The following is a 213,760-nucleotide window of genomic DNA, read 5'->3' as shown; positions in this document are numbered from 1 at the left end:
ACAGTTTGTTTTTGTACATTTGTTATAATAACTAGTCAATTAAACCTTTTTGGTATTTAATTTTCATGTTTGTTGTTCATTTGCTTTGTTTTAAAAAGATCTTATGTAAAGAATAGATCGAACAAAAAATTACTCGATTTTATCCTCTGATTCCATCATGATTTTGTATGAAATAATATTTTTCTATCACACTGAAAAGCAATGAAAGCAAGAGTAGTGAAATTGCCTTCACTGCTTATTCTAAACCTACCTTTTGGCAATAATTTCGGCAACCACTGTAGCCATCGCCAGAAGCGTTTGCAGCTTGCACTGCAGATTTGAAGCATGGTGAAGTGCCCTATCTACCAAACGCCTCTGCTGAGCAGGCCATGGAAGGCGAAAACCCCCCAGTGCACAATGGGCATTTGCCGGGATGAAATTCAAAAAATCAACTTTGTAATAGCGCAATTCCAAATAATAGGTTTTAATACTAAGGGTTAAACTAAGAAAAATTCCAAATATGAGCTCTTTATCTGTTCTGGTTCTCTAGAAAACACCTCTCAAAGTCGAGATTTGTTAAAAAAAACGCAGAAAAATCTTCACTTTTTTGGAAAACTTTAAACCTTTGTAACTTTTTCAAATATGAACCGATTTTGATAAATTTAGACATTTTATAAAGGATATTTAGTCAGCTTTTTAACACATGAAAAATTTTGAGCTAAGTTAATTTTATGCAAAAATATACGATAATAACTGAAAAAATTTCCCGAAAATTTTCATCATTTTAAGTTTTGACTTGATGCCATTATGGAAGTGGCGTAGAGTGGCGTTGTCTTATATATGTCACATCATAGTGTAATATATATGCTATCAATCTGTGAAGAAATATTCTGCGAAAGTTTGCGAACGCGAATTTTATTGAAGTTTTTTCACATCAACTTTTTCTAAAAATAGACACATGCGTAACTAGGCGGCTCCATAGGTGCCTAGTGTAGCGTATTTCGTGTATTCTACAAAAATATATTCTACGTGCTTTTGATCAACTTTCATTTCAATTACGAAGCTGTGTATCTTAGTTTCAGCTCATGTACTTATCTTATATGTAAATTTCTATTCTAACCTAACTTTATCATTAAATATAATGAAGCAAATCAGAACCAAATACCTTTTGGTCCTACTGCAGATTATAGAAGGATATAAGGAAAGTAATTCTTAAATTATACGCATAACAGGAAAACGTTATGAATGCAGTAGCATCTATTGGCGTTTTGGGAGAAGAAACTCCCAAAACTCATGACAAACTAAATATAAGGATAGAGGGGAGATGCTACAAAGAATATTTTGCAAGAAAGAAAATGCATCCAGAAGGACATTTTGTATAATGAGCTGTATTTCTCTGATTCGTTAACCAGTTCAATATCAGTAGCTACACGCACTAAAACAAAGACAGGGTTTAACTTTACAAATGAAGTAAATACTTAGTTTGTAGCTATCGTGCAATTTTGATTTTTTCAGATAGTTGTAAAACAAGAAGGATTTTTAGTTTTATTACCCCTTCTGAAGGCAGTACAGCACTTGGAAAGGTATTGGATGAATATTCAAAGACAAACAATATGTGCTGCTTTTCATTACGAATTTGGGAAGTACTTTATTTCAATGCACCTGCTCTATCTAATTATTTAAATGCCTTTATTCATGTCTTTAGAAAAGTGAACTAGACGTCAGGAGCTTGTAATAGCATCCACCTAAGTTGTGTATGTAAATTTTTAATATTTGTACTACCTGTGAGTAAAAGTGACGAGAATTAGCTACAATTGTCCTATACAAAGCAGAAAAAATTATTTTATTCAAAATTATTATGTTTTGCTTATAAATTATTATTATTATTATTTATTTAATCTTCATTATGGAACATTACAGTATATTTTAAAATGGTTTATACTATTAGCAACAAATAATACAAGAAAAAAAACACACAAAATTAATAAAACTAAGCAAATATCCATTAAAACACTATTTTATGTAGCGCCACCTGGTGGTATGGATGCGAACTACAAATAAAATGTTATTTACTATCATAATACTCTACTACAAATGATAAAAACTAACAATTTCTGCGAAAATAATTTTATCCCGCAATTTGTTCTAAACTGCCCATTGTGCAGTGGGACCCAACACCACATAGCAACAGCTATTAAGCAGCTAGCCAGCATTCAAATCTTTCATGTTTTCAAATCTCGCTTACAAACCAGTAGTGCCGGGTAACAATCGCTGTCACTGCCGGCGATGGCTGCAGTTTCTTATGAATATGGAGCTTCGCTCCGTCATGCTAGTGCCATTCTTTGCGCTTACCTTATCCATCTCGTCGTCCTGCCCAGAGCAAAAAGGCAGCAGACAGGGGGACAGGGGGCAGGCGACAACAATAATGTCGTCGTCTACGGTACGCGGGGCTCCTTGCTTTCCTTTCTCACACCCGTTCAGCGTGTTCGTGGGGATAGCTGCTACCATTATCGGCGTCAAAACTGATGACGCCATCAGCGGCAAGGATTTCGTACCGTATCGTACCTTTCTTTTTTTTGCTGCCACAGTTTCTGTTGGGAGTGTTAAAAAATGCCATAAAATTAATTACTGAATTTCGCCATTAGAAGCATCCTGTCCTGTGACAGAAAAGAAAGAAGAAAAAAAAAAGGTTCGTGAATGATGTAGTGGAAAATTATGCATCCCCCAAAACCAACAGAGAAAGAGAGAGAGAGAGCAGGAAAGCAATAATTCGAGCATCATCATTATTCCATTTGCGCTTGGGTGCTTTCAGCAGGAATGACGCTTGCTTGCACCATTTTCCCTACAACCAGCATGCCCACCGCCAATGATGCCCGCGAGTGATAAAGCGGAGTAGAAATAGAGAAAAAAGGACAAAATTAACTCACACGTACACATAAACGCACACACACGCCCACGTGAGGTTGGTTTGCCCCCTAAGGGCCCAGGACGTATTGTACGCGTCGGGAGCGAGAAAATGGAAGCGAACGGGCAAATTTGTACGGGAAGGAAAGCAACTAGAAGATTGTGTTTCATTTTCCCCGGAGGTGTGGCCGAAGGGGGGATGCTGTGGAAAAGGCATTCCTATATGGTCGGTGAAGCGTGTATCGTTGCCGCTGTGGAGTGTTTAATTACGGGAAAGAAACTAAAAGTTATAATATGTCTCGCACCGCACCGGGGCGTCCTCGTCGTCGTTCTCGTTGTCGTGCGGCTATTAGTGTGGCTGCTCATTTGGCAGTACCAGCATTCTGGCCACACCAGGGCATCCAATTAGGGATGGAAGCGCTGTGATGACTGCGGGCTAAAACACGCTATCCCCATACCTTGTTATCCTGTAGTGGTGGGAGCTTTGTAAAGGAGGTGGTGGTTGATGTTTTTGTGGGCTTCTGTAAATTGAGTAATGAGCGGTGGTGTGGTTTTATAGCGAGAATATTATGCAAGCGAATAATTATGTAGCTCCGTGTGAAAAACCTAAAAATAGTAATTATATCTAAAGCTTTTGTGAAAGTATTTCCAAATTAATTTAAAGGATGTTTTTGTCCTTTTTTTGGGGAAATTGGACAGATTGTCGTGAAATAATTGTTCATTTTTGACTTCTTCAACAGGATTTTTGTTCTCTGTTATTGAAGGTTTTAAATAAGTTATTCACAACAAAATATCTACTTTTCTTTTCACTGTAGCTGCTTTAGTTGATAGTGCATGCATTTTAACCAAACCTAATTTAAAACTGACGGTAAAAAGGTGCATTCTAATTTATTAATTTATTATGCCTGTCAATTTATTAACTGTTTCAATTAAAAAAAAAACTGATCCATCTCATGATTTCTTTTACTCTTGAAAGTTATTCTAATCCCACTTTGCACAAATGATTATCACAACCGTTAAATCAAACGCCTAAAAATAGAACTTGAACGATGTTCGAATATGTCACGCGGATTGCATATGCCACAGCGTTTACGAGGTGAATGCGGATTGCATACTACTGTTCGAATTGTTGCACGCAATCCCTCTATTGGAACAATGGGTGAACCAACGCTTTCAATCTTCGCAGGCAGCCCGAGCTGCTGCATGTTACAGCGGTACGTGGTTTTGGAACACGGTAAATGGTGCGGATTGCATATGCTACAGGCGTTTGGAGAATGAGTAATAATTTTGATCTTTAGCCTAAAGGAAGCGCTGGTCAATTCGGTTTTATGTTTCTTGTTCACTCAAGTCGTGTCTGTTGAAGGGATATGCTTTGAAAATGATAAATGTTCACGATTTACACTGTTATCGTAATGACTTTCCAATGTCATAAGTATTCAACATTGGTTTTTAACGACATGTTAAATTTATGTTTGAAAACATCTCTAAAATTAACTAAAAATTAACTATTGAAAAATTAACTTAGAATTTTTAGATAAAAAATTAGAAATAGCATGACAAAAATATTTGAAGGGTTCTCATCTCTCTTTCTCTGTATATTTCTCTTTCTCTCTCTATCTCTATCTCTCTCTCTCTCTTTATGCCTCCCTCTCTCTCTCTCTCTCTTTCTCTCTCTCTCTCTCTCTCTCTCTATCTATCTATCTCTTCATCTCCTTTTCTCCTTATCTTTTGCTTTATTTGAAAATGTTAGAAAATGAAATGTAACGACAAACAAGCCTTAAGCATATTGATTGTTGTTAAAAGTCGTTTTAATATTTTAGCAAAAGTAAAACAAAAACGAAAAAGCCTCCTCCAACTTTGCTCCTCAGTGTCATGTTTCAAAGGCACACCAAACGATACAAATTGACCGTAAGCTAACAATTGAACAATTAAACCAAAATCGCTAGAACAAGCAAATCCAGCCAGCTGAAACATGAGCCGGGTTCTAACGGGTCTAATTGATTGCCATGGAACGTGTTTTAATTAATTGTCGTTTAAACGATAGCTTTCCGGTCAGCTGTGTGAACCATTCTCCTGTTACAACCCTTTAGTTGGTTGTAGCTACCGAATACCTTGTCAGTTGTCGCTTTTCGAATTTTTGTGTTGATAACTAAAGGTTAGTAAATGATCTACAATCGTAAAGATGAAAAGGGAAAATGAATAGCTACTTTTTTCACACTCAATTCAAGTGAGGATTGCTTCCTGCTGCCAGGGTAAGATACAAAACTTTTGAATTAGACGAAAATTTGTTTGAAAAAAGGTTGAATATTTTAAAATCGCTGTAAAAGGGCCAGGGTGAATAATTGAACGAAATAAATTTGATTTAAAAATGGTCCGACGGTATTTTAACCACCGTCAGGCCGGGCGAAGGTTAGCTTACCGTAGCAGTTAGGAGATTTCAGCAAGAACTTCAGTATAAAATTTTACACAAAACACAATGAAAAACCTCTATAATATGCCGAAAATGAACAGTGGTGGGGAACGAAGCATTAGTGGATGAAACTTTTTAATCTACACTAAACCCATTATAAATGCAACTGATGCGATGGAAAAATGCGCCTACAAGAATGTATGTATGCGTATGCCTCAAGAAGCTTGTTCATGTAATTGTTGCATTACTTTGATCTTTGCACTTGAACCGGCATGATCAAAGGAGGGGACCCTCTGACTAAAGCTCCAATTGCATGTATTCCTCCGACAGCAACCCTTGGCGCATTGGTGCTTGGGGATACTTATGTATTTAACCTGCTGTTAAATGCTAAGAGGCTCCCCCTCAACAAGAGGATGTAAATTATTCCACAGCCACAAGCCACAAATCATACATGTTTTGCAAAACCACCGACGTGTAAAACTTTGTGCTGATCAGTTTAAAAAGCTGATAATACACGGTAGCGCGGTGCTTGATGTTGATGAGATTTTAATTATTCACACACGCTGGAACGAATCCTTTTGATCGTGTGAAAAGTAGTCTGCAGTAGCGAGAAGATCTATAAGCACAAGTTTATTTATGAGGGCCTAAAATCAGTTTTCCCCCTTCCATGATAACCGTGTTGTGTTGGGAGTAAAACATGGACGGGAGATACAAAAAAAAAGTTCGAAAATGGTCAAGGAGCAATCATCATTATGCAGTCAATGTTATTCATGGAATATAAATGCAATGTTTAACAAATGCTTGTAGTTTGAACTCTTTTATATATCAGGGTATGGATGAAAAGGGCGATAAAATACATAATTTTAGGACTAAATACCTTTGAAGTATTGCTTTGTAATTGAGTATTTTGTGGTAAACATCTTTCTTTATGAACGTAGCAAATGCGCAAATATTATGTATTATTTAAATGTGGTGTAATTCAGCATCAGTTATGGTTTATTTTCGGCTAAATAAAACTACAGAACAAAATACAAAGGGAAACGTTGAAACTGAGTTTAAATACATCAGAAGTCTAGAAGTAACAGATACGCTCACAAAACACCCCGGAATCTAACACTAAAACAAATAAACGTTTTAAGCATTTGTGATAAAATGAACCAATTAACTTAACATACATCCTATATAACCTTTTGATATTACTTTAAATGTGATTATCAATCAAACAACTATAGATAGAATAAAACATAAGTATCTCATTTAATAGTATCACATGTCATTAATATGTTATTAAATTGAAGTGAATTTTTAAGTAAAATGGCTTCTAATGTTTTTAATAAAAGATTAGATTACCGGATTACAGCTGCAGTAAAAATGTACTTGAAATATTGGTTATTTATCATTATTATCAGTTATTATCATAGACCAAAAAAGAGGACATTCTATTTAGAAAGCTATTTCTACTATAAAACATATTTAAATGGTGAATGAATGAATTTCCTTGTGATTCCCTACAGACGATTACTTTTTCACTGTGAACAAAGCGGGGAATCACAAGAATATGTATTTAATTCATTTTTTATAACATTTTTAAGATTATCTAAATCGGCGATTGGCAAACTTTTGATGCCAAGGGCCAAATTCAGTAAATGATCATAATCCGCGGGCCAGGAGAATGAAGTTTTTTCTGTGTTTTTTTATAATTATATCATTAAAACAAAGTTTAAACTTGATATTTACAATTTTAAAATCAAATTGCAAAGATTCATCAGTAAAGTATCAGTAATAGAGTGCGCAAAAGTGTGATCAGTCAAAATAAAAAAGCAAGAGTAATATATATTATTGATGACCTCCAAAAAAGTACATTAGCTAATTATCATAATGCTCCACGAAAAAGTACTTCTAAGCCAGACAAATTGATATCAGATTATTCACGAACAGGTTCTATAGTTGTTCTCGTAAAAAGCAACAGTTTGTGTTCAATCATGGAAAGTTTTCGGATAATTTTTCGTGTCTTTCATGGCGTTTGTTAATACTTATTTTTCTTACTCGCACTGATTGTTAGCCAAAGATGAAGAATGCGAAAAATCCTTTTCGTTTCTTATTTATTAATTTTCTTTCACTAGCGAGATGCCTGCAATGTTAATGTTAGATAGTACAAATGTAACCTCGAGTTCGACCATAATGATGATTCCTTTTATCCACATTATGATAATCGAAGTTGGAAGAGTTTGACGGTATGAAATGAGATACTCCTCAAAGATGATCATTAATATATGTACGAATAGGTTCTTCCCATCTTTCATAATTAGAAACAAAAAAAAAACACATTTCGCGGGCCAGATTGAACGTTGTAGCGAGCCGCATTTGGCCCGCGGGCCGGACTTTGCCGACCGCTGATCTAAATAGTTTTTAATATCCAAATAGCTAGAGAATTAAATGTCCTTTCTTTTGGTGTACGATAAGGCGTGTTCTGATCAATATTTGATTATTTATGTTAAAGATATTATTGATATTAATATTTCACGTTCATTTTCACTGAAGGTAGTACCCGTTCTTAAAGGTTATTACAATTAAACTATAATTAATTGTTAATTCATACGAATTATTTATGTTTTTCATATATGAGTATACGTTTAGGAATGTTTATTATATCATGTTGTAAAAAAGACTGCGAAAACTAAATGTTTTTGAGATTAACCCTCGATTTGTTTCATTTTGGTACATCCATTTTTATACATTTTGCTTCAATCGTTTTGAAAGCACTCATACACAAACAACAGACAACCGACTGCAATGCCTGCAAAAGGAACGAAACTGGGCTCGTCCTCTGCAACCGTCACGCAAACTGGGGCAATATTCCGTGCGTCATGAATAGCGCAATAATGCTAACCATAAATAAAGCATTTTTTTCCCGCACTTTGATGGCGGTTGGCCGTATGGTAAACATGCTAATGCATTCATTTCATCTGAAGACCCCTTCAGAGCGTGTACTCTCCCATTGGCCCCGCCATGGCCCCGTTGAATCGAACTTTTAATGAATCGTGACCACCTTTCAATCACCTTCCCGGTGTCCCGATGGGCTTTATTTGTAGCAGAACACGGTGCTGTGAGTGTGTGTGTGTGTGTTTGTTGCGCTGCTGGCAAGGAGTATTCAAATTTAGCGTCCCTACTCCTCGATAGAAGAGTATCCTTGCAACGCTTTTCGCTCCCATTCCGGTCACACATACTGCGGGCGGTTGTTTGGTTGGGGTGTGGTGCCTCCCTTTTTCTCGCTCACCGTCCCTCCTATGCGCAGAAAAATCAAAACCATGGGGTGTGAAGAAAAAATACATCGCTGTTGGCTTTAAAAAAAAAACGTTGTCCTTCAGCAAAAGTCAGCTACATTTGCACATCAATGACAAACTAATTTCGCCGACCCTTCGGCTTGCGGCTGGTTGGGCGAGGTATTCGCCGTATCGCGAAGAAGTGGGAACGATCTTGTTTGCCAGCACTGTGCCGTGTGCTGTGTGCGAGTGAGCTACGTGATTTGATGAACCGCAACCGAATATTCGAAGACCCGGGTGCTCATTAGCGGCACGCAATCGCTATCCTCCTTGGTGTCGTCTTTTGGGTCGATTGGGAGTTTGGTGCTCGCGGGCGCGCACCAAAATCCATAGCACGACGGCCAACAATCTATCTCGCTAACGATGCTGTGGGATGAACTGGATATGTTTCATTTTTGGGGACGAGTTTTAGAAAATTGGGGCTTTTCTTAGCAATGGTTTGTATTTGGGAACAATATCAATGTATGAAATATAGATCTGTTGATAAAAGGGATGAATTAGTTAAAAACAAAACGAGTGACGCAATGACCTTTTTTAATTCTTTATTTTTCTAATTTTAATTTTGATATTTCTGGAAACTGTTTATTTAAAGACAAAACAGAGACAAATTATTTCAACAAAATTAACTTAAACGACTTGAAATTGCTGTTTTCTGGCTTTTAATTTAAAATATACCATTCCTTGACACGATTTGAGGGTTTTAATCCGTCGTTTTAGTGTTATAAGAATGTATACGATAAGTTTGTTTACTTTTATGTTTTACATATTAGAAAAAATATGTTTTCGTTTGTCTATATTTCTCAACATTAAGCTGCTCTACTGTATTTGATGGTTTATTTAAATAAATACCAATCGTAATAATATTCTTTTATCTATTTTAAAAGGAACTATTTGCTTCTTCTTCTTCTATTTGGCGTAACATCCTACGCGGACATGTCGCTTTCGAAACTTAATTCATTACCACGCAGCAGGATAATAGTCACAAAGTCCTTGCTACAGGGGACACCGGTCCATTCTAGACTTGAACCCATGACGGGCATGTCGTTAAGTCGCACTGCTTGACGACTGTACCACGGTATCGCTCCGGCAAATTCGCTATAAATCGGAAGATAAACCAAAGTTCAAAGAATAATGCTGCATTATTCACGATTCAAAATGACTCACAATCATATCAGAAGTGTTAAAACGTTTAATCGATGTGTCTCTCATTGAAGGGAGCAAATTAATTATTGTCGATTTGGAAAATAGGTTCAACAAGCACTTGACAACAAACTAAAATGCAATTTGAAACTGTAACAATACATAAAAGTGTTTCGGTGAAACAAAATCACAATTTACTAATCACCCCTATCTACCAAGCACGAAACAAGAAAGGAAATTGTAAAAAAAAACGAATAAAACCGTCGAACCATTATTCATGATGGCGCTATTGGAAATTACTTCAGCGATGGAAGCACTCGAAAAAAATGATGCTCAACACACCACCCAATATCGTTGAAAAACCTCCACTCCTCCCTTTCCACTGTCAGAAAACCTCGCTGCTGTTTAGCATTTTCAGCTCCCCCATCTGCCTTCCCAATATCACCTCTTCGCCACGGCATTTCATGCTCTTTCGCATTCGGCTTCTAATGATGATTATTAAAAATGCCATTAAGCGGCGTATATACGTACATACATACGCAACCCCTCTCCCCCCCCCCCCTCACACACACACACACAAGGGAAGCATGTGAGGCAGGGCAACAAGCGCATTGCGCGGAACCGAAACGGGAGAAGCCGCGTGAAAAAAAAGCAAAAGGGAAAAATAATAACAAACCGAATCAAAGCAACCCTCGACAATGAGGGCAAAAATCAGCCAATGGCAACGGCAACCGGGGAGGGTTTTTTCTTTTTTTTGCGAATCTTGAGCTACGAACAGCAACAACGGTGTTTGGCGCAATGAGGCAATGGCTGCTATGATGGCTGCTGCCTTTCCGCTTGCTTGGTACGTTCCTGCCGCTCCCTCTCTTGCGTGCTTTCCGCGTCAGTAAAGCTGACTTCTGATGAAAATCCTTTTCCTTACCATCGTTCGCTCCCTTTGAGCGGCCCTTTTTTGTGGACTACTTGGATCGGGAGTTTCCACATGTGGGATGGGATGGTGAGCTTGTGCGCTATGTATGGCTTCTAATCTTTTCTTCGTTGCTTTGTTTGGGGCCCAGGCTGCTCCCTGCAAGAAGCAGGGACACTTTGTCCGAACGTCATGCACCCGGGGGAGCTGGTGATCCAATTTTCCATTAGGGAATCGGTTTTTTTTTGTGCTACCATTCCCTATTTTTCCCGTGTTTTTTCCCGCATTTATTCCCTTCGTTGCTTTTTGTCGGTTCGGTTCACTTCCCGAACCAAGCAGAGTGCGTCCTTCCCTTTGCATTTCAGTTCCGTATACTGAGCGTATTTTAATGCTTCTTCGTTTTTTTGCCCGCTTCTTCTATTGCGCACCGACGAGTTATGATTCGTCCGTCCGTCCGTCCGATTCTGTGGTTTGGGCGGGCCACATGCACACGAGGTTGGATTTTAATGCTGATTTTATGATTCGGTGGCAGGGCAAAAGCAGCGCGAGCCGTACGTTTCGGTTATATTCTTCGCTTCTAACCACACACAGACACACAGAGACGCACAAAGAGGGAGCTGCATACGCCAAAAGGATATCGTCGTGCTCGTTTGGATCGTTACTGCTTTTTTTGGTGCTTTTCTTCTGCTTCATTTTCTGCTCCCCAATCTTCGCACATTTGTTCCACACCCATTGGAGTTGATGGGGAGACTTCTGCTGGCTTCTTTTTCGTCCAATGCCACTCATTTCTCGATTGGTCGTCGTCCGTCGCTTTCGGGCTGCGTATGTACAGGCACACGTTGCGCGGCGCTGATGAATATTGGGACCAACATAGCGCATGCAGCACATAAATGGTGATGATAAGGAGAGAGACATAGAGAGTAAAAAAATAAAAAAAAAAACCCCAACAGGAAGGTGCTCCCTAACAAGTGGGGCGGAGGCGGTTGTATGTATGAAGAAAACGCCCCACAATGCTTCTCCATCGCACAACGGAGTGTCATTATCCATTTCCGTTTCAGTTATGGTAAGGATCCTTCGTCCGATGCTGCTTGCAATTCCACTCCACCACCGAGCAGCGATGCGATTATGATCTACTCATATCCGTTTAATATGGAACGGTTGCTTGCTGCCTTCTTCCCCCTCCCTTCCCCCCCCACACCACAGCTTGTGATAAGCACAGAACGCGGAAGAGCACATCTTTTCCTATCAACGTTCCCTGCTTTATTACGTGTTAGTGTATTCCATTCTTGCAATGCATTCCACACAAAGCAAGCAACGTTGGATTGGAAAGGAAGCAACGCTTCCCGTCCGCGTTTTCAATTTTAAAACGACATTGCCATGAATAAAACCCAACTCCTACACCATCCTTATTTTCTTTTGCTGCACATAATTATTATTCACATAAATCTTTTCCTTCGTGCGGAAACAGGGCGGAAGCAGAACTGCATGCATGCATGCATGCATGAGCAAAGTTGTGCATGCATCTGCGCAAGACGCAATGGCGCCATAAGTGCATACGCCAAGCGAGCCAGCGATGGCATCCATGCAGAATGATTAAGGCGGTGACATGTGAGGCGCTGTGTGCATTGAGGAAGGATGTAAGAGAGAGGAAAAAAAAAACAAAAAGGAAATGCAAACATGGATGGATGTCTGCGATGCTCGCGACGGCTTCGTTTGGTGGAGCTTCCGCGCATACACCGAAAACTACTGATATGGCTGTTTAATGGCAGCAGGCTTTGGTATTTTCTTGCTCTCCCTCTCTCTCTCCTCTCTGTTCAATGGCAGTTTTAATGATTGCACTGCATCGTTGTGGCGTGGCGTGGGACCGACCGACCGACGGGATATAGGATGGTTGTTAATATTTTACGATTGAAAAATCGCACTGCTAGTATAATGAGCACTGGTGCATTATCAATGCAAAGGGTTTATTGGTGCGATTGGAATAGTAATTTGCAGTGAGGCGAATATATTCGTTTTCCGGAGTGTGTGATGGAATGATGATCATTAAAAAAAGCGATACAAGCGATGTATGCAGTTAACAAATGCTTTGGGGTTTCTAGTATCAAAAAATTAATGTATTTTTTCTGGTATTTGTCGGTGATTATGGTAAAAACTGTGAATTTATTACTAGTTTGAAACTGTACCATTTAATATTCAATATCCATATATTTATTTTAAGTAACAAAACGGTATGTCAGGCCGCTCTTTCTGAATATTCTGAATATTTGAATTTCCTTTTTTTCGCTCAACTTTAATTCTATGTAAGAAATATTTCAATAATTAAAAAATAATAAACACTTTTGTTACTAAACAATCATTTTCTTTTATAAATTTCTCTCACACTGTTGACATTTCATTGCTTCTGTGATATTTGTTATTGAAAAGGGCTGTTAAAATAGACCTATAGCATGCAATAATTTGTTTTGGAGCTACTGTGTAAGTACATGCCTTTGCTTGTTTTAAATAACAAAACGAACCGTTATTTTACATATGTTTAGCTTTGATTGTACTAGACACTAAGAATTTCTTGTTTACCCAATAAGCAAGCATTTATAGATCAGATATCACTAGAGAAGGTTCTTCTTAGGTTAGGTTAGGTTCCTTCAGCGCTTAGTTGTGATTTTAGTTACATATTCACCTAATGATTCATATTTAATAAATGTGCTACATTTAACATTTTAAGTAACTGTATTTCAGGTATCAGATATTTCTATTTAAAATCATAGATAAAAATATACAGGCATGAGTGATCCTAGTTTTAGTATTAGGAAGGAAATTATTTGAATTCTATGTCGCCGCCTAAGTCGACAGAAATTGTCACTCAGTTCAACGTTGAAACGTAAATAACAGATTGATCTAAATTATTATTTAATTAATTTATTTAAATTTGATCAATTAAACAGAAATCAAAAGACGCAAGGAGTCAAAACCAGTAAAAAGGAGTGGTAAAAGGTGCAAAAGAATTCAATTTGTCATTCTTTGTTGTGGAATTTGATCAGGGAATTCTTATAAGAGATAAAAAATACCATATCTAGCTTCTTTTTAACTGGATGAGTTCGTATTTTAAAATGAAAATCTTTGAGATTGGCAATGCATTTATATTTTGTAAAATATCTTCCATGTTATAAAATATTTTATCAAATATCCCCAAAGAAATGCTAAGCAGCTTAATGGAACTGCAAAAAAAAGTCCCAAAATAATTACCACGATGATCAAGACTTTGTATTTTTCTATAAATCTCACCAACAAAAGCTCTATACACAAATTTGCTGGCAACATTTGTATGAAAAAATCCCTATTCGCAAGTTAATGCGCAACAAAGGCCCACAAGTAATGCCCACTGCCCGTTAGTGATGGTGATAATGGTTCATTTTCCCTTTTCGCAAATGTAACGCAAAATTAATGCTGATGAATGCTGATTGCTTTCCTTGCATAATGATTGCCGATGGAAGAGGGAGGGGAAATAAATGTATTTTTTCGTTTTCCCTCCCTCTCTCTTTCTCTCTCTCTCTCTCTCTCTCTCTCTCTCTCTCTCTCTCTTTGAAATTTGAATGCTATACACGATGAAGAACAGGAAAGAAACCGACAATTTCAAAGAAACCATATTTGAATTCGAAAAATTGAACTACTCCAATAGAAAGTTCCCAGTGCCAGTGGCCAGGGTAGTGTGGTGAGGAGAAGAAGGAAACGGGAAAGGCACAAGAAAAGAAAGCTAAAAAAGGTTTTCCGAGATAATGACAAATGATAAACCATAGCTGATAACGAGCTGCCCGGGTAACGATAACGAACTAACGAAGATGTCGAACTAACGAAACGATACGGTTCCTCGGTCGAATGCAAAGGAGCTCGTGATCGGGGAGCGAGGGGGGTGTGGGGACAGGTGGAAAGGTGGGGTGGAACCGATGATGATTATGATGATGATCAAATCAGTTTTGTGATGAATAGCATGAATAGGAAAAAGGCGTATTTTCTCGTCAACAACCCGGGGTCCGGTAAGGCAAAGGAAAATCTGGCAACACGGCAAGCTTTTTTCGCTATTAATGTGCAAATCTATGGAAAATTTTGCTCTTCTGTGGAAAGAAGAGAAAAAATGTACCGATAATATACATGCAAACGGTAAATGAGGTTTTGGAAATGCGAGAATGGGACAATTTTGCGATAGGAAGGTGGGAATTTTTCGCCAGAGAATTTCGCCGAAAGTCCGTCCGCTGGATGGAGAGGCGCAGAACGAAGAAGGATAATTTACCCCGCCACTGAATGCTGATTCAAGTGAAAGTGGGGGAAAATAAAAGCAGCTCGGTAAGCCTGAATTGATAAATAAAGGAGCGTATTTCAGAGGCGCTTTCAAAGGAAAAGGGAACTTGAACGAGCTGGCAACGATCGTTGTTTGTGGTCTCACGAACATAACTACCTTTCAAAGGAATGGAGAAATAGACAGAGAAAGAGAGAGAGAGCGGGTGGGAAAAACGTAAAAAAAACTACGATACAAAAACGATTCCTTCAAAAACCGCATTTCTCGATGCGTTACCAAAAATCTGCATCCTTCCCCTTCCCGTCATGGCCTGCTGGTCGTTTTCAAGTGGCAGCCCAAACGGCTGCCTTTGTTACCTCGAGCCGTTGTTTTGTGCTGGCAAAGAAAAACATAAACAAGTGGGCCATGCTTTCACCACGTCACCGGACGGCTGTAATAGGAAAATAAGATATCATCGGGACCCGTCATGTAAACAACACGCGTGTTTCTTCGGGACGAAAATACACTTCCCAAAAGGGCCCAAAAGGTGTCAAAATGGATGTACCTTTTGCTCTGTGTGCTGTTCGAGGAGCTTTCAGAACAGTAGCAACACAGAAGGAAAAAAAAAATCTACAGAAGCTCTTTAGACCTCTCAGCCACAAGCAGCAAGGACCAGAAAAGGAAGCGTAAGGATAGCAAATAGGGGGAAAACAAGCCACAACACACAAAAAACTCTAACAAAACTCAATATCGAGATGTTGTGTTGTTTGGATGGTGTGAAATTTCGAACCTCGTGTGTGAAAAATATCATCCCGCTCTTTTTTTTGTTACACGACGGCTTCGTAATTATGGTGATGCGCGAATGGTTTTGCGATAAAATCGTACCGTGTAAGGTTTTTGTTCGAGAACACATAACACACAACAACTAAAAAACTATCCAAAACGCCAACAACAGGCATCGGCGGCACCAGCACCAATCAGAAACAGGGCATTCGTTCGCAGCAGCAGCTGGATGCCTTTCGGGGTCGCTCCATTGCCCAAGCCGCGCCCGTGTTGTACTATCTACCCCTTGATGGGCTCTTGAAAAGAGACACGGGGGAATGGGACTTAAAATGGGTTCTCCCGGCAACGCAGAGCCTCTTCCCTCGCCCAATTTTCCCCTTAGCGAGCTGTCAGAATTGACATGGAACGCGTCAAAAACTGCAAACAACGCAACGCAACGTGCTTTTAGTAGGGCGGTGGCGTAATATGGGCTGCGGATACTGGGAGGGCAAGCACAGGGGAGATGGAAGTGGTTTGTTTATTAGTGCTTCTGGTGATACACAAAATAGAATAATAGCGAATACAGCGACGGCTGCTGGGCAGGGTTCGGTTCGGTGCCAGATGCCACTTTTCGATACTCACATCCAGCACCACCACCACCATCGTTTGATGGGCATTGCGTGTACCGTAAGCCATCGGGCGCAGTTAGTCTAAATAAAAAGATTACCCATCATGCAATTTTGTGAAGTCGAAAATCGACCGTCGCGAGGAGTTTGTTAGTTGTTTTTTGTTGCTGTTTGCTGTAACAGTAGCATTGATGCAAATAACACCCAGGGCGCGATGGTTCTGTTTGTGCCTACGTTGATTGCTTTGTTGCGATAGTAACAGCTTTTGTATTATTTGGTAGTGATGTGGGGGTAGGTAGAGCCTGCACGTGTGGCTATAATTAAGCGCTATGAACTGGTTAAGGGTGTTAACAATATTAAAGAAATTATAATTAACAATGACATTTTTTAATTTATAGCTAAAACATCGATTTAAACAACTTGTACGTAATATTTTGATGATGATTTTAGTGGTTTAGTTAAAGACTTCATTAAGTAGAAGCTCTAAAATGCGGTAAGCTTGATATAATGTTGGAAAATTTGACTTTTGCTAGTATTGGTCGTAAATTCTGATGAATAGGATATTCTAAATTGAATTCATTTACATTCATCTTTCAAACTAGTGTTTGCTACTTTTCATGACGGCTGCATAATTCACTACGATTCACTCACTTATAGACAGATTTGCATTAAACTATAATGTTTGGTTTTTGATGGTACATGTTGAAAAACTTTAAAGGTTTGGAATATTTTGTGCATTAAACGATAGAGAGATCAGTGGCTCAATATATGAAGTTAATTTCCTATCAAATAAAACTCCCGATATGACCATTTCTGTTATTTGTGGATAATTTCTTGGCATTGGCGATGGAAAATGTGAAGAATAATGACATGTAATTTGAAAATGCAATTATCAAATGTTGGATGACATAGTCAAGTAAAGCTCTAATTGTATATTCACTTACACGCTGCCACATTTCTTGCTGCTTAAACAGGCAATGCCGGATTTCCCGAGTGTTTTTTTTTTTTTAAACTTGTTTGAGGTTCGTCTTCACCGTTTCTCGAATTTGTTTCATAATTTAGAAATTACCTATAATTGCCTGCATACAAAAATGTGTTGAAAAACTGTCGGATGAGTTGACTAATCCTTAGACAAGTTCATAATAACAATGAAGGAGAAAGATGTGTTCAAATTGTTCGTTTAAACTAGTATTGGGTAAATCTGATTTAGATTCATGAATCGGAATGAAACTTTGGAATGGTTCAATGAATCTGAATCTCGATTAGAAAGATTCACGAATCTCGAAAGATTCATGAATTTCTAAAGATTAATGAATCTCAAAAGGGTGAGGAATCTTAACAGATTCTTATATCTCGAAATCTTAAGGAATCTCAAGGGATTCTTAAATCTCTAAACATTCATAGAGTTTGAGCTTTTTATTCTTCTTCTTCTTGGCGTAACAACCTACGTGGTCATGCCAGCCTGTAGAGGCTTTCGAGGCTTCTTGGCAATACCACGCAGCCGGATAGTTTGTTTTGCTACGGGGAGACCATGCGAGGCTTGAACCCACGACAGGCATGTTGTTAGGCGGGATCACGTTAATTCTCTATTTTTATAGATTCATGAATCCCTGGAGATATATGGATTTTAATGGATTTATGAATCTTATAGATTCATAAATCTTTGAAGTTTCGTGAACCTTTCGAGATTCATGAATCTTTTGAGATTCATGGATGTTTAGAGATTCAAGAATCTTTGAAGATTCGTGAAATTTTTGAGAATCGTGAATCCTTCGAGATTCATGGATGCTTAGAGATGCAAGAATCTTTCAAGATTCATGAAGCTTTCAAGATGCAGGTATCTTCATCATCTAGGACATTCGATGGAAAAAAAACCCGACGGCTCATCTGAAGTTTGAAGAAAACCCTTCACCTTTAAATGCTACGTTTCATCGTTCATTCTTTATTCAAGTACCAAATAAGCAGTATGCTGGATCCCGAAAAAAACCTTGAAATTTGTAATAATATTTGGTATATTAAGGGTGATAACAGCAAACTAATGACACTAAACAATTCCACGTATGAAGTATTTTAAAGACTTGCTTCAAGGCTAATGTTTACCATCTTCAAGTAAACTTTGCAATATTTATGATAATATTTTAGTAACGAAAGATATGATTAACATTTAGTGAAGACCATGGATATTGAGGCCGCGCAAAAATTGATCGTTTGTCAGAACGATCAGTCATCATTAAAAAGTTACAGGTGATCATTAACGCCCGTGTGATAGAATGGTAAATCATATACAAAATTTCAGTTGCTGCCTAACTCTTACATGAGCAGCACAATATTATTTTCCTAATTGTATGCTTTGGAGTTCTTTTGCCAGAAATATAAGTCTCATATAATGAGACCCTTCCCTCGTATAACCACCCCATTAACGTACGAGCGAATACGGGTGATCGCTATTCATAAACATCACCAAACAGCAAATGGCAACTGTATCAAACCCCCGAGTTTGAAGTAAAATATCCGGTAGTAGGAAACTACTACTACCATCCACCGAGGCACGATAATTATATATGCATTCAGCCTGTGCCTGTTCAAATGAGGACCTGTGGTGCTGCTGCTACCATTTTTACAAACACTGAAAACCACCACCCCCGTTCAAAAGTGTCCAAAACCGTAAGAGCCGCCACCGTCATTATAATGTGCATTAAACCACGAAAGGGGTTTTACATCCGTTTGCAGTGGCATCAACAGCACAAAACAACGAACCCCCCGCCGTACAAGCCATTTCCGCCATTTACAAAACACTCGCGAACAAAATGGGCATGATGGCAGAATGCTTTCAGGCCACGGCCCGGGTATAATTTCTACTCCAGCAGCAGATTTACCCCCTTCGGTGAGGGGGGAAAACGGGAAGCGAATTGTTGTCGCGATCATTTGTTGGTTGACATTTGTTTGTGCTGTTTTTTACCGTTTTTTCTTGTCGTTGTGTGGGATGTCTTTGTTTTCAGCACTTCCAAGCAACATGAGCCATCTTGTTAAGAAACAGGGAACTGATCCGCGATTTCTCTAAACAACAAAAACCTTTCATTCGAGCTCGCAACATAATGGCCCAGGGCCCACAATGCCGCCGAGTTTTATCTCAAATACACTATTTTGCTAGCATTTACACCTCTGCCGCGGCCGGATCATCATTATGCGAAGAGGGGCTTTTGTTGCGTTGTGAAAACAATACCTCCAAAATGGTTGCGAGAGAAATGTCAAAATATTTGAAAGCAAAACCATTCGTCGTTCGTCACAACACGGGGACGCGGAGCGAAGACGCAGCATGCTGTGACTCGCACTTCATTTACTCATTTCGCGCTCTAAACTGCTAAAAGGGCAGAAGACAAAGCACAAGGCACAGAAAATCAACAATTATAGACCTTTTTTTGTTGGAAGGGATAAAAACACGGAAAAGGAACACGAGGGGGGTTGCATTTAATCATTCCACCGGAGGAGTGTGGTGAAATGGTGGAGCTAGGATGGATGGAAATAATAATCAGTAATGTGAACGAGCACAATCCCTCTTCCCAGCTCACCTATTTGGGCCCCCTCTCAAGCTCACTTCACGATCAGAAGGGAGCGTTCATCCACATTGGTCCTCCCTTTTCTGGAGCCCCCAAACAACCCCCACCCGGTCGTCGACTTATTTGTGCTAACGATCGTGTGTTCATTACCAGGTCCCCCTAGGGCCCGTTTCTTCCCGGCCCGCTAAAGCCCGCTTTCGTGAAAGCACTTTATTCGATTACTAACTGATCGAGATTCATTATATTTTTGCTGTACCACTTCCTTTCGGTGTGATTGTGAAGGGATAGGGAAGTAGCGATGGAAGCAATAGCATTTCCACTTATCCATACATTCACACATCCGCACCGGAACCGCCGGAGAAGACATCCATCCCATCCATTCGTTCGATGTCGATCCGTTCCGGGCCGTGGTGTGGGACAGGTTTCCATGGAGGTTCTGTCACATTATTTCTTTAGCCTTTTTTCACCTTTTCGACGTTCTCTTTTCTTTTTAAAACCAATCAGCAGCAGTAGCAGCAGCAGCGCTCATCATTAGGAAATTTGATCATAGTGAGAAGAACGAATTGGTGGCGCGTTTTGTAAATTGGAAGTAAACCGACCCGAAAACCTCGGCTGTCTTTATAAGAAGCAGCAAAGTCTTCTGTAGAAAGGGAAGGGAAAGCTGGTGGCGACAAATCCCACCCTCATCCTGTCCTTTCTCCTTCCCCGTTGCCACTTCGTGGGCCGGCGTGTGTTTTGGCAAACAAACAAAAAAATGGGCCAAAAAAAGGGAATTCCCTAAACTTTTGATGTTTTTGAAAAAAAAAAAAATCTGTTTGTGTGGACTTTTTATGGTTGATAAAATGTGATTGTCGTTATTGCTTCGAGCGCTGAAGGTTTGGAATTAAGTTGTAATCCTATTATGGGGACATAAACACAACAGAAAACATGAGAACACGGACTCGTTATGCTGTCCGACTGTGTCGCTATGCATGGATGAAATGTCGCCTGCCATCGTCGAATGGATGAGATATCCATTTCCAATTCAATAATGATGCTGATGCGGTGGTTGGTACAATAATTCATCGAATGCCATTTGTTTGCCCCTGAAAATGGGTGAATGTTTCTTAATCGGTTGTGTGTTTTCGTTAACATGCTGCAGGAATTCAAGAATTGGTGGGAATGAGGTGGAATTGAATATGAATGTGTTGTAGATTTTGATAAGCAGATTGTTTTGAAAAGTATAATTGGAGCGACATTAATCGAGTTCTGTTATGGTTCCTTTTCTTATTCTGCATCAGCACTAAACGGCATCAGCAAATTTTATAATGAATATTTTCAATTCAGTGATTTAATCAATGAAAAGTACCACCAACTAGCATAACCTGTACACGAATACATCCTTATAAATTTACAAAAAGTATCAACTTTCTTCATGGGTTCAAGTCCCGAATAGACCGTGCCTCCATACGTGTGACTGACTATCCTGCTATGGTAACAATAAGTCACTGAAAGCCAAGCTCACTTCACTAGTGGGGTACAAGGCAGGCATTGACCGACAGCGGTTGTTGTGCCAAAGAAGAAGAAGAAGAAGAATTATTATTATTATTATTATTATTATTATTATTATTATCATTATTATTATTATTATTATTATTATTATTATTATTATTATTATTATTATTATTAATATTATTATTATTATTATTATTATTATTATTATTATTATTATTATTATTATTATTATTATTATTATTATTATTATTATTATTATTATTATTATTATTATTATTTGTATTAGTATTATTACAAATGTGTTCTTATACTCTAGGGCAGGGGTCTCCAAACTTTTCAGTTCGCGGGCCGCATTGCTTCACAATCAACCTTGTTGAGGGCCATTTTAACGCTACCTTTAGAATGAGTGGAAGTTCAAATCTCGTTTTAATAAGAAAACACTATTGAAATATATCAAATTTCTGCAGCTTTCTTTTATTGAATCTTGATTTTCATCTTTCAAAAGTAAAACAAATCAGTTAGAAAAGAAAGCTATTTAATTTAACGTTGACCCAGTCCTCGCGGGCCGCGTTGAAGGCTCTTAAGGGACGCATGCGGCCTGCGGGCCGTAGTTTGGAGACCCCTGCTCTAGGGAATCAACTTTCTTCAAAATCTGGTCCTTTTATCCTTACAGAAATTAATCGTTTTTTTTTTGCTGTTCTTAATTTAGTGCACATACTGGGGATTTTGAGAGATAATAGAGGATTTGTTCATGCATAAGTACTTGTTTAATATTCCTAACCTGAAACAAATGTTCCTAGAAACTTACCTGGTAGTTAGCAAATGTGTAGTAATCTTGAAACCAATGCCTTGGTAATGACCTAGAGAAGCGATACTATCTGATGGAAGTTTTGGATCACTTTCACTGAATAGATCGGGAGACCTGTATCGGTCATTTGGCTTAGAAGCCCGTCGTTTCCAAAGCCAAATGGTGGCAGTGGATGGCTGTACACTCAGCAATTTTTAGTGATAAAGATACCAAGATAACACTATGGGGCGGCTCCGTGGTACAGTCGTCAACTCGAACGACTCAATAACATGTCCGTCATGGGTACAAGCCCTGAATGGACCGTCCCCCCGTAGCAAGGATTGACTATCCGGCTGCGTGGAAATGAATTAAGTCTCGAAAGCCTGTGTATAGGCCGGCATGTCCGTGTAGGACGTTACGCCAAATAGAAGTAGAAGATAACTCTGTCGAACAGCACCGTGAGCAGGCTAACAAACTTGAAGCAAGTAGTGGAATTTTGGGCAAGTGTGCCACCTTAAGCATTTCATGTTATAACTCTCAAAAACGTGTTTGTAAAAAGCCGATCTAAATGTCATAACCATTCTCCATCTATTTTCTTATTTATAAATGAAAAAAGTGGAAACAAAACTATTTTTGAAGCGTTTTAAAAAGGGTTCAAAAAGACTTTGTTTTTAGGGCTATGGGGCAAGAGTGCCACTCGTATGGGCCACCTGGTTAAAATAAACGTATTTCTTAGATAATTGAAAATTGTTACGTTTGTGGCACTAGTGTATGTATTCCTACATGTCTTGAGTCACCAATGAACCCTTTTTCATCACAACCCCACCAAAAATCACGTAGTCTCAGCTTTACGGTGGTGTAAATATTTTCTCGGTTGATTGTTCCCATGATTTTTGAGTGCTTATTTGGTTTGATTAAAAAAACTATAATATTTTGCTCAATTTTGAAACTCAACATAAATCAGTTCAAAACAATGGGAAAAATCGGTTGATCTATATGAAATTCGGTACATTAAGGCCGGGCTACATTCATCATACTCTCTGGTGTAATTTTGATTTTCACTAGCGCACCTGGCGGCGGCTGACCGAAGCATTTTTCCAAACAATTTGAAGCCGCTTCAGAAAATATGTAATTTTTCCATGTTTTTAACCTAATTTGAACAAGAAAGTTTTGTAAATAGGTAGATGCACATGTCCTATAAGCATTGCATCCATTTTCATGGCAAAAAACGATGGAAAAACAACTTAAATTTGAGATCCGGCACGACCATTCCCTCGACGACCAAAAAAAGCTTCCACCAGCCGCCGCCAGATGCGCTAGTGAAAATCGAAATTACACTTGGGAGTACGATCAATGTAGCCCGGCCTTTATACCTAGTCATTGGAACGCAACCAACTGTACACACAATTGATTATTTTAATAAAGTTTCGATGGAAAAAATGCTTGGGGCACTTTTGCTTCTATGGCACACTTGCCCTAAATTCCGCTACAGCAAGCCTTTTGGGGTTAAAGGTTAGAATAACTTTTGTGTATTTTCGGCATTCTCAAAAGTAGCTAACATGACTCCGAACATTTCGAATAAACGCCTATCAGTAGAGTGAGGGCACTGAGTACTGAGACGTTTTGTTGTAGTCGGTTAGAAAAATAGCATCGAATCCTTCAACATCTTTAGCAATCGTTACAAGCCAAGCACCTGTAAGGCAAGCTAACTTTGTCATTTGATATCCTTATTATCGATGGAAAAGAAGGAAGAGTGAGCTGATTAAGGCTACGCGCGTGATACTGGTAGCAATTGATGGTTCATGGTCGACTTGTGAATGTTGCTTCCTATAAAGAAATTACCTTTTCCTTCCCAATCCTTACCATTTTGCAATTAATAATAATAATATTTATTCAAATTCAGTTACGATTTTGAATAATTTTTTTTTTATAAAATAGAAAAACGGGCTATTTGACTAATGTTGTGTAAGTTTGAGGAACGTGGATATCATCGGCACGCATCCTTCACGTATCTTAGGAGCATACTGCTAAAGGAACAATGTTAATCATTTATTGTGAATCAAAGTCAAACGAGTTGTATTTAAAGTATCTGACAAATAAGTAAACAAGAAACCTAAAAATTTTCAGTATTTTTAAACAAGAAACCTAAGGTAGACTCTCAAATAAAATGTTGTACGAACGCATTGTTGTACGAACCATAAAAATGAATGAAAAAAAACCAACTAGGCAATACATTTTAAGAACATAAAAACTAACAAAACATAATGAAAAACTGCCCCATCTACAACATTCTTAAAACTCCTTCATCAAATATCAGTAAAACCGTACCATACCGAAACAACACGGAAGCAAAAAGTAACGAGCAGCAGAAGATAAACAGTGACAAAATCACGTAACGTTATGTATTGTGTGACCGTTGACAATCATCGCCCCCGGGGAGAGAAAAAGAGAGCTACAGCAATAAAGCGATGGCGCAAAGCACACGAAAATCCTGCCCCGCCATTGGCAACCGTGTTGGCACATGACGGTGGTGAGGGGCGCCGAAACGCTCGGCGAAAGGGAAAAATAGTAATTTTCCACCATTACCGGCGCGGCGAGTTCCCCCTCCGCTGCTTCGTTTTGCTGCGGATGTAAGATAATAATAATTGTGATGATTGTGATGACTCATAAATTGTTCAATCGATCAGGACATGTCGCCGGAGGCAATTTGAAATTGATGTAACGGGTGCGTGCCGCTGCCAAGCGTTCGCTGGGCTGCGTGATTATTAGGGCCAAAGCACGTGACAAGTTGGTCCGGGAGGGTCAACACTAAGAGAAGGACGAACGGGGTTTGGAAGGCAAGGGACGGACAGAGGGACAGAGTGATGATCTACACTGTTGGAAGCGGATTTGTTGCATACTTCACTGACAGTCTCATCAAAATAAGTGTACACACACACACACATACCGAGGCTGTGATGTGAAAAAGCAACCTCCAAGGACCTGCATCTCCCTTTGCTGCTACATGGTACGGTACAGAATTAATAGCCCGGGGGGCCATTTTCCGACATGCTTTTCGGAGTTTTGGTGCCGTTTTTCGGTGAATTGGCGAATCGTGCAATTGAATTAATCTTCCCATTTTACCAGACACACTCCACGACAGTGTGTGAGTGGTTGTGTTGGGTAAGGGTGCCACACGATGGGCATTGCCATCCTCTTTCCATGGTTGTTTTTTTTTTTTTGTTGAAGAGGGCTTTTGTTTATAACCCCGGTGGAAACACCCCGCCCGGTGGATGGGCAGTGAGTAGTTGCCGGATAGTAATTGTGTTAACTTTTTGCTGAAGTCGATATTAAGCTCGAATGAAGCCACTTACAGTGGCGTGTGGATGGGGTGTTAAGGAAGCGTGCGCTGGACAAAGGCTTGCTAATAGCTTATTCGTGACTAAATAGGACGATATGAGGTTCGGCATGTACCAACAGTGCGCATCGAGTGCGCGGTAAAGATCGTGTAATAAAAGGTAGTTTTAGTTGTAGGAAGCTGTTTGCAATACAGTTGGAAGAATATATACCTTTTCTGGAAACTTATCGAATACAAGAATGCTACTAAGGCGATAACTATTTAAATCTTACAAGGAAATATGTGTTTTCATAAAATATTCCACTATCTAAACTGATTCCTTCACACATTTTATTTTAAAGGAACATTGAACCCATTGGTTACATATTGTAAAGGACTGAAAGTATATAGTAGATAATGAAGTTACGTATTAGATGGACTTTAGCTAAATAATCCAATAAAAACTAGGAAATTAATCATAAAATAATTAAAAGAATTTAAATGCTTGTATCTCGGTACTGTTGTATGTTTGAACGGTGGTGAATTTTGTGCGGTAAGCATAAGCGCCCTCTGTTAAACAGTAGCTGAAGCATGGTCGCTATTCACCACACGGCTCCGGTATCCAGTACACAAACCCGACAAAAACAACAGCAACTCAGGATATATATGGGGAGGGTTTTTTCGAATGTTGGTGTAGATTTCAATAGAATCAAATAGAATCAGTCCTCGAACCTCGAAGTCATTAAGACTAAGAAGTTAATAATAGTTGCATAATAGATATTAATTTATGCTGTTTATTTATCTCACAACATTTACCTAATAAGGATATCGAATAGTGATCTAGTTCCATAATGCTTCCATAATACAGTCCATGCTTCCCTTTACACCAGTGGTTCTTGTGGTGCACGGGCCACTTTTGTACATTTGTATTACTATAAAAATCGTGCAATGTTTCCTACAATCAAGAATACATTTTCATCAAACATGTTTAGAATAAGATCATATTATGTATTATGTTATTATGTAATCATATTATGTATGTATTTATTTTTTTTATTGTTCACAAATTAAATCTTAAAGCTAACAGATAATTCTAACTTTATACAGTTCAGTTCAACATCTCAGGCGAGCGGAGTAGGCTTTAATAATATTTTTGATTAAAATTGTTGCACTATGTTTACAAAATGGCATGGATGTGAGCCGCGGCAAATGTATTTTCAAAGCCACAAGGTTCACGATCCTGAAACGGTTGGAGAACACTGCTTCACACGAAACGTAGAAAGTTCCACTTTGACGAGGTTTTGATTCAAAAGTTTGCAAACTCACTAGCGATCATATATTGGGCCGAAAATATTGAACACACTGCCTACGATATTACAATACGGACTCAAAAAGAAAAAAAGGGTAATGATGAAAGGGAAGTAAAGGAAAGAACAATGCTCATAATATTAATAGAAAAAAGAGTGACTGCACTGCATTCGGTCGTACATTAGTTGAAATCTTTAGTTTAATCCTGTTCTGGCTAGGTCTCACCTTTCCTAGAAACGTGTGGACATGTGTGATGCATGGAGTAAAAAAACTTAGATAATTTGATTTAATAGTTTATTATTTTTATTTTTATTTCTAACCATATGAAGAGTACATGTTGAGATATAGTTTAATTGATCATGCTGGTGCGCAGGTTGTAAGAACTACAATACAGACATCAAGAGCGGCACTGGTTGACGCCTTATTTTTGACCAATTTCCACTCATTCCATTCAACAATAGCGTTAACATTTTTTAAGCATAATAAAACCTTGCAAACCTCCTACCAGCTATAGCAAATATAAATTGTTTACCCGCAGTTGTTAAAAAGCAGATGAAGTGCAAATGAAATGAAGCCTAGAAGACTGGAGAGAATGCTATAACGCCCATCCTTATAAAACGCATCCATACGATAACAATCTTATGTCAATGTGTTCATCCTTCCTATTTCGGTGCTTCTCCGGCGAGCGACAAAAATTAGCATGGCTGCTCGAGTGCACAAATAGAGGTAGCTAGCAAGAAAGGGAAAAGGTCACACGCCCTGCACCGCCGCACACGTTTGAACTAACGAAAGTGGCATCCTAAGTGCATGTTGTCAATCGGTACAAGTAGCAGCAGCAGCGGCAGCAGCAGCACTACACATATTCGCTCGCATCCGATTGACAGTCGAACGGCACACACCGCAAGTAGGATCGATCCATTTGCATTTCGGTGCGCCTCGGTGAAAGAAGGGGATGCATGATGGCAGACGGTGGTGGAGGCGAAACCTCATCATCGTCACCATCACGTCACTTGAAGGAAGCGCGTTTTGCGCACAAGTACCAAATTATCTGTCCTACCTTTTGCGCAATGGCCTTTTCGTCGCACACGGCGCTGCCGGGGGGAGTTTGATCCTCCTTTGTAGTTTTGCTTTGATCCTGGCAACCATCACCACCGCCGGTGCGATTGTGATGCAGATTTCTATGTCCACAGCAGGCCACGGTGGTTTATAATTTGGCATTGTTGAGGAAGCATCATCAGCAGCAGCAGTGGCAGCAGGCTGCATAAGCGACGGAAGCAAATGGACGGCAAAGAATGGGTCTTTCAGTAGTGTGTCTTTGGAAAGTTTTAGTTCTAGCTTCAGAACTAACTGTGACCGTTACTATCCAAGCAAACCAAGCAAAGTGTGATCGCACAGGTGACAGCGAGAGAGAGAGAGAGTGAAAGGCAACGATGGAACGAAGAGAACGGAAGGCGTTACCATCCATTCATTAGGATGCGGAGTAATTAACGCGCGTCGCAAAAAGGAAAGCGAGAAAAATCAAACAACATAATTAACTTTTCAGTGCCGTGTGTAATGCGCACTGCACTGCTGTGGTGGGGGGGGGGGAAGATGCAGACTCCATTTGAGGTTGGGAGGTGGGGAAGGCGCAATAAATGAGACGTTAACGTAAAGAATGAAGTGGAAAACAAGGCTGAAGCCTGAGCGCAAGGGAAAGCAGTAAAAAAGCAGTGTTCATAATTCGCAAATCGGCCCATAGCACCGTGGCAGATTGCATTTAAGACGGTTGGCAAACACCCACCACCACCCCCCCAACCCGTGGTGGGGCGCATCGGTGAAAGAGGTGCAGCGTTAAAATGGTTGAAGGCATAATTATGAATTTGGTGCGCCTGTGCGCACGTCATCTCACCATGCCATCTTGCCCGCGGCCACGATAGAACATTGTTGGGCTACGGGACAAAGACTGACTGTAATTTGCGACCACAAAAGGGTGGTGGTGGGAGTAGCATTTCGCACTTGCAATTGAACGGATAAAGAAAAAGTGGAGCCAGAGAGCGAGAGCGAGAGAGAGAGAGAGAGCGCACGAAATTCACACAATTCACTGCACTTCCAGGGACGCTCAAGTGGTTGCTATGGTGGCGAAAAGCGAGCGCGATGAGCCTTCCCAACGCCGCTACGCGTGTTTGAAAGAGGCTTTGCGTATCAAATTACGCAGCAAAATGATGAGAGAGAAAAAAAAATCGCCCCGACGAATGGACAATGGACAGTTCCTGTTGGTGGCGCATCTTGCAAGAAGACAGCCTTTCCTGGAAAGAAGAGCTGGAACAAACACATTCACAACAAAACATAAACAAAACTTACGCCCCAAAACTCAGGTTTTTTTTGTGTGTGTTGTAATTCGATACAGCTGCGTCCTCTCTTGCGTCGGTTTTGCGCGTGTTTTTATATTGCTTTATTTTCTAAAATCAAAGCTTCCCGTTGAAGTAATTGGAAGGCCCCACCCGGTTCACATGATGCCATGAGTGAGAATTTGGTTTTGGGTAGTTTTCTTTTCTTTTTGCCTTCCGCTCGCTACGCGTTGGCCGCGGTGGGCCAACTAAACAGCGCCGGACGTGCGCTGCACGTTGCTGCGTTGATTGTTTTTATTCGAGCTGACATTTGCCGATCAAACTATTGTGGCTCGGAAGCCAATTGCTGCTGTCAATACACAGTGCGCGAGTGGAAGAAAGGAATGAACGAAAGAAATGAAAGAAAGAAAGAAAGGAAGCCTGGAGAATAATGGAGTGCAGAACAATTTGTTTGTTTCGACAATGAGATGAAATTTCTTACCCTCGTACATCCTCGGGGCCACACAACTTTCTCCCCGGGGTGGTGTAGTTTTCTTTCTGGGTCTTTAGATGCTGTTGCTGCTGCTGTTGCTGCTAATGGGTAATTCAAGCCCAGATATTCATGCCTCTTCTAATTAACCTGATACCGCAGAGTGACGCAATAAGCTGGGTAGTTTTAAACTTTGATAGTAATGCTTCATCATTCGGAATGGTAAAGAATTTGTGTAGAAAAAGACTGAAATTTCAGCTTTCTGAATAATTGAAGAATTTTATACAATATGGTAGTGAATATTATGTTTTGAATTGAATTGATTTTGAAATTGAAAAGTTCTTTCCCAAATAGCCAAAACTACTTAAGTAGTTGCTAAAGATCGCTGCTTGAATTCGCCTTTTGCAGTAGATAAACAGCATCAAAGTTCCAATTGGTCCTTCTAAATAGCGCCTTAGCAGGCTGCCGGGGATTATTTTTCTTTGCGATTTTTTTTTTTCAAGCAAGGCGTCATCGATGAAATAAACAACAAGATTTGTTTCGTTTAAGCACATGTGTATATTTTTAAATCGTTTGTATTGATGAATTACATACAATTTCACACAATTTACTTAACAATCACTATCAATTTACTTAATATTCTTTGTTCAATCAACGAATCTAACTTGTGCAGCAGCAATGAAATGAAATAAACGTATGTCGTATGTATGACGGTACCAGTCTTTGACACTTTGACAATAGTTCCATCGTGAACCATACACATCAGGCTAATCAGCTACAAGGTTCCTGAGAGTACCATGTGCTTCTTAAAAAGCTTTATGGTTCCACCAAGTACCGTTTCATCTCTTAATCATCTACAAAGTTCGAAATCGGAACGATTTTTCGTTAAACAGCCTCAAATCAGCTATAGAGCTCGAGCTGGTTATTTGGGTTGGATGGATACTAAAATTCTTCTCAATGTACGAAAAATATTTATAAACTTGCATTGTTTGTATTTTTCGTATATTTGAATGTTGTTATAACTTATTTTAAAGAAATTCCAGAGGTTTGTGAATGTATTTAAAACTGACTCAAAGTTTTAGTCAATAAAACAAGCACATATGTGAATTTTGCATAATGCTCTTGCGCTGTTTTAGCAAATAAATTCTACATAATTTTAAATTGAATTGTGTAAGAATGACATAAGAGTCTCAAAATGACAGATAGGAAGAAAAACTATTAAATGTTCTTGATGTATCATTTAATAATACTGATGCTTAAAATGAAGCTTTTTTTTAAAGATAAATTCACAGAAACGGTATGATGTTCTCAGTTGAAAGATAATCAGACTTAGGCCTGTTGGAAAGTGTTTCTAAACGTATGAAAACCAATTTCTTCTACTAGAATGCATCACACATTACAACAAGATACAACGTAGAAGACTTGTATCGTTTCATTTTTTCCCTTTTTTTATAGAGTAACATGACTAATCGCATAATTGCTGCTTCCCTGATGCTACATATCGAACATCAGGGCTCCCCATTTCTTACCTTTTTAGCTGGGAAATGCTTTCGAACTAATGAGGCATATTGCACATTACTGTCGCTGCACACATATCGATGCATTTGCCAGTGCAGGAATAAACACGAATGATCATGCTTGATGGATGAGTTTCCGGATCGTTGCTAGAAAGAAGACGCACAGCATAACAATCTTCACCTTTGCTGCATGAGTGCAGCTTATCGACGGAATGGTATATTCTCAACGGCCTACATGGTAATATCGAACGCATCCATTAGGCTGTTGCAGCGAGGAGGTTAGTGACTAAGTACGTCGATGGTTGTACGTTTGAGTAGCTCTTTTCATTGGATTGGCGTGCATTACTTGATAGTTTATTCGCTCGTAATGGGTGAAGAAATGAGCTTGGTGTGTTGTTTGATCCGGGGAGAATTTGTATGTCTTGCTCATATTTACAAATGAATGGTTTTGAGTTTATTATAATTAACATGTGGCTTAAGGTAATGGCGTTCATCTAAAGGGCAATGAGATGCTGTTGAAGTAAGCGGAACCATTTTTAAACATGCTCCCATAAATTGTAAGATTTAAGATAAAAGTTAAAATACACACACTATGTAATGCAGAAGCAAAAAGAAAAACACTCCCCAGCCCGGAAGCAGCCAGCCTGTGACATAATCCCCGAATTCGCGCTGCGTTGGCCAAAAATCGATAAGAAAGTAAAGGAACAAACGGCTCAACCCCTCCGCTCATGCACACACAGAAAACAACACTGTGGCTTGAAGACGACCCGCATTGATGGAAGATTCGCTTCGCTAATCCCTTTCCGTTTAATCAGTGTCGAGCTAAGAAGTAACAATGCCGCACCAAAGGGAACGAAAGAAAAAGAAAGAAAAAAAAAGGGAATCTCCGGGAGCCTGTGAGCCATTTTTGTGTTTAATTTTCAACCCCACGGAAACGGCCCTGTCCAGCACCAACGGGAACCAACGGGAACCAACGGGAACCAACGGGAACCAACGGGGGTAACGCAAACCAATTGACGTGTCCCCGCAGTGTGAAAAGCGTTACCGAGGAATTTTTCCCGGGGGCAGAATGGTAGCAACTGCAAGGGACTACGCTCTGGGTAGGCTTTGAGGTTTTTTGGGTGCATAGCAACTAGAGGAGCAACCAGCACAAAAAAACCAGTTCAAACACACACTCACCGGGGGAAGAGAGTGTTGTGTGTGTGTGAGAGAGAGAGAGAGAGGGAAGGCTAAACCCCCACACGCTCTTCTTACTCTTCGAGGTCGGTCCGTGGGCGCCTCTCGAGCTGCCAGCACAGAAGAATCTGTCGATGGCAACAGAAGATTTCGGGATTGAAGCGAAATGGTTTTACCCACGGGGTGTCTTTTTTTTTTGGTTTGGTTTGGTTTGGTTTGGCGTTTTCATTGGTCCAATGACAATTTCCGCCATTTGAGTTTGATTGAGAATGGACCGCAGATGTGCGGGACATAATTGAGATTAATAAAAAAGAAAGAAAAAAAAGAGAAGCCCCGAGAAGCTGTGTGTGTGGCTGCGTCTGGAACTAACTCTTCACCGAGCGGAACGAACGAATGCGTCTTTGTTGCTTTGATGGTTTGAAAATCACATTTCGGTGCGCGCGGAAAAAGCATGCGGTGCCGTGGGATTAGTTTGCTAGAATTGGTGGGAAATTAAAAGTTTTTTTTTTATGTTTGTTGAGGATTAGAAATTTTACAGAAGTCATGCTGGGTGTAAACGCGTGCCTGGTGGAAACGTGGTTGGTGGACAATGTTGCACAAGAAATGTTTTTAATATTATGTACAATTTAAGCGTGGTTGCAATGTAGCAATTGTTGTGAAAATCTGCAAAATTTACAAATCTAAAACAAGAAATATTAAGGCTTTTTGTTGGGAACATAATTGTTACACAATTACGTCAGACAATTCAGGACTCCTAAAATTTATAGCGATTTTAGACTTTTTACAAAAATGGTCAATTGATCATCGTCATAAAACCTAATTGGTGTATTCTTCTGCGTACTTTCTACTCATGTATGCAAAACATGTATGATAAGAAATGCTAGAACATGTTCGCGTTATATTTGTAAAACCAACAATGTGTATTTTGTTGAAAACGAGCATTCAATTTCGGACTCTTTTTGAAGTTAAGAAAATTTATAACAATGTAAACAAAAATTCATTTTAACTTGACAATTTTAATATTTTTTATAACAAAACATCTGACGTTTTAGTTTCAAACACGTACAAAATAAAAAATGTCCCGCATTGAGAAACAAATTCAAAGAATAAACTTCCAAGAAATGTCTGTTTTCTGGAATTTCTACAGATTCCTACTGCATGATGGGCTATTGTGCTAAATCAAACCGAGTTTGTGGTAGTCTACGTTTCTTATTTAATTCGTCTTCCCCTGGTGTACTATGTAGCCACGTGTTGAAATGTATGAAATCAAAATGGATGAAATCAAAAGAAAGAACGTGACATATTGCTAAAAAGACCACAATTCTAACAGTCTAGTGAAAAGCTAATTAGAGCTGTCTAATATACGCTTCTCCGTGAAGTTACATTTTAGAATTTCATCAATAAATTAGAACTCTACCATTCACAACAGCATCTTCCATCTTCCCATCTTCCCAAAAACTCTAACAGTACAAAACCCTTCCATGGCGCTGAACTTTCTTAATTTAAATCGAGCCTTTCGTCACCTCAACACGGTTCTAAATATATTAGTGTTCCAAAAAAAACACACAAAAACGTTCCCGCTATGCCACGATCTATGGTGTCTGGTGTGGCGACTGGTTAGAATTAAAAGCGACCAAAGCGTTCCATTGCTATCCGTAAGAGGGGATGTGGTTGCGCAAAAACAGAACCCCCGTCCTCAAACAACTTCTTAGTAACTATAGACAACGGCACACAGACACACAAACACACACACACACAGCGCGACTGCACAGACAGCTCGACTTTCAGCCCAAAGCATCGACCGTATCGTTATCGTGTCTATCTGCACCGGGATGATGCGCTGGCTACTGTGCTGGCCTGAAGCGGCACGACTACTCGCGCGCACGCTCGTGCGCTCGCTGGCAAGAGTGGCGAGAGCCGACGCCACTGTCAAGATTCAGCCAATCAATAACAAACTAATTACTGTTTTAATTAACATGTTCTCATTGTTAAATCAGTAATAAAATTACAGATTTTACGACTCCATCGTTTAAAATACTACGATCCGCGCGTTGCCACCATCGCACCACCAGCAGCACTCTGTCCCTGTGCAAACCGTTTTTCCTTTTTCCCCTGGCCGTGTGCTAATCCTGACTCGTAACAAGCTGACCGAGCCCGAGCCTGAAAAGCAGGCAAAGCAGCAACAACAGCAAAAAATGCGTAGTATATAAGAAAGTAAGTGGCAGAAAGATTGCACACATCACGCAAACGCCCCAACGGCGCGTTAGCCACGCCCCCTTTCTTACGCGAGTTCAATGGCGGAGTGTGCAATGGACGCAACGCCTATGTACACGCAGCGCAACAGAAGCAAAGCAGAGAGCGGCCGATAAATAACGCAACAAAAGAACAAAAGCGTACCGCAGAGATAGTGAGCGCGAAGGAGAGCGGGCGATACGGTTTGTGCTCTCGCTTTGGAAACCCGACCGCGGCCAAAACACCCGAAGCGCGCGGGAGCCAGTTCCACGCGCCGACGGCATCATCAGCATCATCATCTCATCGCGGGCTCATTTCACTTCACCATTTCATGTTAGGATTCCAGCCGCGCTCGTACTCCGGGACACTCGGGCAGCGCAAAACGCAAAAGGTGTCGTTCGTGCTGGTTGGTGGTGGTGTTGTGTGTTGTGTGCCGGGCCGCGTATTAACGGTTGGCGTGCGCGTCGTCGTGTTGGGTGTTTGGGTGGTTTGTTTGCGATAACGTGTGCTGCGGTGTTGGCGTTTTTTCTTTGTTTTTGTTAGTTGTTCGCAGTCGAATTTAGCACGCCAACCTGTGACGTGTCCGTTGCGATGATGCTACTTGTCGATGGGTGGTGTGGCGTACGGGGGTAATAGCAATAGCGTAATAGCCTATAAAACAAATGATAAAAAGAAGCGTATTTTGCGATAGAGAGTGAGTGAGAGTGAGAGGGCGAATGAGAGTGTCCTTTTCTCAGTGTGTGGACCCAGTAACGATAACATTCACGGTGATTCGTCGTAGTAGGCTGCCACGTTGTGTGTTTACAGTGCTTAACGGGGAGGGCTACGCGTGTGTTTGTGAGTGTTGGTGCGTTTAATTGTGTAACAATTATCCAAGTAAGCGCCATGGTGATGTGGGGGTTTGCACGAGGATGTTGATAGTATAATGCGCTGGCCGTTAGCCACTGAGTCGCGCCTGGGGCGTGTACTGCCCCGTTGGGCTGCCACAGACAAGCATTCGAAACAGCTCCTTGCATAACTTGTGCATCACGCCAGACAAGGGAAGTCTTGCGAGCGAATAGAGCAATTTAGGAAGTCGCCAAAGTCAAAGCCAGCAGATCCGAACACAGTCACAAAGCAATGTGTATGGCAAAGCAGTAGGTCAGAGCGGTCAGCAACAGAGAGCCTGTCCCAGGAGCCCTTACAACGCCTTGTTGGGGCGCGCCTGCAGGCTTAAATTGTTGCCTTTCCATACGTGCCACAGAGCAAACCACACGTCTGGAGGGTCCGCGCGAATGCGAAGCATGAATCTGGAGCCCTTGCCCCGAACCGAAACGATACACGTCACCGCACCGGCCGCAGCGGCGGCAGCAGCAGCAGCAGCCGCGGCCCTCCACCGTCCCGTACAGACCATGCCGCAGCGGTCACCGTTCGCGATCCAGGAGCTGCTCGGGCTGGGCAGCAGCGGCGAGTCGACGCGGCCCAGTGGCGTCGTGTCGGCGGTCACACCGTCCCTCTATCCGACCACCGTCGGGCAGGCCTCGTTTGCGGCGGCGGCCGCCGCCGCCGGCTGTGCCGATCCGCACCAGATGCAGATGGCGGCGGCCTCGCGGATGGCGTACTTTAACGCGCACGCCGCCGTTGCCGCCGCCTTTCTGCCCCACAACATTGCGAGTGCGGCCGCCGGCGGTGGGTCGCTGCAGCTGCACTCGGCACAGTCAGCCAACAGTAAGTAGTGCAGTTAGCTTGCTTTTTTAACAGTGCTTTGGTTTAAAATGTTGTTTAAATTGCGTTGATTGGTTGAATTAATTATGCTTAGATTTTATCCACAAAGTTTAGAAGCTGTTATTTATTATGAGAATTACTTCAATTGGTTTCATTGTTCCATGGTATTACCACCATTGGTTGTTTGCCTGATATCGACTGGTTGTTATGACTAAATACAATAAAATTAAAACTTCACAGATTCAAACACCTACACAAAACTCATTTCTAAAATCATTCACCTATTTTTATCTTTCCTTTCATGGAACTAAAAAAAATTGCAAAAGTCATGTAAAATCATCAATCATCCTGAGCAATTGACAATTTTTGAATCATTTCTGTCACAAACATTGCGGAAATATTGGATCAAGCGTTCAAATTTACTTGCATAATGGATTTTTATTCCTTTGTGTGCTTGAACACTTATTACATCTATGTTCTCTTATTTTGATGTACATAAAGTTGTTGAAATTAAGCAAAACACAATAGTAACGATTAATTGTGTTAATTAACTTAATCGTGAAAAAAAGGCTTTTCGCTAGATAAAGAGAATATAAAATGGCTATTGTTTTAGGGTTTGATTCATGCTTTTGTGACAGTAAGTGTACAGTGTGACAGTAACTAATGCCATAACCAATTGTAGCACTTTTGTATCATTATGCTCATTATTTTAACATTTTCTGAACGTGTGTTGAGACAGATTAATAGCTTCAACTAACCATAACTTAATAGCAATAGCAAATTAAAACGAGTAGAGGCTTTAAGCAGCAATACACATGTCCAGAGCCCTGTTGAAATGTCTAACGGGAGGTTGAATGAGAAATTCTCCTCGGTCCCCTAAGCAGTTGATTAGTTTGTTTAGCCCAGCGGTCGGCAAACTTTACTACCGAAAGAGCCAAATTCTACAATAATGTTCGTAGAGTTTCACGCGAAGAGCCACAATTGTTAAACCAAGAGCAAACATTGTGTTAAAGTTCTATGAAATATATGAAATGTTAAGAGCCACCCTCACGATATCCAAGAGCCGTTGTTCCCTCACTGTGCCAAAAAGTGTGATAGAACTATATTTTCTATCTGTTTGGTACATGATAACATGATAGCAATACAAGATTGATGTGATAACAATTTGATCGAGCCTGATAATAGAGGGTAAGAATTGATGATCTCTTGATGATGATGAAATGATAATACAATCTAGACCGTCGGCCAATTACTTGTGCCTAGACACCGGTCTGATTATTCGAATACATTTACTCTTCTAACGGGCTGTTCTGTACGGAACCCTGAATGCATACGCTGTTGAAGCTAATAATGGGCTTTGATGTATGTATGTGTCCAATTGGTTTACCCGCAGCAGGATAGTCAGTCCTTTGATTGGGGGGCATGGTCCAAGGGTATTCAGCGGTTTGAATCCATAGGGACAGTAAGGACGAGCGGCTTAACGACTGTACTAAGGAAACGGCCTAACATCAAACTTTTAATTTGATGATGAAATAGCGCTAATATATTGTTAATGTTGCACGTATTTATCACGCTAATTCGAATCGATAATGCTCGTTATGTCCCTGAAGGTTTATACAATTATATAGTGTATATTAATTATTATAACACAAACAGTCATTTGCTTAAAATGTTTCAGTAATATGTGACTTTCGCTAGATAAAGAGAATATAAAATGGCTATTATTTTAGGGTTTGATTCATGCTTTTGTGACAGTAAGTGTAACAATTCTATTGAAATTAATTAAACATATGAAAATATGTTCCACTACACCTACTTATAGCTGAGGTCCTAATCAATTAACCTATTGTTTGTGCCTTTTAGTGACAATTCTCGGTCACAATCACTGTCACCATGTCAGTATCAGTATCTTTGAATGGTTTTTCTTGTACACTGTGTTATTTCGTTTTATTGGAGTGCAAAAGATCCTACAAATGAATGATTATTTACAGACCTTTATCTTTGCTGACTTCGGTACACGATGTTTCCTGCTGCCAGCGAACCACAATGCCCTGCGCAGGCGCATGCACTACGGATGGATATCCTGCTGCAGGTCCGTCTACTATTGGAGTGAATTATGATGTAAAAAGTCACTACTTGTCGTTCAATTTAACCCTTGAAGGGCATAAAGTTTTAGTTGGTCAATCTTTAAAAGCTTCCCAAATGAATTACTCTGTGTTTCGTGGGCCATTTTTCCTGTTGTAGCTGTACATTACTATGTCTTTTGTGCAATATTAATTGAATCATTATCGTGCATTGCTCTTCCTTGTGAAAGGAAAACTTTCTCTACCGTTTAAAAATAATAAACAATTTCGCTCGCGTAAATGAATAATGTATAATCTATCTCGTGCGCAAGCACTCAACACAGGCCACAACAGCCCAAAACGCCACCGAGTGTGGCAAATTACTGTGTGTGCCCGGCTCGCGGCTAATTTCGCACGTTTCTCATGAGTGTCCCGTACCGCTGCCGGTTTGCACAATCTCTCTGACGCCACAGTGTCGCGTGACACAGGCGATGCAGGCGTCACAGGACTACACATTCAGCTCGCGCAATGTCGTGCGACTGCAGCAACACATGCATGCATGCACGCCCTTTGCGCCTCGCGCTGCAGGATGGGCCGCTTCTGTTCCGTCGCCCGGCCCGGCAGTTCATTCTGTATGTTTAGCAGGCCGTAAACGGTGCCATTTCATCATTCCTTAACGAGATATGGTGGAGTATACGTATACAACTTGGTAGCTCTGTTTTTTTAGCGGATTTTTTTTTATTGCGGTTTTATATGGGTGTGTGTGTATGTGTGCTTTTGTGTCCTGTGCTACAGGACTGTACAGAAAGGATGGCCGGATGGGCGCTGGCGCTGGTTACTGGTGAATTAATTAACCTAGTGAGACAGGGCTGGGACTGTTTGAATAAATTATGATAAGTCCAGTGTGTGTGTAGGCGCCGGCGAGGCGGTTAATGTGTCAAGTGCTAATAGTGTTTCTGCGGCCGTTTGCCGATCATCCTTTAGTGGAAATATTAGTCACACACACACACACACACATTGTGCGCATACAGTAATTACCTTGTGGCGAAGCGAGGCCTTTTGGGGAAAGATTTATAATATGCTTTGTGTATGTGTGTGTTTTGTTTGTTTTTGGATAACATTTGCTCACATTGATCATTGATGCATAAAAGAAGTACATTTTGAGAAGCAAAAATTGGGACCAGCTTGGTGCTATAGGAATGAAATCAATAACAATAAATAGTCAACTTTATTTTAAAAAAATATCTTAAATTGTTGTTTTTTTGTGTGGTAAATTATACTACATTAAACTGAAAATAATATCACTTAATCGCAAGAAAGTTGTATAAAAAGCCTTAAAATATTCCTCTACTTTTTTCGTATGTTAGCTTAAAGGCTCAAACTACCGACGGCATTTTAATAGAAGGATTTTTCTACCCTTGTTCTTGCTTTGGTTCATTCTTTTCAATTAAATGACTCATATCCTTTGTCAAGCAATGTAATATGTAATCTTTTTGATTATTTTATGATTTTAATTCAAGAAAATGAATTTGAAAGACTAAGCGTTAGTCTAGAAGCTTTACCTAAAGGGCTTTATTTAGTTTAATTTTAGTGCATAACTCAACTCGCCAATATCATCCATGTTTGTGTTTAATTTGTTTAAACTGCCTTTTGTTTTAGAACATAAAACCATTCCCAATAAGAACTTTTGCAAGAACTCTTTTAAGTGTAATATGAGCTGGGGCCAAAGATAGACAGCAAAAACTGTCCCGTTTTACGAGGCAAGCAAATAACACACCGAGACACGTTTACCTATGAGAGGAAGCTGGAAAAAGGTGTGAAAGAAGGAAAGAAAAAATATGTGAATCCTTACAGCACAAGATTCCCCGCGCGAGCTGCTGCTACTGCGCGAGCTGCCTGCCCGCACTGGGGAACAACAGAATTGAAGGAGCAAAAGGGAGAGACGGTGCAAATTTCAGAAGAGAGGGGAAGTGGCAAGCGGTGCAAAGTGGGGGCTACGGGAAAGGAGAGCTGTGCATGATATTCTATGCGCACGAGAATAATAAAGCCAAAAATTTAAGGTGTGAAATAAAACAAACAAATGGAACCGTTTTACGATGACGATTCGCAATGCTACGGGAGAGCAAGAGGGGGGTGGGGGGCTGAGGTGGGAAAGGGCACAACCTTCGCAACCGGATCCACACATACACACATACACACAAACCAAAAATAGGGAAGGTGGTGAAGAGGCCGTGAGAGGAGCAAGCAAACCAGAGGCACCAGGATCGGAATGTTCCCGTACACACACACACACACACACACACACACACCAATACTACACGGCTGCATTTAGGTAAAGGGTTGTGCCTTTAGTCATTGTTATCAGTACATTGGCTTCAGGATGCTTTTTGGATGGTTTTGGCTGGAGGGACAGGGCAGGGGGAATGTGGGGCAAATGTACCGGCAACGGGGACGTTGCAAAAAGTTGAAGCTGATGAATGTCACATGAATATTTCGCTCAAGCAGGAGAAAGACTGAGCGAGCGAGACAAAGAGAAGAGTGTGGCCGGCCGGCTTGCGATGTTGAGTAGCTGTTATTTTGCTCCCGTTTGTTCCACTCTTAGTTTATGAGAAGCATTACCAGTAGTAGCAGCATCGCATCGAAGCAAGCTATGGCTCCAGCAGCAGCTCTCCATTTACGGAGCTCACTTACTATACTGTTGGGACGACAGCGTCAGCGTGGGGAAGACGGGAGCACCTTTCGCCCAAAGCCCGATAGTGTGTATGTTTACTATCCGTGATGTTTACGTGATTATGGGACTGCTGAAAGTGTCTTTAGAGCTTCTGTAGTGCCCCATTGCAGTGCAATAGCCCTCTCATACCCTCGGGCCGATGCTTTTTCCCTTAGACTGGCCCAGGCGCTAGGTAGGAACCATTGGCATGACTGCAAACAACTGACTTCAGCGCGCCGCATCGTTCGTGATGACACCAAAAAGACATCGAGACACATGGTGTGGAGTATGGGGCAGTTTGGAACACATCGGAACCTGTGAAAGAATAGGCTGGTTCGTGAACATAAACTGCCCGTTTCACTCCGTCGTGCCACGATGAAGGAATCTCTCTCTCTCTCTCTCTCTCTCTCTCTCTCTCTCGTTCTTTCTGTTTTGTTTTCACGACTCGGGAATGCGCTTGTTCTTTCGACAGGCACCGGTACGTTAAGGGCTGGAGGTTGCTGGCGCCCCCATTCCCACTAATAAAGTGGGTTAATCTGCTCCGGCACACCGGCACCAGCACACACACACACACACTTAGACACAAACATCCTTCCGTAAGGCTTTACGCTAGAGCAGTGAGATTAAGCCCAGCGGCGACAGGCAGCATTCGCGTTCATTGTCCTCCCTGTGACCGAAAAGGGGGACTTGGGGACTCGTGGAAGAGAGAAGTTTTCACCTCGCAGAACACGAAGGCTAATTAATGATGGGAAGTACACACACACAAAAAACGGAACATGCAGTTTCCGTGCGTTTGGTGAGTTTTTTACAGCAAAAAAAAAGGCTTGACACCACCACCGCCGTGTGGTATTTTGTGTAAATGTGCTATAGAAATCATTCTAGTTTGTATGTGCGAGCATGAGCGGTAAGCAAGTCCGTTCCGTTGCCCTTTCTGTGAGATGAGTTTGTCTGTGCATAATTACCATATAATGCACTTGTTTACCGGCTTGGAAACGTGTGTCTGGGCAGCTACAAAGTATTTTGAAGCTTATTAAAATTACTCTCTCTTCTATTCGTAAATTGGCAGCTAAGGGGGTCCCTAGATGGTTCTTCATTCTGTCCATATTTGTGCAGATTTCCTGCGAAACGGGTTTCTATTTCTTCTGATGTTCTTTTTGTTTTGGGAGGAGATTTCACCGAAAAGTGCTTCAATATGCATGCACCCGGTTGGTCATTTTGATTCTGCACCGCTTCACGCCGTCGCTCGAGCCCATTGTTGTTGCTCTGCCCGAAAGGCTCGTGTAATCTCGAACAGGATTAGTGCCCAAAAGGCTTCTCCTCTATCGACAGTTCGGAGGTTGAGCTTGAACGCTTTTCCAGGAAGCTTCCTCATGGGTATGGGGTTTTCTCACAACCCATCGGACCAATTTGTCCGTGCGAACCACGGCTGCCGGATTTGTTTGGGCCGGATTTAAACAGTTTTTAAGTGGATTATGGAAACACACACTCTCCCATTTGTGTTGTTGCTCCGTTGTTGTTGCTCCTTGCACTTCTACGAACACTTATCCCTTGCCCGTGTTTTGGTGTCAGCAGCAGCAGCAGCAGCAGCAATTGCAACAAAACCGATCGTTTCGGTGCATCATCGCAAGCTGCATTCAGCCCGCGTCACGTACCTTGCTCTCTCGCTTGGGGGCGGAAATGAGAAGGAAATAGCTACTCCCGGGAAGTGAGATTGGCACCGGAAAAAGGCAACGGCATCAGGATGCGATTGAAATAGTTTGTGTGCGGTTTGTGTGCGGTGTGTGCGTGTGCAGCAGGAAAGATAAGGAACGGGGAAGAGTCAGCCGTGTACAGAGTACAGTATCGAATTTCTATGCCCTCCCTCTGCCATCAGCCCCGCCTCACCGCACAAACGATTAGCAGAAACGGGCGCGCATGAGGTATGAGAGCCGCACAGCATAGCATTTCATCTGAATGCACGCGTTCCCTGCAACCACCGTTTGCGCCACCGAACCTTGGCATACTTGGATGACATGTCTTTTGTAGGCTCGCGTCCTCCTGAGGACGTTAGCAAGGAGACTGCTTCTCGTGTTTCGCTATGGCAACGAGGTGACGATAGTGACAAATGTGTACGACGACATACACACTTTAAGGATTGCAAATGTAAAGAAAGGATTTAAAAATAATAATAATAATAATGCCATTACTCATCCGCTCTTAGCAGCAACAACAAAAAAGGGAAGGTGTGAAAAAATTGAAACGAACACAAAACAGAAAATCAAAGGCAATCTTGTCAGGATGGGATAAAGCGCATTTAAAGCGTGTTATAATGCTGCCTTTTCTGCAAAGAGAGCGAAAGAGGGAGAGAGAGAGAGAGCACCACAAAAAGGATCAACAACTGTTGGGAGAGGGTTGGGAGAGCTGGGCAGCAAGGTAAGGAACAAAGCAAAAAAAATCTCGCTTTAATGGCAGTTGTGGTGGCGTTTGAGGAGATTAGAAAGGCGTTAACTGGTAAAGAGGAAGGAAGGTGGTGAAGAGCTCACCGTAGCAGCAGCTCAAGGAGCTGCTGAAATAGGTAATCTTTTACCAAAATAAACCGCCTACGGGTTTGACTGCTTGTGGGTTTCCAATTCCCGTTTTCCTACCGTTTTTTTTTTTGTCCTGTTGCTTTAGTGGGCATCGAATTTCGTAACCCGTTTTGTTTGTGGCAGAGCTCTCTCTCTATTGTACAGTGCGTATGATTCTAGGTCTGCGAAAATTTGAACACCGTATAATATGGTTGTTTTGTTTTCCCTTTGCTTATTTTACTACCCTACATACCACCTCGGTGTCCCGGTCCTCGGTCATAGGGCTGGAATTTATTAGCACGCAAGGATCTTTCTGGTGCGTAAGAGTGCCGGCGGTGGGAGCGCGAAGCTTCGCGTAACTACGAATCTGTGTCTAGAGGGAAAGGGGAGGAAATGCGCGATTCAAAAATTCCAAACATTTTAAGGAATGTTGTACGCTGCTAGTAATGCAACAGAAAGCACAAATAAAGGAAGACACAAAAAACAGAACAGACTCACACATAATAGAAACGGAAACTGATGTGAGATGGCTCGTCCGCCGTCCGTTCGTCCAACGCTAACAAGGGCCCGTGTACCATTGTGTGCGTGTGTTGTGTGGAGCTGCTAATGATATGATGACACTACGGTCCGTTGTTTGCCATTTGTCTATTTATTCCTTTCAGGCTGGAGAGGGACGGGGATGGCCCCAACGTTCACACCTTTGACCTCTCCCGCCCACGGCAGTTCAGGGATTTTTTTTTGCGCACACTGCACAAGGGATGTCACGCGCAAGCAGTGAATGTTCCGCCCGTCAGTCAGCCAAACAGCAAAAACGAAAGACACCCTTTTCCCTCCGATCGAACGCGAGCGATTGAATTCTTTATCGATTGCAGTCAGCACGACCCCGTCGCGCGCGGCACATCATAATATAATCGCGGCCCCGCCGCGTCAAAACGCTCAAGATAACCTCATTTTCATGACAAGTTTGCTGTGAGGTTGACGTATGAATGGGCCTTTCCTTGATAGTTTTGGGCGGTAGTAGGGTGTGTGTGTGCTAGTGAAAGGATGCGTTGGTGTAATGTTGTTCGTTAATAAACGGAATGATTCCGTGGCAGTACGGGGGACAGTGTTGATGGGCTCGCGCCCCCAAAACCCCACGTTTAGCGCAAAAGGACACACGCAAACGGGGTCCGCTGATTTTTGCGTTGGCGTTCGTGACAGGGCACACAAATAACAATGGCTGTAAGTTGTAGGATCTTCTGTCACGCGAAACAGCAAGATAACGTTGGTGTGGAATCCTTGGGGGGGGGGGGGGGGGGCAAAGTATCATCGGAAAAAGGTTTGCAGGTTTGCTATTCTATCGACACAGCAGAGAGGGGTGATGTGGAGAAGGTTTTGGGCGAGCGGCCTGATGGCATGATTGCTAGCGCACTTTTACAACGTTGCTGTGTGTATGGGTGTTTTTTTCTGTGGAATTTCTATTGTAAGAGCTTTGTTGTTAGGGCGCTAAGTTGCCACTAGAATGGTTGGCCAATGTGTTTCGCTCTTCCATTCGGTAGGGAGGAACGTGTAAAGAGGTTGGTTTCATTCAACCGTTTGCAAAAGGCGGCCATAACCTGACGGATAAACGTTGTACTAAAATATTGTCATTATTAGAACAACAGTAAAGGATTGCTAAAAAAACACATCATTGGACGAAAAATTAAAACCGTCCTTAAATGTAAAAAAATAAGATTATAAATTTAGACTCCTAACCTTTTATTTGGCGTAGTTTTATTACAAGTGAAAATAATTCCTTGATCACTCAAGGGTTGAGCAGCGGCAGCAACAATGCTTGATGAATCCTAATTAGCGACCCCTCCTGGAAAAGGAGTTACGCTCTACGGCGCATATCGATCGGTTCCTGCAAGCAGCCCGCTCGTAGCGTGTAGCCCTTTTCGTCTTGCGCGAAGGCGTGGCTTACAGCGCTGTACGTACGCAAATGTTTGTGGCGTACTGTTTTGTATGAGTCGTTTTTTTTTTCACTGTTGGCTTATTGGAATAAGAATGTATTTACAGAATTATTTTGAGAGAACGACATGAAACGGCCCTTGATCAGCTGTTTAGTTTAATATAATCGATTTCTATACGTGGGTTAGTTAGCTATATATAGGGCCGTATTCAATCACGTTCGTTTAGAGTTATTTTTAAACATTTCTTTTTGTGTTTGAATCGTTCGAGGGACATAAATAGTTAAGATATTTGGTGTACGATAACTTCGATTAAAATTAGTAAATTGGTTAAATTTAGGTGAAGGATTCGTTGTGCAAGTGACATTTTTTTGCTTATCCCAAGCGTTTAATTATGTGTGTTTGGTAAACTTTACAAACGTTTGGTGACCGTTTCGTAGGTGTGGAGCAGAGTAGTGAAAACATAGAGAATATTTCAGTAGGAAGAGTGGAAAATATATAGATAATATTTCAGCAGGAAGAATATAGAATATTTCATATCTTTCCGACTCATCTGAAGTTTCTTAAGTTATGACAACTTATTTATAATCAAATTTGCACCTGCGGAAATGTAAATGTAAGGAAATGTGTCTTAAAATATCAGTTTCAGTTGTCATGCAACGTATTATTAAATCCACCTAATAATTGTAATATAACAGTTGATAATATTAAAAAAAAACCTCTGCTTTTTACTTCAACTGCTTTCTTGCGTAAAAAAAGGTTTACTTTGCGGGCAAATTTCTCACTGTTGGCACTATTCAGCCTTTTATCGAGTCAGGGTAATCTTCTTCTTCTTCTTTGGCACAACAACCGTTATCGGTCAAGACCTGCCTTTGTACCTACTTTAGTGAAGTGAGCTTGGCTTTCAGTGACTTATTGTTACCATAGCAAGATAGTCAGTCCTACGTATGGGAGCACGGTCTATTCGGGGCTTGAACCCATGACGGGCATGTTGTTACGTCGTACGAGTTGACGACTGTACCACCAGACCAGCCCCGAGTCAGGGTAATACACAATTAATCATTGTTTTCTTAAATCGCTTATGATTTTGCTAAATGACCGTTTTCCATGTAAAATTGCATAAGGGATTTTATGACTCTTATTGGCATTTTATTAAACATTTATAGTTTATAGCCATACGTTGTTGGGTTCTTTTCCACACTGATTGTATAGACTCATTGCACCAAATAATGTAGTCATCCTTCGCTAAGTGGGGACAGTCGGCATAGGAATCGTACCCTATCTGATTGTTACAGAAATTGGTTGCTTTTATCATATCATAGACTTATACTACTTAACGACATGCAAGGTTTAGGCCTCTGTTTTACTCTTTTAGTGTAAATCAATTTGTCACAGATTGCGATTCCTATCAGAGGCTTAGGAAATTCTTTTGTAGGTCAGCGTCATACCACTCCATAACAGATCCACGATAGCTTCCGGCCTAGAATGGGCTGTCCTCCCGTAGCAATGACTATTCAGGACGTTACACCAAATAGGAGAAGAGAAATAAGAATGGAACATACGCTTCAATGTTGTTTCCAAAGGGATATTTTATTCAAAGTAACATTACGAATCTCGCCATCTTTAAGTTGTGTTTAAACATTAAACTCTTTTTAAGTACTGATAGTGGATTTGTTTTTAAGTATTTAATATTTGTGAAGTGTAAAAAATGCATTCTAATCTCTTCCAAAGTTAAACGGAAATCGATTTTCATGTGATTAGTTTCTTCGAAGTAAATATCTGTTGTATAGTTAATGACGTTGTTAATAACAGTGAAAGGTTGAATAAGAAATCCTGTATATGTCTTAAGCTTTATATTATTCTTTTAGGTGTTATGTCTTTCAGTCACTATCGTGCCCCAATATAACGGTAGACATGCGTTAGTGCCTAAGATATACGTTGGTTTCGAGGCTATAAGACTATAACCAAACTGTTGCGTAAACTGTTTGTATTGTTTTGTACCGTTTTTCCATCCATTCCATGCAACTCTAGTCCCCAAGAGGAAGTGAATTTAATATATTCCGGAGAAAATGTAATTTCTGGTTCCTGTTCTACGAAACCCACATCCACATCGGAAGCCTGTCCCCAAAAGAAAACACACTAAATAACCACTCAAACAAATTCCCACTGAATGTTTATTAACCACTAACAATTTCGGCACTGTGCGTGCGTGTGTGTGTGTGTGTATTATACCTTCTTCTAGTTGATAGTTTCATTGGTATTCACCTGTGGAAAATGGTCTACAAATCGCACTACCACACGCGTTCTCTCTCTGTCTCTTTCATTCACTCGGTCGCTACACGCTACTCCGGTCTGGTCTGGTCACGGCACATACCGGCAGGATTTCGCGTCATTCGAAAGCAAAAGAGTAATTGAATATTCATGCACGAGTTGCCTACTTCTATCGTGCTTCTTTATTAAGCCTTAAAACACCATTTGCGGCCCGAGCACCACCGAGGCCGAGGCCGAGTACAGCGGCATGTAGAGGAACGGACGGTACGCATTCCGATTTCTCTCCGTCCCGCAAAGTGTCCCCGAAAGTTGAATTGGAAATCGTACCCGGGGAGAGAGGGGGGGGGGGGGCTTTAGCGGACCGACCGAAATCCTTCCCAGGGCCTAGGGGTTTTTGTTGTTGTTGTTGTTGTTCGTCAATGCCTGTCGGGGCCGATACCGGGCTGGCACTACAGCGAACGTAACGTAATTTGCACGTCCAAACGGGTGTGCAACAAACGGGTCGACTCCGCTCTGTTGCTAGTGCTTGGGACTTGGGTAGACATGCGCATCAAGCACATCGAGCAACATCGACACATCGGTGTGCCGTATCACCACCACCCATGGCATTGGCCATATACCGTTCGCGCAAAGATCAGCAGCGGCAGCGGCTTGCTAGTTGGAAAATTTGTGCAAACAGCTTGGTGTGGGTCGTCATCCTAGCTTCCTGGTTTGTTGCCTTAAATATTTAATAACCTCCTCAGCCCAACGGACCGACCTGTTCGACCGAACCACCATCCCCCATCCACCATGGAAATGGGTAAACCTGCTGTTTACAGCTTTGTCTTTCGGTACGCTCTGTGTGTATGTTTTTGCGTGCGGTTGCGTTTGCTTGCTTTTCCCCGGAGTTTGTAGAGGTTTGATTTCTAGCGGCGTTTGGCGCTGGGTTGGTGGTGGCACGTGGGATGAGCAGTGGGGGGGGGAGCAGATATTTGGATGCTAAACAGAGTGCGAATCCCTAATCTGTTGTCCCTACCGAGCGGGGAATCGAAATTGGGCGAAACTGATAAATAATTTCCGGATGGAGGGCAAAACCTTTTGCCTATTCAATTACTGCTACAGTTCAGAGTGTTTGGCAATTCGTTTTTTTGGGGGAAGGGGGGGGGGGGGTGCGAAATGGTGTGGATGTGCGCCGCCTTACATTGAATGTTAAAAAAGTTATAAAATAATCATCCAATTCATTTAACTTTCGATGGTGACTAGAATATACTGATGTGTTTTTGTTTGGAAGTTAGTTTACATTTTTATTTCTTTTTGTTTTATTATTTGAGATGAGGTGTGAGCGATACGTGGGCTATGTCTATAAGAAATTGTAGCACTCGTTCATAAAACAAAGTACAAAATGAGGGTTGTCCGATGTTAGATGTTTATGCCGGCAGGGTTTCCCTAGTCGAATTTAAGCTACCGCTTCTCTTTTTGTCCAACGATGAACTACTTTTGGGCGTTTTATCATTTAACTTCTTGAAACAATCTACATATTACAGTCAAAATAATTGCACATTTGCTCACATAATTGCATTTAATTTTATAATTGCACGTTTTAAATAATTGATTGAGTTCATTTCAAATAAAAACTACAGCTAATAATTATATATAATTCTAAAACAATTGAATGTTTATTCCAAAAATACATATAAATTTTATGCCTCTTTTTCCATCAGGTTAATTGATTTTCTATATTTCTTTTAATTTGTTTGGATGGGAATACTTTTTTTAGGGATCTTCTTTTGGTCGTGCCAGACTATAAAAAAGTTGTTGAGACAATCAGTCAATTTTAAAGTTCGTACTGCTCATCAACAACCTATCTTATGTAGTACCAGTAGCGAATCATTTAATGTACGCAGATGTCATTAAAATCTACATGACGATAAAGAATGCCACAGACCAATCTAAGCTACAGCAATACCTTTTCAATTCTCACCAATGGTGCAATCGAAACTGCCTGAGCCTCTGCATTGAAAAATGTCGAGTCATTTCATTCACACGAGCACGAGAAATTAGGAACACCAGCTACACAGTTATCGGTTTACCAATAGAACGCACTAATGCTATGAAGGATCTCGGTGTCATACTTGATTCAAAGCTGTCATTTGACCAGCAAACGGAGGAGGTGATTACTCGAGGTAATCAGTTGCTTGGCATGTTGTTTCGGGTAACAAAAGATTTCAAAGACCCAATCTGCATCAAAGCGCTATACTGCGGTATTACACGCCCGGTACTCGAATACGCCTGCGTTGGCTGGAAACCTTCAACCCAAAGACTTTCTGAGAGAATGGAATCGATATAGCGTCGCTTATCCCGCTTATTCGCAACACGCTTGTTACCTTGGCCACCTGGCAGTCAGTTACCACCTTATGAATCGCGACTTCTGCTCCTCGGACTGCAACCGCTCCACATCCGACGCCGTACCGCACAACAACTATTTGTGGCTGGTTTACTGCAAAATAACATCGACTGTCCTTCCCTGCTCCAGCAGTTAAACTGTTACGTGCCTGCTGTTCAGCTTCGTTCTTGTCCGTTACTTGCCCCGAACCGCAGTCGAACTGGAAATGGCTCTAGAGACCCCTTCAACTCCATGATTAGGGTGTTTAATCGTCATTTGTTTAAGTTTTGGAACCTCAGTGCAATCCTTTAAAAACCGCCTTCGAAGCGAGATATTAAGTTGATCTTTCTACTTATTTTAAACTAATATTAGACTTAAGAAAATTCACACGGATTACTGTTATCCAATGAACGAGAAATAAACAATTGAACAATTGAACAATCACCAGGCCACTCTATCGGGTTTTGGAAGGCTCTATTACTATTTTTATCAAGTATGTTTTTAATAAAAACCAATCCATTTTAGTCACGAATAACTAAACAATTTCTTCAGTGAAACTTGCATTCTATTTGGTTGGAACATTCAGTAAGATATACCCGGCATATTAAACATTAAGTAAGGCTGTGTGTAAATCAGTACAATGCGTTACAGCGACATCGGACCGATAGGATATTCTATGAGATGCAGTTCCGTAGGCAAATACCACAATCATTTGCGGGTTGTGACCAATACAGCCAAATGCTGACGACATAATCCTTCTTTGAAAACCGTTTCCACCCAATCAAATTAAAACATAACTTTATCGAATGCAATTGATACATTTGAAAAAGCCATATATAATATAGATACGATTCTACAAATTCCATTCTTCGTCTGCTTTTTCTTATGTGCGCTAAAGCCTACACGATGCTCGCATAAAAAAGGTTTGCTACACTTATGTATGTTACTGCTCAACTGGACAGCAAGTCCCGGGTGGCTTCCTAAGAAGGGACGGCCCAGATGAGAATTGAACTTCAACTCTGCCTTTTACAATCCGACACGCGTGTTGTTAATTTTAAATAAAATTGGCTGGTATGGTCACACCCAGAAATATCTGTAGACTCATAGAGTATTCCATGTTTGGTTCAATGTAGTATTTTTCATAACGTTTCCATTTCAAGCAAATCAGACAAGAGTTACGTAAAGAAGGATAAGTCACAGGTCTGCAGCTTTATTTCTCTCCTCTCCTGTACTTTTTGATTGACTTTAATTTCAGAAGTAATATTTATTTTATTAGAGACATAAAATAAACACTATCCAATCGATTTTAAATAAGCAGATTTTATACGGAAAACAAGATAAAGAGTATACAATATATTAGTGTAAATTTAGAGGTTGTTATTTCATCTTCGTCGTGGTGTCTGATGTGATGGATGTGCCGGCTCCTACAAGATCGGTTGGAATCGACTCTCAATCGGATCGTTCCGCCGTATCAAAGACTGACTATCAGACTAAGATTTTTGCATCTCATTATTTTGTTATTCAGTACAGTGTTTCCCCGAGTTACGCGAATATTGCGGTCCGGAGACATTCGCGTAACTTTGATTTTCGCGTAAGTCGAATATCACGTCTTGCAGCCAAAATACTCTTGATTAATAATATTTTTTTTATTAAAATTAGTGCTTTTATGCACTTTACTTACTTACTTACTTAAGTAAAAGTAAGTTATTTCAAATTTTTGGACAAATTGCAATTGATTTTTCATTTGACAATTGTTAGAGGAAATTGTACTGATTTGACATATGAACTGTCAAAAATAAAAATTCGCGCAACTCGAGTGTCGCGTAGCTCGGGGAGAGACTGTATTTTGAAGCGCACAAATGCATTTCAAGTTTATAACCTTTAGGATAGTGTGATGAAATAATATAAAGCTGTAAAAATATTACTTACTTATCCGGCGCCAGTCCGTTATCATTCCGTTTTCAGTAAAAATATACATTTGTCATTATATACTTTACGAAATTGTTGTGAAGATTAAAACAGTATAATAGACAGATCTCTTAAAGATACATATAAGGGTTTTTTACTTTCATCCTTTATGATATATTAGCTAACAGTCTATAAACACTACAAGTATATGACAGCAAGGCTGCAATTTGCTCCAAGAAACTCAAGACTCGTTAGATTCTGATTCACGAGTTTAAGCCATCATATTTGTAGTTTACAATTAATCGATACAGATAATCGTTTTTTAATCATAATGCAACAAGAGCATATTATGCTGTTTACGATTATCAAACAAACGTTTCAATGTTCAAAAAAGGAAGATTCGTTTTGAGAATCGTTAAGTTTGATTTATTATATTTGATAGCACAATTAGACGTGTGTTCGTCAATTATCAAACAATTAATATTTATTTACATACTTACTTACAAACAAACAATTAATAACAACCATTTAATTGATATGTTCGCTCATTTTGATTACATGAAATCACATTTTCAATCTTCAACAGGGACGGTCCCATGGTACAGTCGTCAACTCGAATGCCTCAATAACATGCCCGCCATGGGTTCAAACCTAGAATGGACTGTCACCCCGTAGCATGGATTGACTATCTATCCGGCTGCATGGTAATTAATTAAGTCTGGAAAGGCTGTATATAGGCCGGCATGTCCGCGTAGAACGTTACACCAAAATAGTAGTACATTTGCAATCTATGTGAAATATGATTGAAAGTAGTAATAATATATACAAGGGGTGGGGTCCAGTTATCAACTCGAACGACACAATAACATGCCCGTCACCGGTTCAAGCCTAGAAAGGACCATCCCTCCCAAGCAAGGACTATACTATCCTTTTGTGTGGAAATAACTTAAGTCTCAATAGCCTGTATAGACCAGCATGTCCGCATAGGACGCTACGTCAAATAGAAGAATCTATGCAAATTCACTTGCAATAACGATTTGAAAATGTTGAGCAAATGATGGATTGTTTTCTCCACTCCTCGTTAACTCATTTTAGATTAAAAACACAAGACTTTTTATAAAAATGGTGAATTTCGATAGAATGTTAACGTTCAAAATTATAGTAAAGCGGCAATGATGTGCTATGGTAATAATGTAAACGTACGTACTCCAAAAATGAATCTAACGATCACCCATTCACGATACATCCATTCACGAATCCATTTGACATTTGCTTTGTTTTCCTAAATTCAATCGATCGAACGGGATAATGAGCAAAATTGTATTTAACTGCAGCCTGGAAACTGTGACTCTGTGGTGAAAGTAGATCCCGATGGGCCACACTAAACTCCTCTCCCCTACCCGGTTTGGTGTACATTTGACTGTGCAATGAATTGTGGTTTAATTAATTTTGGATTTCGATATGACGTGCACCATTGCTACGGTAGGGTAAGGTTAAAACTAGTAGGGTACAGTCGGGTGATTCAGCTAATTTAAAGAGCATTAATCGATGTTACAAACGCGATAGAACGAATGAATCCCAGGGAATGCGCTCAATTAGATCAATTGGTCGTTCGTAATGATAGCAGTGCCTTTTTGGGAAGGTAATTTAAAATGTGGTTCAGATACTCCCAGAGCAACAGCTGTAATTGCGAGATAACACATCTGTAAAGTGAAACCACGTGATTCTATTTCACTTCACTAAACAGATATTGAATTTTTTTTGTTGGTTTTGTAGTTGTACCTTAAAACGTTGTAGTTAAAACAACAAGTGGCTAGGTAGACTATAAGTAGGACCACTCTTTTATTGGTCGCCATGATGGATTTGGATTTCTACGTTTCTTGAGAAGAGCAAAGGAGTGATTGCTTAGAAAAGGGGTATAAAAAACTTGGTTCTTTCTGAACGTCTAATGAAGATTTGTGAAAGGACGCACCGAGCATGTCAGCATAAGTATTTTAATCACAACCGACTTTTTTGAATTAAAAAAAGTACATTATACGTACACATTAATCAGTTAAATGAGTATGTTGTGGCTTTGTTTACTGATTACCTCTGTGTTCCCGAGCATGCGCTGTAGGTTGTGATATTAAATTTGCTCTAAATATTCAATAGGCTAATTTTATACATGAATATCCTACGGCCCTTGTGGTACAATATACCGATGGATAATTAGCTAACTCTACGTTGATTAACTGTATCATGTAGACAAGAAAGCTTTAGTCATCTGTCGCACTATAATGAAGATACTGTTAAGAATAATGATGTACTTACACATTTTGTGTACATTAGGAATTTTATTTGATTTTTTTGCAATAAACACAATTTCAATAAATCTATTTGAATATTCATGCAAAATATACAGTCAGAAGCCACATTGAAAAGTGTAAAGTAAAATCAAGGTATTTGTTTTTAAGAATTAAGAATTTATTTGGCCAAAACAGTTAAAAAGTATCAGTTAAGAAAGAATGAATCTTGTAGACATCAATATTTATGTTTAATTTGTGCACATATTTATTATATTGTGTCGGTGTTTATTGATATGTCGTTATCTTTGATGCGATAAGTAATTTAGATATTCTGATATACTTAACATTTAATCATTTTCACAACAAAAGCTTTCTTATTAAATTATTTGTGTGTGTAGTTGAAGTATCTCTTTCCTTTTTTCTGTTTTTTAGTTTTTTCATTAAAAACTCCTGGATTTTATTGCTTCTATAGCAAAATGGAATATAGATGGAACTTACTGAATTGGCACTCGATTGTTGTGTTGTTTGACCGATGTTATATATTTATTTATTTATTCAGTAAAATTTTCCAATGGCCTCCACAGTGGCCTGAGCAACTTAAACCAACAATCTTAACATTATGTGCTACTTAATGATCTAACATTAATTGGGGTCAAGAGCGACTATCAAGATCGTCGATGTTGTGTTAGCATTTTTGCAACGAATACACTCTGGGAATCCATACGGCGATATTTGAGAGATTGAATTCTTAGTATTAAGCATCTTGTGCAGTAAGGATCGTCGTGCCGTGGTGTGTTAATTAGGATTCGACGGGTGTATTTTTTTACGGATTTTAGTTTCTTAATTCAGATAGACGAGTAGGGACACTATAAAACAGAAAAATACTCCAGAACTGACCGAACAAATAACAAGTACAATGACTTAATGCAATGTATATTCTTTATAGTCTTAGAGTGGCGATTAATGGATTGGTAATGGACGTGGAAATCAAGTTTAGTGTCAAGCATAACTCATAGATCACGGATGACACATGGTCGTTCCAGGTTAGCACCTAGTAGCTTATAATCATAATGGATGGGGGTTTTTAAACGTTTAAAGGAAATCACGGTACATTTGTTCACGGAGATAGATATGATGAATTATATACGATACAGATCCATAGGATAAAATTCAATAACAAAACATTGCGATTTATAAGCAAATACTTTCCATGGGCTATAATTAATACACAATTACGAATTAACAACTCGAAAGTTGAATTCACATAAAGAAAATATCAATACGATTTAAGCCATGCACAATTGGAATGGTCTAACATACTGAAAATTCGTAAATTTAAGTTAATTCCATAGCAAAAGTCATTCCCAACAGATAATGTTGCGTACCGTCTGGGATTGCTGATATTGAACCATAGCATACCAAACCTTGGCCTTGGGACGATGTATTAAAACTCACTGTAAAGCGAGTTAATTTATTCTAACCACAATTCCACAACAAAAAAAAACCCTTTCTCATCTGACGTCACCATGCCACACAGTTTTCAACCAGCACACACACACACACAATCAAAATGCCAGCCTTTTGCACCTTATCATTACGTTCTTATTACGTTCTTTTTCCACCTCGTTATGTTCCTCTTTCGGCACCCTGTGTTGCCCTCCACCCGAACCTGACGGATGATGGAAAAACGGGTAAGGAAAATTAGCCCTCCGAGAATAACATTTCCACGGCACGCACTGCCAAGAGCACAACCGAATGCCGCTTCCGGTGTGTGTAATGCTATCGGCCATTTTCATGATCACACCGCCATCGCCCGGCTCACTTCGCTCCATCCGTCAGCAAGTCAGGGCGGTAAGGTGGTGGAAAATATTACCCAGTTTCCCCGGTTTCCCTCGGTGCTTATTTCGGGCGACTGTCCTTTTTCCGTTTCTGCCTCTTACCTACTCCCGTGGTGCTCTGTCGATGGGCGCCTTTTCCCGACGTTCCATTTTACTCCCGACACACCACTACGTAGCAGCGTAAATGTGTGTAATAAGCACCCGGCCCATTCACAACTACACAGCCCCGAGAGCAAGCGAGTAAATGGTGGATGTGTGCGTATGTGTGTGTGTGTGTTTACTTTGGTCTGGTCGCAATTAAATTCACCACAGCGAGTCCTTGCCGTTCGATCAACATAACGCGTATGGTGGCTGCTCACACAACTCACCTCAACGCTATTATTCTATTCATTTCGCGCAAAAGGGGTTTTGCGCGCGTCTGTACATATACATGTGCAGCAGCGTTGGTATATAGAGCGCGTTCGTGCTTCCATTGCTGTTTCGTTCCTCCGGCTGCTGCTCCGCTCCGTCACACCAGTCAAGTCGCATTTGGTTGCCATCGCAGCAACCAGCGCCAACGCTGAGGGGTTGCTGCAAAAGGAGTAGAAGTGCACTTTGTTTTCGTGACGAAGCCATTCCGCCGTTGGCCATTATTGCGAAGCGGTTGTGCGCGCCAGCCAGTGTATGTGCGTTGCGTACTTGTATATGTACAAAAGCAGCTCCCTTCTCCCCCTCCTCCTTTTTCCGCATTCCGCATTATCATGCCGTTGTTGTTTTACTGGCTGGAAGAAAGGGAGCAAAACCGACAAAGATGATTGTCGTGTACTGCTGGTGTCCATTCCGCTGCACCGAACGCGCTGCAAAGCGATGAGGCAAAACACGCCACAATCGTACGTCCTTATGCGAGCGCCCTGCTCCCCCCCCCCCCCCCATCGTCCTACGTACATAAATGAAGCGCACCAACACACGCTCACACGCGCTCAAGATGAACGCGGAGGGGGAGAGCACAGCACAAAAAAAGGCAACATAAACGGCCGCCATTACGCGACTGTCGGTTGGTGGTCGACTTTATGTTCATCTGCTGCTGCTGCTGCTACCGGGAAGCAGCATTTATGCTACAACAAGATGATTTGCCACGCGAGAGTCCAGAGCAATGGCTGCGACGGTGGCCCGTGTGATGCCGTCTTGCGCACTGCGAACGCACTGGCATCGTGGTCTGTTCGTGCCTGTTCCTTGGAAAAGCAAACCGAACGAAAATTGTGAGATGCTCGTGACCGGGTTGGGGGGAGGGTTTTAGTGCAAACCGGGAGACAATTTATGGCCGCAGGGATTGGTGCTTTGGTGGTGGGCTCTTCGAAAATTGTATTAGAGCGTTTTGTTTGCTCATTTGTGCTGTGTCGACTGTGTAGTGATGGACGTGCTTAAGACTGATACAATTAGATTAAATTAGACATAAATTGAAAACATAAAGAAGCATGCATTAGTCACAAGAAATACATAATAATTGCTAACTTTCCATCTAGAACCACGAGGAAACAACTCCAACACTATCAATAAGCAATCAAAATGGAAAGATTGCTTCAATTGATTCACTAAAGTAGTATAAAGGAAGCACTCAAACCTTCACCGACTGCAATTGTAAGGAGAATTGTGTATTTGATTGTACTTTTCCACCAAAGCAATTCCTGCCTTTCTTTGCAAACGATTTGCGCACAAAACCCGAGTTTGCAGAGTTTCCATTATTTTTCGTAGCACTCTCTCTTCACTTTTTTGCACTATTTTTGCTACATTCCTTCTGTCCCGCGGATCCCTTTTGTTGCTTTGTGCACAATTCTCGTTTAACACCTTACCTTAGTGGGTCCAAATGGAGCGCAAAAAAAGCACAAACACACACACACCTGAAGCCGCGCGATGCTCTCGATGCTGTCGATTGTGTGTCGGATGGTTGGATGTCGAGCTGCGTGTTTGTTTTGCACACCTCCGTTACGGCACGAATGGGAATAGAAGAGTAAAAAAACATCATCAAAGGAATTGCACTTCGCATGCACAAAGGACGCTACAGCACCCAGGTTAACCCCGCTGCACGGCACTGCGCACTGTGCAGACACGAGTGTAAGCGTATTGGGTCGCAGTAGAGCAAAAATCGTTTAAACTTTGGCGTACGAAACGTACCGAAAAACTAACGACGTCTTCTACAGTGCGCAAAGGGCAAACAATCAAACTACGCTGCGGGAGAACCGGCGCCTGCACTAAGCTCAAGTGACATTAAGTAAACGAAGGCAAGCAAACAAGCTGCAGCTATCCGTCGTTATCCGGTCCTTGCGGCGAAAGGATATTGTAATATGGGATGGAGCAGGGCAATGCAAACAAACAAAAAACTGGGAACAACTTTTCCCTTATCTCGGGACACAATCAATCGCAGAAGAAAACCCCCGGAGAGGATCGATTGATTTTGTTCGATCGCGATGAGCACAAAGACATCGAGTACAGCAGCAAACGGGAATGTGTACGAAGTGTAGTAACTACACTAGCTTCTCTCAGCCAGACCATGCCCCAAAACTCCACCGCCACCATCACCACCTCTACTGGCTTATATGCTAATTTTAATGAGGAACTCAAGTATCGTTTACGTTTTTCGTTCGCTGTGCCGTTCTTCCCATCCAGTGTTCCGACCGCGTCCATCGACGACGACGGCGACGACGACGGCTGGCGCATAATCAGCCCACGAGGAAGAGAAAAGGTGAATAAAACATGAATTGGCAATTTCACCATCAAGAAAATCTACCGGCACACTTGAGGATTACGAGAATTGCCCTGAATGGGATCGAATAGATTTGATTATGCCCCGTGCTGAATCGGGGCAGCAGTACGCCCAGAAGCGTTCTCTTTCTCTCCCTCTGTATGCTTGCTTTGGCAGCGGAATCATCAAAAGAAAGTCCTCAGACATGCGCATATTTCTGCTAGCGTGGGGATACATTGGAAATGTTTCTCGTTTTTTTTTTGTGAGGTAGTTTTCTGCTGTTCTGTAGTGTGAAGAAATTGGACGACATTCTTTTTGAAGCGTTTTTTACTAAGGAATATGAAGATGTAAGCTTAATTCTGGAACTCTGGAAGATGTAAAGATAATTCAGGCATCGAGCGTGCCAGTTTTAATTTGCGACTACTCTGGGGCTTCTGAGGCTAGTGCGCTAATATCCTGTTGAACGTCTCTCGATGTTCACCCTCTTTGATTAAATAATCGCAGTCTATTCCTTCGCATTGAGGACACAATCCATACAAAGGTTGAACCTTTGAGGAGTATGTTGTTAAGTTCTGCAAAACGTTCATACCGTATTATAGCGAAAGACCTCAACATTTCACATTATTAAACTCCTTCCTTCTCATACACGTACAGCGTTGATCAGGCATTCCCCTGCACCGTTTGTTCGAGTGCAGTTCGACAACTATTAACTCGATTGTGATTGAGACCATACTCTTCTAATCGTAGTTTGATCGTTTCATTACCCCTTCCCTTCCGAGAACACGAACCTAGAACACCCAACGAAACGTCTTGGTCCGGACATACCCATGTAGCATGTTGTGTTCTTCCCCACACGACAAGCCCGAGTGGATCACTTCAGTGATCGGTGAAGTAGTTGATAGGCGATAGGTTGTCGGCGAGAGTAGAGTTTCTTTCTGACTTCTCTGACCCCCGAGCCTCTTGCACTGTGTTGACAGACCGTTTCGTTTTGAAAGTGGCGTTTAAACGAATACCGTGAGATCCGGATCCCGGTGGAACGGTGGTCTCGAAGAGACAATCATCACACTCGCACTCATCCTCACCACACACAAAACAGACAACAGTGTGCGTGTGTGTGGACGGCTTGAAAGCAAGTTCCGAAACAAAGCTGGCGCCTTGTTGAAGGGCATCGAATTACCTACTCGATTCCACTCTCCGAAAACTAGCCGAAACAAGGAGGGGGGGTTCTTCAAGGGAGGAGGGTGTCGACAAGGGTGTGACGAAACTCTCCGCCGGTGTCGGTTTGCCCACGGGCCCCGATTGGTTCCAGCCGCTGTCGTTTTGTGAGGTGGCGTTCTTCCTTCTTTCTTGTTCTGTTCTTGATCGGGATGTCTTATACTGCAGCTTTGCCCAGGTCCCAGGTTGGAGTGGATTTTCTTCGAAATGTGAACCAAACTTCCAAACATCTTCATAGATTCCTTGGAAAAAAGACACCCAGTTGGACCAGTTGGAATCGCTCAAAGTTGGAGCGGTATGCTGTGGTGTGTATACTTGTGGACGCACAAGAAGTCAATCTTGGTGTGGACTGTTTTCGCTCTCACGAGGCCCTCGGGGAACGTACCTCAATTACGGGAAAAACTTCATCCCATCCTCCATCGACATCGGCTGACATTGGCCAGGTTCGGTCGCTGACGATGCGATAAAATCGATCAAATTCTTCTCTCCACAGCAACACAGACTAATGTCATACGTCGGAGTGCGTCGGTGCGGTGCGGTAAAGCAACGGCACTGCCGCGGCACGTGGCCATACCAATTTGTCGTGCTCGTGCGTCCATTTCGTCAATCGTCGCACGTTGAGTTGCAATGGGAATGGCACGAAACAACAGTTGGGCGCACACGCCCAAACGGCGGCGGCCCCACAAACAACGGACGGACGGAGCGATGCAGATGATGATGGAGCCAAGGAAATGGAAATCGACAAACGCGTAATTGGATTTTCCGATCCGTGCCCGTGGGCGGTTCGTGGCCAACGGTGTGCACACTTCGCAACCAGCACGTTGAAAAGTGTTGGGAAGAGCGCCGTTCGGGTAACAGAAGACTGGAGAGCTTATGGAGCTAGAATGGTTTATTGTGAAAATAATCTCTTAAAGAACAGTGAATGTGATTATGATACTTTTAGAGTAACTTCTAGGTTATTTTACACCTTAAGAAGTTCGTCTGTAGCTAACAACTGCAAATTGGGCACTTTTCAATTGGAAAAACTCGCTCCAACTACAGTTGTGCGATATCTACGTTCCGTTGGTTTTGCTTCAACGATTCCAACCTGCTCACGAAACCTAACGACGATCCTCCACTACAGTTCGGGACTGAAACTGCCCCTTGCAGTAAGGGGGAGGGAGGTAAAGTAGGCAAGATAACCGCCGTTTCGTTTCCGGAATTGAATTGGCAAGTAATTTATACAGTTTCTGGCTTTCTGGTTCCCAAAGTTGCCACGGCGAATCGATTCCACCAGGCAAATGCCCGGTATCTGGCGTCCTGGAGAGAACGGGCAACCGAAAAGTGGAGCCCGATAAATAACCAGCACGAAGGGAGGAGCGTGTCATTTTCGGGAAGGCCACAAGGTTCCTGGGTAGCTTATAGTAGTAGTAGTGGCAGGCCCATCGGCTGACCTGCGCAATCCGATACGCCACATTACTGGACGGTGGGAAAAGGCAAGTTTTATTCACATGAATCGTCTTCGGGCAAAAGCGACGTGCGGGTTTCGTTGTGCCGCTTTTCTACGAACCTCACTTGTGACCGTTTTGGGGTGTTGACGGGGCACGAAGGACGTCGCGCGGTGGTGATTTACGTGACCTCGTAAACTGACTCGAATCATCCGAGCGAATTGGACTGGATCAAATTCAATTAGGAAGTAGGTGAAAAGGCCTGCTAACATATCTAATTAGAGTGAAGCTACTCTTGGGCTTTGGACCGAAACGTGTCCTAACTTTGTGTGGCAATGCATTTATTTAAAATGCTTGCAATGTTTAATTATGCAACCCAATTTGTAGTGCTCACTCTACTCACCGCTTTCACCGAGCTGTATTAAATGTATGCTTTTTTGCTGTCTGCTGCTGCTGCTGCTGCTTTACACTGCGTTGCATTTCTTGCAGCTTTACGGGGAGGACCAGCTCGCATCTTAACAAGAAATTGCTTATTTCCTGCACTCCTCCTGTTCCCAAATTCTCCCACAGGCTTGCGTATGGGTGTGTTTGCTTTGACAGTGTGCCAGCCAAAGGGGTTGGCTAGAAAGGATAGTTTTTAATTGAAATGCAGCGGTATTTTGATACCTTCTTCCTTTTCCCCCTGCGAGAACACGAGCCTGTACAGCATGCGATGTGCAGCCGAACAATGCCAAACTTCTTGAACTCGGCAAAGAGTTAAAAAGCGTCAAAATCTCGCATCGTCATGCGAGGAGAAAAGGCGTACCGGAAAAAAAACTGTCCCTAGAACCTTGGCGTTGAGGCAGTGCGATAGAATTTCCTACGACCATCGTTTGCCATCGATCGATCTTGTACTGCAGTGGCAGACAATCGCTGCGAAGCAAATCCTCTCTCTTTCTCTCTCTGTGTGTGCCAAAAATTCTGCCCGTAATTCGATACGATTTCAATGGTTCTGCCTAATTGCTTGATTGGAAGATGATATCCGCTGCTCAACCACACAGAAGGGCACGGGGAAATTGATATTTGATGCCTGGTTACCTTTTTCGCTTTCGCTTTTCAACGCATTTTCCTGCCGTTCCAACGGTGCGATAAATTATCCTCACAATACAAACGCAGCTTTCTTTTCGAGAATTTCTTCACCACAAACGGAATGTGGCGCGAGCGCTTAGAGAGAGATCCGTGTTCTTGATGAATTTCCCTTTCCGGGACGATTTCGGGGCTATTGATTAGTATTTAGTTACGAGATCTTCGCAATCCAACAACACAATAGGTTGATTGTGAAAGTGTGTGTGTGTGTGTGTGTGTGTGTGGGAAGTGTCGCCGTGGGAGGCACACTCTGTTGGGAAATGTGGAGGAACAATTCCGCAAGCTTGTGTGTTTATTGATTTTGAAGTTCCACCAAACCCGGTATCGATGGCATTTCCAGCAGCCCCGAAACAATGGTTTGCTTTCTTGAGTTTCAAAACCCAACTCTTGTTTGTTTGATTTCCAGAACGCAGTTTGAGGGATTTGTACGTCACCGTATCGCCAGTTTCGCTCGGTACACACAATACAGTAAATCCTGCAATACTCTGCAGCTCACCTTAAATTATTCCTCCAATGTTTTTGTTCTGCAAGAAAGCATCCTTCGAAAAGCGTCATCAAAGCAGGCGAGCAAAACGCCCAAACACTCACCTAGCTTCGATTCCACAAACATTCCGATCCAATCAATAAATGAAACTCGTCTGCACTTAAACAGTCTACCCCAAAGGGACCAAGGGGACGAATTCCTTTTGCTACGGCACGAGAATTTTCCATCCGAAACGGGTAATCTTCCTATTGCCGATAATATCCCCCTTGTCACCTCTTCTCACATGCGCGCCCGATTCCGGCATTCTCCGGTCTAATGGCAAATTACTAAATTCAATAATAATGAGATTCGTGCTGGAAACCACTGTCACGGCACTTTTTTTTAGCTTTTTCATCACTCTCACTTTCCCTTTTTTTCTCTCTCTTTTTCGCAGATTTTACACACTTAAAGTCAACCTTTGGCGGTGGTGGCGGTGCGTGCTTACCGGGTAAGTTTGCCGTTCACAGTGTACTAGATCGAAAATGTTCCCCACGGGTAGAAGCAAAAAAGAATACTCCTGCCTTCCATCATCATCATCATCATCATCATCATCATCAGCACAAGCATCGTTCGATTTCAATTTGCATTTTCATTCGTGTTCTTCGCCCGGGAGTGTCGTTCCGTTCGCCATGCAGTAATGGAGAGAGTTTTTTGTTGTTGTTGGTAGGGGCGATCGCCGAGACGACGACTTCACTGTGGCAGTGGAGTACAGTAAAGATGACTTTCCTAAATCTGTTGCCGAAATTGACTAATTTTGCAACCAGTCGGGATCCATTCGGTTCGGTCTCCTGGGGGGAGGGGGGAGAATTGAGGAGCACCAATCACCAACACCCGGGGCTGTTCGTTGCTTTTGCGGCTCCGGCACAGGGTAGTCCTGATCATGCGCAAGAATCGTCGTATACACTCTCTCTCCCCCCACGCATACACCCACACAGCATAAGGTGGTGTGTGTTAACAGCCATTTATGTATTTTTTTCTCTCATCCACTTCCCCGTTTGCACCCTCCGCAGACCCTCCAGAAGCTGCAGAAGTTAGTTTCCACGAAGGACTTTTGGGGATTTTTGTGCTTTCTGTCCTATGTTTGGTGGGCTGCATTATGTACCGTACCAGTACCGTTTCAGTCAGTCACTTTGTGACTTTTCTGCTCGCCCCTTTTTTGCTTTTGCAGCCCTCCTTTCTCTTCACCACCTCACTCGGTGCGTTCATCTCTTCTGCTTATTTAATGTGCGGCGCTTGCTTCGGGCAGCGTCGTTCGTTGGGCTGTGTGCGGAAGATTTCGGTACATAAAGCGTATCGTAAAGTACGTTCTGATATTTTAATCTCATTTCGCGCACAATGAAGTAGACGTGTGGCAGAGGGAGGGGAAGGGAAGGTGGCGGACACTGGTTTGCTTTTGGGTGTGCGCCCTCTCCATCTCGGAAATCTCCCCCCGGAGCACGAAACGAAATCCACTGGCAAGGTGCACGTACCACCAACAATGCGATAATTGGTTTGGTTTCAAGAGAGCAAATTTTCGCGTGCTAGAAAATAGAAAATGGAAAAACACCTTGTGCCACAGAGCTTTCTTCTTCGTTGGCTCGTTTTGCCACTCGTTCGGAACCACTGCCTTGGGCTGCCAAACATGGCTGCCCGGTTTTTTGCCTCAAGAAAAACCCCTTTTTTCCACCACTCACACCAGGGGAATAAATCCCTACCTGCCTGCTGGGTTTTTATGACGAGCTCTGTACCGAGCGAATGCTCCCAACTCACCTCAAAGCCTACTTGCTCCACAGGGGCGTTCGACTTAAAATGGGATTCCATGCTTTTGAATACGCACGACTGTATTCGTTGTGTGTGTGTTTGTGTGTTGTGATTCGGTTTGGAGACGGTTCAGTTGTTTAAAGCGGTGACAGCTAAATTAAATTATCTACCAACCCTCACTGCAGGGTTTTTGGGGGGCGTTGATGTGCGCATTGTGTTTATCAAACGGTACCGGTTCGGGCCTGGGCTGGCATCCCGAGGAGAGAAAACGCGTGAAAAGGCGTTGCTGTTTGCTGAGCACGTGTGGAGGTGTGAAACCTTCCACCAGACGCACTTCTTCGGAAAGCGACTTTCATCTGTGAAGAGATTTGGGGGTTGTTGTTGTAGGATTGAAATGAAATAAGACGATGGTTTAGGGCGAAGATTAAATAAATGAATTAAGCTAAAGGAATCAGTGGTAAAGCTTTGCTTTTAAAATTTTTAAGCAAAAATTTGCCTTAATACTTTAACATTTTTAAAGTATTAAGGCAAATTTCAAGATTTCAAAAATGTCTCATATGGAGTATAACATTGAAGCAATGGAAGGTTCAATTTGAATTACTTACAGGGTTTTCGAGCATTATATAGACATGTTCAGCGAGTTGTAGATTCGTTCAGGCATATAATAGACTCTTTCAGCGAGATATAGAATTGTTCGGATGTAGGTGTAGACATGTTCAGCGATTCTGTAGAGCTGTCATTTGTTTTGTTTACACACTGTGCCGCAGGGTTCAATTTTTCATTCTTAAAAGTCCTAAAAGTAGCTAATAATCATTCTCCAAGCTGTTTAATGCATAAATTAGTTGAAAAAAGGATATTTTTTCGAAAACCGTTTGTTTACCTTCTGATGAGAATGATCCAACTTGCAGTCCAAGGGGTACGAAAGTGACAGCTCTACAGTATAACCGAACATGTCTACACCTACATCCGAACAATTCTATATCTCGCTGAAAGAGTCTATTATATGCCTGAACGAATCTACAACTCGCTGAACATGTCTATATAATCCTCGAAAACCCTGTATTACTTTAAAATCTCAATCCAACCTACAGAGCACGTCGAAGAAACTAAAAAGTTCAAAATTGGGGGATTTTATGTGTTAAGATAGAAAGCTTTAATGAAGAAAGCGGTCGTCAATGAAGCAAACATCATCCGAAATGTATTTTCCTTACCAAGACTCACAGTAATTTTCCGTTGCATTAATTGTTGACAGTTGTGTTCAGACAATCGTACAACTCCAACTCGTTTTATGGTTGTTTGCTCTGTTTTGTATAATATTTATTGATTTTATAAATTTGTAAAGCCTCGATTTCAACAATTGGGAGCTTCTCTTGACAAAATACCTGCAATTGTTTACCTTCCTTCCAGGTGTTTGACAAGAACAAACGGAAACAAGTTTGACGCGTGGTTTTGTATGTTGTTCAAAAATAATTTCAGCTACCAAATATCAAACTCAAAATACCACCGTAACATACATAAAAGACTTTAATGCTATTTCAGGATAATGTTAAAAAAACCTTATCATGTCCTAACTTTTGATAACAATCGGGCAATTGGAAAAGGATAACTCCCAGATCGCCGCAATCCACTGAATAGAACCCAACAATTACACTAATAGACCTATCGCATTATACCCATTGTGGGAAGGATAAGATGTGTTTCCCTTTTTTTACACGTCTCAAACCCCCTTTCACCAACTCCCATTTACCACAACAGGTTCGTCAAATCGGACCCAACTCTAAGAAGCAAAAAAAGACTGTGAAAAAAGACTACCAAGCACACACACACCCTCTCTCTCTCTTGAACAAGTATTGCCATTTGCGACCACATACTCGGCCACGCACTAGGGTGTCATCCCAATCGCCTATCATGTTCAACTCTCTCTCCCCTCAGTAGTAGGGTTTACAAGTGTAATCGTACCAGCAAAAGACTACCACTAGCCGCTCCTTGCAACGGTACAGCAGACCAAAGTGACACCCAATTTCGGATCGATGCTCTTAAGCCGGATTACCCGACCACCTTCAGCGTGTTCCATATTCCACGCGTGCAACAATCGTGCAAAAACCTCAAAATGGAACAACAACACTACAGCACGCAACCCTATTCTTCGTTCCCTGGTTTTTTTTGTGGCCCCCTTCTTTGTTATCCCACAAGGACGAGGGGTTTCGAAGAAATATTTGTCCAAAATTGGGCATACACCGGCCATTCCACGGAGGAAACACGCCGCCATTCTTTCTCACCTGTTCGCCGTAACTCACGCGCGCTGAACCGGATGTGGCACTGGATGGTGTGATGTTCGCGGGGGGGTAATGTGCGCCTGGGTAAACAGCTCTCTTCTGCCGCATGTTCGCATTGTCCGGACAATGCCAGGGGGTATTTTGCATTTATTTGGAGACTCCTTGTCAAGCGCACTTCATAGCAAAAGGTAAACGGATCCATCATCCTCCAACATTCCACCTAGGATCCGTTCTGGCTGGCTGGCGGTGTGCAAATCGCAGCTAAGATCCTGCCGTTTTTTTTACTGTCGTCATCGTCTTTTATTCTTCCCACGTGGCCCTTTGGTATGTAGGGATGATGTGTTTCCTTTTTTTTGTGGTGTATAAGTATTGTCCAAACATGTGTTGTAGCGGAGAGAAGATGTAAGGATTGTGTTGAATGGTGTGCAACCAACCAGCAGAGTGGGCGAGAGAGCATGGAAATGGACAATAAATACAGCGCTGCTGGTTGCGGTATTGAAGGTAAATAGCTCGTTACGGGAAGCGAGTATTATGGATGTTCTTTCGCCCAAAGGCAAATTGGATGAGTTGGTTTATTAAATCAATTATTTCGGTGGGTTTTTATTTTGTGCATTTTTGTAAAACAGAAAACAATTAAAACAGTCTCACAGTCGGATAGCATGAAACTACGTCGACTGTTTATTGCCGTTTCGGTGTGGAATGTTGTTTACGCCGGGAAGTCACTATTTTACGGTCAATTTTTCTTCCCTTTTCACACCGTCGTCAACTTCCAACCCGATGGATGCGCGTTATTAAGACTCGTAACTAATCGAACCGTAAATAACGTGTTCCTCTCCACATACACACGCATGCTCTCATACGCATGTAAAGACGCAAAGCACGGGCTCCCCCCCATTAACTGCCGCGGGGACATGTTGCGTAGCGAAACAATCGTACCAATTTCTGTACGCAGACATTCACACACCGACCGAAGGACCGAAACTCTGTCCTGGTGGTACCACACCATGTGTGTGTGTGTGTGAGTGTACGCACACATACAGGAAAATTAATTAATTTACCTTAAAACGAACTAATAAAACGAAATTGGTAAAATTCTTAGCCATTTTACATGACTCTCGTGGTGGGAGAGCGGCAGCAGCGGGAGTCAAAGACAAATTAAATAAATTTCCTTCACACGTACGGATGTGCGTTTGCTCGTTTTGCATGGGATGCACACATTGGGATGTGGTACCAGGAACCAGGGCGATTTAGTGTCGGCTTTGGAATGCGGAATACACATCCTCCCGCCCAGGAACGCATACGTGTGTCTAAATAGTGAAATATCATTCACTTTCACCCCTCACTCCCTTTACGTTTCGCTTCACTGCAGACATACCACAGGGACATACACACACATAGTCGCTAAAGTCGCAAGCAAAACAGGTCCTTTGGGTTCAGACACAGCTAGACACGCACGCACACGTAATAGGGATGATGCGGAAAATAGTCAATTTTCGTTGCGCGAAAGGGGTTTCCGTGCTTCAGGATCAAGCGGCGCGAATTTGTTACAATTCAAGGGTGTCTGCGGTGTGTTGGCATTGGGTGGTATTGTTAAACACACACACACACACTGTTGAGCAATACACACTTGACCAGCTGGCAGGGAACGAGGCGAGCAGTTGATTTCGTAGCTTAGGTAGGGAAATTAAGTGGAAAAAGATAGTGTAAGAGACGAAAGTGGACGAGAAGTTGGTACGAAGCTATCTTCTATATTTAAAAATAGATGTTCAGATGTACAATTAGCAATAAAACACTTTAATTTATTCATATATTTGCTATTTGTTTTTCCAATTCGAACTCTCTCTCTTTCGATAATCTTATATTCGAAGTGAAATACAGATTCAAAATGTTGTTTTGATCTTGTTGCAAATCAATTACCTATTTGCTCACGTTTTACCTTAATTTGTGCATATCTTTTCATTTATGTGTTATGGTTTTCGCCATTATTGCTACAATTATTCCCTCCTCCAACTATTTTTATTTGTTTTTTTATTATTTTGAAGAGAAATTCTTCTATTTTAGAATGATGCTATGAACGCAGGACTTGCATGTATTGAGTGAATACGCCAATTTATTGTGGAATGTTCATTAAAATGTCTCCAAGGTTACGCTTATTTTTCTGCTCTAAAATTGCTGTAAAGTGTAAAGGCAATGGTACATGTTTTTACAACTATTTAACACATATAGCGATTACTATTATTAGACTGCACTGCCTGCGACATCGCCACAGGATCAATAAACATTGTAACTTGAAGCAAACCGCTGTTTCCATTTTTGTCCACAAGAAATAGTACCACATTTGCCTGAAAAAAGTGTCCCTACAATACAGGTGCTAGTACATTTAAATCAATACTTCGTGCTCTAATTAAATCATCAAACAATATCAACCCTTTTGTTTGTTCAATTGCATATTAAATTCCTGTTGTAATGATTGTAATACTATCCTATGGGGAATGTTCACTCTTACCGTGCACTTCACTTTGAGTTCGAAATTTGTTTACCGCTTTCCCCGCATTTCCACAATGTTCCACCCCCAGCAAGGGTATTTGCGCTCTATAGCTAATCCATTAACCAAAGCGCACCAAACGTTAAACAAGGTGTTTAATGGTCACAGCAATAACAGTCACCCGAGGAAGAAAAAATAACACACACACAAATTACACCCCGCAAGTGTGACATCACATCACGAGGCATGAGGGTAGAGAGAGCGAGAGAGAGAGGAAAAATCATTTACCGGATTGATTAAAACAACAATAAAAATAATCACACCATCCACCACCACCACCGACAGCAACATTCACTATCATCATCATCAGTGTCGTCCCAAAGGTGACAGCTACGACCGAAAAAGAGAATGTGTCTGTGCGTGTTGCGCTTTACGTACGCGCGCAAACACCGAGTAGGGCCCGCGCGCGCGTCCGATGCGCGAGCAAACGGGAAAAGCCGGGGTACAGGCGAACTCGAAAGCAGGGGCCACCGTTTCGGTAACATGATATTTTATTTTGTTACAATACGATGATGAAGAGCAAAATAATCAATTAGGGAGCAATTATAGCACCCTGAAGAGCGATGGAGAGAGGGCTGCTGCCGACGCCGTGCGTCGCGTGCGGGCAGCCCCGGGAAAAGGTGTAGCGCAGTAAACACGAGCTGGGGTGATGATGATGGTTGGGTGATGGGTTGCTGAGCGTGTGTAAACAGGCGACAGCTAGGGACACAGGATAAGGATACAGACAGACAGTGAGTGAGCGTCCCATCGGTGTGGAAGTGTTGACCACCCGTACGCGATAGAGTGGTCCGGGGTGACAGATCCCCATCCCCGACAGTAAAGTGGATGTGAAATGAAGTGACTCCGAGTTCGGGGAATTCTCGTTTCCAATATTAATGATTCGTTCGTATAGAACGCGAGGTCCAGGGAGAGGGGGCAGGCTTGTAAATTGTTCCAAAAAACATAAAAAAGAAAACCTTGATGATCCTGTTGTGATCGAAACAATTTCATCGCTTCATCCAATATTAACTATGATTTACCACCAGGAATCCTCGAGCGAAACCCTTTTTTTTGCAACCTTACCTCCCTGACCACATGCCAACGGGAGCGTTTTGATTCGTTTCACTCGAATCCCTGTTTTATTTTTGAGCGGACTATTTTGGGGTCTTCTCACACACTCACCCAACATACGGAAACAAATATATAGAAAAACGGCGGCAAAAGTTTGTTTATGCTTTTCCCCGTGTCGGGATTTTCGGAGTTTAACGCTGCCCTATTAAAGCTCCAGCGCCCCACTCGAAGCCCACCCAGGCCCAGGGAACCTACCGGCAGTTCCCCGTACATGTATGTTTGGTTTCTTGCACTCTGAAGATGCCTCCAATTAGGTACGAAAACCGAACCAAACCGAAAGCAAAACAAAAATCGTTTGGAATTTTCCTATTGGGGAGCACCGAAGTGCCACTTGGTCGAGTATCGTTCGGCCGCGCCACTTTCGGCATCGGTTCAAAGCCACAACGGCACAAACACACACAGATACGTGTGGAGCGATTTTCTCATCACGTGGTTTCGCGCAGCGGCGGCGGCAGCTCGAAAGCCGCCAAAGGCCGGCCGACCGACCGACCGACCCATCATCGACTCTGGAGCAGCTGCTTGAGATATAATGAGGGGAAGGAAAATCAAAGACGTCGTCCGCAGATCACTATCGGGCCCCGATGCTTCCCACTTTGCGCTGTACAGAGCGCCGTCGTGAAGGGGGATGCCGCGCGCTTAGACTTAAACTGACCAAACACACAAACCAAAACTGACCGAGACCATCGTGGTAGTAGTAGTAGTGGAAGTGTGGATGGTTTTCGGTGCCTGAAATTAGCTAGTCGAGCGAGAGAGAGAGAGGGCAAACGGTTCTCAAGAAGGCACTCGAGCCTTTGGCGGTGGCAGGGTGTGCCCGTCGTCGTGGTCGTCACTGGAGATCTCTGGTGAGCCCTCTAGGTAGACTGCTCGCCGTAATTAGAGTGCCACCCATTTGCACACACACACAAACCGGACGAGAGAATCATTTTTCCCGCTTATCGGCTGGTGTTTGATCGGTTGTAAGTGATTGATATATAAAGTGTGAATTAAAGCGGCTTCCCTTTGTCGGCACAAAATGGCTTCAAACGGTTCAAACTGGAATGTGTGTGTGTTGGGGCAAAGTTTACTAATCCGACTCTCTGAGACCGCTCGGACAATTAATTGGATGAGTGCCATTTTGAATGTTGGCTTAATGTTTTATTAATCCTTTCTCTTCTCTCGTTCTCTCCCACTCTCTCTCTAGGTGGTGGTGTAGACTCCAGCAAAGACTTTACCATCGACGGGCTAAATAGTTATGGCAAGAAGAAGAAGAAGAAACGAAGACACAGGTAAGACACAGTAGTAGGCTTTGCCCGATCGCTCCTTTGCATTCATCTCTGGGTTTTTGTTTCTCAGTCGAACGATATTTACCAGCTACCAACTGGACGAGCTCGAGAAGGCCTTCAAGGAAGCGCACTATCCGGATGTGTACGCCCGGGAAATGCTTTCCCTCAAAACGGATCTCCCAGAGGACAGGATACAAGTAAGTTTATTTTTCCTTTGCTGAATTTGATTATTTCACTCTTAGGAAAGTAGCTGTAGTAGTAACGGAAATACACACAAATATCGCCTCAAATTACATTAAATGCTTCCCTTAGTTCGATTTTTTAGTTGTGCGCCAATGGTTCGCCAAAACCTCGTCACCAAATCAAAAATAATGGCATTTTATGTGCCGTTGTAAATCGCACAGTCGGTCACCCCCGCTCCTCTATAGATCAGGCTTCAGGTTTACAGTTCATTTACAAACGATAATTAAATTTGCCGCAGCAAAGAACGTGCCGCAGCGCGCGTGTGTGCCCAAATGGCGCGTTGGCATTGGGAATGAAATGTAGCAAAACTCTCCATCGAATGCAATAAAAAATCGTACACTTGCAACAGAAGAACAACAATAAAAAAGACAACAAACTGACTGCTCGTTTTCCACCGAGCCACAAATGTACGAATCACTACAAACCCACCACCACGCAACACAGTGGCGGACAAAAGAGGCAGGCAAAAAAAATGACACCGAAGAGAAAGGGACCCCCAATCCACTCCCAGAAAGGGGGAAACAAAGGCCGCTCATATCACTAAATCACGGTGAAACGTTTTATAATTCATTTAGCAGCAGATTTAAGGTCCCGGTGTGTGTGTCTGTGTGTCGGTGTGTGTCGGTGTGTATGTGCATCATGCAACCCCTCGGCAAAATGGCAAAAGGCGCAAGAGCGCACCACCGGGCACGATGACAGTCTGCAAACAATGTATAAATTATTCTATTATAAACATTATCAAATTATGAACCCAACAAAATTGACAACCGCGGGAGTGGTCGCGTTGAGTTGCTAACGGGAGGGGGGGGGGGGGTACGGTGCGACCGGGGGAGGTTGGCCACAACATCGAGTCCTATGTGCACGCGACCGACAAACAGGGAGGGATAACGCAAGTTTGCCGAGTGGGTGTGCGGACGCTTAGGCGAGAATGTGTAACTCCCGGGGCAGCAGGCGCATGCTTGTTCGCTTTCGGTCGATGCTTACTTTGTTTTGGAGTTTGGGGCTGCTACACAAAAGCTGGGCTTTAATTAAACGTTTTATCGTGTCTGTTTACGGTAGAATTAGAATAAGTGTTTTTGTATTTTGAAATGATTTTTTAAATAAAACAGAAAGTGATAGTGTTCTCTTGGTAAAAGGTAAACAAAAATCGATCAATTTTAAACCACACTGTAAAACAGCGTGGCTCGCGCTCCCCGCGATACAACATTGTAGCCGAAAAGTGGGTGCAAAAATTGAATTAAACGACCATTATTTGCCGTCTTGCGCAGTATTATAATCAGACTGGGACGGTTGGCTGGCTGGCTGGTTGGCTGGCTGGCTGGCTGGCGACACCAACGCGTCAGACGAGTGGTCGATGACTCGTAAAATATGATCCGATAAAATAGCACACCAGCGAGGAGGGGAATCTATCATCCACCAAACCCTCAAACACACACACACACACACACACATACAGAGCAAAGCACACGCTCGTTCCGATTGTTTACGTTGAAGCTTATTGGTTAATGGAGTAGATAAAATTTAGGATGCGCTAAACAGGCGAAATGGAGTTTGTTGGCTCCACAGGGATCCAACAGTTACAATCCCGGACGAGGACGAGGAGTGGCCACGGACCCGGAGAGATGCGGGAATTGGATAACAGAATAAGTTTAAAGTAGCTTGTGCCCAGGGATTGCCTCTCCGTGCTTGTTGTTTGTTTTTGGCAAACCTATTTATCGGCAATGAGCCAGCCCCGTTTGTGCAAATTGTGGGAAGGCCAAATTAAAGCTGACAGTGGATAAATAAATTGAATTTATCATCCCAGGGGGGGGGGGATGCTCCCGTTCGATGTGCGCCGGATTGGTTTAAATTTGTGGCTCGAGTTAGTAGCTGTGTGCAGTTAAATAATGGCTGCTGGTTGATGGAAAATGGGCATCTAATTTTGGATAGTGGACTGACTGTTAAAGTTATTGCTCTTTTGGGTTTAATGTTGTTAAAGAAGTTTATTAGGTTTGCCGTTTGGATGTTGGGGAGATTGTGGTGATTAAACTCAAACTAAGTTATACATTACAACGAGGAATCTTTACACATTTCATATATTTGGTCAAATTTTCGCTTTGCTGATTTTATACTGCATTTTGATCAGGAGCTAGTGGGATTGAGTGATTTTATTTGTATATGTTTTGGCTTTGAATGTATTCAAATGCCTAGTTTTGGTTATTTATTTGTTTTACCAAATTTTGCGAAAAGAATATAATAAACAGATTTATAACATACTTTTAAGGACTTGAAAAAGATGGCATTGTAAAGGTTTGTAAAGATATCTTACAATGTGTATTGGTATTCCTCTTCTTTGGCACAACAACCGCTGTCGATCAAGGCCTGCCTTGTACCCCACTAGTGAAGTGAGCTTGGCTTTCAGTGACTTATTGTTACCATAGCAAGATAGTCAGTCCTACCGAATGGGGGCACACGGTCTATTCGGGACTTGAACCCATGACGGGCATTTTGTTACGTCGTACGAGTTGACGACTGTACCACCAAATCGGCCCAACCGGCGGTATATTGGTATTACAATTTATTAAAGATCACTTACAACTGTTCGACGTTGCTTTAAGAACTACCGTCAACGTCTCGTCTTAAATTTTGTCATTTTGGTTTGGTTTGTCGACATTCACGCTACATTGCATCTTCATTGCATCAAATTAGTAACTAAAAAAAGCTTTTTCAGCTGCCGTAATTGTGGCTTTCGTTGTAGTTTTACATATGCCTGGGACGTTTAGAAATTTCTTCGATTTTACAAATAGTTCATGCTCTCGGAAGTCGCAATATTTCAGATTTTCAGGCTGGCAACATGCAAAGTTTCTAAGTTGTATTGCTTTCAATTACAATGAATTCAAGTCATGAGCCGCCTGAGATATAATAACTGGCATAATTCGCTTTCAAAATCTCTAAGGGTAAACGTACCTATAGTGGTGGTATTGCGGTCCATTATTTATGCTGGTGTGAAATGAAATGTTCTTTAGCCTTTTACAAAGGGTTTTAAAGATAAATGGGGCCATTCCGTTACTTGGTGACCTAAAAATCCATTATTTTGTGAAATGTGTCAACATTTTTCCAAAATACTTAGGATTTCATAACGAAATTCATGTTTCTGTTAACGTTCTAAATGACCACATAACCCCGCAATTACTAGTTTTTCAACATAAATGTTATGAAATGTTATTGTTTTGCTAAAATTATTTGCCTTTTGACCTTATTTATGCATTTTCAAGTGTTTTTACCACAGTGCCGTTATAGGTACACAAAACAGGCATGTTCCTATTGTGGTTAAAGTTATAAAATCAATAAAAACAAGTCATTTTACATTTTTTGAGGATATTTTTGAAATGTAGTACTATTTTCACTAAAATAAGCAACAGAAATGAGTTTTCTGTAGGTAATTTGCAAAAAATGGCCAAAATTCGCTTATTTGGCTGAATTAAAAATTGACTTAAAATCAAGCACACTCTTCCGGGTGTGGGTTGACGACAGGTGTTATGCAGTACTTTAGTCAATATTTTCATCAACCAAATTCATACTTTTTTTACGATCAAATTATGTAAAAAAAACGAAATTATGGCAGTAATCCTTAAAATTCATACGAAAACATGTTTGATATGTTTCATGGTAAAAATGGTTATGATTGCGAAGATAAAACATATTCCAATTGCTATGTGTTGAAATATTCAATAATTATCCTTCCTGACACTTTAAATCCATTAAAACACATTGGTACATTTACCCTATAAGATTTATACAGGGTAGAGTAGACTTCATAACACAAAATAAAGGGTTACATATGCACCGGTAACTTCAGCAGAAAGTCATCCATGCGGCCCATACTCATGTTAGTGCATTGTAGTGCGGATCTTGCCTTACTTGTTCATTCCTGCAGATCACTCAGAGACTCTGTGACGACTTCCTCTTTGTTAAACCCATGCATATTTTCAAACAAGTTCCTCAACATGAAACAGCAATGTCTTTCAATTGCAAATCTCCGTTCGGGAATCAGATCGCTCATCAAAAGCGTTGCGTGTAATCCTCATCATGACTCCGAATAATCGTTTAAGACAATGGTGCATTTTTTAAAATATCTAACTACAAACTCCTTTCTTGCACAGCCCTTGATGATACATTATAATTAAGCTACAGTACGTCACTCAAACGAGCTTCAATTGTATCTTGATAGCTGCACAAACCTTGCACAAATGCAAATCTAACTTATAAAAACCTGCTTCCAAAAACGGCAATCATCCCGCTAAGCGCCGATCCGTAACCAGGGCCGCCACTGCCGCCAACTCTAATCGGAAGCCGCCATCGCCGCGTGGAGCGTAGCGATGATGGAGGCGCTCCGAACAAAACAAAACACAAAAAAATGGTGAAAAATATCGCCTAATCATTCGATAGTGAGCTGCAGTGGGTGAGAGGGCCTTCTGCTGTGCAATTAGATCTCTGACTCACCTGCTCACTTGCGTTTCGTTTCACTTCACGCCCTCTAATGAAGTGGCGTTCGTGTGTAGTTGTGCGCCGCGGCCAAATGACGTCGACTGATTCCAATCCCGTCCCAGCCGTATAATAATGATAATGAAACATGTTAGAATGCAAACAAGTTAGTTAACACGTGTTTATGTGGCCGCCCGCTCGGCGATGAATTGTGCCCGAGCCCGCTCTATTCCCTTCGTCCCTTCACTCGTCCGCCATCCTAACAGCAGCAGCACACACACAAAAGCTTGTTCTTTCACTCGGTTGCGTTTGTTTACACATTTCTCATCGCACCGGCGGCACACACAATCCGCTCGAGTAGCAGCTCTGGCCAGGCACAACCGGGCCCGAACCACCCTTCGCAGAGCGCCGCAAGCTTTTCACGCAACTTGACCACTTAAGCAGCGTCGGGCCGCTGGCGATGGCTTTATGACCTTCTTCGGTGCAGCGTGGCCGTGTTCTCACCCCTCCCCGTGTTCAACGGTCGAGGCCAATTGTCGGGCGCGCTAAGGACGATGATGAAGCTCCTTCCGCCTGTCGTCATTTTGTGCCCATGCAGCAGCAGCAGCTTCTTTTTTTTCTCTCTCTTAATTCGAGCGTGTTTATATGTGTAGCAGTGTGCATAAGAAAAGCACCCCCCTCACACTTCTTATATCTAAAGGGGCCGCGGGGATGTGAATTCATCCCTTCATTTTCACGCTTGTTTTTTTTTTCTTCTCGGTGTCTTGTTTTCTGCCCACCCCACCCCGGGGCTCAATCAACACATTTGCCAACACATTCCCTCTGGGGCATGCAGGGGTTGCAGGTAAGATCACAAGTGCTTCTTGTTATTACTGCTGATGATCGTGATGATCATGTTTGATGGGGCGGCCGTGTTGCTCGGCTTCTTTTAGTTTTGCTGCTGCCCGCTCGCTCCTTCTTGTACCTAACATCACCTCATTATTGTTATTATTATTTTTAATCCACAAGTTTTGCCCCTGGACAAGCACTCCTTCCTCGGTCCGTTTTGGACTCGAAACAGGCCGCGCGGCATCTGCTTCATCACCGTGGTCACTATGCGAGCCCTCACTCCTTCCTCGTGCTTTGCCGCGTACGCTTTCTTGCGGCGGTTAATTCTATTTTTCAATTTATTACAATAACAATGAGGTGCTGTTTTTTTTCTCGAGCTGGGTCGGGACCGGCGGGTTTTAAAACTCGACGCGGCGCGGCGGGGTTGGAAGCAAAATTGATACCGGCTTTGGAGCTTAAGTGCGGCGAAATGTAGAATTGACACGAGTGCGCGAGGGATGGCGGTGATGTTGGCCACTTCAGGCGGCAACCCTCTCTCTCTCTCTCTCTCTGTGTGCTGCCCCGCTGCTCTATCTCCTGTCAAGGCTTGTTTCATTGTTGCACAACTCCTTGAGTACCGTGTGAGCTTTCGAGCTCTGCTCGGGCGCGATCAAGCGATTACACCGTACCCCGGCCGTGGCAAAAGATATCGGTACCGGACCCGGGTTAAGCAAACGTTGGCCGCGCACCGTATTCCCAAGAGGGAGGAGGGAGTAGAAGCAGGGCAAAAAAGAAGAAGAAGCAGAAAAAAGGGCAAGCTTCTCAAGTTAGGTAAACAGACAACTCAACAACCATTCTTGCGGGCTTGAGGGAGGAAGAATGTAGTGGGAAGCGTTAACTGCTCGTGCCGTGGGGGAACGGCGTTGATACAATAATCAATTGTCAGTTCTCAAATTGGTGATATTGAACTGTTCCTCGCCGGCTCGGTGAAGGATGAGACAGCAGCAGCAGCAGCAGCAACGGTCGAACACGGTGAGTCAGGTATTGAAATAATAAAACTCATCTTTTAAACTCCGATCGGCACGATCTTTTGGGCCATTTTACTGTTGCGGGATGATGCACGTTTCATCCCCCCCCCCCCCCACACCGGAGGGGGGAAGGAGTGTTTGACGATAATTAACCCCTACTGTCCCACGCACAGATTGGGCAAATAATAAATAGACACCCGACATAGATCGTTTCGATCGTTCACCGATTGGGCACGATCGATCGGGTGCGGCGTGCCTAATAATTATTCTGCTCCCGCGCGCGCGCGCACACACACACAGTTCGATCGAGATTCGAGGCTGTGTGATGTTTTCAAACGTTTTGCCGGTTTTGAAGGCAACATTCCAAAGCGCTACAAAGCGCTCTACGGTAGCCCTGTCTGTTAGTGGGAAGAAGCGTTAGTCTTGCGCGATGATGTAAAACATCGACTTCACTTTGGGCACTAAAAAAGCCAAAGCAGCAACCGAGCGAGATCGTGCAAGATCGCTTACGGAAGGGTAATGTCGGTGTGTGTTGCGTTGCGTTGCCGTTTTTCTTCTCTTACGAAAGTGGATGAAATTTGAGACTACAGGTTACCACTTCGCGTTCGGAAAACGGAAAACATTTACATTCGTTTGTAACACTTTGGTCTGTAGTCTTTTTTGCTGCTTTCTCCTTTTGCCCGATGTCGCGCCATTCAAACTACACCCACTTGTCTGGGGTTTAGATTTTCCGCTTTTCCGGCGTGCCTTTTAAAAGGGCAGCTGACGCGTTACACCTGACACCGAAAGGTTTGCATCTCATCCACAGCGCCAACGTTCGCAACCAGCGCGATCAGCGTATTTTCCTACGTCTATTCCAAGGAGAAGCAAAAGACGCAATGGGTGGAGGCGACAATTGGCGAAGCAATAAATTGGTTTTCAATCATCGTCACAAAGAGGCGCAAAGTGGGAGACACTTTAGTAAACGAAAGGAAGCAAAGGCGACAGAGAGAAAGAGAGAGAGACTGAGAAAGAAGCAGCAGCAAAAAGCTTTTCACTGCTCACTTTCTTGCCGGTTGAGGTGTACCGGAAAGAGGTGCTGATTGATTCGCTGGCAATTGTGTTGCTCATGCCAATGAAATGCATCCAAACGTGGATGCGAAATGTTTGCAGTTCGCCGGGAAGCAAAAAGGTGTGCGCTTCGGTAAACAGGGCTCGCCATTGTTGGCGAATAGTTGTTTGGTGGAAAATAAACGGAAGCTATAAAATGAACAGAGAACGATGCTTAACGATGATGTTTTTTTCAATTGAAATTTACTTTATTCTTTTATTTTTTACCTAATTTCATTTTTAAAATGCTAAATTGTACGTTTGGCAGTAAAATGCTTGTTTCCGATAGTAAATATATCATCCCGAGTGACTTAATGTGAACATGAAATAGCAATTAGACGCTGTAACCCTGCCTGTGACTTTGTGGTTAAATCGGTTGCGTTTGAGTGATGACAACATGCTATTTCTTAGTTCAACTCTTGTTGAAATTGGAGTTGCTTTTCGTTGTAGAACTTTTCACGGCAATAGTTGAGAAGTACCATCATTTATTGATTTTATTTATTTGTTTATTCACATAAAATTGTCCCGCATATTTGTGCTATTAAAACTTATTAGACTAACTTATTGTTAAGCTTCAGACTAATCCCTATATCAACGACTATTATCACCAAAATTGAACAGTAATAGGAGGCTCGACTTATACGAATCAGTCGAGAGATTAAAATCAAAATGATTGCCTTGCCATTGATAATAAAGGATCGTTAGATCCATAAAGTGTGCGTCTAGGTACGGTATAGAGTAAATTACGCGATCGAAGTGTTCTAGCAGGTGCATAAATGTAAGGTTTTTTTAATAGAGAAGGTGCATCCAATTCATTATTTATCAATTTGCTAACAAACACATTTTCATTTACTTTTTGACGATGTTCAAGCGTTTGAAGACCTAATAACAAACAACGGTCCCTATAGCTTGGCATAACATTGACTCCTCTCAAAGGTGGAAAATTCATAGCTAGTCTAGTAAATCTGCGTTGAACAGCTTCTAATTTCTTTACCCAATTAGCACTATGTGGAGACCAAATAATAGAACAATACTCAATACTTGAACGAACCAAACAAAGATAGAGTGATTTTAGGCAAAATATATCATAGCATTCGCGAATTTGACGATAAATAAACCCTAATAACGTTTAAGCCTTACTAACAATATTGTCAATATGCAAATGAAACGTTAAGCTTTGGTCCAAAGTTAGTCCTAAATCACACATAAATGACAAGCAAATATTACAATAAATCAGCAGTTGCTCTTCTCCCATTGCTTTGATCTTTTCTCCCACAAAACCGATGTTTGTGGTTCCGTTTCCCACGTAGAGAGCAGTATCCTGTATCACTTAGCCGCGTAGCGCGTAGCATGGTCGCGCGCGTTTACAACCCGGTTTCGTAGCAACCGCCGCATCCTATGCGGCTTCGGTGGCAGTTAGTTAGTTAGTTAACACTGCTTAAATTTAACATTCCGTAACCCACAATCCCTTTCCGAGAGAGTGAGAGGAGCGTGTGCGGCGGCAGCCAGCCACGCACAGGAACAATGAACACCAGCTGTGTCGTCTCTGTACACGTGTTTTTGTTTCGTTAGAGTAATAGTTGTCGAATAGAAAGAGAAGAAGGAATAAAAAACAGGACACTCATGATTACCAATTGCTACTGTTGTAGTTAGTTTTTCCAATTTGCTGTCTATAAGCTTTTTTTGCCAGAGGGAGAACGTGCGCCACTTAGCACTAAAAAATTACACACACCCTTAGCGGTGGCACACTGCCGCACAGCAGGTGGGGAGGGGTTGCGCGTACCTTCACTACACTGTGTGTGTGTGTATGTCCTTCATTAGGATAAAGTAACCATTTTGTAGCTAACGCAACCGAACGCACCGCTTAGGGGGAAAAGAACTCTCTAAAATGTTGTAACATTTTTCGATCGAACCCCTCTAAATAAGAACTCAATGTTGATTAATTAAAAGCGTCCACCCCACCCCAAGAGGTGGCAGCACAACACACTACAACGCAGCAACACTTCATTTGAATGACTGTCCACCTCCTCACAGCAGTTAAGAAAAGAAAAAGGAGAGAGAAAAAAAACCATCACACCTTGTCACACGCCTCCCCAACCATTGCTGACACGGGTGACAGGGGCATGAAATTGCCGACAATGGACAAAAATTGACAAGTTAAACGATTCCGCGCCGCTCCGTGTGTTTGGTACCTTTACAAAACGGGACACACACACAAAAAGTTGCCAAACCAGCAATCTTCCTATCATCGCCATCGGGCCCACGCGTTGATTTGCAACAGAAACGCAAAAACTCGAATATGATTGAAGTTCGATAAAAGGTACTTCGTCTTTTTTCTTCTCCCTTTCACACACACTCTCTCTCTTTCTCTTTCTCCATGCTATTGTGGCACAAAACTGTCGCAAAAATGCATCTGACGGTTGCTCTTCCCACCCGGGCGTATACAAATGTCTGCTTCAACGTTGCTCTCCGTCGGCACAGCAGGTGAAACGCAAGCGGCCTGGGATTGGGAAAAACTCGGCTTCGAAAGGCCCCACCCGGGTGCGACACGTGCGCTAGCGTTGGCCAATTATTTCACCAGTTTTTGTGGTGTTATTAAGCATGTTTATCATGGTCGAGGTCAGCGGGAAAGCAAAACGAAGGTGCTGCTGCTACTGCAGCACTACACTAATGAAAGCACTGGGGAGGTGGAAAATTGACTGCAGACAATAGGGGTTTGGATGGCCCAAAAGCTGCTAAGGACACATCTAGTCAGTCTCCTGCTCAATATATCCTCCTGCTGCACCTTCTTAACCAACTCCGAACGTGGTGCTCTTATCCTGTCATCAAAATTTTAGCCATAACTCACTCATTATGTGCAGTAATGAAAAAATAATCTGTTATAAATTTAATTTGCTACTCCCGCTTACAGCCAGCGGTAACGGTAGATTACGAGCCTTTTACACACTAATAATCCTGCACGAAATCCTGCCGGTAGGAGGAGAAAAGGGGGTGAAACAGAAGGGGGACGAAAGCAGCAGGACAATGGTGAAAGGTTTCGGGGCTGGATTTAAATTAACGCCCGCCGCGTGGTACGTTGTGTGAAGGCGTGTGGGACGAGCACGAGCTGCTGATGCCCAAAGCTGATGGACAAATCAATAAGTGGATAATAACAACGTTTTGCGCGGGATCAGTGAAAGGATCGCACCCTCACTCTCAGCCTCGTACACACGTACACACGAGTCACGACGAAACTCCACCACCGATACTGAAGAAGCGTAATTTCCAGCGTATGGCCACGGGTGGACGGGTCCGGCGGAGTTGGGATAGCACATAAGGCGCTTAATTATGGGCTGGTGTGAAACTCGTCTGCCGCGAGTTGACTAATTGTCTGACTTTCAGTTTCTCCTGCCGGAGTCGGTGGTCGGTAGACGGATGAGGACGGACGGCCACTATCGGCAAAAGGGATACCAAGAGGGGGGGGGGGGGGGGGTATGCGGGGGCGGTATGCAATGATTGTGCCGGTTTCTGTTTTCCCTCACCACCAGGGGCGTATGGAGGAAGAATAGAGCAACGAATGGTGGAAACCTTTTTTTGATTACAAGGTGCAAACCTTTACGCGCCCGAGTGAGCAGCAGGTTTGAGGTGAAGAGACGGCAAGAAACTGTTTTGCATGCGAGATCTGCTAAGGGAGGGGGAGTGGTGGTGGGTGGAGGGTGGGGCGGCGATGATTGCAAACATTCGTGTGTGTGTCAAGATAGGCCGCGGCGCTGGTTGAATGAGAATGTAACACAAAGGAAACAAGAGGGGAATATCTTAAGATCATGATCAATGGCACAATGGGGCTTTTTTTGATGGGCACGTTAACTAGACTGTTATAATTATGATGCAGTAAATGCTGTGCGCAGCGTTTGCAGGCATTATTTGCATACTTATTATCACGTTTAGTGCAACAAACGGTGATTTTGGGCCCATAGTAGTCATTCGTTTGCAATAGTTTGTGGGACTTTAAATGTTCTCAATGGTCAAGAACGATATGAATATCTCAGTTGTAAAGTCCATCTAAAGTTTGTTGAAATGCAACCCGTTAATGCTCTCTGTCCAGCAATGAATGAGCAACATAGAAGTTGAACTAGTCATCTGCAATAAGTGAGTTTCCAAGGTTCCAACATTTATTTTTCCATGTTAGTGATGTACCCAAGTAATTGTTCTCAATTCTGAGAACATTTTTCAACAAAAAATATTAATTTAAACCGTTTTATTAGCTAGTTGACTTAGGTCGGTCTGGTGGTACAGTCGTCAACTCGTACGACGTCACAACATGCCCGTCATGGGTTCAAGTCCCGAATAGACCGTGCCCCCATAATACGTAGGACCTGACTATCCTGCTATGGTAACAATAAGTCACTGAAAGTCAAGCTCACTTCACTAGTGGGGTACAGGCAGGCCTTTGACCGACAGCAGTTGTTGTGCTTAGCAAGATTAGCTAGTTGAAATTTAATCGAATTTTCTGTAGATGATTGGAAACAAATAGCTTCCAAAATGTGTATTTCCTTTAAGAGATACTAACTGGTGTAATTTGGCAATTTGTAATAAAAATGCCTATATAACATGTTTGAGTATAATATCGACCTGGATCCCGAACAGATGCACCAGTCAGTATTGTCGGCTTTTTATCAAAGGGCCTTTTATCCATACAAGTTTGATACAATTCTTCGTAAAAAGCGAAGTTGATAAACCGTGATTCACAATACAAAATTATTCTAGGTACGATCCTTAGGCAGAATATAGTCATATTTGGTCCTGTCACCGTACTTTGTCTACCATTGCACTTGATTACTGGGCCAGGCTGAATGCATCTTCCAAACTGATGATTTTGTAATATTAAATACGAATATATTATGTAATGTTGTCTACACTGTGAGTTCTTATCGGATTGAAAAGTAATCCAATAAGTCCAGTTATGCTGTTATAAACGCATCAAATTGAAGGTCTTTCCTGGGTTAAGTAATGATGCCTTATTGACATTTTAACCACAAGAGCTACATTTGATGATAGGAAGACAGTGAGGATTAGAATCATAGAGGGCTATGATTTAAGTCTTCATACAAAGGCCGCACGGCCACATGAGGTGAAATATACAGCGAAATGAACTATTTGACAGGAGAAATATGTGTCAGATAACGCATCACAGCAACCGCATATGTGCAATATAAACAAATAACGTGCACAAAATTGTAACACAATCCAATAAAGATCTTCAATGTTAAGTATTTTGGTAATTTTCAATCTACAATTCATCATTTCTTTCATTGGAAATGTTGGAAATGGAAATTGGGGAATGTTCTGCTTAAGAAGATATCCTTTTGAAGAGAATTTCTAAAGCGGATGTTCTCTTTGGCGGATATTCATACCCGGCTGTTTTCAGCAATACCAACCGGTAAAATCCCGTACGCTTTTACACCTAATGCTGTAAAAAAAGAAATGAAATTCACCCGCATACAGTCGTTTTGCAGCGCATAAAGCATTTAATGCCTTTCCTCATCATCATACCTCAAAAAACAATACCGAACTGCGAAAAACGGCAGGCATTGCGCATTTCAAACTCGATTCTAAATTCCAACTTTTCTAGGAATGTATTGTCCTCCATTGTCCCAAGGTCATCCAACCGCCGGGGCGGATGGGTAATTTCGCACTGCACTGCTGAATTAATTGCCCATTTCTCCACCACCGAACGTGCGAAGACCACTTCTGCCAAACATTCCGCATTTTATTTACGATCCTTTATTAACCGCGCGCCCGTTGCGTGTTGCGTTGGGTGGTCGAAATAGCAGTCATCATCGAAATCGGAGTCATCCCCACGATGCTTTCACCCTGGGCGCAGCAGCAGTAAACCCTCCACAACCCTTGACCCCTTTGGACGCATAATTTATGCGTAATCATGACAGGAATTTGTAGCTTATTGAATTCCAAACTCCTCCGACCCGGTGCTAATCCACGGAGGGGACGAGTGCGACGGCGAGGACAACTCGTGCACTTCACATGCCAGAGGGTCAGTCGGATGACTTTTTACACACCATTGTCTTTTGACTCGTTTAACTCGTTTATGCTCCTCGTCTTGGTACGCCACAATCCAAGGATCTTCCACTGCGTTCCTACATTGAAATTGACTCTCTGGGGGGAGATGTGGACAGACTGTGCCACAGATTTTCTTTCCAACCCACCCAAGCTCAGAGGGGTTGGGGTGCAAAGATTAAACTGTTTGCGTGCCACTAAATTAAATTATCTTATTATGTGCTTTTGCTTGCTTGTAATGCGGCAAACTGGCAAACTCCCGGACAAGGGAGGAAGGTGGAACGCGTTGCATTCAAAGGAATATATAATTCGATTATAATTTCAGTCAACTATTTCACCCTCGCGTTCGTCCTTACGGAGCGTCGCGCTCTCGATTTTCCACACGGGGGTAGCACGGTCTTAAGCACCCACGGCCACGGTGAAGTGATGTCATCAATAATGGTCGGTGGTGCTTTTAGCCATTTATGGTCGCTATAAACATTCATTAGTTATTTATAACGCTCCGCACACGCTTGCTGCTGGAACCTTTGTTCAGTGTTCCGGGTATCATCAGCTTATAACAAATTAAACTAGCTCGTGCTCGCTCTCTTGTCGACGGGTTTTGATGACGGAAGATTTTAGAGAGACATGGTCGCACTATTTATTATGCTGCTGCATGATGCCATACCAGCGGGACAAAAAAAGTGAAGTGAAGTGCATAATTTGATTAACTTATTTTAAAGTTGATGCCGGGGTACATTAGCCGAAGAAGAGGAAGATGCTTTGTCGGGGTTAATTTGTTTTAGGTAACTCGTTTATTAGATAACTGAGTGAGATAGTGTGATTTTTGAGTGTCTTTTAAGTGCTTTAAGTTTGTGCAAACTTTATTCAATTTACATTGTATGGATTTTTTATATTTGTTATTATGCAAAACATAAAGAAATAGGTTTTCATGTTCCAGCATTGATTTTTTAATCAATGAACTGAAAAGAATACCGAAATTAGTAAATTAATTACATATTGAAATGAGGAAAAACGCCGACTTTTGATTAGTTAAATATTAACTAACTAGCAACAACCTTTTTTTTGTACTATCTACAAATATTAATATGTTCTTAGCGCTTTTCTATATTGTATTTAGTCATTAGTCTATTTTATCTGTTTTATACCACTTTGGATAGGAAAACTAGTAATCGAAAGTTGGTTTCTTGCCATTCATCCTTTTTTCTTGTGTTTTGGTTTTTTATTTCAATATCCTTGTTATGAACAGTATCTATCTGTTAATTCCACGTACAGATACACGGTATACCTCTTATACGCGGATTCGGCGATACGCGGTTTTCTAAATTTGACAGTTCTTTGAGCAGATTGTACTGATTTGACACATCAATTCTAAAAAGCCAAATAGTTTCCCTATTAATCAAATGTTAAAAAGTCATTTCAAAAGGTTTGAAACTGAACTGAAAGGTTTGAAATTTAGACAAAATTATATCAAATAATTAATTTGGTGGCTAAAACCGCCCCCTACTTGCAAAATTGCACGAAGATTAGTGATATTTTGGCTGGAAATCACGAGATTCGACTTACCGTCTTTGATTATGTAACATTTCAACTTAAATTTTGTTGCTGCCGGGAGGTGGGGGGGGGGGGCTTAGGGTTCGTCTAGCGCGGGGCCCCAACGTCCATAACCCACGGGTCCCTCCTTGCTAATACAGTACTATATTCAACTGTTATAGATAATGGACTAAAGATTCCGGGGCCCCTCGTTGACGGGGCCCCCCGTAATTGCTTACTTTGCTTTCCGTTAAACGCGCCACTGTTCGGTCCCCATTAACCGTGTATCTCGAGGACCGCCTGTAAATATTAAATTCTCGATTTGAATGACCTACCTTCATCGCCTACTTTGATTTTGATCCCTATACAAATCGCTAATCGATTGAATCATTCAGCGAGAAGGCTGGTGTCAGAGCTCCATCGAATCGGAATTTGACAGATACTCCGTGCGATTTCGTCGTATGACCGAATCACAACAGTTTTAATACCGTCGGATCGTCACATATTGATTTTATGTATCAATCTTACCAAGCAGCTTTGGTAGAACAACGCTAAAATGTTTATGTTTTATTATCTTTAAACTATTACAAATTGCCAAACTTATCCAAATAATTGCAATGAAGCACTGACACCAACCTGAAATATGAATTTAATGATGATTATGTTTGAAAGTAGAAAAGAAACAGGCTAAGAAAATGTGTTAAAAATAATAGGATTATTCTTCTAGAAATTCTTATTAATAACTCTTCAGTAAAACTTTTTTTTCAAAGTTGCTTAGTACATATCTCAATGAAGTGAGATCATTTTCGAACATTATACCTTCTCGTTCCCGTTTCATTCGAATTATTTACTTCCTCTTTTATTCCAACACACCACACACGCACACACACACACCAAACATAATCCTTCACAATTGAGCGCAACTTTAAATTGATACGCTTCTTATCGCTTGTACAATCGATTCCTTTCTCCACAAGGATTACCTACTCCCACCATCAGGCGCAAGCTCCCGGCTTTGCAAATCCACCACTTGACACGATAATTATAAAATTGATAAACAGGATTGAAATCTGTCGTTTGTTCAATTAAATTAAAGTAAGTCACACAAAATCGTTAGCGCGAGGGGTTGGTCGCCCCTTTTCCTTTCTTCCCAAAAACCCCGGAACGCATAAAATCGATGGATGCGCCTTGTGGGAGGGAAGCGCCTATTCGCCACCCAAAATTCCCACGGGGCGTCTCACTCACTCCATCCCGCAAAAAATAAGGGAGAACCCGATGAAGTGCAAAACGCATTATCAACGCTACCGCGAACAACAATCTTTTTATAATCTTCCTTTGCTTGTAGTGAAAGTGTTTTTCACCCAATCCCGCTACCCTTGCCAACCCCTTTGGGCGCGCCATGTACGACCGATTAGACACGCGCCTCCGTACAAATAGACACCATATGATCAAGTTGCTCGCCGTTTTGTTCGCAATGTTCGCTTAGGGATGCTGGGAATTGCCGGTTCATTGCGCACACACATTGCGCCACAGACAAAAACGGCGTTTTCGGGCGGTGGGTTTTTGCCAATGAAAAATAATAATAATCACCCTTATATCAAACCCTGCGCCACGGGCACTATCTTCGCTCGGTGGCTCGGGATGACCTATAGACCCGAACATCGGCCCTGGAAAAAAAACGGAGGGGGAAAAGCCGACGGAGGTTGTAATAGTTGGCAGGTTGTTGTGTAACATTTACCGTGACAAACAACGACTTAACGGCTCGCAGGGATGCGAGTTCAGGGCGCGTAGGGGCGTTTTCGGAAGAACTCTCCAAGGTATACGGAGGGAATTAATTCGCGTGCAAAGGTCGCACAGATGGATGTAAGGATGTAAGGAAAGGAATAGCAACTGGCAGTGGAAACGGACGCTGCAACTCAGCTGATAGGTGTCGTCAGTTTGCTTGGAGAGCATTTTCAATCGTCATGGTTAGAAATCAATTATGGGTTTGATGGTGTCATTAAAATGGAAATGTTGATTAAATAATTTCACAAAAAGTATCCCAAAAACATACAATTTTAATTCCATCAGAAGGATATAGAACCTTAATATAAATAAAAGGTTAACTAAACTCACCTCAACCTCCCAAACAGTGACTCAAACTACACTCAACCACAGCAAACAACGTGTACCGCGAAAGGAAAAGTAGACACACACAGAGAGAGAGGCTTAGTTAATTGAATTTCAGCTATCCCACCCAAATGCGGCCAAATCTTTATCCAACCTCCGGACGTTTGTGTGCTTGAGAAAGCACATTCATCGCTAAATCCTACGCCCAATTGATTCAATTCTTCTTCCCCCGGGTTCGAGTTGACGGGCAACGGGCAACCGGGGGTCGTAAATACTTCCCGTGGTCGGCAACAGTAACAACATGTCGATATTAATAACATAATGATAATCTATCGGGACTCGAAGCGAAAGCGAAACGAAGAGAAGGACATGAACGACCAAATGCTTCTATTCTGCTCCCTGCTTTTCCTGGAAATCGTCTCTCATCTACCATACCGACAGTATGGCTGGTGTGGCGAAACTGTTTCGGACAGTGAGAGACAGCTCATTTCTATTAATTAGATCGCCTTGGATCCTCCTTGCTTGTCCTCCGTGTGTATTTGTGCGGTCGTTTGAGTTCAATTTTTGGTAGTGATTTAATTGAGTTACTGGAAGACATATTGAAACAGCGTTTCTAATAGAAGTAAAACGATTCATTGCTGGGACGTGTGTGTGTGTGTGTGATGCGGTTTAGGGAAGAAGTACTAAATCAGTGCGGGGTTTGAATCACTTAACGATTGTTTATGCCATTAAATGAGGTCATCTTTCGCCTATTTGGGGTTCTTTACCAACTTATGTTAGAGGTCGTACCAATTTTCTTTTAATTAGTTCTCGTATTGTACGATTCATACAATATGCAGCTGAAAGCGAGCTCAAACTTTTAGAAAATAGGACATTAGTTGATAGATCCCTAACCATACATGTTAGCTCATAGTGAGTTCCTGCCTCGCACTTGTTTGCGGAAGGCCGAGGAACTTCGGACATCGTTACCGAATAATGTTGTTTGTTTTAAAATTTATAACAATAAACAAAAGTACCTCTATAGTGCATACACACCAACAAATGTGAGAAAATGATGCCAAAACCGAACTGAATGGGCGATATATCAATGAAGTTTAATGACAATTGCTCTTCCACATCATGAGTTTCGTTGGTTGAAAGTCATCTGTACCACTTATAATCTCCTGGCTTGCAAGCGGCACGGTGGTCTATTGTATACACGTGCCGGCTGCTACAAAGCCGGACGATTTCGATTCCCACTTAACATGGCGACCGGAAGTTGTTTACCAAAACAGAAGAAGAATTCGCATAGAACAACATGACTTATTTGAGAACTTTATATGGAATCTGGCAATTTTGACCGGTCAGTAACCGATCTGGGATTTTGACCGATCAGTAACCGATACTAGCAAAGTTTTGTCATTTAAATACTTTTTTGTCATATAAAACTATTTCTGTTTACAACGACTACACTAAATTCATGAGAAGAATTGTGATTTAAGACACTGCAACCATTTTTGGTATATTTTTTACTACTTTTATAGTAAAATAGACTAAATGTACTATCAAGCCAAATAGTCAAACATTCACTAACCATCCTTTTCAATATTTTCTTTTTTCTCTCTTTCTATCTCTCCCTTTTTCCCACTTTCTTTCCTTTTTTCTTTCTTTCTCTCTTCTCTCTCTTTCCCTTTTTCTCTCTCTCTCTCTCTCTCTCTCTTCTTTTTCTCGTATCTCTTTTTATCCCCTTTTATCACAGGTGTGGTTTCAGAACCGGCGGGCGAAATGGCGCAAGACTGAAAAGTGCTGGGGCCGCAGCACGATCATGGCCGAGTACGGGCTGTACGGGGCGATGGTGCGGCACTCGCTACCGCTGCCGGAAACGATCCTCAAATCGGCGAAAGAGAACGAAACCGTCGCGCCCTGGCTGCTAGGTATGCATCGACCGTCGGGCGACTCGGCGGCAGCGGCGGCCGCCACGGACGAGCCGGAACCGAACGGTGGCGGCGGCGACGGTGGCGGCGGCGGCGTCGGCGGCGTCGGCGGACAGCGCCTGCTCGACTACTATCGCAACTACACCCGTGACCCAACCACTGACATTAACTTGTCCGTATCCGTTTCGTCTGCAGGCATGCACAAGAAGTCGCTCGAGGCGGCCGAAACGCTCAAAAACTCCGAAGATAACAGTGACCGTGAAGAGACACGGACGGAGTCGAGCGAAACGAGCGGCGGCTCGGCGGCCGCCCTCCACTGCACCCTCGGCTCCTCGCCCCTCAAGTCGCCCCCGCTCGCGTCGGACGGGTCCGGGTGCGGTCGGGGCGACTGCGGCGCGGATGGTGCTGGCGGACGAGACGGCACCGGAGGAGGAGGTGGGGGAGGAATGGGTGGGAATGGGGCACCGCTGAACGGCAAACACGGCAGCAGCGTCAGCAGCGCCGGTGCGGCGCGATCGGCCGCAATGGCGAAAGTTTCGCGGTACGGGTCACCGACCGGTGGGCGGCCACACTCACCCTCCGTCACACCACCGGCCCCGGTACATCCGCACCATCCGCCACCATCCGCTCACCCGTCCTCGCTAGCAGCCCATCCGCTGGGATGCCACCCGGTCTCCAGCAGCCACAGCTCGATGCACCCTTCGCCCACGACAACGACCATGACGGCCAGCACGGGCAGCGGGATCAAGCTGCAGCCACGATCGCCACCGCTCGGGACATCGCTGGCGGCGGGCGGGGCCGGCAGCGGGGACCACCATTCGCCGGTTGGGCATGGGCCGCACGGACCGCACCATACGGCCGGCATTCCGCCCGGGCTGCCGGGCGATGGCGGCGGCGGCGGCGACTTTCTGCACACTGCCACCAACAACAACTATCACCCCGAAAACGACCACGAAGCGTTTAGGTGGGTTGACTACAAGGATCCGGTCGCGTTCATACGGTGATTTGACATTTTCTTTGCTACTAATAATTGTTACTATCTCACTCACTTTTTGTATCTACTTCTGTCTTTGTTTGTATTTCTTAAGCTCTTTCTTCTCTCGGTTAAGACTTTGCTTGACTCGAGCTACTTGCATCTATTTCTCTCTCTTTTTACCAATCTTTCTGTAGCTGTTAAAATGTTTGTATTATTTTTTTTTTTCGGTTTTTTTTTATTGATTATATCAGTATGATTATTTTCTGTTTCTTTTTTTCTTTCTTCTTTTTATCTTACTTTTTATTTATATTTTTACTTATTTTTCTTATTTTCATTCTCTTTTTGAAATCTGTTGATTAATATTCTTCTTGATGTGTGTAAATTGAATCAATCTCTCTTTCTCTTTCTCTTTTAGTTTTTATGTCTGTCTTTGTTATTGTTTCTTTTTGTCATTTTTTAGTTGAATTGTGCCTATTTCTCTGTTTATCTCTTATTCTATTAATTTTTCTTAACATTTTCCCCACTTTTGGTTAATTTTGCTATCAATTTGAGCCACTTGCATTTATTTCTCTCTTTTAATCTATCTTTATTCTTATGTTTGCTTATGTTTTTTTTATATTTTTCCTCTTTCGAATGGGATTGTGCTTGTTTTGAGTAAATTTCATTCATCATAGATCTATTTTATCTTTATTACTATCTTTGTTTATGTTTTTTAGTCTCTTTCTTTTCTTCGTTTTTTTGTGTTTGATTCGAGTAATTTTCATCCATTTTCAACATTTTCTGTTAAATTTTAATCAGTTACTAAAATTGTTTGAATCAAGCAGAATTTAACTACTCTTCTTCTTTATTCATTTGTTCATTTTCTGCACTCTCTCTAACGCACACTCTCTTCAATCTCCCCTTCTCCATACAGGAACAACTCAATCGCTTGCCTCCGAGCGAAGGCCCAGGAGCATCAGGCCCGGCTGCTCAACAGTGGACTCCTGCTCCAGGTGCGCTCGCTGGCCGGTCTGCAAACGCATCCCGCCTTCGACGGGGGTTCCGTGCCGTCGCTCGGCTCCCCGTACGATGGGTCCTGCTCGATCGCGGGCCATGCCGCCCTGCACGCCCAGCAGCAGCGTACACCGCCCCCTTCCCATCCAGCGCAAGCCCCGCTCGACGGGACGCTCACGTCCGCCGCGCTACTCGAAATCGATCGACAGCGGGCCGAGGCGAACAGCAGCAATGGGTCCGCGATCTCGGTGAAGGGTGCGAGCAGCAGCCCCAACGTCAGCACTTTTTGACAGCATTTATAAGCGCGCCTCACCTTCTCGTAACCCGAAAGCCTACTATCTACTACTGCTACTACTTCGAAACACACAACCATCACAACAGACACAAACACAAACGCACACCATTCAACGGCTCGTCCGATTTTTGTGTAGCAAAGAGGAAACATCAATAAAACAAACAAGTACAACGAATCGAAACGAATCGATCATTATTTAGGGGATGTAAAACAAAACAAAAAAAAACCAAAGAGGGCGAAATCGTAACCAGTGAGGACAGTGTCTCTGGCTCTGTAGATTTGAATTTGAAATAAAAAAAAGGATCGCTTTCCTCCGGCTATATGCACCGTTGTGGTGTGTTTTTTTTCTTTCCCACACAGGGCTTTTGTTTAAACTGTGCGAGATTATTGGTGAATAAAGCATACAAGGAAAGGGACTGTTTTTTGTACATACTGCAGCATAATATCGTTATGTCAAACAAACACACATACACTCAAGCATTCATTTTTCTTCCTGATTTTTTTATGTGCAATCTCTGAAAATCTGAAATGAGCCTAAACTCTTAAATGAAATTGCGAAAAGGGGGAAGGAAAAAGTAAAGTATAATAATAAAACAGTATAATTTAGGATTTAGGTGATACAGTAAATACGTAACTAAGTGCGTGGTCCGGGAACGAAGATAGAAAAAGCAGAAGCAGAAGAACAACGTTCCGGGCTAAATAATAACTTATAAGTGGAAACAGTAGCAGTATAGGAAAGGACAGTGACAAAAGTTGGAAGGAAAATAAGAAAAAAAACACACACACACACAAATGTTCACAAATTCATCATTCATCCGATCGTGTCCTATCCGATCGATTGAGATCGCATTGTATATAAAGAATTAAAAAAAAACGTGAAAACATGAATTAATTTATTTCAAAAACGTAAATCTGTTGTCAGGTGAAAGAGAACTAAAGGAAGAAAAAAAACAATTTAAAAGACACGAAAAGGCAGTAAAAAATGACAAAACATCTGATAAGCACAATCAGCCAACCATTTCAAACAATCCACAAAAGGCAACATACAAACAAACTATACCCCACAAACAACTTGTAATACATAGATAGGAACACTCTGTGCAAGGAGTAAGATGGGCTCTAAGTTCTAATGATGGTTTTATGAGTTCAGTTCAATTATTCTTCTTCTTCTTTGGCTCAACAACCGATGTCGGTCAAGGCCTGCCTGTACCCACTTGTGGGCTTGGCTTTCAGTGACTAATTGATTCCCCCCCCCCCCATAGCAGGATAGTCAGTCCTACGTATGGCGGCACGGTCTATTTGGGGATTGAACCCATGACGGGCAGGTTGTTAAGTCGTACGAGTTGACGACTGTACTACGAGACCGGCTTCAGTTCAATTATTACAAGCAATTAATTTACTTGTGCGCTCCGCTCTACTGTCGATTGTAGCAAACTACACAAAAACACAAAACCGATTTATTCAACAAACAGAAAACTATGTATAATTAAACTAGCACACACACACACATACAGCTAGAAGTCTACAATCGCTAGGAAACGTATGTGTGTGTGCTGAAAGTTGGAGCTGGAGTTGGAAACCGAAGCGAACAAACACGAATTAAAAGCATTGCAAATAAACAAGTGTATCATGTGAACATTTAAAAACAACATCGTTTAATGCGTTTGTTTGATTACAGAAAGAAATAGTTATTGTGAAATATGGTTCTATTTTGATGTATGAAACAGTTACGTTTAATTTACATTTCTTTTGCATTTACATTACACTTTACATTATTTTTTTTTTTACAACACTTCTTTGAACGGTGTATTGATTTTTAAACCGTTTCAGAGAATTCAAATCCCGCGCACGTGCTGCCATCTAGCGGCGAGTAGTGCAATCTCACCTTCTCACCAAATTTGACGCCCCTTGCTCACCAAGCAGCTGTCAAACTTGACACACACACACTCGCGTACGATTGATGTGTGTGTGTGTGTTTGTTTATTTTCTGCTTCACAACACAAGTTTTTTCCACCCAGGAGGAGTTGGGGCACTGCTGCTTATCGTGTTTCTCCGTGGTTAATTATCAAGTTTTAATTAAAATTCTGCAAAAGTGATACTGAAAGTGTACGTGAGTTCGTGCGTTTGTGTAAGATTACACTCTTTTTATCGTGTTTATCGTGTGTGAATCAGTTTCAGCACAACATTCCAGCACCAGCTCCATCTTTTATCTCATCCAGCTGTTTATCTTCCATTCCTGAACAGGACGAGAGAAAAAAGACCGTTCGACCGTACACTTTGCACTAAAAACGTTCAATGTGAAAGCATGTCCTCGTCACCATCCAGCCTGGAGGACGGCGTCCGATTGCTCGGCACGGTGGAACGATGTGACTGCTCCCGGAAGGTGGTTGCGGTCGGCACAGGGTCGGGGGGCACGGGGACCGCCGGATCGAGCAAGATGATCGAGATGCAGCCGGCGGAGCTGTCGGAGACGGAGGACAACTCGTACATGTACTTCCGGCAGGAGGGTCTGTTTGCCAACAGCTTCCCAAAGATGAAGGAAATCCGCCGCATGGGGAAGCTGTGCGATGTGACGCTGAAGGTTCGTTCGTTTTCCCCTACTGGAGCGGGGCATTCCATTTGCTAAATTGCATTGTTTTCCCCCCCTCATTTTGGCAGGTTGATTCACACTCCTTTTCGGCACACCGGATCGTGCTGGCCGCAACCATCCCGTACTTTTACGCCATGTTCACCCACAACATGGCGGAGAGCAGAATCAAGGAAATCACCATGAAGGAGATCGAACCAATGTAAGGGAAGCGGCACCAAGGCCACCAACCGTTTGATGTTAATTCTGTTGCCTTTCTTTTCAGGGCACTGGAAAGTTTGATAAACTTTGCGTACAGTGGTCTAGTCAAAATCGATACCCAAAACGTGCAGAGTCTGATGGTTGGGGCGTCTTTCCTGCAGCTGAACGAGGTGCGCGATGCCTGCGCCAAGTTTCTCAAGCGCAAGTAAGTCCCTATGCGTTCATTTTATTTGGGATAAAGTCACTCAATTCCATCTCCTTCCGCTAGATTCCATCCGCAGAACGTGCTCGGCATTCGGCAGTTTGCCGACACGCTCGGCTGCTCCAAACTGATCGTGTCCGCCGACCGGTACATCCACCAGCACTTCTCAAAAGTGGCCGCTGGGGATGAGTTTGTGGCGCTCAGCTACAGCGAGCTGATCGATGTGATCGGCCGCGACGAGCTGAACGTCAAGAGCGAAGAGTGCATTTTCGAGGCGTGCATGCGCTGGGTAAAGCACGAGCAGGAAACCCGCTCCGAGTATTTGCCGCTCATACTGGCCAACATACGGCTGCCGCTGCTGTCGCCCCAGTTCCTCGCGGACAGTGTGGCGACGGAGGAGCTGATCAAGACGTCCCACAAGTGTCGCGATCTGCTGGACGAAGCGCGCGACTTTCATCTGATGCCGGAGCGCCGTGCGCTCGTATCGACCACGCGCACCCGGCCGCGCTGTTTCGACTTTGTCGTGGGCCTCATCTTTGCCGTTGGTGGGCTGACGAAGAACGGGGAGTCGGTCAGCACGGTGGAGATTTACAATCCGGCCACGAAGGAGTGGAGCATGGGCGAGGCGATGACGATGCTGCGGTCGCGCGTTGGCGTTGCCGTCACGAACGGGAAGCTGTACGCGTTCGGTGGATTCAACGGTACGGAGCGGCTGTCGACGGTGGAGATTTACGATCCGCGCAAGCACCGCTGGTCCCAGGGGACGGCAATGCGCTGCAAGCGCAGCGCGGTTGGGGTGGCCGCCCTGGAGGATTACGTGTACGTGTGCGGCGGGTACGACGGTGTGACGAGCCTCAGCACGGTTGAGCGGTACTGCCCGAAGACGGATGGGTGGAGTACGGTGGCACCGATGATGAAGTACCGGTCGGCGGGTGGTGTGGCCGCCCTGGGTGGGTACGTGTATGCGCTCGGTGGGCACGATGGGTTGTCGATCTTCGACACGGTCGAGCGGTACGACCCGTTCAGTGACACCTGGACGAAGGTGGTTTCGATGCTGAACCGTCGCTGCCGGCTCGGGGTGGCCACACTCGGCAATAAGCTGTACGCTTGCGGCGGGTACGATGGTAACTCGTTCCTGCGGTCGGTGGAAGTGTACGATCCGGTCAAGAACAGCTGGTCACTGATCGCACCGATGAACGTGAAGCGAAGTCGGGTGGCACTCGCAGCGAACATGGGCAAACTGTGGGCGATCGGTGGGTACGATGGGGAATCGAACCTGTCCACGGTGGAGGTGTACGATCCGAAGACGAACACGTGGACGTTTGTCGCGCCGATGAAGCACCATGGCGGTGGGGTCGGTTGTGGCGTCATACCGACACCGTTTCAGGATTAAAGATTTAAAGGGGGCGCATCCCTTCTTCACACTGGCAATTGCACTGACGCTAAATCCTTGTACCTACAAGGGGAAGGTCCCAAGCTACCTCTTCCATCTACCCGACCCAACCCGGGGTCGGGTTCATCCCTCTGCCTCCCAATCCCAGGCCCCAAGATTTCATCACGCGTGTTAAATTGAAATTAGGATCTCGTTATTCGTAAAATTGTTCATCGTAGGCAAATCCACAGTACGGGGAGAGGGGAAAATAGGCACAATGTCTAGCTTAAAATACTAATAATAATAATAATAATACTGTACAATATATACAGTCTAAATACAGCGCGTTTCGTTCGGTGGCGCATGCCGCATCACACGGTAGAAGACGATCGAAGATGATCATATTAATGCATCAATACATTAACTATTAACTGCAAGCAAAATAGCTCAAGCTCGTCACCAAGATATATATATGTTAGCCAAATGCACACACACACACACAAGGAGCCCTTCTTGTTGCAAACTACCTTCTCTTTCTATTGCACTTCCATCGCTCTCTTAATTGTTAACTAATCGCAATGCTCGTTTGTTGTTTGCTGGACCAGCTCTTCCGCAGATCAGGGATTACGCGATCACGGATTTAAATTGTATTATCACCCCGCTGCGTGTGTGTGAATGTGCAAATTGTCTATCCGTGTAATTGTTCGTTTTAATTGAATGAAAAGCAAATAAATAGATTGCATCCAAGTCAATGTTGTGGTTTATTTTTGCTCCAGTTTTGGGGGCTACAACTGTCTAAACAACATATCACACTACGTTTTCATTCAAATCGCGTCTCTAAATTTCGTTCTCCTGTACTTTGTTTGAGCTAGAAACTAAAATTAAAACAAACAAAAAACTTACCATTTACATTTTAAAACACAAAAAACGAGAAAATCATACAACTCATTCCAGGAAGTTTGGTTTAAGTTAATTGCAAAAATGCTCCTTTTTTATTATTAGTAATATAGTAAATTGTAGCTGCCTCTACTCTCAGAGGGGGGGGGGGCTAGTAGTAGTTACCTGTGTGTTTATATAGCACAAGGGCACAAAACGGGGAAAAACTAAACAATTCGTAAACGACGGCTATACCGTAACACAGTCGCGCCAAAAGGAACGTAATGCTGCGCACGTAAAGCAAAAACAAAATGAAAAAATGGGACAATTTGCAACCCACAACACAACAGCAGAAACTATAATACAGAAAATAAGGGAAGAAGGAAACCAAGAAGTCAACCTTTTTGGGCCTGATCTGCGCCACGGTGGCAAGGACTCTCTCACACTGTGTACTGGATGTTCCAGAGACGACACGGCGCTTGTGTTATCACAATTACAATTGTTTTCGCTTCAAATCACTTGGAACAGAGGGGGGAAAGATAAGTATAATGCTTGGTGTAGGGTAGCCGATGGAAGGAAGGAAGGAAGATGTAACGCTCTCTCTCTTGCTTTAACGGGGACGCACATCTATCAACTTTTCACCTTCCGCTCGATGATGATCTCATCGCCGGAGCGTATGTTGTAGCTGTACAGCACCTTGTGCGGGTACTTCATCTCCTCCAGCCCCTGCAGATCGCGAAAGTCCTGATCGACGTAGTACAGCCGCATCCGGGCGGCCGGCACATCGAACAGCCGCTCCAGCCGGGACTTCAAATCGCTTACCGTGCTTTAAAAAAAGAAAAAGGGAATGGGCCATTGAGTTAAAAGACAATTTCCAATAGGGCATTTTTAAAACCCTCACCGGTTCACATCCACCGTACGCTCGATCGCCTTATCCTCGAAGGTGAAGCGCACCTTTACCTTCCGCTCCGGGCGGAGGTCGATGTTGACGAGCGGATCGAGCTGCCCGTGCACCCCGATCAGCTCGTAGTACCGGCGGGGCCGTTCCGCGTCCGGCTTGTCCAGGTAGTGGCGGATGAAGGACCGTTCCGCGTCCTCCCGCTCGACCGCACCGATCGTGTCGCCTCCGTTCAGAATACTGATGTTGGGCAGGCGCGCTATCAGCAGCTGGCGCCTCTCGTGCTCGGTCGTCGAGTCGGTCCGGGCCCACAGCGGCCAGTACTGGAAAAGGAACGGAACGGGAAGCTTGAGTCAAGCACGAAGCATATCGATTTTGCTGTTTTGTTTGCGCTCACCTGTAGCCGAACGTTGCAAAGGGACGGAAACTCTGCCAACCGGTCGATGTCTTCCCAGGAGTCAATTTTAGCATTGCTCAGGTTTAGCAGTTTCAGATTCCTGCAAGGAAAAAGATACGGTTTATTTTTAACTGACGACGAAGGGCACAAACACACAGAACGGTTCCAACTTACTGAAAGTATTTATGACTTTCTTCCTCACTTTCGTTGCCTTGAGGGTCGGTGGGTTTGAGCGATCTGTAGAGGGGGTAGTAGAAAAAAAAAAAAAACAAAAATCATTAATTAGTTTTTAGGGCATTTTAGTAATAAAAAGAGAAATCTTTAAAATGAGCGTTTGTGGTGTCCAAATTCTTAGACAAATTCTCGTTAAAATATTACAACAATTTTTATTATCAAAAATGGACTTCATCGCCCATTAACAAGCGATCAAGGAAAGTGATCGTAAACTGGGAGGACGGACCCCGCCTAATCGTCCGCCCCTCGAAACCAATTTAGTGTGTCCGTTGGGCCACCGTTCTCAATGTCAAACAGCTAAAAAAAACCGTACCACGCCAGACAAGCGTATCGAAAGGGTGGAGGGAGTGTTGTACAATGAATTGCACACCCCGCGGCGCGCTTTATCACGCAACACACATGCACACCACACTCACTCTCCCCTTCAATGACCCCCTTTTTTGTGTTTTGCTGTGTTTCATCAAATCCAAATGGTAGCAGCATTTATTTATTCCGGTTCAGATGATTCATTTTCGCTAAAAAAAGGGCAGCTTCAAGGGGGGGAGGGGGGGGGGGACGATCGGAGCCAATCTGGCCAATTTTTATCACTCACGTTATGACCGGCAAATGACAAGCTAAACTAACCGTGACAGAGAGGGGTGTCCAGGGGGGTGGGGGGAGGTAAAATGGAGCAAACGCGAATGTGTTGCTCACGGAATGAATTGTAAAGTTTAAATTTATCGCAAGCTTACATCAGGTTTGGTTTTGTTCTCGAAACATAAAAAGCTTAATTTGTGAAGTGTACTTTCATCGACCCATTCTCCAGCAAAAGGCAATGGGTGGAAGTAATAAAAAAGAAATTTTGTTCTCACGACATCCGACAACAAACATATGCTTTGTGCTTCCGGCCTTATTATACTTAGACCCTTTTACACACAAAAGCGGATAAGCCCAGCGCGCTTTGTGTGTGTGTTTTGTCACGTTGTTCTAATGGACTGCGCTGGGCGGTGTTAGCGTATGGCAAACACGTGGAATGGAGCATTTCGCATTGGATCCAATAGGATTTTCCATGCTCTTTGTCGTATAAGAGTTACACTTACACTGTTTTCTTTGGTGTCAGATTTCAATAGTGAGTGACTTATTGAACACTCACGAGATGTTTGTTCAACAGCACAAGCTGCCACAATTATATGACAGATGTTGCTAAAGTATCTCACGAATGTTCAATAAGGCTCAATATTAAAAACTGTCCCAAAAAAAAAAAAGGAAAAGAAATATTTCCCATAATTTTCCAGTACTCTTTTCCAATGGTCACATTTCTACGCTGATTCTACGCGAATCTAACCAAAACCTTCATTGACACAAATGTTAGCGGAATCAGTTCCTGGATTGAAGAATACAATCGGCCGTATCGGGGAGCTCGTTCGTTCCCGGGAACGTTCGCCGCGACGCTCATTTTCACTCATTTCATAGTCCTCTATGATCAAAAAATAGAAAACCGTCTAGGTTTGTCTAGTGGAACAACGGCTGGTATTATTGAATCCGTTCGTAGCGGGAACGTACGGCGCTCACATGAAATTCTAGGGATGGCAACACATTTCTTGCGCCCGCTCCTACAACACCGAGGCGAATAACTGTAGCAACCATCTAGTACGTTAGGAAAATGAGTGTCGGGACGTACGCCGCCGCTATGAACGGATTCAATCAGCCGTACCGGCGAACTCGTTCGTTCCTGGGAACGTTCGCCGCGACGCTCATTTTCACTCATTTCATAACCCTCTAGATCAAAATTTAGAAAAACGTATAGATTTTGTACTGGTCAACCTAGTGGTACAACTCTGTCCACTCATGAGCGACGAATGTTTCTCGTCGAACGAGTTCGCCGGTACGGCTGAATACCAGCCAACCCTGTCCACTCATGAGCGACGAACGTTCTTCGACGAACGAGCTCCCCGATACGGCCGAATGTATCTGGACAGACCGAGACTATCGATCCGTTCGATGACTGAGAAAGGACAATTTTTAGACAAAAATAAAAAAGAGAGTCCAGATGCGGTGCAAAGATTCAATTCTAGCATCAGTATGAGTTCAGGAATCAGTTCCAGAATCGGTACCATGTTGAGATCAGCTTCAGGACCGAGGCATGAGATCAGAATCATTTCCAAGACCTATTTCGAGCTGGGTATAAAACCGGGATCGGTATGAGTTTAGGATCAGTTTAAGAATTGGAATCGAGGATCAGTTCCAGAATCGAGGATCAGTTCCAGAATCGAGGATCAGTTCCAGAATCGAAGATCAGTTCCAGAATCGAGGATCAGCTTGTTTTTATAATAACTTCAATGTCTGGTATTGGTGCAGCATTACTTACAAGATTGGTATGGGTTATAGGATCAATTTCAGGGTGAATAGAAGTAAAAAAATGGACTTAGGATCAAAGTACAGATCAAATGAATATTAGCGTGTGGACAAGAATAGGTTTGAGAGTCATTTCTTTTGGCGTAAATCACCGAGTTAAGGGAGTACTTTGAAATCGCGTTACGTAGCAGTGTAACTGGGCGAAATGAACTAGTCCAAAACTAGGCGTTTTGATCGTAATCCTAGCGTCGAGTAGTAAATCAACCATAACCATAAGAAATCTGAAGGACCAATGTGTAGGCCAGTGATTGGGAAAGTACGGCTAGTCAGCCATATGAGGTCGCTGGTGACTCTGTTCCCTTCGTATGATCCATATAACTTTCACACACTTTAATGCTTAGTCAAGAGCCATCTTTACGATGTACGTTCACTCTATAGAATTTGGTCCACCGCAAAAGATTGACGACCTCTGGTCTAGCCTTTACGTCGGATGGGATGGATCTTCCCGTTTCAGTGTTTCTTAGCACGTTTTTACAGATACTGCAAGAGCCCAGTTCATCATCTCTTGGCTCTTCAGTTCATATGAGATATAATTTCTCATCTTTCGTATCATTTCCAAGCTTTTCTTGATATGATTCAGCAGGAACTTTAACGAGCAACGCTCGTTTGAGCGAAGCGTGGCGTCCTAGAGCATTCTTCGTCTTCTCCACCAAAGTGCGATGGTTTTCAGTAGACGTTTGCACTATATTGTTAATAATGAAGCAGAACTCCCCACAAAATGCAACATTTTTATAAAAACTGCCAATTTTGCCTACAAGAACATCGTTGTATCCACCATAGGGAAATGACAGATAGTGGAAAAAGAAAGCTTGACGTCAAAACGCTACGAAATTATTGATATTCCCAATAAGTAGTTAAAATATTTAGACAATATTACGTACAATTACGCCTTCATTGAGTTGGCGAATGGTCCCCATACAAAACAGACACTGTTTCCGTATTGCAAAACACACAAAGAAAGGCCGACACCTTCGTGCACTTTTCCATGGCCCCTTATCAGTTGGCCAGCTGTTGCGCATTTGCTGTTACCCTACCACGGCCGTTATCTACAAACGTAATCTTTTCCATCACATACACACGCACACAAAAAACAAACTAAAACGATTCAGCAACTCATTGCTCTACGTACCTCAGCGGGCAGTCGGCTAGCACCAGCGCCTCCAGCTGTGGGAAGACTCGCCCAATGCGACAAATTTCGCCCCACTCGGAGATGTAGTTGCCGGTCAGGTGCAGCTTCCGGACGCCACCGTGCGGATCGGTCTGTAATGGCGGCGGTTCTTCCGCGTCGGTACGCTGCTGCGGCTCGGCGGAAGACGTAGAACAGGAGCAGCTGGCGTAAGGGGTTTCCTCCTCCACCTCCTTCCGCTCTTTCGTTTGACTAGTGGCAGACCCGTCGTGGGTGTTGTTATTGCTAGATGCATCTGTTGCTGTGCCCTGGCTGCTGCCTTCATCAGTGCTGCCCCGCTCACTGTTGGACCGTTCGGTTGGGTTGACCGTGTCGATCAGCACATGCGTATACTCGTTCAGGCTAAGATGCAGCTCCTCGAGGGCGGGCAGCAAGCGCAACAGCTTCTCCACGCTGCACCATTCCAGCTTGGTGTTGTTCAGCACCAGATTGCGCAGATGGTCCATCTTCGTGACGGGGGGCTTCTGGATCGGCCCGGTCAGATGGTTGAGGCTGAGGTTCACAAACTCGACCCGCGGCATGTGTGACAGGATGACAAATACCTACCGGCAGACAAACAATAAATAATAGCAATATGGTGCAATAAATTTGCTACAATCTCACAGCCGCCAACCTACCTCATTCCAGTTGTTGAGCTTGTTCTGTGCCAGGTCGAGTTCCTTCACGATGCGACACTTTTTCTTCAAATCTTCCGGCTCGCCGGCCCGATCGATATTGCAATCGTTCAGTATAAGTAGCTGTGGTGTGCTGTGGTAGGAAAGGAACGAGAAGACAAGGGTAAATATTCTCAACATCATCAGCAACGTCATTGGCAGGGGGGGTAAACAAAGAAAACGTTGTACAATCCCAGCGCTTCACAGTGTGCAAAAAAAGGTTTGGGGGAGGAGAGTTTACACACCCACCCGAAGATAAATTTGTAGAACCAACAGTGAAGCAGGGGGCAAAGTAAGGATTATGACTCGTTTGACCACCCGTTTGGAGCTCTAAAAGGAGTGCGTGTGTGTGTGTGTGGTTAATGAGAGTTTGCGAGATGATTATCATTACGATGAGCGAGCGAGAAGGTCAAGACGCAATTGGAGACGCCAGAATGACTAAAGAGTTTTGCAATGAGTGTAAGTAGTGGTGCAGAGAGACTTATTATTGCGTTTTTTGAAGATCTAATTTCTTGTTAGTGTTCGAACTGAAGTCATCATGGGAAGAATGTTGAAGTGTTGTGATGCTACATTGGTTTATTTCACTTTGATGGACTCCTATTTTGAGTTCAGATTGCGGGAGATATGATCCTATATAATTCTTAATTATTTATATGAAGTTTTGTCTGTGCTTAAGGCAAGATCATCTTAAAACAGCACTAAGAGAGGTTGAGTGGAAGTGAATGTAACCGACGAAAAATTGTGAAATCTTGAGCTTTATGGTTCAAACTATCGGTAAATGAATCCAATCATGATATCATTCCACATTAATTATACTAAACGAAAGGCAGTTAGTTACTCCAAAGGAAAACATATACAGTCTGTTCCCGAGTTACGCGGTTTCTGCGTTCCCAACGAATCCGCGTAACTCGAATATCCGCGTAAGTCGAATTTCACGTTTTTTGACTAAAATTCTATTGATTACTCCGAGTTTTTGATATAATGTAGTACTTTTATACACTTTATCATTTATTTGTTATGATTTCTGCAGAAAATTGTAATATTTCTGGCTTTTAAGCGGTTTCAATTTGTTAGCAAAAATGCAATTTATACCGATCTTGAAGCAAATTGTATTGATTTGACATTTAATCTGTCAAATTTAGAAAACCGCGTATCTCCGAATCCGATGAAGAACCATGTATCTCGGGAACAGACTGTAATATCTTATCAAAAGAATCTCCCTTCACTTTGACCCTTATTACTATTACCCGGCAATTTGACATACATGGCCGTGGGAAGTTGGAGAGACAATGGTACAGTATAGTAAAGGTGTATGAATTTGATTTGAATTCATGTTGATCAATTGAGGATCTGCGTATGATCAATCGTTTGATGCCATAATACCAGAAATTTCTCAAAACCGGAATGAATTCTTCTTGAAATGACTTAAAACCGCAAGGAGGATCACCTGAAAGATCGAAGATAACGTCTTTCTGGTGTTATCTTTGTCAGGAGGGATATCTCCAAGTGAATTCTTAGTAGAATTAGTATAAATAATGGTGCATTCTCGATCACCAAGTAAAGACATCGTCTTGGAGGGTGAAATCTGACTCAGAGCAACATCTCTACCAATTTAGTTGGAACATCTTCAATCAATCTTGTAATAATCGCCCACAAACTTGACTTTTTTTTTAACTATTTCTACAAGAAGTGACGCCTGACCAGACACTAACCGTTGGCGGAACTTAACGTTTCCGTCTGCATTTCCGCCTCCGCTTCGTCGACCATTGAACTTCCCGCAACCCGATTGAGTTTAATTAATCAACCTCTTCCCTATTTAATCGATCTAAATTCTCGCACCATTGATCCACATGCTTGTTAGCAGCAACACAATGACATTGACCATTCCCCTCTCTCGCTCGTTATGCTGTTGTTGCATAGCTGCCTTCCTCCACCTCAACCCCCCTCCCTTATCACACCATCTCTTACCTTTGTCTCGGGGGCAGCTTCGGAACAAAGATCGACACCAGCACTTCCTCCTCCACGTGTTCTTCCTTCTCGTCCGGCTCCATGCCGTACTTCTCCTCGAGCGCCTCCAGCAAGGTTGGCATTTTGGGGGTTGTTTCTTTTTTTTTGTTTTTGAGGGCACTAACAGGAATTGACTCCCACACACACACACGCACAAAGAACACTATCTTTTTTTCACTAGTTTTAGTTCCACAAATCGAATCACGTACTTTTCAGCTACCCTTTTTATCTGGTCTGGATGTAAGGGGGTGAGAAAAACAGAGAAGGACGATAAAACGTGACTATCTAGTGGAAACCACATGCTAGAGATGATTTAATTTTAAATCCAACTGTGCTAAACCTCCTTTCAAGTAGTAGCAATATCGAAGCGAATCACGACCAAAAACCCCCGTTGCAGCACAGCCGACGTAGGGGCGCTTTGTTTACGTTCTTCTTCTTCTACGTCACAACACCGACGACCACCGACTGGCACCTACACACACCGAACCCGACATTCTTCACGAACTGCGCACGGGCACACCGAGCAAAACACACACACACACGCCGCGTGCTGCTGCACACGCTGATCTCAAATTGCTCTCGTTTTATTTCACTTGCGCGTATCGAACCGCGCGCCAATTGCACCCGCGCGCCCGTGTTTGCGCCAATTTGTCCGCAAAACGTGCGGTGTGTGTGGTGTGTATCGCTCGCTGCACTTATTTACTATTTAAAACCATTATTATACAATACACCGTTGCATGGTGCAGGGGGAGCAGTGCGGAGGTAGTTTGGAAAAACAGCAGCAGAAAGGAAAAACACACACACACACACACACACACACACACACACACACACAGACTAATGGGAAACAATAATCATCACTTTCGACGGGTATCGTGTAACGGTGTTTAGTGTGTCTATTGGAAGGGATGCTTTTTTGGATCTGCTACTGTAAGCAGCACGGAATGGAGACACACACATACACTTACGAGCAACTGTTTCACGACACACACGCACACACACGCGCGTTTTCACGGTGGTTCCAAAGCCCCACGAATCAGCTGTTGTTCTTGGTGTTTGTATAGTAACGGCCCACACGGTTCGTAGGCCAACAAAACGCCAACTATCCCTCCCCACCCCACACTGCCGAACGGGTTGAAAGGGAGCTCGTGGCCTTTTGAGCTGATCGTGCCACCTCTCCTTCTCCTCCCTCCCCCCTCCATCATCATTCCTCTCAGTCGCTCGTGTGATGAAATGTTTCGCTGTTTTCAACTTCTTGCGCGCGCGAAGGTGAATCACGTAACAAAGAAACGGCGTACGGCGCAATCATATTGTTGCAACCGACCGACCGACCGACCGATCGACCCCGTCCGTCTCAGACGTTCCAAAAAAAAAAATTGCAACCCCTTCAGTAACATCCTCCCCTTGGCCACCATCCATGAAAGCGAGAGGGAAGGTAACCTTCCCTCTGTATTTCTGTGCTGTTTGGGGCACGCTTTTCGCCGTGTTTTAACCTTCTGGAAAATCGATCGCAGCATGCTTAGAATGCGACCTGCGTGTCTTTGTGTGTGTGTGTGTCTTTCATGGGACAATCTCGTTTGCAAATGGCGATACACAGGGAGCGCTTTTCTTTCCCCTCTGTGTGGTGTTGTGGGGGGTGGTTAGTAATACCTTCTGTTTTTTTTCTTTTGCTTCAGCGCAAAAACAGGTTTTCTTCTGGGGCTCGCGATGTTCGATTTTTGTTTGCTTTCTGTTTATTACACTCGCACCACGGGTATGCCTGCGTGTGTGTCTGTGTCACGGGGATTTCGTCACTTGCGGGGTGTATGAATTTTCCACCAAAAAGGCCCGTTTCACGCACAATCCGTTGTGGATTTGACGGTTAATTTTGAATGGCAACCCTATGTGTGTGTGTGTGTCTCCCTCCGCGCTCGGCAAATAACGATCGCGTGCCTAGTCAGATCGAGGACACACTAATTACACACGCACGCACGTACACTCACACTCAAATTTAATCGAAACACCAAAATTTTACAGTTTCCGTTTGTTTGGTTTTGGTTTTTTTTGCTGCTGACTGCCGAAACACGAAACTAAGACCGAAATGTTGCTCCCTTTTCCACACACATTCGATTTCTGCCCTTCTAAACCCATTGCCCGTGTGTGTGTGATTGTGTGTGTGCTCAAAAATAAACAACGAAAGGAGAGTCGTAGTAGCAGCATCTAAGCAACCCAGCCCCGCCGCCGTGTTCAATGTCAACATGTTAATTTTGCGTTTTCCTTCCCAGCAACAGCAAACACCTCCTCCTCCTCCTTCTCTTCTTGCTGTTGCCTCACACTCAAGCGCGTGGGGACACTCGACTCGATTCTGGACTTTCTCTTTTGGCACATTAGAGACAGTGTTTGGTGGTTTGCGCTTCCGATACGGATAACTTCCGGAAGAAAGGTAATTTAATTGACACTACTCTTTATTGTTTTGTGTTCCTGCCTACCCCGAACCCTTCCCACACCAAGCTACCGTACAAGAGGAAGGTTGGTGTGATTGTTGTTTGTTGTTGTTAACTCTACGCGCAAGCACGACACGACACGCGCGAGACTTTAACGCGAAATGCTCTGCGAACGCCGCGCTGCACACTGTCTGGGGGGCGACTCGAGTCTGGCAGCAGCTGGTTCTCTTTCTCTCTCACTCTAGACTGGCAAGTACAAATCGCGGGAGGGGATGGAAAAAACACAACCCCCACAACAACCCTTAGGACAGTGCCGTTCGGTGGCGGTGGTTTGCTTCTTTGTACAAAAAAATAAACCCCAAAACGTACTAGAATGGAGGATGCAAATGGTTTTGTGAGATGCGAAGGAACGCGCGTTTTCTTGTGAAAACACCGAATGCCAATGCGCAATAGTTCCCTTCCTCCCTGCTGACCAGCACGAATCGACAGTGACATAATTTGTATGTGTGCGACTTTTGCCCTTTTTGTTAAAAATAGCAAAACCCTTTGCACTATTTTTAAAAATACAAACCCTGCACCACTGCACTAGACCTTGTGACCTACTTTCCGGAGCACGAGACGGGAAGGGCTATTTTTTACGCATTTCTTTGCGTGCGTTTTTTTTTCTTTCTTTTCTCTCAAACGCACAAATCCGGATAGCCAAACGGCCCAGAAGGAAAACTGTCCGTGTGCGCTCGTCTTGCTTTGTTTACATTTTTCTAGGTAAAGGTAAAGGTGTTTATAGAGAAGGAAAACACCTTTTCGGGTCTACACACCTTGAATCAAAACAACAGAAATTCTGACTCAGTTTTTCGGGTTTACAGCGCCCGGTTCAAAACTGCGCCGTTTGACCGTGTTGTATTTGTGGTTATGTTGTTATTATTATTACCCCCGTCTGATGCAGCCAACAAGCAGTGTGTGTCTTGCTGCCGCCAGAGAAGTTAGTTGCAGTTTAAATCCCAACCCGACGGTGTGCGTGTGTGCATCAAGCGATTGCCAAAAGGGCCAAATCGAGTTCCCCAATAGAAAGCAAATAGGAAAAACGCTTTGCTCCTGAACAAACCGGCTCCTTATTGCGGTGCTGTCGTGGTGGATCGTCTGATAAGGAGGGAGGCGGAAAGGCGACGTAGCATTCTCCGAGGCATCTTAGGCCTCGTTTCTTAATTGTTCGCTATCAGCTGTTGCCGATCGCAACGCCACCATGCAGCATACAGTGCTGGCACTTTTCGCCCTTGCTGCGTTACTCATCCCCGCGACGTACGGTGGACCGGAGGAGAACGAAGGCGTCAAGTATGCGGATCGCTGCGAGGCGTGCAAAATACTCGCCACCGAACTGCAGGCCCGGCTCAGCGAAACGGGCCGCTCGCACGACGTCATCGAGCTCGGGTAGGTCGATCCGTTTTCGGGTTTCGTTTACCCTCCACGCTTTTCGATGTTAATGTTACCCTTTGTTTGCTTTTTGCTTGTTTGCTTTTGCCTGCCTCACAGCTACTCGGTGGACGATGTGAAGCCCAAGAAGCGCACCGAGTACCGGCGGAGCGAGCTGCGGCTGCTCGAAACGCTCGAAAACGTGTGCGAGCGCATCCTCGAGTACAACATCCACAAGGAGCGTAAGGATAGCACCCGGTTTGCCAAGGGCATGTCGCAAACGTTCCAAACGCTGCACGGGCTGGTCGACAAGGGCGTCAAGGTGGACCTGGGCATCCCGTACGAGCTGTGGGACAAACCGTCCGCCGAGATTACGCAGATGAAGACGCAGTGCGAAACGCTGATCGAGCGGTACGAGGACGTGATCGAGAAGTGGTACTTCGAGAAGCAGGAGCAGAAACCGCTGATCGAGTACCTGTGCGAGGACAATGTGCTCAAGAACGGCAACCACCAGTGCCTGTACGAGCAGCTGGAGGAAAAGAAGCAGCAGGATGCCAAAGAGGAGCTGTGAGGGAAGCGGAAAGCTAAATAGCAAGCGACGGAAATTATTATAGAATATTACATTAAGCTAAATAATGGCGGCCACTGCCACGTGTTCGAATTGTGAACAAAATCTCCGAATAACGGTGTGAATAAAGTGTAACAAAGGAGGGTCGAATTAAAATCGCATTTGGGCTTTGGTTTGGGTGTCGTTTAAAACACAATTATTCTTTTGTCACACAATTGTTATTTTGATTGCTTCAAATGTGCTTATAATTGAATTATTATTAAGCTATTCACTCTCTTAGCAAGTAGTGATCTCTTTTTTGTGTAAAACTGCATAAAAAAGGACATTTTTTATAATTTTCCTCTTGCGCCCCACCAACGGCCAATTCAAATCTCGCAGCTGAACGAAAGCGACAAGCGCTGCGACGAACGAACTGAACGAAGCAAACGTCAACCCGAAGCCCGTCCGCCATCTTTGCACTTTGCGAGAGAGAGAGCAGCAAGAATAAAGGGAAAGAATCTATTAATCTTGTCATAAACAAGTTTGGCCATAAACAAATAGGAGAAAAAAACGGCACCACAAGGCAAAAGGTGCGCAGCGGTGGTGGCGTTTGCGTTTGTGTGTGTTCTCAACTCCGGAGCTGGTGCCACACAGCTTTTTTTGCGCTCGGCCGTACATGCATGAAATTCGGTTAATTCGGTGCCTTCGGTACGGTGGAAAGCGTGCAGGAACGCTCACGGCATCGCGCACGGGTGCGGAACGGTGTGGAAATTGTCAGTGAAAAACGCCTCCGAACCAGTCCGAAATACGACCCGTGTCTCTGTCGACCAGTGCTGCCCAGTGAAGCGGAAGAAGAAGAAGAAGAAGAAGAAGGTGGTGGTAGTGTGGGAGGCTACAGCACACAAGCCATTCCGTACAAGCAGCGGGGCAGGCAAGATGGCGGCCGCCTACTAAGAAAGAAGACACACACAGAAGCACCGAAAATTCCGACCCCGAAAGTTGTGAACGAATAATCTCCGTGTGCCCCGTGTGTTCTTTCTTCTTTAAGGAGTGTTTTTGTTGGAAAAGGGAAGAAGGAGTAGAAAGGGGTAATTTTGGAATTAAAAAAAAAGTTGTGCTATGTGAAAAGTGTATTTTATTATTTTTCGCTTTCGTGCGTAAGTGTGTGTGTGTGTGTGTGTGTGTGTGTGTTGTTTTCTTCTCGCCAAACGGTGTACCAAGGGGGGAGGCCATTGTTTTTCACAACGTGCCATCGGTGGCCCCACAGGAAAGTGGCAATTAGTGATTGTGAGTGGTGCTGGTGTGGTGCTTCATTCTGAAAACGGTGCGGTGGTGGAAAAAAAACCCCGGAGGGTGGCCAATTTAAAGCAAATCAAAAAAAGGGGTTCTCCTTAGTCCCCGCGGCGAGGACGACCCCCGCGCGCCCGTGTGTGTTTGTGTGGGGGAGGGAGAGTGTCCGTGCGCGTGTGTCTGTGAAGATGGGACTGTGCGAATCGTAATGGATGCAACGAGCGGCGGAGCGTATTGGGTAATTAACGCAACAACACAACAGCAGCAGCAGCAACAACAACAACGACGTCGTCGACGCAACCACTCAACGCCGCCAACGGGAGGGAGGGCAGCAGCAGCAGCAGCCGCCGCCGCCGCCGCAGCCGCAGCGACAACGCAACTACGACGGGGGAGACGACGGCGGTGCAGGACTAGAACGGGCAGCAGGGACTCCCCGCCGAACGACGTGCCAGGACGAGCGCGAGCACGAGCACGAAGCCGCCGCCGACAACGACGACGAGGGGGCGACGACAATTGCAGCGCTTCTGCTGCTGGTGCATTCAGCGGATAGAGAGTGGGGGAGGTGGTGGTGGTGCACGCAGGGAGCCAGGAACAGAAACAGGAGAACGGTAGGCAAAAAAGAAACCCCCCCGTTCCGTTCCTTCCTCTTCTCTGTACTCCGCCAAACAATCCGCGCGACTGCACACGAGACATACTGCACGCGCGGGTGCATACACACATACACACTGGGAAGGAAGGAAGGAAGAAAGGAGGCATGTGTGTGTGTGTGTGTGCATTCCAAATATCGAACAAAAAACGAAAAAGCAGCCCTCTTCGCGCAAAAGAAAGGGGGCGCGAGTGCGCTTCTCATAAGCACCCAATCATTCGTGGGCTCCCCCACTCCCTCCCCCACCCTTTTGCTCCCACCCGAACCCCCTTTTTGCTGGAGTTCTTTCTTCCTTTCCTTTCAGTTCAGTTTCTTTCTTCTTGTTTTTGTCAAGGGGTTGCACAAAGCACTCTTACCCCCCCGTGTTCTCTCTTCCTCTCTTCATCTCGCCCGTTGCACGTTTCATTCTCTCCTCTCTCTCTCTCTCTTTCGCTCCCGTTTCCCATCACATACACATTCGTTCTCCCCCTAGTTTTTTCGCTTTATGCTTATGCTTACGCTTTCCATCTCCCACACCGTCGCTTCCCGTTTGTTTCTACCCCCCCCCCCCCCCTCCGATCATTGGATCAGTGTTCTTACACATGCTTGACAAAAACTCAGCCCCTCTCCCCCCATATCCTCCTTCATCAGGTTTGGCTAATGTTCTGTGTGTGTTTCGATTTTCCGCACGCGCGCGCGTGTGCATAATTTCGCGTATGTGCGCTTGCGTCCCTTCATCCATCCATCCACACACAAACACACACACTCCACGATATCCTTTTGCGAATGGAATTTTTGTGTGTAAATTTCGTTCACTTCTAACTTCCTTTTCCATCTCTCCCCCCCCCCCCCCCTACCCTTCACATGCTCTTCTTCTGTTTTGGATTTTCTCACCCTTGCTTCATAATTTTTTTCTTTCTTTTCTGTGTTCTGTGCTCTCTTTATTACCTTTTTACCACAGAGTCCCCGTTGAGATATTACACACGCAGAGCGAAAACATAGCAACGACGACGACGACGACGACGGCGGCAGAAAACAGAAAGGAAAAGATTCTGCAAACGGGCTTCTCGTCTGGAGTGCCCGTGTGAGCGTGTTTGTGTGAGCGCGAAAGAGACAGAGACAGACAGGCAGACAAAGCAGGCACAGCAGCACGCGCAGTGTACACACAAAACGAGAGCGGTGTTTGTGCCGTCGCCGCCGCCTGCTGCTGCTGCATTCGGTCGATTGCAGTAGTGTGCGAACAGCGGCAACAGTATGAGTATGCAACTGCTAGTGCGCTTGCTATTGCTCCGGTTGGTCGGTGGCATGCTGCCGCTGGATGCTGTGCTGAAGGGGAAACAACAGTCGGCCGGCACCGGCCCGGACCATGGCGGGCATGGGCACGGCAGGGGAGGAGCGCAGCAGCAGCAGCACGCCGGACACGGCGGCCCGCTCGACGATATTATCGCGCGGTACAGCCTGCCGAACGGGACGAGCCGCTTCACCCACCTGACGTACGATCCGACCCGGCGGCTGTTCTATGCCGGCGCCACGAACCGGGTGCTGCAGCTGAACGAAAACCTGACGCTGCTGCGGGAAGCGATTACGGGGCCGAAGCTCGATTCGGCCCAGTGCCATGCGGCCGGCTGCCCGCCCGACGTGCTGGACAGCGTGGAGACGGACAACGTGAACAAGGTGCTGCTGTACAACCGGGACGGCGATACGCTGATCGCGTGCGGCAGCGTGCATCAGGGCGCGTGCGACATCTACTACCTGAGCGGCCGGTTCCCGGAGTCGTCGAAGCCGATCGAGGTGGCGCTGGCCGCGAACGATGAGCGGTCCTCGACGTACGCGTTCATTGGGCCGAGCCGGTACCAGTCGTGGAAGCGGGAGGACATCATGTACGTCGGCACGACCTTCACGAACGTGGGCGACTATCGGCACGACGTGCCGGCGATTTCGTCCCGCCGGCTGGACGATCTGACGTACGCCGAGTTTTCCATCCAGCAGTCGAACATCAACATCGACGTAAAGTACCGCGACCACTTTCTGGTGAACTACGTGTACGGGTTCAACAGCACGGAGTATGCGTACTTTGTGCTGGTGCAGAAAAAGTCCCACCTGGCGGACGAGGCCGGCTACGTGACGCGGCTGGCACGGATCTGCGTGAACGATCCGAACTATGATAGCTACACGGAGGTAAGGGCTTTCGAGAGGATCAGGATCGTGCAAATTGGCGCATCTCTATAACCTTACCTTTCGTCTGTTTTGTAGGTAACCATCACTTGCATGGTGAACGGGACGGACTACAACATACTGCGCGATGCAAAGCTGGCCCAGGCCGGCCAGAAGCTCAGCAACGATATGGGCATCAAGCGGGAGGACTATCTGCTGGTGGCGGTGTTTTCTCCGTCGAAGGAAATCACCGACGAGCCGCAGAACCGCTCCGCCATCTGCATGTACAGCCTGAAGGACATCGAGGAGGTGTTTAACGAGAACATTCACTGTACGTTTGCTTTCTTATTGTGTGTATTTTGGTCGCAAGATTCACAATTAACTTCAATCTCTTTCCCTGCTACACAGCCTGCTTTAACGGCACGATCAAGGATCGCAATCTGGGCTACATTTCGGGCACGATCAACGACGGCAAGTGTCCGGTGGCCGGTTCGCTCGGCAACATATTCAGCTTCTGCCACGTGGGGCTGAAGATTAGTGGCGTGACGCCGGTGATTGCGTCGGCCCGGTTCGCGTTCGGGGAAGGCGTTTCGCTTACCTCGATCGCGGTCACGAGCATCGGGCCACATACGCTCGCGTTCGTTGGGAGCAACGATGGGTGGATACGGAAGGTGCTGCTGTCCGGGCGGGAGGCCGGTGAGTACGAGCGAATGCTGGTGGATGAGGATGGGTCGGCCATCCTGCCGGACAGCATGTTTGCGCCCACGAACGATCATCTGTACGTGCTGACGGAGCGAAAGGTAAGCTTTTCGGGGTGAAGGGTTTTGTTGTGTAAAGTGTAAAGTGAAAATGAACGTGAACTATTGTTTTTTTAAATGCTAAATCGCAATTATTTATCGAAATATGAAAAACTCCCATTAATGGCTACGTTTTGAAGAGTTAATGTTACATTTAACATATTTTTTCATTATTTTCCGCTTAAGGCTTACAGCTCGAGCGAAATTGGCTGTGAAATTTTGAAGTTTTCTGCTACATTTCATTACAGGGTTTACCAATCCAATCAACAACTGTCCACTTTTTTATAACAATAGTCCTTTTGATCAACCATTGCCCTCTACCATTTGCACTTGCACACGTCTGATGGTGTAAGCTACTCGGTCCAATTTACGTTCCAATTTTCCAAGTCAGTTTCGAATGTAAACATTGTTATTCATCGCATTAAAGATGTTTTTCAACAGCTGTCAAATGTTTTATTTGTTTCAAAATGAAAATTCAATTTCAAAACATGATTTTCAACACATCACAAAGATCTGTCAAACTCAATCCAGCTTGAGTCGTGTTGAAAATCATGCTGTAGAAATTAAAAATTATGATGATGGACATGAAATGTCAGATCGATTTGGAACAACATTTTGCATGCGGTGAGTAACAATGTTTACATTGGAAACTGACTTGGAAAAAACCTATATTGGACTGGCAAATCCTGTAACTCTGATTCAGAATATGGTTTATCCTACACCAAAAGCAAGGAAATAAAATCTAACTGTCCAAGAATATAAAACATAAAGAAATAATATATTAAATGAATTTCCTTGTGATTCTCCGCTTTGTTCACGGTGCAAATCAAAAATATTCAGCGGGAAATAACAAGGAAATTCATTTTACTCAATTAATTTTAATGACTCTAAATAGTTGGAGAAAATTTAATTTCCTTTCTGTTGGTGTACGATAAACCATATTCTGACTAACTTTTAATGAAATATAGCGACAACAAATAGCAAAATTTCACGTTCCCTTTTAACGCAAGGTCTAAATCGACCTTTACATCTGCATTTTACTGTGAAATCATCTTGAAAACTCATTCGCATGGAACTATTGGTTAATTATAGTATATTTTTGTCTATGATTTTGTGTAAATAGTTGTGGAGTACAATATTATTAGTTTTATTGTATGAAAAGCGTCATTTATTTAAAAAAAATGCAATTCAAAAATTCAAAAATGCACGTCCACTTTCGCTCGACCACTAACTGAACCGTACCAAATGTTACCTTAAAATAGTACTAACTTCCCTTTGGCCTTTTTCTTCACCCACCCCTTTTACAGATCATCAAAATGAAGGTGGAACACTGCGGCACGTTTGGCAACTGCTCCGCCTGTCTGGAGTCGCGCGACCCGTACTGTGGCTGGTGCTCGCTGGAGAAGCGCTGCACGGTGCGGACGGCCTGCCAGAAGGATACGAGCGCCGCCCGCTGGCTGTCCATCGGCACAGGCCAGCAGTGCATAGACTTCGAGATGGTAGCGCCGGACCGCGTCCCCGTCGGCCAGATGTCCGTCGTGCGGCTCGTCATTAAAACGCTGCCCGAGCTGCCCCACAACGCCCAGTACCGGTGCGTGTTCGGCAATGCGACCCCGATCGACGCGAACGTCACGAAGGAGGGTTTAATCTGCTCGACGCCACCGGTAAACGAGCGGCCCGCCCTGCCCGACGGGCAGGATCACGTGCTGGTGCCGCTCAGCGTGCGCAGCTCGGAAACGAACAAAGACTTTGTGTCGCGCAGCTTCGCCTTTTACGACTGTACGCGCCACGACACCTGCCGGAAGTGTTTGGTGAGCAACTGGGGGTGCCACTGGTGCATTTACGATAATCGGTGCGCGTTCAACACGACCGCGTGTCGCAATTCGGCCAACATTGTGCAGAACGAGGCGTCCTGTCCGCGGCTGAAGCACCGGGCCGGGCCGATTCTGCTGCCGAACAAGGTGCCGAAGGAGATACGGCTGGAGATTGAAAATTTGCCCCGGCCGCAGAGCGCTCACACCGGCTTCCTGTGCACAATTAACATCGAGGGTGCGCACATGGTGCTGCCGGCCCGGGTCGAGGCGAACAAGTACATCGTGTGCGAGAAGACGCTGGTAAGTTGCCCTGAGTCTAGTTTTGTCTTTTTTACACAAATCATTAAACAATTCTTTCTTTTCCACCTCTTTTTGCAGTATTCATATGAAGCGGCAACGAACGAGTACGAAGCGACGGTCGATGTGAACTGGAATCGAAATCACTACATCGATACGGTGACGGTCATACTGTACAAGTGTGAGATTCTCGGCTCGCACCGGGACCATGCCGATTGCAGCCTGTGTGTGACGCGCGATCCAAAGTACCAGTGCACGTGGTGTGGCCAGCAGTGCAGCTACAACGAGTCCTGCATCGATGGCGGTGCCGGTTCAATGATGTTGCGCGGTCGCGGTGAAGAAGGAGGCTGTCCGCGTCCTCGCATCGATTTAATTAAACCTCTGAGCGGACCGATCGAGGGCGGCACGCTGGTAACGATCGAGGGCAGCAATCTGGGCATACGGGAGGAGGACGTACGGGGTCGCATCCACATCGGTGAGGTGCCGTGCGAGCTGGAACGGTACGAAATCTCCGTCCGGATTGAGTGCAGAACTGGCCCGGTGCGATCGGAAATGTCGGCGCCAGTGAAGGTGGGCAATGAGGCCGGCTACACGATGTCGAGCGTGGAGTTCCGCTATCGGGACGTCCGGCTGGAGGGCCTCAGTCCAACGATGGGCCCCCAGTCCGGCGGCACCAAGCTGTCCATCATTGGCAAGCATCTGAACGTGGGTACGGCGGCGATCGCCTACCTGGACGACTACGAGTGCCGCATCAACCGTACGCAAGCATCATCGAGCCGGTTGACGTGCGTCACGTCGGCCGCCCGCTCGCCCGAACACATCCGCGTGCTGACGCTGCGCATCGATGGTGCCAATCGTACGCTTGCGTGCAGCACCAGCGCCGGAACGTCGGGCGAGCGGGTGCGCGGCTCGTCCGCGTACGGGTCCGCCGGAACGTACCACAGCCGGTACGAAACGTGCAGCGTGTACAACTATACGGTCGATCCGAAGATCATGCAGATCAAACCGCTCAAAAGCTTCCTGAGCGGCGGCCGCATGATGACGGTGCACGGTACCAATCTGGACGCGATTCAGCTGCCCGAGATCGAGGTGTACCTGAACGACGAGCGGCTGAACCGGTCGATCTGTGCCGTGCTCAACTCGAACCAGATGGAGTGCCCGTCGCCGTCCGTGCGCGAAGCGTGGACGCTGCTCCAGCAGCAGCAAATCCAGCTGCGCAATCTAAGTGTCGCCGGCGTCGGGGCCGGGGACTACTCGCCGCCCCGGATGCTGTCCGGGTTTGTGTCGGCCGATGGTCGCACCGTTCCTATCCAGCAGCAGCAACCGCCAACGGCGGCCGTGCCCATGCTGCTACCGTCCCAGTATTCACTGTCGCCAACGTCCGGCCCGTTGGTGACGGCGGCGTCCGCCCCACTGTCGCCGTTTCATCCGTCCGAGCAGCAGCTGCAGCTGCTGCTCCAGATCAACTTCCTGATGGACAGCGTGCTGTCCGTGCGCAACCTGCCGAAACACTTTCAAAACCTGCGCTCCGCGATCGTGTACGTGGAGGACCCGGTCTACCAGCCGTTCCCGAACGCGGTCAAGCTGTACAAGGGCGACACGCTCGTGATCGAGGGCGAACATCTGAACGCGGCGAGCGACGAAACGGACGTGAACGTGACGATCGGGACGGCCCAGTGCAACGTGACCAGCTTGGCGCCGACCCAGCTCGTCTGCACGCCGCCGCTCGAGCAGCCGGAAGCGACGGACGAGAACGGGGTGCCGACGGCGAACGACTTGCCGCTCGTCGTGGTGCGCGTCGGTCGCAACTTGCGCTTCCCCATAGGTACGTGTAGCAAAGTAGTGGTGAGAGCTTGTAATTGGAACTACCCGATTACGATTCCGTGTTCGGTATCAATTCTGGAGCTGATTCCAATATTGGAGTCGATTCCGATTCCGGAATTGACACCGGAGCCGATACCGATTCCGGAGCCAATTCCGATCCCGGAACCGATTCTGGAGCCGATTCCAGAGCCGATTCCGGAACCGATTTCGATTCTGCCGATTCTACCCGAACCGATTCCGGAGTAGAATCCGGAGGCGATTCCAGAGTCGATCCCGAATCCGAAATTCATTCCGGACTCGACTCCGAAATGAGAATCGGCTCCGGAATCGGAATCGACCTAGGAATCGTAATTTGCTTCGGAAAAGGAATGAGAATTGACTGAAAAATTGGAATTAGCTCCGGAATGAGAACCAGTACGTGAATTGAAATAAGAAGTTTCAGAAGCGAAATCAGTCCGGGAATTGATAATTGATCGTTTACAATTAAATTTAGATGCTTCGCTATCAATACGTAGCTATCAATACGTACCGGAACCAATTCCGGAGCCGACTCAGATTCCGGAGCCGATTCCGATTCCGGAGCTGACTCCGATTCCAGAGCCGATTCCGGAATCGATTTTCCAGAAAATGTCCGAGTTAGCCGGAATCGATTCCCACGAAAACTTCTTGATTCCCTTCACTAGCGCAAAACAAGGAGATAGAGGGAATTGTCTTTACGGTATCTAAAACAGGTTTTTGTGTTTTTCTTTTCTTTTGCCAGGTTTTATCAAGTACGATCTAATTAAACCATACGCCTTCTCGCACGTCCTGTTCGGGGTGATTGTGAGCGGCATCTTCTTTGTGCTCTCCCTGCTCGCCATCCTGTTCATCTACCGGCGCAAGAGCACGCTGGCGGAGCGCGAGTACAAGCGCATCCAGATACAGATGGACACGCTCGAAAGCAACGTGCGCATGGAGTGCAAGCAGGCGTTCGCGGAGCTGCAGACGGACATGACCGATCTGACGGCCGATCTCGAGAGCTCCGGCACGCCGACGCTCGACCTGGTCAATTACGTGATGAAGGTGTTCTTCCCGGGCGTCGCCGACCATCCGGTGCTGCTGGCAAATGGTGCGAAGCTGCACGGCGGCGGCGGCGGTGGCGGCCACCATCACCATGGCCACGGGACGCACCACGGCCATCCGCATCAGCGCAACAATTACGATCAGGCGATGGTGATGTTCGAACAGCTCATCAACAATCGCGTCTTTCTGCTGCTGTTTATCGACACGCTCGAGGCGCAGAAAACATTCACCATACGGGACAAGTGAGTGGAGTGGCGATTGAGGCGAGTTCGTTTGTCAAGCACGTAATACTAACATTTGTTTTTTTTTTGTTGTGCTTCTCCCTTTCACAGAGTTAACGTGGCGTCACTGCTGATGATAGTGCTGATGAATCAGATGGACTACGTGACGGACATACTGAAAAGCTTGCTGCTGCGGCTGATCGACAAGTCGGTGATGACGAAGCACCCGCAGCTGATGCTCCGCCGGACGGAGAGCGTGGTGGAGAAGATGCTGACCAACTACATGGCGCTCTGCATGTACGACTACCTGCGCAACTACGCCGGCAACTCGCTCTTCCTGCTGTACAAAGCGATCAAGCACCAGATCGAGAAGGGGCTGGTCGATGCGGTCACGCACGACGCCCGGTACTCACTGAGCGAGGACCGGCTGCTGCGCGAGCAGATCGTGCACAGCGTGGTGACGCTGCACATCATCCAGGACGATCTGGACGAGAAGGTGCAGTGCAAGGTGCTGGACTGCGACACGATCAGCCAGGTGAAGAGCAAGGTGCTGGACGCGCTGTTCAAGAACACGCCGTTCTCGCTGCGCCCGAGCGTGCACGATCTCGACCTCGAGTGGCGGCACGGCCGGGGCGGCCATTTGGTGCTGCGGGACGAGGACGTCACCACCAAGTCGGTGCACGGGTGGAAGCGGCTCAACACGCTCGCGCACTACGGTGTGAAGGAGTCGGCGGTCATGTCGCTCGTTGCGCGACCGCACGACGGCTACAATACGCCGGGGCGACACATCTTCCCGTACTGTTACTACATCAACAATCCGCCGTCCTCCAACCACCATCTGTCGTCGTCGGCCACGTTACCCCACGGGGGTAGTGGCAGTGCGGCGAGCGGGCCCGGCTCGTGCGGCAGTAGCGGCACGATGGGGCCGGCCCACACGACCGACACGCTGCTGGCTGGCAGTGCCAGCCACCACCATCACCACCATCCGCACCTGCATCCGCACCACGTGCATCAGCAGCACGCGGCACAGGCGGCACAGGCGGCCGCCGCGGCAGCCGCCGCAGCCGCCCAGCAGCAGCAACAGTCGCAGGTCGGCGTGTTCCATCTGGTGAAGCCGCTGGACGACCGGTTCTCCACGCTGTCGTCGTACGATCAGCACGGCTCGTCGTCCTCGTCCGCCCACGGCGCCCTGTACGGTGGCGGTCCGGGCAGCGGCAGCCACCACAAAGCAATACCGGAGATCTTTCTGACGCGCCTGCTCGCGACCAAGGGCACGATCCAGAAGTTCGTGGATGACCTGTTCGCGACGATCCTGACGGTGAACGAGGCGCTGCCGCCGGCGGTCAAGTGGCTGTACGATCTGCTCGATGCGGCCGCCCGCCACCACGGCATCCACGACCCGGAGGTGATACACGCGTGGAAGTCGAACGGGCTGCCGCTCCGGTTCTGGGTGAACTTCATCAAGAATCCGGACTTTATCTTCGACATCTACAAAACGCCCTCGGTCGACGTGTGCCTGAGCGTGATCGCGCAAACGTTCATGGACGCGTGCTCCACGACCGAGTACCGGCTCGGGAAGGATTCGCCCTCGAACAAGCTACTGTTCGCGAAGGTAAGTGACCGGGTTTAATGTCGGTTTTTTTCTCTCTCTAACACATATACTTTTCCCTTCATCTTCACAGGACTTGCCCCAGTACCGGGAAATGGTTTCCAATTTCTATGCCGACATTGCCATGATGCCTCAGATCAGTGATCAGGAGATGCGCAGCGCCATGCAAAGGTTATCCATCCACCAGCAGCAGTTCGATACGCTGGCCGCATTGAAGGAGCTCTACGTTTACGTTAGCAAGTATCGTTTACAGGTACGGAGCAACTTCGTTGGTCGGTCGCAGGGAGATCACATTGCGGTTTGCTAATATTCTTCTTTTTCCCTCCCACAAACACACAGATTAAGGAAGTATTAGAAATGGACTTGACCGCAAGCAAGTTACATTTAGCGCATAAGCTTGACCTCGTTGCTGCAACATTAGAAGGTATGTGACGCGTGTGCTTGCGCGATGCTTCTTGCGTACTATTTAATTTTCCCTTTCCTCCAGATGATGAGTGCAAAACGATTGATTATTATGAATAACAACAAATGCCAGCCGGGACGACGACAACGACGACGGGAAGAAAGAAGCAGCAGCAGAAGCGACAGTTTTTAAAGAATGGCCATATTTTAACGCACGCAGCAAGCACGCCTGCGTGAACTCTTAGTGAAAGCATTTAACACACAAACATAGAACATACACACACAGAGAGAAGATAATGCGGTTAAAAAACAAATGTGCTCTTCCGTCTTCGCATTGCGTACTACTTTTCCCAGTGTGCTCTCAACCCACCACCATCACCACGACCCCCATGAAAAAGGCGCGCGAGGGTTTTAAAACGGGGGAAGCGGAGGGTGAGGGTTGTATCCAGTTTTTGTTTTTCTTTTTTTTTGTTGTTCGGATTGGGAAGCCGTGTACCGACGAGGAAAATGGTATTACAGGTAGTTTAAGGACGGTCCGCCAGCGGGATAGCGGGAGGACTAATAGTAGAGGCCGCGTAACGCCACATCCCCCTTCCCATCTCGCGCCACTCCTCGCGATCGGTGGCGTGTTTTTTTTTAGGGGAAGAAGAACAAGAAGCATTTAATAGTTTAAATAGTCACGTAACTATTTCACTCACTCTCTACTTAATCTTCGCATCGTGTGCGTCCCGATGCGATGCGTGTGTGTGTGCTCGCGAGCCTAGTGAAAATAGGGGAAATATTGGGGAAACGGGGAAGTAGTAGAAGCAGAGGAGGACGTAAAAAACAAAATACGGATTAGTGCATTTAACGCATTAAGTGGTGCGATTGATGATGATGATGATGACGATGATGATGGGACGTGTTATGTCCATTTATTTATAGTGTTCACGGAAAGGAAAAGGGCGGAGATAAGATGATAATGACGATTATACTCAAACGCTCCATCCTCCCCACCCCCTCCCCACGAACAAGCAGCTCTCTCCACACCCTCTCGATCCTCTCCTCCCCTCCCATATACCCCAACTCGATGCCACTTTTCTCACGATCTCGTATCCTCCGAAGAGGGTTCAGGAGAAGCTGACTGCTGGGTGAAGGGGAGAGAAAGGGGAGAGAGAGGTGTGCCGTATTAGGAAGGGGGAGGCGGGGAGGTGGTTAGGATTTAGGCAGGAAATGGGTTGCGCGGATAAATTGCGCCCCAATTGCATTTTAACATGGATAGAATCTAAGTTTTTCTCCAACCACAAACACAAACACACCGATAGACACACACACATACACACTCGTAATTATTCTCTGATTGGAGTTATTTTTTAAACAGAACAAGCGCAATAGTTGGCGAATGGGGGGAGCGGAAGAAGAGGAAGAAAGTAGGCAGCAAAAATACACACATATATAGAAAGAGAGAGAGAAAGAGAGTATTTGCGTGGAAAGCGCGCGAGCGTCGGCAACAAAAAAACACATTATATATATTATATATACTCATGCCACGAATCTCTGACGAATGAGTCGGGGTCAGGTGCAGTCTCACACACGCAAGTAAGAAACGGAAAGACGAATTATTAGTCAGAATTAGGTACGAGACAGCGAGAGAGAAAAAGTTAATGCGAAAACAAAGCAAAACAAAACAAAACAAACAAGAAGTAAGAAGTAACAAAACAGTGATAAGCTAATAGAATTCAAACAGAAACACAAAACAAAAAACGAAGTAACAAAAAAAGAAGAAGAAAAAGAAGAAATACTTGGCAGAAAGACAAGAGAAAATGTGACTGATTGAAATAATATACAAAAGGGAGAGGAAGGCGACAACACAGAAAGCAGCAGCAGCAGAGAGAGAGAAAGAGAAAGAGAGTGAAGAGCGTGCGTAAGAGTTGTGTGAAGAGTGAAGAGAGGGTAGTAAGGGTAGTTTACCCGTTGCCTAGAAGGAGAGATGAGGAGGCCATGCACACCACGAACGCGTGGGGCTGCGGAACAAGCCTCGACAGACACTGTACTCTCTCACCCCAATAGCGGGAGGTGGAGTTGGTGCGTGCGTGCGTGCGTGCGTGATGGGTAGCGAAACAAAAAGTACACAGTGTGTAAATAAAAACAATTCCGTCTGATGATGAATATGACAGTGATACATAAACATGAAAACATGGCTCGATCGATGCGTTTTATTTTTTTTTCAAAATGTGAAAGAAATGCAAAAGAAAGAAATTTACGTTTTAAATGTAATTTTGCGTAAGCGGTTTTTGAACATTTCACGTGCGAACGAAATGTGTGCAATAGAATAAATTATGTTTGTAAACAGAATTCGTTAGAAATAAGTAGGTCAGCTCGTTCGAGCTGTCCCCATACCAATTAGATAGACACAATAGACGAAAACAATGGCGAACGTCGCGTAGTAGTAGTACGCAACACATCACAGCCTCCGCCTATCTTCCGCAACCGTCGAGCCGAGCGTCAAAAACTGAGCCTTTCCAGATAGTGATGTGCTCTTTGGAGCGCACCCTCGACTCCGATTCCGACTCCGGCCAAATCCAAACCACTAGTTCCACCCGGAGTCGCTCGGCGTCGTCCGGAGTCGATTGGAATCGTATAGAATCGGAGTCATTTGGAGTCGTCCAGAGTCGATCGGAGTCGACCGGAATCGGAGTTGGTCGGAGTCAACAGTAACCGGAGTTCGGTGTTGTTGTTGTAAAAATTTCAATTTATTTTTCCCTTTTGCTTTGTTATTTTTTATTTGTTAATTAAAATTCAACGGACCGCGAGTTGCCCTCTTGAAGCGAATGCGCTAACATACATTACATTTCAGTCATGTATTAGTCATCGTTTTGTCACGTTTAGTCTTAAGTTACAATAGCTAACACGTAAAAGGTTGCACGGCACGAGTACTATTTAACAATGTGGCGCGCGACATGTCAGGTTGATGACGATCACAAATGACATTAAACTCACGGCACATACGTATAACATACGGATCAGAGGAGCCAAAGCGAGTGCGGTGTTCCTCCACGTCGAGTAGCGATCTCAGCGGGACATACATGTTGAGCTTCGAAAGAAGTGCGGGCGTGTCGATCCCATTGTCAAAAAGTCCCACGACAAACAGCTTCTGAGCGTTGCAGTTCCGTTGCTTCAATGTCTCGATGCCAAACAAAGCAAAGTGTCTCTCATAGTCCAGTTGGACACTCCAGGAGCTTTTGCTTTGTATTTGAACCTAGTATTTGCGAAATTTAGCAGTAGCTTTTCAACGCCATCATAAACAATAGTGCCATGAGGCATATTGGATCGTTTTGTACATGAGTGTTTGGAGAAGAATGCTCTACAAAAATTAATAACTAACCTACTTAACCTTAATATATCTAAACCTACTTTCTACGATCATATTTGTTGTCTGTAATTCGAAAAGTTCTCTTATAAGATCATATTCTGATCTGTTACTGGTAATATGGAAATCTGTTGTAATTTTGAAGGCAATGCCATCGAGTGTGATGGAGCCGTCCGGTACAATGTGCTTGTTATGAGACATTTCATGTCCTGTTTTGTCTTTCCCTTTGCGCGTGCCCTTCGTATACAGGCCTTTGGACAAAATTTGGACGACTCCGGACGACTCCGACTCCGAACGACTCCGAACGACTTCGATTGACTCCGGCCGGCTCCGAACTCCGACTACGACTCCGAACAACTCCGGACGACTCCGGGCGATTCCAGGCGATTCCGAACGACTCCGGACAATGCTGGCCGGATCTACCTTCCGGATTCGGTTCCGAAATAATTGGAATCGAATCGGAGTCGACTCCGGAGTTTTGCCAACGTTATCCATCACTACTTCCAGACAGCAGCAGCGGCGAAGCACTCAACCCGGGAGCGTAACCTTAGCGCTCCAGTAAAAAAAAAAACTTTTAAAAGCCATCTTTCTCTCTCGCTCGCTCCTTCACGCTCTCGCGGGACGGGCGCTCTCTGTTGTCGCCCTGTGCTGCTGCCGTTCCAGCCACCACCACCACCGCTCGCTCACGCACGCTCTCCCACTCACTCTCTCGCACAGCTGCACTCGACCCTTTTTTTCCATCGCTTGCTGCTCTTTCTAAAGAGAACAGCCGCGCGGCGCAGCACAACAGCACAACACACCAACGGCCAAGCGCGACATCCAGCCAGCCAGCCAGCAAGAGCCCAGAAGAGTGTGGACTACTTTTCCCTCCGTGCCTCCGTGTGTGTGTATGTGTGTGTGTGCGTTTTATTTGGTGTGTTTCTGACTTCTGGTCTGCTTCCCGTGCTATTTGCCAGCGCGAACGCGAACGTGAGCGGCCGTGTGTGTGGTGCGGTGCGTGCGTGTGTAGAGTGCTTTCCCCCGTTTAGATGTTTGTCGTCGTCATCTTGGACGGACCAGCCGACTCCCGAAAACCCCGGCCGCCAGGAAGAGGGTTGCTGCCAATAGGTACAAACAAACACGACACACAATTACTGTCCCCCTGTTTCCTCCGCTCTAGTTGGGTCACTTACCTGTTCCCACGCAAAAAAAGACAGTGAAGAGAAGGGCCAAGGGTTGCGGGACTTTTGACCAGTGACAGAGAGCAGTGCCCCTGTGTGTGTGGTAAAGTTGTGTTCAATTGTGTCTCCCTCAAGTTTTGGGGTTGACGTTCCTTGCGTTCTTGCTCCTAATTTGACTCCCGCGGACACACCAGACTGTACACGCCCTTCCGTCCCGTCGGAGTGCTAAAGTGACACAAAAGAGTGTGTGTGTGTGTGCGGAAAAGTCTCTGCCTACTGTTCCCGGAATCGAAGCAGCCTTCGGTGTCGCTTTGATTAAGAACAATCCGGCCGTCTCGCCAAGGGACAGAGGGCCCGGATTGCGGGTGAAGAGCGGAAGCAGCCAGACGGACGGTTGTTATTACCACCAATTCCCTCGTTAGGAGTGTGTTTGTGTGTGTGTGTGTTTTTTTGCTTTGTGCTAGCCCTTTTCTGCTGGTTGTCTCTGGTCGTCTTCCGTCACCCACACACGCGCGCTCGGTGATGTATCCGTTGTCGTTGGTTGGGAGCGACGAAGCAGGCGTCAACACCCTTAGAACAAAACCGCAAAAATCGAACTTAAAACCCGTGCCGCGCTCTCCCACCGTTTTTGCGTGGCGGAATCGAACCCGCGCGTCCGTGCTGCGGTCAGCCGCGAGCCAGACGAGTGACGAAACGGAGGAGGGGGTCTCTCTCCACAGCGCCGGATTGTTTTCCCTTTTTTTCTCCCGCATCGTGTCTGTTGTTTGTTTAACAAAAAAAAAAGCCACGGAACCTTCGTAAATCGCTAGAAGGGCTTGGGCGGGTAAAACAAGAAGCAAAAACAGCGAAACAGAAACAGGAACAGCAGCAGCAGCAAAAACAAACGGCCACAAAAGAAAGCAACCATCGATGCATATTAATAATACGCAAACGCACACACACAAACACACACACACGCCCCTTTCTATATTAAGTAGTCCAAGACACAGTCCAAGATTTGCCTGCCGCGCGAGACTGGTCGCGAAATGCGTCTTTGCGGTGGTTTAGAAACCACCGCTTCTTGCTTGTGGAAAGTGTCACGAAGGCATGTGATCGTAGCTGGCCCTGCTGGTGACACGTTCCATTTGCGTAAGTTCAGGTGTGGCTGTGGTGTTGTTTGCGCGTGAAAGATAAAGCCAAGCCAAGCGAGCAGATTCACCTTTTTCGAACAGTGTCCGGTAACGCTGATAACGCTGCGGGAAACGGGCGATAAAGGGAAGGGCTAACACACACACACACATAAAATCCACCAAACATCCCCCCCCCCCTCCCTTCCCCGTTTGGTGAAGTGGAGGGTAAACAGAGAGTAAAAACACGGTTGGCCCACAAACATTCCACACCCAGCCCGTCGCCGCCAACCCAGCAGTGGTCGCGAACGGGGTGACGAAATCATAACGGGATACCGCATACTTTGGGCCTACACGAAAAAGACAGAAAAAACAAGCAAAAGATAGCGCAACACGACCAGCAAACGCGCCCGGTTGTGTGTGTGTGTGTGCTGTGTGCTGGAGCAAAACATTTTTAAGTAACACAATCTTCTTCTCTTTTCCACGACAGGAAAACCCACGGACCAGCGGCGTTAAATAAGAAAAAAAGAAGAAGAAGAAGCGGAAGAATAATATTTGCAACCGGAAAGGAAAGGATATAACACACACTCTCCCCTCCCCACACACACACACACACATACGCAGTTATGTTTAATTTTATGAAGAAAGGAGTTGCCGGTGTCGCAGGAGGCGGCGGCGGCAGCAGCAGCAATAACAGTGGCACAGGCAACGGAAGCGGTGGAGCGGGCGGTGGTGGTGCTGGTGGTAGTATTGGATCATCCGGTGGCCTGTCCGTCATTGGCGCACTGTCCGGGCTGGACGGTGACGAGAAGGACCGCCGGAAGAAGGAGAAAAAGGCCCGCAAGGAGGGCAAACAGTTGCTGCTCGGGGTGGGCGGCGGCAGTGGCACATCCGGCGGGCATGCGGGCAGCATGAGCGCGGAGGAATTGCTGCGGTTGGATGAGGTAAAATTGTCTATTTAATACAATTTATTTCAATGTTTTTCAATAAAAATTCTCCTCCTCTCGTTCGCAGGTGCGTCGATCGCTCAAGATACGCGGCAGGCGGAAAGAGAAGGAAAAGCTGCCGAGTGGCATCACGGCGGATTACAGTGCGTCTTTTTTCGCCCAGCTCGACGTGGACCACCGGGAGCTGGACCGGGGCACGGAGGAGGTGCTGGCCGTCGCCAACACGACCACCTACATCGACCGCAACGGGGAGATGGTGGAGCGCGTTTCGTTTTGCAGCACTACCACCACACTGCAACCCACCTCGCCCTCTTCTTACGGTGGTGGGGGCGATGGTAGTGTCGGTGGTTCGCAGCCGCCCCACACACCGGGCGGTACGAAAACGAACCTACCGCCCATTCCACCACGGCCGCCGAAGCGTGGCATACTGAAAGGTTCACGCTCGAGCCTCACAGGAACCGGGAGCAGTGGACCGGTGGACGCGGGACTGGTCGCATCCCCGTCGTCGTCGGCCGCCATGCTGCAGCTGCTAGCCTCACCGTCCCCGAGCGCCGACAGCCTTACCGACACGACCACCACGACCACCAACTCGTCCTTCGCGACGCCCCCGTTTTCGCTCAGCCCGGTCGGCGAATCGCAAGGCTACGAGGGACGCATCGGGCGCGTCCATCCGTTCGACGAGCGGGTCACGGCGAACGGGAGCGTCACACTGTCCCTACCGCCCATAAACCTGCAAGCGCTACCGCCGCCCCGGGAGCTGGTAATACAGCGCCAGAAGGGCCCGCGGAACGATTTCGGCTTCAGCCTGCGCAAGGCGTTTGTGCTCGACCGTCCATCGGCCGGGCTGTCGATGGTGCGGCCCGCCGGTGGTCCCCCGCAGATGAGAGCGATTATTTTCGCCGAACCGAGCGCAACCGGTGCGGTGCGGACGGGCCTGCTGCCCGGCGATCGGTTGCTGCGCGTCAACGGGCAGCCGGTGGAGGAGCTGAGCCGCGAAACGATCATCGAAATGATACGGAACAGTGGCGACTCGGTGCTGGTACAGGTGCAACCGATCGCGGAGCTGATTGAGCTGTCGCGGCGGTGTGTAAGCGCTACGCCGCACAGCGGTGCCCCTGTCGAGGACTGCAACACGCTGAAGCGCAGCGCAAGCAGGCGCTTCCAGAAGGTACAAACGGGCCCGGGGGCTGGTGTGACCGATCCAACTGGCAGACACGAGCTCGACCCGTCTGCCGTCGGTGGGCGCGTTTGGTTGATCCATCGGGGTGGCTTTACGGCGGCGTACAAGCAGCAGCTTTCCCCCTCGACCGTTGCGATGCCTTCGCACCATCAGGCGGGGAAGGTTTGGATCCGGCTGGAAGCGACCGGGGAGGAGCTGCTGATCGACGAGGACGATCTGGAGGTGGCGAACCCGGCCACGCTCGATCTCGTCGAGGACGTGTGCCAGCTGCCGCACCTGAACGAATCGTCCGTGCTGCACGTGCTGCGGCAGCGGTTCGCCAACAATCTGATACACACGCGGGCCGGCCCAGTGCTGCTCATTGTCAACCCGATGGCACCGCTCGCCCTGTACTCGGAGAAGGTGGCGTCCATGTTTCGCGGCTGCAAGGCGGAAGACGACATGCCGCCGCACATCTTCGCCCAGGCCCAGACGGCGTACCGCGCGATGCTGGAGACGCGCCGCGACCAGAGCCTGATCTTTCTCGGCCGGTCCGGGGCGGGCAAAACGACCAGCTTTAAGCACGCACTGTACTACCTGACGCTTGCCAGTCGGCCGGAGGTGCAGCCGGCGGTGCAGCGAGCACTGACGGTGGAGAAGGTGAGCGCCATTGGGACGATACTGGACGCGTTTGGCAACGAGCGAACGGCGCTGAATGGAAATGCGACCAAGTTTACGCAAATCTTTGCGCTGGACTTTGATCACAGTGGGCAGATCGTGTCCGGGTCGATTCAGATCATGCCGATCGACCGTATGCGGCCGGCGGGTGGATCGAACCGCGGAACGGCTGGTGTACCGCGGTGGAGTTTTTTGGCCGGAGTCGATGGAGGAGCTTTGCGGAAGGAGCTGCTGCTGGAACCGGTCGCTGGGGATGCGTCCGCTGGGGGTAATGGCACGGTGGAGCAGGAATCGATCGACTATCAGCGGCTGTGTCAAGCGTTCCGTGTGCTCAACATCGATCAGGGAGCGGTGCGGGGCATCTGGTACGTCCTCGCGGCCATCCATCATCTTTCACAGTCCGGTGCGGTCATTGTCGCCGGTCGCGTGCAGTTTGTAAACCCGCGGGCAGCACAAAAAGCCGCCATGCTGCTTGGCATCCCGATGGAGGATCTGCTGTCCTACGTGTTTCCCGAGACGGGATCGAGCGGTACGTCTAAGGCGAGCCTCAGCACGGCCACCGTAGCGGAGGGACTGACCGCTTTTACCGAGGCGCTGTACACGGAGCTGTTCTACACGCTCGTGGGGCTGATTAATAAATCCATCGCGGCCGTCACGCCACACCAAACGATCGGCTCGGTGCTGCTGGTGGATGTGCCCGGCTTTCAGAACCCGGCCAGCGTTGGTGGCGGTACGGCGGCCAGCACGCTGGCGGATTTGCGCTTCAACTACCTGCACGAGCGGCTGCAGCTGCTGTTCCACAACGCGATGCTGGTGCAGCCGCGGGCACGGTACGCGCAGGAGATGGTGACGGTGGAGGATTCGCTCGCGCTGATGGCAACGGACAGCACGGGCAGTGGACACAGCAGCCCGGCCGCGATGGTCGCACTGCTCGACAAGGTGCCCCAGAGCCACGAGCCGCGCAAGGGACTGCTGTGGATGCTGGACGAGGAGCAGCTGCTGAACCCTGTCACCGTGGCGAAGGGAGGAGATTCCAACGCCGTGGACGATTTTGACGACGATACGGGTGTCGGTGGAGCAAATGGCGCTCCGGACGATCGTGACGCACGCTTCCTGGAGCGGTTGTTTGCGGCGTACGGAGACCGGGAGACGCGCGAAACGTTGCTGCTGCGTGCGAGCGTCCCAACCGGTGCGTGCGATGTCGTGCTGCAGCATCTGCTCGGTACGAATCCGGTGCTGTACTCGGTCACCAGCTGGCTGCGGGAGGCGGCCGCCCAAGCTCACTACATGCCGCAGCGGGCGCTGAACTGTTTGCGCGACAGTGTGAAGCCGGAAATTAATGGCCTGTTCGTGGGGACGCTTGGCGGTGCGATGGATTCGCTGGCGTTCGGCGGTGGCGGCTCGTCGCAGCAGCTTCAGCAGCAATCGCTGCGGCGTATGAGCAGCATCCGGCGCACGTACACCGGGACGGGCTTCCCGAAGCGCAACAGCGTGATTGTGCAGGTGAAGTACACGGTCGACTGTCTGATCGATACGCTCAGGCGCACCGGGATGCACTTTGTGTACTGCTATCTGCCCCAGCACAACGGGGGCACGGCGATGGCAATGACGGGCTGCCTGTTTGACCAGCAGCAGCAGCAACAGCACCACCAACTAACGCACGAAATGAACGGTAGGCGGGCGGAGGACGACATCATCAACATTCCGCTGCTGCGGAGTCAGGTAAGATTGATGAGCTTTTTTTGTTCTTTTCGGGGGTAGTTGTAGGGTTGCTGTTTGCTTGTATTTACCCTGGTTTTCCCTTCTTTCCTTTACAGCTTCGCGGCTCGCAGATGCTTGACTTTGCCCGGCTGTATCGGCTCGGCTTCCCGATCAGTGTGCCGCTCGGCGAGTTTGTCATTCGCTTCGGGCTGCTGGCGGAGGGAGGCACGACGGGCGTTGGCGGCGCCGGCGGCGGTGCGAATGGCGCGAACGGTGAAGCGGCCACGGTCGATAACATTCTCAGCAACTGCGAGGTCGATTCGTCCGTGTATCGTATTGGAACGAGTCAGGTAAGGGGAATTATGTGGCAGAAGTTGAGATTTATTGCAAATTCCTAAAGCAAAGCGATGGAAAAGAAATATGACGTTAAAGCTGTCCTAAACGCACGTGCGCCCAGTTCACACCTGATTATTCGAGCAGTTTTAAAGCCCCTACAGCGGACAGGTGCTCGAATGTTTTGGCTTATGCTGGTTTGATTGCCGCTTTCACTTGCTTATGCTTACCAACACATCGTCCATACACACACACACTCACAATCTACCCCTATTCAGAGGGCTGTGTGTGTGTGTAAAACACCGGGGCTTTCAAAACGATCGATCGTTCCCTGTGGTTGTCCCGGTTGTAGGGTAGAGCATTAGCATTCCGGGGCCACCAGCCAGCCGCCAGCGAGGCAAGTGTTTTTTTTTTCTTAGGACAGGTTGGCAAAAGAGCGAAAAGAACTCGCACAGGCACACAATTTCAAAAACACACTCCCCTTGATCGTCTTTGTGCGTGTGTGTGTGTGTGTGTGGGACAGTTAGTGGAGAATAGAGGTGAAGCAAAAGAAGCGAAACAACGGGGCATTATAAAAAAAAGCATACCCGCTCGAGAAGCAGCAGCATAGAATCGGAAGTGAAGAAGAAAAGCCGCACGCTGTGTTAATGCCTCTCGCTCGCACTCTCACGGTCGCTCGCCTTGTTGATGATCAATTGCTCCCATGGTGATGGTGGTGTTGGTGGTGGTGATGTTGGTTGCTGCTCCAGCATCACCCAACAAGACGGCGAACGGTGAAGCCCAGCATTCATTCGCTTACAAACGTTCGACCACGGTGGGATCGTTTGCCAAGTTTGCTGCGATCTGTTCGAAAAGGGTTTGGTGTGTAGAGTTGCCCGCGAAAATAAAAAAGACGTAAGGGAAAATTGATCACCAAGTCACCGGCGTGTGCTCCGTGTGTTTGTGTGTGTGTGTGTGTGTGTGTGTGTGTGTTTGTCCCCCAAGTTTCCAGTCCTAGTCAAGACGTCGTCGCGCACGGTACGAAATCGATCGCGACCCACCTTCCCGTTTCGCCCTTTTTTGGGGGCGCAAAGTTTCGAGGTCGGCGCTGAGTCGTTCGTTTCAGCAAAGCAGGAAACGACGAACCCCTCCTCCCTCCACAGCGAATGTTGTTTTTCCCTTTATCAGAAGCAATACGATCCCAGCAGTACAGGCATTAACGGTGCAAGCTGTCGGTCTGTTTTTGGCTGTCGGTGCAACGTTGCAACGTGTGCAGCGTGGCCCGCGCTCTCGCGCCTGTCCAGTTTTAGCGAAGCCAAGCGTTATTTGTGCCCTGCCGTACAGTACAGTGCGTGTTGCATTCAGCGTGTGTTGATCGTGTTAAACGGGGGTTGCTGTTTTGTGGGACTTCGTGTAGTGCCGATTGTAAAGAATATCCTTTCCCGTGTTGGCAAGAAAATTGCCGCGTAGAAGCAAAGCGAAAAAAAAAGGTTCGTCGCCTGGCGTGCTTTCACCCGGCCTCCAAGTTTTCTTTCGTGAAAGATCTCTCATAAATCGAACCACAACAGCCTACTCCGCTGCATCGGGTGCGCCGTGTAGATCGGCGCGTGTGAGTGAATATTGTACCTGTGTTAGTGTGTCTGTGTGTGTGCGCGTGTCTGTACCAAAGGAAAGAGAAAAGCGCGTGAAAGCGTATTTCATTATACCTTTTCTATTTCTATACGGCGCTGGAGGAGAGAACTCAACGAGACACGAACGAACGAAGGAACGGGGAAAAAAGTGCAACGGAGAGAAAGGGTGCGCCCCACCACCCCTTTTTGCCAATCACACCTCTGTGTGTGTGTGTGTGTGTGTGTGTGTGTGTGTGTGTTTGTGTGCATGTGGGGAAGGAAAAGATTGTGTTATGCTCATACCGTATGCTGCTGGAAAGCCACCACCACCAAGGCTAATAATTCTTGTTTTTGTCTATTAAGGAAACGCTACCGTACCCTTGCCTTCCCGCTCTCGCGTTCGTCTTTAAAAAAGCCCTCGCGAGTGCGGTAGCGACGAACCCTTTTTTTCTACTGCTGCTGTTGCTGCAGTTCTGCTCTTCTCAGTAGCAGGCGCCGATTTCCATTGTTGTTGGCGTCTATCAATCGTGCAGGTTTTTTTTTGGTCTCTCCTCTTGTTCGCGTCTATTCTCCTCTCCTCTTCTTCAAAACCAACGGAAAATGGCTCCAAAAAGCTGGGCTTGGAAATTAATGTGTCTTATGATGATGATGATGATGATGATGATGGTGGCGGAGTGAGAGGAAGGCAACGAAGATGCCTGCGGATGTGCTGCGATCATAATAATAATAGGCCAGGCTTCGGCAGTTTGTGCGAGCAATAGAGTAGTGTAGGTGTAGGTAAAGCAACGAACCCGCGAATCAATCTGATGCTCTCTTCTGCATTAGAGTTCATCGGAATTGGCGTAGGTACCGTTCGCAGTAGTGAGTGCGCGCGCCCGCTCTATGCGTCAATGGGTGTCCCTGTGTCGGTCCGTCTGGTCGTCGCGCACACACACACACACTGTGTGGGGGTGAATGTGATCGATTGTGTCATGTCTTTTGATCGATGCGTAAGATATGCCCAGCTCTCGCATTCGCGATTGCGACCGATAATGGTTTCTATCGCTGGAGGACACTGTAATTACACGTCACCCCCTTCCCAACATTTGCCACAGTTGCGCGAGTGTTTTAATTTGTTCAACAGTTTACATATTTCATTCCACTAGCAAGCAGTGAGCTGAAGGGAGTGTGTGTGTGCGTGTTGCAAGCGGTATTTTGTACTGTGTCTGTGTAGATTAGAGAGTGTTTTTTTCTTTGCTGCGCCGTTTGAAGTGCATCTCAGCATCATTCCATCGCCCATCGCCTGCTGTGTGTGCCTGCTTCTCCGTGAGTTTAGCAAAACAATCATGCTGTGGTGGTGCTGAGATGAGCACCCAAAGCAAGCGTAATCTCACGGCCAGCAACGGTGGTAATGTGAGGCGCTCCCAGCACCAGCACCAGCCCTTGAAAGGCGACCAGTTGCTGTGCAAATGTCTGGAGAAGGGCCAGGAAATACTGCGCAAGGTGGAAGAACTAACGGTTAACCCGATCCGCATCCGCACGGTGTCGCGTGTATCGACGCACTATCAACAGCCGGCGGCAGCAGGGGCAGCAGCGACAGGTGCAACGACATCACCCCAAGCGACGGTGGTCACGTCAAGCGTGATGACCCAAACTCACACAAGCGGTGGTGGTGGTGGTGGTGCTGGTGGCCCCAAAAACAATCACGCCCCAGTGACTACGCCTTCGGTCGGGGGCAGTAAAGCGGCGCATCATCCGGTGGTGGCGGGCGAAAAGAAACATCACCCTTCGGCCGTTACCAAGACGAACGTCGGCTCCGGGGCAGCAGTAGGCAGTGGACGCACCAGCAGCCCAGTTGCCAGTAACAGTACCCGTGCAGCGCTGACCGACAGCAAACGTTTAGCGTCGTCCAAGCTATCGTCCGATAGCCCAGGTGTAGTCGGCAGGCTCTGCAACGGTTTAAAGGGGTCGTCCCGCAGTTCGATTGGCACGGGCAAGCCTTGGCCCAAACCGCCCGCCCTAACGACCGCACCACCGCCACTGAAGTCACCTGCCCTGGTGAAGCAGAACAAAAGCTGCAGTACAGTGAAGGGACCGATTTCGTCCGATTCTTCGTCGGCAGTGAGTTCTCTGATCAGCAGCGGTAATGATAGTGATGGTGGTGGTGGCGTGAAGGTGTCGAAAGCACTGCAGACGGGTTCGCCGCTGGTAAACGGGTCCACGACGACGACCCGCCGACCATCGTTGACGCCTCCGACGATTTCGCTAACCGTCAGCGACGGTGGTACGGTGGTCTGTGCTGCTCAACCCGCTGCTGCGCCACTGCTAATCAGCACGATGGCAGTCGCGGCCACCACCAAAGACACGTACCACGAGAGCGACTGGAGCGAGGATTCTGGCCGCATGTCGAATGAAAATTTGGACCTGTTCGGTGAGCCCGAGAAACCGAACGGCAGTTCAGCTGCAGTAGCAGCAGCCGCTCCACTGCCCGGCAAGCTGAACGAAAGTCTGCTGGGAATATTCGAAAACGCTCAGTCCCAGACGACGACGACGAACCTGGATGGAGGTGGTGGCGGGCTGCCGGAGTACGCAGGCGGACGCTGGAATCGAACGGCCGGCACCGGGACGGCAATTGGAACGCGCAAGAAAAGCACCGGCAAGGGTGGTCAGGTCGAGCAACCGACAATTACGATCAACGGTGGTGCCGATTTCGTCGGGAACGTTGATGACGGCGAAAAGGTAACATTAAAACTCGCGGAGTGTGTGTGTGTGTGAAGGGGGAGAGAAAGCCTTTCGTGCGGTTTGGGTGCAGATTTGTTGTCGTTTTTTTTTGCGTTGTTTTTGGTTGGTCATTTATTTTGGTGCGCGAAGCTGCTTTTCGCGATCACGCGATGCGTCGCAACGACGAAGACCACGCTTAATTGTGCATTGTGTTCGATCGGCGATCTGCCGCTCAGTTCGTTCGGCAGGTTTTAGACAATTGGTGAAAATTGCATCGAGCAGCAGAGGAACCAAAGGGGGCTTGGACTCTATTGGGTCGATTGATGGTGCCAAGAAAGTGTGAAGAGCTAACGAAATCGAAAGTGGCGGTACCGGTACTTCTGGGGCTTTCTTCTTGGAGTTGTTGGGAGTGAGCTTTTGTGAGCTAAAATTAGCACTGCCAAACAGTCCAAGGGGTAGGAATTAATTGTTTCTGCAAAACCATCAATTCCTATTTCTATACAAAGCCAGAGCTAAATTTGTATGCTGAATTTCTACGCTTCGAGTAGTTGTAGTTGAGGAACCAATTACGGGATTGACAGGTTTAGGAGTGAATTGTTTGATTGAATTGTTGTTAGGATTGAAGGTTGTGATTAGTTTCAAATCCGGCATGGGTGCAGCAATAGTTCCAGGAACGATGTGATTTCAGGATCATGTCCAGGACTGTGAGACTGAGTAAAGAGTTCAATATCAGTTCCAAGACGTACATGGACTGAGTGTCCATTCCAGGACCAATTTGGTTTCAGTATCAGCTTCATAGCAGGAATGGTGTCTATGGTCAATGGTCAGCTAAGGAGTCTATAGTTACTTACAATACCTCATACAAATTCCTTAGCAACCCTAACTCCCTATCTGCCAATCTCCATAGAAATCTCGATCCATCATGGCTACCAAAATCAGAGCTAAGGACCCATCTCATCTGTAGTCTATTTAGGCACCTTGGTTCAGGATCAGTTCCATTGACCTTCATGGGTCCTGGTTTCGATCTAATAACTGTATGGGTTCTGGATGAGTTCCAGGACCGATACATGTTCGTGATCATTTCCAGAACCTGTGTACCGGCATAGAATCAGGTCCGATATGGATTCTGGATCATTTCCAAAATTGGTATGATTTATGCATCAGTTTATCTAGATCCTTGCATTTTACGGGCACTTAGCAAATTGTGTTGCCTAGCCCCGACTCTGATCCACACTAATTAGTTAATGCAAACTATCTGCGAAGTTGCGAGTTGCGTTTTTCGAAACAGCTCGAATTTTCGAACAAAACTTAAGAAACAACCAATCGTGCGCTCCGCACGCATCTCTCGTGTGTTATGTGTCTGTGTCCGGATGAAGATGAAACTCCTTCTCCGCCGTCATGCCTCACAGCCCGAAAGCGTTTTTGGGGGCGAAGGTTGCGCTGTGCAGTGGAAAAATATGCGATGCTCCAAATGACGAAACATGTTTGATTTTGGCGATGTGTTGTAATTCGGTTTTGCGCAGGAATTTAAAGTGTGTCTCATTTTCCTTATCTCAGCTGCCACCGTATCCACCGAACACCGTGACATCCGCCCTCATTGCCGACGAGACGTGCTGTTGTTACCTTCAGCGGGCTTATGCGGAGGTGAATGCGTGGTGGTTGGTGGTGGTTGGTACGGTAGACTAAATCTCAGCATGCGACGCCCAAAAGGTCACCCGAGCTCCGCATGCTTTTCCAACGCCTACAATGTTTCAACACGCGCGTGTGTGCTTGTTTAGGACAGCTTATCTACTTCCGGACAGTTGGAAGTTCCGTTTACCTTTTTAATTGTTGCTGTGATACGCCTTCTGAATGTCTCTATCTGTTTCTCTTTCCCCCCCTAATATCACAGGTATTCTTCCGTTCCGGTGTGCTGGGCGCGCTCGAGGCAAAGCGTGACGATCTGCTGTCGGATCGGGTCATCCAGCTGCAGGCGCACTGCCGCGGGTATCTGGCCCGGAGGCGGCTCGCCCGCCGCCGGCTGCAGGAGCTGGCCGTCAAATGCATCCAGCGCAACGTGCGCGCCTTCCTGAAGGTGCGCGACTGGCCCTGGTGGCGGCTGCTCGTGCGCGTCACACCACTGCTCGCCGTCCACCGGACGGAGGAGCAGCTGAAGGCGGCCACGGTCGAGCTGCAGCAGGTGCGGGCAAAGCTGGAGAAGATCGAGTCGGAGCGGAACGAGCTGAAGGCGACTAACCACAAGCTGGAGGCACGGGTAAGTTGACGAACTGCTGGTGGTGGTGCGCGACCACGACCTTTCTTTCTTGCCTGTGTTGCCTGCGTGTAGGGTGCTAGAAGTTAGCGGGCGAGGTCCCACTCCCACATTAACCTTCGACCTTCCCGGGATAATGTGGGGAGGGGGAAACAGAACTCGCCCGAAGACAGAGGCAGCGTGAAGTGAAGTCATTAGAAGCATCAGCTGCATCAACGTGTACGGGGCTGAAGCAGGGTGCATACATGGCAAGACATGTAGGAGGAGGCGTACGAGATCTCCTCCACCGATCGACCGATGCGAGAGTGAAATGTGGGTGGAAAATTTATTATCGCGCCTATTGGTGCAACCACACAGCCAGAGCGAGAGCCAGGGCGTCAGTGAGTATGTAATGCTAGTGTAACTCGCCCGCCGTGTTGATGTTGCTGATTGTCATGGACACAAGCCGCGACCGTGCCGTCGAAGTGGTGTGTAGCGTTCGGTCGGATATTTCGTGAATATCTTCGAGTGCTGTTGGCAGAGGCAGAAAACGAAACGTAAAATCCAAAACGCCCAATCGCACACCCTCAATCTCCCTGGTACGTGAAATTGGTATTGTTATTGTTGAATTTTCGTGAAATTCGTGCCTACACCGTCGAGGGAGAAAGTTGTAGTGTAGTAAGAGGTGGTGGTGCAGGTGGTTTGTTGGGGGATGTGTAATGCGCCGAAGGAACTCCCGTGCACGTGTTACACATGTCCGAATCCGTGTTTGTTCTGAAATACTCCATTGCTCGATGATGTGGAACATGATGTCCGCTACCTGGGTGGGCTCTACAGGGTTGGAAGAGCTGATTGAAAACACATCGCATCACAACGCCAGTCCACCGACCGATGGACAATCGATGGTGGTTGATGTTTTGGAAAGTCTCCAACCATAACAAAACAGCAACAACAACAACAACAACAACAGCACAATAACCAAGCATATTAGCCTTCCAGTCGGACAGTCCGTTCGTATTTCATTAGGCCCAACAACGTACACCGAGTCTCAGTTTTCCAACAAACGTTTCTTACGTTTCGCCCTTGTGTGTGTGTGTGTGTGTAGGTTGTGTTTTGTACATCCCGAGCGCTAGATTTACATACCGGCCATAAATCGTCTGCTGTGGCAGCAAATGGTAGTTTTTTTTACCCTCTTTATTTCTCTTCTGCAACACTGTGCTGTGTGTAACTGAGACGTTGCGAATTTTCTACAACACAAACCCTCCCAACCACCCGCTACAAATTTCGGATTTCGCTTTCACGGGAACAACCCGAGCTGAGTAGTGAATCCGGTGGCGTCGTCTGTGTCTGTATGGGGCATTATTTTCTCCGCCGAGGAACTTCCACCATATCAAATGTGGTTTGTTGACGTGTTGTTGTTGTTGTTGTTGTTGTTGTTGTAATGTCTGATGTAGATCAAGTTGAGTGTTCGCATTGCTGAGTGTTGATGTCTCTTGATGGCAGGCGAGATCATCGACCCGAGGGCCAAATGCGGGTTAATTTGAATTATATATTGGAGCAGAATAGCTTGAGCAGAAGAAAGACATGGATATAATTTAAACATTTAAACAGTCTTCCATTGAAGTTTGCAAGATCAAAGCTACTAATTGTGAAGTCTTCTCCCAAACATTTGTTGTGAAAACCTTACGTAGGCTTGTCCTGTCTGAGTCAGACATTAAAAATAGGACAAAGATAATTTTACTAGATTTTTATTAGATAAAATAATTTATTTTTCATTTTGAAGAATTAAAACAGTCTGATTATAACGAAAGGTGGCAAAAAGATGTAAACATTCACAGTTTTTGAAGCCTATTATTTAAGTTACTGAAGTCTGGTATCTGGATTATAGAGCTTAAGATATTTGATTATTCGATATTGGATATAGGAATTGATATTTACAATCTGCGGATCGGCAGCATTTTTAATTTCTTCAACCTGGACTTAACTGTTAGAAAGTCCATCAATTCCAATTCCAAGCCCAACTACCGCTGATTTAGAGCTTTGCTAGGAATATTCTAGGAACTCCTAATTTGGTTCTATTTCGTGTTATTTTTAACTATACTTTCCAATATGTAATGCAAGATCTTCGCAAAGAAGGTGTTCTAAACTCCAAATCAGTTTTATGTCTGATACCACGTAACCTTCAGGAAATATACTCTCTAAGAACAACGGTGATCGAGCATCTAATCGAGTCTCCAGTCTCAACCCTTGCCGCGGGTGATTTAACAAGTGAACGGAACTTACCGTTCCGTTTTGCCTCCTGCCCATTGATAAAACTGGACACGATTAGAGCTAATTGGCGATTGGAGCTCGTTTTAATTGCTTACATTAAAGCGTTCCTTTTTTTCTTGGAAAGGTTGCACTCGGCATTGCGCGCTGTTCCTCGCTGTTGCATCGGTTATTCCCATTTACAGCAAATCCACTTGGCTGCTTCCTCCATATCGCGCCAAGCAAAACAATGTATCATAGTGCAGCAGAAACGGTGTTGTGCTGAACCCCAACCACTCCTCCCATCAGCAGCTCATTAGTGACCTAGTGTGTGATCGCTCTGGCGCACACCGAAATCGCTCTGCCGCGTGTTGTGCGCGCAAGAGGCAAGAGTTCCGCGTTAATTTAAACACCGGGTGACCGAATTTTGCTGCCTGTGAGTTGTGTTTTTTTTTTTGTTTTTTCTGTAAGCGTGCACATATCCCGCAGCAATAGAGGAGGACGGTGTGAACGCGGGATGGAGCCAAGATTCGTGTACGCTTCACTTGTCAGGGAGACGGAAGATCGCCGTTTTCTTGGCGATAGAGAAGATACGGCACGGTAATGTTCTTGTCTGTTGCTTCTTCTTCTTCTTGCTACTGTGGCAATTTGTTGTTCTCACTTTCTCATTACACCCGGTTGATTTCAGCCCAAATCCCGCAGTGTGAAGGAAGTGCCTTTTCCTCGATCATCCAACGTGGGGTGACCCTTCAGGGAATGGTTCAACTGCGAATCGCTCGAGCGCACAACACACACACACCCCGAGCGATCCAATTTCACACAGGCGGCAATCCCCCGTGGGGTTTGGTAGCGCCGTTACATGTTCCCGGACGACGACATGTTCGGTTGATGTGCTACTTTTGCACGCCCGAAACAGCTGACTCTCGGCGCAGATGCCAACAGACCGAAGGGAGCAAGATTTATCCTGTCGCTTTGAGCGAGTATCTTGCTCGCCGTAAAGCTGGTCGCCGTCGATTGGTGTTGATAATTACGGGCCCTCCTCCCTGTCCGATGTCGTTCAACGGCTGAACCGGTGGGGATGGCTCTCTATCTCTATGTCTCCCATTCAGCGTTTGGTCGGTTATTTGTGTACTGTATGGGTGTGTAGAGATGTGGTCCCGAAGGAAGGAAGCACTGATTATTTAAGGATTTGGCAGATCTCGTTTTTAGAATCAACATCTCCCTAATTTCTTTGCACTTCTTCTGTTATTGGGACATTGGCATGAAATGTTATCTTCGGCTTCCTAGAACATGACAATTTTCCAACTGAAGATCTCCTGAAAAATCGTTCATAGTCTTCTTCAGAATTTCTCAGGAAATTTGAAATACGCTCGATAATACATCAATGCCCAGAAATTATGAAACCCAAACAGCTCCCACATGCATTGATTGCTAATACGCGTTAAATTATTGATTTTGATTGTGCAAAACAAACGGCTACCCCTTTTTGCGTGGTTGCATCAAACCCACACGCAGCGCAACCCCGAGGAAAGGGAGGGTTGCGCGTCACTCGCGTACACGAAACGTCGATCACAACACACTTTGCGGTGGTTCTAAAAATAAGATACACTCCGACCAGCCGCCACACTGCGCTCACAACACCGCAGCATCTTCAACCACCTAGGCCAAAGCGCGGAGTACGGCAAGAGAGGCCGAGAGAGATGTGTGTATGCCATAATACCGATGTTACATTTGTCGCGCCGTGGTGTGCCGTTCACTTGACTGATTTGTCTTCTGCTTCTGGCTTGCTGGTAGTGGTGGAGGAGCCACCGGCGGCGGGAAAGGATTCCGAGGGGTATATTTTGTCACCGATGAATCCGGTGGGCCGCCCTTGCGGCGGTAGCGCATGATGATGGGGCCCGTGGGAGGATGGGTGCAGTTTGAGCGATGTTCGGCAAAATACACGACCCGAGTGCGTCGGTCGAAAACGGGAACAGTGGATGAAGGTTTGCAGTAGGTGATGGACAAAATTGAGGTGGAATTTATAGGAGTTCTCGGGATTTTTTTGTTTAGAAAGTACGACTGAGGTGTCTACGATCACATTTTGATTGGAATTTCTATGTTCAGGAATGTCATGAATCACATAAAACTGTAGATGAGCAGCTCGTCTGCAAATTAGGCTCGTGGTAAAGCAGGTAAATGAAGGGCCTCGCATCTTAGACGTTTTGGGTTCAAATCTAGAATGGGTCATGAATTGAAATTTCCCAGAAATGTATGAATTTCTTTAAAAATATGTCTAACATATATCTTACTGTATTAATGCCTAAAGATAAGGACCTAGAGAACCTAGAAGGATCAACTCTCTCTATGGTTGATGCATCAAATATAAGAAGATCTATTGTTTAAGAAGAAGAAGAAGTTCTGATACAAAGATCATTAAATTCAGAGGCATCCAAAATCTTCAAATTGTTCACTGAATGTCTACCGAAGAAGAGAGTTCCTTGAACAATGACTCGAAATATACCTTTGACCCACATTTTGACCACCATCGGATGGACCACCGATTCCATGGTGTTTAAATAGAAGCGATGAGAGTGCGCCCCAAAGTGTGCGCGCATCGCGCAAGTAAAAGTAGGCCCTTCCCTCTCCCTCCCCTATATATACATGCACAACGAACGAAGATGCTGGCAAGAACGACAAATTCTGCGCCAACGCAACCGCTGCTTGCTTGGCAGCGGGGTGTTTGGTTGGGGCAAAGCAGCGCCGTACGGGGCACGGACGGTCATCTCGCTCCCGGACACGATCGCGCGCCCTCGTCAGTTCAGTACTGGTTGCGTTTGCGTACGGATGCAGCCAGCCAGGGACGAAACAAACGACGAAATTGCGACCTCTTCCTTGCCTACCCGATTCGATCTTTCAGTGAGCGGTTGAGGAGAGTTTTCGACCACCGATTTACGGATTTACAACGCCCAGATTGCTTCACCCGCCAAGCACAGTATTTTAGTGCGCGCCCTCTGTGTGTCTCTGTGTGTCTTCACCAAGAAACGGAGCGTAGCGAGTAATCACGCACGCATTAAAGTCAAATTTAATCCACGATCGCGCTTAATCGATCGCGGCCAACGAAGACAAATCTTGCCGTGTGTGCGCCGTCCTCCCGGTGGTGTCGAACTCTTGTCGCCCGTTTGCTGCTCGGGTTTCGGGTCATAGAGTGCTCTCGCAGTCCCGGTTTTACATATCCGGTGGGAGATTGAATCAACTCCCCTTGTCGAAATAATTTGTGTCGAAATTAATACGAAATTGTGTCGAATTGTGGGTGCATTGGCTTTTTTTTTAAATTCGAAGCGCGAAAGTCTGTGTGTGTCGGTGGCAGGAAGTAACATAGGCAAACGAAACGGAAAAGGAGGAGAGAGAGAGAGAAAGTGACAATTGTTTAAAGAAATTGTCGTTTGTGTGTGTGTGTCGTATTTGGTGTTTATTTTGTTTTAAGAAATTACGGCACACACTGTGCGATCGTAAAGAAAAAGGAAGATCAAAAAACAGTGCGCAGTTTGTGTGGGAGCGGACGAGGTAGAGGACTGTCTTCTGTTAGAGAAATGAGGCAACTGATTGCAGCTGCTGGCAGCGATTGCAGTAACGGTGTCGCAATAAAACTCGCCCATAAAACGGGGCGATCGAAATAGATCATTTTTTGGAGAAGAAATAGCGTGTAGCGATCACACTCGAAAAAAAAAAAACACCACGCCAGAGAAAAAGAAAGGAGTGTATAATTTTAAGGGAAAAAACCCCGATAACTGAGCCAGTGAGAGAAGGGAAATCGCATCGAAAATGCGTCCGATCATATCGGCGCCATCCGCGGTGGTGCAATCGCCCTCATCGTCCCGAATTTTCCCCCCAGCAACAGTGACGGCGGCAGGGTCGGGACAGAACGGAACGAACGGTCAGCAGCAGCAGCAGACACAAGCAGACCCTGGCAATGGCGTCGACCAGCCGCCGCTGTTGCAAAACGGCAGCAACAATAACAACAACCCCAGCAACGGCTTTGGCATCGTAAAGAAGGTGAAAAAAGAACCTTCACCATCGCCATTATCAACGGCGGGCGAAGCGCCACTTGTGAAACCGCCACCCGTGGCTAACAAACCACCGCCCGTGGGCGGAAAGCTGTCGTCGTGGAGACAGTATCTTCCCAGCGGTATGGGCGGCGGCGGCGGCGGCACGACGGTGGCGTCGGCCAGCAAAAATGCTACAGGGGCCGTGAAAAATGACAAACCGACGCACGCCCAGAAGGCAACGGTTGTTGATGAAAACAACAACGAAATGACGGCAGTCTTGATGAGCGAGGGCATGACGACGAACAACGGAAACGGTTGTCACTCGGCCGTGATTAAGGAGGAAGGAGCAGCAGCAGCCGCGACGAATGGTTGTGTCCAAAATGGGGAAAACCAGCCGGCGGAATCGAAGGAAAATGGCACCACCACCGAAAAGCTATCGAATGGTGGGGCGGTGAAAAGCGAAGAAAAGCTACCACCACCACCACCACCGTCAGCGAGCCAGCGAAAGTCGAACGGCGAACGGGTGAATGGAACGCCTCCGCTTCCGCCGGCGACGGTCAATGGCACTGGGGCGCGCAAGGAAAGTGTGAAAAGCGAAATTAAAGTAAAAATTGCTCCGAAGGGAGAGGAGAAGAAAGAGCCGTCCTTGGTTAGTACCGCGATCGGTAAGGTTTCGACCAAAACGCTGGAACTGAAACGGTCGCCCAGTGGACACCGGCTGACAACGGCCAGTAGCGTAGTAACGACCACCGTGGTGGAAGAAAATGGAACGGAAAAGCCAACGAATGGGGTCGGTGGTGGCGTGGAAGATGGAAAGGAGAAAAAACGATCCGCCTACCTACTTACGGACGAGGCGGGCAAATCGTTGGCGAAAGGAAAAGCCGTCCCAAAGACGGCGAGCACGGAAAAAAGTGGTCCGATTGGGGTGCGGCTGTCCCTCAAACCGAGCCGATCGGTAACGCCGGACCGCACGGAAAAGAGTTCAACCCCGATTAGGGCGGCAAGGGCTTCCCCGGTGCGCGGTACGATCGAGGACGGGATGCCGAAGGAAAAATCACCTTCCGAGCGGCGCATACTGGGTGAGGCGGTACGGCGTGAGAAGACCCCGCTGCGATCCGCCTCCTCCAAAAGTCTGTCCGCAAAGGGAGACTCCACCAGCAGCAAGTCCACGACGACGATAGAGGTCAAGGAAGTAGGCGACGGTGATGTAACAACGAGCGTGCTGACGTCCACTGCGACGGTTCCATCATCAACGTCGTCAGCATCATCAAGTCGGCCGGTTGTAAAGGTGCGCAAAGTGATAAAGAAGATCATCAAAAAGAAACCGAAAGCGGCAGCCGAAGGGACGGATGCAGCTGTTGCGGCGAAGGAGGAGCAAGCGGCGAACGCGGAAGTCGCTAAAAAGGAGGGCGATTCTCACTCCCCACCGGCATTGGTGGGGGCAGTGGAAACGACCATTACGCATGAGATGGCTGATAGTGCGGTGGTGAAGGGCATGGTGGAAATAACAAAGATGGAAATTGCAAAGGAAAAAGAGAAGGAGAAGAAGAAAAGTGCTGTCAAGAGTGTGCCTGTGAAGGAAGAGAAAGGTCTCAAGGACCTGAAGGATGCCCCAAAATCGACGGAGAAGTTTGAAGAGGTTGCCGTGGTCTCTGGTAAGGAACAGCAACACATCGAACGGAAGCATTGGGCTATAAAGAAGCGTTCCATGACCGATCGTGCCCTGTCTTGCGGGCCCTTGGAGGATGATCGGTCCGGTGCCATGCTGGAACAGTTCCTACTATCCTTAGCCACTATACCGCAGGAAATCGCCGTCGATCTGCCCGCCGGTGCAACGCTGCCCCGGTTCGGCAGCAACCGCTTGCTAGCCCGCTCCGCCTCGCAGTATCTCAGCAGCAAGATACACGACTTTCTGCGCCGCACCGACCACGTGATGCAGGACTGGCGCAACCTCGGCCGTACGCTGGGCCGGCGGGACGATTACGGGGTGCGCGGCACGATCGGTGACGTCAGCGGGCTCGGCGGTACGGTGCGGTCGCGCAGCGTGTCGAACATTATTGCGCGCGGGCTGCAGCTGCTGCGGGAGCAATCGTCATCGCCGGCGCGCCGGTCGAGTGTCGTCTCGCGGTCTAGCTCGCGCTCCTCGTTCTACTGCGAGCTGCCGGCGGGCGATGGGAAAGGTGGACCGGCGGGGCTGGCATTGCGTCGCCGCCGCATTCGAAACATTGGCGAGAGGGTGGTGGAGGACGACGACGACGATTGCAGCACGGTGGTTGATATGAGCGAAGAGGTAAAGCGTTGTTTGCCGCACGCGAAGGAAAAATACAAGAAAGCGAGTCGTTGCATAGGGGGGGAAAATGCTGTGGAAATTCTCGAACAAAAATCGCACGGCTTGGCAAGAAGAAGTGGGGAAAAGCATATCTTTACATTCCTTTCCAAATTGCTGTTAAACTGTAATTAACATTTTATTTAACTGTTTCTCTTTCACTTCAGCTAAGCGACATTACCTCCGAGCTGACGGAGGAACACTCGTCGTCGAACCTGATCACCGAGCGGCTCGCCGCCGAAACGTCCGAACGGTTGCGGCTCGAGAAGGAGGTGAAGGAGTATGAGTCGAAGTACCGCCACCTGCAGGAGTCGTCCGAAAAGATGGAGATGGAGCTGCTGTGCGCCAAGTCGGAGCTGAACTGCGACTTTGACGACTGCAGCACGCTCGGCGAGTACGACAGCACCGGCGACGGTGCGGATCTGCCCCTCGGCGGGGGGCCGGCCGACGGTGCCGAGCTGGCCAAGAGCTACCGGCTGCGGTACGAGCGCGTGGCCCGCGAGCTGGAGTTTACCAAGAAGCGGCTGCAGACGCAGCACGAGCACGATCTCGAGCAGCTGGTCGGGCTGAAGAAGCAGCTCGAGAAGAAGCTGGCCGACGCGTACGAGGAGGTGGAGGAGCAGCGCCAGGTGGTGGCGCAGTGGAAGCGCAAGGCGCAGAAGATGACGAACGAGATGAACGATCTGCGCATGCTGTACGAGGAGCAGAACAGCCGGAACAATCTGCTCGAGAAGCGGCAGCGCAAGTTCGACGCCGAATGCCAAACGTTGCAGGACAGTGCGCGGCAGGAGCGGCAGGCAAAGGAGCGGATGGCCCGGGAGAAGGACGTGCTGATGGCGGAAAAGTGCAAGCTCGAGCAGACGGTGTCGGACATTCGGCTCGAGCTGGAGCTGAAGGAGGAGAAGGTGACGGCACTGCAGCAGGAGCTCGATGAGATGGCGTTCGGTGGCGGTACGGAGGAGGAAATAGCGCAGCTGAAGCGGCAGAAGAACGAGCTCGACCGACGGTGCAAGGAGCAGGACGAGGAGCTGGACGAGATGGCCGGCCAGATACAGCTGCTCGAGCAGGCCAAGCTGCGGCTGGAGATGTCGCTCGAGACGAGCCGAAAGGAGGCCCGCAAGGAGGCGCAGCAGCGGGACGACGAGATGGAGGAGATACGGGGCGCGTCGTACAAGAAGATCAAATCGCTCGAATGCCAGCTGGAGCAGGAGCACGAGGAGCGCACGCAGCTGCTGCGCGACAAGCACGAGCTGGAGCGCAAGCTGGCCAGCCTGGAGGATCAGGACCGGGCGGAGCGGGCGGCCGAGGAAGCGATGGTGCAGCGGCTGAAGCGGGACGCGCGGAAGTATCGGGCGCTGCTGCGCGACGCCCAAAGCCAGCTCGATCGTGCGAAGGGCGATTCGGCAAGCAAGGCGCTCGTGCGACAGCTGCGCAACCAGCTGGAGGATGCGGAATCGGCCCGCGTCGCTGCGCTGAAGGCGCGCCAGGTGCTCGAGGGTGAGCTGCAGGACGCGCAGCTCCTGTTCGAGGAGACGCAGCGCGCTCGCAACGAGGCGGAGGATCGGGCGACGGTGGCGCAGCGTGACCGGGCCGAACTGCAGGCCCAAATCGACGAAAACGAGGAGGAGATGGCGGAGCTGATGAAGAAGTACAGTGCCACGGTGAAGCAGCTGTCGAGCGAGCAGTCGCTGATCGCGGAGTACGAGCTGCGCGTGTCCGAGCTGGAGGGCGAGAAGAAGTCGCTGAAGGAGCAGGTGGTCGAGCTGGCGACGCGGCTCGAGAGCGTGGAAACGATCGGCGAACCGTCCAACAGTATGGCGTTCAAGCGGCTGGAGCTGCGCACCAAAGAGCTCGAATCGCGGCTCGAGTTCGAGCAGGCGACGCGGGCCCGCATCGAGATCCAGCTCGCCCGGCACAAGGACTCGCTCGAGAAGCTGCAGGGCGAGCTGAGTCAGGCGAGGAATCGGGAGGCGCAGGCACAGGATGCGCTCAAGAAGGGACAGAAAACGGTACGCGAGCTGCGGGACGAGCTGTCGACGTTGGCGAACCGCGACCAGGAGGGTTTGCTGAAGCGCAAGGAGCTGGAGAAGCGCATCGAGACGGCCGAATCGGAGACGGCCTCGGCGAGGGCGGATCTGCGGCTGGCGCTGCAGCGGATAGCCGACCTGCAGCAGGCGATGGAAGAGGAGGGTGATTCTTACCAATCCGATAGGTAGGATTCTGTGACCCTTAAATCGATACGATCAGGCTAAAAATGTGTGATTTGTTTTTGCTTTTTTTTCCAGCGATACGAGCGATAGTTCGTCGTCGATGGATTCATTCCACGAATCGACTGTAACGCGCAAATCACCGAGCGTCGGAAGCGGCGACCATTTCGGCACAACGAACGGTGGCAGCAGCCGGGGCAGCGTCGGCAGTCTGGCCAGCAGTACGCGGGATGGGCGCAAGGAAAGCAACAATCCCAGGTGAGTGTTGTGGGGGAATTTCATTGGCCCGTTGATCTCATTTGAAGTTAAACAAAGTATAAGAAATTCAACATCATCCTGTAAGCCCTGTTTATGATCAATCATGACGCGGTTTCGTTTTCACATTTTCACATTTTCCTCGTATCGGAACCATTTAACCATTTTGCAATCATCATATACGTGTAAATCAAAAACTTTAGGATTCGTCCGAGCCTGTTCGGTAGTGTGCGGCGCAAGAAGCGTCTGCATCCGACGATTAAGGAGGAGGACGAAAGCTACCTGACCGATGATCAAGCGGGCACAGAACCATCCACCAGTTCCCTGCCGCAAGTCAGCCAAACGCCGGATCTTTTAACCTCGCTGGAAACCAGTCAGCCGATGCGCGAGGACAGTAAAGCGGCAGCCGACACGGAACATGTCGAGACGGTGGCCGAAGCTTGCCGCCGTATGAGCGAATCCAACATGCAACGGGAAGAAGCTGCTGCCGAAAAAGAGCCACAGTCCGCCCTTTCGTTGCCTCCCGTACCGAGCGGCGAGCAGTGTGAGTTTCCCTTCGATATCGACACGCTGAAATCGATCAAGGAGAAGATACACTCGCTCAACCAGATCATACGCGACGAGTCGCACGAGTCGAGCACGGAGATCGATCTGGTCGACCTTAAGAACCTGAAGAACCAGATCCACGAGTTTAAAAAAGCGATCGAATGCAGCCGGTCCCGCTCGATGGACAAGCTGGTCAATGGGGGCGGCAGTGCACTGTTGGCGCCCGGCATCATAACGACATCCGCCTCGACCGGGTCGGCCAGCACGGGACGACCACTCTCGTAAGAGAAAAAAGCACGCGCCTGCCACACGCTGCGAAGGACTGCCACAACAGTCACGGGAGCCAAAGAATCCAACATGTAATGAAGGTGCATTTCAACCGAGTGAATGGAGAGAGTCATTTATGGACGCATTTTTAGTAGTGTACACGACCAAAGGGAAGGATGAAAAGAAGGAATATCGCTTTTGAATTATTGCAAGGGACCAATTGGAATTGTGGTAGAACAAGCAAAAATCGCACTGTGCTACAATGACCTCCAGCAGAAACAATGTAAGCCAAGTTACTACACATACCGAGTGGCACAATAATGCCTGCTGCCGGCCCTGCCTTTCTTTTTTCCTGCTCCTGCTTGCTGTGCATCTGCCTTTGAACTTTTTTCCATTTCCAAGTGTCGCTGGGTGGCGCCAAAATGCTCGCCAAATTGCCACCACCACCATACCATACCAGCAGGAAAATGCCTCTAACGTGCTGGCCCTCCCCTTCCCCCCAAGCTGTGTGGAAAATCCTTTGTTGCGAGTTGATCGTTCGTTGCCATTCCTTCCCTTCTGCCGGAACAAAAAGCTCGACGCAATGCCGGTTGCCTGTTTTTGCTTTTCCATTCATTCACAACTTTCTGTTCATGTTGCATTTTCATCATACAATAATATGCATCAATGCGCGTGAGACAAACAACAAAAAGCAGTCGCTAACCTCCTTCATGTGCGCTGTGTGCTGTATTTGTGTTTTTTTCCACACTGCTTTACAAAAACAGTCGGAAATGACTTCCTGTTTTCCTTATATTTTTCTTTGAATTGCCTTTTCGAAAAACCTCAAACAAAAACGAAAACAAAAAACCCCCCAACAGAGCTAGCTTTTACCAAAGGCGCCATCCGCCTCAGTACCAGCCGCCCAGGTCCGTGGGTTCGTCGCCTGCACCGTCCTATACGAGCATGCTGACCGAGTACAGGCGGGCGCTAAGTATCGATCATCGCTTGAAGGGCAAACCGATGACGGCGGAACGTTGCAATGAGATCGTGAGTAGGTGCAATGGCCGTGCCAGGACTGGGAACTGCGCCCAGAAGAAGGAACCGTCGACTGTGAGAACGATTAGCAGAGGCAACAGTACCGTCAGCAACAGCAGTAGCGTCAACAGCATTAGTAAACAGCGACAGAGACCGTTCTATTACTGGTGGCAACATCCGTAAAAGGTAGCGGGGTAAAACCGGCGTGTGTGTTCGTGTGTGCGTGTGTGGGGAGCGCGTAATGCTAACAGAGAATGTGCCCCTAGCCAGTGCTCCCTTTTTGCGTCCCTTGCGTTCTAATAATGAAAAGGAGTGAGATTGCCTAAAACAGTTTTCCTTTCCGTTGTTTTCAAATTGTAAATTATTTTACTGAAGCTTTATTGTTATTTGTTCGAACAAATTCGATTGTACAGAGTAAACTAATGCGTTTTTCGTTTCCTTCCCTCCAACAGAATCACACTTACAATGGCTACTGGTTCCGAAAGCAGTCCATCGGCGGCGGCAGCAGCAACAACAGCACCAGCACCATCTTCGGGCACGAGATTAAGCAATGGCAATGGCGAAGGCGGTGGCACACTGGACGATTCGTCATTCGCTTGAACGGCTTGCCCAACCAGCCAACTACTACCAACCAAACATGCAAAATGCGCTTCCGTTTTCCCCAAACTCCTACGCAGTGCAGCAAGACACACACACTCCTTTTGCCATATTATTATGAAGAGAAATACCCTACGAAATGGGAAGAAAAACCACCCTATTGATATATTGACACATATATTCGAGCAGCAATTTTCTCCCCTTTTCTCCGGCTTCGGCTTCTTTCGCTTTTTATCTTAACTTTTTAATCGAAACCAGAAACCAAATTGATTACTCACCCTACTCGTGGGAATAGAGGCCGGTACATGGCGGTGGTTACTCGCTTGCCCCGGGGGGGCATTAGAATGTTGAATCCGATCGAGCAATAATCGAGATCAGAGCGGGTATACACCTACAGTCAGAAAAGTAACTAGCGAAGCAAGCAAGCAAGAAAAGTAAGGAACTCACACAAACAAACAAACAAAAAAACGAACAAAAATTGTCTATATTCGCGCGTATACATATTTATATATAAACGTATATTATAGTGTGCTTATTATGAGCTGTATGCGGTATATGAGAAAAAGCAATCGAATAATCTTTAATTTGAGGATCTGGATCGTGTTCCAAACCCTTGAGAGAAGAGGATCAACATGTGTCTCTGCATATTATGACTGCACAGACACAGACACACACACACACACTCAAACCCTTATCGAGTGTGTGTGTGTGAATGAGCTGTTTTGAGGTTTTTTATTACCACATTTCTTCCTTCCCAAGCATATCGTGTATCGTGTTTAAGTAGAGACGTTATCCCTTCTTTTTTTCCTTTCGAACGTCGCGTTCTGTTTAGAAAAAATATGTATATGTATTTATGTTTCGAATTTTCTCTTCCCTTCTTCAACGGCTAATCTTGTGTACCGGTGTTTCGTGTTTGAAAGATGTTAGTATTAGGCACACTGCAGTGGACTTGATTATATGAGAGTAGAAGAATGATTAAAAATCGGATCTAGGGCAAGCGTAGCGAACAAATTTTTAATACGAACTGTGCGTAAAACTGTGCTATGAAAACAAAACAAGAAGAGGGAGAGAGAGAGAGAGAGAAACGAGGGCAAAACCTAAGACTCTCTGCTTGCAATCGATGTTGTGGAACACCACTCACTACTCTGTTGTCTATTTGCTACTTAAATTAGGTTAACTGTAGCTTTTATTTGGAGAATGAATTAGTTCAGTGTTTTTGATGTATCTTCTGTGGTCGAAGGTTGAGTAGGTCAGTATCTTCCACGCCACCGACGAGGACAAAGGACGCAAAGAGAAAATGCATTGGAATTGCGGATCAGCACAGACACACCGCACCAAGCAAAGGAAGATGAGGTTTTTTTCGAAGTTGTATCGTTAGTAAGATGTAAAGCAAAAGTGGGAAAGTAAAGCCTATAATAATGATAGAGAACACACAAATGAGGAAGTGTTCGCGGCAGTAAAAAGTAAAATAAAACTATCTTTGATACCATTATATCGCGATGATAATAAACACCGACGAGTAAGTACGCGTAATATCCCCCCCTTCACATACCTTGTCTCTCTGTCTCTCTGTCTCTTCTTTAGCCCAAACGTAGTCAAACAAAAAGGCAATTTTTATCATTATTTTTATTGCAATTTATTATTATTTATCGAATTGTTATAATAAAAATATTCCAAAATCATATCCGCGCTGCACGGGGATTACTATTTGGGTTTGCCCTGTTGGGGGTTGGTTTGATGACAAAACTTTCTGCAGAAAGCTGTTGAGATGTACCAAGAATCAGTTCTAGTGTCGCTCAAAAGTATCACAAGCCATATAGAGGTACTAAAACCTACGCCTCAACAACTTTGACAACCTGCTCGTGACACCAAAATGTTATCTTTAGCATCTTAACGATCATATTCAGGATCTCCGGGATTCAAGTAACTCAAGTAACAGTCGCAATATCGTCCAAAACTGTAACAAGTCTTATCTCAAGTAAACCTCAACAACTTTGACGTACCGCGTCAACACTAACATGTGATCTTCAGCATCTTTGACACTGCATTGCGCATAACCGAGATCATGTAGGGATCCAAGCTACTCAAAAGTCATTTGAATGTTTTAGGAATCAGTTCCAGCTTCGTTCTGAAGTGCAGCAAGTCGTGCAGAGGTACTGATACCTACACGTCAACAACTTTGCCAACCTGCTAATGAGACTAACATGTGATCTTCAGAATCTTTACGATCAAATTCATGAACTCCGAGATCCAAGTAGCCTAAGTAACACTCGCAATGTCGTCTCATCTCAAGTAAAACTCAACTTTGAGGCACCTGCTCAACACTAAAATTTGATCTTCAGCATCTTTAAGACTACATTGAGCATAACCGAGATCGTGATCGGTTCTAAACTACTCAAAAGTCGTTGGAATGTGCCAAGAATCAGTCCCAGCGTCGCCCAAAAGTGCAACAAGTCGTATAGAAGTACTAAAACCTATACCTCAACACCGTTTTGGGACACCTCGCCAACCTAGCAATGACTCCAAAATGTGATCTATAGCATCTTTGAGACCATCAGCAGGATCTCAGGTATCATAAAAAGCAATAAGGAACCATAAAGGCAGATTGTACTTGACAAATTGTCATCGTACGCTATGGAGTAGTGGATCACATTGGCACATTGGTCCTGTACGCAGCATCATCAAAGGCCACAGATGAGTGTGGTCAGCTGGCATGTGCCATGTGCAACCCCAAGAAATAGAATGATCAATCTGAACCAGAACCAGCTACAGCTAACGGACGGAAGAGCAATGATATCAGCAACACGCTTAACCACAATGTTGACGACCCGCTTTTTGACCTTTTTAAATTTAACCAAAATTGTGAAACAATCATCTCGATACGCGCAACAAAAACATTTGCGGTTATGCTGATTATCTCACAAGATAAGAAAAAGAAATAGAGCAACAGACAGAGTTGCTTCAACTATAAAAAGGCAGCTCCGAAGCACAGCTCGTGATAGATTCTCTACGAACGATCTCAACCTCAAGACGTCTTCGCATCGTTCCGCATCTAATAAGAAAACAACAATCCAACAAGAAAACGCAGCACAAACGTAAACAACGCAGCAAAAGATGAGCAAGCACGCAGCAACCAACACGCGATCGCGTCCCGTGTTTATCGATGAGGATCAGGTGAAGCAGCTGTTGGACTGGAATGAGGCCCGGTACGCCATCGAGCAGTCGTTTGTGTCGGTGTCGAATCAGGCCCGTGATCCGGTGGCACGCTTTGCTGATCAACCCGTAAGCTCCCAGCCGGCTCGAACTTTCGTCCAGGCGGAAGGTGGTAAGTTGTGTGTGATATATAGAAAAATGTGTACTGTGCTAATGCCCCTTCGTATTCCGATCTTCTAGGAGTGCTTCTTTGCATGCCCGGTTTTGTTGGCCAGCATCGGCTTGCTTCCGGATCTTCCGACCGTGCTTCAACGTTAGCATGTAAATTGATCACAAGCTTCCGCAAGAACGCCTCCATCGGGCTGCCTTCGATCAATGGGGAGGTGTTTGTGTTTAACAGCACCACCGGCAAGCTGGAAGCGATCGTCGAGGCGAACCATCTGACCGGCATCCGGACGGCTACCGCTTCCCTCGTCGCTACCGATCATCTCTTCCTGCGGCCGGCTCGTGCACGCACCCCGGACGGTACGGTCAGCATCCAGCTGGGCATCGTTGGCTGCGGCTTTCAGGGGATGATGCATGCGGTCGGGTTCGTGCGTACGCAGGCAGCACTGGCACGTGTGCGCGTGATACGCCTGTGGAACCGTACGCCCGGCCGTGCGACACAGCTGAAGGAGATTCTGACCGAGGAGGCCAAGAAGACGGGCAGCAACTATTCGGTGTTTGTGTGCGACACGGTGGAGGACTGCTGCCGGGACTGTGATGTGATCGTCACGGCAACGGGCTCTAGTGAACCGCTCGTGTACCGTAGCTTCCTCAAGCCGAACGTTCACATCAATGGTGAGTAGGCTGTGACGTTACCCAAAGCAATGAATTGAACTTTTTTACACTCGGTACAGCGGTTGGTGCTGGGGAGTTTCATCATGCCGAGCTGGCACAGGACGTGTACGACGAGTGTCAGGTGTACATCGACCATCAGGAAGGGGCACGGAAGGAGCTGGCCACACTGCGCTCCAACATTGTCGGCGAGGTTGGGGAGGTGATACTGAGGGAAAATCGGCCGCAGGAGGAGAGTCTGCTACCGAAGCCGGGTGGCATCAGTGTGTTCCAGTCGCTTGGAATGGCCACGGAAGATGTAACCGTTGGCAGGTTAGTTTACGAGAAGTATCTGAAAGCTCATTCGGATCAAGTGTGAGGATCGAAAGGAGGTTGAAAGTCACATTCCATTTAAGTGTTTTCCACTTCGTTTGGATTTATTTAAGCAATATGAAGATAATACTGTAGCGCAATAGTTCAATTCTTGTTCCCAAGTTCGGCACCAAAATAGTTACCTTTTTATTATATAAAAAAAACACACACACACACGTTGTACTATATTTGTTCGGTTGGCATGGTTTAAAAATTGTGGATTCGTGGCTTCGTGATTAGGCACTATTCGATTTAACTCTATTGTATTTAAAAATGCATTTAAAGATTCTTGGAGTGATTATACTTTACGCACCTTCTTCCTACACATTCAAAGCGGCAGGTCACTTAACTATCCTTTTGTTGTTGAAATACTTATCAGCTATCGAGATAAATGGAGTGCATGCACGTATATATTGTATCAAAAATATATGTTTATGGTAAATACGTATATGAATAATTGTGACTATTTTTTTTTTTGCCGAAAAAAAACTTCCTCTTCAGGCACGTGCGAGTGTTTTTCAATTCCTGTTTTTCTTAGCCCTAGATTAAGGCCGGGCTACATTGATCGTACTCCGTAGTGTAATTTCGATATTCACTAGCGCATCTGGCGGCGACTGGTGGAAGCTTTTTTTGGTCATCGAGGGAATGGTCGTGCCGGATCTCAAAATTAAGTAGTTTTTCCATCGTTTTTTGCCATGAAAATGGATGCAATGCGTGCAAGACATGTGCATCTACCTTTTACAAAACTTTTCTGGTCCAAATTAAGTTAAAAACATGGAAAAATTATATATTTTCTGAAGCGACTCCAAATTGTTTGGAAAAATGCTTCGGTCAGCCGCCGCCAGGTGCGCTAGTGAAAATAAAAATTACGCCAGAGAGTACGATCAATGTAGCCCGGCCTTTAGAAGCCCAAAATACTATATCCCTTTCCCTTGTGGATAAAGCTGCCTATTTTGTAATTTACAGGGTTTTGCAGGAGTTCGCATAGCTGTGGGACACTTTATTGACTCTTTCATATGTTAAATGAACCAAATGTAGTGGGAATTTTACTCTAGCACCCTTGTTGCACAAATCCAATTGGAATTTTGAAGGAGCATGTCCAAAAAGTGCGCCATCGAGTCCAATTTTCAACTTATGAAGTTCACTTCCAATAGGAAAGAGTCAAGGAAGTGTCCCACAACTATGAGAACTCCTTGAAAACCCCCGTAAAATAAAATTCAAAATTTCAAAAATTTCCCTTTTTTTTTAAACCTCCCAAAATACCGTATACCGTATCTTTTCGACTAGCCTGCGAGTGATCGACTTTGTTAAATGCATCTTTCCAATCTGCCTATTACTATTACTATTATCGGGAGGAAGATTTAAAATACTCACACCGCCCCTTACTATGGCATCGCTTCACCCCTTTCCGTGCGTGCGTTAAATATCCTTCGTGCACTGTGCGCTACAGTACGGCCGGTTCGCCTTCACACAGAACCGCCCGCCGATCAGCGACTTTTGGCAGTGTTTGCCACTGCACAGAAAACACTCCTTGTGCCAGTGGATCTTGTCCCAGCCGACGCCCTGCTCCGTCGGCCCGATGCACCGCTTGCACGTGGCGCACGTTTGCGCGTAGTGGCCCTTGTAGCACGGCAAACACAGCGGCTGGGCCGACCGCTCGTCCATCACGTACTGCTGCCCGGCCAGCGGTCCATCGCAGTGGTAGCAGCAGAAGTGGCGTACATGGAACGTGGCCCCCTCGGCCGCCGTGTACTCCTTCGTGAAGATCAGCTCGTCGCACGCGGCACAGCGCGGTATTTTCAGCATTGCCGCCAAATCGCGCCCACAGTAAACGGCCCCACCGTGATAGAAGTACACCAGATCGGCCAACAGCTCTCCGCACCGGTTGCACTTGAAGCACTGCGGGTGCCAGATCGACCGGTCGCTGCTGCTTGCCCGGTCCACCTTTACCGCGACCTCGCCGACCGCGATCGGTTGCGTACAGCCGGTACAGTGGTGCGGCGTCATGGCAACCGCATCCCGTACGGCTTGCTGTGCCGGTGGCATACCGCGTTGCTCGCCACCACCACCGCCCAGTGCCAACGCTTCCATCGGCCCGAGCAGCTGGGCGTGCGATGGACTAACGGGGATGGACCCGAACCCGGAATCGTTACTTCCGGATGGTACAATCGTGGCACCGCCTTCACCATATGGCACCGGTTCACTGTACGCGGTTTGATGGGCGGTCGGGAACTTTAGCCGATCCACAAAGTGATCCATTTCGGCGCGAAACTTCGGATTCGCTTGATACTCCTGGTGGAATTTCACGATCGCTTCCGGTACGCTCTGGTCCACTCCACTGAGCACGGTGGCGGGATCGTACAGCATGGCTTGCGCCACCATTTCCGAGCTGCCGATGCCCATGAGATTCAGCTTGTACTTCATCTTGTCCGACAGCACCGGACTTTCCATGTAGTCCGGTCGCTTCGTTCCGTTTGCGGTGTCGACCGGCGCACTGCTGGCCGGAGCCGTTCCACCAATGCTCTGCGCCGGCTGCTGCACGACCGTGCCGTACTGCACCAGGCCAGCCGTATCGCCACCGACGCGCACCACCGTGCCCTGCCCGACGCAGTGCGTTTTGATCTTCTCCACGTAATCGCTCAGCTGGCCGGCCTCGTACGGCGTCAGGTTATGGCACAGGTTCGTGTCGAGATCGTGCGCGGGCACTTGATACTCGAGCTGCTGTTTGCGCTTCTCGGCCGCCTCGCTGCCCACGATCGGGATGTTCTGCTCGCCGAGCGTGCGCATGTAGTCCGAGGCCAGCTCGGGCGTTACGTTCGGTGGGACCCAGGCCAGCTGCACCGGCTTATCGGTGGTAAGCTCGGAGATGCGAATATCTAAAGGGGACGGGGAGAACATGTGCTTAAAATTGTAAAGAGTGCTTAAGCGAGTGCTTTTTTACGTACATGCCGGCTTGGATCGGATTGCGCCCAAGATTTCAAACTGTGCCCATCCGCTCACATCGTCGTCGATGCAGTCGTGCTGCTCCTTGCGACACTTGCAGTTGCGACAGATTTTACGCCAAAAGTGTAAATCCAGCCCGGGACAGGAGCTTCCTGCAAACAAAGAAGAAGTATAGGAAGTTGATCCATCGTCTCTTTGTTCCGCGTTGAAGGTCACACATCCCTGGAATCTTACCACAAACGTTGCACGGTGCACCATTCCCGCTTTCGTGGCTCAGCTTGGCCTTGATCTGTTCACGGCGACTTTCCAGCTTCAGCAACCATTCCGGGGCGGCCGGAGATTCTATTCCGGATTCGGCCATTCTGGCTACTGGGCGTTCGTCTGCAACTTACTGTTCCTGTGTTGTTGCTTTCCTTGTTCTGCCTGCGTGTGGCTATGACTCATCAGCACAGCGAGCGGCGAGATTTTGATGCATCGGGGAATGTGGTGAATCAACACTTTATTCCTCGAAATGGTAATTTCTAGATGAGCTTTAGGAAGTTTTGATTCCAATTAAAATGCTAAATTAGTCGTTGAAAGCACATTTGTATCACAATTTACGACAAAAAGTTGGACGAGTTTCACCGCACCACGGAATGTTTTGATAAATGAGCGTTTATACTGCTGGAGGTAAGAACTGTCGGTACAGGGTGGCTCAAACTTTGACAGCAATAATAAAAATAAATTAGAAAGGGAAATAAACTGTTATTTTTCTTGTTTAATCACTAATTTGTCATAGCACTTGTCTATAAATAATAAAAATAATATTTTAGACGAGTTTTATTGAGCATAATAAAATAAATCACAATCGGAGAAACAGAAGTCGAAATGCAATCGAACCATCCCGAACCATCCTGTGTAGCCGCGGCCTACGCCCCGTGACAGCTGTCAAATGATGGTAGAGGAAAAAAAAATCATTACACAAAAAAAAACATTAAGGCTTGGCAAGAAAAATCCGTGATTCGCTTTGGTGTGCTGCTCGTCGGACGGAGGAAAACGGAGAAAACCCTCGATTCGATTAAAGATAAGCCAGTAGTACGCCTACGTGGACGACGGTGTGGAAAAAGCAATCGCTGCACTTCCACGGTGAAGGAACATCAACATTCTTCCCATCCTTTGCCACCTCACGAACGATAAGGCACTGCGACTAAATTAAGGCCCAACAGCAGCAGCAGAAGCACCAGCAGCATTCCAGTGGTGGGGGGTGGAATTACGTCCAGAAATTATCATCGGTCTCGGTACGGGGAGGGGGCGGTGATACGGTAATGTCCGGCCATCAATACGTACCGAACCCAGCGAACCTGTTCACGGACGAAGACGAAATAGACGATGAGCTCTTCCTGAGGAACGCCCGTCGCACGGTAAGTGTGTTTGTGTGTGTGTGTCTGTGTGTGTATGTGCGTGCGTGTGGGTGAGATTGATTGTGTGCAACGCCAAAGAAAACAAAGGCCAAATCGCGGTCGATAACAAAAGCGTATAATGAGGTTGTATGATGGGGTGGTTTTTCCCCCCTCTTCTCTCCTCCCTCCCTTCTTCTTTCTTTTTAGGACGGTTACCTACCCGGGGATGATAAGTACGGCATGTCGAAGGTGGCGGGCGCCCCCTACACCCGTCCGGATGTGTTGGGGCCCGCGGCAGGATTTGACGGCGGGCTCGGCGGGTACGGCGGCGGCAGTAGTGGCAGCGCGGGCGGCAGTGTCGTTAGCGTCGGGCCGGGCGGTTACGTGATGGACATGCCGGCGGCCGCGTACGGTGCTTACGGTGCAGGCGTTCCTAGCAGCAAACCGCCGACGGTCGTGTACGGCAGTGCGGCGAACATGTACGCCGGCCTCGGGTCGGACGCTGGGACCGACGTGGACGACGAGATCGCGCGCCAGCGGCAAACGTTCGAGCAGCGGCGCCGGGAGCTGGAGGAAAGCACGCTGCTCACCTCCCAGCGGTGCCTCGGGGTGCTGCGCGAGACGGAGCAGGTGGGCATCGCGACGGCCGAGGAGCTGCACCGGCAGCGGGAGCAGCTGGAAAAGACCAAGAAGCAGCTGGACGAGATCAACAACTCGCTCCGCTTCAGCCAGAAGCATCTGAACAGTCTGAAGAGTGTGTTCGGTGGGTTGAAAAACTATCTCTCCGGCAGGATGGTGGCTAGCGGTGGTGGTGGTGGTGGAGGCAGCGGTGGACCGATCGGGCCCGGAAGCGTCGTTCACCACGGGGACGGTGGTGGAATACCGCGACAGAACATATCATCTCCGACGCCGACCGAGGAGGACGAACTCTACCCGAACCCGCAGGACTTCCGCATTGCGGACCCGTACTGGACCGCGGACCAATCGCCGGTGCCACCGTCGCAGGTGCCCGGCGACTACCACCACCATCATCATCCCCATCATCCGCACCATCCACAGCAGCAGCAGCAGCAGCACCTCCATCAACAACAGCAAAAGCAGCAGCAGCAGCAGCAGCAGCAACAGATGGCAAACGGGGGCGCCGGCTTCAGCCACCAGCTCGACCAAAATCTGGACGAAATGCGGGGCAATTTGTCGCGCTTGAAGAACTTGGCCTTGGACTTGAATCAGGAAATCGACAGCCAGAACGATCTGATCGACGACATCTCGGACCGGGTGGAGGACGTGGACGTGAAGATCGGCAAGCAGAACAAAGACATGAACCGACTGTTGCGGAAGTAAGGTGCGCGTCCACAACCATTAGTGTGTGTGTGTGTTTACATCGAACTCTCATCCGTGGCAGGGAAGGGCAAGGACAGGGGGTAGTGTGTGTTGCGCCCTGGGCGCTACTAAACTAAACTAAACTAAAGGTTAATGGACCGATATTATTTACGTTTACAACAAAGGGGTGTGCGGGCGTGCGCGCGGTGACGTGCATCTTTCCTCATTCGAAGTTGTGGCCGCGTAAGTGTGTGGCGCGCGAGATCGCGAGTGTCGTTAAAATGATTGTTTGTTGGAAGCCATATGTGTGGGTATTCTGTGTACAGTATTTACAACCGGCAGGAAACGGAACGGAACAAAGAAACACGCGAAAGTAGGACAAAAGTAACGCGTTGGTGTGTTTGCGTGTTATCATTACGACTGCGCAGACAAACACGGTGGTTTGAAGGTAAGGCGCGATCAGTGCACACGTTGACGACAGGGAACGTGGTCGCCGTTTTTATTGTTTATTTTTATGTTTTTACCGGAAAAAGGAACGATTAGACCCCGCAGTAGAGAGGAGGCAGGTGGTGGATTGATTGGTTGGTTGGGTTCCTTGCTGCAGAAAAGCACTACTAGAGCTATCTATCAGAAGGCTGTTTTTCATTACATATTAATCGAATGGTTTTAGTTTTTAGAGTAGAGGCAAGTGATTTTAGTGATCGTTCGAATACACACACACAATATATACACAAGAACGAAGACACAACGGTATACGTTTTTCGTTTGACTTTCTAAGTAACTGTTTCGGAGTTGAACAAAGGTTTTTTTGTTTTCTTCCTTACTTTTTAAGGTGCGTTTCTACTCCTCTCCGACTATTAGCACTTTATGACCGATTTTGCGGTGTCTCGAAGCACACACACAAACATAAACATAATACATCCACATACGTACACATCACTTACAAATAGCGTGTTCCACACTTGACCAGTTATCATAGGGGCGAAAAAGAGGGAATTGTGAAGAGGGAGGGTGTGTGTAATAGGCGCATGGCAAAAACGGCTACAAAAAGGGCATATTCTAATCACGTGCATGAACGTTATACATACAAAAAAAGTATAAATATATATGAATACATCTCAAAGCAAAAGCAGGACGAAAATTTCAAAACTACCCCCAAACAAGCTAAACAAACGAAACAAACAAAGCAAAAAGAAAATCCATGAAAATATATATATATTCTACCAAATCGATAAATGTAAATAATCAAACCGTCTCGCGAAAAGGGCGGGATACAGATACGCGAACAGATAACTAATGGTTCTACAAACCTATTCCTATTTCTCTACACCATTCTCTCACTCACTTTCTGTCACTTTCTCTCTCTCTCTCTCTCTCTCTGTCTTGGAAGGCTCACGAAAGGCTCGAACCTTTCCCTCCCAAAACGACTAAAAACGTTCGACCATTCTTCATTACTCGTTTACGCTTGCCACTTCTTAGATACGAACGAACGGAGTAGGCGAGATCCCAGCACTGACGGGGAGATGATGATGATCGTTCATAGTCGCGCACGCAATGTCGTAACCAGGATGTCTTATAAGAAAATTCAAATTCCAATCCTACAACACACATACCATCAGCCTTCCTTTCTAATCGTAATTTCTCTACTCGTAAACGTAAACATGGATTCTAAAATCAAAACTAAAAACACACTATTTCACACACTCCCTTTTCATCACCCTTTGATCACCTTACTAAGCGAGAAAACACAAACAAACACTCACACACACATACAAAGCAAACAAATACGATGATGATATTGTTAGATAATCGGATTGAAATGGTAATGATAGAGCAGCAAAAACAAGTAATACAACAAAAACAAACCCTATAAAATGTGTACACGGAAGGAATTTAGATAGATGCAACAGCCCGGGGGACGGGTCCCCTCGCGGCACTAGCTTTAGAAGAGAATATGCAATCAGGTTGCAAGCGGAGCAAGCAAAACAAAGTAAGAAACAAAAAAAAAAACAATTGCAAGTTTAACGGTAAGAGGTAATCATACAAAAAACAAACAAAACCAAAAATAAAACAAAAAAAATCATATACAACAAATCCATATATTTGTAAGCGAGCGCGCGAGATGATTGGTTTGGACAAGGAGCGCAAAATTTGGTTCCGAGAGGGGCGATGTTGTTGCAAGCGAGAAATGGAAATGAGAAATGAGAAAAGAAAAACAAACAGGCTAACAGACATATACGCTCAAACGAACGTTGGAGAAAAAAAAACCATGAAGAAAATGCATACCACTCAATACCCTCAGCTGGATTGTTTAGCAATAATTATTACAATTTATTACAAATGATTACGAGAGGAGGAGCGGTAATGTGTGGGTGGTGCGAGGAGGGATAGTCGGAAGATGCATGAAGGTGTGTGGTGCAGATCAGCAAAACATACAAAGACACATCGTTTACGGATATATTTGAATAAAGGAGACTCGTTACAATTTAGTCAGAGGAAAGTGCAATCTAACTCGCGTGTGTGCCAGCCCAGTGAGTGTGTTCATTTGTTAAAGAAAAAGAGTAACAAGGGGAGTAGTTTGTCAATTTTGCATGGTAATAATTGACTACTACTAAATTGTTTTGAGTGTCCTACTAACGAACGTAACGGTTTCTAACGGTCTAAAATTAAGAGTTTTAATTTTTGGTACAACAGGGCTGTATAACAAGCTGTGTAGATGGCGCGCTGGTTTGTTATACACCTGGAAGGGATTGTGTATCGGCTAAACTGTATACCAATATTCATATTGCAGGGTTGTTCTGTTCGAAAATGATTGCATTGTGACAAAAAATGTGTTTTGCACATTTGTATTATTATTATTATTACTTTTACTATTGTTATTATTATAGTTTTGGTTATGTTACGGAATATTATTATTGGTGTTAGTATTATTATGACTAAAAAAAATCTATTATTAAAATAATTTATCGTTTGGGTAAAAACATGATTCAGCGATAGATTAGTCACTATGCTGACTAATCAGCCGCTTAGGGCCACATCCTCACGATCGAAAGCAAATTTCTATGAATGAAACATTTGAACATAACGGTATGAATCTATCACTCAATGTCGTCTCTCTCTTTCTCTCTCTCTCTCTCTCTCTCTCTCTCTCTCTCTCTATCTATCTCTATGTCTCTCTTTGTCTCTCTCTCTCTCTCTCTCTCTCTCTCTCTCTCTCTCTCTCTCTCTCTCTCTCTCTCTCTCTTGTTGGCCAGGTAAGTGGGCCAGGCTTCATAGAGCACGTCGATGTGACATGACCCGGTCTATACAGCCTCCCATCCATGTAAATACCCGTGATCTCCGACAGGTCTCGCTTTACCTGATCAAGCCATCGGGTTCACTGTTCTCCGCTTTGCCTTATGCTGAACTGGGGATCGCTGTCGAACCCCTTCTTGGAGGGACATGCGTCTGGCATCCTCAAAACATGCTCCAGCCATCGTATCCTGCCAGTCGCTTTCGCCAATCGTCAGGATGCTCGGTTCGCCGTATAGCTCAGCAAGCTCGTGGTTCATCCTTCTTCTCCACGCTCAATGCTCGAACACAACGCCAAAGATGGTCCGGAGGATGCCTCGCTCAAACACGTCCAGAGCGTTTGCATCCTCCACTCGGATGGTCCAGGACTCGTGTCCATAGATAACCATCGGGTGAAACAATGTGCGATATATCTCACATGTCGTGCGGGCTCGAAGTCTTCTGGATCGCAGTAGTCGGTGAAGCCCATAGCATGCACGATTCACCTGCACAACGCGTCTCCGGATTACGCTGCGCTCCTTTACTACCTTGAGATTGTCGCCGTCAACTAATACACTGAGATCCCAGATGGTCTGAGTCTCCGGCAAGCAGGTACTTCGTCTTCGTCGCATTGATTCTTAATCCAATTCTTGCTGCTTCGCGTTTGAATCGGGTGTACGCCTTACAAACCTTCTCTGTTGTCCTGCCGATGGCCACATTTCGAAAGGCATTCATCTTTGAAAAATAGTTTAGATTGATAAGAATAATGACTTGTAACAACCTCCGTTTGGTGATCAACTTTGTTATATTCATCTTCCCATTTGGACCAGGATTAACTACACGACGACTGCTGAATTGCAATAAAAGGTTGAATGTTGTTGAAGATTTGACTTGAAGGCTGGTAAACCAACCTATTTCAAGGGACAACTCAAGCACTTCAATAACGTTTGCCTTCATTTCATGGTTCGATCGAAAATTTCTTCCTTTAAAAATGGTCCCGATTATTCTGATATTATTCTATCACCCGTATTAAGTCATCAAAAGCCAAAAAAAAAGTCAAAGAGTGTCGATCCTTCCTGGTTGTTCCTGGTTTTCTGGTTTTCCTGTTTCACCGAATTCCTCCCACGCCCGTCCGTCCGGCCCCGGTAAGCTTTCCTGATCCTCATTTGTTTGGTACCGGTTGGTGTATCGTTTTGTAATCTGCTCTCTTCTCTTCTCCCCCACACGCACGCACGCACACGGGTTTGTCTGTCTGTTTAATAATTTCATGGTTGTGATCTTTTGATTAATTGAACGCAATTATCACCGGCATTTTCGGGCGGTGGCGGCGACGGCTGCTGGGAGTGTTTTTGTATCTTCTGCTCTGTTTTGCTTCCTGCTCCAAATGGCTGCCCTGTTCGGAAGTTCTTTCACGCGGTCTGGAAATGGGTCAGCGCCCATAGCTCCTTTGGTAATATGTTGTACTGCTCATTTCAAGTGTTCATTTTTGGGGAATCCACACATCCGTTCCGTTTCGTTACAGCCGGTTCGTGTTTGTCGCAGGTTGCTGAGGTCGCAGCAGTGCACTGGAAGGAAGCAGAAGGATCGTCGGGATGGCTGGCTTGCTAGCTTCCCATATGTGGCCGTGTCTTTGGGGTGGATGCGGGCAACATACATACAAACACACACACACACATACACACACTGGTGAACGTAATTTTACGCACATGTGGCTATGCGGCTGGTCTCTGCTCTCTGATCTCTGTGATCATCCGGTCGGTGCTCCCCGGCCGAATCTCGCCTGTTAGCGCAGATGTTCCGGTCCCGATTCCTGTACCCGATGCGTGCCTGTGCTGTGCTGACGGGCCGTGTAATTGACAGCCTTCGGGAATGGAACGAGCCTGTAGTATAACTTAATTTTAGATAAGATATTACACTCACCAGGAAAAAAAATACACGCTTCCACACGGACACAAACACTCAAACACTTTCACACGTGCCTGACGGGGAAACTATGTTGAACAAGACTGACACGGAGCAAAAGACACCCAAAAATGCTGTAAATTAAAGGATCTCCGTAGTCGGAAGACAGGTCGAAGTAGGCGTTAAGTAGGGAAGGCATGGAGTGAGAATCGATTGCGTCGCTGCTTGTCGCTGCGCACGAAATGTCAAATTTGTAATAAGCGATGAAATATTAACTTTCGGTTGGAAATGTGACCCAATGGGGCACGGTCCTTTGATGTTTGCGGTAAATCTACCGTCTCTTGGGTGGGTGTTTATTTGTGTGTGTGTGTTTTTTTATGACAGGAAGTGATATCTCGAAGAAAGCTAATGATGCTATTGAAAGGTTTGTTGTTTTCAATTTCCTCCTTTGCATATCTATTCATTTTTAAGCTCTTGTGGTAAAAGGTCATAGGTCAAACTCACTTGAACAAGCTTTGTTTAAGGTTTGTTTTGTTTTGTTTGGATTTTATTAGAAACAAAATGGAAGATTATTTTCATGCATTTCAAACTTTCGTTTTATTTTTTCTCAACAAAAATTCCCAATTTTACAGGGTTATTGAATATTTCGTATGCGAAGTTAATAGAAGCATCAAATTGATAAATTAGTCTAATTATTCAGGTATGCTAAAATCCATAATAAATGATAAAAAAACAAATTTTATCTGAAAATTATGATTGTACTCCTCCATTAAATGAACATCAATCGTGCTATTATTGTTACATATATTTCCTAGTTTTAAGAGGCGATTTCATCAATTGAGTATTCAAAAAAAAACCAATAACAACATTTCTAAAATAACTGAAAATAAGTATGAATATGAACTTTCTCCACAATGTACAACTTACTGGTGCAAAGCAATTCAAAGTGGGAGAACCAACAACCATTAACATACTGAAGACAATCTAAAGCACAGAATAAACAAAATTAGAAGAAAATAATTTAATTTAATAATAATTTTTTAAATTATAAATTCTAAACCTAATTCTGGAGCCGGTCTCGTAGTACAGTCGTCAACTCGTACGACTTAACAACATGGGTTCAATCCCCAAATAGATCGCGCCGCCATACGTAGGACTCTGACTATCCTGCTATGGGATCAATTGTATGGGATCAAATGGGAATCAATTAGTCACTGAAAGCCAAGCCCACAAGTGGGTACAGGCAGGCCTTGACCGACATCGGTTGTTGAGCCAAAGAAGAAGAAACCTAATTCTAACATTCCTCTTAGGAGGAATGTTAAAATTTGGTGTAGATTTTATTCCTCTTGAAGGAGGAATGTTAAAATTAAGTTTAGATTTTATAATTGTAAAAATAATTATTAAATTAAATAATTTTCTTTTTTTATTTATTCTATTCAGCTTTTTTATTCCACATTGTACATCTTGCTAGTGGAAAGTAATTCAAAGTGGGAGAACCATTAACATACTGAAGACAATCTAAAGCACAGAATAAACAAAATTAGAAGAAAATTATTTAGTAAAATAATTATTTTTAAAATTATTAAACCCAAACGTAATTTTAAAATTCCTCTTAAAGCTTCTGGTATATGTTTCAGCACAGAATTTGGTAATGCAACCATTATCCCTCCCAAAAAAAAAGAAGCTACTTTAAAGTTGTGCCCCAAACAAACACTCCACTTGCTAAACAACTGTTTCACACACAGGTAATTCGTAATAATTGCATGTTGGAGCAATCATTACCATGGGCGATGAGGAAACAGAACCGAACCGAACGCGAGCATTTCCACGCAAGAACAAGGACAAGGACCCCGTCACCCTCATGTCGTCCTCATGAAACAACAGTGAATTATGCAAATGCCTGCACACACACACACACTCATTTCATATTCACAGCGAGCGCAACTGCGTTGTTAACTGCGCTTTTGTGTCGTTTTTTTATCATGCTCCTCATTTTTGTGCACCTACATATCGACTCACTCACTTCCCCTTCTGTCCTCTACCCCGGAAAACAGCGCAAAATGTGTACCGGCGTGTGCACACATTAGCGATTATTAATTGGTATTTAAACGGACCGATTTAGACACAACAGAATACACTCACACACACACACACACACACCAAAGTGAGAACGGGCGCGGTTCGTTTAATGGCTCTGTTGTTAATGTTGTTGTTGTTGTTGATGGTTGTTTTTGGCCTGTTTTCTCTCTCTCTCTCCCCCCCCAGTGTGCTCCCTTCACTCACGCTTTTCCCGTGCCTGTGAACTTAAACTCTCCTTGCGTACGTGTGTGTGTGCTTGGGGGGAGCTTTGCCCATTTTCGGCCCACATTGCCGGTTGGGAAGCGCGCCGGGGCCGCGGATGTGTCGCTTTAATGTGATTAATCGTTACATTAAATTAAAGCCCCTTTTTCGCATCGTGCGCATCGTGCTAGAAAGGCCGAGAGGATGGTTAAATCTCCGACACTTTGGCGGGTTGGTAGGCCGGTTGGTTTGTGAATTTAATGTTATTTTGGCCGTATGTGTGTGTGCAGCAGGCTTTAAACGGTCGATGGCTTTGGGGTAGTGTTTAATTTAATGAGCGTTGATTTCGTTAGTCGAGCCCTTGTGTGGGATGTGCTTTAAGAATTAGCTCGATGGAAGCTGTTTCTTTTGCCAAAATATTATTTATTTTGGTTGGTTCTTGTTTCTCGATTATTTCTTGAATATCACGATGAAAATAGACTAAATAAAATGTAATTATGTTCATAAACGCGTAAAAGAAATCATTTTAGTGTAGTTAATTTTTGCTATCCTAGGATATGAAAACTATTAACATAAGTTTGAACCTAAAATAGCCTAAGAACATGAACCAATTTGAAATGAGTGAATTGGGTAAAATAAGATAGATAAAAATAAGAAATCAGGCACTTGTTTTTGTGGTGGTTTTCTGATTTCTAATCATTTGTTTTAAAAAAAGGCTAGGACGATCGTGGGAAACGATCAATCGAGGGACGAATTGATAAAATATCGAAAAGCCATCAATAAATCATAAAATAATTGTAAACATTCGGAAACAATAAAAAATATCTATTTTTCGCCCTAAAAGAACATTTACAAAATAAGAGCAACGGAAAAGTGATGAATTTTTTATTTATTTGTGTTGTAAAAAAAGTATAATATTTGAGACAATTTTATCGTTTCAAAATCGACAAACAAAACGATAAAAACACGATAAAAAATCGATGATGCTGCTGATATGGGGGCTGTGTTGTATCGATTTTTCCAATCCACCGTTTTGGGATCAAACGAGCAAACTTCCCGTTTTTATATTGCTGCTTCGCGGCCTAAAAGTGCGTCCGGGACCTTCCACATTTTTTCAAGGACAGAGTGCGAACAGAAACAACAATTCGAAAACAATTCATCCGCTCTGGGCTCTAGGGAAAGAGAGAAGGAGGATACCGCATAGACAAAGACCGAATCCGCTCGACGCCAGTCGGCCAAAGTCTCGCCATTAATAATCGAAAACTACGTAATAATTAATGTGTGCACATCCATCCTTAAATTCGCCCGGTGGGCCCGTCGTTTGTTTCCTTTTCCTCCCATGAGAATCACACACACACACACACCCACCCACGCGCATACAATTCCAAGCCAAGGGCTGGGTGGAAAAGTTTTCTTAGCAGGTAGCTTTCTTTGGCTTTCCCCCTTTTTTTGCTACGGTGGAAGGATTAGAGGGCGAAGAAAGAGACAGAGACAGATAATAGAGAGAGAGCGAGAGGAAGTGAGGTGGTAGAAAGAAAAATCAAAGTTCACTGGATCAATAGTGTTGCGCCGTGTCGGTCGGAGGATGACTTTTTCCCGCGTGCGTCAAGGTGCGTGTAGGTGCACACGTGTATGTGTGACAAGGTGGTGAGGCTGTGTGTCTGTGTGTGCCGTTTTGCTGGCTGCTGCGAAAAAAAGGGCGCCCCATATTTCGTCCCCCCATTTGAACGGTGAAGCGGAAAAATCAAACAGAACAGAAGGAAAACTCTCTGCAAGGGTGTGAAAGAGTGCGAGAGAGAAATCGAGCGCAGCAACGTGTGAAGAAACAGCACAGCTATCTTTGGCGTTTCCCCGATCATGAACAGCGTGGAAAATGCCTGCCATAAGTGTTGCGGGGTGAAGGAGTTTTCCCAGAATCACACCTTTGCGTGGTAGCAAAAAAAGAAGGATAAGCCAGGGAACCCCTCCCGCCCGGAGAAAATCCACGGCAAAGACGACGCCATCGTCCATCGAAATTCATTCACGCTTATTCAAAGCAGGCTCCCGTTCGCGGAAAGAAAAAAACACTCACACATACACACCCGCTCCCCTAGAGGCAGCAGCCTCTACACACGGGGGGGTGTTGACAAAAGTGCGATGTGCATGCGTGTGTGCGATGTGCCAGTGCAAGTGAGTGAAATCGTCCACGCCGATTGGATAAAGCAAACAGCGTCAGTGGCATCTCTTTCGCGCACGTGCGAGCTCGCTCTCGTGCTTGCGCTTTGCCACGTTGCTAGGGGCAACGCCTTCTTTTCGCTCGGTGCGCCTGGAACGCTGTGTGCGGGAAAGAGAGCTGCCAACTGTCGGTGTGTGCTAGTGGTCTCGGTCGCACGGTAATGGGGTTTTGTGAACGGGTGCGGGTGTTTCGAGCGCGGACCACAACCAGTCAAGTCAACATTTATCCCTTGTTCGGTGCGGTTCGACAGAGCGAGGCGTGCGTGAGAAACCGTTCGATACACACACCGTTCGTGGTGGACGCGCGATTTTTGAAGTGACGTAGTGGCCGGGCAGTGTGCGTGTGCGTGTGTGGGGTTGAGTTTTTTTGTTGGTTTGTATCATCTTGTCCGAAAACGAGAATTTTCCACTGGCCAAGAAATGGGTGCAAATCACACGGCGTGACACAACGTCATCTCTCGATCGGTCCAAGTTGCCCATGGGATCTGTGCAGGAAGCTCGACGACAGGACGGCGACGGAACCGGGAATGGAGTTTAAACAGCAAGTTTAAACAAGTTCCAGCTAACAATAGCGCGACTGTGGTGTGAAAACAGTGGTGCCCCAACATTCTCTACCAACACCCGACGGCAGTGTGGAAAGCCGAAAAGTGGAAATTCCTTCAGTGCCCACGGTGTGTTGGGAACCGACACCACCGAAAGGATAACACAGTGTGTCAGTGTGAATGTGTGTGTGTACATGTGCGAAGAGAGTAAATCAAAGTGACCCGTGACCGAAAGAAATTTCCCGCATCGGAATGCAATTTACACCGAAAGAGAAAAATTAGCAAAAAAAAAGAGTTGAGCAAGTGCTTGAGAGGAAAAGAGCTCCAAAAGTGCTTCGTGAGTGCGTATGTGTGCCGGTGTGCAAAGTGGTGATAGTGTGTTTTTGTTTGCATCTGTCCAATTCCAATCGGGATAATCGAAAATTACCCTTTCAGTCCTCCGTGCGCCTGCTGGCAAGCGCAACATCTAAAACAAACGTACGCAGACACCTTCGGTCACCGTCCGTGTGCGTGCCCGAAGGATTGTTGTCTCTCCGTCCTTCACCCACTCACCCTGCTCACCGGTTCGGTGAAACGGATTTCAAAATTTTAACGGAAGCAACCAAAACGCCCCCACGGGCAGTCGCGCTGGCGTCCTTTCTGGGGGACAGTTACGCAGCAATCGGTGCCCGGGCACCACCGGCCAAGGATCTGATGGCGTTCGGCTCGGTACTGCAGCACAACCAGCACAATATCGGTGCGTACTGGAATAATCGCTATGTTACTTTTTTTAAACTAATTTTATGTAAACTATTGGTTGATTTATTATTCTTGTGGACTAACATTGATCTGGAGGTTCTGTTTTGTTCTTTTTTTTGCGTTTGCGTTGCTGCCTTCTCAATTTTATGCTCGAATTATAAGAAGAAAAAACTTTATCTTAATTTATTGAGTTAGTTATACTAATCTCTCCATTTCTTTCATTTTTCAATGCTTGATTATGAATGATTGTGGACAAGTGTTGCAATTCTTAAGAAATTATAACTAACAGTTAAGCTCTGCAGGCTTTCGTTTACTTCAAACTCAAAACTACCAATCAAAAATTCAATGTTAAAAAAACTGTTAAATTTTGCAGTTCAAAAATAATAATATTCAGTTCCAAACTAAGGCGATTGGAACAGTTTCAATGTATCTTAAGTTGCAACTTGTTATGGTAAAGTAACATCAGACATGTTGCGAGGCAAATTCATCTTAAATTGATAGTGATATGAAATACAAAACCGTCCCGGGGCGGTACCGTGGTACAGTCGTCAACTCGAACGACTCAATAACATGCCCGTCATGGGTTCAAACCCAGAAGGGAACGTCCCCCCGTAGCAAGGATTGACTATCCGGCTGCGTGGTAATTAATAAAGTCTCGAAAGCCTGTATAGGCCGGCATGTCCGCAGGACGTTACGCCAAATAGAAGAAAAAAAGAAAGATGAAATACAAAAGCACGAAAAGAGTGAAACAATTCTCTAGATTTTGTTAAAAATCATTGATGGCAAACAAACCAAAAAGATCAGGCACTTGTTTGAAGATTTGTTTTGAGTCCAAACACTAATCCGCAATGATAACCAGGTTAAGAGAACCGGTAAATTTAATTCCATTCAATAAAAGCCGATAAATCCCACACCCGTCCAATGGAAACCAGTTTAATTGAATGCTTTTTCGCATAATTAAACGCAGCTCGTAACCTAGCGAATCCTTCGGATAGCCTCAAACTCATTATCCATTCTTTCTCCCGGTGAAACTAAACACAAACAAAACTATGCTCGATTAGACAAACGATCCACTTCCTTGCGATAGATAACCCCCTGGTGAAGCTCATTACACTTGCGCCTGATAACAATCCTTTACCGGCACCGGCGGTTGCACAACTCGTCCCAACGAGGATGTTTGAGCTTGTTTTACTTAGTCCTATGTCAACATGGGCGTGTGTGTAACGATACGGAATGCCGGCAGTTTGCACAGCGTCTACTACCGTCGATTAGAATCGGTCGGTAGTGTGATTTTTAGGCCCAAAGTGATTGGATGTTCGTCACACGGGATAATGAGAAAATAACACTTTTTGTCAACATTCTGGAAGTGTTTTTAGTTTGAAAGATGGAGTTTTTGCAATGCAAGGTTTGGTTCGGTTAAGATAAAAATGTAAAAATGCTTCATAGCGAACATTTGGTGGCCATTTTGTAACCATGAACGGCATGATTGATCTCTGCAATTGCAAAGCGTCTCCCAAAATCACAAATCGGCAATTTCCACCAAATCCCTAGGGCAGAGCAACTGTATCACTTTCAATGCGGAAGGTACCGTAAATCCGCCATCGCTTACACAAATCGTATCAAATTTCTGGTTCTGGTGGCGGTGCTTTGCCAAAACAAACGCAACAGCAAACCACACATCAACGTGCCTCGTAGTAGCGGATCCTTTCTGGCCGCTTTGCTTGCCCTGGCGGTTGAGTGGCTGTAAAAACAAACCACACTTTTGACGGGAAGGGGCGACCTGGACCCCGGGCTGGTAACTGATACTGTCGGCTGTAAAAATACTAACCCAAAACACACGCAATTGGAAGTTGAAGGATCTGGAAGGTCCTCGGTGCGCTTTTATGTGCGCAAATCCGTAACGCATGTGTGAAAATTCCCGCTTCGCCCGGGGTTTGCCCCGGTTTTCGTGACGCAATTTTGTTTTTTTTTGAACGGGGCGCCAGCTTGTAACATGATCCACGATTGTTCTGATCTTATGTATACGCGGACCGAGATCAGTGCGGTCGACATTTGTTAGCGATGGGAGCGGCGGGAATTACCTACGCTCTTCGCTGTGCTGAAAAGGATATCTGTTGCTGATCCGGAAAAAGGGATCGGTTGGTTAGATATTCGTGGAAAGCGATGGAAGCGGGGATTTTCTAAAGTTGTCAAAACAGGAGAAAAGGTGTGACGGTGTGATGTGATAGGTTGGTTGGTGTTGATTTTTGGTGAATGTTTTCTTTCTCGCATATAAAAGGATATTGCGGAAACAAGGTACCAGCTGAGAAAAGCAGCAATGGCATCAAATCAAAGAAATAAAAGATTTAGATTTTGCCAAAATGTTTGTTTTGCATTTGCTTTTGTAATTCGCTTTCGGCAGATAAATCAAGATTTTTTTTTTATTTTAATTTGAGCATTTTACCAAAATGTCTCATAAGGATGCAATCCAATTTTTGTCAATCTTTCTTTACATTTTGAGATGATTTATTTAAAGTAGAGACTAATACGTTACTGTCATATAATCTACGTTAGTAGCAGTGTTTAAATTATTTCTTATTGAACAACTTCTTTAGAAATCACTTTAAAATACCAGCAGTACACCTCTTCAGAGTAGCACAGTGTTTAAACAATTAAATTCCTCACAAACTATACACCAATTAAATCAACTAACGGATATGAAGTAGTTTAGTAACAAAAATAACCTTCCAAGGAATTTCCATGATTTTCTGGTTGCTTCCGAACAATGTTTTGAAAGTTTATCACATCATTTTGTATACGATCCACAATTTATTTAGCGTTTCCCAATGTTCTGAATATTTTTTTACAATAAATTGTGGGGCTGAATCAAACACTATGAGGAAGACGGTTAAAAAATCATTATTAACTCAAAAACATTTGTTCGGTCCGAGTTCGATTATGTTTTCCAGTTAGAGTTTTACATTAAACTAATTCATGTGAAATAAAGTCAAGAGAGTACTCTTGGGACTAGCTAATTATTCGCATTTGCCGCTTCGGGACTCTCTAACAAGAATGTGCGGGACCTTATTCATCTTTTATTTTTATCATTTTTTCTCCAAGAAGTCAATGAAGGGTTCAATGTATTTACAATTGTGTCTCATAAAACTATAAAAAATACAATTCGATGTTCACGCTGTTATGTTTATTCGTATAAGAACGTTCAATCAACTGACCACTTAGAACACATTTCCTTACCTTTAGGTTTACCATTTCACTTACCGTTTTTTTCTCCTTCGCTGTACCGTCCCTTGTCCACCCGCAGGTCGGGGAGAGCCACCGTCCGGGCTGGGCGATCCGTGCGCCGGCTGCAACAAACCGATCCTGGACAAATTCCTGCTCAACGTGCTCGAGCGCGGCTGGCATGCGACGTGCGTGCGGTGCTGCGAGTGTCACCAACCGCTGGCCGACAAATGCTTCAGCCGGGAATCGAAGCTGTACTGTCGAAACGATTTCTTCAGGTAAGCATCAAGCGTTACAATTCGGGAGGGAAAGGGAGTGTTTGTATGATTTGCTGCCCCTTTAAGTCGCTGCCCACACGCTACCGATTTCCGGTAGCAGCTGTACGGAAAACAAACAAAAAACAAACACATTTTTGGGAGCCTGCCCGATCCCGATTTCCGTTCGCAGCGTCGGGAGTGGGAGTGGCTCATCAAAATCTGGCCCGAAGCACCGCTCGGCTATGACGCTATGATTTACATACAATCAGAAGCACAAAACCACCATTTAAACGGTAGGCAAAACAGTCAAGCCCTCGGGAGCCTCCAGACCGACGACGCCCTCTCTGGTCTCGAGACGGATGGAAAATGCTAAATAAGCGGCACGGCTTGCGCGAAGGCAGGAATGAAGCAGGGAAACAAAAAAGTTGATCAGCTTGATTTTGTTTTGTTTCTGTCGCTTTTTTTTTGTTTTGTTTCGAGACGAGACGCGCAAATTATAATTATCAACCCGTGCGGTGATCGCGAAGCATTTATCTTGGGTCTTGTTTTTTCCTTTGGTGTCCCTTGTTGCATCCTGCGGTATGGGAAAACATCATGGTAGGAGGATCTCTCTGTGCAAACCTCCCGAACGATCATGCAATCATACCCCTGGTTGGATGATGATGGTGATGATTGTCCAAAAAACAGCGGAGGAAAAGGAACGAAAAACAAAAATGGAGAAGAAAATTTCCCATTACAGCAGAGGGAAAATATGCCTCAAACCACAAAAGTGCACCTCAGAAGGGATTTTTGTGTTGTGGTTGTGTTTTTTTTCTTCAGTCGGTAACGCCCTGCCATTTTTTTCTGCGTTACGGAAGGGTCGGCGTTGAAATTGTCTCAAAATTGATCCTCACCGTTTTGGTGCACCTTGGTCGCAGCAGCAGAAGCAGCAGCAGCAGCGATGAGCATCCGAGATTGATCGGTTTTCCTGTCCTTCGAAACGCTCCTGCTTCTCCCTTTGGGCGTACCGGCGTGGAGGCTTTTTGGGGCGGTTAAGAGTAGGCCGTTGCTGTTGCTGTTTTGTACGGAGGGAAACCAGCCCACGATGAGAAAGAGATTCATTGAGTGCGATTTTTCGTCCAAGTTCGTCGCGCCAGCCAGCCAGAGCAGCCCCCCCCCCCTGTTTGGATCACGCATCATCACGTGTTCGTCTCGCGGGCATTGTTGTTGTGTAAATGGGGCAGCTTCACTGTGTAACAGCTTCATGCCGGAGGTCACATTCAATCATCGTCCCGTTTTTAGCCATCTCTCTCTCTCTCTCTCTCTCTCTCTCTGTTTGTCTTTTTCTTGAATTGTTTTTGTTGATATCGAGAGCCCCGGTGATCGATCGGTTTGGGCTGTGTATGAGCCTGTTGATTTCCGAACGGAAGGATTACTGGTTTCTTGCCAGCGCGACGGCTACAATCTCGCCTGCCTTAACCCCATCCCGAAAACACACACGCACAAAATAAAACAGCACAAGAAGAAACGGCAGTTTGATTTGATCTCGTTCGTTTGTTTTATTGCCGTTGTGCGTAGGCTGGGCTCGGCTGGGAGCTGACTTTAATCGAAAGCATCCCATTACCGCCATCCCGCAATTTCCCAAATCAAACTCGATTAGCGATCGATTGTTTTCACACACAGACAGACAGACAGAAGAAAAAAAAAACAGCACAGAACAAACGGCCTACCTCAACTCGCCGTGGGTGCGCGAGCTTCGATGGAGCTTCGGGAGGGTGCCTCTTTAATGTCACAATTAAATCCGGATCGATTGGGCCCGCTTTGGTGGCGCATATGCGCGTGTCATCGTGTGTTTGTGTTGTCGTTTTAACCATTTTTTTTCCAGATGCAGTTATGCGATTGAGTTATTAATGGGAAGCAGAAGCGAGAGGAAATAAAAAAATGGCAGCTTTAATTAGATTGGATTATTTTGAGGAGGGATTTGTTAAACAATAATTCCACGTGTTTTGAGTAGGATTTAATGTGCTGCATTTATTTTAAAGTATCTCTTTCTTTGGTAAACGCTAGATAAGAGAGATGTTTTCAAGAGATTGAGAGAACTTAGTAAAACGGAAGATTAAAGGGGTTTTAGATTTATGTTTAGCACGACTTGGATTATAACGAGTTTGAAACCACACTTTCAGGATTTTCCAAGGATTTTACGGTTTTATGATTGTTTCTCGTTGTTTTAATAAATTGCTTAATGTACTATATTTAAAATAGTCTCCAAAATGGTGAGAGTTACACAAAAATATGCGAGACATTTTCTTGGGAAGCTCTGTATGCACCAGACTCAATATCTGGTACCTTCTGTTTAGCATGATCGCAATTGTATGCAATTGTACAGGTGACCCCCGAGGACTGTATTTGGAACTAAAAAAATGTCCCAAAGCAAGGTGTAAGTCGAGTATCTGTCAATATATAGTTTATAACCTAAGTTAATATGTCGAAATCTATGATATCGTGTATATTATCTAAAGCCTAATGTTTGATAATGAATTAATTTTATTCCAAAATTCGTTTACACGATATAACTATTCAATCTTGGATAGTTGAAGAATCTTCATAAATGTGTATGTAACGGTTATCAGTAAGAAGTTAAAAAAACAGTACTTACAATTCTTCTAAATGACAGCTTTTTACTGTCAAAACCAAAATCGTCGTATCTGCGGGTCGTCGCAACTCGAGGAAGTCGTGTCTCGAGGATCGTCCTACAATTTCCCATGCCAACAATGCATAAAAAAGCTAGATTGTAACATTGTGAAATGTAAAAAAAACATCATTTTGTTTAATTTTATTACATTCATTTCATTTATTCATTGAACTAGACAAAAAGTATGGGGGAAAACATCTTTTAGGTATTGAACTGCACAACAAAAATTCACCGAAAGTGATAATTTTCTTAGGTCTCTTTAGTAAGAACTTTAAGCGTGGAAAATGGCATAAGATCACGTTCTTGTTAGCCTGCTTAATCGTGCATCGCCATCATGTATGTTTATCACTGCCGTGCCTACCTCATTGCACCCATTCTATCCGCCAAGTACAGCACGTTTTAAATTAATCTACTACAATAATCGACAGTAAAATTAAAGCTTTCTAGCTCTTCTAAGCCTAATAACACTCACCGTATCTTCTTGTTCTCCTCCTCCGTCTCAATTTCAGGCGCTACGGTACCAAGTGCAGCGGTTGCGGGCAGGGCATCGCACCGTCGGACCTGGTGCGGAAACCGCGCGACAAGGTGTTCCATCTGAACTGCTTCACGTGCTGCATCTGCCGGAAGCAGATCAGCACCGGCGAGCAGCTGTACGTGCTGGACGACAATAAGTTCATCTGCAAGGACGATTACATCCTCGGCAAGGGACCCCACCCGATGACAGGTAAGGGCCAAATGGGGCGCACTTCCCGCTAATAGCTTCTTCCAACTCGTTCTTCCAAGCACGGCGGATGAGTCGCTTTTCCCGTTTTCCACGAACGCGGTTTGATGTGGAAGGTTGTTTTCCCGTGTCTGGGCGAGAGAAATCGATTTTCCGAAAATCCCTTTGGTCTGTGTGTGTGTGTGCTTGAATGTGTGCCCCGTACGATGGGGAGGCCATCTCTGTGTGAAGAAGCGGAACGGAACGACCTAAACCGCGTGTGATGGATTCGATTTTCGCCCCGCAGTTTGCTGCTTTTTAACCGTACGCTCGACTCCATCTTGTAGTGCCGGGCCGGGGTGAGTCGATTTTCCTTTCCGGCTCCATTTTCCTTCCTTCTTGCTATGGAGGGGGGGGGGCGGGTGGGGGGAAGGTGTGATGTTTTCCCGGTCATGCGCATTCCGGTCGGGTAAAGACACGCATGGTCTCTGTCTGGCGCGCGTTTCCCCAAACGTTGGAAGACTGCGATGTATTGGTAGTGGTGAGATTTGTATGAGGATTTTCATGCTTTCCATGGAACGCACACATAGTGGGTGTCCTCTATGTTGTGTTGGGGCATGATGGGCCAATTTACGCGTTTGTATTTGTACAGGATTTAATGCACCCGTAGCAGCCGAATGGCTTCCAGCGTCAATGTAAGGGTATTTTCCTTCCGATTGATGGTATTTCTTTTAGTTCTTTTTCCCAAGAACTAAAAGCTCTTTTATTTTAAAGCGTTTCGTGTGTGTGTCTTTTGGTGTGCTCCAATGGAGGTGTTTTTTTTTTGTCTTCTATTTAGAAGATCTGAACTGCGTGACATTTGTCAGGGATCGCAAAATGAAGATGTACGTCTGGCGTTGATGGAGACGTTTGATCTGTGTGCGGTGTTCATTTATTTTGTCAAGTTCTGACAAGAACCAAGACCGTTGTTCAAGTGTACATTTGGGCATCGTTTTTTTGGGAGAATTAATGTTGAACATTTGCATGGGAATTGGGATGCTTCAACTCCACAAAAAATCCTCCATTCCATCCCGAGCTCCAACAGTTTCCAATTTTGCTTGTAAAGTACTTCGATATATTTTACCTCACGTGTAGCTTCACTGCCATGATTCCAGCCTCTCTCGAAGGACTTATTCCTATACGTACACATTTCGAAGAAAAATAAAATAAACCGTACACGGTACCGTACCAGCGCGAAATGCCGGCATACATTTTTAATGGTGCCCTGCGAGATGGGCCGTTTTGCAACATAAACAACGCGGCTTCGGACGAAGCGTTGCGTTGCGTTTGCTGTCTTGTTCCTGTGGTGGTTTTTCATCGTCCCTATTTCAGCCCCTTACACAAGGGGTTTGCTTTACAAGTGTACGAGTGTGGGGAAAAGTTTAAAAAAATCGCACAAGAAACATTGCACTATAAATTATCCAAACGGTTGTGCAAATGGTAAATCTTCTTACCCGCCAGCCAGCCAACGAGCCCAGCCAAGCGAGCCATATCGACAGCCAACTCGAAAGGTGCCGCACAGTGGAAAGCCACGGGAAACCACCTCAGCACGGACGGGCAGACACATTTTTCGATTTTCGGCAATAAATCGATGTACAACGTTATCCAGCAAACAGGCAAGCAGTCTGTGCCAGCATCGGTACTGACCATCGCAGCGACGAAAGCTTTTTCCCTCCCTGCGTTCGAGCTTTTCCGGGCTTGTGTGTCCCGCGGCTGCGGTGCAGCGTGTGCTCTCAACCCAGCCCAGCCGTCGAGATATGAATGCTTACGAAACAGGCCCCATAACTTATACGTGGAGCCCTGTGTGCGTACTTAGCTTTTTATTGGTCTGCATTTATCGTTCTCGGCTGGTCCGGTTTTGGGCCGGCGTTTCCTTGCAATTTTGAAGCTAACAGAAGAGGGGGTTCGTACAGACGGTATAGGGGTTTAAAAAAACGTGCCATTATAAGTAGCCATTTTTGCACACGTTAAGCAACACTTTCGTTCCGGTTACAAGTTTGGGTAGTTAAGATCGGCTTCCCGCACTCGTAAAACAGGACGCATGGCGCTGGTTTTGAGGAACCTTGGACAGCTTGCGGATGAATAATTATCATGCAAAAATTGTCATACTTGCGAGAAAGTGTAGCAGCGGTGGTGTAGTTGTAGCAGCAGCAGCAGTGGTGGTGGTAGTACAAGCAAATAAAAACAAGCCCTTGACAGAGCAATAATAACGCACACACACACTCAGTTGAACCTCCCGAAGGCATCCAACATCCTCTCTGGTGGGTTAAAAGCGAGTATAAAAAAGCACCACCGCACCCGATCGATGCATGGGAGGGATTAGCATATTTAAAGCATAATTTATGCTGCCTCCTTCCATTTCCCAATGTGCGTGGACACTGGTCACAAGAGCCCGGGGGAAAACGGTGGTACAACGGTGGGCAACGAGTTCTGTTGTCGCGCTTGTTGTGTCGTGTGTTCGGCGGTTCGGCGGTTGTTGTGAATCGGCCCATTCGTCTCTTGTTTCTTGGGTTGGTTTGGTTTGGTTGCCGTTTTTTCCTCCCGTCGGGTGCCACCAAAACATTTCAACTCCTTGTTTTTTTTTCTTTTTTTACTACTCTGCGCCCATGTTGTGTTGTCACTTTAGGGCCCCTGCCTTGTGGGGTTGAACGTGTGCAGTTAAAACTGCAGTGGCCGGGTGCACTTTTTGCTGTTGGTGCTGCTGCTGCTCGACGCCACTCGTTGGCATTGCGACAAATGAGTTAATGTGTGCGCTTTGTTGCCGTCCGTCACGTGGCAAATCGTTCTGCCCCAAACGAGGTGTGTGTCTGCTGTTGTATTGGGGCAATTGGGGGAAAATAAAATCCCAAAGAATGGCTTCAATGCTTTGAATCTCCCTTGGTTAGGCGGCTGGTGTGATATTTTATATTTTAAAAGGGAGTTTTTTTTTCATATAACGCGTTCATATTCGTGTGATGCATTTTTATTGCAGCCAGAGGTTTATTGTATTCTATACAGCCGGTTATGATCCTCGAGAGTCCTGTTTTGTTATGTTGGTGTTCGATCCGGTTTTGATTGGGCAGGAAATATTATAAAAGAAATAAAAGCAGCCTTCTTCCTTCGATCATAACTTCGATCATAATTAATACACCATAAAAAGGATCGGCTTGGTTCTTTTTTTTTTGCACTCGCTGCCAAACCCTTTCTGTACCTTTACGACCTTGTATAATGGCTTAGTTTATAGGTGATGTTTTTTCTTTCAAATACATTTCGATTCAACCGTGGCTCTCTTGTCGTGCAGGGCCAGTTTTAATACACCGACGACTGGCGCAGTGTCTAGAATTCGCGCTGGCCAAACACACACACACACATGCACGAGCTATAACGAGCCTTTTTCGGTGGAATTGAACCTTCTTTTTCCCAGATTTTTGCATTAATTTGGAGCGCTTTTTTCTTCCTTTGCTTGGGAAAGTATTGACATGCGCAAGGGTTAGCATGGCTGCAAGAACAACAAAAAAAAACCAGTTGGTGCATCTCGTTCACTTTATGCGCTTCTTTTGACCGCTTGCGTTAAAAGGTTTGCAGTACGCAGTTTTTGGCAGTAACGTTCTTGCGTTCCGCGTACGCTTCTCGCCGCTTGACCAAACTGGCCCCGGCGGTTCGTGGCATCAGCGGTTTTTTAAAGTGAGAAAACAACGAGAAAAAATCTGCACCCAGCAGGGGAGAAGCCACGGCGTGGATTTGGTGATTAGTTTTGTTTATACATTGTTAATGAACGCGGGCCTCGCGAAAGGGTTGTAGGAAATGAAATGCAAAACGAAAAAAAAAACCGATCGCGAGTTTTACCAAAAAGTTACGACAGCAAGAGGAAAGAGTGGACGGGCGAGTGGTAGACGAACGGACGGACGGTGATAGAGATTTTTTTGTACGGCACTTTTTATGGTCTTTTTTATTTTCGCAAAAGGCAGCTGGACGCATTTTTTCCAACCCTGCTTTTCGGCTGCCCTTGATATGCATCGTGCGCTAGAAGTGTTACGAATGCATTCGAAGAATTTATGTTATTTTAAGCGGTGGCTCCGCATCAACAACTTGTTTCTGGGGTGTGGCTAGGACATTTTTAAACCCATGTTCAATCTGCATCCATGTTGTGTGTGTGTGTGTGTGTGTGTGTGTGTGTGTGTGTGTGTGTGTGTGTGTGTGTGTGTGTGTGTGTGTGTGTGTGAAATTGTATCGGAAGAGGGGTTTCGTTTGGATGTCAGCTCAAGAATACGAAGCGTCTACATAATAGAGACAAAATGTTACATATTGCACTTGACGTCCCTGTTTAAGTATGTAAGAAATATATCTTAAATTTTATTACTAAATTTATGTTTAGCTCTCCTTTGCGTACTTAATTTTATGCTAGAACAAAAAAATCATAAATGGAACAAATTGGTGCTCTAGTATACGAGTTTAAACCACAAACCGGACAACGTGCTTCTTGGTATCGTGCAAAGCGCTTGGATTTGCATAACATATGTGGTGAGTTCAAATCTCTAATGGATCGACACGGGGAGATTTATCTTTCCTACAATAAGTAATCATTTTCCTATAACAACTTTGCCTTAACTTATACATAATAGGAACCAAACATATAAACACATAAAGTAAATTATAAGCAAAACTTTTACAAAAAAGTGAAACGTAGTTTTCAATAACAATTCGATGTACGGGACATCTACAACCAAAACTTCCCTTTATTATTGATATATCTTCGTTCATATATCTTCAATTTGTGTTCGTCTGCGTCGCCATGTAAAATCTTTTTATTGTTATAGTAGTAATAGTAATCCACCGAATAAACGCACGGTGTTAATCGGTTTCCAAGGCTTTTAAAGCGTCTCATAATCACCCTATGTCAACCTGAGGCTGGAGAAAGATACCTGTCAAAATTTTACAAGCTTAAATCTAGAGATCAATTTACATATTGGATCTGTGCCGTGCTAAATAGCCGCCCGAATGCGATCATCCTTGGTAACACCCGGGGAACGGGATCCGATTTGCGCCCAACTTCCGTACCATTTTGTCTCCATTTCCACCGAAGCGAGATGAAATGAATGGAAGCTGCAAAGCTGCTGCCGCTGCTCCTGCCGGTCAGTTTTGATTGTTTTCTTTTATTTCTCTATATCGTGCAAAAGCTTAAGCTTTTCCCGTTCGGTTCGGTTTGCTCTCGTTCACCTTCACCGATGCGTGCTGGAATTTTCTTTCTTTTTCGGGCTTTCTTCGCTACATCCAATTCCATTGGTTTTGTTCGACCAGCGAGGAGAGCTGTATGCGTGCGATTTTTTGTTTGCTCAATCCATGCTAAACGAGATAGTGAAATGAAAAGTAAACATACCGGACACGGTCGCGGCAAAAAGGGGCATAAGCACACATTCACCGGGCTGGCGGTGGTGGGCTAACCAGATTTACATGTGTAAAACCAAACCGACGGTTAGAGCGGGAAGATGACGGTGAAATGGAAAACAATCGAAATACCCTTGTCCATCCCGAAACACCGGTAAGCGGTAGGTGACGCACCGGGTCCGTTCGTTCGTTTGTTCACACGCTTGCGGGTGAAGGAAAAATGGCCGGCGCAAATCCTGGCAGAACGCTCATTCGTCCTTTTTCGGCTCGGTTGATCCTTTTGACCAGGGCCCCGTTGATGGTTGATCCGTTTAGCGGCGGAATCGGCTTTTGAGCTCAAAGCCAGGGAGCTTGCCATGTATGTTAAGCCTCTAACTTTGGGAAGCAATGGCAAAATCCATCGTTCTCTCTCTCTCTCACACTGTTCGCCAAATTTCGCCTGCCTGAAATGCAATCAGCGTAATGTGATCGTACATCGGGTGATGTGCTTTTCTTCGGCTTCGGCCGGTCTTGGCCGTTCGAATCCCGGGATGAGCAGCCTTCCATTCACACTCGGCTGATCTGCTTTCCTCGCCGGGGTTTTTTTTCGTTGCTGAGGTATACTTGTACCGCCCGCCTTTGCTTGCTTGCTTTTGTGGTTTGTGCTAGCCGTTTGTCGTTTCATCTTGTCTGTCTTCTGTCTTTCTTCAGCTCGTTAAATTTCTCTCGTTTGGTTTTAACTCTCCTTTGCATTGCTACCCTGTCGTACATAATTCGCTTAACTTATGCAGATCCTCCTGCCAGCGAGTCGTGTGTAAGCGCGTGCGCTTCCTCCGAGCCCACACAGGTAGCCATGCACGCACGCACGCACACGGAGCCCCCGCAGACCGGCAAAACCGGGTCCCACCCGGAGGAAAAAAAAGTCGATAAGCCAACCTGTGCCAACGTACTTACCCCGGTGATCCCTTTACGATTTCATTAGCTCGATCTCGGCTTGAACGTCGGACCTAGCGCGGACCAGCCACCTGTCTTGCGTGCACGATTGTCGCATGACTGATTAGACTGGGCAATGTTTATGTGTGCACATGTTTAGCATAAATTACGTGCAGAATGCACCATGTACGTACCCAAGAGCAGGGCCGTAAGAAAGGTGGAAGATGGAACAATGCCGGGTATAACTATTGCCGGATGAATGCATTTTGTGCATGGTCCGCAGTTTTGTGGTTCATACGAAATGTTGGGTTTAAGATAAAATTTAATTACCCCAAGGTATGGGTTGCTCCTACACACACACACACACACACACACACACACACACACACATACTTACATTTGAATGTTTATAAAGCATCGGTTTAATGTTGTGGAAATAATTTAAATTATGTTTTGCGATAAAAGCTAATTAAAAAAGGCTTTATGGTGCGTAGTGAGTGTTTTTATTTTTCGCTTACAAATTGTTTCTTTGAACTGTTTATTTGAAATTCGCTTTGCATTATTTTTGTACACTCTATTAATACCGAACACCGCTAACCAACTACATCTGCAAAGCTAATTTTGCTCTCGGCGATACCACCGTGCGAGCGTAAAATCAAGCACGATTTGTGAAACCGCCCATCGCTTTGTCGGCGGTCGGGCGGCGGCAGCGGCGGCTTCCCGTAAAAAGGGTGTGAAATTGCTCGCCACTTTGTCGCACAGCTAGCCTGTGTTCTAGCCTAGCTGCACCACGTTGTGTGAGGTGTGTGTGTGTGTGTTTTGCTCTCAAATGGCCCTTTTGGATGCATTTTTCACGCGCGTTTTAAAAGCGCACCGATCTTCTAAGCCGCACACTTTTATCGCACACCGTGGCGGCCGAATCCGTGGGACGCTTGGGGAAGAAGGTTGCTGGAAATATGGCCACCCAGCAGCACCTGGGAAGATTGCAATCGATGCACAATCAACGCGCAGCAACGCGAAGCGTTTGCGGCTGGAAGTGACAGACCACCGGCGTCGTTCGGGTTTGTAGTTGGCACGGGTGTGGTTTATCTCTTCCCGTGGTGTGTCACGACCGCGATGACGGGGTTGTTCTGTTCCGCTGCTTGGATAAGCTGTGGCCTCGAACTCCGGCCAAACGACAACGGTGTCGGCGATGGCGCATGCAATGCCGATAAGAAATCTCTCGCATCCGTCGGAGTGTAGTGTGAATCAAATGCGCATTCGGCGTGGAAAATGGATCGCCTTATCTCGGTCCTCACTCGGGCGCATGTCATGTTTTGTGATCTGCTGCGGCTTTACGGGATGCGAGGGTCGAAAAGCTTAGATACGTAATAGAAGAATAGGGGAAGCATAAAGGATTTGTCGTGTTTTTTTGCCATCGCTTTTCTTAAACTGGCTTTTTCCGAACAAAAATTGTTAAAGGCAAACTTACAAATCATGATTTCCCTGTACAATAAAATTTATTATGTGTGTGAAGCTAAAAAATGTTATGCTTTTATTAAATATTAAACATGCTAATAGAAAAAAGAACATAAATTGAATGTTGAACACAAGAAACAGAAAGCGATCTAAAGAATAAATCAAGGAACAAAATAAATAAGGATAAAAATCTCAAAATAGACAACAAGTATGTAAAAACCAGATAAATATTATACAAGAATAGATACAGAAATGCTTCAATATTTTCATGATTTACATACTTCAATATTCGCATAAACACGATTGAAGTTAAAATACGATTTCTCTGTACAATTGCATGCTTTTCTAATGGAGAGAATCGTCACGTCGATTAGAAAAAGTCAAATACATTCTCTTTTCTTATAAAAGATCAAAAACTAATAGAGGGTTGACAAAATGTGTCTTGTCATACAGCACTTATTTGATTGCCCACTCTGCAAATTGTTTGCTTATTGCTGGAAGGCCAAAAGAGAAAGGCCAAACGGCGCGATTCGTACTCGGTCCAAATCGGTTTGATGCGCCTCTATAACACCAGACACCATGACGACGACCCCCCTAAAGAAGCGAACAAACGAGAATAGAAAGTACACTGTCGCCAAAGGAAGTGCAATTCTGTTAAATGCAGTTGTTTATTTTACAACTCGTACAATAATAGTATCGATGACACAGTTTGGAGCCGTATTGATATAATGTTCGCGGTTCGAGGTGAAAGGATGCAAAATCCAAATCTAATTGAAAAAAACCCTCTAAATTAGATACTCAAATAAACTTGACACGTTATTTTTACGGCTTTAAGCCATGCTCATTAAGCATTGGCAAGTCCGCCCAATAAACCTCCATGCGTACATTGCGCACCGAGTGCTCACACACTGCTGCTGCGAGATAATTAATCTTCGACTCATCGCGCGATTTGTTTGGGTTTCTGCTTTCGACACCTGTTGGAATCGATTTCAGCAGCAGCAGCAGCAGCAGCAGCAGTCTGTTTGCTGTTGAACGATCACGATCAACTGGGTACGGGCTTTGGACGTCATCCGATCAGTCTGTCCAGTTCGAAGATGAAGATTTTACGATCCAAACAAACCTCATCAATCATTCGACATGGCATTCGCCTATGGATGACCTCTTCCGCGGGAGCATTGCCGTACAGAGCCCGGTCTCAATTTCGACGAGGAACTCCATGGTATGTGTTGTTAAAGACTTTGGTCATTTGCAACGTTCAGGAATTAAAGTCTGTGTATAAAGCACTGTAGCATATGTTCGACCCGATGTACAGTGACATAATGTTGTTGCTTTGCTATTTTATTTCGCTCCGGAACTACATCCAAGGTCACATTCGTTCCGGCTCGCAGCAGCACGTCGTCGTAAGTCCTCAGGAGCGGGGGGGTTTTACTGCAGGGCTTGCCAACACCGTGTAGGGGGAGAGGAGCACGAATGTTTTTGATGGGCTCACGTGTACGCTGGATATGACGGGTCAGGGTTCTCACAGTCGTCGATCACAACACAGTTGGCACGAAACCTAGCAGCTACGGAGCCAAAGAAATTCTTTGCTCACGGGGGCTACCCGAAAACAAAAAGGAAATACAAAAACGAACAAGCCAACTGACAGCCCACTTCCCCCACTCACACTCAAACACTGGCCAAGGCGGCCGATCAGGACCGTGGAGTCCGCAGCAACCTGTCAGTTAAAGTAGGCTCGGAGCGAGTTTTATTCCCAGTTTTACCCGCCGTAGAGTTTTTGGAGGAGAGGGACAGGGAAGTGGAAAAAAAATGCGAGCAAACCCCCAACCCGAACTCCGGACAGTTGCTGCAGAAATTCTGAGCTCTACAGGAACTTCTACTACCGGGTGAGGGAGTGAAGAGACGAACCCCCCTCCGGGTTTGGAAGCGCTTTTGATATGTACACCCTTTTCGTTGGTTTCCGTGGCGCAGATCGCAGCAGGCAGGCATGCTCACACACACACAGTGTGTCTGTGCTGTGCAGCTGTCAAAGTCCGACTAGCCTAGGCGCAAGGGTTTACTTGAACGCTGTCAATTTCAGTACGCAACCTTCCGCCCTCGCGTGGCCGCTGTTCGGTGGCGGTGTCAGCCAGGCACACACTGCTGCGGCGAGACGTGCGGCACGCAATCCTCCGAAGTTCCGAGGCGGCCGAGTGGGGTTCGCTTTTCACCTCGAGGCAAGTTGCGGTACCTCCTTGAGGGGATATTTTGCCTACACGCTACACGTCCGTACACCGATTGTCAATCTTTCTCGGCGTCTGGCCGCTTGCCGGCTGTCGGTTGTGCCTGTGTTGGAGAATCCGTCATGTGCACCGTACCGGATGGCGGCAGTTCCCAAGGTTTCGCGCCGGTCTTCGATCTATCTGGAACTGTGCCCGAGCCAAGTGTAAACAGTGTTTTTACATGGCGTTGTTTTTTTGCTACTGGCGAACAAAACAACAACACACATTCCGATCGAAGCGAAGTTTCCGCCGATTTTCCCAAAACGCGAATACGCGACGGGCGAGGCGTCCGACCGTGGAGGTGGCTGTGTTTTTTTTCCTCCCGTTCTTTGGCACACAACTGCCAATTTACCCTTCTCCCCGGGGTAGCAGCAGCAGCTCGAACAGCATGTTGTTGTTTTAGGGACGAGAAGTGGGCAAAACAACAAGGTAAACAGGCACGCCAACCCCTCTGCCGCAACGCAGTCATACGCGAGGACACCACTCGAGCAGGGAGCGCACACTCTCCTCGGGAAGTCCTTGAGCGGGCGCACTCAATTTATTGTAACAATACACAGCGATCGTTGGGCGTTTGCCTTACGGGTAAGGTTTAGGGCCTCCGGTGGTGGTTAGGGCAACTACTTGGTGGTGGTTAGGGCAGCGCGTCCGGATGTGGACCGTTGATAAAGAGATTTTAAACGGATTCCTCCCTACTCTCATCGGCATCGTCGTACATTCTCGGTTTTCCTGCATTCATCTCGCACGACTTGGTGAGGGTGGAAAATGTGTATTTTCCCTGCATGGGGAAGGCTTCAGCCCGGGGCAAGCAAGAACGAAAACGTATAAAACACACAAATAAATACGAAGAAAATAGGGTTTGAACGGGAACATGGCACAGGAGGGGGTATCACTGACAAACTGCAAAAACAGATTCGGGGCTTTTCTTTCGGGCGGGGGTAAAATCGATTTTCACGACTCACTTGCTCGTTCACCTCGAGTGGCATTTGTGCTGGTATGGAGGGGAGATGGATGGGAAGACGGAAATGTATGTTTATCAGCAGCAGGTTTTTCATTGCGCTTCCCCAATTGTGTGTTCCAGTTGTTCTTTAATGTTCTATGTATTTCTTGCTTTTCTTTTATTTTTCCCCTGCAGACTCCCTCATGGGTTCAGCCTCGGAAGACGAGGACGAGGAGGACCAGATGAGGCCCGGCGTGCTGGCGGGCCTGGTCAGTGGCGGTGCGGGCGCAGCCGGTCTGCACCACGGCGACGGACCGCTCGGCGCGTCCGACCTGTCCGTGCAGAGCATGAGCACGGACAGCAAAACGGGCCACGACGACTCGGACCAGGGCTCGCTCGACGGCGATCCGGACTGCAGGGGCGACTCGCAGGCAGAGAACAAGAGCCCGGACGATGGGGCCGGCTCGAAGCGAAGGGGGCCGCGTACCACGATCAAAGCCAAACAGCTCGAGGTGCTGAAGAACGCATTTAGTCAAACACCAAAACCCACTAGACACATAAGGGAACAGCTGGCGAAGGAGACGGGGCTGCCGATGCGGGTGATACAGGTAAGTGGTGGTCGTTGGGAATCCTTTTTTTTGCGTTTCAGCGCCTTGTCCTTTCTTTTTCGTCGATGATGACCCCAGTGTGTGTGTGTGTGTGTGTGTGGGTATGAGTGCGCCTAGCGCCTGGCCAATCAATCGTTAAAGGTTATACCGTCCCTCACGGACGGAAAGTGCCCGAGCGTCTCTGATGTCTATTTATCATAGCGGTCTACATGTTCGCAGCGTAAAAAAGGTTCACCTAGAACTCGCTGGGGCCGGGAGCGTGGAGAGGAACAGCGGGGTTGAAAATAAGCCATAAATCATATCGGTGGGTGCCCTGGCCGGGTTGCGTTTCACCTTTTACCCGAAAACGCATCAAAAGTTTGGACTTCGTGGTGACTTCGACCACTTGATGTGTGGTTGTGAGAGGCTTTGAATAATGATAATTATGATGAAGATGACGCAGTGGATTACCACGCTTGGTATTCAAGCAAATGTGCCTTTCGATACTACACAGTGCTTACAGTGACTAACAAAAGTGGAGAAAATTGGGTGCCGATTCGTTCCCTTGGACGATGCGGTACGAAAACCAGCATGACGGAAGAATATTGTAGGTGCTGTTGTGTGCGGCTTTTGCCAAACGGGATCGGCGTTAAACCGTTGCAAATGAGGGGTTGGAGAAAGAGAGGAGACATGATTGGCTTCTGTTGTGGCAACCCTGGAGAAAAGAAGTTGAGGAAGTTTCTAAGAGCCAAGACCGATTTGCTTTGTACTTTCTGAGTGCATTTTATTGTGTGGAAATGGACCTTTATTGTTGGAATAAAGATTTCAGAGTATTTCTACAAAAAGTTATCCGTTTTAATGAATTCAGTGGAATATATTTCTGAAGGCCAGACAATTCTTGCGTTCTCACGATAAAATCTCGTCCAGACTGTACAAGATCGTTAGCCAGATCGATCGCGACCGCGACGTTATGGGGGCAAATTGGGAGCAAAAACTGGTCGGCCCAACAGCCAAACACGAACGACAAGCGCACGGGTGGAAACTAATTTCGAGTACTGGGGGTAACCGCAACGACCACAATGCTAGAAGATGGCTAAAAACAAAAGTCTCGCCAACATCAGCAGCGTACACACAGACCCAAAAAAAAAACGCATTACAAACTAACCACAACGAGAAACCTCATCATCATACTCACCCCGAAAACTAATGGCGCACAACGGCGCGCACCACCACCAGTAGAACCGTCCGCCGGGCGGCTCCAAAACGCCCCGGTGGAGAATGGTACGCATTCATACCCGAACCTCATAACTCATAACGAACCAAACGCAAAAGCCCATTACGGTGACGCCGGTTTTGTCGTTACGATAGAGAGCTCCCACCGTCACACAAAAAAAAGGAGTGAGCAATAATACTCTCGGTGTGTGTACACGAAAAAACAAAACAAAACAAATGCAGCCTCCGCAGCAGTAGGACCTTACCCCGTTGGCTCCCCGTGTCCAGCTGCGGGGCTGTGAGAAGGATGCTTTCATCATCATTTATTTGATAAATTGCATCCCGAGCTGTCCCGGGACGACTCGCAAGGGTTGTGGACGACTGTCCCAGCACAACCGAGCAGCACCAGTGTGCTCGCGCGCGCCGGCCCGTTCGACGAATTTGACGAAAATCATTCATGCTTTCCGAAAACGATATTTGGATCCATCAGCAAAACGACTAGCGAGGCCCAAGTCGAGAGCCTCCGCTTCCTGTCCTGTGGATATTAAACCATAAGGCAAGCTTTGTCCCGGGTGAAGCAGAAAGCCCCGAGTGGTTGAGGGGGAAAATAAATCGTCCATCACTTGCTCGATTATCTCGTTTGGGTTGGTTTAAGGTGCTCTCGTTTTGTTGTTGTTTCCTTTTTTATTCCTGTTTTGTTCTTCTCCTCTTGATGCCACAAATAATGGAGGATTGTCCTGTGTTGGGTTGATACTGAAGCCGGAACACAGTTACAGTAGCAGCAAAGTAGTCACCACGCACGGGGCCCGTACACAATGGCGTGTGTATTTGGTTATGTATGGTATTTATCGCTTTTCAACGATCTGCTGCTGATCTTCTGTGGGGCTGATATTTGGGCGAATAAACGTCGAGTGTGTAGCGCGCACAAATGTGTTTGGAATGCAAAAAAAGAACATATTGACATTGGAGTGGCAGTAGGAGTGAGTCATGGATATGGTTATTGTTTGTATTTGGTATTAGCGTGCGTCTGATTTGAGTGGCGCTATAGTGCAATGGTAAGCGAGTAGGTTTGGTGTAAAGAAGAGCATGAGATCAATCCTTGGATGGACGGTTTAGAGGAGACTCTCGTTATGAAACGTTGCTTTACGTTATTGTTGATCAGAGCTTATTGTAATGTTCCAGAAAACAAACTTCACACATCGAACATCACATCCTGTCTTGATACACTATTGATGGGGAGACCAAAACAAATATTGAAGCACATAACTAAATTGATATCAAAATATGGGTCTAAAAACAACAATGCTCTCGAAATTGATGTTGATATTTATGTTTATCGAACCCCAATGTCACCAATTATAATCTGTTGTGGCAGAGATCTCCTTTGGTCTTGACAACACCCGAATAACTCTTTCGAATGAGCCGTTAGTGGCCTTTGTTTTGGACCGCTCTGTGATTGTCACACCGAATTCAAAACCTATAATGTCTCTATAATCGAGCACGGTACCATTTAGGAAAACGAAACAGCACACGGATGCGGTATGCGGGTTCGCCTCGCAGCATGCGGCATGAGGCTTCGAGCGCGCCTACCCACGACGAACTAACGACGCACAAGGTCCAACACAAAGTAACTGGACCCTTTCTGGCTGCCGGTATCCTCGGTACCGAAACGAAAGAGGACAAGAAAAAGGCTGCACCCGGTTCGATGACAAATCACTTGACACATTTGGTTTTTTTTTCGGGCGACAACTAACTGCTACCCCGAAACACACGACACACGACTCCGGTGTGTGCCGCGTGAGCCGAAAAGCAGTGTCAGGCGGCTGAAATGTGATCCGCTCTCGGATCACGATCGGGCGTGATCAGCACTGCAGGCCACTGTATTTTTTTGAAGAAGAAGGTGCAACAAGTCCCACCGGCACGCAGCCACTGTTTGAGGATGGTCGGCTAATCTGTTTCTCTGTGTGCCTTTGGTCGGTAGCCTTTTGGCCGTTGACTTTCCCACTTACCGAGTGACACTTTTGACTAGTGCGGCTGTCATTAGAAGCGGCTAGCACGGGCTTTCCAACCACTGGTGTACTATTACCGGGCTGTTTCACGCCGTAATGAGAAATTTACTGCCCAAACTTATTGCGGTAGGCTACGGGGCTACGCCTCGATCGGTTTCGTTCGATCTGTGCTACTCTCTGTACCGTATTTTTTGCTTCTTCTCCATTCGGCCCGCAATTGGACCGGTTTTCATTCAGTTTCTCACGCTGCCACGGAGCAGAGGATGGTAAAAAGCGATGCCTTCGCGTTGTGGTATATTATGATAGCTGATTTTATTTATAGTAGTACAACACACACCGGAGCTGGAGAAACCGTGGGCCGATCCGTGGGCCGATTATGTGTGTAGTATGGTTGGTGCGCTTAGCCGCAAAAGTGCATCACGATTGCACGCGAACCAGGGAACCATTTTGTTCGTTCATTCATTCGCATTTCGCCTGTGTTTTTCGCTGTTTTCGTTATTTGGCCAAACTGTGAGCTCGCGGAGGGAGAAAGAGACGCCGAGGTGGTGAGGTGGTTTTATTTCATCCATCCCCCTTTTTTCGGTCTTTCGTCTTTCGATTATCTTCTTGCCCCGGTGCGCTTCCTTCCGTCGCTTGCACCGGCTTGTTTCTGTTGCTTCGTCTTCGCTTCCTCACGCTCTGGTAGAATCTTATCGTATATAATTTCACGCTTGAACGTACTTCTATCAAGCTTTTCTTTCTTTTTTACATTTCCCCCTTTTCCCTGCGGTTCGATTTTTCCAACCAAAATCGTGTTCGCCGTTTCGTGCAACCGGCAAGAAGGATATTGAAGGTGGGCTATGCGCCAACCCTTCCCCGCTTGTGCTCAGAGTTCAGCTTTTCGTTTGTGGTGCAAAATCATGCAAGCAACGGGTTGGGGGACAATTTTATCCACCGCTAGCAAGATCGGAGCGACTTCGACCGTCTCAACCGTCTCAGGTGGTTTCCGTGTGCGGGAAAGGAAGGCTTCTCGTGTTGTGTGTATGTGCAGCGTTCAGACGACAGACGAGCTCTCACTGAGGTATGGATTTTCTTCCATTTTTGCGATTTTATCTCGCTCGCTCTGTGCCTTTTTTGTTGTTGCTTCTTTTGTGTTTGATGTGGCCCTGGTCGCCTCTTGTGCTGCATCATTTTGCTCAGTCCTCGGTGGTTCGCTCCGTGATGCTCTAGGTCCTTGATCGTTCACGCCCTTTTCTTCTTGGGCAGTACCGTCGGCGGCAGCAGCAGCAGCAGCATCAGCAGTAACGGCAGCAGCATCAGCCGATTGTACGGAAGGATATAATTATATAGAAGTTGCACCGTGATGCAATGGAGGCAGCTTCCACGCTTTCCACGCGAGGCGAATCGGCTAGCCGTTGCCGTGGCCCATTTTGGGTGCGCCCTGCAGAACGATGGACGATGTTTACATCATAATCGGTGGGCGCGCACACAGTCACACAGCTGGGTGGGCAGCTGAGGAAAGTGGGAAGCTGGAGGACTGTGGGAGAAGATATGCAATTATTCATTCAGTTCGTGAATTTTGAGCGACGACGGGCACGGACGATTTGCGCGGGCTGCTGGTTGGTCCGTGGCTTAATGTATCATTTTGTTCATGGTGTAGACAACAGCGAGACAACTGAAGGGGGTTTTCGAAACAATAATCGATCAATTGTTGTAGCGGTGGTTGTGAAGATGGAAGGATGCGTTTTGAATAGAGGCTTTGTGTTTCAAAATAAACATAATTCTTTTAACATTATTTTTAGTGTGCTTTTTGAGCCATTCCTTTTATTTTGGTTTTTTTTAATTGTGGTAGCCTCCTTTTTTTCTGCCCTAAACTACTTATCAGACTTTGGGCTAGTGATGAGTAAAATTGGTAAAAATCTGGAGTCGACTCCGAACCGACTCCGATAACTTCGGAACCGACTCCAGTAGGTAGCTCGAAGTGGGCCTTTGAAGCAAAGATCTGAAAACGAAATACACGCGTTACGGGAATGCCAAAAAACACAACAAAATGAAATGCCTAATCACAAGCACATTGCCTCGGACGGCTCCAGTTGATTCCGACCAATTCCGATTCAGGTTGACTCCGATCGACTCCGGACGACTCCGACTCCGAAAAACTCCGAGCGACTCCAATAGACTCCAGTTGACTCTGGACGCCTCTGGAGGACTTCAGAAGACTCAGAACGACTCTGACCCGGACGATTACGACTCTGGATAACTCCAACTCCGGGCGGATTATTAGTTATTAGGATATTAGTAATCCACTTTACATAGTTTAGTTAGAATCAACATTCCACATTTTGTTAGAAATCCTTTAATATTTTCGTGGAAAAACAAGTTGTGCAACATCTTCTACTGGAAAAAATGCTCAATGAATCATTTCGAAGGCCATCTAGATTTGAACTTTCCACCTACTTTGCAGTGTAGCGCTGAATGTAACGCACTCAACTATTTCTTGGAAGAACTTTAACGCTTATGAGTGTTCCTGTGGTTGTGTGTGTGTGTGTTTTTTTTTATTAACATCCCAGGACGTGTAGCACAAAGTAACACATCCGCAGCCTTGTTTCTAATGACCAATCCGTTTAGGGGCATTTTTGTGGTTTTTTGTTGCTGTACTGTCGCTGTTCCGCACACCCCCGTCTCAACCGATGCTCGTTTAACACAGATTTGTTGTCATAAATTCTGACGTCAGGAATTTCGCCAAGAAATATGAGCTGTTGTAGCCTTTCAAACCTTTAGTTCGGAACGCAAAAAAAAAAACCTTTACCACAGTATGGCATCCCGAACCTGGCATCTCCCGAACAGCGTACAGGGAATATGGGAAATGCTGACCGCTGAGAGAAGGGTGGTTCTCACCGTGCTATCCCTTCTGCCCTGGTCACGACTGTTTGGTTGGTTGGCCGCAGTTCGGAACGGCGAAATCCCGCAGCTATGCCGCGTGTGTGTCCACGGCGCATCGTGTATCGTTTCGCAGCTTCTCGCGTCAGTATCTCATAGTTAACATTTTTGACAGGTGTTACAAACGATCCACGCTCGGTACGGTGTGCGGCAAAGCAAAACAAAAAAAAGTAGGAGAATTCTCCCGCTCACGGTGCCTTATGCTCAACAACAGCCCGCGGGGCTTTGAGAGGGTCTTGCCGTTGCTGCCGCTGCAGGCTTGCCCGACCCTCCGGTATCCTGCTGGGTCAGCGGTGAAGGGCGTGCCCGACACATGTCATTGTTCGTCTGGGTTTCGTTCCATTCGATGCTTTTTTTTTGGTGCTCTTCTGTTCTCCAAAAACCGTGTTTCTCAACCGCGAGCTGTGAGTGATCCGGGACACTCTCGTGTGTTAGTGTGACGGCACGGTTTTTTTTGTGGTGTTCGTTTCGAGCTTAGTGTCCCTGTCCGGTTAAAAACTGCTCGTTTAGTTCCGTGCACAGATGAGCACGAACGAATTGAACTGTGAAATTGAAAGTGGCTTCACCGTATCATCCGTCAGTCCATCCAGCGGGCTCTTGCTCGCTCTTTAACATGATTTTGATTAGACTAAAGCCCCGGGAAAATAGACTCCCCTCTTCGTCCACTCAGTCCTCATTCTCCCCCCGGGGGCCAGGGACATAGCCCGATAAAGGATCAAAGCGAGCAAAGGGCTAGAGCCCGCCGGTCGACGACAACTGACGGACGGATTCCCTTCATCCGCGCCGGAAGGGCAGCTACCGCCGAGGACGAGACCCTCGCGAGACCAACGACACATAATTTATCGATCGTTATTATAGCCTGTCAAAATAATGTGAGTTTTACGCTTTCGCGTTGTGCACAGTTTCGGTCGTGTAGTGCCAAGGGCTGAGGGGGCACAAACGGACGGTCGGTGACCTGAGCCGTGCTTTAAATCATCATTAGACATGCAAAAATTTCACTCCCGCTGGACTGCCCCTGCACGCTCACAAATATGTCAAGGATTTGTGGAGCAATAATTCTTTCCGCGGGGACCGTTGGAGTTGGAGAGTGGTTCGTTTGGAAGTGCTGACACTGACATAGAACAACAGGCACCCGTGCCTTGTTATAGGTTCTGGTTTGCGGCGGGTTTGCTGGGACAGTGTAAACTGTGCAATAAACTTAGTGAGACATCTTCTGCACCGTTGCAGTGGCAGTGCGACTGTACCACTTGAAAGACCTTCCGAACAAACTACCGCGTAGAGTACGAAAAGCTTTTTATTTTCGGGATTTCTTCACTCGTAAACTGTTGGCTGTAAGCCATCTCGGACCATCGCAGAACAAAAACGTGTAATAATTCAAGGCAGCGATGCGGCGATGCAGAGCGAAAGGATCATAAAATCCAACCCTCCGAGGCTTACCCAACGCCTCCAAGTGGGGACTGGTTTGCGCTGCTGCTGCTGCTTCTGCTGGTCCACGCTGCAGATCGTTCCAGTAAACGAGTGGCCTAAGGGGCTACAAAAACAGCCGTTAGCTCGGGGCAGGCCGTGCGGCAATTGCACTCCACTTTACGGCGATCGCTCCTCGCGCAACCTCGCGCATCATTCGCAGTTAGAAAGCGGCAAAAGGTTAGCGCTCACGGGGTCAAAGTTGCTTCGGTTCGGTTGGGCTTTCGGGGAAGAGTTTTGCCTGCAAGGGATTACACGCCGTTGCATCGTTCGATCGTTTATGCTTTCCATTGTGTGTGTGTGTGTGTGTGTGTGTGCAAAACGGGGGCGAAATGGTTCAGAATCGATTCGTGGCCGAGTTGCCGGATGATTGCTCTATTTTTTTTTATACTCAACTGCGATGGGTCTTTAAGCAGTGTAGCAAACCTTTTGCAGAAGGTAAGCGCCAGTAAGAAATGAAAAGAAAACAATCCTTTTTTGCCTTTTGCTGGAAGTGATTTATTGGTAGAAGAGAGAAAAAGAAACGTTAGGTTTGCAAATTAATTAGGGCACAACATCTTCTGAGAAAGCTCGGAGGCCAAAAACAAAAGCCCAAATAACAATCAATCATTCAATTCAATTTTGAGGTCGGTTTTTCAATGTATTGTTACGTTTGTAGGCAAAGTTTTGATAATTTTGAGGCATTAAAAATAATTCAATCTATGGAAGAAACAAACGCAAATTAAATAAGTGTGCTTTACAACACAAACCATAATCTACATACTATTACACACAGCCTAACTAAAAGTCCATGAAATGCTGTCATTAATTAAAAAGAAAAAAAAACAACAACCTGGCGCTAAGTGATAGTGAACATAGGCAATTAAGTGTAAATCACACTCACTCACATACTGTCAGTTTCGCTCGAGTGATAACACGGTGTAAAGCGCAGAGATAATGTGATAAACGTTCTAATTAGCATTCGATGCGTAAGAGAGTTACGATTGTCTATAATTTATAGCTTTGCGAATGCATTACTGCGAATGTGCACTTGATGATTGTGATTGTGTACGTGTGTCTTGTCAGATATAGTTAATAGTTATATGCAGCACAGCACCTTAGTTGCATTTTTACATTCAATTAGTGTTGCCTTCAATTCTATATTTATGTCTGCCGACGAAACGGCAAACGTGAGTTTTAAACTGAATTAAGCCCCAGCCGACATGGTGTCTTTTTTCACGCCCTCATCTGAAGCTCCCACGCTTCTATCCGTAAAGGCTGCATTGTGGAACGGGTTGGGAGGATGGTTGGGAAATTGTTATCACCATTTGCCCATCATTACGGGCTGCGCTTCATTTTCCAACCTTGAGAAACCAGCGGGAATCTCCATCGCGCGAGTTGTGCTGCATTGAGTCGTTCGCAGTGGATTGGACACACTGGAAGAACTGGAAGAATCAGGAGAGGACGGGAAAGGGAGAGAGAGAGAGAGCTTTGCTATGACATTTGCCTCCACCAGTGTGTGTGTCGTGTGAAGCAAAGACGTGTTTCCCGAACGCAATCACAATCATTCGATTGAAAGGTGTTGAAGTCATGGCATTTGTAGCGTCGAACGATATCCAAGATCCCGCCAAGATACGCCCGGGTGCCCGGGGCATTGGAGAGAACACTGCGCCGACCCCGGGGTGTAGCGCGTCCGAAGCGTAACAGATCGTTCGATAAGAGTCAAGAAGTCAAAAGGCGGCTTATAGCGAGGCTAGAGGGCTAGAAGAAATAAAGCGAGACGGGGAAATGAGGGCAAAAAAAGAAGTGTATTTCTGTTTTGCCCCCACGGTTTCTTTTTTTGCAAGCTCATGTTGGCAGCTAGAAAAAAAGATTCTTGGTCCGGCGATGGCGGCAGATTCACCTTCTGGAGGAGTGGGTAACACTCGGACACGCGGAGCATTCAAATCGAAGTTCAGAGTTCCGGCGGTTGATATGTGGAGCTTGTCCGCATCATCCTCACGAGCATCCGGCGGACACAATTTGGCTCGCTACCTACTGCTGCTAGGCCGCTAGGCCGTAATGGCGTTACTCCGTCCGGGTCGTGGCTCTCGCGCCTGGTGGCGTAACCAATTCTTGCCCTGCTTTTTTGTTGCCTGTTTTCCGATGGGCGCAACCTACCGGTGATCTCCCGGGGCGTACCGAAACCTCCGCGTACACGAAAAGTCATCCAACCGGGGGGGTTGAGTGTGGTTGTGGTTTAGCATGCAGTGCCGTTTGGGCCATTCTCGGCGCACACACACAGACAGCGACTTCAAGGTTTTATGATGTCCGGCAGCCACGGTGCGGAGTTGATGTTTCCTCTCGGAGGTGACGGATTGCTGTAAGGCCCCGTTTGCCGATAGACAGCCGATGAACGATGACGGGGTGATTTGTGTGTATGTTTCGCTTCAAGACGGGGGCCTGGACGGGGGGAATTGCGGAAGACGAAGGATGATCGGAGAGCATGAAGGAACGGTTCAAACACAGCATGTGTTGCATGTTTTGGCCACCAGTTGTGGCCACCAGTTGTTGTTCGCGGTGTGGTTGTGAGGTAGCTGTGGCTTCGCTGTGCGATTGCTTCCACGTTTTCTGGAGAGCTTTTGGCTTGGTTATATTGGGTGTTTGAAATTTACCACGAGATGATGACCCCAAAGTGTCGTTTGATTATCTTCGTTCGCGGCAGAATTCTTCTGTGACTAATGCAACGCTGAGATGCTGCGGCAGAAACCGGAAGAAAAGATATTGGGTACTCGGAATTGCTCACGTCTAGGGGCTATAAATCTTCCGGTAGATTGGTTAAATTGTGGCCGTTTTTTGAGCAAACCGTTTCCAACTCATTTTGGGACCTGTTCTCATGTGACGGGCCAGGTGAATCGTTTCCCCGAACACGATCGATAGACCAGCGCTGCGCTGGCTAGAACGTTATGAATGGAATGAGCCTAATTTTTATCGCAAAACGGGGTGATTAGTGGTTGAAAATCGGTTATTTTTTTCCTGGAGTCAAAGCCACAGAAATAACGAAAGCAAAAAAAAAAAAATTACGATCGTAAAACACAGAAATAAAATACATTCTTCCAGACATAAAATTATGTTTGATCGCGCGGACGTGTACCGTCCGAGAGCATCTTAAGCTTTTTGATGACCGAAACTGACCGGTGCGCCGACCGTGGAGTCATAAATAATAAACAACCCAAAACGAACACACACACACACACACATAGTCACATAAACACGCGTCCCAAAAGCCGTTCTGATGTTCCGTCTTCTCCGTCCGGCGGGACAAATCATCCAGAATGTTGTGTTAAAAGGCCGAAGTCTCTTTCACCACAGCCTCGATCATCGAGGCGAAAGCGCAAAATCACGTCCGTGTGTGTCAGTGCCGGTGGTGAATGCTGTGTCGTGTTGTGCCGAACAAAACGTCCAATTTCCCCCCGGGGGGTGCTTATGTTTTCGATGATGTTAATAATAATCGACAACAGCAGCATCGGCAGTCCCCTAGCAGCAGCAGCAGCAGCAGCAGTGGCGGCAACATTTAGCGGCATTAGCGGCAACGGGAAGCTCTCGACACAGCAGTTCGGCAGGGTGTGGCGAGCAAGCGGCAAAAGCCGCCGCTCGGAGCGAAAAAAAAGACCGGGCCGCGGCAAATAAAACGCGCCCGTTAAAGGTGGCCCCCGCTTGCCGCTTGCACGCCGGTGCCGTAAACCATTGGAAAGTCATCATTTCATTGATTTTATTCACGCGACTCGTGGACATTCGCGCTGGCCGCACCGGGGTTCCGTCAGAAGATCATCATCATCATCATCATCATCATCGTTCGCCGCCGCATCAGTTCTCTCATTATGACACGCGGGTGACAATGCGGCGGCTGGACGGCTTCTTCGGCACAACGGGAGTGCACACCGAGGAGGGGTCGGTCGGCACGGGGACCGTTTTCCCGATTTTTATTGACTCTTTGAGATTTTTTATTGATCGGTCAGCCGGTGGACATTTAGTGCGCCGGTAAGGTTTGTGTTTCTCTCCCATATGTGCGTGCATGCCGTAAAGGCGGCATCGTTCTCACAAGTCTCACCATCCCATTCTGTTGCGGCCACAAATGTCTCCCGGTCCCCAGTCTGCTTCTGCCTGCCCGGAGCCGGAAAAAGGAGTCGTTAAAAATTAGTTCCAGTCGCGGGGTACTCGAACCGCACCGGGGCTCGGTCGACGCGCGGCAGCGTCAGCGGCATTGTTGTCACCGGTTTTTTGTTATGCTAATTTTATTCTCTGCTTGACAAGAGCCGGCACTAATCCCTTGCCGGGGCTTGGGCCGGGGGAGAACGTACGATCGCGTTCGGTGCTTGCAATTCCGACCGCCCGCCAAAACGGGCTCGATCGATTCGGGCGACAGTAGATTACGAGTCATGATGTGATAATGTCCATATCGATCGGGTGAGAAGGTCGTTTGGGCCAAAACATGTATGAAAATATCTGAACATGAGAGGAAACAATGACAAAGAAGAAGGTTGCGTGCGAGAGAACATAAGCGTGAATTGTACAAGCAGAATGAGCATGTGTGTGTGTCATAATGATTGTAGTTAATATTTGTCACATATTTTTGTGTGAATTACGAAACCCGGGGAGGATACGAGTAGTGTTCGAACAGCAGGGCTTCAATTGGACAGTGTGGCGTGGAATGATAATTTGATAAGATGATCGCACGAGAGCTTTTATTGGCGGTAACAGCTCAATGATAATGAGCGGAGCCGATAGTGTCGCGGCATTTGTTCGGGGTCGTCACAGCGTAGGTCGCACGTTCGAATCTTAGTTAAATCTGTTGTCAACGTTATAGCAATCATCGAAGTGGTTATTATTTGCAATTCAAAAGCATTGTTCAAAACAAGATATATTTATGAAATTTAGGACAGTGCTGTTGCAAATGCTGGAGAAAATTACTCCAATTTTGAAAAATACAGAGTAAAATTTAAATATGCTTCTAAAAATGATATATTGATTTAAATTACTACGAGCACTCACACCAATGTAGTAGTTATTTTTTTCATTTTTGTACATTAAATTGTCTTCTTCTTCTACTTACATTTTCTTCTTAATCTCAGAAAGACAATGTTTGAAAGAGACTTAAGATATACTAATCTAGAATATTGCCTACATGAACAAGCTATTACATAGAACTCATCAGTGGTAGTATTTTTGTCGGCAACAGTTTAGCAAGGGTTCATTATGCCAGTACTTGTAGAGGTAGGGAATATAGAACGAACATAGAATGGGTGGAAGAGAAAAACTCAGGAATATAAAGGAACTATGAAAGCAAATATTCTCTTTTCAAAGAGACCAGAGACTCAGACGTAACTCAGAGATATCAGAGTCTGACAAACATAACCTTAGAGCGATATTAAACATGCCGGCACTTGCCATTGATCGCGGTAAGCTCCTTAACGTAAATTAATCGTTAAGCGGCAATTTAAACCCTTAAACACTATCGCACTTTACAGTCAGCAACGATACTGGCTTTCGGTATTGAGATGTTTATCGGCAACCTGTCATTTAGTGTCGCTACGCAACAAAGTGTGATCCTAATGCGATTATTATACTCTTCGATTTCCCGAGCACCGATCGAACAGCTCAGAATTAATCGGAAATCGCTTCTCGCTTTCCCTCCCGCAGGTTTGGTTTCAGAACAAACGCTCCAAGGAGCGGCGGCTGAAGCAGCTGACCAGCATGGGCCGCGGTCCGTTCTTCGGCGGCGCCCGGAAGATGCGCGGCTTCCCGATGAACCTGTCGCCCGGCGGGCTGGACGAGCCCGGCTTCCCGTACTTTGCCGCGGACGGTAAGTTCGACTTCGGGTACGGTGGGCCCCCGTTCCATCCGCACGACGCGCCATTCTTCGGTGGACACCCGGGCGCAGGCCCGATGCCGTTCGGCGGTCCCGGTAAGTGTGCAAAAAACCTCCCCCTTTTTCCTTTCCACACACCCCCTCCCCCACGTTTCGGTTGCAAATAACAGTGCGGTGTTAATGACAGGCTTTTCACCGATGCAGGAGGACCCATGGATCACCCGATCCCAATGGTAGGCGACTTCGGCATGGCCGGTCCGGACGGTGGCCCCGGTGGAATGCTCGGCGGACCGGGTGGTCCTGGTGGGCCGGGCGGTGGTCCTGGCGGATTTATGGGTGGACCGGGCGGACCGGGCGGACCCCAGCAAGGACACGGACCGGACGGGATGATGGGCGGAGGTGTTGGTGGTGGTGGCGGAGGTGGTGGTGGTGGAGGTGGCGGCGGCGGCGGTGGTCCACATGCACCCTCCCGGCCCGGCGGCGGCGGCGGTGGCGGCGGCAGTCCAGTGGAGTTCCTGACGTCCGGCAACTTCTCCGAGTCGCAGAACATGCAGAGCGAGGGTCTGGTGTGGTAAGTGCGGTTGGGGAATAGGAGCGCTCATCAGCAGCATTCCCGTTCCTCCCAGGCACAGCAGGTCCTGCTAGCGGCAGCATCTTATCACGGTTGTTATCTTGCGGATCGGGAGCAGGAAGAGTTTTAATTTATTTTGTAGAGACCCAAACGGCAGACCCAAGGGCAGAGTATCGTCGAGCGAGACGTGACGAGGGACTGTAGGGGAAAGCAAAGTTCTGCAGGGGGTTTCTTCCGCTTCTTCCTATCGCGTTGCAATGTGTGGTTTGTATTTTGCACTCCCAGACACGCCGAAAGCGTGTGCCGTGACCTTTTGGCGCGCGTTTGTTTACGCCAAACGGCACGCACTGTCTTGGGACTTGGTCGAATGGTCGCCAGAGCTCGTTGACAAACACGGTTAGGCGTGCATAATGAGAGACTCCGAGAGGCGTGCATATCACTTGTTGCGTTTGGTTGTGCATTTGGACAACCATTGGCCAGGCGCCACAGTTTCAATTTCGGTGACTCACATACACACGGTGTAATGTTTAATTTCGTTCGCTGACGCATGTATGGCGCCAGCAGTGAGCTGGGTTCGCTTCGAGCTATTTGCTTATTACAAAATGTCAAACCGACCCGAAGCGCTCGTAAATCAAATTGGTCCAAAGTCCGGGTCCGGTGGAGGGCAAATTACTAGAATATGACGTAATCACCACCAAGTCGTTGTAATGCAATGGGAAGATGAGGGAATGAATGATGCCACAGGGACACGAGCAGGGCAATCGTGGTGTGTGGGTATGCAGGCAATGTCTGGAAGCAATTTTGACAATAGTAAAACACAGGGGGGGAGGAGAGGAAGGATCCACCATCCACCATCCCCGCTTCAGGAACTATCAACCGATCAGTATTAAAAGCGCAAGGCAGCAGCAATCACAATAATCAACACAGACACACAGAATTCCAGCATTATATGACGGCACACACAGCAACACAATCGGCAGGCTCTAGAGCCAATCAGGGTCAGGCTGTTCCCCTCAACCCGATCATATCCTGGTGGCAGTTTACAAGGGACTCGTACACGGCTCGTAAGATATTTATCTGTTTGTAAGAACTGTTCCAACCGGCAAACAGCGGGGATCGAGAAGCAATTGTTGTTTTGTAGTGTTAAATAGTTTTGTTTTCGTGAGTAAGGTACGGTAAATTAAATTATTTGCTGGACGGTGCTGTGGATGGTCAGCATTTTTCGTTTGTGTTTTATTATTACAACGTTCCAACCCCCTCTACCCAAACCATTTTAGCATTTTGGCGCATTTTGGTTTTGAAGGAGGGGCAGAGGCCACACATTTATGCTTTCCCCAAGCCTTTCATCATTAGGCGCCCGTGTGTATGTATATTACCTAATTCCTAGTTAATCGATTATGAATTATGAAGAATTATGTTTAGAAGAGGGGCGGAGTGGTTGGTAGTGCACGCACCCCCCCCCCCCCCCCCCAGCGGGTTCGGATTAGTATGAATGTTAGCTGCACAGAAGTTTAGTAGAATGGGTTCAGCAAAAATGGCAATTGGAGATTAATGTAAAAAAAAAACAATGAACAAGATATAGTTCGAGCGGTGGCTGTAAGCTTTGCTTCTCGAGGCTTCGTCCTTACATTCGAGCCGAGGATTCCGGCGATCTGGCGAAGGTGAATGTTATAAGTTTTAGGCATAACCCACCAATCCGAGTGCGAGTGGTAAAACTGTCGCGAAAAATCAGGTGCAACTCCCGTCGGTATCGGTGTTCGTTGTACGGACCGATCCGGAGAAGTGAGTGAGTGTGTAAATAGCGTGAGTGAGGGCAAGAAGAAGCGCTGGCATGTGTAAATAGAAACTCGAGCCCCAAGAAAACAGGAAAGCTTCAAGAAACCCGATAAATGAAGCTCAAATTGAATGGGAATTGCAGTGAAACAGCAGAAACACGGTTAAAATAGTAAAAAAAAACAGAGAAGCATACTCCCGGAGCGGTAAAACACCAACAAAAACCCTCCGAGGGTCTTCTCGAATTGTGCTTAGTGAGTTGTAAAATTAACAATTTTAGCGAACAAGCAAAGTGGTTTGCGAGAGAGTGAAAGAAAGTAAACAAATATGGGCATCTTAAAAATAAACACACACACACAGACACACAAACAATCGCATAAAACGCGTAAATAACATTAAAAAAACAACAAAGAAACAAAATCATATTCCCGCCGCAGGCAGGTCGTGGTGTGGTGGCGGTAGTGTTGTAGAGAGTCTAAATAAGAGAGAAAAAAACAGAAGTAAGGCAAGTTGTTTTTGAATGGTAAAAAGTAAAAAAGATTAAAAAGAAAATGAATGAACATAAGATGAACAAAAAAAAATACACATCAACAACAGGAAAGTAAGAAATCGCATCAGGAGATGAGATGAAAAAGGAAAGCGTCAACAACAACAACAACCCAATTGTGTTATTATTTGTTTAAGGACAAGCAGAGTAAAGTTAGGAAGAAATCAAACAAAACACACACACACAGCGCAGTACAGTAGAAAAGTAAAGCAACAATGAAAAAAAAAACAAATGAAAAGAAAGAAAAGATGACAAAAAAATCATAAAAAACACGAAAACAATTATGTAAAGATGGGCGTCATGATGTGGAGTGGTGAAGCGAGAAGTAATAAATGAAAATAATAACGACAACTAATAGCATCCAACCGTCTCAGCGGGAAAGAAACGATTCGCTAACTTCACTTTCACTTGCCGATCCCTCCGACCCCGCATCACAGCACTTGGAAGGATTTGTTTGCACTTGGAGGCGTTAAACAATGAAGCGCACCCCCCTCCGAAAAACTCGATTATTCTGTGATTTTTGCTTCCACTGGTGGCTGAGAAATCTGGCAAGTTGTGAGTAGATGGAAGTTTGCCGCCTAATTCTAGGTTAATTAATTTCTAAGCCCTCTGCAAAGTGGACAAGTGGCGCGCCATTTGAGGTAAGCGTGTGAAAGCAAGAAAGAAAAAGGAATCTTTTCCACGTTTTGTTTTGTATTTTCGTCGATCCCTTTTTCAGCTGTGGTGGTGGTCCATTCTGTACGTCGATTAAGTTTTAATGCTCGCGCCTGTTCCTCCCGTCGGCTACCTGAAGGCTTACCTAATTAATGAACGCTCCGGCATGATGACATCGATTACCGGGTTCGAAACACCGACGAATAAAAAAGACTCCCAAACCACCCGATGGAAACCGGTCCACCGGAATGGAGGGAAGCAGGGCCGGAAAACATGTGTCCGAATTGTGGTGAAATAATGTTCCGGAATTCGAATGATCACGTGCGAACAGCGTAGCGTGAAGTGTGTGTGGTTATGTCTTCATCCATCCCAATTCCAGCGATGGCCAGGGATGGCCGAGAATCCCCTCTTCACGTTCGGGCTTTCGTTGTGCGCTGCATGTCAGGGTGCACTTTGCATGTCGGAAGCTAATTAGCATAGTAGGCGAGGTTGGTTTACCATCGCGCGGGAATTCGGTTCGATATGTGTGTGTTGGCAACGAAACGAGAGAGAGAGGCTGAAATTATCAATTATGATATGTTTTTCGGCACCTTTTTTGTTGTTGCGTTGCATTTGTAGAAGTGCCCCCGTGAAGCGAGCCGAGGGTAATGATAGGCCCACCGGCTAATGGAACTAATCATAATAATAATCATAAATTCGACAGCGCTTACAAAACAACGCTGTGACAGCCACAAAGGATGCCATGCGCTTCGATCCGTACTCTCTCACTCGCTCTTTCGCTCTCTTTCGCTCTATTTCGTATAGTTTCCCCTCTCAATTGGCACCTTTTGCTGCTGTGGCACCCCGGTCGGTCGGGAAATTGATGCTGCAGTACAGGGGAACATCGAACATGCCGCTGCTGCAAGAAAAAGGGAACGACCACCCCAAACTGTACCCGGGGACACTCACAACACTAAACTAAAACTAAATCAGCCGCTAATTTTTCCGCAATTTCTGGTAGAATAATCGAATCAGGAAGCGGTCCCGGGGCGTCCATGTCCGTGTTTCGACGGTGGCTCGGGCTCGGAGGATGGCAAGATGTCTCTCATGCGGAAGATGAAACATTTTTCAAACGATCATAAAATACCGGGTCGTCGCCCCTTCGCTTTTTTTCTTCGTTGTTTTCCACACACAAGTGGCTGGTGGCCCTTTGGTTGTGATGCTGATGAGGGGTTGCGTAGGGTTTGGTTTTTCTTCCTCTGCCTCTGGTGGAGGGGTGTTTTTCGGGTGCCGTGGGATTAGTGTGGCCGGATCGGGCCCGGGTACCACCGGGGATGAATGGTTTATCGTGCGGTGCACAGGTCTGAAACAGATTTACCATGCTTCCCTCTCGGTGTGTGTGTGTGTGTGTGTTTATGCTGGCAAGACATCAGGGGTTTGCAGTGAACGCTTTTCTTTCACCCCAGCGCCGGCGATGAATTGCCTTTCCCCGGTGGCCGGGCGTTTCGTGTACACGGTCGGTTGCATTCGTGTCGATAAGACCGCAGCATTTCTGTCCCCGGGATGTTCTGGCCAGATTTTCGGTGGATGCGGTGTACAGTGGTTGACAAATGTTGTGCTTCTTTGTAGATTGAGTTACAATAGGAAATCGACAAAATATCGTATTATTTGATGAACGAATAAATTCGTTGTTATCTCAAGTTAGAAAAATTTTAATTTCCTTCTCAAAACATTATTTTGTAGCATTTCTTGGTTGTTTGTTGCGAATTTAGTCGTGGATAACTAATAGTTGGTAGAAGAGTCTCGTAAAGTCTTGGGCCTGTGACCGAGAAACCCTCAGCACCTTACAGATCTACATTAATTACAGTGAAATCTCTCTAAAATGTAGTCTATTCAGGATTAATTGTTTCTTTAAGATTAACATTTTGACGGTCCTGTCACATTCCATTCTTTTTACGCCTCTTCAAGATGAATATCTCCCTAAGGTGAATATACTCTAAGTTGCACATGTAATTCGACGGCATGTATTAACCTAGTTGAATTTTGAGAGATAGTTCACACAAATATAGGTAAAAGGATGTCAGATTTTTTTTCGTGATTTCTTGAATACTTCATAGCAACAGCTGCATTAGTTTTCTTTAACATAAATATCTCTCTAAGCTGACGGTCCCTTGAAGATTCACCTTAGGGAAATTTCATTGTAGTTCCGTAAAGTTCTACATGAAAGTTGTTAACTTGGTGATGCATTTCATAAAATATCCTTGAAGTGTTCAAAGATGTTTTTGGTTTAATATTTAATAAAAAAGCCATATAATTTCTCTCTCTCTCTCTCTCTCTCTCTCTCTCTCTCTCTCTCTATGCCAATTGATACTACCTTCCCTTACCTATGATATCCTTGTTCATCAGCCTACCATACGTTTCCCCTTTTCCGGCACGCACTGTAACAACAAGTCAAGCACATGTTTTGCTCAACCCCTGGTAAACTGCTTCGCAAGCACGCATCCTCATCCCCTTCGGGTACAGTGTTACCTCCTGTGCCGATCCTCTCCCATCCTTCGATTACTGCTGTTGACGTCGGTAAAAAGTTATCCACGCATCGGTTACTACGATTCTCCTTCCCTGCAACCCAAACTCTGCTCGCTCTCTGACTTGGTGCGTGGTGACGCGTGAGGGACAGGGGGGTGGAAATCGTTCGCATTCTCATCGGCCGAGGGGGTCGAGCGAAAACGATTAAAGCAGTTGCAGGCGAGCGATTCTGTCGGGGCCACTTGTCGATAGGAGACAGCGCAGCCGTTTGGTGGCATGGTGGCCGTACCCTGATAAGGCTTTATCACGGGCACAGAACGCGGGACAGGACAGGACACAGGACCAACCGACCGCCCGTCCGACACGCACCGTGTATCGAGTATCAATCATTCAACCCACACCCAAAACTCCTCGGACCCGCAGAGCGTGGTCGAGATTCGCCTCCCCCAGAAGGTGGTGCAGTGTTTGTTTAGTGTCGTTTAAATGATGACAGATGCGTCGTATTTGAATGTTATCTGTGCGCCAAAGGCCAAATCCCTTCCAACAAAGCAACAAAAGCAAGGACTCCCATGGGGAATGCTACCGGGTCCGGGGGGAGGAAGGTTCCTTCGGGAGTTGGAATTTCGGTACGGCCCAGGGTACCGGTAAAGCGGAGCGGCATTTTTTATGGCATTCTTGTGAATCTGGCCGTGGATTGAAACACTGAAGGGTATTCTTTTGCACCCTTTCTGGTTGCATTAAGAAACTCTCGCCGCTTTCGTTTCGTCACGGAAGAGGCACAAGTGTCGGTACAAATTTTGCAGTCACACTTCAACTGGCCCGAGCTGGCATACCCGAGCTGGTTCGAACGGGCACGCAGCATGGGCGAGGAACACAGGGCTCTGCTGTCTTCGCCGGTCCCTGGTTCGCCGTGCGATACGCATCGTAACGCGGTTAATTACCCTGCAAAACTATGCGCATTTATGTCGAACACGATGAACTGATGATGATGATCGTTATACTAATAAAGAACACTGTCCCGGACCTGGCCTTAGTAGTGTGCGCAGGCGCGCTGTTGTACGTTGGTGGAAATTGGTGTAGTAAAGCAAAATTAGTACCGCTCGTAAAGATTGATGCCACACTTTATGCGCGCTTTAAAATGTGCCGCCCGCGTTCGCTTTCGTTTCGATATTTTGCGAAAATTTAATTATAATAAAGCTTTACCTTTAATCTTCCCCGCTGGTGCATGTGTGTGTGTTAAAGCTACAAAATAAACGATTGGGAGGGGTGGAAAAATGATACCGTGAGAAAACCACGGTCACAATCCGGCAGGCCCCGGAGCGCCTGTATATTAAGTGGTTCTAACGTAAAGATGTCAATTAGCTTCTAGGTGTTGAAGTTAAACATCATAATAAGCGCGAGCAAATTGCCGATGCAAAATGGTGGTGTGCCGTTCTAATGATAGTTGTTCGAGCAGCAATCGTAT

General features: G+C 45.8%; 10 protein-coding genes and 1 long non-coding RNA gene across 24 annotated transcripts; 8 read left to right on the top strand and 3 right to left on the bottom strand.

The window, feature by feature from the left end:
* The first annotated feature begins 34,440 nt into the window (after positions 1 to 34,440).
* LOC120958647 (homeobox protein unc-4-like) lies at positions 34,441 to 93,740 on the top strand. Of its 2 annotated transcripts, none has more exons than XM_040381591.2 (7): positions 34,441 to 36,211; positions 63,523 to 63,576; positions 71,980 to 72,064; positions 72,132 to 72,258; positions 91,127 to 91,301; positions 91,497 to 92,265; positions 93,191 to 93,740. In XM_040381591.2, exons 1-7 carry the CDS (start codon positions 35,779 to 35,781, stop codon positions 93,558 to 93,560), a joined length of 2,013 nt encoding a protein of 670 aa, XP_040237525.2. In that variant the 5' UTR covers positions 34,441 to 35,778; the 3' UTR covers positions 93,561 to 93,740. The 2 variants fall into 2 exon arrangements, with proteins under 2 accessions (XP_040237525.2, XP_040237524.2); XM_040381590.2 differs by having other exon boundaries at positions 34,442 to 36,211; positions 91,497 to 92,301.
* On the bottom strand, positions 61,805 to 63,541 carry LOC120958648 (uncharacterized). The gene is made up of 2 exons (XR_005752064.2): positions 63,194 to 63,541; positions 61,805 to 63,129 (listed from the first exon to the last, which is right to left on the bottom strand). It is a non-coding gene; the product is annotated as an uncharacterized LOC120958648 (long non-coding RNA).
* Positions 93,741 to 95,556: 1,816 nt separating the features above from the next.
* On the top strand, positions 95,557 to 98,679 carry LOC120955745 (kelch-like protein 18). Of its 3 annotated transcripts, none has more exons than XM_040376862.2 (5): positions 95,557 to 95,693; positions 95,810 to 96,146; positions 96,224 to 96,354; positions 96,418 to 96,558; positions 96,622 to 98,679. In XM_040376862.2, the coding sequence occupies exons 2-5, from the start codon at positions 95,871 to 95,873 to the stop codon at positions 97,946 to 97,948; spliced, it is 1,875 nt and encodes a 624-aa protein (XP_040232796.2). In that variant the 5' UTR covers positions 95,557 to 95,693; positions 95,810 to 95,870; the 3' UTR covers positions 97,949 to 98,679. The 3 variants fall into 3 exon arrangements, with proteins under 3 accessions (XP_040232796.2, XP_049465539.1, XP_049465540.1); XM_049609582.1 differs by having other exon boundaries at positions 95,561 to 95,671; XM_049609583.1 differs by having other exon boundaries at positions 95,561 to 95,671; positions 95,738 to 96,146.
* Positions 98,661 to 109,737, bottom strand: LOC120955746 (tubulin-specific chaperone cofactor E-like protein). Of its 6 annotated transcripts, none has more exons than XM_040376866.2 (8): positions 109,567 to 109,737; positions 106,534 to 106,806; positions 104,530 to 104,659; positions 103,856 to 104,454; positions 100,273 to 100,335; positions 100,099 to 100,198; positions 99,705 to 100,024; positions 98,661 to 99,629 (listed from the first exon to the last, which is right to left on the bottom strand). In XM_040376866.2, the coding sequence occupies exons 2-8, from the start codon at positions 106,653 to 106,655 to the stop codon at positions 99,434 to 99,436; spliced, it is 1,530 nt and encodes a 509-aa protein (XP_040232800.2). In that variant the 5' UTR covers positions 106,656 to 106,806; positions 109,567 to 109,737; the 3' UTR covers positions 98,661 to 99,433. The 6 variants fall into 6 exon arrangements, with proteins under 6 accessions (XP_040232800.2, XP_040232802.2, XP_049465547.1 ...); XM_040376868.2 differs by having other exon boundaries at positions 109,599 to 109,737; XM_049609590.1 differs by lacking the exon at positions 109,567 to 109,737 and adding an exon at positions 109,365 to 109,442.
* Positions 109,738 to 109,907: 170 nt separating this feature from the next.
* LOC120955748 (protein canopy homolog 4) lies at positions 109,908 to 111,131 on the top strand. The gene is made up of 2 exons (XM_040376870.2): positions 109,908 to 110,420; positions 110,523 to 111,131. The coding sequence occupies exons 1-2, from the start codon at positions 110,236 to 110,238 to the stop codon at positions 110,971 to 110,973; spliced, it is 636 nt and encodes a 211-aa protein (XP_040232804.2). The 5' UTR covers positions 109,908 to 110,235; the 3' UTR covers positions 110,974 to 111,131.
* A 309-nt stretch (positions 111,132 to 111,440) lies between these two features.
* LOC120955505 (plexin-B) lies at positions 111,441 to 125,229 on the top strand. Its single transcript, XM_040376419.2, has 11 exons — positions 111,441 to 112,847; positions 113,826 to 115,042; positions 115,118 to 115,349; positions 115,427 to 115,818; positions 117,123 to 117,929; positions 118,008 to 119,751; positions 120,511 to 121,054; positions 121,145 to 122,645; positions 122,716 to 122,895; positions 122,982 to 123,066; positions 123,130 to 125,229. Exons 2-11 carry the CDS (start codon positions 114,119 to 114,121, stop codon positions 123,162 to 123,164), a joined length of 6,444 nt encoding a protein of 2,147 aa, XP_040232353.2. The 5' UTR covers positions 111,441 to 112,847; positions 113,826 to 114,118; the 3' UTR covers positions 123,165 to 125,229.
* Positions 125,230 to 125,890: 661 nt separating this feature from the next.
* On the top strand, positions 125,891 to 155,165 carry LOC120959816 (unconventional myosin-XVIIIa). 6 transcript variants are annotated; one of them, XM_049609571.1, is made up of 10 exons: positions 125,891 to 127,500; positions 129,150 to 129,603; positions 129,674 to 133,165; positions 133,261 to 133,494; positions 139,658 to 140,020; positions 148,765 to 150,809; positions 150,883 to 151,062; positions 151,263 to 152,155; positions 152,730 to 153,072; positions 153,339 to 153,453. In XM_049609571.1, exons 2-8 carry the CDS (start codon positions 129,286 to 129,288, stop codon positions 151,888 to 151,890), a joined length of 7,260 nt encoding a protein of 2,419 aa, XP_049465528.1. In that variant the 5' UTR covers positions 125,891 to 127,500; positions 129,150 to 129,285; the 3' UTR covers positions 151,891 to 152,155; positions 152,730 to 153,072; positions 153,339 to 153,453. The 6 variants fall into 6 exon arrangements, with proteins under 6 accessions (XP_049465528.1, XP_040239404.2, XP_040239408.2 ...); XM_049609572.1 differs by lacking the exon at positions 125,891 to 127,500 and adding an exon at positions 127,523 to 127,946; XM_040383470.2 differs by lacking the exon at positions 152,730 to 153,072.
* Positions 155,166 to 156,494: 1,329 nt separating this feature from the next.
* LOC120956393 (ketimine reductase mu-crystallin) lies at positions 156,495 to 158,257 on the top strand. The gene is made up of 3 exons (XM_040377818.2): positions 156,495 to 156,808; positions 156,877 to 157,476; positions 157,536 to 158,257. Exons 1-3 carry the CDS (start codon positions 156,598 to 156,600, stop codon positions 157,829 to 157,831), a joined length of 1,107 nt encoding a protein of 368 aa, XP_040233752.2. The 5' UTR covers positions 156,495 to 156,597; the 3' UTR covers positions 157,832 to 158,257.
* LOC120956391 (testin) lies at positions 157,863 to 161,423 on the bottom strand. Its single transcript, XM_040377816.2, has 3 exons — positions 161,002 to 161,423; positions 160,770 to 160,919; positions 157,863 to 160,700 (listed from the first exon to the last, which is right to left on the bottom strand). Exons 1-3 carry the CDS (start codon positions 161,126 to 161,128, stop codon positions 159,244 to 159,246), a joined length of 1,734 nt encoding a protein of 577 aa, XP_040233750.2. The 5' UTR covers positions 161,129 to 161,423; the 3' UTR covers positions 157,863 to 159,243.
* A 277-nt stretch (positions 161,424 to 161,700) lies between these two features.
* Positions 161,701 to 165,331, top strand: LOC120956392 (synaptosomal-associated protein 29-like). Its single transcript, XM_040377817.2, has 2 exons — positions 161,701 to 162,167; positions 162,354 to 165,331. The coding sequence occupies exons 1-2, from the start codon at positions 162,072 to 162,074 to the stop codon at positions 163,485 to 163,487; spliced, it is 1,230 nt and encodes a 409-aa protein (XP_040233751.2). The 5' UTR covers positions 161,701 to 162,071; the 3' UTR covers positions 163,488 to 165,331.
* A 6,775-nt stretch (positions 165,332 to 172,106) lies between these two features.
* On the top strand, positions 172,107 to 208,747 carry LOC120957861 (LIM/homeobox protein Lhx1). Its single transcript, XM_040380279.2, has 6 exons — positions 172,107 to 174,410; positions 177,714 to 177,909; positions 181,069 to 181,283; positions 192,423 to 192,835; positions 206,077 to 206,341; positions 206,450 to 208,747. Exons 1-6 carry the CDS (start codon positions 174,368 to 174,370, stop codon positions 206,818 to 206,820), a joined length of 1,503 nt encoding a protein of 500 aa, XP_040236213.2. The 5' UTR covers positions 172,107 to 174,367; the 3' UTR covers positions 206,821 to 208,747.
* Positions 208,748 to 213,760: the final 5,013 nt, after the last annotated feature.

This window comes from Anopheles coluzzii, chromosome 3 (assembly GCF_943734685.1).
Source record: "Anopheles coluzzii chromosome 3, AcolN3, whole genome shotgun sequence".
Lineage (NCBI taxonomy): Eukaryota > Metazoa > Arthropoda > Insecta > Diptera > Culicidae > Anopheles > Anopheles coluzzii.
The sequence above is the reverse complement of the archived record's forward strand: the minus strand, read 5'-3'. Positions and strand labels throughout refer to the sequence as shown.

Coding starts and splice junctions, on each gene's coding strand:
- LOC120955746 (XM_040376866.2), bottom strand. CDS start 106,655: ATGCCAACCTTGCTGGAGGCGCTCGAGGAGAAGTACGGCATGGAGCCG. Junction 100,336..103,855: donor CTAGCCGACTGCCCGCTGAG/GTACGTAGAGCA, acceptor CCCCCTCTACAG/ATCGCTCAAACCCACCGACC. Junction 100,025..100,098: donor TTTGCAACGTTCGGCTACAG/GTGAGCGCAAAC, acceptor TTCCTTTTCCAG/TACTGGCCGCTGTGGGCCCG.
- LOC120959816 (XM_040383470.2), top strand. CDS start 129,286: ATGTTTAATTTTATGAAGAAAGGAGTTGCCGGTGTCGCAGGAGGCGGC. Junction 129,604..129,673: donor AATTGCTGCGGTTGGATGAG/GTAAAATTGTCT, acceptor TCTCGTTCGCAG/GTGCGTCGATCGCTCAAGAT. Junction 133,495..139,657: donor ATCGTATTGGAACGAGTCAG/GTAAGGGGAATT, acceptor CTAATATCACAG/GTATTCTTCCGTTCCGGTGT.
- LOC120956392 (XM_040377817.2), top strand. CDS start 162,072: ATGTCCGGCCATCAATACGTACCGAACCCAGCGAACCTGTTCACGGAC. Junction 162,168..162,353: donor TGAGGAACGCCCGTCGCACG/GTAAGTGTGTTT, acceptor CTTTCTTTTTAG/GACGGTTACCTACCCGGGGA.
- LOC120955748 (XM_040376870.2), top strand. CDS start 110,236: ATGCAGCATACAGTGCTGGCACTTTTCGCCCTTGCTGCGTTACTCATC. Junction 110,421..110,522: donor CACGACGTCATCGAGCTCGG/GTAGGTCGATCC, acceptor CCTGCCTCACAG/CTACTCGGTGGACGATGTGA.
- LOC120955505 (XM_040376419.2), top strand. CDS start 114,119: ATGAGTATGCAACTGCTAGTGCGCTTGCTATTGCTCCGGTTGGTCGGT. Junction 115,350..115,426: donor GTTTAACGAGAACATTCACT/GTACGTTTGCTT, acceptor CCTGCTACACAG/CCTGCTTTAACGGCACGATC. Junction 122,646..122,715: donor ACAAGCTACTGTTCGCGAAG/GTAAGTGACCGG, acceptor TCATCTTCACAG/GACTTGCCCCAGTACCGGGA.
- LOC120955745 (XM_040376862.2), top strand. CDS start 95,871: ATGTCCTCGTCACCATCCAGCCTGGAGGACGGCGTCCGATTGCTCGGC. Junction 96,147..96,223: donor TGTGCGATGTGACGCTGAAG/GTTCGTTCGTTT, acceptor TCATTTTGGCAG/GTTGATTCACACTCCTTTTC. Junction 96,559..96,621: donor GCCAAGTTTCTCAAGCGCAA/GTAAGTCCCTAT, acceptor TCCTTCCGCTAG/ATTCCATCCGCAGAACGTGC.
- LOC120957861 (XM_040380279.2), top strand. CDS start 174,368: ATGGCGTTCGGCTCGGTACTGCAGCACAACCAGCACAATATCG. Junction 181,284..192,422: donor GGGACCCCACCCGATGACAG/GTAAGGGCCAAA, acceptor TTTCCCCTGCAG/ACTCCCTCATGGGTTCAGCC. Junction 206,342..206,449: donor GATGCCGTTCGGCGGTCCCG/GTAAGTGTGCAA, acceptor TCACCGATGCAG/GAGGACCCATGGATCACCCG.
- LOC120958647 (XM_040381590.2), top strand. CDS start 35,779: ATGCGAAGCATGAATCTGGAGCCCTTGCCCCGAACCGAAACGATACAC. Junction 36,212..63,522: donor CTCGGCACAGTCAGCCAACA/GTAAGTAGTGCA, acceptor TCTTTTTCGCAG/ATTTTACACACTTAAAGTCA. Junction 92,302..93,190: donor GATCCGGTCGCGTTCATACG/GTGATTTGACAT, acceptor TTCTCCATACAG/GAACAACTCAATCGCTTGCC.
- LOC120956393 (XM_040377818.2), top strand. CDS start 156,598: ATGAGCAAGCACGCAGCAACCAACACGCGATCGCGTCCCGTGTTTATC. Junction 156,809..156,876: donor TTTCGTCCAGGCGGAAGGTG/GTAAGTTGTGTG, acceptor CCGATCTTCTAG/GAGTGCTTCTTTGCATGCCC. Junction 157,477..157,535: donor GCCGAACGTTCACATCAATG/GTGAGTAGGCTG, acceptor CACTCGGTACAG/CGGTTGGTGCTGGGGAGTTT.
- LOC120956391 (XM_040377816.2), bottom strand. CDS start 161,128: ATGGCCGAATCCGGAATAGAATCTCCGGCCGCCCCGGAATGGTTGCTG. Junction 160,920..161,001: donor TGCACCGTGCAACGTTTGTG/GTAAGATTCCAG, acceptor CTTTGTTTGCAG/GAAGCTCCTGTCCCGGGCTG. Junction 160,701..160,769: donor AATCCGATCCAAGCCGGCAT/GTACGTAAAAAA, acceptor CGTCCCCTTTAG/ATATTCGCATCTCCGAGCTT.